This window comes from Sorex fumeus, unplaced genomic scaffold (assembly GCF_029834395.1).
Source record: "Sorex fumeus unplaced genomic scaffold, SorFum_2.1 ptg000053l, whole genome shotgun sequence".
NCBI classification, from domain to species: Eukaryota; Metazoa; Chordata; class Mammalia; order Eulipotyphla; family Soricidae; genus Sorex; species Sorex fumeus.
In genome coordinates, this window is record NW_026606110.1 from 853936 (window position 1) to 1134943 (window position 281008).

Consider the following 281008-nt stretch of genomic DNA (forward strand, 5'->3'; position numbering starts at 1 on the left):
GGGTGTTGGAACACTGAATGACTGAAACCCGGCTGTGAACAGCTTTGTAATTCTGTATCTCACAGAGACTCAATCAAAAACAAAATAGCGCTCACTGTAGCACTGTCCTCATCATTTGCTCCAGCGGGCCCAGTCACATCTCCATGGTGAGACTTGTTACTGTGTTTGGCATATTGAATACATCACAGGGAGCTTGCCAAGCTTTGCTGTGTGGACGAGATACTCTCGGTAGATTGCCGGGCTTTCAGGGAGGGGCGGAGGAATCGAACCCGGCTGGGCCGCGTGCAAGGCAAACGCCCTACCCGCTGTGCTAACGCTCCAGCCAAAATAAATAAAATAAAATGACCAGTGAGAGCAGCTAGTTCCCCAGCACCCCGCACCCCCCTCTCCCCACCGTAGAAGCCAGGAACTGGCAGTGCCCACGCAAGGGAGCCTCCTCCCAGGGGACAGTCTCCTGATTCTCTCCTCACCGAGGCAATGACTCCACGGACTGAGTGCGGGCTCTGCACGAGGGACGCCCAGGTTCGGTCCCCAGCACCGCGTGATCCCCCGAGCACTGAGCCAGGAATAACCCCAGCGAACCCCCGGGGATGCACCCACCACCACCAAAAATAAATAAGGTTCAGCTGACACCTGAAACAGCTCCCAGTGATGAATGTTTGCGCCTCGGATGACTATGACAAAGGGCTTAAGCACTTCAAGCTTGTTTACTTTGGGGGTTTGTGGTCAGCGGAACAAAACAGAGCCACCAGCTCAGTCAGAGGGGCCCAGAGCGCCAGCGGGATGGGGAGGCCACGACTGAGTTCTTCCTCTGTCTTTCCCTCTGCACCACTGAGCAACCACATAAGGACCCAGCTCACAGAGCAGCAATGGGCCACGGAACGGGGTCTCTCAGGACCCAGGGCAACCTCCCTGCCCCCTCCCCACGGGGCGAGCAGACACCAGCAGGCTGGAGAGATGCTGCCCTGCATGCAGGGGGGAGGGCCCGGGTTCGATCCCCAGCACTGACCACATGGTCCCCTGAGCACAGAACTTGGGGTCGCCCCCACGCCCCCAGACCACATAGCAAATTAATCCTTTGAACAACGCCTTGATGGGTGATGGTGTTAGAGAATTTTAATGAATTTTAGTATTATCTTGGTATGATGGGCCATTTTCAAACACAAGGCTTTACCTTTTAGAAGCTGAGTAAGTGATCTCTGGGTCAGGAGACAGGAGCTCTGGGGAGGGTTTGGGAGGCCCGCTGGGGAGATGACCTATACTTCTCTTCTCTTGTAGATGTTTCCTCATGAAAAAAAAGGCTCCGAAATAGGTATATTCCTCTAACAAGCTGCAGTCTTAATAGAAGTTATTTAATTCGATCGTGACAACTTTGTAAAATAAGTTACTATTATCACCACCTTTGTTTTCAAGGCAAAGAAATGGTGTGTGTGTGTGTGTGTGTGTGTGTGTGTGTGTGTGTGTGTGTTCAGGGAGCTTAATTAATATATCAAAGCCTTCCCCTCGCCATCCCATATGGCCCCCCAGCACTACCTCCAGGAGTAATTCCTGAGTGCAGAGCCAGGAGTAACCACAGAGCATGCCCCACCCAGTCAAAGATCGTATCAAAGGTCCCATAGCCAGAAGAAAGATTCAAATTCACTTTTTGCCCCTTGCAGTGGGGGAAGGGCAGGAGCCTGACCTCTGTCATCCCCCGCCACACCCCCACGGGGTCACCATTTCCCTCACCCTCCACAGATGGAGGTTCCTCAAGGTGCAAGTCCTGAATGCTGGCCTGAAATGACAATAGCAGTTGACAGTCAGAGTCTGGGTTTTAGTCATTAAAAAAGAAAATCAGGCCATGATATAAGCGGGGAGGGCGTCTGCCTGTCACACACTCAAACCGAGTTCGATCCCCAGCCTCCCATATGGTCCCCCAAGCACCACAAGGAGTGATTCCTGAGTGCAGAGCCAGGAGTCAGCCCTGAGCATGGCCGGGTGTGACCCAAAAAGCAAGCACTGTAGCACTGTCCTCCCGTTGTTCATCGATTTGCTCGGGCAGGCCCAGTAACGTCTCCATCGTGAGACTAACAAGTTACTGTGTCTGGCATATCGAACACGTCACGGGGAGCTTGCCAGGCTCTGCCGTGCGGGTGAGATACTCTCGGTAGCTTGCCGGGCTCTTCGAGAGAGGTGGAGGAATCGAACCCGGCTCAGCCGGGCCAGCTGCGCAGAAGGCAAACGCCCTACCGCTGTGCTTTCTCTCCACTCGAAAAACAAATAAAAAGAAAATCTTAGTGTGCCCAGGAAAAGAGTGGAGCAGCTCAGGGACTTGCCTTGCGTGTGGCCGTTTCACCTCACCCTGTGCCTCACTCCTGAGCGTGGAGCCAGGGGCAGTCCCCGGACAATGCCAGCGTGGCCCAGAAACAAAAGAAAACAATTAAACGCCCAGAGTACATAACAGAGCACATACCCACAAGAAACGGGAGACAATAGCGTGTCTCAGCCATGCCGAGGAACACTGCACACTCGGTAGCCTTTCTTCACCACGCAAAGCCAAGGAACACTCGTTAACCTTCATCATGCAAAGCCGGTTCAGGACAGCACGGCCTCTCCCCCGAAGAATTAAAGAATTGCAGAGCTTCCGGGGGGATGGAGAAGCTGCAGGGTGTTTGCAGATAGGCCGAAAGATCCGTGGTCCTCAAGGGAGTATAAATTTAAACAGAAAAGGTAGAGCAGTGGCAGCATCTGGGACTGGGATCCCTGATCCACAGCTGGGCTGGCTGGTCAGCCCCAAGAGCAACCCGGAGTCGCTGCCCTAGCCGGATGGAAGGGAAGGTGGGCCACACCCCACTCCCACGGAACCCGGGGGATGACCGGAGAAGGTTCCAGACAGCAACCCCGAAGATCCATGGTTTCTAAAGAACGCATCCGCCATCTCCCCGAGAAATTAAAGGGACCCTTTCAGAAATAGAATCGGTCAAGCTCAGAAAAAAATGATCAATATTTGGGGGGAGGGGCTCCCTAAGTGGTACCCAGGAGGTCCAGTGGCCTCTCCTGTCATTCTGGCCAACTGGGGACGGTGGCTTCACACAACGTACCAAGGATGCAATGCGGCTCTAGCCCGGTGGAATCAGGGACCCCCCCCGCCGCCACCCCTGGAAATGCCAGGGGCCTCCCTGGGTTGCATTGCTGGTGGGGCTGAGAACCAGGAACTGAGCCCGGGTCGGGCCATGCTATGCATACACCCTAACCACTAGACTCTCTCCCAGCCCCTAAAGGGCCAGCTCTCAGGACAGGCGTCTGGAGAGGGCTGCTGGTGTCGTTTAAGGCCTCGCCTCCTTCCCCCTGGTGGACTGTTGTCCAGAGCCCAGGCCTTCACCTCTGGCCAGGCGTCGAGGCTGGAAGCTGCTTCCTCCCCTTCGACACTCCCTCTGGGAGGAAGTGGTTTTCCTGCGGCCAGAAAATGGCCCGGCTCCTTACTCTTGGCTAGGAAGCAAAGTCACGCGGAGTCCCAAGCATCTCTGAACACGCCAGAGATGAACACACCATCATAAAAGGGCAGATTTTTCCATCTCACTGGATTGCTGGCGAGAGAGGACACAGGCAGCTGACCAGTGCCCGCTGGGGATGCTAGACCATTCAAGATTCTGTGTGTTCACTTTTCTTTTTTTCAAATCTGAATTGCACTGAATTTCACCTGTCATATATTAATGTCTAGAATAAAGGGGGCAGGAGGGACCATCTGACCTGACCAGGAGGGGATGGAAGATACGAGAAACAGCAGGAAGGTTCTGGGAATGCCCGGGGTCTCGGCCAGCTTTAAGTCAAACCCTCAGAGCTGCTTTTTTGGGGGGGCCACACCCAGCAGTACTCAGGGCTTACTCCTGGCTCTGCACTCAGGGATCACTCCTGGCGGGGCCAGGGGGCCTACGGAGTGCCAGGGATCAAACCCAGGTCAGCCCCATGCAAGGCCAGAGCCATCCCCACGGTCCTAGCTCTCCAGCCCCTCGATGGCCGCGTTTATACTCTTCCTGTGCAGGCGTCATTGTGATGTCCGTTGGTTTGGTCCCGCCCTAGCCCATTTGGCGGGTGCCTCTCCCAGGGGCTACTGGGGAGACGCTTTTCTTTGGGTTCCCGCAGGTGAGGAGTCGGAACTGCACCCGGTTACCTGATGCCTCCAGCGCCACAGCTCGCAGGAGCTCCAGAGCCACTTCTGTGCCCAAGACCACAGCCCCGACCTTTTGGCGCCCTCTGCAGAGCTTCCAAACCCAAGCATCCCACTCATTAGCCGCTTCCACCCTCTAACTGGCTGTGCCCTGTGCAAGTCAGAGCTTGGGAAATGACCAATCGGGTCACCTATGACGTGGCCAGTGGAATCGCCTGTAATTGGATTTCATGTGCTGTGACCACTCAGAGGTGCCACTTTGCTGGGGCCTCCCTGTGCAGGTGGGAGCCTGAGGGCCATCCCGCGCTGCCCACACGTGCCCACGAGGGAAAGGAGGGGGAAACCTTTATGGACATACCTGTATGTGACTGTATCCTCATACATACACACATACGCTAGAATTTTCTCTGCGAGGTATCCCTAAAGGGAACAGTTACTGAGCTAAGGGAAAGGCATGAGCTGGGAGAACTGTTTCAGCAGAGAGACCATCCGCCCAGGAGCTGAGGGCACGTCTCCATCCTGGACTCGCAGACCGTGACACCTGCTGCCATTCCAGCCAGGGATCACTCTGACCCCAGGGACTAGCAGGAAGCCCACCTTGGTTCTTGGTTGCACGTGGCATGGTGATGAGGGGGAGGGGGCCTCCCTTGGGTACCGCCGCCCCCCCCCCTCAGTCCTGCCATCCAGCCTCATCTTCCGAGACGGGACATCTAAGTCCCAGACCTCCGTGTCCCGCTCACAGCGGGTTTGGTCAGCACCTTTAGGAGACCCGAGGCAGGAGGAGCCCCTGGGCACTGCCGGCGTGGTCCAGGAGACAAAAAGAGAAACAAAGGCAGGCGGACTTGGCTCCTCGCAGTGGGCCGAGATCCCCGCAGCGCCTCCTGAGCACCACTCTTAGGTTGGAGCACTGTCTCCCAAGCACCCCTCTCGGGCTGGAACGCCTCCTGCCAGGCCCAGCCGAGTCCCGGTGCGTCCTCCCTCGAGCCATCGAAGCTGCTGGCCGAGTGTCTTCACAGTGGTCCTGGGGTCAAGGCCACAGTGTCCCGCGGGGGCCGGCAGCCGAACAGCTGTCCCCCTCGCTCCCTGCCAGCCTCGGCCCTCGGCTATTTAAAGGACTGCAAGGTAAGCCCAGGCCTAAGGGATGACCGGAAGGTGAGAGCAGCTGGGCAGCCAGGGCTTTAAATAGATGACGACGCCTCCCACCAGCTCCTCCGGGTCAGGGGACTCCCCCGAACCGGGCTGTCGCCACTGGCTGCCCAGTGCCCCGGGGTCACCTTCAGGTCAAGGAGAAAGTGGTGGGTGCCTCGGCCCGTGGTCAGGATGCAGACGGCAGCTCCCACAGCGAAGGGAGCATGATCCCCTCTGCTGCAGTGCCAAGGCAGGGGTTGGCAGAAACGGGGTGGGGGGTCCACGGGGCAGGCGGGATGACAACTTCCACATGGGAAAACTCACCTCGGATGAACGTTTCTTCACCCCCGAGCGTCTTTCGGAGTCAGGGCCAGGCGGGCTCCTGGTGTGCGTGTTTGGGGGGGGGGTCAGCTGGGGCTGGGGGGAGGGGGGTAGTGCACCCAGATCCTTATGACCGAGGGGGCCCCACACGTCAGACTTTCACCTTGCATGTAGTTGCTCTGGCCGGTCTCTATTCCTGGGACCATGTAGAGTCCACTGAGCACTGCCAGGGCTCAGCACAGGCACTCTGCTCACACACACACACACCCCTCCCCAAATCAACACATACACACACACACACACACACACACACACACATAAAGGACTCCCTGTTGCTGGGTTCCAACGCCGCGTTCTGTGATCAGGGCTCGTCCTAGAGGTTTGCTGGGCTTTGGAAGTGGAACCAGCTCTCACGGAGGCTTCTACTCCTCCCTTCTCCCGCGTCATGCATTTCTTCGGCTGGGTTTCAGGGTTAAATAGGTGAAGGGTTATTTTTAGGTTTCGGGGGTTTGTTTGTTATTTTGTTGTTTGTTTTTGTTTTTCAGGCCATGCTCAGGGGTTACTCCTGGTGGGCTCTGGGGAACTTGTGGGATGCCAGGGATCGAACCGGCTGGCCACATGCAAGGCAAACACCCTCCCTCCCAGGTTGGTTGGTTGGTTGGTTGGTTTGAATTAATCCTCATCTGTTTTATTTCTTTTTTTTTTCTTTTTGGGTCACACCTGACGATGCACAGGGGTTACTCTGGTTCTGCACTCAGAAATCACCCCTGGCGGTGCTCAGGGGACCATATGGGATGCCGGGAATGGAACCCGGGTCGGCCACGTGCAAGGCAAACGCCCTCCCCGCTGTGCTGTTGCTCCAGCCCCTCACCTGTTTTATTTCAAGCATCCACTGGATTCTGAATGCTCCTTCCCTGTGGGGTTTGCTGGTTTGGGTGGGAGGAAGCTGGCAGAGGCAGCTGTGTGCCTGAGTGCCACTTTCCCCGTGCCTCAGCAGCTCGCCAGCTCTGCTGCCTTGGACCCTGGGCAAGCCCCCTCCTCATCCCTGTCCCACTGACACCCTCCTCCCAAGTTCTTATGTCTGACAGTGTTTCCACGCCCGTCGTATCCATCCTTTCCTGAAACATAATGTGCCCTGCTAAGAGGACAGTTCGTTCAATGGGGGAAATTCTGTTTGCTTTTGGCTCTGGAAGCCGGATCAGTGGTGCTCTGGGGCTGCTCCATGCACAGTGCTCAGGGTTGCTCCTGGCGACCTGGCCCATGTCGATCGCCCTTGCTGCCCCCAATGGGGGCCGCGTCCCTTAGTCCCTCGGCCCCTCTTCTCGATGCATCAATCAGTGACAGGCTCCCCACGGTGTCTCTCTCCTCCCCTCTCCTTGCTGCCTGGCTTGTGGTTTGAGGCCACGCCTGGCAGTGCTCAGGGGCTGCTCCTGGCCTGGTGCCGGGAAGTCACCCCCACCGGGGTTCAGGGATCCACACAGACTGGGGAATCAAACCTGCACTTCCCACAGGCAAAGCCCGCGCTCCAGGCCACTGAACCGTCAGACCCACGGATTTCATTTTGCACCATTACCTGGGCTCTCACTTGCTCCTTCTGCATCGTTTTTATCCAAACACCGTGATTAACCAAGCTGTTCGTGAGACAGTTGTCGTGGACATCCAATGTCCCAACACCCAGCCCATCACCAGTGTGTATTCCCCACCACCACTGTCCCCAGTTTTCCACCCCCTCCCCAGCCCTGCCCCCTTAGTCGACAGATTTACTCGAGACTGCTTGTTCCAACAACATGGTAAATGGAATGATCAGAAAATCGATGAATAAAAGTCAGATTGCGATGACTCGTCTGCGTCACAGTGTTAGTGACGTCCTTGGTGAGGGTTGACTGGCCTGCCTGGTGCAGGTGGGGCCTGCTGGGTGACTGTTTGCACCCCATGAGGCTGGTGGGCCTTTCCTCAACCTTCTCATCAAATGTGCTGTGCTCCCACTGGGCTTCCCGTGCTTTGAAATGTGGAGGAGGCATGGAGGTGGGCTGCCCATATGTTGGAGACGGGCATGGAGCTGCTGGGCTGGAGCTTCCTTAACTGAAATTTCCCTGTTGGCAATGAATTCTTGTTTCAGTCCCTCACTTTTGAACCTTCTTTTATAAAATACTAGTAAGAGAGAGAGAGAGAGAGAGAGAGAGAGAGAGAGAGAGAGAGAGGAAAAGTGCCTGCTGCAGAGGAAGACTGGGGGAGGGTGATGGTGTGATGGGGGGAGGAAATTCGGACACTGGTGCTGGGAAAAGTGCACTGGTGAAGGGACACATGTTGGAACATCGTATGACCCAAACCCAATCATGGACAACTTTGTAACTGTGCATCTCATGGGGATTTAATAAAATATATTTTTATATATTTAATAATATATATATAAAAGGTAAAGGCCCTCCCGTTGTTCGTCGATTTGCTCGAGCGGGCCCAGTAACGTCTCCATTGGAGACTTTGTTGTTACTGTGTTTGGCATATCGAATACGTCATGGGGAGCTTGCCAGGCTCTGCCGTGCGGGTGAGATACTCTCGGTAGCTTGCCGGGCTCTCCAAGAGGGGCGGAGGAATCGAACTCGGGTCGGCCATGTTGGCTGCGTGCAAGGCAAACGCCCTACCGCTGTGCTATCGCTCTAGCCTTTGCACTTTGCCAATAGTGCAGAATTTTGCTCTTATTTTTTCTTCACAGTTAAATTAATCCAGCCAAGTACATTCCTCAAGTACTTACTTAAAACCAAAGCTGCGCCATATCCATTGCCTTTGTTTTCTTTGATTTGGGGGCCACAGGTAGTGCTCAGGGCTTGCTCCTGGCTCTGTGCTCAGGGATCACTCCTAGTTAGCCAAGAGCCATACAGAGTGCTGGGACTCAAACCCGAGTTGGCCGAGTGCAAAGCAAACACCCTAGGTGCTGTGCTCTCACTCCAGCCCCACCTGCTGTCGTATGAGAAAATAAGCCCTGGCCGGAAAGATGAAGGTTCTTGGCTAGCAAGGCTGGTTAGACTCCTGGCATCACGCGTGGTCTCCTCGGCACTGCTGGGCCCTGAGCACTGAGCGTGGGGCCCAAGAGGCATAGAAGCAAGCAAGCCCACAGGGGCCTCTGGGATACTGGCCGGCCCCTCCCGCTGCTAAGTGTGCTCAGAGCATCACATCCATCCATGGAACGTGAGCAGAAGCACACGCACAGCGTCTCATCGGCCCTTCGGTGGAGGGCAGAACCTCTTTTGTTTGGTTTTGTGTTTAGGTTTTTCGTCACACCCGGCGGTGCTCATGGCTTACTCCTGGCTCTGTGCTCAGGGATCCCCCTTGGTGGGGTTTGGGGCTAGCTGCAGGCTTGCTCCCTGCTGTAGGTCACCCCAGTCCCTGTGATGAAAGGTACCCTTAATCCCTTCATCCTTCTCCCATCCAGAAGCCTGGAAACTGGACGGTGGTAACAAGCTCACGGGGCCAATCAGCTGAGCTGTGTGGGGGCGGCGGGTCTAGTGGCAGTTGGCAAGAGCCAACACACCATGTCGCGTGAGAAATGAACCCAACGGCTGGGTGGTAACGCTCACCGTTCCTTCCACCTCGGTCTGGACAGCAGCTGAGTCTGCGTCCGGATGGACCATCCTGCAATTTCAACACGCAAGACGTCGAGGACTCTTGCTTGCGTCACTACGAGCCAATTTGTTTCACTCCCTGCTAGAGAGGGGTCAAGTCAAGGAAGAATGAAATGTTCAAAGAATGACATGCAAGTCCATGCAGAGAATAAGGAATTGGCTAAAGTTGATGGGTGATGCCATCGTGAAATTCCTCAAATTGCTCAAATTTACTCGGGAATTGTTTTGCTTTGGGGTCACACCCCGCGATGCTCAGGGGTTACTCCTGGCTCTGCACTCAGGGACCACTCCCCGCAGTGCTCAGGGGACCATACGGGATGCCAGGGATTGAACCTGGGTCAGTGGCATGCAACGCAAACACCCTCCCCACTGTACTATTGCTCCAGACCCTACTCAAACTTTATACTCAGAGCCCAGAGAACAAAACTAACTCCAAAGACCATGCATGGCCCTGTCCATTCTTCCGTTAGGGTGGGCGTACCTGTATGTTGAGCTCAACTCCTTTTTTCAACTACCATGAGCCTGGCAGTGCTGGGCTGGGGGTGGGGGGATGGTGGCGAGCCAGTCGCCCCAGAGGCAAGCCCAGGACCAGCCAGGCACACGTGGCTCCAGCCACATCCTGGCCTACAAACTGGGTCCTTTTTTTTTTTTTTCTATTAACGGGGACAAAAGCTAAAAGAAAGCATTCCAATTATTCAGGGTGATTTCCTGTGGCTGAATGCCCTGTAGTGGATGTAAACAGAATGCTCTATATTTAACAACCTTTTGAGCCTGGGATTTAAAGCAGGCAGAGAATAGTTTGTTCTGAAGAGATAATAAAAGTGTTCGGAGGTCTCAGATACAAACTGAGATTATCCCAGTCACTAGCAGTTACAGAACGTAGATTTCTACTCCTTGCCAAGCTCTGCTCAGTCGAAGAACTAATGGAGAAAGTTGGTTTTCAGCATTTCCCTTAGAATTATAGAAACAGAGAAGCAGTCAGGAAGAAGAAACAATCTTGAAACAAAGAGATCTAGAAACTTTACCTATTAATGACTGTAATTTTTATTTTTACTGTGGTTCTCACTGATTAGACTATAAGGGCAGAAGCAGTACTATCAGGAGAGAAAAAGATATCTTCCTGGTCTTTCTAATCCTCTTCGGATTCTGTAAATTGGGTAAATTGGGTGAGAGTAGTAAATTAGCGAACAGAAGCTCTAGAGGCCAAGAATACGGCTCAATTGGTAGAGCACATGTCTGGCTTATGCAAGATCCTGAATTTGAAAGGCCAGAGCCATGGTACAGCGGGGAGGGCATTTGCCTTGCATGTGGTGAACCCGGGTTCAGTCCGCATCCCATGATTCCCCAAGCACCGCCAGGAGTAATTCCTGAGTGCAGAGCCAGGAGGAACTCCTGAGCATTGCTGGGTGTCACCCAAAAACAACAAACAAACAAAAAAAGATCCTGAATTTTATCTCTGCCATCACAGTGGTCCCAAGCACTGTGGGATAGGGAGGGAGGAAGAAAGGGAGGGAGGGGAGAGGGAGGGAGGGAGAGAGGGAGGAAGGTAGGAAGAGGGAGGGAGGGAGGGACGGAGGGAGCGAAGGAAGGAAGGAAGGAAGGAAGGAAGGAAGGAAGGAAGGAAGGAAGGAAGGAAGGAAGGAAGGGAAGAGAGGGAGGGAGGGTGGGCAGAGGAGGGAAGGAGGGAGGGAGGGTGGGCAGAGGAGGGAGGGAGGGAGAGAGGAAGGAAGGAAGGAAGGAAGGAAGGAAGGAAGGAAGGAAGGAAGGAAGGAAGGAAGGGAGGGAGGGAGGGAGGGAAATCTGGTGCCCAGAGGGTCGTCCAGCAGCTGGGGCGCTCGCCTTGCACGCTGCCAGCCCCACCAGGAGAGATCGCTGACCCCAGAGCCAGGAGTGAACCCAGCTGGGTCAGGCCAAAAATAAAAGAGAGACAAAGAAAGAAAGAAAATCTGAGAACGTTGGAACTCCAGCAACCGCGAGGAGCACCGGCCCTGACATCGCGGCGAGGGTTCCTGCCCACAAAGCCGCGGCGGCCCAGCCGGGTCTGCAGTCGCACACAGTCCCCGAGGGTCTTGGGCGCGAGTCCCGGGCACCGCGCTGCGCGCCAACAGCGACACCAACTCCCTTGGGCTCTGGGACCTGCGGGTGACCTCCGTTTCCTTAGCCGAGCCAAGATCTGAATCCCCGGGTGGTCCCCACACACAGTACAGGGGGCCCACGCCCCTTCCTGCACGCCTGCAGCTCTCCTCCCCGCCTGTCCCCTTGCCTCCCACCCCAGCACTGATCCCGGGTGGGGGGCTCGCCTGCCGGATCCTCATGATCCTCATACCCCCTCCAGGCCCTCTCTGGAGCTGGGGGCCCTGGGGTGGTGAACTGAGGTGCTGCGAGGTCCGGAGGCCTGGAAGGAGGATGCCCCTCCAGGAGGAGACCCCAGAGCTCACCCTCTCCATCTGCATCCACACCGGGGGTGAGGGGCCAGCCGGAGTGGCCGTTGCAGGCCAGAGAGGGAGGCCCCGGCCAGCGGCACCTTCATGGGCCCTGTTGCGAGAAGATCCTTTTCTGCTGTCTGTGCGGGGATTTCCCACCTGTGTGCAGGTGTGAACAGACTGAAAACAGGTCTCCTGGAGGACCAAAGGGATAGGACAGCGGCAGGGCATTTGCCTTGCACAGGGCCGACCTGGGGTCCATCCCCAGCACCCCAGATGCTCCCCTAAGCCCAGCCAGGAGTGATCCCTGAGCTTAGAGCCAGGAGTAAGCCCTGAGCATTTCCAGATATGCCTCCCAGCCAGTAGACTAATTAATTAATTAATTAATTAAGAAGAATCAAGAAAGAATAAGAAAGCTGATCTCCTACCACTACAGGACCCTCAGATTCCGAAGGCCCAGCTGTGAGGAAGGAGGTGGGAAAGGCCCCATCTGTGGGTTCTGCTCGGGCAGCCCATGCTGACTGGATCTCGTCTTTCCACTAGACAGGCCGGTTCCAGTTGAGGGAGATTTTTCCCAAAGACGTCACTGCCGGGGCTGGAGCAATAGCACAGCGGGTAGGGCATTTGCCTTGCACGCGGCCGACCCAGGTTCGATTCCCAGCATCCCATATGGTCCCCCGAGTACCGCCAGCCCCCAGGAGTAATTCCTGAGTGCATGAACCAGGAGTAACCCCTGTGCATAGCTGGGTGTGACCCAAAAAGAAAAAAAAAATCTGGAGCAATGGTACAGAGGGTAAGGCGTTTGCCTTGTACTCTACCAAAAGGGGTTCATCCCATATGGTCCCCCAAGCACTGCCAGGGGTGATTCCTGAGTGCAGACCCTGGAGTAACCCCGGGGCATTTCCGGGGGTGGCCCAAGGAAGGAAAAGAATAAAATTAAATTAAATTAAAAAAAAAAAGAAATCAGGCCAGAACACAGAGCTCGCTGGGGCCCAAGGCCAAGGATGCTGTGGGGCGCCGTGGAGATTTCGTCTTCGCATTTAGAGTCTTTGACGCATTCCCAACAGTGGTGCTCAGGGCTGACTCCTGGCTCTGTGTTCAGGGATCACTCCTGGCACGGCTCAGGGGAGCACATGTGGTGCTCGGGATAGAACCCTGGTCGGCCGTGTGCAAGGCCAGCACCCTCCCTGTTGGCCTACGGCTCCTGCCCACGCGCTGCTCTTGCCGCATTCGCCTTTCTCCTGGTTTACGTTTTCGTCAAGGAGTCCATGACTAGGCAGGGGTCGGGATGGCTCACGGGATGGGGTGCAGGCTTTGTGCGCCCAGGACCTTCGGGTCCTGAGTGATGCTAAGGGGGAACTTTGGAGCACAGAGCCAGGAGGAGCCCTTGAGCACTGCCAGGTGTTAGCATGCGCCCCACTCCGCCGCCACCACCACCAAATAACCATCACTATCAAACAACTCCATTATTTCTAAGAACATAACTAAAGGCGCAATAGCACGGCGGGTAAGGCATTTGCCTTGCACACGGCCTACATGGCTGACCCGGGTTCGATTCCTCCGCCCCTCTCGGAGAGCCCGGCAAGCTACCAAGAGTATCTCGCCGACATGGCAAACCCTGGCAAGCTCCTCATGACGTATTCAGTATGCCCAAAACAGTAACAACAAGTCTCACAATTTGTTCTGAGACGTTACTGGTGCCCGCTCGAGCGAATCGATGAACAGCGGGAGGACAGTGCGGGGCTAACCAAAGGCAGCTTGTGAAAACCTCCCAGGTGCTTCCTCCCACGGCTAGGTAGGAAGAGACAGTCAGAACCAGAGAACGAAGGGGGTTATCTCGCTCTTACTGCCAAGTTCACAAAGGGAACTTAGCAGCTTCTTAGGAACGAAACTCGGAGGCGCTGCCAGCTGTGAGAACTTTGCATCTTCGCTCTGTGCCCACAAACAAATTTCATTCAACACAGAGAGGAACAGGAAGCTGACATTTGCTTAGGTCAAAACTAGACACGATGACTGGGGTTGGGTTGGGTTTGGTTTCTGGGCCACCCCAGCGTTGCACGGGGGGTTTTCCTGGCTCTTCACCCAGGAATCACTCCTGATGGTGCTGGCGTGGGGGAGGAAGGTAGACACGGGATGCCAGGGTTCAAAGCCAGGTTGACCATATACAAGGCATGCTGTACGAGCCTTCCGGGCTCTAGACACAATCACTGTTGTAAAGTAACGTAGGGATTCTGGAGCAACAGCACAGCATAGCACTTGCCTTGCATGCGGCTGACCAGGGTTCAATCCCCGGCATCCCATATGATCCCCTGAGCACCACAAGGAGTAATTCCTGAGTGCAGCAGAGTCGGGAGTAACCCCTGAGCACCACCGGGTGTGGACCAAAAACAAAACAAAACAAAACAAAAACAATGGCCCAATATATTTGAAAAAAGATGTTATCTCTCAAAACTTTTATTTTTAAATAAAGGTGCTAACATTTGTTCTAAAGCACTTTGAAGCCCTCATCTGGACTCACAGACATTCTGGTTCAACCGATGAAGGGTCCAGCCTGGCAAAGGACACGTCTTCCTGCAGTGACCGTGCTTCATGCTTGCAACCCACTTGCTCTGCGTTCAAAAAAAATTCAGGAGCCAGAGCGATCAGACAACTGGCAGGGCGCTTGCCATGCACACGGCCAACCCGGGTTTCATCCCCCCATTCCCAAGGGCCCCTCAGCCCACACGGAGTGATCCCTGAGCCCAGAGCCAGAAATAAGCCCTGTGCATGGCTGGGTGTGGCCCCAAAACAAAACAAAACAAATTCCAAGGCTCACTGGGCTCAAGTGAGTCCGAGTGGTCAGCGTTAGGATGGTGATATTCTAAATATGTAGTGAGGCCTGGTGCGGTATCAGCTCAGAGGCCGACGCTCGTGTTCCAGACTGTGGGGTCATTCTCGTCAGTGAGTGAGTCTCCGGCGTTGCTAACTCACATTGAGACTTGGCTCTTTCTCCACAAGCCACCTGTTTCTTTCCTTTTTCTTCAGCATTTTTGCTGGCACTGGCTTGCAAATGAGGTGAGATTTTCGGTTTTTTTTTCCTCTTCTAGCAGAGGTTCCTTTTCACATCCTAACAGAGTTCCCCTCCTAGCGACCACAGGCTCACAGCACACAAATGCTTCTTCATAGGACAGTGGATAAGGTCCTTGCCTCATACACAGCTGATTCGGGTTCGATCCCCGACATCCCATGGTCCCCCGAGCCCCATCGAGTTATCCCTGAGCACAGAGCCAGGAGTTAAGTCTTGAGTACCGAGGATGTAACCCAAGAGCAAAAACAGAAAAAGAAAGAATGCTTCTTTAAATGTAACTAGGGCTCAGGCACACAGTGCCTGGCTGGAATGCAAGAAACCAGACTTTCATCCCTCAAAAGAAAAAAATCAACCAGAAGCTAAGAAAATGGGACTGGCATATCTTAGGATCCAGGGACGGCATGGCTCAGCTAGGTGGGCACAGGCACTCGGGTGTGAATCCAGGCTACCCACAACACAATTCTCCTTTGGGAAGAAAGTGTGTTAGAAGTAAGCTGCCTCCCAAATTCAAAGGATGAGTACCAATTGACTCTGATTCACAGGATAATTTGAGGGAAGGGGCTGGGGCCCCTCCAACAGCGGGCAGGGGCAGTGCTGGGAGCTGAGTTGGGTCAGCCCAGTCCTCTGCGTACTCATTCCTCTCTGGGTTCTCTTTGTGGTCCTGAAACAGGAAATCTCTTTGATGTACTCTGACTCAAAAGAGCATGTAAGTAACTACCAACCGAAACCCTCATCCTGCATGCGACAGCTGAAATTACTGTGCAGACTTAGGAACTGTCTTCCCAGATGTCTCACTGTGCACATATACTTGCGTGCACACTCTAAAATGCGGAGTGGTGTTAACCTTAGCTATGGCTTTGCCCCCTCCCGAGATGATCAATGCCACAACGGTCCCCTACACTCCCACCCCTGTGCCAGTCACAATCCTCTTTCCACACCCTCTTGCACTGCTCCCAGGTTCACTTGGCAGTGCTCAGGAGTGATGCCCACTGGTGCTTGGATGGCTGTATGTGGTGTCAGGGATTCAGAGAGAAGTGGATAAAAAGGCAGATGTGGGGCCGGAGCGATAGCACAGCGGGTAGGGCATTTGCCTTGCATGCAACCAACCTGGGTTCGATTCCCAGCATCCCATATGGCCCCCCGAGCACCACCAGGGGTAATTCCTGAGTACATGAGCCAAGAGTAACCCTGTGCATCACCTGGTGTGACCCCAATTTTTTTTAAAAAGGCAGGTGTACTACCCTCCAGCCTCCACTCCAAGTTTTTGGGGTGCGGTATCTTCTAAGCAGTTCTCAGGGATCCCAGAGGTTTCTGCAGCTGACCTCTGGCCAGGACAATTGCTGGGAAGGTCCAGAAGCCATGACCACAGTGCTCTGAGGTATCCAAGACCAAACCCTGCAGCACTGGAGGTGGAGGGGCCCACATGGTACAGGGTTCAAACTTGGGTCCTGCCGAAGCCATCATACAGTGGGGAGGGCGTTTGCCTTGCACGCGGCTGACCCGAGTTCAATCCCCGGCATCCCATATGGTCCCCCAAGCACCACCAGGAGTAATTCCTGAGTGCAGAGCCAGGAGTAACCCCTGAGCATCACTGGGTGTGACCCCCCCAAAAAAAATGGGTTCCAGCACAAACCAACCTCAACTGAACTCCCCCACCCCCAAAGTACCCACTCGATGCTTCTTGTTAGAAGGGACAAAATGATGACTGTGCAATTTCACCTTCCTGCTGGTCCAATGAGTTCTTGGAGAACCCTAGTGATGAACTCTGCAGAACCAAAACACACTCCATACAGCCCAGCTGCCTTCAGAAAGTGACAAGCCAGTGGCCTTTCATCAAGAGTACCAGCTTCCTGGCGGTCACTGCCTCACCTGCTCTTCCAACCCCAGCAATAAAATCCCGCTCTGGTGCTCCCAGGCCTGGCCTCAAACCCTCTCTGGGCTCCCAGTTGGAACTGTGCTGCCTGACGCGTCCCCAGGCTGCCCTCAAGCCGAGTCAGGGCTGGGGCCCCCAGGCGGCCCAGCTCACTGCCATGCTATTAGATGCCCTGATTACAAGGGCCAAGGCCGTGCCGCGGGCTGGGGCTCCAGCAATCGCAGGGCCGGATTCCATCTTCAGGGACTAATTACGGACCATCGCGAAGACTTAGACATGGGCACGCTCAGGACAGAGTTGAATTTAAGGGCAAAGAAGAAAAAACAAACAAACAAAGAAAAAAACCCTGCCAATAATCAAATGATCCAGTGTTAAAATGTTCAATAAAGGGGCTGGAGTGATAGCACAGTGGGTAGGGCGTTTGCCTTGCACGCAGTTGACCTGGGTTCGATTCCCAGCATCCCATATAGTCCCCCGAACGCCGCCAGGAGTAATTCCTGTGTGCATGAGCCAGGAGTAACCCCTGTGCAAAGCCGGGTGTGACCCAAAAAGCAAAAAAAAAAAAAAAAAATTAAATAAAAAAAATAAAATGTTCAATAAAGTCCAACGAAGCCAAGGAACAGAATTCATATTTATTGTGAAAACCTCCACAAAACAGCCTCTGTTAATGAGCATCACAGGGAGACACAGCAGGGCTGGGGGTAAGGCTCAGAGCCCCAGGTCCTGACCCAGACCCACACAGTCCACCCCCAGCACCACCTGGGTCCCAACAGGTGGATAAAGGCAACTTCACAGAAAAACTACTTCCAATTTGCTTTGGGAGGTGCCGGGAACTGAACCCCGGGACTCACGCCTGTGAGACAAACTCTCTACCACTGAGCCACATCCCTGAAGGGTCAAACTTGTCTGTTTTTTTTTTTTTGTCTTTTTTGGCAGGCTGGTGGGGGGCAAGGTGGTGGTTGTTTTTTGAATTGTATCACCATGAGATAGTCACAGAGCGTTCTCGATTGGGTTTCAGCATACAATGTTCCAGCATCTTTCTCTTCAGCATATCAATTTCCCACCACCAATGCCCCCAGTTTCCCACCCATCTCCCACCACCCCCACTCCCAGCCTTCCCTCTATGGCAGATATTTTCCTTCTCTCTGAAACTTGTTTTTTGGGCTTTTGGGCCACACCCGGCAGTGCTTGAGGGTTACTCCTGGCTCTGCACTCAGGAGTCACTCCTGGCAGTGCTCGGGACCTATACAGGATGCTGGGGACTGAACCTGGGTCTGCTGCATGCACAGAAGTGCCTTACCCACTATACTGTCACGCCAGGCCCTGAAGCTTGTTTTTTAAAGCACAGATTAGTCAAACTGTTCTGAAATCCCCCCCCACCCCTCCATCCTGCTGTGAAGGAGCGTCTTAGCTCTGTAAGAACTTGAGTCAGGCAGGTCCACTGTGATTTCTTGCCGTTTGAGCAGGAGCTAGACTCGAGGGCTGGTACACGGGGGGCTGGTACTCAAAGCCAGAAGGAAGCAGCCCTGAGCACCAGCTAATAAGGTCAAGAAAACAAACAAACAAACATACATATATATATTTGGTTTGAACTGTTTTTGTTGCTTTGGGGTGGGGGGCCCACACCCAGCAGTGGTCAGGTATTACTCCTGGCAGTGCTCGGGGGAACCATATGGGATGGCAGGGATTAAATCCTGGTTGGCGGGGCTGGAGCAATAGCACAGCGGGTAGGGCGTTTGCCTTGCACACAGCCAACATGGCCAACCTGGGTTCGATTTCCAGCATCCCATATGGTCCCCCGAGCACCACCAGGAGTGATTCCTGAGTGCATGAGCCAGGAGTAACCCCTGAGCATCGCCGGGTGTGACCCAAAACACAAAAATAAATAAATAAATAAAAATCAATCAATCAATCCTGGTTGGCCATGTACAAGGCAAGCGCCCTTCCTGGTTTACTATTATTTTAGCTCAATTTGAACTTTTTTGCTAACATAAACTACAATACTTAAAAAGTACATCATCCAGTAAGTTTTGATATACTCAGATGCTTCTAAATCACAATGTAGAAATGAACATACCCATCACTCTCAAATTCTACTGGGGCCCCTTTGTAATTCCACCTCTCCTAACCCTCCCCGACCAACCGCCAATGGCTGTTGGCTGATTGGCTTTCACAACACTAATTTGTACCCTTTGACTTTGCAGGAACAGAACCAGATCATCCAGTTGGTGCACCGTGATGGCAGCAAGCATTCCTTACTCTCCCGGGCTCCTTCTGTGAGGCATTGATCTGAACTTTGTCATGTTCAAGAACTGGGGGGGCTGGAGCGATCGCTGACTGGTAGGGCGTCTGCCTTGCACACAGCCAACCTGAGTTCAATTCCCAGCATCCCATAGGGTCGCCCTCGCACCACCAGGAGTAATTCCCCAGTGGATGAGCCAGGAGAAACCCTTGTGCATCACTGGAAGGGGACCCAAAAAGAAAAAAAAAAAAAGAATTGGGATGCTGAGGGCCAGGGAAATGGCTGAGAGGGCTGAAGCGCGGGTTTTTCATGCAGGAGGCCCAGGCTCCACCCCAGCACTGCACAGTCCCCTGAGCACCAAGGGAGGAGGACTTTCCAAATGAAAAAAAACAAAAACAAAAACAAAAACAAAAAGCTTCCATTGCAAGTCTAGCTGAGCTATACCCTTTTAGACTGTGGCGCTTTATTTTATTTTTGCGTTTTTTTGAGTCACACCCAGTGATGCTCTGGGTTACTCTGAGCGGTGCTCTAGGGGGACATGCGGAATGTCAAGGATCCAAGCTGGGTCAGCTGCCTGCAAGGCAAACACCCCATCCGCCGGAGTCCACACTGGCCTCAACATCTATCCATGCTACCTTTAAAATCTTCCTAGCTTTTTCCACTTGCAAGCTGAAATTCTATCTCAGAATCTTTTACATGACCCCAGGTATATAAAATTGATCTACAATATAAAATATCTATCGATCTGTTTTTAAGCTTTTCTTTCTTCTTTATGTCTTTTAATGAAGCACTGTGAGGTAGTTACAGACTCACAAATGTTCATGACTAGGGCTCAGTCACACATGATCGAGTGCCCCTTCCTCGCCCCAAGGTTCCCATGATCTCTCCAGCCCCTCTGTGGCGGGCATGTTCCCTTTTACTCTCTCCTTTTGGGTGTTATGGTTTGCAATCACCCGTTGACTTACTGATGGAAGGACAGGAATGAGCTTGCCTGGCACACGGTTGATTCCCAGCTTCATCCCCAGTTTCGCCCCATACCGACCACCCACCCACTCTCCCCACCCGCCAGCACTGCCTGGAGTAAGCCCTAGCACAGATGGGGTTCTCCCCACCAAAAAAATGGTTGATACTCCCATTTTGCCACTGATCTTCTCAACCCCTACATTGTTACCCCCACTTGGGGTCAGTCACAACCCACAGCTGAAGAAGCTAGATTATGAAGCAGTTTTTTTAAAAAAAAAAAGATTTTCATCTAGGGCCAGCAGGTGGGGCGTTTGCCTTGCCGGGACTCGTCCCAAGCGCCGGCCTCCCAGCTCGGGGGTCAGCTGCCCTCCCCTCCGGCGGGGCCTCCCCGCGCTGGTCCTTCCGGTGCGAGACCAAAGCGGCCCGGGACTCCGCGTCTCGCACCGCGCCCGACCCACTTCGCAGCGCACCAACCGCTCCAGCCTCCGGCCGCGCCCACGTGGCCCTAGCCCCGCCCCGGCCCCGCCCCGATCGTGCCCACGTGACTCTAGCCCCGCCCCCTCCCTCCTACCCGGCGCCTCGTCCCACCACCGGCCCCGCCCGCCCGCCTACCCGGCGCCCCGCCCTCCGCCTCGCCCGCGTGACCCGCGTCCCACCGCCGATCGCGCCCCGCGAGACCCCCGCCTGCTCCTCACCCCCGCCCCGATCGTGCCCACGTGACTCTAGCCCCGCCCCCGGCCGCGCCCGCGTGACCCGCGCCCCGCCCCGACAGCGCCCGCGTGATCCCCGCCTGCTCCTCATCCCGCCCCGATCGTGCCCACGTGACTCTAGCCCCGCCCCGCCGCCCGCCCGCCCGCCTGCCCGGCGCCCCGCCCCCGGCCGCGCCCGCGTGACTAGCCCCGCCCCCGACAGTGCCTGCATGACCCGCGCCCCGCCCGGATCGCGCCCACGTGACTCTAGCCCCGCCCCGCCCCCGCCCGCCCGCCTGCCCGGCGCCCCGCCCCCGGCCGCGCCCGCGTGACTAGCCCCGCCCCGACAGTGCCCGCATGACCCCGCGCCCCGCCCCGATGGCGCCCACGTGACTCTAGCCCCGCCCCGCCCCCGCCCGCCCGCCCACCCCGGCGCCCCGCCCCGCCCGGCCGCCCGGCCCACGTGACCCGCAGCCCCGCCCCCCGCCCGCGCGCGCGCGCGGCGTGGGAGCGCGGCCCGAGCCGCCATTGTTCCGCCGCGGGAGGACGGCCGGCGGGCCCCGGCGCTGGCGCCCCGACGCCGCTTAGCGGCCGCCGCCGGAGAGAGCGCGCCCCGCCGCCCCCCCCGCCCCCGGCCGCGGCCGCGCGATGCGCCGGGCCTGAGGCGGCGGCGGCGGCGAGCGGCGCGCGCGCGCGAAGATGGCGGCGCCGGGCTGGCCGGAGCGGCTGGCCCAGCAGGCCGAGGCGGGCTCGGCGCGGCTGCGGGAGCTGCTGGCGCGCGGCCTGGGCTTCCTGCGCGCCGAGCTGGGCCTCGACCTGGGGCTGGAGCCGCGGCGCTACCCGGCCTGGGTGCCGGCGCTGGCGGCGGGCGCGCTCGGGCTGCTGCTGCTCGCGCTGCTGGGCTACGGCTGGGGCCGCGGCGTGCGCGGGCGCCCGCAGGAAGCGCCGCGGCCCCCCGCGCCGCCGGGCCGAGGACGCGGCCGCCCCCGCCCCCGCCGCCGCCGCCCCCGCCGCGCCCCCCGCCGACCCGGCGCTGCTGCGGACGCTGCGCGCCGACGAGCACCGGCGCAAGGGCCGCAGGAAGCCGCCCGACAGGCCCAAGGTGCGCGGGGGGCCCGGGGAGGGGGGAGCCTGTGCGGGCGCGGGGGAGGGTCGCGGGGAGGCCCCCGAGCGGTCAGGCCGGGCCCCCCCCGGCCCTAGCTCGGATCGGGGAGGAACGCGGGGGGCGGGGGCAGCGGACGCGGATCCCGGCCCCCGGCCCTCGCGCTCCGCGTCCCTCCGCGTCCCTCGCTGGGGCTTCTCGCGTTTCGGGCGGGCCCGAGCCGGGGACAGGTGCGCGCCGGGCCCGGCCGAGGTGCATGCGTGGTGCGCCCGGGATGACTCATCCGAAGGAGGCTTCAGACTTGGGGCCCAGCCCTGCTCCTGCTCCTGCTCCTGCTCCTCCTCCTCCGTCTTTCGAATCGGGGGAGAAGGGGGGTGAGGAAGTGTCGGGATCCTTTGGGGTGGCGGAGGGCGAGAAGGGCCCAAGCGTTGGCACGTTGATCGGCCGAGAGATCGTCTTTGCCCTCCGCCCAAGGGAGGATGCGCGCCCTGGAGAAGTTCCTCCGCGTTTCTGAAATTGCACCTTTCGGGGTCTTTTCCGGCCGCAGCCTGCAGTCAGGGCGTTTTAGAGCTCACGGCGCGCACGTGCCGGACCGTTTCCTTTAGCGCGTGTGGGACCCGCTCGGTGGGTTGCAGAAACCGCCCCGTGAGGCTTCCGGTGGGAGCTGCCCTTACTCTGCACCTGCCTTGCGCTGGGCGCTTGCAGCCAGGCAGCGGCGAGGACCATCACGGGGCAGGCAGTGTCTCCGTTTGGGGAAGTGCCGTCTCTTCCCCGGGGCTGTGCGCGGCTCCCCTGGGCTCCTGCCAGCACCTGAGGGTTGCTCTTTTGGGGGGAAAGATGGGCTCGAGACACCTCGTAGCACAGTCTGGCTTAGGGGACAGACAGTGGGAGAGGCCGGAGAAGCCACCCAAGGGCCCAAGGAGGAAACCTTGACTGCCCGTCTTCCTGCTGAGAGCGGCGCGTGCAAGCCTGGAGGGAGGCATTTGGCCTGGTTTGCAGATCGAAGATCTTGGGTTTGTGCCTTGCCGCTTGAATTATCTCCCAGGCCCAAGGTGGAGGTCTTGGATAGACGTGGGCGCTGCAGGAGTCCTTAAAGGCAGTTTTTTTTCCATTCCATGCTGTACCGAGGCTTGGACCGAAACGAATAGCATTTTGTAGATTCTCCAGCTCGACATTTTCTCTGGACCTGGGTCCAGGGCCCTTTTTGATGTTGGCTCCCTGAGTAAATCTTTTGCCTGTTCCTCTGAAAATTACCAACCAAATGAGGACCAGGGATCTATAATGAAAGATTTTTAAGGCGTTAGCTTCTGTTATACCGTTCTCGTGTATAAAAAATAAAATTCAGCGGTTTAGAATATGCTTATTTTGATTCCTGTGGATTCCGTGATGAAAGCCACTGCGGTTTCTTTCAAAGGACATTTTGTGTTTGCTTGGACTTTCGGTGCTTTTCATGACTTTTCCTTAAAATTCCAGATTTGCAGCTTCAGTATTCAAGATTGGCTTCTGATGCTGTTTTTATTTGTTGGGATAGCTTGGTGTTCGGCCTTTCGTATTATTTACTTGTATTCAGGGGCTGGAGCGATAGCACAGTGGTAGGGTGTTCGGCCGCACGGGCAACCCCGGGTTCAATTCCTCCGGGTTCAATTCCTCCGCCTCTCGCCCGCAGGGCAAAGCTTGGCAAGCTACCCCTGAGCTATTCCATGTGCCAAACACAGGAACGAGTCTCACAGCGGAGACGTTCCTGAGCCCGCTGGAGCAAATCCATGAACAAAGGGAGAACGTGCCATAGTGCTCCGTTTGTATTCGGGTCTCCTGCCTGGCGGTGCTCGGGGCTGCTGGAGGCTTGCTCTTCCTGGGATGTTCCTGGTGCTGCTCGGGCCAGAGACCCAACCCGCGCAGCTAGCTCCCTGGCCCCCGGATAAAATACATTCAGAAATTGGTCCAGTCTGTCTCCTCTGGTGATGTCTTGCCATCAGTTTTTTTTTAGGTTAGGAATCGCATGTTCATTCCTCCCCTTATCCAATTAGGGTGATCAAGGCATGTTTTTCATCTGCCTTGGTTCTTGGCCTGTGGTGGGGGGAGGGAGAAAAGAAAAAGCGGGGGCAGGAAGTTGGGCGGGCAGTTCATTTTCGGGAATCCTTTTCTGGTGTGTTCCTGGTGGGTTTTCTTTGGGGTCTTGTTGTGTTCGGAAGTCACGCCCAGCAGTGCTCAGGACTTCCTCCTGCTTGTGGGCTCTGGGACACCAAACGCGATGCGGAGGATCAAACCCTGGTCTGCCGTGCGCAGGGCAAGCACGCCCTCCTCCTGTGCGATTGCTCCGTGTGTGGGGCTTTCACGGAGCTTGCTGTGGTGCGGTTGGCCGTACCTGGATGCTCCACGGATCAGAGAACAAGGGTGTCTCTTCGCTGATAGGTGATGGTGTTTCCGATGGTGCTCTCTTGCGTGACTGTTGCAGTGAGAGCCCACCAATGCATCCGGGTGACGCGCTTCTGGCTTTCATGCCTGAGAGGCAGAGAGCGCGTAAGCCGCTTCTGATTTTCAGGGTGCAGCGTGGCTGTGTTGGCCTCACTTGCATGAAATCTTACGAAGTTCGTCTTCCTGCAGCCACCGAGTCATTCCGGTTGCCTTTCATGGCTGTGGTGTTCCTATTTCTCTTCCGTGTCACGGCCACTGCCCTACTTTGGGGACCTCATCACCTTTCCTCCTAACTGGTTTTCCGGCTTCCAGCCTCTCTGTTGCCGGTCCTCTCTAGCCAAGGGTGCCACTTAAGCCCTTTGGATCTCGGCTCTAATCTCATGCCCGGGCCACTCAGAAGGAGTTCTGTCTCGGGCTCAGAGATGGGGCAGTGGTCGGAGCACATGCCTGGGTCTGAGAACCGCAGGATCCTGGTGTTGACCAAGGGTCACTCTGGAGCCCCTGGGCTCCTGAGCACCACCTGGGAGCACCCTACCCACCTCCCGCACCCCAAAAAATTTTTTTTGTCTTATAGTGATTTTGATGTATTATTCCAGGTGAAGGTGAAACACATCTTGACTCTGGTCGTCTTTTTACTTTCTAATCCCCCGCCCTTCATCTTAAACTTTCCCTCTTCACCCAAAAGGTCTTGTTTTCATTGTCTGACTGAAAAGATCTGAGTGAGGGGTACTGCCAATACTAAAAATTTCATAGAAGAGGAATCTTGAATTTCGGAGAGAGTAAAGATTTATTCAAGATCACAGAGCAAAGAAGTTCAAAAGCAAGTTTTTAATTTCTCGGATAAAAATTGTTATATCTCTGGTCTCTTGGCATGCCCAACGGGATTATAATGAATTACGAGAACAAGAGAACAGTGTTCTCAGGGAGTTATAACTTCATTGCTTTGGTGGTGGGTGGTAGTGTTCGGCCCACACGAAGGTGTGCCCAAGGCTGAATCCTGATTTTGTGTTCAGGGATTGAACCCAGGTCACCGCAAGTTTGTCTATAAAGCAAGGCCTGTGCTATCTCTCTGGGCATTCTTTGTTGCTTTCACATGGGGGGGGGGGGGGGCACACCCAGCAGTGCCCAGGGGTAAATCCTGGCTCTGCACTCAGGAATCACTGCGGCAGGCTTTGGGATGTCAGGGATTAAACCTGGGTTGGCTGAGTGCAAGGCAAGCGCCTTACCAGCTGTACTAGCTCTCCGACCCTTTTTTTTTTCTCCTTTTTTGGGTCACACCCGGAGATGCGCAGGGGTTCCTCCTGGCTCTGCACTCAGGAATTATCCCTGGCGGTGCTCAGGGGACCATATGGGATGCTGGGAATCGAACCCGGGTCGGCCGCGTGCAAGGCAAACGCTATCACTCCAGCCCCACTCTGGCCCTTTTTTTAATTTTAGATCAGAAGTTTCTCTTGAAAATGTTAGTGAACTTGATTACAGCCCCAGAGTTTTGACTCTTGGCTGTTCTATGGCAGAACTTCTCGCATTGTGTTACTCTGCCGATATAGGCCACTGACTGGCCAGGTAGAAAGATCTTTGGCGGTTAGCCTAGTTATTATCAAGAGCAGCAATAAACACTCTGAATTCTTGCGGGGGGGGGGGTGGTTGAGGTCACACCCATGGGTGCTCAGGGCTTACTCCTGGCTTTGCACGCAGGGATCATTCCTGGTGGGGTTCGGGGCACCGCACATGAATTGGGTCGGCCAGCTGGAAAGCGAGTGCCATACCTGCTGTGCCTTCTCTCCGGTCCTGTTGACGCTTTTTGGGTCTTACCTAGCAGGCCTCAGGTGCTGCTGGCTCCTGGGTCAGTGCTCAGGGGTCACTGTGGGGTACTGGAAGCCGAACCATGACCTCCCATGTGAAAAAGTTCTTGTTTTTCTTGCCTTTGCCACTGTTGATCAATGTGCTGAATTGGTATACGTGACCAGGTTTCAGAGCTTATTTCTTGTGTAGATGCCATGTGTGTAAACTCAAAAGAGACACAGCAGCGGCGGTCTGTCTGTCTGTCCCGCCGCCTGCGTTCGGTAGTCTCACGCCGCTCCCCCCACCCCAGGGAGGTCGATGGCGATGGGCAGGCGAAGGAAGGAACGAGGGCCGGGCTGGTTGTGTCAGTTGCCGTTTATTCCAATCCTCTCTCTCTTCATTCCTGTCTCTCTCTCTGCCTCTCCTTGCCCGTTCTTCCTCCCCCATGCTGCTTCATTCTCCTTCTCGATCCCCCTTCATCCTCCTTCTGACTCTGGAATCTGGATCTGGATCCCCCTTTCTCCTTCTCCTTCTGGAGTCTGGATCCTGATCCCCCAACCCACTCTTACAGTCTAGTTAAATCCCAAAACCATGAGGGGTTGGGGGAACAATTACACATAGGTGTGTCACAATCAATAGGGGTAGAATCCTTTCCCTCGGGGAAAGCCGCTTCTAGGACGACCCACCCTGGAGCGGAATCCCATGGGTGTGTTTCTCCTCTCCTCGTCCAACAAACATATAAGCATACGTAATATAAATGATTTTGTATGGATACAGTAAGAAATACCTTAAGCTTATAGAATTGCTCTCCTGGGGCCATCTCAATCTCAGACTACAGTGCTCAGGACAGATAGTCTTTCCTATCCCTAGCAGGGTCCTAGTCTCATCATTACTTTTGGGTCATGACAGCATTTGTCTGTGATCAAGTGCTTAACTTATAGTTAAGAATCGTGGCACTTTGGCCTGGCCCATCTCCATGCTAGGGTAGCTCACAGCTTGCCCTGGGTCTATTCAGTCCCTCGTCGGGACCCTGCTTTTGGGGTGCTAGGATCTAAGGGCAACTGAGGCTTAAGTCGAGAAAGCAGTTGCCTGGGAGTGAATAACATTCAAATCCTGAGTTACAAAGCATAATATTAACAGTCTTCCTGTATCTATACCGAAAGGGCATTGCTTTAAAGTAAACTATTCAAAAGACATAAGGAGAGGAGAAAGGCAGTATTAACTTACAATACAAATTCAGTGTCCTAGAAGGATCCGACCTTACAAATTAACAGATTCTGATTGGGGGGGAAAGCTGATTAACTGGTTGGGGAAGAGAGCATAGAGAAGTGGTTGCAGATAAACGAAGGAATGGGAGTGACTCTGGAGCACTGTGATGGGTGTAACCTGATAGACCTAAGCTCCTTGTGGAGAAAGGACAAAGCCATGTCATCCTACACTCATGTGTGCAGGGCCTCCACTTAACATGTAGTTCCCTTTCAGCTACACTGTTTTTGTTTTGGTAAACTGTTGTGCAAAACGTCAGTGTGACAGGAGAGATGGTCATTTTGGATTCCCTTCAGAGTTGTTTTTGGCTGTTTTAGAACGCAGAAAGAGCTATTACTGAGGAAAATACTTCGGGGTACCTGTCGCCAGATCTTGAATTTTTTTTTAAGTTGTAATTGATCCAAGACTGGAGTTGTGTTTGTTGGTTTGTTTCTTTCTTGGGCCATACCCAGCTTCTCGAAGGGCTTGCTCCTGGCTCTGCTCACAGGTGCTGCTGAGGGGACCATGTGGGGAGCCAGTGATCGAAACCCTCCCCAGCCCAGCCCCCCATAGGTGCTTTCAGAGCAAAGCATCTTATCTGCTGTACTATCACTCTGCGCCCAGAGGTTGAGTTTTACCGTTGGCTACTGACTTAAGCCATAATTTGCGTTTGGTGTCTGTAGTTGATAACGTGAACATTTGGCAGAGTTTGGAGTTTGGGGAAAAGGCAAAAGTGGTTTAAAGGCATTTTCTTTTTTGAATTTGTATCCCTATTTTTCACAACCAGAACTGAGAGACAAACCAGGACTAAGCCTGTTACCTGGAAGCAGTACATGCTTGGCACCTAGCACAGGGCTACAGCATCCAGGTATGGGGGGGGGGGGGGGGGGAGTCTGTGTCTGTGTGTGTGTGTACACACAGTATGTTTAGTATGTTCCATATATTTATCAACTAGAAAATTAATACTGGAGCAATGATACATCGGGTAAAACACTTCCCGTGTGTGTAGCCAACCCAGTTTCTATCTGATAGGGTCATCTCCTAGGGTCGCCTGAGCACTGCCATGTGTGGCCCAGAGACCAGAAGTCCAGAGAGACAGTCCAGGGGGTGGGGTGCTGCCTGCGTGCTGCTTACCCTGGTTGGAATCCCTGAATACAGCAGATGTGGCCAAAAACCCCCCCAAAAAAAAAAACATTGGAGCAAGCCATCACTAAGAGCAGGGCCAGGGCTGTAGTTCAAGGGGCTAGAGCTCATGAAGGAGACCCAGGTTTGGTCCCTGGTGCCACAGCATCCCCACCCACCATGCTGGGAATAGCTTCTTTTTTTTTTTCCTTTTCTTTTTTGGGTCACACCCGGCAATGCTCAGGGGTTACTCCTGGCTCGTGCACTCAGGAATCGCTCCTGGCGGTGCTCAGGGGACCATCCGGGGTGCTGGGAATCGAACCTGTGTCGGTCATGTTGGCTGCGTGCAAGGCAAACGCCCTACCCGCTGTGCTATCGCTCCAGCCCTTGGGAATAGCTTCTTTTTGGTAGAGAAGGCAGGCTGTAATTTCTGCATTCTTCTTTTTTTTTTTTTAACTTTTCTTTCTTTCCTATGCTCCCAGTTCTGGGGATTGAACCCAGGGTCTTCACATGTGCTGGGCTCTATCCCTGCCCCTTGTCATATGTTGTAGTGTGCGTTACTGTGTACTTACTTTCTCCTTGGTGTTCTAAGCTGCTTAGGGCTGCAACTCCTACCTGTTTTAAGAGTGTGTGTGTGTGTGTGTGTGTGTGTGTGTGTATAATATATATCTTTGCCATGTTCAGCATGTATCAAGGAAGTGAAGGAGTGAACTTTTCGTGATTTTCTTCAAAAATTTTGAATCAGCAGTATTTTTTTAAGACTCCCTGGGGCCAGAGCGATAGTACAGTGGTTAGGACATTTGCCTTGCAGTGTTCGATCCCCGGCATCCCATATGGTTCTCCAGACACCACCAGGAGTAATTAATTGAGTGCAGAGCTTGGAGTAATCCCTGAGTATCACACCCTGCGATGCTCCATCAAAAGAAAAATTTAGCTCCCTAACAGCATCACAGAGCAGCCTCATTTGTGTCGGTATCCAGAATTGTCTAGCTGGTCGTGCATGTGTTACCTCTGGGACCTCTTCACCCGGACTCTGTGTGTGCTCTGAGCGGGCTGGTATGCAAAATGACACGAGTGCTGGACTTTGGGGTTGAGAATGTGGTCATCATCACTTTGGAAAAGATCGAAGGGGCCATGGATGCTAAAGAATCGTTCCTGGGCTCAGGGGACCATTTGGGGTGCCAGGGATTGGGCTGGGTTGGCCACGTGTAAGGCAAGCACCCCACCTGCTGGCCCCGAGAAACTGCTTCTTGAGCAAGTACGTAAGCTCCCGCCTGTTCTCCCTTTTGCTATTTTGTGGGGGGACTTGGGGATATATCCCCCAGCAGTGCTCACTGGCCAGGCTGTGCTGTCCTCCAGCCTGGGGCTTTCATGTGCCAAGTCTGCGCCTCAGCCCTTGGAGCTGGCCCTCAAGCCCTCATTTCCTGCCATTTGTTGTTGGTTGGGACCAGACTCTGATCACCAGGGGGTTCCCTGTTCCCTCGGCAGTGAGGTGGGATCACCACCCTACTGTGCCGGGGATGAGCCTCAGCCCATTGAGCTCTCTGGCTCCTGAAAAAATTCATGTGATGGGGGCTGGAGTGATAACACAGAGGAGCGGGTAGGGCATTTGCCTCGCACACTGCCGACCCCGGTTCAATTCCCTGCATCCTGTATGGTCCCCCAGCACTGCCAGTAGTAGCCCCTGTGCATCGCTGGGTGTGACCCCAAAAGCAAAAAATAAATAATAAACTCACGTAAGACATGGATATCTTTTCTTCGTGTCAAAAATGGTGTGATCGAGGGTTAGGTTAAGAAAAATGTTTCTAAATCTCAGGGACTAAATATGAGTTAGGGGGCCGGAGCGATAGTATGGTGGGTAGGACGTTTGCCTTGCATGCGACCAACCTGGATTCACTCCCTGGCATCCCATATGGTTCCCCGAGCACCAACAGCAGTAATTCCTGAGTGCAGAGCCAGGAGTATCCCCTGCGCATCGCTGGATGTAATGTGTGCGTGTGTGTGTGTGTGTGTGTGTGTGTGTACATATATGTATGAGAGAGAGAGAGAGAAAGAGAGAGAGAGAATTAGAATGCCAGGTTCCTCCAACCCCCAAACCCGAGCCTTTGTAGTCTCCGTTTATAAGGAGTTTCCATTAGGTTTTGGTCTGGGGACCACACACTGCAGTGCTCGGGCTTGCTCCTGGCTCTGCAATCAGGGGTCATACCTAGCAGGGTTGGGAGACCAGATGGGGTACCACGCATTCAACCCAAGTTGACCACATAGGAAGCAAGTGCTTTATCAGCTGGGCTGTCTCTCTCCGCGCCCACCCCCCATCTTTTAATTGGGGCATGTGGTCCAGCGCCTCGAACTATCTCTGTCCTCCGTGATTGTACCAAATCTAGCAAGAGTTAAATTATGAAAAGGCTGATCTTTTTTCTTCTTCCTTTCTGTCTGTCTGTGTTTGCCCTGAGGGACCCTTGCAAGCAATGCCCAGGGACTCAGGAACTGCTCGCAGCAGTCGTGGTGGTGTACTTGGCCTGGCTGTGCAGGCCCCTGAGAGCACAGTGCTCGGGGAGTCAGGGCTGCTGGGGTCACGCAGTGCCGGGGTGGAACCGGAGACATAGTGCTCAGAGGACGTCCGCTCCAGCCGGGTTGAGGCGTCTCCTGAGCTTGTTTGGTTCAGGAGGCAATTTGATATCCGCCTGTTTGGTCAGCACTAGAAATAAAATACTTGAAACTAATATGTTGAGGTTGGGAAGACGGTCAGCGGGCTGGGACGCTTTGCATGTGGCGGTCCCATGTTCGCTGATGCTTAAACGGCGCCAAAAACAACCACCACCTCCCCCCCCCCCCCCCCCCCCCCCCCCCCAGTGACAGACCAGTAGGTTGACTTGCCGACTGGGTCTGAGGAGAGCGAACAAGTGCAGAGAGGCAACGGGCTGATGAAGGCAGAAGAGTCGGAGTGCAGGTGACGGCCCCAAAAAACCCTGAGTGGAAGGGCGTCACTGGCAGCAGGCTCGTGGCCACCTTCTTTTTTTCCTTTTTATTTTTTAAAACTAAGCAAGTGACCGAGACTAAAAGCCGGATTTGGGATTCCCGGGCAGAATTCTGCTCCTGAGCACCTCCTGGTGCAGCAAGTGGACGCTGGCCTCGCAGCCGCCTGCCCGGGCTCAGTCCCCCGGACCCACCGGGAGTCAGCCCTGAGCACGGCCTGATGTGGACCGCAGCAGCACTGGGTGTGATTTGCCCGAGTTGGGTGACACTGATTTTTGTTGTTGTTGTGCAGCCAAATGGACGGACTGTCGAAGTGGCCGAGGAAGAAGTTGTTCGGACTCCTCGGAGTGCAACAGCAAAACAACCAGTAGAGACAGACAAGAAAAATGAAAAGGTAAGTTTGAAACCACATGTAACATTCTAAGTAGAGGGACAATAAAAATTGTACTTTTCTGGGCAGTAAGAGAGAGAATACTCTGGATAAAAGCACTTGCATTGCACACAGCCAGCCGGGTCCCCTTAGCCCTGCCTAGAGTCAGTCCTTGGCACAGCTAGGAGTGACCTGGAAAAAAAGAAAACAACTTAAAATATGCTTTAGGTTCACAAAATCGCACATACGCCTTCACTCAAGTGAAACATTTATCTAGGTGGTGAAACTTGTTTGTTTTTTTTTCTTGGTTTTTGACTCTTGCCCATGAGTGCTCTGGGGCAATCCTGAGTTCAGCCTCGGAGGTCACTCTTGGCAGTGCCCAGGGGACCGACACGGTACCCAGGATTGGACGTGGACCTCCTGCAAGCTTTGCCTGCGCTCAGCCCATGGCTTGACGCTCATTGCTCTCTCCTGCCCCCTAGCTGGTAAAAGGGGAACTAAGTTTTTGTTACGAATCCTGTGGTTTTCTGTATTTGAAGGGGCCACCCTAGGGAACATCTAGGATTTACTCCTGGCTCTGAGCTCAGGGGCTACTCCTAGCAAGGTTCAGGGTGGAATCGAATCTGAGTCGGTCGTGTGCAGGACAAATGACCCCTACCCGCTGTGCTATTGCTTCGGCTCCTGTTACTACTTTTAAAGGACCGTTTCACCAAGGATGATAAACATTGCCGTGGCATTAATAATCACTGTCACTTTCACTCCCGTTGTTCATGATTTGCTCAAGCGGGCCCAGTAACGTTGTAAGACTTGTTACTGTGTTTGGCATATTGAATACGTCCTGGGGAGCTTGCCAGGCTTTGCCGTGCAGGCGAGATACTCTCGGTAGCTTGCTGGGCTCTCTGAGAGGAGCAGAGGAATTGAACTCGTGTTGGCCGGGTCGGCCAAGTGCAAGGCAAATGCCCTACCAGCTGTGCAATCGCTACAGCCCCATTAATAACATATACTTTAATAAGAAGTATTCATTATGCTGAAACCAGTTTATTTGTGACTGAACATCTTTTACATGAGTAAGTTCCAAATCTTACTTAAATATGCTTCTTACTTACTGACAGAGTCGCTCCCTCCATTAGTGCGCTTCTGCATACAGAGGAGGGCCGGGAAAAAAACTCAAAGGACTGGCGTGCGTGTGCGTTTGATCCCTAACACTGCGTGCTCCCCTGAGCACCACAGGGTTTTACTTGACCCCTAAATAACAGCAAGCAAAAAAAGGCCTGGCAAAATCATCCTGTGGGACCTGGTCGCTAGCTAAAAGGACCAGAGCCTGCACACACGGCACCCCGAGTTCTGTCCCAGCAGACTGCCTCTCGGCCACACAGAGCTGCGTGGCAGCTCTCACCAGGCCTTCCCATCAGCCCCTCTTCAGAGTCACCCTCTTTAAATGCAAGTGGCAGGCAGAATTAAAACCGACTTCACAAAAGCAAATATTTTCCACTCAGCTCATTAGCAGAATGAAAGTCTTGTAGCCCTGTTATCTAAGCTGCAGTTTTTAAAAAACAAAAACTCTTTAAGGAGCTAGATAGATAAATAGTACAGTGGGTAGGGTGCTTGCCTTGCATGTGGCCAGCCTGAGTTCGATCCCCAGAACCCCCTGTGGCCCCCCAGACACCACCAGGAGTAACCTCTAAGCATCGCTGGGTGTGGTCCAAACCTCCCCCCCTCCTAAATGCCCCCCACACACACACACCCAAAAGGGGGGGGATCGTTTTTAAGGACCAGAACTATCATAGTGCAGTAAGACACTTACCTGGCACATGATCAGCCCAGGTTTGATCCCTGGCACTCCGTGTATATCGCCCCGAGCCTGACCAGGAGTCAGCCCTGAGTGAGCACTGTCAAATGTGGCCCTTTCCTCCGACAATTTTTTCGGCTGAGGCACATCCGGTGGTGCACAGACCTTACTCCTGGCTCTGCTGGGTCAGCTGCATGCATGCCAGGGCATGTGCCTTACCCTCTGTACTGTCACTCTGGCACCAGCCTCCACCCCACCTCCCTTTTTTTTTTTTTTAAGTAAAGGACTTGGTGACCCAAGGGGTAGTATGGGAGGGTAACTTGCCTGCTTTGCACGCAGCAGAGCCTGGTGAGGCATTGCATATTTAATAAGGCATTTACATACCATGCTTCATTGAGCTCCTATCAGATATATTCTCTTTTGGGGTCACACCCATGATGCACAGGGCTTACTCCTGCTTCAGGCAATCAGGTATTACTCCTGGCGGTGCTCGGGGGACCATATGGGATGCTGGGAATCGAACCTGGGTTGGCCGCGTGCAAGGCCAACCCCTCCCCGCTATGCTATGACTCCAGCCCCATCAGATATATTCTTAAGATTTTATGGAATATTCATAGAGGTTATTTTATCACAAGTGCCCTGAGGAAATTGTTTTGCTTTTGGGCGTGGGAGGGATTACTCTTGGCTCTGCACTCAAGAATTACTCCTAGTGGTGCCCTACTCAGGGAACCATACGGGTTGCCAGAGGTTGAACCTGGGTTGCCTGCCTGCGCGCGCTCAAAGCAAGCGCCCTCCCAGCTGTACTGTGGTCCAGCCTCAGGAAATGGTATTGTATTGCCTGTTTTACAAGGAGGACCCCGGGCCTTTACTAAGTGTTCAGATACAGTCCATTCCGCCTCCCCTCTTGATTACTGCTCTGTTGTTTTTCCTCTCTCGAAAACAGGTGAGAGTTGTAGCTCATTTTATAGGTTCACAATCAAGATCACGATCATCCTGTTGTTCATCGATTGCCTCGAGCAGGCACCAGTAACGTCTCCTTCATCCTAGCCCTTGAGGTTTTAGCAAGTGCCACATTCGAGGCTCTTTCAGGGTCAGGAAAATGAGACCCATCATTGTTACTGGTATTTGGTATACTGAGTACGCCACTCTGGGGAGTTTGCCAGACTCTGCCGTGCGGGCAGGATGCTTTCGGTAGCCTGCCGGGCTCTCTAGAGTAAGAACTAGATAATAAGATGTCGCGCAGCCACATTTGTGGCCAGGGTTTTAAGTCTCTGGGTCTTGGGCATAGATGGGATTGCCTGGCGCCTGGGGCAGTTGGTGGGTGATGCCTACCTACTGGAAGGTAGGGGATCTGGGTGGAGGAGGCCCATTCCCGGTCCAAGCAGGCTTGGAGATCTCAGCCCTGGGACCCGCATGCCTGTGTTCCTCTGCCAGTTCCTTCATGTGCGTGGAGAGTGGTCTCAGCATGGCCGCGGCTGGTTCTGGAGGTCTTCAGGCTGCTTGGGGCAGGGAGGAAAACTCAACCTGCCCCCCTCCGAGGGTTATAGGTTAAAAACTCTGAAATACAGATTTCAGATGTCATGAATGTTTGAAGCAGCTCCTTCAGCTAACCAGAGGCCTTCTTGCCCCTGAGCACTGCTGCCTCGGGCACCCTGGATGCTCCCCCACCAGTCCACTCACTCATATTCCTTTTGTGTGCCGTTATGTTCTCTCTTACTGCTGTTTTAGGCTATTTTGCTTTGTAAACAAGCATTATAGCTTACCTTATACATTGTAATACATATTATTATATTATAAAGTTTAAGCCCGCCCTTTCAGAGGTTGTTTGCTGGCATAGTAACTGTATCATCGGTTGTGTGACTGATCACCTAACCCTATCGCTTGGATGAAAAACTGTATATGAAAGACTTACAGATCTTGGCTCTATAAAGCTGGTAAACAGTATTTCCACACCCCCCAGCCCCCCACCCCAGGTCTTTATTTGGTTATGTAGGTCAGTGTTTCATTAACAGTGTTCAGTGGACCAGAGGGATATTTGGTTTTTTTTTCTTGCCCCAGCATCCCATATGATCCCCTGAGCATTGCCGGGTGTGACCCCCTCTTCCCCCTCAAAAAAAAAAATACTATTCAGTCTCTCCTATATACTGCACCATTGGCCAGGCTAAATATTTGGGAGTCAGGTTGCTGAAAGGAGTAAAGAAAACTAGACTGCTGGGACTGGAGCGATAGCACAGCGGGTAGGGCGTTTGCCTTGCACGAAGCCAATGTGGCCAACACAGGTTCGATTCCCAGCATCCCATAGGGTCCCCCAAGCACCGCCAGGAGTAATTCCTGAGTGCAGAGCCAGGAGGAACCCCTGTGCATCACCAGGTGTGACCCAAAAAGCAAAAAAAAAAAAAAAATGAAGCTAGCATGATACATTGGGGGCTGGGTATTTCGGAGGGGAAAGAGTTTCCTGTTGGCGTAGCCAAAAAAGATTGATTTCACTGAGTCTTTGAGGGATGTGGGAGACGGTTTCAGTAAGAAGTCAAGAGGCAGATTTGGACAGACATTCTACAAGGCAAAATAATATATGCAGACTTACTCAGAAGCCCGAGGCGATTTGGTGGAAGGTGGGGTGGGAGTAAGATTTAATGTTTGACAGCACAGGCGTGTGCGGCTGGTAGCAATATTTATGATCAGTTGCTTGCTCTTACGGTTAACTGGCTTGCTCCTATGATGACCAGGATCTGGATTAATATGGAAGCGTCCAAAGCTGGACCACCCTGGTCAGTGCTGTGCAGCCCGAGCCACACCCACGTCGCTTTAGGCAAGGAGTCTCTTTAGTCTTTCCACGTATGTCCTGAAAAACAAGCTTGCCAGGTGCGAGCTTTTGTGCGTGTGTTTGAGTCACGCTCTGCGATGCTCGGGGCTTACTCCTGACTCTGCACTTAGGAACTACTCTTGGCAGCCCACGGGAGACCGTATAGGAAGTCGGGGATGGAACCCGATCGGCTGCTTGCAGGGCAAATGCCCTCTCCACTGGACTGACACTCTGGCATCTTTTCTGTTTTTAGCAGTCATCAAAAAGTTCCAAAATGGCACGGTATCCCTTAGTTCCTCAGTCTCTGGCAATGCTTCTCGGAGTGTGATCTGTGACCCCAAGTGATCTGGTGGTCCAGTGTAGAAGACAACACTTAATTTCCTGGTAATGGACACCTGGTTTGCTTTTAAAGGCAAAACTCTTGGTTCCCTAGAGCAGATCATGGCTGGGGAGGGCTCAGTGGCAGACACCGGAGTCCCTCCGTCAGACAGTAGGACAGAAGCGTCTCTGTTCTACTAGCGCTGTCAGTCACATCCGAGACCTTAAAATGACTTCAGTCCCACGTAGATCTCTGTAGGCTGGTTGGGTGGCAGCCCCGGGGGACCCAAGCAGCACCCCCTTTTTAGGCCTGGGGGTTGCAAGGGGGGTGTTGCTTGCTTTGGCTTTTGTAGTTTGGGCCACACCCAGCAGTGCTCAGGGGTTACTCCTGGCTCTGCACTTAGGAATTACTCTTGGTGCTTGGAGAACCATACGGATGCCGGGGATTGAACCCACGTCTACTGCGTGCAAAGTGAGCACCCTACCTGCTGTACTATCGCTCGGGGCCCTGTGAGCATGGGGGGGGGGGGCAGGTGAGTACCACTAGAAGAGTTGCCTGGGCTTTCTGAGTACCATTTGTGATCCTTTCCCCCCACCCTACACCCCCAGTGCCAAAGAAGAAAATAACAGAAACGTAAGGTTGAAATGAGCTTGTGGAACCCTTCTGCTGTGGAGGACACCTTGAGGGTGCCGGGCTCCCAGCTGTGGGCTTCGGGCTGCTCTTGGGAGTGCTTGCCTCTGCTGCAGGGTCTTAGATCGGCCTGGGCGCCATCAGGAACACCCTCCCCACCCTGCCCCGGATTTCTCTGTGGGAATGTCCATGAACTGGGCTGCTGGGAATATCTAGGAGGGAAGCCACAGCTGACCCCTCCCGTCTTGGCTTGCCTCTCTCTGTCGAGTGGGGACTCAACTCACTTCTGCGTGTTGATAGGGTCCCTGGTGGTTTTGTTTGCTTGTTTGATCTGTTTTTGTTTCTGTTTCAATACACCAAACCCTGCTCGGGGCTTACTCTTAGTTCTATGCTCAGGGATCATTCTTTGGGGGGTCAGGGGACACACCTGGAGATGCTCCGAGACCACGTGGGATGCTAAGGATCGAACCAGGTCAGCTGCATGCAAAGCAAGCTCCCTGCCTGCAGTACGGTGACTTAGGCCCTCTCAGGGATCACCCTTGGCAGTGCATAGCGGATCATAGTTGGTGCTGGCAATCCAACAGACCTCTTGGTACACGGAAGACAAATGCCCAGCCCTCTCTACAGCTCCGGAGCCCTGTGCAGGTTTCACTTCAGTGACAGATCACAGTGTCCTTTCAATATTGTCCTTTTATTTTTTTTTTCATAGATGTATACTGCTTTGTAATTAGCAGTCTACTTTCACACCTTATATCGTTCTTAAAGGAACTTGATGTGAAGTTAGTAAGAGTTTTTGTCCCATATGACAGATGGCAAGGTCATACGTCTCCTTAAAAAAAATAATTACACGTTAGGGCAAGGGATTGTGGCTCGGTGGCAGAGTCACAAGTTGCATGCGTGACGCCCTGGGTTTAGTCCTTGGCACCACACCCCCAAAAAAAGTGCATTTTGTAAAAAGTGTGGGCCAGAGGCCTGGGAGTGCAGGAGACCCTGCCCTTGCCTTGGTTTCCGCAGCTCTGGATTCCGCTCTGGTTTGAATCCCTGGCGACATGTCGTCCTCCGAGCACAGCTGGGTGCGGCACGTTCCTCTCCTCCAGCCCCCTTGATGATAATGGCAAATTCTGTACGTGACTTGCCTTCCGCTCCTGTTGGACAGCGCTGCTCTGGCCAGAGGCTGACAGCTCCAGCCTCAGATCTAGCCAGATGCCTGTTTCTATAAATAAAACGTGACTGGAACAGTCACACCCATTCCATTATCCTTCAGATGTCTGGCTGCTGTCATCCGACGTGGCATCGGGCCTGCGGTGGTTGTATGTAGAACCAGTAATGTGTCCTGGACCGCCGGAAATTCTTGGTTTTGTTTTCTTGGGGTAGTTGACAGAGATGTTCCCCTTTTCCTCCCGCTGAAAGTATGATTAACAGAAATTAGGTTCTGAATAATTAGAGGAGGAATCTCTTTCGTGCCGCGGTGAAAATGTTCTGGTATGGTGATTGTTGGGCAATTTTGAATAGACTAGAACCACTGAATCATACCCTTGAAATTTAAATATTATAGTTACAGAGGAGATCTTGGATTTTCATAACTGGGAATGTCTGGTTTTGTAGCTGTAATAAAGCATAGTCCTAAATGTGCTGATGGTGAAGAATTGCAAACTGGAAAGAACCCCTCAAGGAGAAGGAAACTTTGTGAAAACAGTTGTTTCTTTGAGGTTACCTGGGCAGGAGGGCAGGGCACCCGGTCATGCCTGGGGGCTGTGCGGTGCCAGGATCGCGCTCTGGGCCCCCGCATGCCAGGCAGAAGCTCAGACCTCTGCGTTTCCTCTCTCACTCTCAAGGTCTCCTCGTATCAGAAATCCTGGCGTTGTTTGGGGGCAGTCTTGAGGGGCTTCTCCTGAGTCTGCTCAAGGGTCTCGGAGGGACTGTGCAGTGCTCAGGCTTCAAGCCTCCTCTGTCGCCTCAAGGGCGTGGCATTAGGAGGGGACAGGTAGTAGAGCAGGGTGGGGCACTTGCCTTGGGCACAGCTCAGTTGCATTTGATGCCCAGTTTTGCATCTAGTCCACCAAGCACAGCCAGGTTTGGCCGCCAAACTTTTTTTTTTTTTTAATTCATTCACGGGGCTGGAGCAATAGCACGGTGAGTAGGGCATTTGCCTTGCCCGTGGCTGACCTGGGTTCGATTCCCAGCGTCCTATATGGTCCCCTGAGCACCGCCAGGGGTAATTCCTAAGTGCAGAGCCAGGAGGAACCCCTGTGCATTTGTGCATTGCCAGGTGTGACCCAAAAAGCAGAACAAATATTTTCAATCACATAGTTGGGTACATGGAGATAGCAAAGCAGGTGAGGTGCTTGCCCTGAAGCAGCTGGCCCAGTTTGCACCTCTGCCACGTGCCTTGCATGGAGCTAACCCTGCTTCTGTTCCACACAGACCCCGAGCATTTCCCAGTACAATCCTGCAGACATCGTCCTTGCAGTCCTGATTCCCAGCCTTGGGTTGAACTCCTGGCCCTTGGACTGGAAATGGCTGAGAAGTGCCATCATTGGAGTGCGCTTGCCACGGGTTTTGATTGGGGGGGGGAATAGTAGTTGTTCGTTGTGTCCTTTTATTACCTACTGCTTGTTCATTTAAAAAAAGACCTGTCAAAAGACAGTCCTTTTAATTATAAGTTAAACTTTAGGATGGATCACGATCACGATCATCCTGTTGTTCGTCGATTGCCTCGAGCAGGCACCAGTAACGTCTCCTTGGTCCTGGCCCTGTGAAGTGCTCTTTCAGGGTTAGGAGAATGAGACCCATCATTGTTACTGGTATTTGGCAGAATGAGGACGTCACCGGGAGTTTGCCAGACTCTGCCGTGCGACTTGAGGATAGTCGCGAAATGAGTGAATACAAAGCCTTAGTAAAAACACCCGTTTGTGAATATCCCCTGAGTGTGGAAGTCATGCTGAAATGTTTCATGAGCCTTTGAAAGGAGGAATTGTAATGGCAGAGGGAGGTGGAAGATCATTCATAGCTTGTTTGTAGGGGTTTTTTTTCCTTTATTTTGATTCGTTTGTTTAGGGAGAGAGGGGTTCCCACCCAGCAGTGCTTAGGGCTTACTCCTGGCCCTCTGCTCAGGATTCAAACCTGGTCCATCCTCATGCAAAGTAAGCGCCCTTTGCCCTTTTCACTGGACCCTGGCCCGGCATTTTTCCTTCAGTGAGTTAACATCTGTATCACTGTATCGCTGTCATCCTGTTGTTCATCGATTGCCTCGAGCAAGCCCCAGTAACATCTCCTTCGTCCTAGCCCTGAGATTTTAAAAAGTGCCATATTCGAGGCTCTTTCAGGGTCAGGAGAATGAGACCCATTATTGTTACTGGTATTTGGCACATTGGGTACGCCACGGGAAGTTTGCCAGACTCTGCCGTGTGGGCAGGCTACATTCGGTAGCCTGCCAGGTTCTCCAGAGAGAGAACTAGATAAGATGCCGCATTCGTGGTTCCACGCTTCCAGGAGCTGGGTTTTATAGTCTCTGGGTCTTGGCCGTTGGTGGGATTACACGGCACCAGGGTCAGTTGGTGGGTGTGACGCCTACGTACTGCAGAGCCCCGGCAGCTGAGGCCCTCCGGTTCCAGCCACAGCCTTGCTTAAGACCAGTCTCCACACCTTCGGACGGGCCTCACGCATGAAGGAACCGGCAGAGGAACCAGGGTGTGCGGGACCCAGGACATAGATCTCCAAGCCTGCTCAGATTAGGACTGGGGCCTCCACCCAGATCCCCATCTTCCAGTATGTAGATGTTACACCCGCCAACTGTCCCGGGCGCCACGTAATCCCATCCACGGCCAAGACCCAGAGACTCTAAAACCCTGCTCCCAGAAGAGAACAGCGCAGTCTCCTGCCTCCGCGCCTGGCCTTCCTCCCCGGGGCCCCTTGGAGGAGGGCGGGTTGAGTTTCCCGCCCCACCTCGAGCAGAGCCCGGGCAGCTGAAGCCCTCCGGTTCCAGCCACAGCCATGCTTAAGACCACTCTCCACACGTTCGGACGAGTTAACGTCTACCGTATTCAAATTCTAGATTTTTCACATTGCTCCAACTGACAAAATATCTGCTTTGTTCATTGATTCATTAAATGTTATGCACAAGGTTGCCAGAATTCTGCTTTATGAAATCCAAAGATCAGTGGTTGCTACATTGTTTTCCTTCTGGACACTGGCAGATGGTTTTCATTTTACTACGTGCTAGTTTAGTATCATATTCATGGTGCAAGTTAGGATAATAAGATGCCAAATGGCACAGACTTTGGAGCCAGGCAAAGCTCGTGGTCCCAATTACAGTTCTCCCTAACTTAATGTGACCAGTTTATTCCATACTTAGCATCTAAGTCTTCGTTTTCTTTTCTCTAAAATGAAAGTAATATGCTCTCCGGTAAGGTTTCTAGAAAATAAATCAGAAAATAAATGTTAAGCACTTATTTAAGCACAGAGTAATCACTCAATAAATAGTAATGTACAATTATTGCCGTTTATATGTTTTTTTTATTGAACACCCTTTATTTTTTGTATGGGTTGTTAACATCATGCGTTTCATTTTGTATTTTACTGACTCCGACCTTTTTTGAAAAAACAGTGAAATGTTAAATAACATTTTGTTTTACTTTCAGTCAAAGAAAAATAAGAAGAAATCAAAGTCAGATGCTAAAGCAGTGCAGAGCAGTTCACGCCACGATGGAAAGGAAGTTGATGAAGGTACTTGAGCAAGTTGAACGGACTCTAGAAAACATTTTCATTCTTGTTGCCAAGCTGCATTCTATCAGAGATGCGTTTATTTTACTTAATCTTCTCTCTTGCTCCTCTAATAGTTACAGATTTTAATGTACACGTCTGTATCAGACATTGTTGGCAAACTTTTTAAAATGTGCATTAAAGATCTCTAGTAGTGCTTGGAAATTTTAGGTCTAGCTTGGAATCTTGAGCACGTGGGAAGTCATTCCGTTTGATCTGCTTCCTGGCAGAACCCTTGGGGCTCCCATTCTTTCCCCGTGGTCCTTGGACGTGCCGTTCTGAGGCCAGAAATGAATCTGTGCGTGAGCAGTTGGCTGACCTTGCCCAGCAACACCCATTTGGTAGTGATCTCCAATGATTCTCCTACCAGTGTTATTAGCAAGATAAAAAGATAACACAAGATGACTTGTCCATAATTTTTGAAGTCATAATGACAGATCAAAAACTATACACTTAGACTGGAGCTATAGCACAGCGGGTAGGGCGTTTGCTTTGCACGCGACCGACCCGGGTTCGATTCCCAGCATCCCATATGGTCTCCCGAGCACCGCCAGGGGTTATTCCTGAGCACAGAGCCAGGAGTAACCCCTGTGCATTGCCGGGTGTGATCCAAAAAGAAAAATATATATATATATATATATACACACACACAGACTAAATAATGCTCATTAGATGTGTATAACAACATAGGATCAGAATGAGTTCTCAATAGTTTCCATAGTCAACAGGTGTTCGTCATGATATTTTGTGTGCCCACCCCCCAAATGAAAGACTACTACAACTTTTCTGAGTCTTCCCCTTCCTCACTGAATAACTTTCTTTTTCTGGGGCTGTGTCAGGAGCCTGGGAAACTAAAATTAGTCACAGAGAGAAACGACAGCAGCGTAAGCGCGATAAGGTGCAGACTGATTCTGCTCCATTGGATTCAACTCTCCCTGGGATAGAAAATACCATCACAGTATCCACCGAGCAACTTACAACCGCATCATTTCCTGTTGGTTCCAAGAAGAATAAAGGTATATTAGTGGAACATTGATCCAACTTCCTTCAATACGATGTACAAAATGACATGTCGAAATCAGACTACTTTGAATTTCTTACCTAATGTGCTGATATACCCTTCTTCATGAGAGCATTGTGGACCCAATACCAACAGCGTTCCCTTGCCATGCTGCCGAATGGGTGGCCTGTTCCGTTCGCTCGCCTTTGCCTTAAGTCAGAGAAGATGATTGTTGCCTCTCTTACCTTCTGTGTTTTGCTTACTTCAGTGCTCTTCATCTTCATTTTTTTAATACTAGAAAGGACTTTTTTTTCCCCCAGTGGCTTATTTGCTCTTTTTCTTCATGTTGAGTGTTTTTGTAAGCAAGCATGTTCTGGGCGGTGCAGGTTTGATCTGAATTTCTTACCACGCCGAGTTTCTGAGAGTGCCTTAGATTCCGGCCGAAACGAGACTCCAACTTGAAAGGTTATTGAGCTGTATCCTAAGCATTTTAAATGCTCAACGTGTCCGATATGGATGCCTTTTTGGTAGGTTTTTGCATTGCCACCCTGTCTGTGGCAGGACACAGTCCCTGTGTCTGTGGGGCCTTGCCGGCTAGACCTTCTGTCTCCTCGTTCCCCCACTTCTCTCCAGACCACTTGTTTTGTTTTGTTTTGTTTTGTTTTTGATATTTGGGCCACATCCATGAGTGTTCAGAAATTCCTCCTGATGGGACTCAGGGAAACATGGGCTGAGGGGCATCAGGGATGGAACCCGGGTTGGCCGGTGCAAAGCAAACACCCTTCCCCCTTGATTCTCTGACCCCTCCAGGCCACTTTCTTAGTGTCAGTGCCCTTTCCCGCCATTTTTGTTGGTAACTCGGTAGAATTGATTGCTGTGGTCCAGCAATGACTTCTACTCGTCCATTTCACCGTCACATCCTAGCCTTGCCTTACTGGTTCGGGCCTCTCCCACTGTCTCGCGCATGCTTTCCTTGCGAGGGCCGACGTCTCATCATGCACATCAGGAAACATTGTGCTTTTGGTGTCAGGCGATGTCTTCTTTAAAACGTCTCTTGTCATATTTCCTAAGTCCTGGACCCAAATGCTGACAAAGTTCCTCCTAGGTGGATGTATTTGCTTCCAGGATTGTTGAAGGCAGCTGGGATTGCTGGCAAAGTTGAATCCAATTACAGATCCCAGTTCTCCGTGACATTCGAAGCCCATGCACTCTATACTCAGGACAGTTTTCCACATCTTACATTGGTATCTAAGTTGACTTAAAGTATGCTAGGGAGTTCAATTCCTTTAGGACATGTGAAAAGTGTTGTGATTAAAAATGAACTCCAGTGTAAGAATGCACTATTTGAAAGAGCAAGAATGCAGTATTTGAAAGAGCAATGTGTTACAAATAAAAAGTAAAAAGTAATTTATCTTTTACTCCGAATAGAATGTGCATAGTAGCCTTTGTAATAATGTTTTAAAAGATGCATTTCTATTCCAACCAGGTGATTCTCATCTAAATGTTCAAGTTAGCAACTTTAAGTCTGGAAAAGGAGATTCTACACTTCAGGGTGAGAAAAATTACATGTAATTTAAATGGAAGGTTTATCAAAACTGAAGCATGTATATATACGTGTGTGTGTGTGTGTGTGTGTGTGTGTGTGTGTGTGTGTCCCTTGCATCAGTGACATAGGTGGGGGAAATGCCTTTAAAATTGTTTTTCATAACAAACACAGTCCAAAGATTTTGCAAAATAAAAAGTTTAAAAGAAAAATTAATCCCACACTGTCAGTACCACTGTGATTGGTATGTTCCACGTTTTCCTCTCCACCACAGAAAACATTCTTTTGATATGAGTTTACGTGTAAGCCTGGTTCTTAGCATTTAAGCAAGTCAAGAGAGGGGATTTTGGATTTGGAGAGACTTGTGTTTAATGTAACTGAAGATAGAGATAAAGGCTTGTCTCCTTACTATTTAGTAAAAAGTCTTAATACCTGTAATCCTTTAAACTGTTTTCATAATATCCAGTATTTTGGAATAAATAAATTCAGGATACATGCTACTTCACAAACAGGAATTATAAAGGTTGGATCAAGAGGCATCATGTATCTTATATGGAAACATTTATTAAAAAAAATAGAAAAGCACCTTCTCATTGCAGACGTGGGGCTTCTTTTTGGTGTTGGTTTTTGGGTCCCTTCTGGGGATGACAGAGATTGACGTTGGGTCAGCCGTGTTGAGGGCAAACTCCATACCTGCTCGTCTATCTCCCTGGCCCTAGAATACTTAAATAAAAGCATGTACTTATTTCTAAACTCCACACACAGTTCAATGACCAAGAGCATGGTTTGTATGCAGAAGGCTTGTGTCCATCCCTGACTTTGAATAGTCCCCAAATAACCGCTGGGTGTGACCAACCAGTAATAACAAAAGAAATATTTTATTTGATTTTAATCTACAGCCAGATTTTAGAGCCACGGTCTCATACATAATATAGCTGGGATTTTCTTTTTCTCTTTGGGTCACACCTGGCAATGCTCGGGGGGTTACTCCTGGCTCGGCACTCAGGAATTACTCCTGGAGGTGCTCAGGGACCATTTAGGACACCGGGAATCAAACCCGGTCAGCCGCATGCAAGGCAAATGCCCTACCTGCTGTCCTATTACTCCAGTTCCGGGAATTTTTGAAGGGAAAAGCCTGTTTTCAAGTCTTCATATTGGCGGGTGGTATTCTGGCTGCGACAGAGGGCGTAGATTCCAAGTTGGCTCTGTCACGCTTCTTTGAGCAAGTCATTTGACTGTTAAACGTCTCTTTAAATCTATGTTCGGTACGGACCTACTCTTAGTTTTTAAATCAACAATTCTTTATCATGGGCACGTACCTTCTTAAGTTCTTTGTATTTTCATGCTCGTGCTCGCTTCGGCAGCACATGCACTAAAATTGAAACGATGCAGAGAAGATTAGCATTGGCCCCTGCCCAGGGATGACACACAAATTCGTGACGCGTTCCATATTTTAAAGGAACAAAAAATTAATGCTCAAGCAATTGAGGACAGGAAGAGTGAGTAACTGGGCATTTGAAGAAACTTGGAAATACCCGCCTTGATCGAGGAGGCACGTAAACATCGTAAGTCTTTCTTTTCTTTCTTCAAGTTTCTTCGGGACTGACTGAGAACCTCACTGTAAATGGAGGCGGCTGGAATGAAAAGTCGCTGAAGCTCTCCTCCCACGTCAGTGCAGGTGAGGAGAAGTGGAACTCCGTCGCACCTGCTCCTGCGGGCAAGAGGAAGGCGGAGCCGGCTGCGTGGGGCCAGGACCCGGGCGACGCAGACGCCAACGGGAAGGACTGGGCAAGGAGCTGGAGTGACCGCTCCCTGTTTTCTGGCATCGGTAAGAATCGTTCGAAAATTGCTCATCCGCTGCATTTCGAATTTTTCGGAATTTTTGTGAAGCCCGAGTAGAAAAGTGAGTGATGCCATACAGAAACAGTAGTAACGATGAACTCACTCAGATCCTCGACACGGAACTAAGTGGCAGCTAAAAGTGAATAATCCCATTTTTTACTCTTTCTGCTCTCACGTTTGACTGTCAGTATAGTTCACGGTCGTGAGCAGGTGTGTTTCATTATGTAATAAGTAGGATGTGTGAGCAGACTTCTTGATTCATTTCCGCAGTTGTACAAATAGGTAAACAGGAGTGCGATTTATAGCGTCTGTTTCAGTATTCATTTTCAGTCTTCACAAATGCCTGACTGCGACTACCTACCCACCCTGAATTTTGGAGATGAGCTTAGTTCTGGGCCGGAGCAGCCGTCCAGTGGGTAGGGCCTGGCCTTGCCCTTGCCCAGCTCCGGTCACCCCGGCACCACATAGGATCCCCCAGTTGCCGGGATTAAGCCCTGAACACTGCTAGGGATGGCACAAAAGCAAAGCAGCTCATTTCTGTCTGTTTTTGTGGGATTTGGACATGGCTGGGGCCTCTGGGGTGCATCCTGGGCCTCACGTGTGCAGGGAGGGGCCTCACATGCTGCTGGGCCCGTGTGTGTGTGTGTGTGTGTGTGTGTGTGTGTGTGTGTGTGTGTGTGTGTGGTGTGTGTGTGTGCATGTATGTTAGGAAAGAGATTAGGGTTAGTAGAAAAAGGCACAAAGAAGTAAAAATCCATTGTATCACACCACTCTGAGAGGCACAGTTGGGGGGGGTGTTAATCGTCTTTTCCTGCGTACATTTTAGCTGTGGGTTTTGTTTTAGAAGGGGTTTTTTGTTTTCTAATAGAAACCAGTTGTACATTTCTATGTCCTCCTCGACTTAATAGTATTCATTTTCTTGGCTTCACAAGTTTAATAGTATAATATATCGCCTAAACGTCACAAATTAACCATACCTATCAGATGACATTCTCCCTCTTCCTTTTTTAACCATTGTAAACATGTTTGCATTGAAGATCTTTTTCATTTAGGGTAATTTCATTTAGGTAATGATGATCACTCTCAGAATTACCCTAAATGTGTCCTGTAGGGTAGCCAGAGGGTTTTTCTAATAGCATTGGTACTGAGCATAGCCTTCCAGTGTTGAATAGTGATTTTTTGTTAATATTTTCTTAATTTGGTCATCAAAATGAATTATTTTGGCTGACTTTAAAACTGGGCTGGAGGGGCTGGAGAGAGAGCACAGCGGGTAGGCCAGTCGCCTTGCACGCGGCCGACCGGAGTTCAGTCCCTGGCATCCCGGCATCCCACATGGTCCCCCAAGCACCGCCAGGAGTGATTCCTGAGTGCAGAGCCAGGAGTAACCCCTGGGCATCGCTGGCTGTGGCCGAAAAAGAAAATAAATAAATAAATAAAGGACTCGAGTGCAAGCCCCAGCACTCTATGTCTGTTCTTTTTTCAATCTTAGAGAAAAGTGCATGTTGACTTTCGTCCCAGAAGCAAACACTACATCATTTGCTAATAACTGTTCTTAAGCTTACTCTCCCCGCTTCCCCCTGTTCAAAAATTCTGTAGAAATACCAGAATTTAGGGGGCTGGCGCGATAGCACAGCGGGTAGGGCGTTTGCTTTGCATGCGGCCGACCTGGGTTCGATCCCCGGCATCCCATATGTTCCCCCGAGCACTGCCAGGAGGAATTCCTGAGTGCAGAGCCAGGAGTCACCCCTGAGCATCGCTGGGTGTGACCCAAAAAGGCAAAAAAAAAAAAAAAGAAATACCAGAATTTGTATGGAAGGAGAGTAATCCCTAAAATCCCAGCCTTATTTTTGTCAGTGAAAAGGTATAAATTTCTGCCATAAAAGTAGCCTTCCTTCCACAGTTAATAAAAAGCAGTCAAGTTTGAAGTAATACTAAGAACTTTCATCTTTTGAGTTACGTGCAGTTTACTTATAAAAGTCAGAGCATTTTCGGAAAGCTGAAGAGCTAGGTCAGTGGGTTAGGTGCATGTCTTGCTGGCGCCTGGCGCAGATTCGATCCCCCGCGTCATACGTGGTGTGTTCCGTGTGTGCGCTCTCCCCCACTCCCCACTGCTGCCAGGAATGAGCCCTCAGCATAGTGGGTGGAGTCCAGAAACCGAATAATCATTCTTCCATGGGGAGGGAGGGTGGAGTGACAGTACAGTGGGTAGGACATTTGCTTCGCACGCGGCCACCCAGGCCCAATCCAGCCGTCCCATATGGTCCCCCAAGTCTACCAGGAGTAATTCCCGAGTGCAGAGTCAGGAGTGACCCCTGGGTATGGGAAAAATGATAATAATAGTTATATCGAATTTTCATGATTAGCTACTTTTCGGTAATGTTTGCTACAGATCAAGCCAAGCAGCAGATTAAAGAGTTCCTGCCTACGTGGATCAGCGCCATTGTAGACAGAGAATGGTAGCGGTGTAGAATCGGGGCTGGAGCAAGTTAGAGAGCCAGATGTAACTGGCATCGTGTCTAATGTTGTGTTCCTTAAGATCTCTTAAACCAGAAAGAAATCTCATGCCGTCACGGTTAAATGGAGCGGTCACTCTGAATCAGATAGACCTATTTGGTTTATGTGATCATTTCTGCATACTAAATTTTGTGGAAATTGGCCAGTTACCTAATTTGTATGCCCTTCACGTTAAGTAGTTGTGAATGTGGCTGTAGTGAAGGCCAGGGTCAGCTCAATGCCTGGTCATCGGTGGCGGCAACTTCGTTCTGCCAGATAACAGGGTGGTTTGCTGTTGTGGAGAGAGCTGTAGTCGTTGGAAATTGTCCTGCTTTCCTGCCCAGCATTTATAGGTATTTCATAAGTGGTAGCATTTACTAAGAAAAATTAATAAAAACTGATTTCTAAGATTCTTTTAAAATAGTCTCATCACAGTTCGTCAGTCTAAACCTGTATCTTAAGTCACATTGCAAATGGAAGTTTCCAAGTGATGTTGTTTTATGTTCACAGCTGCTTGGTCTAGTGTGGACAGGGGTGAATGCCTCTAAACAGAATTCTGCTGCTTTGGCATCTCTCACACTTTGCTGTTCCTGGTTTGTGGAAACAGTCTTTCATGTAGTGAACAGAAAAAAATTTTTTTTTGGTTTAAATTAATACCAGCACTTGCCATTCGAAATCCTCCTGTCAGGGACAAGCATAAATGACAGACGGCTAGAAAGAGGCAGGTCTTCGCACGAAGAGGAAGAAGGGCCAGAACTCCGAGCTGCCAGTTCCTGTCTGCAGCGAGGCTGGGGGGGTCCGCGGCTGCCCTGGTGGGAGGCGCCATGAGCAAGGGCGCTGTGGCCTTCCCTCCGGCGCGCCTCTTGCCCTTCAGCCGGAGTCTGGCCTTTCGGTTGTCTGCCAGTCGTTGGGGATTTCCAGCTGAGCCTTTCCGGTAAGGCTCGGTCTTCCATGACTTTTTGAGTATGTATTTGGAAACTACACGTTGCTCGTGAGCGGTATCATTCTTATTATGGTACAGCACTCTCTGTATACGCATTACGTAAATGAATATACATTTTATTAGTCATCTAGATGCTGTATTCAGATGTTTGAATGTTGCGGTAAGAGGAGTTTATAGAATAAGCGTGGTTCATCCCAGATAGGTCCACTGTCCTAAGTGAGTGATCCCACACTCTAGAACGAGGATCAGCAGGCTTCTGCGAAGGGCTCAGCGGCCAATATTGTAGACTTGGTGACCAGCTATTGCAGTTGTCCCATTTTGTCCCAATGGCAGCAACTTAATTCTGGTGTGATATCAGGAAATCACTCAGCGGGCGTATAAGCGTGAATGCATCTAGTTCTGAAATACTGTTGCAGGTGTCTTCCCAAGAAAGAAAAGCTTTACATTTGAACATGTAAAGCCTCGTCTTGTCCCGTGTACCACATTGAAAAGCAGTTGTGGCGTGCTTGATCGTACAGCTAACCCTGCTCGACACAGATGCACAAACTGCTTCGCGGAGATGCTTTTCCCTTCCTCCTGTTTAGAGAAAACAGCATGGATTGCTAAAGACATGGCAGTCAGGTTATTCCGCTGCCTCTAAGCAGTCACTGCGCCAGTAACGCTGCAGAATTTATAGGATAATGCTATTAGCATTTAGGTGAGAGTGCCCGTGGCTTTCGAGTGTCCGTCACCGGAGTGGTAGCGAGATCATCTCTAACCAATGGGAATGCGAAGGTCAGTAAGAATGCTCGTGAGAAGCGATTCTGTGCAGCACTCACTGCCCGTCAGAGCCATTTCTTCTGTCAACGACTGAGAGGAACCTAAGGTGAAAATCCTGGTGCAGACGGTGGGGGTGGGGGGGAACGAACGAGAGTGAGAGAATGAGAGAGAATGAGTGTGTGTAGAGGGAACATACATGCATACATGTGCATTCCAAAATATGTCACTGTTGAGAAGGATTTGACCATGGGGCTGTGAAATCCGTATTCCGCAACATTTAGTCTCGGCTACAGATAGTAGGTTACTCGAACTTGGATCCTGTTCCATTTTTCAAAAACGCTTCGCAAACTCCTGCGGCGATTCCCACTCCCGGAAGCAGGAACAGCATAAAGCCTCCAAAGGAGCATATTCCGGGCTGGAGGGACAGCGCAGCAGGTGGGGCGCTTGCTGGGTACACCGCCAGGGGGGCCCCCTCGCCTCGCCAGGAGTGACCCCAGGGCCCCGCAGCGTGTGGACCCAAGCCAAAACCAAGGGTCCATGACAGTAGCCTTTCCTCTTTCGCTGCCCCCAGCGTCAGTCTGCTGTGAGCTCCAGGCGCAGCTCCCGGACGGACGGTCTGTTGGTTCCGGTTGGTTCCGGTTTCCTCCGGTCGCAGCTTCTTCGCCTCTCCCTCAGGGTTCACTGTGCGGGGCTCCTCCGGCATGGCCAGGGTTTCTTTTTTGCTTTATCATTTTATGTTTAAAAATTTGTAAATGGCCTGTTGAAGTGCATCTTATCATGAAAGCAAAAACACATTTCTGGTCAGAAAAGTAGATGGTCTCGAATTGTCGCCACTTCTACTTGTACTTACGTCTAATGTCTCAGTTTTTCTTTCTAGGAGAACTACGATCTCCGCTTGCAAAGTATAGCTCTGTTGTTATGAAGCATCGTAGAAAATTCCACTTTTAATTTTATTGCCTTCGTTTCCATTCAAGGGTCTCCTGCTGAGCCAGTTTCTCAATCTGCCACTTCTGATTATCAGTGGGATGTTAGCCGTAATCAGCCCTATATCGATGATGAATGGTCTGGGTTAAGTATGTCCTTTTAAAAATTATAAGTTTTTTTCCAGAGTTCTCTTCCTAAGCACCCTAAGTTCATGCTTTATGTTTCCGTTTTCTAATTTCTCATCATTTAGGCCATAGTGATATGATAGCAAATGTAGTGCTTGTAAGCTCACCCTTAAAACCGGTAGCATTGATACTACATGTACGAGGGCAGCTGGAGTGATGTGCTGCAGGCCGGGTACTTGCCTTGCATGCGAGCAGCTGAGGTTCGATCCCCGGCACCCATGTGGTCCCCCAAGCTTGCCAGGAGTGGCTGAGTACAAAGCCAGTAGTGAGCCCTGAGCACTGCCAGCTGTGCGCCCCCCCCCCCCCCATTTTTTTTAAAAAAGGCTGCATTTGTTTTTCGCGATTAGGGGACCATTTAAACATAAGGTTTTCTTAGAGTTACTCAGTAGTTCTCGTTTTTAAAACTTAGGTTTTAAGCGAATGTTCTTTTCCCTGTCCTGATTTTTTTCAATGGATAATAGGTCTGGATTTCTAATTTCCAGTAGAAGCATAAGAAGACTCAGGTCGTGCATCCGGGAAACGGGAAAAGGCAATAGAGCCATTGTTTTGTTTTGGGGGGCCGGGGGGGGCATCGGCCAGCTCAGCGCTGCTCCGAGACTGTACTGTTCCTGACTTTGTGCGCGGGATTACCTGTGGCGGGTGGCTCGGGCCCCTGTGCAGGCCGGGCCCGCGCTGGCTCCCCTGCCTGGCACCCTGCGCTGTCTCAGTCTCGGGGAACCGAAGAGCGGCCGTGCCATCTCTGGGCGGGGCGGGGGGGGGGGCAGTGTCAGCACAGCCAAGCAGGCCGGGGAGTGCAGCGCTCGGCGCAGCAGGGGGAGGATGCTGCGTCCCCCCCATGCCAGGCCTGTGTCCCCGAGGTCAGCCTTTCCCCAGCCTCGGTCTCAGCATCCCTGGACTGTCGGTTGCCGTGTGGGAGTCTCTGTTCTGAGAGAAGGTTCCATGGCTGAGCACCTGCTCGGCATAAGGGCGACCCGGATGCTCGCTGGCAGCACCGGTCCCCTCAGCAAGAGGTGAGCCCTCTGACAGAAGAGACCCCCGCCCCAGCGCCTCTTCCGGGCCTCCCTGCGTCCTGGTCTTCAGTGACCTTGCTCATGCCCGCCTGCACAAACCTGGCAGCCAGAACCTCCGTGCATGTGAACTTGGTCCTTAAATCGATTGTTTTACAAAGTAGAAATTCCCTTTCCTCCACTCGGGGCACGAGAAACCAAGGCAGAGGAAAGTCGCGCGAGTTTCCGCATCCCTTGACCATCCGTGGAGGGGGTCTCGGGAAGGCAGTCTGACCGCAGTGTTCGTGCTCGCAACCACTCCACAGTCCAGCCTCAGTGAGCGTGGCAGAGCGCCAGATGCACCGCTGCCCCTGCCCTACTTGAGCCCGGCACTTGCGCAGAGAGCGCAGGCGAGAGGGGTCGCTCGGTGTGAGGAGCCTTGAGCCGCAGGACCCGAGCGCGGTTGCCTGGTTGAATCTGCAGGACCTGAGCTGTGAATTGGAGCAGATAATCTGTTGGATGTTTTCATAGGCTGTTAGGCTTTAATGAGGTCGCGAATGAAAGCGGGCTCTCTGATTTTTAAAAACTTGTCTATGGAGGCGGGGGTGCACTTGGGGCTCAGGGTTTACTCCTGGCTCAGTGCTCAGAGGATCCTCTGGGGTTCAGGGATCGAACCCAGGTTGGCCACATGCAGGCAAGCACCCTACCCACTGTACTGTCACTCTGGCCCCTCTTTTTTTTTTTAAAAAAAAAAAATGTATTCTATTACATAAATCCCAAAGGTATTCTAGGCGGTTTTGAGAAAGCAGTTGTCTGTTGAGAAGAGTGTGGGGGTGGGTGCCAGGGGTGGGCGCTCTGCCGTGTGGGGAAGGAAGGCAGCTGCAGAGAGAGGGACTGAGGCTGAGGGTGGGGTGAAGCACTCCTCGGGAGAGAGTCGGTGCAGACAAGCAGGCAGCTCTCTGCGCCTTCTGCCTGGACAGAGGAGCACCGCCTTGCTCCCTGCCTGCCCCCTGCCATGCAGAGGGGGCTGCACGCACACGGGTGCCCCTCAGGCACAGGCCACGTGGTGGGCCCTCTGGCCGAGTGTCCGCAGAAAGCGTGCCAAAGGCAGTTTCCCGGAAACCCGAATGTAAGGTTGAGATAGGGAAGCAGAGATAGGGTTGGTTTTGGGTGGTTTTGGGGCATGTCTGGTAGTGTTCAGGATACTTCTGGCTCTGTGTTGGGGGGGTCTCTCCCGGTAGGCCTGGGAAGGGCCTTGGGGGACCATGGGGTTCTGGAGCTCCAGCCCGGGCCTCGCACACGTAAAGCATGTCCGCCAGCCATTGAGCCCTTGGCTCCACAGGGAACGTTGTACAGGCAGAAGTTGACCTGCTCAGCTGGCTGCAACGGAATCCCATCATCGCAGGTCTGAGAGTCGGGTGTTAATGTTCTTGGCACACTGGAGTGAATAAGATCATGGTAGTCAAGGGGCCGGAGTGATAGCACAGCAGGTAGGGCGTTTGCCTTGCACGCGGCCAACCTGGGTTCAATCCCCAGCACCCCAGATGGTCCCCCAAGGACCGCCAGGAGTGATTCCTGAGTGCATGAGCCAGGAGTAACCCCTGAGCATCGCCAGGTGTGACCCAAAAAGCCAAAAAAAAAGAAGAGAGAGAGATGAGTGAATATTGAAGAATGCGGAATTATTCTTAATTTTAAATGAAGAAAACTTAGACTATGAATTATTTTCATAAGAATTTACCTTAGTAAATATATCTTAGTATAGTGGGTAGGGTGTTTGTCTTGCAGCCGACCTGGGTTGGAGGGTTCCCAGAGCACCACCAGGAGTAATTCCTAAGTGCGGAGCCAGGAGTAACCCCTGAGCATCTCCAGGTATGGCTCCAAAAACGAAAGAAAGAAACATGTCTAAGAAATTCATGAATACTTTGGGCCCATGAATCTTGTGCGGGGAATTCTACCGGACAGTTTGCAAAAGCACAAGGGCTACTCCTGGCTTGGTGCTCAGGGGCCACAGGCTCCAGACCGGAGCGCCTCTTTTGGCCCCTTCAGATTGAGGGGCTGGACATGGGCTGGAAGGGCTCGGGCACGGTCACTCCCTAGTGAGGCAGGTCCCGTGTGCTGACAGACTCGTTACCTGAGCACTTCATTGTTTTCCATCTGGGCACTGTGTTCTGCAGCACTTAATGACAAGGTTTCATCCGTCCCCCAGGCCCTCGCCACACCCACCTTCCAGGGTCCCCCTGAAGCAGGTGCTGGGTCTTGGCTGGAGTGTAAACATTTGGGGGCACATACGGAAGTGTGCGATGTGAATAGCCTGGGTGGCCCTGGCAAAGCGGTCTCTTTTCAAGTCAGGCAGCGCTAGCTTCCCGAAAGGGTTCGGATCCTGGCGCCTCTTAGAGCAGAAGAATTTGGAAGTTTAGAATTCAAGTGTATGAGCCAGAGAAATAGGAGAGCACTTGGGGCACGTGTCTTGCACGCTGCTCATGCATGTGGGTTCGGTCCCTGGCAGCACGTACGGTCCCCTGAATGCTGCCCGCAGTCGGGAGACTGATGGCAGAGTGGAAAGGGAGGGGAGCCGAGTGCTTACTACACGGGTTTTCTGGAGGTCCTAGAAGTTCCACTCATTCAGCCTTCCGGTGGTGTGCACGGTAGAACTTGAATCAAGGCTCTCGCCATCACCATTTTTTCCTGGCTCTTAAAACATGCTCGAATGTAAGAAAAACGCGAGTGCCGTATTACAGCTTAGTGCGACGTAAGGAGTTGTAACTTTTACATTGCAGCTTACGGCAGAGATGAGAGGTGCCTAATTGACGCTGTTAACTTTTAGATGGTCTGTCTTCTGCTGATCCCAGCTCTGATTGGAATGCGCCCGCAGAAGAGTGGGGGAACTGGGTCGACGAAGGAAGAGCTTCACTGCTGAAGTCCCAGGAACCGGGTCCCGATGACCAAAAAGTGAGTAGAGGGTCGGTATGCTCGTCTCTGCGCCTGGCTCTGTGGGCGCCGTGGGCTGGGGCCGCCTTCTCTGGCGTCGGTGTGCCCGCCCCGCGGGAGGATTGCTTCCTGCGGGCGTGCCGCTTCCCACAGAGGGTGGGTAGGGTGGACGCGGCCCCCGTCCTCCGAGTGGACAGCCCTCAGTGTATCCCCCAGTTCCCTCAGAAAAGAAGTCTGAAATTGCGTCGGCACGAGTGTCGGGAAAATTAGGCTGACTATAAATAGACTCTCGGCCGCTTCCAGAGGCTAATTTTGGTCAGAACTTAAGAGGCCACAGCATGAATCGGGGTAATGGATAATGAGCTGAGCTGATCGCATCGGAGTGGAAGTTGCGTTTCTGAGAGACCGCAAGCTGCTGCTGGTCACTTAGTGGCTGCCGGTAGTGGCAAGAGTTGCCAGCCATTCTGGGCCGTCTCTGATCCTTGGCCCGGGATATTGAATACTGCTCAGCTCCAGGGGTTGACAGAGGCCCTTTTTGTTGGCTGGTTTTGAGGTTTGGGGTTGGGGGCCACGCCTGGGGGTGCTTGGGGCTTACTCCTTAGGGATCGGCACGTGGTGCGGGACCTAGCGGGGTTTGGCTGTGCACAAGGCCGATCCCTTCCTCCTGTACTGTCTCCCAGCTTCTCAGAGAAGCTGAGGGAATGGAACGGGGCCCCTAGGGCTCAGCACACACCAGAGAGAATCACGTGGGTGACTCATTTGCCTTAGAAATTGCTGGCCAGGTTTCATCCTTGACACTTGATGTGGACTGAACATTACTAGGGGTGTTCTCCCAGGCCGCCCCCACCCCCCACACCCCCGCCAAAGAAAAAAATAGGCAGATATTTGCGTATCTACCATGGGTCGGGTGTGGCTGTATTAAAGGGCCACCATAGTCCACAGGCAGCTGTATAAGGCACATCACAATGCAGGGAACCAGTAGCAGACGGACAGAAATAAGATACGGAGTCAGAACAGAGATAAATGGAATGATGACTAAAAGAAAATGCTGGCAACAGAATTAGAAGTGGAAGAGGTTTTATCTTTAGAGAACAAGTTCTAGGTTTGATCCCTGGCATCCCATATGGCGCCTTGGGGCTGCCAGGAGTAAACCCTGAGTACCACTGACTGTGGCCCAAAAAGAAAGAAAAGGAAAGCGAGTTGTGGCCAGGTGGCATTACACATTCATTTTGCTAAACTCCGTTTAGTTTTTGTTTGGGACCTTCCCAAAGGCCTTGTCCTCGACTCCTCCGGGCAGTGCCCATGCGTGATCCTAGACTCCGTGACAGTTTGGGGGTGTGTGGGTGTGGTGCCCAGGGCTTACTCTTTCCTGCCTGTGAGCTCTGGGGCTTGGGGCCATTCTGGGGTGCCAGGGATTGAACCCTGGTTAGCCGTATGCAAGGCCAGTACCACCAGTTCCTTGTTGTTGTTTCAAGTTTTGCTTAATTCTTTTTGGGGTCCCCTCGCAGCTATGCTCAGGAGTTACTCCTGGCTCCATGATCAGGAATCACTCCTGGTGCTGCTTCAGGGACAATATGGGATGTTGGGGTTCAAACCCATGTGCAGAGCTGGGATTGGTCCTTAGCCTTGCCAGGTATGGTTCAAAAGTTAAAAAAACCCTTCCTCGGGGCTGGAGCGATAGCAGAGCGGGTAGGGTGTTTGCCTTGCACGCAGCTGACCCGGGTTCGATTCCCAGCATCCCATATGGTCCCCAGAGCACCGCCAGGAGTAATTCCTGAATGCATGAGCCAGGAATAACCCATGTGCATCGCGGGGTGTGACCCAAAAAAGCAAAAAAAAAAAAAAACCCTCTTTATGTAACCAAGAGACATTGTTTCACAGGTGTGCAACCAAAAATGTCTCTCTGGCTGGAATCTTCCTGTACCTCATCCGAATTAGCCAATGGAACCACTGAATAAAGACTGACAGATCGTATCTTTCACACCTGGTAGACATCACAGTACCGTGTACTGTGGTGCCAGAGATCAAAAGACCTAGGACATCCCTTCCTTTCCCCCTCACCCCCCACACACGAAAAGCATGTGCACTAGCCCCCCTTAAACTGCCTCCAGGGCCTCAGTCTTTTTCCTTTAGGGGCACGCCACATCTGGCAGTTCCTGGGGGCCACTTCCTCCCGGGCCCAAGCTCAGGAGTTGTGGAGGCTCCTATGGTGCACCTCTGCACTCAGGAATTACTCCTGGCTGTGCTCCGGGGACCGTATGGGGTGCCGGGCATTGAACCCAGCTCAGCCGCGTGCAATGCAAACACCCTCCCTGCTGCACTCTCAGTATGGTCCCTAACTTGACAATTTTCTGTAGGGATTTCAGTTCATTGTGTCCTGGTAGTGCTTTTGTAATGAAAAGAAAAACAGGCCGGAGGGATGGTACAGCGGGTCGGGTATCTGCCTTGCATGTGTCTGACCAGGTTTCGTCCCCGTCATCCCATGTGGTCCCCCAAGCCCCACCAGGACTGATTCCTGAGTGCAGAGCCAGGAATGACCCTGAGTATTCTGGGTGTGACCCAGAAACCCAAAAAATCTGGCAGCTGGAGTGGTCGTAGAGCAGGTCGAGTCCTTGCTGCTCGCCCTGCGTATACGTGACCAGCTCGGGTTCGATTCCCCATACCCCTCACAGGCCCCTGAGCCTCGCCAGGTGTGAGCTCTGAGTGTCACTGGGGGTGGCCCAAAACAAACATGTGTGCGTATTATTGTGTGTATTATACGTATGTGTCTATACATGAAAATCTTCTAAAGTACTGTTCAGTTTTAATGCAAACAGTTCAGCATTTTGTGGAGGGAGGTTGGGCCACACCCAGTGGTGCTCGGGAGTGGCTCCCGGCGGTGCTCGAGGGACTGTGGGATGCCAGGGATCAAATCCAGGCCTTGGCGTAGCCGGGTGTGCTCTCTGAGACAGGTGGTCCAAGGGTGTGACTCTGGTAGGGCACATGCACTGCACGTGTGAACCCAGGTTTGAAACCCCTGGCATCGCAGAAGGGAGAAGTAGACCAAGACTGAGAGTTGGACTTTAGCAGGGGCTCAAGATAGGTGAAAATGTGGTGTGATGGAGCATGATGTTCCTCGCGCTGTGTTAGTTTTTAAATAGATCGTTTCACATCATTTTTATTATGTAACTTACATCGTTTTCATTATGTTTCTAACTTTCAGTGGAAATTGGGAAATTACACAAGGTTTTGGGTAAGACCAAATAATCCGCGGCTCACTTGGGTGCTTGTTTCCTAACGTCAGGTTTCAGATGACGATAAGGAAAAAGGAGAGGGGACTCTTCCAGCCGGGAAGTCGAAAAAGAAGAAAAAGAAAAAGAAGAAGCAAGGCGAAGAAAACTCTCCCGCACAGGTAGGCTGGGCTCGAGCTGGGCTGCGGGAGGGACCGCGGGCGGGGGCCTGGAGAGCCCCTGAGGCCTGTGGCTGAGGAGAAGCAGTCCCGAGGAAGGCGGAGTGTCTGAGAAAGTGCTGCATCGTGCCGTTCTAGCAACTGAGAGCGAAGGCAGGAGGGGCTGAGCGTGTGCTTTGCGTGCGAGAGGCCAGTCCGCTCACTGGCACCGCAGGGCTCCCAGGCTCAGCCAGGAGTGCTCCCTGCATGCCTCCAGGTCGAGGCAAACAAAACCCCTTCGTTGCTTGAGGGGAAGGATGTCCAGGACTGGAGCCGATCAGAAGGGAAGGCGCCAGCCTGGCGCCAGTGATGGCTCGAAGAACAAAACAAAAAGATGCGAGAGGAAAACCGACTCCAGTTGCAGTCTGGAGATGCGTCTGGTTTCTGGTTTTTTCCCTTTTGTCGAGGTGCTGTTAATGACCTTTCTTGCGTGCACGCGTCCAGTTCCACACACGCCACCAGAGGGCCCTTTTCCTGCACAGGAGAAACTTCAGCGTTTCCTTCCAGCCATACAAGACCCTGGGAGTGCTTGGAGTTTGGGGTTTGCTTAGTTTTTAGTTGCTTGGTTCTTGGTTTTAGGCCACACCTGGCTGATCTCGGGGGTTGATCTCGGGGATTCCGTCGCTCTTTTTTTCTCTTTGTTTTTGAGCTCCTTCCACGTCAGGGCGATCCCGGGGTGCTGGGTGGATCTTGTGGTACCCACATGCAGACATGTACGGAAGCTCTTTGAGGCGGCTCCCTGACCAAGAAGAGGGCTTGTCCTGGCCTGCTTGGTCGGGACCCCTGGGAGGGCCTTACTTGGACCAGGCGTCCGACTGGGGTCAGCCTCTTCAGATGCAAGCACTTGAACCTGCTCTCCTGTCTCTCCAACCCTGGCTCGTATTTAAGTTCACATTTGATTTAGATTTCTAGAAAAAGCAGAGGTGATTCTGAAGTGTTCCAGAGATGTCTCCATAGTATAAATCTGACTCTTGGTACCGTTTCTGAAATGAAATTCACTTTTTGGAATAACATCTGGATGTCAGAAAGCGTTGTGTGAGGGTGTTCTCTGAGCCGTGGTGGGAACAGGGAGGGCTTGTCACACTGGTTGGTCGGCCCGGGAGCACCTGGAACCTGAGACGGAGCCGGTCTGTGGCGGCCCTGCTTCGTGCTCAGGGCGTGCACCCATCGTGGCAGCTCATCAGCGTGGCCACAGGGACTGTCCTGCAGGGAACAGGAAATTCATCCTCGGTGCACGCGGGGCAGGCGTCTTCTAAAACTTTCCACCCATAAGCAAAACCATCTCTTTAAAATTCAGTTCTAAAGCCAAAGATGCTTATAATAAATCTCCGTCATAACAGTACAGCTCAGAAGGTTTTCATTAGCATAAATGGGTGCTTTATTAGCTCTAATAAGCTACTTTTCCCTCTAGGACGCAGAAGATTTAGAAAAAGAGGTCAAAGAAGAGCTCGCAGTGAACGCCTCTAAAGTTCATCCAAAACAGGAAAAATCTTTTTCTTCTTCGAAGACCACAAGCACTAGTGACCCAGCTGAAGCGCCCATCAAAAATAGCCAGGTGATTCTGTTTATTTCAGCAATAGAATTCTGAAGGCGTGGGAATGACAGCGTTACAGTTGATGCCAAACGACTGTTAAGCATTTCGAGGACACTGGCCCTGGCACCGGCGCCGTGAGAAAGAGGGAACTCGCTTGGGAACGGAGAGTGAGGTGTTTGCCTTGCATTCGCCTTGGCTGCGAATCTGGGTTTGAATCTCCCAAGTGCTGTCAGCCATGACCCCCTCCCTTCAAAAAAAATTTTTGGGGAAAAAAATAGTAATAATACTGAGTTTCAGGGGCTGAAGAGATAGCTCAACGAACTGAGCACATCAGCACATCCTTGGCGAGTAAGAAGTTGGGGTGCTGTCCTTGGCATCACGGGGGTCTGAGATGCAGCTCGCTGGGAGCACACACTCTGCCTGTGTGCACCCTGGCTTTGATCCGTGCCCCCTCGGCAGGCTGCCCACTGCCAGGCGCCCTCACGGGGGCAGAAAGGGGCCAGCAGGCAGCTCGGGAAGATGGTTCCTGCCTTGGCTTTCCGCCTCGTCTTCGGGAAGGAGAAAAGGAGGGTGCACCTCGGGTGCATCCTGGGGTGGCACTGTCCCCCGTCTGGGGATTGGGCCCAGGTCTCCCACCTGCGAAAGCTGTGCTCCGCCCTCGAGTCCGATTTCTAATGAGTTCAGTTATTGGAATCCCTTAAAGTGGCGAGAGTTACATGGTGCACACGTGTGCGCGTGCATGCGTGTGTGTGTGTGTCGAGAGCCAACTGTAACTCCGGGCTACACACAAGAAGCAGACGGCCCAGATAGCCGCACAGTGCTCCTGCTCTCACAGAGCAGGGTTGTCGTGCGGTCACTTGAGGATCCGCTTGGAGGAGCAGAACATGGCGGGCCTGCTGCCTGGCCCGGGCACGTGGAGATCTTTGTGTTTGATTCTGGTGTAGGGGCCACGCCCTGCGGTGCTCAGGGCTTATTTCTGGCTCCGCAGCAGTCAGGGAGCACTCCTGGCAGGGCTCGGGACCATTCCAGGTTTCGAACCCTGGTCAGCCGTGTGCAAGGCAAGTGCCCTGCTGCTGTGCTCTCTCGCGCGCTCTCTCTGACCCACCCACATGTGGGGTCTCATAGGAGAGCAGCAGAGAGCCACTTGGCGGTTGTTTCCTTGGGGTTAGGACCACCCCAGCAATGCGGGGCGCCATGAGGTACTGAGGAGCAAACCTGGAGGCGCCTCACTGAGCAGAGTGACTGCAGCTGAGATGCCCGCCACAGGAGGCCGGCCTCTTCCTTCCCCTCTGCCCTCCCCAGCAGTCCTCCTGCTCCCCTGCTCTCCTGGGTTGCCTTGCCGGAGTTCCAGGCAGTCCCCACACCCGCCTTTCTAGCTTGGCCTGGTTCTGACCAGGGGCAGACAACTTCCTTTCTGCGTCCAGAGAGCAGGCATCTTGCACCCGTGTTCCTCAACTTTTCTCTCTGGCTCCCTTGGGCCTTGTGTCCTTCTGTGGGCCCCCGTGCTATTGGGTGACCCCAGGCGGTACCTCCCCATTGATGTCATTGTTTCTGGTGGCCCCTTGGGGTACCTGACCAGGGGCCATCTGCCCCCAGTTGAGAGGGGCTGGTCTAAACCACAGAGGCGCAGAAATTTGCCAGAGTGGGTCAATCGGAAGGTTGGACCCAGAGTTCCCCATCACTTTCATTAGGGGCAGGGCAGGAAGGTGGCAGAAAGGTCTGCTTTGGTCCCTGTGGAGCTGGAGGAGGGCGGGAGGGAAGGGAGGGCTGTGGCGCGGTCCTTTGAGGACCCGCACCGCTAGGGGGCAGGCGTGAGTCGCCTCTGCCGGTGTGGGAGCTACACCCGCGGCCTCTCGGGTCCTCCGGAGGCATCCAGTGTCATTTTCCTTGTTTCCTACAAATCTGCGATTTCATTCCCAACCAGCCTCCCAAGACGCTTCCACCTGCTGCTTCTGCCGAGCCATCTGCTCCTTTATCGAAAAGCGATTCTGACAAGAGCTCTTCCCAAGTGCCACTGACGCCACAAGAGACGGAGAAACCCAAGTCCAATACTAAGCAAAATAGCGTGCCTCCTTCACAGAGTAAGCAAGCCCCCCTTCCCTGCTGGGTGTGCGCTCTGCTCCTGTCGGCAGCGTTGTCTCAGCGTCCCACTGGGCCCACGGCAGTGCGGAGGGAAAGGTGCTGGTCTCGCACGAGCCTGTGTCGCACACGGTCCCTGCGCAGAGCAAGGAGGGAGCCCCAAACCCAGAGCATGTGGTATCTCATCTCGGAGGTCCGCTGGCTCTCCAGAGCGGCCCTTCCTGCTTTGCAAAGCTTGGGGTCTTTGGTTGTGAGGGCAGTGGTCTGGAGCAAGGGATGTGGTGGCCAGGGCAGACTCGGGGCTTGGTAGCTGCGCTCGGCAGTGTGGCCTGTCTTCTGTTGTCCTGTTCTCCAGAGTGCAGAATTTTCTCCCGTCAGCTGCCATTGGTGCTCATTGACCCATATTCACTTTCAAATCTTCAGGCCAAGCCTCCTTAAATGAAACCGTTTTCTGCTTCAGAACTGCTACAGTAGAAATTGTTTGAGACGGTTCAAAGCAGACAATACGTTGGGATTGAGATGCACAGAATGAGGGCTGGAGCGATGGCATTGCAACAGGCAGGATGCTGGCCTGCACGAGGCCAGCCCAGGTTTATTGCCCAGCACCACTACCGCAGCTTACATTTTGAGACGTTGTATCGGTGGGCTTGAGAATGTGTTTTCATCACTGCTTTTTTTTTTTTTTTTCTCTGCACCAAGTGGTGTTCCGGGGTTACTCCTGGCTCTGCACTCAGGAATTACTCCTGGCTCTGCACCCCTGGTGGTGCTCAGGGGACCATATGGGATGCCGGGGATCAAACCAGAGTTGGCCGCATGCAAGGCACACCACCCTCCCCGCTCTCCCGCCAACCTGTGCTTTTCTGCTTTTAGGATGCAACAGCATATGCTATCCTAACTACTTTCTTTCCCTTTCAGCCAAGTCTGAAACTAGCTGGGAATCTCCCAAACAGATAAAAAAGAAGAAAAAAGCCAGACGGGAAACGTGAATTTTTCTCCCCTTTTTTTGCTGAAATGGACATGTGTTTGCTAACACTGTCTTGAAGATTATGCTGTTTATGCAATAATTTGTGAACATGTACAGAGTTTTATAGAAATTTAAACCAATTTTTAAAACTGTGAACACAACCACCATCAAAATGGAATCAAAGGAAAGTTGATTTATGGAATTCAGAGGTCAACAGAGTGTACCCCCGTGCTGGAAAGTGCTTGAGAAAGTCTCTTCAAGTTCATACAGACGACAGGCCTTGGTTGAAGAATATTCTGGTTTTACTACAGTGCCCTGTTTACAACAGATTGTTCCCTGTCTCGCCTGCGGCTGTGGAGTCAAGGGTTCTGACCGGAGCTCCTTGGACCTTATGCACGGAACTGACGCCGTTTGAATCTGTTTTATGCTTAAATCAAAGTGCTTTGATCAAATGCATAATCTGCCATATCTTTACATATATATATGTTGGTAACGGTTTGTATTCGAGGAATCACAAGTGCAAATAAAAAGGCTTTTATCGTTTGTGGAACCGAACTGTCCTGGTTTAGTTTACTAGTTTTAAAGAGTTCTTAAAGCATTGAAAACACAGCTGACATTTGTTTTATGGCTTACGAAGTTATTTTTGATAGTCTTACATACTTGAATTGTTCAAAGTTCAGTATATTTTAAATTAAAAAAGGTAAACTATATGTATTTGTTTAACACCTTGAAGGGTCAGGCTCAAATAATGCTCTTGTTTATGATTTAGAAACGTTCAGGCAAAATCCAATTTACACTTTCCTTCCCCGGCAGTTAACATTTTCAAGCATCAACTGTTTAATAGTAAGACTTTTTTTCATTCACAAATGAAAGATTCACAAAACTCGCTCTACGGAGAGTGCTTCGAGAATATGATGGAGAATGCGAAACGAGAGTCAGACAGCTTTAATTGACATTGTCAAGACCTCCAGTTATCAGGAATACATTTTTTTACTGCCTTAACCTGTAGTGCGTAAAATGTGCATCAGTTTCTTGGAGGGGATTCGTGTTTTTATAAGAATTTTCATGTTAATTATTGCAATCGTGGTCAAACAAGGAGTGTTTCCTGCTCGAAACTGTGTTGATTTCAATGATGTGTGAGGTGTTTCACCATTTTCAGGCACTGTGTAACCTATTGTCATAAGCTGGCAGGTATCTTTGTAACTATAAATAGTGCACGCTCGGCCATGTACACTGTAAATAGCCTCTACCAAACGTGTTTGACATGGACCATAAGTAGCATCACTTAGTGAATTGTGATCAAGAAGAAAAGCCATGATTTCTTTTTTTTTTTACGTGATTGGCTCAACTGCTTTCAAACGTGACACCCAGAATGACACCGTGTCACAGCTGTAACCATTGATACTGGGCTCGCCATCCACAGCCACTGTCGTCTTGATTAGATCTGCCTGTGGTTTGATAGGATCGCGGTGTCGGACTAGGAAAGCTGGAGAAACGAACGGCCTTAGTGTTGCTGAAGACCGGCCTTGCTCCAGGCAGCTTCCCTAGCAGGCAAGGACTAGCTTTGGTCAGGTGTTAACATCCGTTTCAGGAACACGGCGGTATGTTTACATGTCAGAAGTTTTTTGTTTCCTTCTATGGTATTTCTAAGTTGATTTGTTTAAATAAATTCAACAAATGGATAGCATTGTTTTCATTCGCTTCAGCATTGGGGGTGAGTCAGCTCAAGAGCCAGGGACGGGATCTCTCAAGACGCGGGTGCCAGGACGGCTGAGCTTCCGGCGCTCCGTGAGGTACCCCAAGGAGAAGCCGCTCGGGCTCTGTCGGTCGAACATGCCAAAAGCTCAAAGGATTGGACTGAACTCTCTCAACTCTACCTCACCGTTTCTTTCTCGGGATTTTGTTGGCTCTGTCACGCGTTGGGCTTTCTCTCTCCAGCTCGCCCCTCCCCCCCGCCCCAGCCCACGCCAGCTGCGAGAGGTGGGCAAGCGCCCCCCGAAGCTGGGGGAACCAGCTCGGGGCCCGGCGTCTCCCCTCCTGCTCCGAAGCTGGGAAGGACGCGCAGCTCACCTCTTAAGAGATGGCAGCTGTGAGCTGTAGAAATCAGCCGGTCCGTTGCTCCTACCTGGTTCCCAAGATCTTTATGTGAGCAGAACGCAGTGTCTGGCTCCCGAGCAGAGGAACTTAGCTGCCCGGACAGGTGCGGGGAAGGTCACTGAGCCCCTGAGGCTCCGGCAGGCCTGCAGGGGGAACCCTGGTGTCACTTGCAGACAGGGTCTCCAGAGAAAGGGTCTCCCGTACCTGCCCCCTGTGGGCCGGGGAGTAGGCTGCAGTCCTACCTGTTCCTTCGCCGGGACGAGCAAAACAATAGTTGAGAGAGTCCAAAATAAGGGATCTACGTAAAATGTTAATGTTATTTACCTTGTTTACTTTCTGCATGCATTTTCTTGGGGGGAGGGGCGGAGTTCTTCCGAACCTAATGGTATTATTTCATAGACTAATCTGGTTTGTATTTGAGTTAAAGATATTTAAGGGCAATATTTAACTACAGAGTTTAGTTTTTCTTAATTGGAAATGGTCCTTCTAGTGCGACATATCTTTTGAAATTTAGACTTTAGGTTTAAGATGTCGAGTAGATGTCTTAAGACTTTCCTGTAAACTCATTGCACAAACTGGAATTACTTTCCAAAAGACTTAGGGAATGCAAATGTTATTTGTAAAATGCATTGAGGATTGTAAATAAACCGTTTTTGTTTTGTTAAGTCGCTCCTCACAGTTCTCTGGTGGGAAGGGATTCTTGGTGTGCTGCCACTTGTCCTTGGAAACCGGCCTAATGGCCGTTGCTGCAGTTAGTTTATGTGGGACTGAGAAGGGACTTGGGTCCTGCCCTGAGATTCTGTGGGGGCCCAACTCAGCCCCAACTCCGGAGGCCGTGCTGTGCCAGAGGGTGGGGGGATCTGACTGGGGCGGGCTGCATGCAAGGCAAACGGATCTTCACCCCTGAGCTGCCCAAAGACGGTTCCTGTTCGGTTTGCTTAGTTTTTTCTACAGCCACAGGAACAGAGGAACCGGAGAGAGCACAGCAGACGGGGCGTTCGCCTTGCACTCGGCCAGGCTGGTCCCATCCTGTGGTTTCCCAAGTCCACCAGGAATAATTCTCGAGCCCTGAGAGATGGTGCAGGGGTTAAGGCACTTCCCTTGCATGCTGGCGTTTGGTTGCAGCTTTTCCTAATTTCAGAGACTGTACAGTTTGTAGAGGAAGAAGCTTTGACGCTTTCAGGAGCGCCAGCTGTGGCCTCCCTTCCCAAATGAGAAAACATTCTCTTTATTCCAGTAACTCATTAAAAGTGAACTTAACTTTCTTCATTACCGGGAGCCTGTGATAAGTGAGGTCTACGGCTCAGCTCAAAAAACTTCATTCAGGACTGGAGCAATAGCACAGCGAGGAGGGCGTTTGCCTTGTATGTGGCCGACCTGGGTTCGATTCCCAGCATCCCATATGTTCCCCCGAACACTGCCAGGGCTAATTCCTGTGCATCGCCAGGTGTGACCAGAAAAGCAAAAAAAAAAAAATCCGTGTTTGCCTACAAAATCCAAAATTCCTAGGAAAATTACAGCGTCCAAAGATAGATCCGGCAAAGGAAATCAGAATTTATCTCCCGCCCCATTACACAATTCTCACTTATTTGAGGCTCAAGGGATGGGGAGCCCTGTAAGAAGACCCTGTAAGTTTGTTCCATGGCATCGTAGCTAAGTGGGTCTACGGGACTGCTAGGATAGTATGCAGGGTGCCACCCCAGTTCCGTCACTGCCACTGCACAGGTCCACAACTTGGTGTGCCCCCCCCCCAAAAAGAAAAGAACAAACTTCGCCTGGGCTGTGGATGTGATGGGGCAGACAGCTGGAGCCCCAAGGTAACATCTAGGGACAGGGGCAAGGGGCGTTGAGAAAGGGACCTAGTACCCTGACGAGTGCCAAGTGGGCTGGCTGTCCGAGGCTCCCCACCTCCAAGCTCACTTCACGATCACGACCATCCTGTTATTCGTCGATTGCCTCGAGCAGGCCCCAGTAACGTCTCCTTCGTCCTAGCCCTGAGATTTTTTTAAAAAGTGCCATATTCAAGGCTGTTTCAGGGTTAGGAGAATGAGACCCTTCATTGTTACTGGTATTTGGCATATTGGGGCTGGAGCGATAGCACAGCGGGTAGGGCGTCTGCCTTGCACGCGGCCAACATGGCCGAGCCGAGTTTGATTCCTCCACCCCTCTCGGAGAGCCCGGCAAGCTACCGAGAGTATTCGATATGCCAGACACAGTAACAACAAAGTCTCCAATGGAGACGTTACTGGGCCCGCTCGAGCAAATCGATGATCAACGGGAGGGCCTTTACTTTTACTTTTTTACTGGGTACCCCACGGGGGATGCAAGCTCACTTAACATAAAAAAAGCAACTTTGTGTGGTAAGCCACCGAGATCATCTTAATCAACCTGCTCCCAAGCCAGCAGGGAGGATGGCGGGAGACTGGGGAGCTGGTGCCCACCAAGAGGCCTTGGCAGACTCAGGAGGCAGGCGGGGAGACGGCTGAGAGCAGGAACTCAGCTCAGCCAGGGCTAGAGGACTGGATGGTGGGGAAGGCACTGGCTTGCCTGCCCTGACCCCTGTCCACCCCAGCCCCACCACCAGTGAGCCCTGAACACCAAACGTCAAACAGTGTTGAGGGTTAGATGGAACCAGGGAGTGGCCTGGGCGGGGGACAGGGAGGGGGGAAGATGGCCGCTGAGACCCCCCCAGGCCTTGTTAAGAGGCTGCATTTGGGCTGGGGACATGCCTGGCAGGTACCAGGCTCCAGCTGCCATTCTTGCCACTGAAGGAAAAACAAAGCCTGAGATTGTATTTTTATTGTTGAGGGGAGCCAGGCCAGGCAGTGCTCACTGGGTGGGGGGCAAGGGGGGTGGGGAGTTGACCTGTCCCGGGGGGGCTTACAGCCAGTTTCAACCTGGTCCAATCTGGTTCTTACCTCAGCCGGTGATTGGGGCCCATTCACAACTGTTGGGCTCCTGCAGTGATTCCCTGAGGCTCTGTGTTCCTATCCCCTGCTGATGGACTTCTTCTTCCTCCGGTCCACTTCGTTCTCTCTGGGGCCACAGGGATAGGACAGTAGTGCAGCAGGTAGAGCTCTTCACCTTGCCCAGATTCAGTTCCCAGAGCCCCATTTGGTCCCCTGCCAGAGCACTGCGGACTGTGACTCAAAATTTTAAAAGAAATGTAATGAGACAGAGGTCATGAGCAGTTAAAACTATACAAATGATTCTTGTGTGTGTCTGTGGTTTTGCCACACCCAGCGATGGAGCGTAACCCAGGGCTCCTATATACAAAATGTTTTAGATACATTGAGCTCTCTCAGGGACAGGGAGGGAAACTCAAATCACCACCCCCCCTCCAAGGGGCCCCCCAGTGAGGACAGCCAGGCTGGGGCGGGGGGGGGGGGGAAGGAACTTCTTCGCTGTTCTCTTCCAGGACCTGGGTTTTAGTCTCTGGGTCTTGGCCATTGATGAGATTACACGGTGCTTGGGGGGGGGTGGGGGGGCAGGGGGCAGTTGGTGGGTGTGACCCCCGCCTACTGGAAGATGGAGGATCTGGGTGGAGGATGCTCAGATCCCATCAACGGCCAAGACCCAGAGACTATAAAACCCAGCTTCCGGAAGAGAACAGCGCAGAATCTCCTGCCCCCGTGCCTGGCTGTCCTCGCCGGGGCCCCTCGGAAGGGGGCGGGTTGAGTTTCCCTCCCGGCCCCAAGCAGAGCCCCAGCAGCCGAAGACCTCCAGAACCAGCCACAACCATGTTGAAACCTCTCTCCACAAGCATGAAGGTGCCAGCAGAGAACAAGGGCATGTGGGTCCCGGGGCTGAGATCTCCAAGCCTGCTTGGATCGGGGCTGAGCATCCTCCACCCAGATCCTCCATCTTCCAGTAGGCAGGGGTCACACCCACCAACTGCCCCCTGGCACTGTGTAATCCCATCAATGGCCAAGACCCAGAGACTATAAAACCCAGCTCCCGACATCTTATTATCTCATTCTTACTTTGGACAAACTGGCAGGCTACCAAGTGTAAACTGCCCACACGGCAGAGTCTGGCAAACTCCCCATGGCATACCCAATATGCCAAATACCAGTAACAATGATGGGTCTCATTCTCCTAACCCTGAAAGAGCCTTGAATATGCCGCTTTTTAAAATCTCAGGGCTAGGGCGAAGGAGACGTTACTGGTGCCTGCTCGAGGCAATCGACGAACAACAGGATGATCGTGATTGTGATCGTGATCGTGATCGAGCTCTCTCAGGCCCTAGAACCAGTTTTGATAGGGAAAGAGGACAGGGGACACATTTTTAGGAAAGATGAGTTATAGACAGGTGGGTGCCAGGGTGATCAATCATTCCCTCTGGGATGCCCTCCCTTGCAGCTACAGACAGTGATTTCTGGGGCTGGAGACATGGTCCAGTGGGTAGGGTGCTTGCCTTGCACACGTCTGGCCTGGGTTCGATCCTCAGCATCTCAGTTCCCTGAGCACAGCCAGGTGTGTGATTCCGAAGTGCGGAGCCAGGAGTCACCCCTAAGATCCACATGTGGCTCCAAAACAAACAGATGTCACTTCGAGGGCTGGAGCACAGGCTTTGTAGGTGGGAGGTCTGGGTTCCATCACCAGCATCACATGGTTCTTCGAGCACTGAGTCAAGAGTCTCCCAGGGAGAAGAGAAAGAGGAAGATAGGGAGGAAGAAGAGAAGAAAACACAATGTAAATGCTTTATATGGTATCATTGAAAACAGCTAAACTGGGTCCAGGAGATAAGAGATAAAGCACTGGTCTTGCATGCTGGGGTCCGGGTTTAATCCTGCATGGTCCCCCCGCACAAGGGACCCCCATGTAGTGTGCCGGGAGTAATTCGTGGGCACTCGGACTCGAGCTGAAAGAGAAATTCCTGGGCCAGAGACAGCTCAGCTATAAAGCACTTGCCATGCGTACCTGAGCTTCAATGTCGAGCACCAGAAAAGAGAAGAAACTTGGGTGGGAGTGACAGGACAGCATGGAGGGTGTTTGCCTTGCACATGGCTGACCCAGGTTAAATCCCTGGCGTCCCATATGGTCCCCCGAGCATCCCCAGGAGCAATTCCAGAGTGCAGAGCCAGGAGGAACCCCTGAGCATCACGGGACGTGACCAAAAAAGCAAAACAAAACAAAAAAAAAGAAAAAAAACTCTTCAGGCACAGCAAGCAAAAGAACAATGGCAGGACACTTGCCTTGTGTGCAGCCAACCCAGATTCAACTCCCCTCGCGCACAAGGTCCCCTGAGTTCTTCCAGAAATAATGGTACAGGTGCCAGAGTGTTAGTACAGAGGGTGAGATATTTGCCTTGCACCCAGTGGACCGGGAGTCAATCCCTGGCATCCCACATGGTCCCCTGAGCACTGCCAGGTGTAATTCCTGAGTGCAGAGCCAGAAGTAACTCAGCATCGCTGGGTGTGGTTCAAACCCCTTGTACCCCCCCCCAAAAAAAAATCTCTGGTACGGTTCCCTGCAGTTATCAAACCCAGAGCCAGAAACACAAGCCTGCCAGGGCAGGCTTGCCCAGAAGCTCCTCCGGGCATCCTAGTCTGGGCCTAGAGTCCGCAGTTCCTCTGCAGCTCTCCATGGCCAAAGCTCCTCTGCCTTCCAGCAAAGCCTCCTGGGGGGACCCAGCATCAGCCACTCCCAAATGCCTTCTGCATTCCCAGGCCAGGGCTGGGGGCGGTCACCAGCGTGTCCTGACTGCAAACCTCCCAGGTCACTGTCCACTGCACAGGTCCAACTGTCCTCATGGTCACTCGAGGTGGGGGGGGGGGCGGGCAAGCACATTGTTTTTAAAGTAGGAATTTTACTTTGGTAGTTTCCAGCTTTGGGGGATGAGTAATTTGCTCTTGTAAATGTAGACGATTTCAAGGAAGGGGCTGGATCCGGGAGGGCGGCTGGTAGGAAGCTTGAACTGACTTTATCTGAAATGTTTTATTTCTATGGGGGAAAAAAATACAGGCGGTCAAGAAGGCAAATCTGGGACTGGAGCCTGGAGCAATAGCACAGCGGGGAGGGCGTTTGCCTGGCACACAGCCAACCCGGGTTCGATTCCCAGCATCCCATATGGTACCCCGAGCACCACCGGGAGTAATTCCTGAGTGCAGAGCCAGGAGGAACCCCCTGTGCATTGCCGGGTGTGAACCCCCCACCCCCCCCCAAAAAAAAGCAAATCTGAGGACTTGACGAGAGCTCAGTGATGGAGACCGGAAATGTTCCTTGGGATAGGGAGAAGGCTCGAAGGGGTGGAGCACACGCCTACATGGGGGAGGCTGGATCTGGTCCTCTGAGCACCGAGCCAGGAGCAGCTCCTGAGCACTAAAATATCATTGTTTAGATTATTAAAAAAAAAGTTTGGAGGCTACACCCAGCAGTGCTCAGGGGTTACTCCGGGCTCTGCACTCAACCATTAACCCTTTTGGGCTCAGGGATCCCCATGGGATGTCAGGTATTGAACCCGGGTCTGCTGTGAGCAAGGGAAACACCCTCCCCACTCTACTCTCCATCTGGCCCCTCATTCACTAGATTATCTCCAGTACATTTTCCTTGACCCCAATTACACTATTACTTTGTGGAGCTATTAAGTATCCAGTGTTTAAAAATGTATCAAGGTAACCTTTCAATAACAATGTTGCAAACCACAATGCCTAGAGAGAGAGAGAGAGAGAGAGAGAATCACTGCCAGCCATAGAGGCAGGCTGGGGGTGGGGGTGAGGGGTGATGGGCGGGAACTGGGGGACACTGGTGCTGGGAAATGTGCCCTGGTGGAGGATGGATGCTGGAACACTGTACGACTGAAACCCGATCATGAACAGCTTTGTACGGGTCTACCTCACAGTGATTCAATTAAAAAGTAAAAAAAAAATGTAAATAAATAAATAAATGCACCAACAGACTACTACAGCAGAGACAAAGCACACCCCACTCAGGGCCTTCTTTCCCTTTGCAGATCAGGGCTGGTTCCAGAAGCTTCTGTCTTCCTCCCAAGCTCCTATGCAAATCCCTGTGCAAACACAGTGCACTGCAGCCCCCTTGGAGGCGTTAACCTCCTTTCAAAGGCTCTGCTTAGAGATAACTACAGTTATTCCGTTTCTTTGTGGGGCCACACCCAGCGGTGCCCAGCACTTCCTCCTGGTTCTGCACTCAGGACTCACTCCTGGCGGTGCTCAGGGGACCTCCAGGGATGCCGGAGATCTGCATGCAAGGCGAGAGCCCTGCCCACTGATGCCTGCTTAGGGGTTATTCCCAGCTTCATGCAGTTCTGGGAAACCTGTGCGTAGGGCATGTGCTCCAGCCCTACACGGCAGGTCTTGCCCCTGGTCAGTTCCCAAGAAGGTTGGCTGAGTCTCAGACTCCGGTGCTCTCTGGCGCTTGTACCCAAGAGGAAGAACACCGGCTCCATTCACCTGGGGCCTCTGGGAATGGTGTTGAGGCTTGACGCTCCCGCCTTGCCAGAGTCTGGTTACGGGTTCAAATCCCCAGGTTCTCACATGCACCCAGCAAGTCCCCAGCCACTGTTGGTCAAGCCTGACCGCTCTTGTGTTTGATGTAGGCAGGTAGATTAGGGAAGCCCCCCCCCCCCATGGCAATGAAATTTCTGGGAAGTAATAAAGTCGCCAGGCCTAAGTCTGACCCACCTGGTGAATACAGAAAGCGATATGGGATAAGACCTTCTCCAACAGTTGACCCTAAGGAGCCTGGACCTCTGCCTACAGAAAGGGCCGGAAAGGAACTGCTGGAGAATCCTCAGTTCCTTCCTTTATTCTGATTAACCCTCAGCTAGCCCAGACCAGAGAAGGCTGGACCTCCCTCAGAGAGAAGATCCAGCAGGAGCAAAGGTCAAGAAAAGGAGTTTCACACCAAATAAAGGTGTTGGGAGGATCCTCCCAGGGTGGGAGAAGCATGCTGAAAGTAGACTCTAGACCAAACATGATTGCCACTCAATGTTTCTTTTGCAAACCACAACACCCAAAAGGAGAGAGAGAACAGAGGGGAATGCCCTGCCACAGAGACAGGGGGATGGGGGGATGGGGGATGGGAGGGATACTGGGACCCGTGGTGGTGGGAAATGGGCACTGGTGGCATTGGGTATTGGGTGGGATGGGTATTTGATCATTGTATAATTGAAACCCAAGCACAAAAATTTGTAAGTCTGCAACTGTACCTCATGATGTCTCACTATTTTAAAAATTTTTTAATAAAAAAAAAGGAGTTTCAAAGAAGACCACTCTGGACCCTACCCCCTTAGCAACAGCCCTAGCAACAGACTCATCTGGCTAGAAAGCTCCACGTGGGGGCAGCCTGGAGAAGCCCCGTAAAAGCCACCTTGAACAAAGGGAGTACCCGTATATGCTGCCCGAGCCCACGTGGCTGAGCTCATGTGACGCCTGAGCACGTGTGTCACCCACATCTCCCCTCTCGAGATGTGGACTTTCACGCTTTCCCGTATCATGCTGAGATGTGTGTGGGGGCTCTCTCCGCCCTTGGAGAAGCTCAGGTTCTCTCTCTTTTTTTTTGTTTTGCTTTTTGGGTCACACCCGGCGATGCTCGGGGGTTACCCCTGGCTCCTGCACTCAGGAATTGCTCCTGGCGGTGCTCCATATGGGGGGACCATATGGGGTGCTGGGAATCGAACCTGTGTCGGTCATGTTGGCTGCGTGCAAGGCAAACGCCCTCCCCACTGTGCTATCGCTCCAGACCTCCCGGGCTCTCTCTTAAGCACATTACATTCCTCTCCACTCTCTCCGACTTTCTCTCCCTCCTTCCCTTCAAAATCTTCAAATAAAATCTGTTTTACTTCACTGCTTGTCTACTCCTGAAATTCTCTTCAGCGAGGCGAGACAAGAACCCAGTGACTCTGGGTCCTGTGTGCCACAGGTGAATAGGGAGAAAGTGACCATCTTTCTCCCCCCTGCTTCACATACGCCAGCCATGGGGTCCACCTCCGTCATGTTTTCCTTAAAAATAGATCCTGAGGGGCTGGAGAGGTGGCACAGCGGGTAGGGCGTTTGCCTTGCACGCAGCCGACCCGGGTTCAATTCCTAGCATCCCATATGATCCCCTGAGCACTGCCAGCAGTGATTCCTGAGTGCAGAGCCAGGAGCAACCCCTGTGCATCGCCGGGTGTGATCCAGAAAGCAAAAAAAAAAAAAAGATCCCGAACCCCCAGAATGAGTCGCATTCCCCCTGCCTCCACTGAGAACAGCTGAGCAACCGGAGAGAGGCAAATTTGCCCCCCAGAGAAGACTACAGTGGGACACAAGGCCAACATAATCCCCATCCTTGTGGCCGCAGAATGGGCTTGGGGTGTTTGGGTTTCGTTTGTTTGGCGTTTTGGGTCACACCTGGTGATTCTCAGGGGTGACTCCTGGCTCTGCACTCAGAATTACTCCTGGTGGTGCTCAGGGGACCATGTGGGATGCTGGGGCTCAAACCCAGATTGGCCACGTGCAAGGCAAATTCCCTCCCCACTGGACTATCTCCCCGGCCCCAGTTGGGGTGTCCTTGAAATGGGGCTGATCCGTTTGCAAGTGACATGCTTAGGAATTTCTGGTTCTGTCTTCTGCCACCCTCTGCCGCAAATTCCCTGCCCCATCAGATATTCTATGAAACTAAGCTCTCTCCTTTGTTCTGTTTTCCCCACCTGCCCACACAGTTTCAGCCCTCCTGCCCCAGGAAGGGGCTCTCTCTTTGTGCCAGCACTGAAATCTCTTACTGCATCTCAGGCCTTATTAATTTATGACCGTGGCTGGAAAAAGGAAAATTAAAGTGCTAGTGTGAGTCAAAAGGAACTCCTGTCTCATAAACTTAAAAGCCTTGAGATGAATCCTGGAGAAGCTGGAGCCGTTATTCCAGCTCCGTCTCTGGACCGTCGGCCAGCTGATCCTGCTCATGTGTGCGGGAAACCAATTTGGAAATGTGTAAAAAGTCAGACAATGTCATCAAAGCAAGTATTCTAGTGTTAAGGTATGACTAGGGAGATTTTTTATCTTTATTTATTTTTTTTTACCACTTCAGGGAGAGAAACCATTGCATCAGCAATGTACTTTAGAGTTTCTTTTTGAAAAAAATCGCTGTCACTGTCCTCCCATTGTTCGTCGATTTGCTTGAGCGGGCCCAGTAACATTGTGAGACTTGTTACTGTGTTTGGCATATTGAATACGTCACGGGTAGCTTGCCAGGCTCTGCCGTGTGGGCGAGATACTCTCAGTAGCTTGCTGGGCTCTCCGGGAGGGGTGGAGGAATCGAACTCGGGTCAGCTGTGTTGGCCGCATGCAAGGCAAATGCCCTACCTTCTGTGCTAACTTGATCACTTGATCCCCCGTTATTCATCGATTTACTCGAGCGGGTGCCAGTAACGTCTCCATTCATCCCTGTTGCGTGCTAGTGTAGCCCAATGGCATCTGTTCGTTCTAGGAACATGCAGAGCCTCAACCGATCATTCAGGGTCTTGACGAAGAAGTCTGACCATCTTGTAGGTGGGCGTCCACACGATCTTTTGACGTCCCGTGGAATCCAGTCAGTAATGGCTCTAGTCTAGCGGTCATCTGTAAACCTTATTACATGTCCAGCCCATCTGATTTTTGATGCCTTGGCAAATGAGACAGCATCCCTGATTCTTGAGCGTTGACGGAGATCGGAACTCCGGATTCTATCTCTCATTTGAGTGAAGCGTGATACTCCAAGCATAGTTCTTTCGATTCCTCTTTGAGAGACCCGAATAGCGTTCTTATCCTGTTTTCGTAGGGCCCAGGTCTCTGAGGCGTATGTTAATGCAGGAAGAACGGTGGAATCGAAGAGATGTGCCTGGAGCCGGAGGTTCTTCGTCCTCTTAGCTACTTCTTCGATGTTCTTGAAGGCGTTCCAAGATGCTCTCTTCCTCCTGTGCAGTTCGGGTGCCAGGTCATTTGTCATGTTGACGTCTCGACCTAGGTATATATATATCTGTTGCATTCGGAGATGGTGGTTCCGTTGAGAGCAAATGGAGCATCAGGAATGAGGCTGTTTCTCATAAATATTGTCTTCGTAAGATTCAGCTGTAGTCCGACCTTTCCACACTCACGGTCAAAGTCAGTCAGCATTTGTGCCGCTTGGCTGATGTTTGGTGTTATTAGAACGATGTCATCAGCAAAGCGGAGGTGGTGTAGTTGCCGACCATCTATCTTCACTCCCATTCCTTCCCATTCCAGTCGTCGCATGATGTTCTCGAGGGTGGCACTGAAGAGTTTCGGTGAAATGGTATCACCCTGCCGCACCCCTCTCTTGACATCAACGATCACTTCTTTGTAGAATGGTGAGATCCTGGTAGTGAATCCGCAATACAGCTCATGGAGGATCCTGATGTATTGGGCTTGAATGCCCTGATTGGCTAGGGCTTCAATGACCGCTTCCGTCTCAACAGAATCAAAGGCCTTCTTTAAATCAATGAACGTTAGACAGAGCGGCATCTTGAACTCCCGAGAAACCTCAATGAGCTTAGTAATCGTGTGGATATGGTCGATGGTACTGAATCCTTTTCGGAACCCGGCTTGTTCACATGGTTGTCCTTCATCTAGCGTTCTGCTAATCCTATTCAGGATGACTCGAGTGAACAGTTTGTAGACGACAGACAATAGGCAGATTGGGCGATAGTTGCCAATGTCGTGGATGTCTCCCTTCTTGTACAGTAGTACAGTCCTGCTGGTTTTCCATTGGGATGGAACCTTGCATTCAGACAGGTAGCGTGTGAAGAGCCAAGCCAATGTATTGATGAGTACTGATGGTAAGTTCTTCAGGTGTTCAGGTCTGATCTTGTCTGGGCAAGGTGCTCTTTGTTTCTTAACTGACGAGATGACGTGTTGAATTTCGGAAGGGAGAACATGGAAATGATATATCTAAATAAATAAATATGTGCTAACTAAATAAATAAAACTGGGGGCCAGAGCGATAACACAGTGGGTAGAGCGTTTGCCTTGAATGCAGCCAACTCTGGGTTCAATCCCCGGCATCCCAAATGGTCCCCCAAGCACCACCAGGAATAATTCCTGAGCACAGAGCCAATAATAACCCCTGAGCTTTGTTGGGTGTGACCCAAAAAGCAAATAAATCATTAAAAAATTAGAGTTTCTGGGGCTGGAGCGATAGCACAGCAGGTAGGGCATTTGCCTTGCATGCAGCCGACCTGGGTTTGATTCCCAGCATCCCACTTGGTCCCCTGAGCACCGCCAGGAGTAATTCCTGAGTGCATGAGCCAGGAGTAATCCCTGTGCATCACTGGGGGTGACCAAACAAGAAAAAAAATTAGAGTTTCTTTTTGGTTTGGCGGCACACCCCGGGGTACTCAGGGCTTACTCCTGGCTCTGCACTCAGGGATCACTCCTGGTGGTACTTGGGGGACCATATGTAGTGCCAGGGATTGGACCCAGGTTGGCTTTGTGCAAGGCAAACACCTTGCCCACTGTACTATCTCTGGCCCTGGTTTCACATCTTTCTTTCTTGTACTACAACCAACGGGGCCATGTCTATAGGGTGCTGTCATTTGGGGTCCTGCCAGTGGTGCTGGGGTGGGTGAGTGGGTCGGGTCAGGGAGGGAGAGAGCAGCAGATGGAATCAGGGATCAAACTCAGTCCTCTGGCCAGCGAAGTGCTCTCTCTGACCAAACTCATTAGGTCTTCTTGAGGAATTCTGTAAACCGGAAATGGCAGATTAATTGGTCTTCCTGCTTGCCAACATAAGGTATTACAAAATTCTGTCTTTCTAGATGATCAAAGCAGATCAACCCTCTCTCATAACAATTCAGGATCAGGGGCTGGAGCAGTGGTACAGTGGGGAGGGTGCTGGCCTTACCCCCGGCTGATCCGGCTTTAATCCCGGCATCCCATATGGTCCCTCGAGCACCAACAGGAGTAATTCCTGAGTGCAGAGCCAGAAATAAGCCCTGAACGTCACTGGATATGACCCCAAAACAAAACAAAGAAAACCCATTTTGTTGGAAGCTTGCCACCAGTGGGGGACAGAGAGGGCAGTTGGGACGGAGAAGGGGCCACTATGACAAGGGACCACTAAGTGCTGACGGGAGGTAAAGGGGTAGACATGATGACCTTTCATTGCCAGTGTTGCAAACCATAATGCCCAAAAGGAGAAAGAGAGAAAACGAGAGAGAGAGAGAGAGAGAGAGAGACAGAGAGAGAGAGAGACAGAGAGAGGAGATGCCTGTCATAGAGGCAGACTGACTGGGATAATCATGAACTACTTTTTGTAACTGTGTATTTCATGCTGACTCAATTTTTTAAAAATGTATTTCAGGGCTGGAGTGATAGGACAGTGGGTAGAGCATTTGCCTTGCATGCGACTAACCTGGGTTCGATTCCCAGCATCCCATAGGGTCCCCTGAGCACTGCCAGGAGTAATTCCTGAGTGCAAAGCCAGGAGTAACCCCTGTGCATTTCCAGGTCTGACCCAAAAAGCAAAAAAAAAAAAAGGATTTTTAATAAATAACAGAGGCTGGAGAGATAGCACAGCAGGTAGGGTGTTTACCTTGCACGCGGCCAACCCGGGTTCGATTCCCAGCATCCCATATGGTCCCCTGAGCACCGCCAGGGGTGACTCCTGAGTGCAGAGCCAGGAGTAACCCCTGTGCATCGCCAGGTGTGACCCAAAAAAAGCAAAAAATAAATTAATAAATTAATAAATTAAATAACAAAAAAGGCATTTCGGAGTTAGGTGAAGACTTGTCTCTGTGACTGGCTGGCTTGCTCTTAACCCATCGCTCACCCACTCCCCTACTCTGTCCTACGCAGGTGGTGAAACACATGTTCTAGCAAATGTAGCCTTTTCACCATTTTAAATATTTGGTAGAATTAAGTCCACCCACAGTATTGTGCGACTGTGGCCAGCCTTTATCTCCAGAACTTGGTCGTGATCCCAGGCGGTATCCTCATTAACCAGAAACTTCCTGTCTCCAACCCAAGTGACCTCTGGCCAGCTGTCTGTCCCTCTGAATCACGCATCACTCCTGGCAGGGCTGGGGGGCCTTGTGTGTTATCCAGGGTCAGACTGAGCATGGGAAAGTGCAAGGAAAGTTGTTTTCAGACGGCACCTGGCCGCACCTGGCCGCGCTCCTGCCTGGGCCTTGGGGAATCTCTCCTGCAGGTCAGCACCCACGGGAGGGAGGCAGGAGGCTCCCTTGATGCGTTTGCTCTAGCCCTTTTTGTTTTATTTTGCCTGGGGGCCACATCTGGCAGTGCTCCGCGCTCTTGGAGCTCATAGAACTCTGCCAGGTGCCCTGCCCACTGTGCTCGCATTCTGGCTCCCTCTCCGGCCCTTTGAACCATCTCCCAGGCGCCCATCCTGCTCCTATGATGATGAGTGTGATCTACATACGTGTCCTAGGCACATCCATGTTATAGCCTGAACCAGAATGTCATTCCTCTTGCTTTCTTTATCCTCCTTAACAGTGCTCAGGGGCTGGTCTTGGCAGTGCTGGGGGAGCATCGGGTGCCAGGGGCCCAGTCTGGGTCTCCGACATGTGAGGAGTCATCCGGTCCTTTAAACGTGCACCCTGGCTCAGAATGTCGCGCCTTAAACACCGCAGGGCCCGAGAGCTCGATGGCTGAGTGCCGGGTTCCATCCCAAGTACCCCAGATGGTTTCTGGAGCCCTCGTGGAAGCCAGCTCCAAACCCAGCGAGCTGGGGCTATCCCCAGGCACGATCAGATGTAGCCCCAAACCAAAAGTACACAAATGGGAGGGACTGGAGGGATAGCACAGCAGGTAGGGCGTTTGCCTTGCACGCGGTCGACCGGGGTTCGATTCCCAGCATCCCAAGTCAGGAGTAAACCCCTGTGCATCACCGGGTGTGACCCAAAAAGCAAAAAAATATATATATACACAAATGGGAAATCACATGTGGGGCTTGGAGGAAGAGCACAGGGGCTTAAGGAAAGCACCAGAAAAAAAAAAATACACCTTCAGTTGGCCACGGCACGAAAGCCTCAGTCGTGGGCCGGAGCAATCATACAGCAAGTAGAGCGTTTGCCTTGCACACGGCCCACCCGGGTTCAATCCCCGGCATCCCTAAGCACCGGGTTCAATCCCCAAGTGCCGCCAGGAGTGACTCCTGAGTAAAGAGGCAGGAGGAACCCCCGAGCATTGCTGGATGTGACTCATTAAGAAGAAAAAAAAAGCCTCAGTCATTTGAGGGGCCAAGCGGCAATCCAGCAGGAAGGGCGCTGGCCTTGCTTGGACCTGGCACCCCAGGCGTCCCCCAGCGGGAGTGGAGCCCCACTCTTGAGTTGCAGAGCTGGGAGGCGATCTGGCTGAAATGTGCAGGCAGCGGGAGGGCAGAGCACGCTGTGAGGACAAGTGGTGACTCTGGGCACAGAGAGGCCCAAACCAACAGAGCTGGACAGCAGGCAGAATCGCCAATCGCCGTGCGGGAACCCCTTGTTCCTCATTACCCGTCTTCCGGGTTGCAATCCCGCTGCGCGAGCCCACGTGCTTGCTGGCTGGCTGGCTGTGAAGGCGGAAAAGCAGAGTGGACCTTTATTCAGCACTGAGAGGCGCTCCTGTAAATAAACTCCCTTCTCTGCCTCCCACCTGGGGCTGCAGTCTTTGAACGTTCTTAACAGAGCCAGGAAGAACTGCTGAGCATGGCCAAGGGTGGCCCCAAACCCAAGCAAGTCAAACCCAAACAAAAAAGGACAAATAACCTCAAGTGAGCATACGCCAGGCACACGCCGTCCAGCTGGCCATCTGACAAAGACCCGTTGGTGGGGCCGGAGAGAGCAGAGGGAGGTTAAAGTGCTCGCCTTGCAGGAAGCCGACCGGCCTTTGAGCCCACATAGGGTGCCCCTGAGCACTGCTAGGAATGATCCCTGAGCATAGAACCAGGATTAAGCCCCGTTCTGGTTCTGGGACAGGGTTCTAGAAAGGACAAACTAATTTATGAAGAGAATCAGGCTGAAATGGGGTTTATCGGTAAGGGCGCACTCCAGGAATAACGGAGACCTCCTCCACTTGTGCGTTATTTATTTGTGTTTTGTTTTGTTTTCATCCACCTGTGTTTTAGGGTGGGTTTGCGTGGAAGTAAAGGAGCCTGGGGTGGGCGTGGGGTGGGGGGCAGGCAGAGGGAGTGTGGTTAACTCAGAATCAGAGCCTGCTTCTGCCTGGCAGGGGTCCCTTGGCTGGGGCCAAGGCCCCGCAGGTGGTCTGCTTGTGGATTCCAGACATCCCCAGGGCCTGGGCAGTGGTGGAAGTGCAGATGTTACAGGATCCTTCTCTGGGCTGACTCAACACTCAACACCAGCGTGTGGCCCCCAGAAAAGCAGGGGGAAGCGTGCCTTGCACACTTCCAACCCCGGTTGACTTCTCAGCACTGCATAATCTCTCGGTCCCCCAAGCACTGCTGCGTCCGGCGTCGTAGGGCCGAGCCAGGGGAGGGCCGTCAGGGTGAAATCAGCAATCGAGTCACACAGGGTTCCGTCATTCAGGAGATGGCATGAATGCGTGCGTGCGTTTATTCAGAGCACAGGTACAGACTTAAGTATGTTTCCACAGCCCACCCAAAAGAAAGGAAAGGGGATGGGACAATGAGCAGAGCCATGCACCGTTGGTCAGCCACCTGGTGACCCTTTCGACCTAACGCTACCGGTCGGAGTGGCCTGCTTTGTTACAGTTTTGACATATCCATAGAGACTGTGCTGTTCCTCATACATCATTTACAAATCATTTACGAGGGTGCATTTTCCCCAAACTGAAACCTCCTGTACTGGGAAGTTGCCCAGCTTTGAGCAGGACAAAGGGGGAATGAAAAATCAAGCATTCTTTTACTTGGTCAGTAGGCAACAAGCACCACCAGGAGTGAGCACAAAAACACAAACCAAACCGAAAGGAAGGAAAGAGCCACAGAGCACACACCGGCATCTGGCGGTTGACAGGTGCTGGTAACGCCCCCACCAACAAGAGCCCGGAAGCTGCTGGATTCGGAATCATCTTCCAACCATCTGCACCAACTTCTGAAGCTGGGCCCGAGCTATAGGACAGCGGGGAGGGCCCTTGCCTTGCCTATTACATACTCGGGTTCAATCCCCAGCACCCCACAGGGTCCCCCCACACCTGCCAGTGGTGATTCCTGAGCATCACAGAGTGTGGCCCAAAAACCTAAAAAAAGGGAGGCAAAGAAGGAAGGTGGGAGGGAGGGACATGGGAGAGAGAGGAGAGAGGAAAGGAAGGAAGGCAGGAAGGAAGGAAGGAAGGAGGGAGGGAGGGAGGGAGGGAGGGAGGGAGGGAGGGAGGGAGGGAGGGCAGGCAGACTCAGGTTGTTTGAGTTTGGGATCAAATTATTTGTTTGGGGGCTGGAGTGATAGCACAGCGGTGCACGCAACCAACATGGCCAACACAGGTTCAATTCCCAGCATCCCATATGGTCCCCTGAGCACCGCCAGGAGCAATTCCTGAGCACATGAGCCGGGAGTAACCCCTGAGCATCGCCGGGTGTGACCCAAAAAGAAAAAAGAAAAAAAATTATTTGTTTGTAAAATGATGTGGTTTTGGTGGGGGTTGGGCATACCCAGTGGTGCTCAGGATCTTGGTCATATAGCTTGGTCTCTAGAACCATCTCTTTGGCCCATTATTATTATTATTATTATTATTACTTGCTTTGTGCCTGTTTGTTGGGGTCCACACACGGCTGTGCTCAAGGCCTACTCCTGGCAGAGCTCAGGAGATCATATGTGGAACTGGGGATTCTAGCCAGGATCAGAAGGATGCCAGGCAAGTGCCTTAAACCCGGTACTCTCGGGGCTGGAGCAATAGCACAACGGGGAGGGCGTTTGCCTTGCACGTGGCCAACCCGGGTTCGATTCCCAGCATCCCATATGGTCCCCCGAGCACCGCCAGTGGTGATTCCTGAGTGCAGAGCCAGGAGTAGCCCCTGTGCATCGCTGGAAGTGATCCAAAAAAAGCAAAAAAGCAAAAAAAAAAAAAAAAGGTACTCTCTCTGGCTCTTATTTCTTTTTCTCTGGTTTTTGGTACTTGGCCACATCTGTGATGCTCGGGTGTTGCCCTGGAGGCTAGCTTCATCACGCTCACAGAGACAGCCTTAGGAACAAGGTTTTATTCCTACTGGTTGTCCGGCCCAGGGGTCTAGGTTAGACAAAGGTAAATCCCTGGTCCTTTACGCCAAGTTCAGGCCTTGAGAGCCATTTTTATCTGGGCATAGTGCAAACTCATCATCATGATTCACACTCATCTGTCACAGGTTAGTGAAGCGGGGTGTGTGGTTACAACATGTCTCATCAGCACAGGGAGGGCATTTTTTATTTTTGTTTTTGTCTTTCTGGGTCACACCCTGCAATGCTCAGGGCTTACTCCTGGCTCTGCACTCAGGAATTACTCCTGGAAGTGCTCGGGGGACCATATGGGATGCTCGGGATCGAACCGGGTCCGCTGTCTGCTGGGCAAATGCCCTACCTGCTGTCCTATCTCTCCAGGCCACGAGGGCATTTTTTTTTTTTATTAGTGGAACACCATGAGGTACAGTTGTAGACTTACAAACTTTCATGCTTGGGTTTAGTTATACAATGATCGAGTACCCATCCCTCCAGCAGTGCCCATTCTTTACCGCCAATGATCCCAGTAGCCCTCCCACTCCCCACCCATCCCCCCCACCCTGCCTCTGTGGCAGGGCATTCCCTTTTGTTACTCCTGGCTCTGCACTCAGGAATTATCCCACCCGCTGTGCTATTGCTCCAGCCCCTGCAGATGATATTTATTTATTTATTTATTTTTGCTTTTTGGGTCACAGCCGGCAATGCACAGGGGTTACTCCTGGCTCTGCACTCAGGAGTCACTCCTGGCGGTGCTCAGGGGACCATATGGGATGCTGGGACTCAAACCCGGGTCAGCCACGTGCAAGGCAAACACCCTCCCCGCTGTGCTCTTGCTCCAGCCCCCAGCATCCCATATTGTCCCCTGAGCATTGCCAGGGGAATTACTGTGTATAGAGCCAGAAGTAACCCCTGAGCATTGACCCAACCCCCCTCCCCACCCCAAAAAAGAAAAGTCCCCTCCTGATGCTTGTGAACTTCCTTGTACTCACAATGAAATGCTAAAATCTGGAAACTTCTTAAAAACACCCTCCTGACACGAGGGCCACTCAATATCTCTATTGCAAACTACAACCCCCTAAAGGAAAGAGTGAGCAAAAGGGAATGCCCTGGGGCTGGAGCAATGGATGTGCACAGCGGGTAGGGCACTGCCTTGCATGCGGCTGACCCAGGTTCGATTCCCAGCATCCCATGTGGTTCCCCGAGCACCACCAGGAGTAATTCCTGAGTGCAGAGCCAGGAGTAACCCCTGAGCATCAGCTGGGTGTGACCCAAAAAGCAAAGAAAAACAAAGCTACTCATAATTGGGTTTCAGTCATACAAGGATCCAGCTCCATCCCTCCACCAGGGTCCCCTCTTCCCCTCCCACCATTCCCCCACCCCCCACCCCCCACCCCCCACTCTCCCCCCCCTTTCCTATCGCTCTCTTTCTCTTTTTCCCTTTGTGAATACACACTTGAACCGACATCCTGCTCACAGGACTGGAGGGAAGATAGGGATTGTGGATTGGGCACAAACCTTCTCAATAGGAGAGCTTCTGAGCCCCCTCCCCTGCAGACCCCCCTCCCCCCATGCTTGAATGAGGACCTGATTAATTTGATTAATCACACACACACACACACACACACACTGGAGAGGTATATCAATATATCAATCTTGGCATCCACTTGCACTGGCCGGCCACTCAAGCCTTGAGTTCTGACCTTCACTGTCCTGACCTGTCTGGGCCTCGGGCCAGAGTCGGGGATGAATCAGGGCGATGAGTCATTCCTTCCCAGACTCTGCAGAAAAGGGCCCTTACCACAGCCCCCAGGAACCAGCTGTGTGTCCTCAGACACCAGGGGCTTCTTCTCTCCAGTGTCCTGGACGTCCTCTGCTGTCCTGTCTTCTGGCATTTTGCACTGGCCCTTAAAATGACCTACCTAAGGCACCCATGGCTTTTGTCTGTACCTCAAGCTTCTCACATCAAGTGGGTTTGATTTTCGTTTTCGAGGGGTGGGGGAATTGGGGGGAGGTGTCCTGGTGTTCGGGCTACACCCCATGGTGCTCAGGGATCACTCTTGAGGGTGCCTGGGGAATCACATGTGCTGGGGCCAGCGCCTTACCCTTCGGGGTGTCCTGCAGTCAGAAACTCCATTTCCCACAGACAATATCCCCCAGCCACCTCTGCTCCACTTTTCACCAGCAGCTCCTTGGTCCTTCTTTCTCCTCTCCAGTGGGCGTTTGCCTGTGTGTGATGTCCATAAGGTCCCCTGAGCACTCCATCGATTTGCTCAGTAACGTCTCCATGGTGAGACTTGTTGCTACTGTGTTTGGCATGCCGAATACATCGCAGGGAGCTTACCGGGCTCTCCGAGAGGGACGGAGGAATCGAACCTGGGTTGGCCGGGTCAGCTGCGTGCAAGGCAAACGCCCTCCCCGCTGTGCTATTGCTCCAGCCCCCAGCTTCATTACTCTTGTAGGCCAGCAACACCCAGTGCTGCTCTGCAGCTACTCCTGGCTCGGTGCTCGCAGGGTACCCCTGGGGTTGCCAAGGACGGAACGAGGGCCTCTTGCTAACCAAGCGTGAGTTCAGCCCTTTGAACCCTCACACTTCATTTCGGTTTTTGGACCATGCACGGCCGTGCGCAGGGCTTACTCCTGGCTCGGTACCCAGGGATCACTCCTGGGGTGCCAGGGACCGAACCCGGGTTGATCAGGTGCAAGGCCAAGGGATGCCCTACCCGCTGTGTCCTGTACCACTCTGTGCCCCAGTCGTAATTATTTTGGCTTGGGGGCCACACCTGGAGGTGCCCAGGGGTTCCTCCTGGCTCTGCAGTCAGGAATTACTCCTGGTGGTGCTGGACATCGTATGGGATGCCCGGATGCCGGGTTGCCAGCAGCCGTTTTCATTAGCCTGTGAAATCTTCCCTCCAGGCCTGTTCCTTCCAGTTTGAGGGGGTGGGGGGCGGGGCAGGGCCACCAAAGGCCTTGCCTGGGGCCCGGAGCCCTTCGGGTTCAGCCCTTCCCCCTCTCCACATTCTTTGGAAAAGAGCTTTTGAAGGCCCGGCCGAGCTTCCTCTTTCCAAAGTCATTAAGCGCCAGACAAAGGTCTGGGTGGGGGCGGGCTGCATCTTTGTTCTTCACTCCAGAGGGCCTGGGGTGTTCCTGCACTCCTCCGCCCCCCTCCAAGGCTTCTGAAGGATTTGTTGTTCCCCAGAAGATTGCCAGTGTTTGGGGAAGGATTTAAGGTTTGCAAACAAGAGGCACCTGACTGGGAGAGGAAGTGGGAGTCCAGGGCCCTCCTCCCCCGGAGCTGGGGGCTGATGGAACGGGGACCCCGAGGCTGAGCAGGGGAGCGTGGCGCCTCTTGAAACCCTGTCGCTCAGCTTCATCACCATCCGTGACTGCATCTAACCCTGAACAAGTGCCCTAAGATGCAGTGACCCAGTCCCCCATTTTTTATTTTGTGGTTTGGAGACACACACCCCGCTCTGCTCCGGGCATCCTCCTGGCTCTGTGCTGGGAGGGTGAGGGTGCTTAGGGGAGCATATAGGGTGCTGGGGATCTTGCAAGGCCAGCACCCTCCCCACCGGACGATCGCCCCTCCCCACTGTCCTCTTTTTTTTTTTTCTTTTTGGGTCACACCTGGCGATGCACAGGGGTTCCTCCTGGCTCTGCACTCAGGAGTCACTCCTGGCGGTGCTCAGGGGACCACATGGGATGCTGGGAATCGAACCTGGGTTGGCCGCGTGCAAGGCCAACGCCCTCCCCGCTGTGCTGTCTCTCCAGCTCGGCCACTGTCCTCTTTTGAGGTCTGACCCCACATTCTCTCTCGCATCCAAGGAGAGAGTGCAGAGGCTATTTCTTAAAGCCCACACTTGCAGAGATTTTTTTTTCTCCCCGCAAGCTTTCTTAAGCCAGGGTCCTTGTTTCTCTGTCTGGAGTCATCTGACCAGTGGTGCTCTAGACAGAGCAAACTCAAAAACACCCACCCCCACGTCCCCATCACCCCCGCCTCCAGATCGTTGGGACATTTGCTTAATTACTGGAAACTCTTGCAGTGACAGGAAGGAGGAAGTAACTTCCGTGCTGGTGGGAAGTTTGAATTTCCAGAGGAGGCTCCCCTCTTGATTCTTGATTTCTGCTGCTTCTTGGACCACTAATGCTTGTGTCAAAGCTGGTTCGAGGTGCCTGAAAGGGCAGAGACGAGTGCAGTAAGCAGGGCCCTCCTGTGTTCATGTGTGCAGAGAATTCCAGGCCGAGACCTTTGGAAGACTTGATAATGACTCTCAAACGCCATTGGAGGCTTGCTTGCCACCCCCTAGGGCCAGGTCTCTCTCCGGATCACATCAATGAGTAGGAGAGAGGAGTCTGGAACTCCTCTCTCCTACTCATTGACCTTCTGCAATTGTTCTGCCAGGGAAGGCAGACCCAGGCTCCTGTGCCAACGTTAGGCCTGACTACTTTCCTGCAAAGAGCAGTTCCTTGCTCCTTGAGTGGCTCCCCCAGACCTCGTGGTTTGGACCGGTTCTGTGCATTGAAGAACACGGTTCAGGCAAGGGGCTGGCAGCATGTGAGTGTCCGTGGCATGTAAGTAGGTGCTTGTCGCTGACTTGATCTCTCCTGGTCCATGACAAGTATTTCCAGGTGGTTAAGGAGGGCTGAGTAGGGAGGTGGAAGCACTGTTTTCTTTTTCTTTTTAGAAATTTTTTTGGGTTGGGGCTGGAGTGATGATAGCACAGCGGGTCAGGCGTTTGCTTTGCACGCGGCCGACCCGGGTTCGATTCCCAGCATCCCATATGGTCCTCCAAGCAACGCCAGGAGTAATTTCTGAGTGCAGAGCCAGGAGTAACCCCTGTACAATGCCAGATGTGACCCAAAAAGCAAAAAAAAAAATTGGGGGTCACACCCAGCGATGCTCAGGGGTCACTCCTGTCTCTGCACTCAGAAATTACTCCTGGCGATGCACGGGGGACCATATGGGATGCCAGGGACCAAACCTGGGTTGGCCGAGTGCAAGGTGTAAGAGACAGGCCCAAAATGGACTACCGCCAGAATTAATTTAGCTTAGCTTAATAGGAACCTGCATTGCAAAATAACTTGTTTTTCAAGGAACAGGTCTAGATAAGCTTTTTCAGATCCGCTTTATAGGAGCCTGCACTGCAAAATAACTGGTTTTTCTGCCCCTGAGCAAGGAATTCAGATACAGGTACTCGAAGGGTGGGGGTCAGACCAGATAACCGGATGTCTCTCACAAGACCCATGTTGCAAGACCCAGGACTGCCTTAAAAGCCTGTCAGTTCCTAAGCACTGACGCAAAATGCTGATCTTTAAACTATAGGCTAAGAAGTGATGTACCCTTAATTGGATTGGTTAAGAAAGCATATGTTGTTACAAATCTACTGGCTATGAAATGCGCGGGCTTTGCTGTAACGGCCAGTGAAGGCCTATATAAGACCCCCTTTGAAGAAGTTCGGGGTCTTGCCTCACCTAACTGACCTGCGTGTCTGTGTAGGCAGCTTGACCCTGGCTAGCCAGTTTTACAATAAACCTTGCTTGCTGTTTGCAGTCTCTGGAGTCTCTTTGTCGTTAAAGGGAGATCACGATCCGCGCCCTAACACAAGGCAAACGTGCTCCCCACAGTACTATCACTCTGATCCCTGGGCACTTTTTTTTAAAATTTTTATTAGTGAGACACCATGAGGTACAGTTGTAGACTTACAAATTTTTTGTGCTTGGGTCTCAATTATACAATGATCAAATACCCATCCCTCCACCGGTGCCCATTTCCCACCACCACGGATCCCAGTATCCCTCCCACCCCCCATCCCCCCCATCCCACCCTGCCTCTGTGGCAGGGCATTCCCTTTTGTTCTCTCTCTCTTATTGGGTGTTGTGGTTTGCAAAAGAGGCAATGGGTGACAATCATGTTTGGTCTATAGTCTACTTTCAGCATGCTTCCCCCATCCCGGGGGGATCCTCCCAACACCTTTATTTGATGTTCCCCTCTTTGTCTGAGCTCCCTTTTCCCCTAGTATGTGTGGTTGGCCTCCAAGTCATGGAGTAAAATTCCTGGTACTAATCTCGGAGAAGGGGGGTTGATATCAAGGATATACAAACTTTTTTTTTTTGAAGCTAGGGTTTTTCTCTTGCTCTCACTTTACCAATCCAAAGGAAGATCCTGGAGAGGTGAATTCTCACATGCAAGAGAACATTGGAGTCAGCAAGGAAAACTAAACCTGAGAGTTCAGAAAACCATCCTCAGGTCCCTGCCCTAGTGGTGGGATCAGAGGGGTTCCACTTGGTGCTCGGGCTCAAATCCAGGGCCTCCCACACGCAAAGCATGGGCTCTGGGCCTTTGAGCTGTCTCTCTGGTCACTAGTTTGGTACGTGTGACTCCCATGATATGGTCCTCCCAATTTCTTTCTGGCCGGGTCCTTGTAGTTTCTGATCAAACGTCAACCCTTGCCATCTCTGGGAATGACTCCAGAAGCTACACAGTGACAAAGAGGCAGCTTTACAGTTCGGTAAAACTAAACAGTCCTGTATTTTTCCCTCCTTCCCTCCCTTCTTTCTTTCCTCTTTCCTTCTCTTCTTTTGGGCCACACCTGGTGATGATCAGGGGTTACTCTCAGGGATCAGTCCTGGTGACATGCGATGTCAGGGATTTCAGGCTACAGTGCAAGGCTATCAGCTGTACTATCGCCCTGACCCTGTATACAGCATTTTTTGTTTTAACCTTCACCACTTTGGATAAAAGAATTTCAGTTATTGTAGTTCACAGGGTGGCCCCAAGAAGCATAGTGTACACAGCTTCTTCCTTATGGAAGTGCATATTTCAAGGGTTTATCATTTTTGACAAAACAGGGTGGTTTCAACAAAGGAGAAATTGACATTTGTAGGAAGAAGCTAAATGATTTCTTTAAGCAGACCTGTGGAAAATTCCATATCCCAGCTCATCAAAGACTACATTTGCTTGAGGTAGAAATATTCTAGCTGTGAGCAATTTAAAAAGGAATTTTAACATTCACAAAATGTTAAAAGAATGCCCAATGGTTAATAGTCACCTATTTCTTAGAATAATTTCTACTGGAGGCTAGATTGTAAACTGAATGGGGTTACTGTAAAGCTTCCAAATTCAGATTATTGGGGGCCTGAGCAAAAGTACAGAAGTACAGCCAGTAGGGTGTGCAGCATCCCATATGGGCCCATCAGCACTGCCAGGAGTAATTCCTGAGTGCAGTCAGGACTAACCCCTGAGCATCGCTGGGTGTGACCCAGAAAGCCAAAATAAATCCAACCCCCAAGCCCCCAAACAACAAATTCAAAGTTTTCTTTTTTTTCTATCAGAAAAGCTTTGCTAGGGCCAAAGTGATAGTACAGCGGGTAGGGCATCTGCCTTGCGTGTGGCTGACCTGGGCTCAATCACTGGCATCCCATATAGTCCTTTGAGTCCTCTGCTTTTTGGGTCACACCTGGTGATGCACACACTACACTTGATCTTAGCCAAAAGGCCGAGAAGCGGAGCGACAGCACAGCGGTAGGGCGTTTGCCTTGCATGCAGCCAACATGGCCGACCCGAGTTCGATTCCTCCGCCCCTCTCGGAGAGCCCAGCAAGCTACCGAGAGTATCTCGCCCGCACGGCAGGGCCTGGCAAGCTCCCCGTGAAGTATTCGATATGCCAGACACAGTAACAACAGTCTTCAATGGAGACGTTACTGGGCCCGCTCGAGCAAATCGATGATCAACGGGAGGGCCTTCACCTGGTGATGCACAGGGGTTACTACTGGCCCATGCATTCAGGAGTTACTCCTGGCGTTGCTCAGGGGACCATATAGGCTGCTGGGAATCGAACCCACGTCGGCCACGTGCAAGGCAAACGCCCTACCCGCTTTGTTATCTCTCCAGCCCCCTCATAGTTCTCTTTTTGGGTGGTTGGTCGGCACCCCTGGCTGTGCTCAAGGCTCTGTGCTCAGGGATCCTTCCTGGCCGTGCTCCGGGCACCATATGAGCTACTGGAGATGCAGTGTGGGTCAGCTGTGTGCAAGGCAAGCGCCTGACCAGTCAACTATCTCTCTAGCCCTTCCCAAATTGTTCTTATTCCCCAGTGGATCTTCTTAAGCTTTTTGGGCTCCGCCCGGCAGTGCTCTGAGCTTACTCCTAGCTCTGCACTCAGGAATCATCACTTCTGGCGGTGCGCAAGGGGGCCATACAGCGTGCTGGGGATTGAACCCGGGTGGTCTGCGTGAAAGGCACAGCCTTCCCCCGCAGTGCTCTCTGCAGGCCCTAGTCCACACTTTGTAGGGCCTGAATTCAGACTCAGAAATTTAAACCCAAACCTCTCTGCAGTGAAACTGGAACCAAGGCTCCTAATCTCACCTGTCAGGAAGGCTTTGCATCAGCAGGGATTAGACAACCACCTAGACTGCAAGCTGGCAGGAAATGAGGCCAACGGGAGTCCTTCAGGCGTTCGGGATCTCTGGGACTCCAGTGTGGTGTCTGGCGGACGCTGACCATCGGCCTGAGGATGGTTTCTTTAGAGCCTCTGTCCTTGGCACCCATCCTCCTTTTCTGGGGGAAGGTGACTGCTGCAGTCTGGTCCCGGGGACTCCAGGCCAAACTGCCCTTGACCGCTCGGGCGGACGTTTGAAAGCGCCGCAACGGAAGGGAAGCACCCTGCAGGCTGTCCCCTCCTCCCCCTTGCAGGACACCCACCGCCCACGCGCCGCACCCACGCGTGAGCCCGCAGAGAGAAACCCACAAGCGCGGGGATCTCGGAAGAAACCCGAGCTCACGTTGCACGCACAGTCCAGCAAACGGCAGCCGGAGAGCCCCGCAGTCCTCCCCACCCCGGGGGCCACCGCCCGCCCAGCCGCGGCCACCTGCAGCAAGGATCAAGCGGCGGGACAATGGGCTGGCGGGCGACTCCCGGCTGGAGCCCGCGGTGACGTCACGCCGAGCGGGCCACGTGACGCCACCCCGCGGGGCCTCGGCCGCGCCCTGTCCCCGCCCCGTCCCCGCCCACCGCAGGCTCAGTTCCCCGGCAGGTCCCGCCCACGGCACGCCCCGGACACGCCCACACGCGGAGAGCCCGCCCCCCGCCCCGCCGAGCGGCGAGCGCCGGGCCGGGACGCGCCGCACACCGGCCGAGCTCTCGCGGGGGACGCACGCGGCCCCGGGCAACCGCGACCGGCGCGGCACGACGACCCCCGACTCGCTGGGCGCGCGCTCGCGGCCCTGTGGCCGGCAGCCATGAAGATGGGCGCCCCCTGGACGCGCTTCTACTCCAACAGCTGCTGCCTCTGCTGCCATGTCCGCACGGGCACCATCCTGCTGGGCGCCTGGTACCTGGTGAGCGCCGCGGGCCCGCGACCCCCGGCCTGGGGGTCCCCGAGGAGCCGCCCGAGCCCCGCCGGACGCCCGACCCGGGGGAAACGCCCCGCCCTGGCCGCGCCCCCCGCGCCCCGGGCCGGTCCGGGGGGTCCCCCGGGCACGCGCCCTCCCGCTCGCCCGCACCCGGACCCCGCGCGCGCCGCACGCCCCTTTGCGTGCACCCTCCAGCGTCCTGGGTTGGGGTGGGGGTGGGGGTCCCAGAGGGTCTGCTGCCCCTCGCCTCGCGGCGGGTGGACCCGAACCGACCCCGACCCCGAACCCTAGCCTGCACCGGGGACTCAGCTCCGGGGAGGCGCTCTGCATTTCCTAAGGAGACGCAGTGGTCATCGGGGGTCGGGGGCCGAGGGAGCCTCCGGGGGTCTTGCCCGGTGTCCGCCCCACGCCGAGGCTGGCACGCCTGGACCGGACCACGGCGGAGCGACGCCTCTGGGTGTCTTGCTTTCCTTTTGGGGTCACACCCAGCGATGCGCAGGGGTCCCTCTTGGCTCTGCGCGCAGGAATCGCTCGTCACGGGGCTCGGGGACCACCTGGGATGCTGGGGAGCAAACCCACGTGGCCTGCGAGTCCAGGCCAGCGCCCTGCCCACTGGACTATCATCGTTCCGGCCCCCGATGCCTCTGGTTGGGGGTCCCGGGAACCTCCCCGCTCCCCATCCACGCGCGAGACGCACCGAGCGCTGCAGCGTGGGGCGCAGCCCCTGAGCCAGGGCGCATCCTGCACTCTTGAGGACCGACCTGAAAGCTGGGACCCCGTCGCTGCTGGTGTACCCGGTGTGCTGTCCCCGGTGGGCACGTGGGAGTCCTGGTGTGACGCATTTGATTTTAATTGATTTGTTTTTGGACCACGCCCTCTGGTGCGCAGGGGTTACTCCTGGCTCTGCACTCAGGGAGCGTTCCTGGCAGTGCTTGGGGACCGTTTGGGGTGCCGGCGATCAAGTCCAATGCATGCAAGCAGCGCTGTCCTCTCGCTCAGGTCCCTTTCATTTCTTGTAGCCACGAAGGAGCCCCGGGAAGTCGTTCAGGGGTCTCAGCTCTTTGGGGCAACATAAATGCAGGTAGAACGTTACTGTGTTGTCCCAAGTAGAGCAAAGAGCTAAGGGAAAGTCAGGGTCATGGCAAGAGGCTCATAGGTGGCTTCTCGAGGTGATCCGGACAGACTTGCCTCCTAATACCTTGTGCCCTCCCTGAAAATGTTGTTATCCGAAGTCTCGGAAGCGCATCAGTGGCTGAAACTCTGAAATCTAGGGCACCGCATTAGGCAAAGGCATGACGTTCCCTGGGCCCCACAGATAAATCTCCTTGAGCCAGTTGCTGGCAGTGGTCCAGCCAGACCAGAGCAGCGCGGCGGCAGGGACGGGCTCCTGGGATGAAACAAAGGAATGCAGAGTGCTCCCAAACAGGTCCCCAGGCCCCTGCACAGTTGAAGGGGGGGGCCCTCCCGCCAGGCTTCTGTGGGCTTCCTGGAATTGAGCCTCCTTTCTTTCCCCGCCCCTTTATGGCAAACTTTGGGTGGTTTTGGGGGTGGTACAGTTTTTGGAGAGTCCCTGGCTTGCAGATAAGAGAGTCGGGGCGGTCGGCCGGGCTTTCTGGCTCACCCTTTGTTCTGTGGATAATGAGGGAGATAGGCAAGGGTGGCCTTGGCTGGCCTGGGCGCGCGCCGCCTCTCCAGAGGCCGAGGCCGGGGCTCCGGGCACGCCTCTGTTCCCGGCAGTGCTCCCGATAAAAGGGGGGAACACTTTGCCGACTGGTTCCAGGTGCCCGTGGCAAGTCCTGGGAAGCTGATGGCTCTTGAGAGGCGGTTAGCTCTCTCAGAGATGTGTGCTCACTAAGGCGAAGCCTAGCCTCACGGTACCCTCGGCCTGCTCGGGGAGGACTCCTGGAGGGGCTGGAACCGTGTGGTGCGTTGTGACCGGGATCTCCATCCTCGTCAAACAGTGTAGACCACAACATTCATAGCGGGATTTAATTGGATTATCCAAGATTTTCACTTAGCTTTCTTTGGGGTGGTGAGACTCCTGACTTGAAGGTTTTTCCTGGGGGTCTCTTGGGGATTCCAGTCTGTTACCTCCCCGATCCTAAGGGAACTTTGTTTTGTTTTGTGGCCACACCTGGCTGTGTTGAGGGATGACTCCTGGTTGCTCTGGAGGTGGCCCAGGGGGTTGTTTGTGCTGCAGGAGATCTAAGGGAACCCCCAAGAGCCCTCCCCACTGTCCATTAAAAAATCCAAACTTGGGGCTGGAGAGATAGCACAGCGGGGAGGGCGTTTGCCTTGCACGTGGCCAACCCGGGTTCGATTCCCAGCATCCCATATGTTCCCCCGGGCACCGCCAGGGGTAATTCCTGAGTGCAGAACCAGGAGTAACCCCTGTGCATAGCCGGGTGTGACCCAAAAAGCAAAAAAAAAAAAAATCCAAACTTTTTTTGGGGGGGAGTCACACCCAGTGATGCACAGGGGTTACTCCTGGCTCATGTACTCAGGACTTGCTCCTGGTGATGCTCAGGGGACCATATGGGATGCTGGGAATCGAACCCGGGTTGGCCTCCTGTAAGGCAAACGCCCTACCTGCTGTCCTGTTGCTCCAGCGCCCCCACCCCCAATCCAAACTTTTAAAGAGGTGTGAAAGAATAATTTCTCCTTCAGCCTGGTGACAAAGCATTTCAAATTTGTATGTAGGATCTTGTATATTATCTTTGCTTTCTTTTGTTTTTCTTTTTTGTCTTAGTTTTTGGGTCTCTCAGGAATTACTCCTGGAGGGGCTGGGGGCCCAGATGGGATGCCGGCATTATGAAACCCGGGCCGCGGGTGCTTACAAGGCAGGTGTCTTACCTGCTGAACTTCTCACCAGACCCATGTTTTTCCCCTTTTTTGCTGGTGGGTGGGGCACACCTGGTGATACTCTGGTGGTTGACTTCTGGCCCTGCGGTCAGGAGTTACTTCTGATAATGCCTGGGGGGCCTTATGAGATGCCAGGATGGAACCTGCTATTGCTCCCGAATGTTCCCTATGGTGATATTCCCAGATGGGAGGTGTGTGTTTCATCGAGCTGGTGTAAACTGCCCTACAGAGAACATCCAAAGCTCCAGAGAGCTCCCTCTTGCTGGACCCAGTTAATGCCCCTCTCTCCAATGTCCTCAAGGAGATTTTCCAACTTGTTTCCATGGAGTACAACCATTCTTTTGTTTTTCTCCATCTTTATTGTCAAGTGTGGTTTGAATCTGCTGGTTTGTTCTGTTGACAGATGGTCGACATTTGGGTGGTTTCCAGTTTGGTGGTGATGGGGAATCGTGTAGGACTAGTTTCGTTGTTTAGAGTAGTTTTTCAGAGTGCTGGAGATGGAGCACTGCAAAGCTTGCAGTTTATTTACCAGAGGTAGAAATTGCTGTTTGGGGCAGAGGTGACTGAGGGGTCCTGAAGTGTTCCAGAGAAGTGCTGGGGGGGTGGGGGGCGCAGGGTGATAGTTGCCCCATGGAATGTTACTGCTCTCATACCTTTTTTTTTCTTTTCTTTTTGGGTCACACCCAGCGATGCTCAGGGGTTCCTCCTGGCTCTGTACTCAGGAATCACTCCTGGCAGTGCTCGTGGGACCCTATGGGATGCTGGGAATTGAACCCGGGACGGCCCAATGATAGCAAACGCCCAACCTGCTGTGCTGTCACTCCAGCCCCCCTGCTCTCATTCTTGACCCACCTTGGTCCCCGAGAAGTATACTGCTCAAGTCCCGCCAGCCTCCTCAGCAGGCTTGGTCCTTTTTCCACAAGGTGTGTGGCCCCAGCCCTGAGTCCTCCAGGCCGTTCTCTGGGGCGGGGGTTGCTCTTCGCAGGAAAAGGAACGTCCTGCCTTGCCCAGGTTTCCCATATACTCGTCTCCCCCAGGACTAGAATTTCAGGGGGTGGTTATAGTGCAGTGAAGTGGTTTCCTTTAGGGAGTTTGCGTGTAACACTAAGAACAATGGTGTTCAGGAGAAAATGTGACTTTCCCAGAGGGGGAGGCCCAAGGGCACCCTGAAAGGTAAAGAATCACATCGAAAGTGGAGGCCCATGACCCCAGAAACTGGTTTTATGTTTTCCCAAACGGGCCCAATTTGGATCTTTCATGCAGACAGGTAAGATAGTCTGTTGCTTGGACTCGATTACAGAAGAGTTTTGAGGTTTTGGTGAGATACACAACACACGCGCACACACACAAATATTTATTTATTTTGCATTTTGGGCCACACCCAGCGATGCTCAGGGGTTACTCCTGACTCTGCACTCAGGAATTACTCCTGGCGGTGCTGGGGGCGGGGGGGACCATAAGGGATGGCAGGAATTGAACCTGTGTCGGCCGCTTGCAAGGCACTGTGCTATCGTTCTGGCCCGTTTGATGATATTCTTATCGTCGTCTTTTGTTCCTCTGGAAGCTTTTCCTTTGCCGAGAGGAGGGGGCACCCTTCTGCCGTTCCCATGCTTGTTAAAGTCTTACCAGACCTCAGTTTCTCCTTTTTCCCTTGGATTTTGGGCCACACTCAGTGGTGCTTAGGGGTTTCTCTGGCCCCCCAGACCTTAGTTTCTGGAACAACGAAGGGCATCTAGCCATCATGCCTTGGGACTAACCCTGCACTCAGGCTGACGTGTCTTGTCAGGGTCCCCTCTCACTCGCAGCGTCCACCTGGTATCTATAGTCTTGTGGGAAAGGGCCACCCCGCGCTGGCAGGTGGCCCTGGCCTGGCCTTCCAGCCAGCACGGTGTCCAGCTCTTCCCCCCTGTGAGCCTTTGGTCTTGCCATCCTGGTGGGGTGCTGGGGGCTCACTGGCTGAAGTGTGCGTTTCCTTATGCCTCCTGACGAACAGCTGTGAGTGTTTGCATATCGCTGATCAGGTATTGGTATAAAAGATCTTGAAGCAGCAACGCAGTCTTCTGGAATTCATTTTTCTTATTTTTTTGGGGGGGGGTGGAGGTACACCCAGCTGTGTTCAGGGCTTACTCCTGGCTCTGCACTCAGGAGTTACTCCTGCAGAGCTCAGGGGCTCAGGGGACCATGTGGCTGCTAGGGATTGAGCCTGGATTGGTTTTGTGCAAGTAGTGCTCTGCCTGCTGAACTGGGTTGCTGTCTCATTCCCCCTCGCCCCCTCTGCTTTCACGTTCCCCCTCCCTCTTTTTGGGTCACACGCAGCGAAGCTCAGGGGTGACTCCTGGCTTTGCACTCAAGAAGTACTCCTGGCGGTGCTCAGGGAACCATATGAGATTCGGGGATCGAGCCCAGGTCAGCCACATTCGAGGCAAACGCCCTCCGCGCCGCTCCGGCCAGATTCTGCCTGATTCTCACTTTTGCTCCCATTTTCCTTGTTTAGGCTTGAGTCAGTGCTCGCCTGGCTGTTTACAGTCGTCTCATATCCAGTCCGCTGCTTCCTAACTCTGCCAGCTAGAGCTCCTTTTTTTTGTTATTGTTCAGTCGATTAAAAATGTGTTTTTTTTCCTCAGAATCAAAGAGAAACTTGTTAATCCTGCTTCAGAGAGACTTTGCATTACAATCCGATGTGTGTACAATCCGAAGGAAACTGGCTTCAGTGATTAGCACGGTCGGCTGTCCTCTTTGCTCCACTCCTGCCTCGTGTGTTCATTCATTCATTCATTCATTCATTCCCACCTACCCATTCTCTTCATTCCATAATACGTAGGCCAGTTCCTGAGATTTGTTCTGTTTGGACAAACTTATTCGTCCCTGCCCCTGACTCAACCTATACCAGGGGTGCAGGGTCAGGACATGCTGCTGAGTTTAGGTCTGAGATGGGCTCATTCCCTTGGACTTAGTCACAAGTGCATGCGAACACTGTGAAATGTCTGGGTTGGTTGAGGTTAATTTTCCTGGGCACCCTGTTGCCTGCAGAGGGATGAGTCAAAGAATTTGAGACTTACAGGAAGAGAAACGGTTTGGAGGATCTTAAAAAGTAACCCTGCAGTAATACTCCTGCGCCTTTTGGAACTTTGTCTTTTTTTTTTTTGAAGCAAATACTTAATAGAATGACCTTGAGAGTGCTGGGGGGGGGGGGGGGGCGGGGAATCCATGGGTTGAAGGCCAGTGCCCAAACCACGGGGAGGGAGGAATCAAGAGAACAGGTGTCTGCCTCGCAGTTCCTGCACCTCCCATGGTCCCCCACACTGTCAGGAGGAGGCCCTGAGCGCAGCAAGACCCACAAGAAAAAGAACAGAGAGCCCAGGGCTGGCCCGTGCAGTTCCCAGCCACTGGCTGCTCGTTAGAAGCAGGGGCTGTGGCTTTCGTGGGCTCTGTGGCCCCTGGAGTCATGGTGCCCGCCGGGAGAGCCCGGCCAGCAAATGCACAAGGAGTCGGCGTGGCCAAGGCCGCCACCGGGCTCCTTCCAGTCCTGTCCACCCTCAGCCCCACCTGGGTCACGTTCCAGGAGAGAGGCCACGTCAGAAGTTCTCCTGGCTGGTGCTCCAGTGGCTGGCGTCCTGCTCCCCCGCCAGGAGAACCCTGCAGGAGAGTGCCCTGCACACACTTGGCCCTCCTTTGAATCCCAGTTTGAATTCCAGCTCGATGTGTGGCCCCTCAGGACCACCAGGAGTGCTCCAGGAGCACAGAACCAGGAGTAAACTCCGAGTACAGCTAGGAGTCAGCCCTGAGCACGGCCAGGTGTGTGTGACCCCAAAACCAAAAATTTAAAACACTGGAGGGAAAGCTGGAATGAAGCGAGTGGGAGGAAGCTGCAGCCAGGCCTGACTCCAGAAATAAGTGGCCTGTGGGGTCCGTTGTGGCCAGGCCTCTCTGGACAGAGAGGGAGGCACTGCCGGGCATGCTGGTCAGTGAGGTCGGCTACAGAGCCCTGATATCCCCGTGCCTGAGTGAAATGATGAAATGTGGAAAGACAAAGGAGGGGCTGCGGCCTGTTGCCTTTCCAGGAGCTACTGTGTTTAAGATGATTTTGCTTGAGCTTAAAAATTAAGTTTAGGGGCTGGAGCGATAGCACAGCGGGTAGGGCTTTTGCCTTGCACACGGGCGGCCCGGGTTCGATTCCCAGCATCCCATATGGTCCCCTGAGCACCGCCAGGAGTAACTCCTGAGTGCAGAGCCAGGAGGAACCCCTGTGCATTGCCAGGTGTGACCCAAAAAGCAAAAAAAAAAAAAAAATTAAGTTTAATTCAAAAAATTTTAAATAAAATGGTCTCTTTTCCTCCATTTTCCTTTTCATTTGGTGGGGGGACACCCAGTGCTTACTCCTGGCTCTGCACTCAGGGATCACTCCTCGAGGGGCTTGGTTGGAGCCAGAGGGTTGCCGGGAATTAAGTCGAGGTTGACTGCATGCAAGGCAGGCGCCTTACCACTGATCTAACCAGCCCAAACGGGGCTCCCTTTAACATCAGGGCTCGAGTAGTTGCAGACGTGGGCCCCGTCCAGGGAAGGCTTCCCTCCTCGCCCTTCACCTTACTCTAAGGCTGGGGCCCCTTCCGGGTTTTATGCTGGGCCTGGGGGCTCGTGCCCCCCTTTCCCGGCAGTCCTCCCGCTCGCTCCCCTGCTGGCCGGCTCTGGCCACCTCAGCCCTGTCATGTGGTTTTCTTTGCCTGGATCATTGTTCTCAGCTGGAAGATCGGTTTATGTTACCTGGTTTACGGACAGCCCGAGCCATTATTTTACCTTTCTTCTGACATTTCTTCTGTGTCCAAGATGTGTCCAAGATGTGAATGACATTTCTTCAAGATGTGAATGACATTTCTTCTGTGTCCAAGATGTGAATGACATTTCTTCTGTGTCCAAGATGTGAATGGAACGCCTGGCTGGGTTTATCATTGTTCATCTGACAGTTGTTTTCTTTTTAGAGAATCAGGTCTTGTGACAACTTCCTAAATATTTTACGTTGGAATTTTTTTTTCAGGGGGCCGTGACACCCAGGGGTGCTCTCAGGGTTTCCTCCAGGCTCTGAGCTCAGGGCTCACCACTGGCAGTGCTTGGGGCACTGGCCATCTGTGGCACCAGGATTGGACAGGGGTCAGTGACTTGCTAGGCAGGCATAAGGATCTTGACCACTGTGCTCTCTCCAGACCCCTTTAATGCTTACATTAGATTCTCGTTATTTGGTCGTGAGTTTATTTGGCCATTCTCTTAGATTTCGGGATCCCCTGAGGAGGGTACAAGAGCCTGATCCACTCCAGTGATCGGACAGGGGTTGGATCAATAATGCACCATCAGAGCCAGGGAACGAAGGGAAAGAGGTGACCCCGAGGAAATGAATTAACAGAAAGGAACCGTTGGGGGGCCGGGAGATGGTATTGCCGGAGGACGCTTGCCTTGGGTGCAGCCAACCTGGGTTTGACCCCCCACATTCCCCGTGGTCCCTTGAGCTTCATCAAGAGTAATTCCTGAGTGCAGAAGGAGTAACTCCTGAGCGCCAGGTGTGTGGCCCAAAAAGCCGACCCCGAAGGGAAGAGTTCCCTGCTGATTCCTGGGGCAGGTCGGCCGAAGCCTCCGGCGTGGCAGGGCAGGCTGCCTGGTACGGGTGTTCCGGCTTGCTTTGTGCTTGGCTGAGCCGTGGGCATTGCGTAATCTGCGCCCTCGTCTTGGCCTGCTGGGACATGGGTCTCATTTGTGGCGAGCCTCAGACTGGGTCAGAACTGGTGATTGAGTGATTTCCGCTCTGTCTTCTGGGAAGTGCTTCTTTCTTACCCAGCATCCTCGGGGCCTTGACTGCGTTTGACCTTGCCCTGATTGTGTTTCATAACCGCGGGAAAGCCCATCAGGTCCCCTGGGTCCACCCCGCACGCTCAGCAGTGTGCCAGATCCCCAGCTAACAATCCCGGTCTTACATAATGATCGCAGTCATCCGTGTCCCCGCACAGGCCTCTGCTGTGGAAATCCCCGGCTGATCCGTGTGATAAGATGCACTTGCTGCCATGCTTCCCATTTTCTTCTTTCTCTTTTTTTTTTTCCATTTTGGGCCACTCCTGGTGATAGTCAGGGGTTACTCCTGGTTCTGTGCTCAGGAATTACTCCTTCAAGGCAAACACCCTCTCTCCCCGTACCCCCCGTTTTAACTCTCCCAAGCTCCTCAGGTTAACAGTAAATATCTTGCTTTTGTAGTGTTCTTTTTTTGTTTTTTCTTTTTGGGTCACACAGTGATGCACAGGGGTTACTCCTGGCTTTGCCCTCAGGAATTACTTAAGACTTTCTGGTGAGGGGGAGAGGAACAGTGATTCTCAGGGTGATTCCTGGCTGAGAGCTGAAAGCACACGGTGCCCGGGCTAGATCTGGCCCTCCCCGTGGCTAGGTTGCTCAGTGTAACTCCCCTCTAAACTCTCCCAGCCCCAGAACAGGCTCACGTCATTCCAGCTGCCCTCCTTCGCGTCCACTGTTGGTCTCATACCCTTTCCAAGGAGAAAGACGTACGTCGGGATGGATTATTTACAGTTTATCGAATGTTCAGAGAACGTCTTTGCCAGACGTGTGCCTGCGTGGGATTAGCTGTTCTACAAAGCATTCCTCGGCACAGGTCTTTGTGGATGTGGCGGGGCCGGGGCCAGCTCCCGAGCCCAGGGCCTCGTGTGCGTGCAGGGTCTCTGCGCTCAGCCTTGTCCCCGCGGAGTTGCTGCCGCATCCTCTGAACGGGCCATGGGATTGGCCAGGAGCAGGGAGAGAGGGGCGCAGGGCCAGGAGAGCGACTGCACGGCTCCCCAACCTTCCCACCCCTTTCAGGGGCACAAAGCAGTGCCCAGAGGGCGCCCCCTCCCCCCGCTCCCATGTTTGCAGTGGAGCCCAGGACTCGGGCAAGCAGAGCACAGTGCTCTGGGGTTCGGCGCCGCTTCCCGGGCCCTTGGGTCTTCGGAAATTCAGACACCTGCTGGGAGCATCTACTTGAGTATTCCATGGCATACTCTGGTTTCTTGTGGTTCTGTCATGTTGTTGGGTGTGCATACTCCGGTTGATGGCTGTTTCTTTGGGGTCGTACTTTTCAGCCCCACCTGGGATTGAATCTGGCTCAGCCGGATGCAAGGCAAAACGCCGTGACTGCGGACCTAGTTCTAACCTCTTTTTATTTGGCTCTGTGCTTAGGAGTCACTCCTGGCCATGCTCGGGGGACCATATGGGATGCCTGGGGTTTAAGCCTGGGTGGCTGCGTGCCAGATAAGCGCCTTAGCCTGCTGTGCCATCTCTCCGCCCCAAGAGCTCTCGGGAAAATAAGCCACTCACAGCTCCGAGCTACTGAACCCAAGAACAGTGTGTCCCCAAGTGATGTTGGCCCCTAGTTGCCTCCCCTCCCTCCCCAGACTCTGAATGGGGTGGGGGAGGTGGGTGTTAGTCTCAGCGCATCTGAAGGAGGCAACTTTGCTAGAAAAAGGACTTATAGGGGAGCACTGTGTTAAAATAACTTCTAGAAATTTTTATTTAATTTTTTTCATTAATGTAGGAGTACTGCTACTTATTCAGCCATCGATTAAGCTGTAGAATCATCCCCCCCCAATGAGGTGCGATAGACCAGATAAATTTGGGGACTTCGGTGCTCTGGAATGGGACTTGTTGAATTTTCTGTGACCCCTTTCTCTATGAGAAACTGTTACATGATCCTTGGTATCTGGGTACGTAAAACAGGCATACTATAAAATATATATATATACTTATGACACATCATAAAGGTAAAAGGTAAAGGCCCTCCCGTTGATCGTCGATTTGCTCGAGCGGGCCCAGTAACGTCTCCATTGGAGACTCTGTTGTTACTGTGTCTGGCATATCGAATACTCTCGGTAGCTTGCCGGGCTCTCCGAGAGGGGCGGAGGAATCGAACTCGGGTCGGCCATGTTGGCCGCTTGTAAGGCGAACGCCCTACCCGCTGTGCTATCGCTCCAGCCCATGACACATCATAAAGAGATTTATAGCTAAGCAGATTTTTTGTTCTGGGGTCACACCAGCAATGCTCAGGGGTTATAACCTCCGGCGGTGCTCAGGGACCATATGGGGTAACAGGGGTCAAACCCAAATTGGCCACGTGCAAGGCAAGTGCCCTTCTGTACTGTCACTCCAGCCTTGTTAAGAAATCTTTAAAGATTTTATTATTTTTTTTGCAGGGTGTGGGGGGTGAACCCCACGTAAATCATATGACCCTCGGTTTTAAGAAGCTGGGCTCTAAAATTAACCAGCACCCTCCCCTATCAGTTGGTGCACGGGTGTCTAATGCCAAAACATTCCAAGATTAAGGAATAAAGGAAAGACATGGAAAAGGAGGAGAGAGAGAGAGAGAGAGAGAGAGAGAGAGAGAGACATTACAGGATTAAGCCTCTTGTCTTGCTGGGTTGGAGCGATAGCACAACAGGTATTGCACGTGGCCCTCCCGGGTTCGATTCCCAGCATCCCATATGGTCCCCTGAACATCGCCAGGAGTAACTCCTGAGTGCAGAGCCAGGGGTCACCCCTATGTATTGCCGGGTGTGACCCACAAATCCAAAATAAACCCCAAAGACGTTTGTCTTGCATGTGGGAGACCTCGCTTAGCTTCCCAGCGCCCACTTGAATCCTCTTGAGTTGTGCCTGGAGTGATTCTTTTTTTCCCTCCTGGTATTTGGTCCACACCAGCAATGGCCAGGGCTTCCTCCTGGCTCTGCACTCAGGAATCACCGCTCTCGGTGGTCAGGGGACCATGTGGGATGCTGGGGGTTGAACCCGGTTGGCCACGTGCGAAGCCAACACCCTGCCCAGTGTGAACCATCGCTTCGGCCCCAGGAAGTGATTCTTCAGCACAGACCCAGGAACCAGCCCCGCGCACAGCTGGCTGTGCCCCCCAAAATACACAGACAAAGTGAAATGGAGATGCGCCAGAATCAGCAGCTTGTGGGATGCCAGGGGCGGGAGATGGGGGGATGATGGGGAGCTTGGAAACAGTCAGGTACGAGGTGCGAGTGTCGACAGGGGTTTTGGAGTTGGTTTTTTGGTGTTTTTTGTTTTTTTTTTGCTTTTTTTTTTTTTGGGTCACACCTGGCGATGCACAGGGGTTACTCCTGGCTCTGCACTTAGAAGTTACTCCTGGCGGTGCTCAGGGGACCCTATGGGATGCTGGGAATCGAACCCGGGATGGCTGTGTGCAAGGCAAACGCCCTACCTGCTGTGCTATCGCTCCAGCCCCGGGTTTTGGAGTTGGAACGCCTAGATTCCCACCCCTTTGTGAGCTGCCTTAGCTTGAACAGTGTTCCCTTGGGGCCTTTTTGGTTTGAGGGGACGCACCTGGCAGTGCTCAGGGCTTACTCTTGTCCCTGTGCTCTGGAATTCCTGGCAGTGTCGGGGAGACCGTCAGGATGCCAGGGATTGAACCGGGTCTGTCATGTTTGTGCCTGACAGGGGCCCTGCCTACGGTCCTCTCGCTCTGGCCCGGTTTCTTTCTTTCCATTTTTGGTTTTTTGGCCACACCCAGAGGTTCTTGGGCTGCTCTAGGAGATCACCCCTGGTGAGGCTGCGGGGAGGGGGATGGCCTAGGGGGTGCCAGGGATGGAGCCTGGGTCTGCTGCCTGCAAGTCGAGTGCCTGCCCTCCCCACTGTACTACCCCTTCAGCCTTAGGCGCGATGTTCTCACCTCCTGAGCCTTGGTGATCTCATCTGTAAAATGGGGATAACCAAGGAACTGAGTTCTTTCAGGACTCAGAGACAGCCCGGATGTTGTCCCCTTGAATCACAAGCACCAAAAGTCAGGGCAGAGGCGGGAGCTGCTAGAGGTGGTGCCTGGAGTTCCCCGGACACGGGCTGGGCTCTGGCTGGGAGAGCAAAGGTGCCTTTGCTCATCAGCTCGTGCGTGAGCGTGGGGCGTGGGGCCCAACAGGACGGCGGGCACTTGCGAGGCCCCGTGTCCCGGGCCGATCCTTGGATGTCGGCGGAGTACCTGCATGGGTGTCCCCCCAGCAGGGGCACTGCTGCTGGTTTAAACTTGAGGTCGGCGGGATTTCCCACCTTCTGGGTGTTGGTCACACCCAAGGCCATCGCGGGCCAGGAAGCAGGGAGGTTTTGCCAATGAGCGTCTGGAAGGCCCACAGAGAGGCAGTTGGCTGAGATTGGGCCTAAGCAGAGGCACCGAGCACTTGAAACAGGAAGACTCTCGGCCACGTAGCACACTGGGGGACCAGGCAGACAGGAGCAACAGAAAGGAGCTTCTCGGCCGTTTTATGGCAGGACTGCATTGAGGGACATCGAGGCAGGAATCGTATAACCTGAGACTGGAAGGTGTGTGTGTGGCAGGGCTTGTTGCCCGGAGTCTTTGTGGTGGGACCGTGCTGATGGCACTAAATGTTCCTGTGCCCCCGCCCTTGATCCCAGAAGGGCCCACTCAGTCCCGGCCTGTAGTTGCTGGAGCCCGGGGAGCCCTCACCAGTCGGCCTTTCCCTTCCACAGGTGGTCAACGCCGTGGTCCTGCTGATCCTGCTGAGCGCCCTGGCCAACCCAGACCACTACCAATTCTCCAGCTCGGAGCTCGGGCAGGAGTTTGAATTCATGGATGATGCCAGTGAGTACATCTGCCACCGGCCGTGGGGACTGGGGCCCGGTCTGCTGTCTTCTCCGGGCGGGGCTGGCCTGTGGGACCCCGCCTCCCGCCTGTTGGGTCTCTAGCCCAGTTCGCTGCTTTCAAGGGCAGGGAGCCGGGCTGCTAGTTTTTCTTGCTAAGTTGCAAATATTGATTCCGGGAGCCACTAAAATCGGGACTTAACTTTCCTTCCATAGATACAAATCAGATTAACAGATATTTGTGTCCTGCCTTGTATTTTTCCTCTACTAAAGGCAGCAGTCTAAATTAAGATTTCCTTCCCCTCCCGCACAGTCTTCTGTCAACCTGGTTTTCAGTTTTGTTTGGTTATTTTGGGGCCCGCTGGGCTGCAGCTGGTGGTGCTGGGGAGGCCGTGTTATGCCCGGGATCGCACCCCCTGTGCACTCACTGAAGCCACCTCTGTGACCTTACTTAATCAGTTTTTATTTTTATTTATTTTTTAAATTTGACTGGAAAGGGGGCTGGAGCGATAGCACAGCGGGTAGGGCGTTTGCCTTGCAGGCGGCCGACCCAGGTTCGATTCCCAGCATCCCATAGGGTCCCCCGAGCACCACCAGGAGTAATTCCTGAGTGCGTGAGCCAGGAGTAACCTCCGTGCATTGCCAGGTGTGATCCAAAAAGAATTTTAAAAAAAGGGGGAGCTGGAACAATAGCACAGCGGGTAAGGCGTTTGCCTTGCACACAGCCAACATGACCGACCCAGGTTCGATTCCCAGCATCCCATAGGGTTCCCCGAGCACCGCCAGGAGTGATTCCTGAGTGCATGAGCCAGGAGTAACCCCTGAGCATCGCCGGGTGTGACCCAAAAAGCAAAAAAAAAAAAAAAATTGACTGGAAAGAGAGAACGCCAGGGAGGAATTTGGTATAGGACTAAGATTTAAATGTTTTATTTGTGTGTGTGTGTGTGTGTGTGTGTGTGTGTGTGTGACACCCAGGCAAAGCTCAGATTATTCCTGGCTCTGTGCCCAGAAATCGTGTGGGAATTAGGGCATAGAACCCTGGTCGGCCGCCTGCAAGGCGAATGTCCTGCCCGCTGGCCCCAAATTACTAATTTTTAAATCACTGTTTTGTAGGTAGGACGCTTGCCTTGCATGTGTCTTGCCTGTTTTGTATCGTTATCTCACTCCATTCTAAAAGTATTGATAGAGCCGGAGTGCTAGTACAGTGGGGAGGGCATTTGCCTTGCACGTGACCGACCCGGGTTCGATTCCCAGCATCCCATAGGGTCCCCCGAGCACCATCAGGAGTGATTCCTGAGCCGAGGGCCAGCAGTAGTAACCCCTGAGCATCACCAGCTGTGACCCAAAAAGGAAAAAGAAATATTGATCCTCGAAACAGGACAGGGCTTTGTCTGAGGATGCCCTGGGACCCGTCCCCCACCCTGTGGATTCCCTAGCACAGTACTGGAGGGAGACCCTCAAATTGCTGAGACACACCCAGCAGTGCTCGTGAGTCTACCTACTCCTGCGCTGCACTCAGGGATCACTTCGGACCGAATCGAAGCGGGGCTGGGTGCCGCAAGCCAAGTGCCTTATCAGCTGCGCCATCACCGTGGCCTGTTAGCTCTTTAGACCTGGAGAAATGACTTAGCAGATCAGACTCTGTCAGCTTGCAGGGGGTCCTGTTAGGGAAACCCGCGGGGTCTGGGGGACCTGAACGTTTTCTGGGTGGCCTTTGGGTGGCGCTGCCTGCAAGGGGAGGGGATGTTCAGTCTGCTCCCAGAGAGGGCTGGCTGGAGGGACCTGACTCCTGGGTTTGATCCCTGAGCACCAATCCAGGAGTAGCTCCCAAGCGTTGCCAGCACCACCCTGATGCTGTTTTATCTTATTTTGAATTTGGGGGTCATACCAGTGGTGTTCGAGGCTCACTCCTGGCTCTGTGCTTAGGGATCGCTCCAGGCAGGACTCAGGGTACCTCACCGGGTGCCGGGGATTGAACACAGGTTGGCCACTTACGTGACAGGCGCTGTACCCACTGTCTCCCCAGGGGACCGCAGAGGAGTCAGCTGATGCTTGAGTGTCAGGCATACGGTGTTCCAGCACCATTCCCTTCACCGGCACTTGCTTCCCTCTCCCCGTGTCCCCAGTTCCCTGCTGCCTCCCGCTGCCTCTGACGGGCACCTGTACTTGGCAATCAATGCCTAGTTGCTGACGGGGTGCCATCCACCCCGCGAGCCCACTCAAGGCCAGTTCCCAAGTGCTCCGTTTCGGTTGCGACTCACCACTCCTCACGGTACCCTAGAGCCAATCAAGTAGGGGCGAACTGCAGGATTCCCCCTCTCCCTCCCTCCCTCCCTCCCTCCCTCCCTCCCTCCATCCCTCCCTCCCTCCCTCCTGCCCTTTCCTCCCTACCTGCTGCCTTCCTCTCCCTCTCTCCCTCCTGCCTTTCTCTCCCTCCCCCTCTCTTCCTTCCTTTACTCCTTCCTTCCCTCCCTCCCTCCCACCTTTCCCTTGTCTTGTCCTGACAACTCTGTCCCTCTCGATTCCCAGGAAGGTTCGCGGGTGGTTCCATTCGTGTTTGCTTCAGGCCTGGCTCCCCTGAGTGGCAGGACTATTGCAGTGATCGTTGTTTCAGGAGTGGGCTTCCTTTTCTCAGGCCAGAAGGCTAGAAATGGGTTCTTACGGGCACCCCTGTGGTTCTGTCCAGTCTCCTAACCCTGTTTATCTCTCCCCCCATTTGCTAGAGGTCATGCTGGGTTGGGACCCCGAGGGACAGTGTTGGCGCCATTCAGCTCTTGCTGGCATGTTGGGCTTTAAAATAGTAACAGGAGGGGCTGGAGCGATAGCACAGCCGGTAGGGCGTTTGCCTTGCACGCTGACGACCCGGGTTCGATTCCCAGCATCCCATAGGGTCCCCCAGGTACCGCCAGGGGTAATTCCTGAGTGCATGAGCCAGGAGTAACCCCTGTGCATCGCCGGGTGTGACCCAAAAAGCAAATAAATAAATAAATAAATAGTGATGGTCGCCAGAGTGATGGTCCAGTGTGCCGAGCTTTTGCTTTGTCCATGGCCGACGTGGACTCCATCCCTGGCACCCCGTATGGTCCCCTGAGCACAGCCAGGAGTAAGCCTTGTGTTGCCAGTGTGCGCAGCACCCCCACCCCCAAAAAACCAACAACAAATAGGAATGTTTTGTAACGTCGTGGATATTCCAGAGCATTTGGAATGGATGTAATTTCTTTCTTTCTTTCTTTCTTTCTTTCTTTCTTTCTTTCTTTCTTTCTTTTTTGGGGGGGTCACACCCGGCGATGCTCAGGGGGTCACTCTTGGCTCTGCACTCAGGAAAGGAATTACTCCTGGCAGTGCTCGGGGGACCCTATGGGATGCCGGGGATCGAACCTGGGTCGGCAGGGTGCAAGGCAAATGCCCTCCCCGTTGTGCTATTGCTCCAGCCCCATTGTGGGTTTTCTGGGTTTTTTTCTTTCTTTTTTGGTTTTTGGGTGACAACGGAGCGTTGTTCAAGGTCTGCTCTTGGCTCTGTGTTCAGGGATTGCTCCTGGTGATGCGCCGTAGACCCTGTGAGGTGCCAGGGTTCAGACCCAGGTGAGCTGCACACAAGGCAAACGCCTTACCTGGCTGCACCATCTTTCCGGACGCCTCAAAATCTATTTTTAAAAAGTTGAACTGGTCTCTGGACTCAGAGTGTCAGTGGATAAAACCCTTGTTTTGGGGGAGAGGCGAGCTCGGCAGGTTGGTGCCGTACTTGGCACTGCTGGATCCTTGGTGCCACAGGGTTCCCCCGGCACCCAAACACATGAAGGGGAGCTGAGGTTGAGATCAGGCCCCAACAGCACCACCTAGAATAGAGTTTCTGGGGTTCTCTTTGTGAAAGTTTAATGAGGGGCAAAGAGAACCCTAACCAGAAGCTTTTTTTCTTCTTTTTGGGTCACACCTGGCAACACACAGGGGTTCCTCCTGGCTCTGCACTCAGGAATCAACCCTGGCGGTGCTCAGGGGACCATATAGGACGCTGGGAATCGAACCTGAGTTGGCCGCGTGCAAGGCAAATGCCCTCCCTGCTGTGCTGTTGCTCCAGCCCCAACCAGAAGCATCTTTGCTGGGCATAGCAGACACTTACTAATTGCGAACGGCTCACTCGGTGACTTCTGCTACTGCAGAAGGTCTGTCTTTCCACTTCAGTTCATTTTACCTATCAACTAGACACATTTGGCCCGAGGAAGGAAACGTCCGGAAATGAATGAACGGAAGAGGCTGAGTTGGCTCGTGCCTGCACATTGTGTGCGTGGCTGGGGGTAATCCGGACCGTAGGGAGAATAGAAGGAAGACATCAGCGCGTGACTTGCGACTAGTCCGGGAAGGTGAGGGAAACTGAATTAGGTAGTGAGTGCCGAGTTTCCGGTGAAGGAGACAAATCCAGGAGATGGAGGGGAGCAGAGTTAGACGTAGACTCTGGGGCTGGGGTGATAGTACAGCGGGGAGGGCATTTGCCTTGCACACGGCTGACCCGGGTTCGATCCCCAGCACCCCCAAAACCACTAAAAAATAGATGGTTTAAGAGAAGACCTATAGGGAACTCCTGTTGATCTCGGTGATTTGTTGACCAAGGGTCAGGGAACCTTTTCCAGTTTGGTCTTTTGTGGACTATGGTGTGTTTCCAAGTGTGCTTTCCAAGCTGAGCTGTGCCACCAGGGCAGGGACTTACTCTGGGGAACAGTGTGACCTCCGGGGCTCTTGTTGTTGGGGTTCCTGTTGGAAAAATCCTGGTTTTGTTTGTGGTTCACACCCAGTGGCGCTCCAGGGTTCACTCGGGGCACTCTTGGCGGGGCTCAAGGTACCGAGAGGGTGCTGACACTCGAACTTAGGGCAGCTGTGTGCAGGCGAGCTCCCTGCCTCTGTACCGTGGTCAGCAGACACAGTTCCTGACACTCCAAACCCCAGGCTGTAACCAGCACCCTATGTGCAGCAGTCTGTGAAACATAAAATGGAATCAATTTTGTTGTCTTTATTTTGGCGGGGGGGGGGGGGGGGTGTGCGTTCCCTATGGCGTTGGTTCTGGACATCTGGTCTCCATCTCTGGGAGTCCTCCCCAGCCCGTGCTCCGCACCCTCACGGAGGGTTGCTGTGGGCCAGTTTGCTCCTCCCGGCTGTGCTGTCCAGCTTTGTCGGAACAATTGTATTTGCCAGCAATTCAGTGTGACTCACATGATCCTTTATAAGTGTAGAATTTTGAAAATGCTTCAAATCAGCATTCAACAGTAGAAAATAGTGTCTTTTTTTTTTTTTTTTTTTTGCTTTTTGGGTCACACCCGGCGATGCTCAGGGGTTGCTCCTGGCAGTGCTCAGGGGACCATATGGGATGCTGGGAATCGAACCTGTGTCGGCCATGTTGGCTGCGTGCAAGGCAAACGCCCTACCCGCTGTGCTATCGCTCCAGCCTCAGAAAATAGTGTCTTATCGTGAGAGGTGACAGGATGTTTTGTCACTTTGTCATTTTCCCTGAGTTGTTGGTCTGGGGGGACATTCCCGATGGTGCAGGGGTGGGGGGGGACTGGACAGTGCGGGGTGAGGATTGAACCCAGGGCTCCCGTGTGAAGCAAGGTCACTAGCCCTTAAGTTTGTTCCAAAAAACAGATGAACATAAAAGGTATTTGTGGGGCTGGAGTGACATAGCACAGCGGGTACGGCATTTGCCTTGCACGCAGCTGACCCGGGTTCGATTTCCAGCATCCCATATGGTCCCCTGAGCACTGCTAGGAGTAATTCCTGAGTGCAGAGCCAGGAGGAACCCCTTTGTATTGCTGGGTGTGACCCAAAAAGCAAAAAAAAAAAAAAAAAAAACACTAGTATTTGCTATTGTGTGAGACAGGTTAATTTTGTGCAAAAAAAAATTTTATTTATTTATTTATTTTTGCTTTTTGGGTCACACCCTGCAATGCTCAGGGGTTACTCCTGGCTCTGCGCTCAGGAATGACTCCTGGCGGTGCCCAGGGGACCATATGGAATGCTGGGAATCGAACCTGGGTCGGCCGTGTGCAAGGCAAACGCCCTCCCCACTGTGCTATCACTCCAGCCCCCCCCAAAATTTTTTTAAACGTAAAACGAAGTGTTTTTTCTTTTTTTAAAAATCCCCCTGAGGGGGCACACCCAGCTGTGCTCACCGCTTTATTATCATCATCGGCTGTCATTAAATCCCAAATGGGCCGTGGAGGTGACTTGGCTTGAAGAATCTCCTGATGCTTTCGAGAGCGACTGGGGGGGGTGTGGAAGCACGGCCGCGCTCCTGATTGTGCCTTCTCTTTCGGCAGACATGTGCATCGCGATCGCCATCTCTATCCTCATGATCCTGATCTGTGCCATGGCCACGTACGGCGCGTACAAGGTGAGCCGGACTCAGAGCGAGCCCTGGGGACTGACCTGGCTTGTCCCTTCTCTGCGGTACCAGAACCAGGCATCGTCGAGGCCCTGTGAGCTCCTTGAGTTCGCTCTCGACTGGCGCTTTAATGCGTTTCCGTTTCTTCCAGAATAAGACAAGATCGCGTTGGATGCCACGGAATAAAGTCTGGTAACACTGCAGCCAGTAACGTATGATTTTCTCTTGATGTTTAGCAACATGCTTCTTGGATCATCCCGTTCTTCTGTTACCAGATCTTTGATTTTGCGCTGAACGCCTTGGTTGCCGTCACCGTGCTGGTGTATCCAAACTCCATCCAGGAATACATCCGGCAGCTGGTAGGTAGCACCTCCGGTGTGGCTTCCCAGCGTGAGAGGGGTGGGGGCTGGGTCTTGAAAGAGACACACGCACACACACACACACATACACAGTGCGTGCGTTTTTTTAGCCACACCCATTGCTGCTCAGGATTAATTCTGGGTCTGCACTCGGCAGAGTTTGGGGGCTCTGGGGTGCCGTGCACTGAGCTTTGGTTGCTTGCGTGAAGCAAGGCAGTCGCCTTACTCCTTACCCTGTTTCTTCGGCCCCTTCTCTCTGTATTTTTTTTTTTTTTGCATTTTTTGGGTCACACCCGGTGATGCACAGGGGTTACTCCTGGCTCATGCACTCAGGAGTTACTCCTGGCGGTGCTCGGGGGACCCTATGGGATGCTGGGAATCGAACCCGGGTCGGCCACGTGCCAGGCAAACGCCCTCTCCGCTGTGCTGTCGCTCCAGCACCCTTCTCTCTGTATTTTACGGATTTTCCCCTCACATTGCACAAAGTGCTTCAGGTATAGGAAAAAGCCGAGTGAAGGGCTTCCCCCGTCCCTGCAGAAAGCTTTGCCGAGTCCCCGTGACTTGCGGTCCAGTGGGCAGCAGGGCTTCTTGCAGGCAGTGCTCCCACCTCCCACCAGCATCCGCGTCCCCTCCCATTGTCCCAGGGCCTCACCACCCCGCAGCCCTCTGCGAGTTTTTGTCTTGTAGGACTGCAAAAGGAAGCTTTCGGGGGTCACGCACAAATCTCTGGTTTTCTCTTTTCTTTGTCGTTTCGTTGGTTGGTTTTGGGGAACAGCAGGGTGTGTGTGGCGCTGGGGGCCTTCTGTGTCCCCCGGGAGTGAGCCCGAGGAGCGCAGTGCAGAGCAGGGGCTGCAACTTCTGGACTCGGACCCGGCCCGGCTTTCTCCTTTCTCGGTGCCCGAGCCACATCCCCGGCCCGTGGTTTAGCGCTTTCGAGAGTGGTCGCTGGGAATGTGAGCCGATCAGCTCCGGCCTCACACAGGTTTTACTTTTTCCCTGGGAGAAAAGGCTAGAAGTTTTTTTTAAGTTTTTTTTTTTTAAGTTTTTTTTTTTTGTTTGTTTGTTTTTTTTTTTTTTTTTTGGCCAGGCCGGGTGCGGTCAAACCTGGCAGTGCTCAGGGTCACTCCTGGCTCCCCACTCGGGAATTACTCCTGGGGGATTCTGGGGATCGAACCCGGGTTAGCTGCACGCAAGGCAAACGCCCTCTCCACTGTGCCGTCTCTCCGAGGCTAGAAGTTTTGTAGTCTTCTTTTGTTCCTTTTTTATTGAGTTTTGGGCCTCCCTGGAGGGCGCAGTAGCCCCTTGTGGCTCTTATTTAGAGGGCACTGCTTGAGCTGCTTCTGACCGCACGCCTGGCCCAGCGGAGGACAGTCCTGCGTGATGCGTGAGGTTGGCTAACGAGACGCTTGTCCTTTGCAGCCTCCCAGTTTCCCCTACAAAGATGATATCATGTCAGTGAATCCTGCTTGCTTGGTCTTTGTTATTCTCCTGTTCATCAGCATCATCTTGACTTTCAAGGTAAGGATGAGGGTTTGACTTTAAAAGAACGGTCACGGTCACGGTCCTCCCGTTGTTCATCGATTTGCTCGAGCGGGGCCCAGTAACGTCTCCATTGGAGACTTTGTTGTTACTGTGTCTGGCATATCGAATACTCTCGGTAGCTTGCCGGGCTCTCCGAGAGGGGTGGAGGAATCGAACTCGGGTCGGCCATGTTGGCTGCGTGCAAGGCAAATGCCCTACCGCTGTGCTATCGCTCCAGCCCTACTTTAAAAGAAGAAGAAAAAAAAAAGGTTTATTCCAGGAGTAAAGGAAGAGGAAAAGTCCAGAGATTGAGGCTTCTCTAAAGGGAGGAAAGCAGAGACGCCCCCAAAGTGTGAAGTCCCCCTCTCAAGAGGTGACACGGGCCTCTGCGCTTCTGCAGTTACCTGTGTTTCAGAAAAAAAGAAACGACTCAGTGGTTCCAGAATTGTTCCAGTGCCCCCTGGGGTGGTCAGTTTGGGGAAAGTTGGTAGAATAAGGCCACCCCAGGAGAAGCCTTTATCAGAGAGTCCTGTCTCCAGTGCTGTGATTTTTCTCCTCTTTTAAAGGCTTTTTGGCTAATGCACGTATCGACGGGGATGCGTGTAAAAGTTCCGTGTTGTGCTTTTCATTGGCATTAAGTTCCTGATCCCGCCTCTGCACTTTCAGGTTTACCTGATCAGCTGTGTCTGGAACTGCTATCGGTATATCAACGGGCGCAACAACTCTGATGTCCTGGTTTACGTGACCAGCAATGACACAACGGTAGGTGTGATGGCGCTGATGTGGCTGCTGTGGGCTCGCGGGCCAGTGCTCGGGACCCGGCTGCATTAGCTGCCTCGTTGTCCTCACTTGACCCCGTTTTTGACATAGGAACGGTCCCAGGAAGCTGTCGTTCGTAATTCCAGCTATAGAATAGTCTGTGGTCTGACCGTACTGTTTCATAACTTGGCCGCGCTCACTGTCCACCCTGTACTAAAGGGGCTCGTCAGCTGCCCCAGGCTCAGCTTTCTGGCAGGTTTTGCTGTTTGAAGCACACCTGGCGCTGCCTGGGGCTCTGTTCCTGGCCCGGCCCTGGGGCTGCTCCCACGTGTGTGTGGGTCTGCCCCAGGACTGTGCAGGGACTCCAGCCCTTTGAAAGCCTTTGGGAGGGACACGTCCTTCTTGCTCCTGGAGTATTCGAGGTTCTGTGCTCAGGAGCGACCCCTGGCCGTGCTGGTGCTGGGGGTTTGAGCCGGCCGGGGTCAGCTGGAAACAGGGCAGACAGCTTCCACCATACTTCTCTTCTGCCCTCACGATTTTCTTTTGAAAAAAAAAATCCAAGAAACTGGGGCTGGAATGATAGCACAGCGGGTAGGGCATTTGCCTTGCATGCGGCCAACCTGGGTTCGATCCCCGGCATCTCATATGGTCCCCCAAGCACCGTCAGGAGTAATTCCTGAGTGCAGAGCCAGGAATAACCCCTGAGCATCACTGGGTGTGACCCAAAAAAAAAAGCCAAGAAACTAATGGGAAGAGGCCTGTTGGGGCAGCGTGACTGTCTGTGGTCCGTGTGCTCTGAGGAAACCGTGAGCCGAGAAGAGCGGCCTGTGTTTCGGGCCTGTTCCCAACTCTCCCACCAGCCAGAGCCGCACAGTCAGATCCTGACAGTGCATTTGTTCGTTTGCTTTTTGGGCCAACACCCAGCAGTGTTCAGAGTCACTCCTGGCTCTGAACCCTACGGGGTGCCGGGGATCGAACCCGGGACGGCCATGTGCAAGGGTCAGCGCCCTCCCCAACTGAGCTATGGCTCCCGCTCCGTCCCGCCTTTCTTACCAGGCCGTCATCCCTTCTGGTGTCTCGGTGGCAGCAGTTGTGTGACCAGTGGGACGTGTTTTGAATCGTTTGCCGGTTGTTAGGATTTTTCCACCGGAGTCAATTAGAACAGATTGGTGATTATCCTCGCAGAAACAGCCGCTTCAGCTCTTTGGCGTTCAGCTATTGTCTTGGAGCGAGAAAAGAGGGTTGGACATCTAACTTGGTCGAGCCCAGTGCCACGTCCGGCTCATTTGGGACACAGCTGCGGGGAGCTGCTGCCAGTGTGCTGCCCTGTTGTGCCCCGCCGTGCCCCCCACGCCCCCGGTGTAGAATGAAAAGGAAGCTCTCCTTTCCGGTGGGATTTCCCTGACTTTCCAGCTTGAGGCGGTAGTTGGCTTCCTCGCAGAGACAGACGCCCAGAGACAGACGCCCCAGAGTCTGTCCCCAGCCCCGGGGCCAGCAGCTCTTCCCACCCTCCCACCCCCGCCTTGTTCCCAGGGCCAGCCGGGGCTCAGCTGCTTTCCAAGCTCCTTTCCAGCCCCGCCTGCTGTAGACCCCCCACCCATGTGTTTAGCTGCCCAGGACACCCCCACCCAGCTGCACTCTCCCGGCTGCACCCTGTGGCCGCCCTATGTCGGGCCTTGCCTCCGTCTCCCGCCCAGCCCCCTGCGCCCCGGCTGCCATGTGAACCCCGAGCTCACTCGTCTAGGGCTGCAGTTCCCCAGGCCTCCCTGCAACAGCATTGAGAGGGGGCCCAAGAGATAGGACAGCGGGTAGGACATGGCCTGCAAGCTGCGGGCCCAGACTCCATCCCCAGCAAAACCTAAAAAAAGTAAGTCGAGACAGAGATCAAAGATGAGAACACAAACAGAGCTGACAGGGGCCAGACTGGCGACTGCCGTTCCAGCGGTGACCTTGTGATTCTAGAAAGGACAGAGCCGTGTTCGTGCTCAGATTCCTAGAGCTGGCATGGGAGAGGGGGTTTGGGAGGGGTCCCGCGGGGCTGAGCGCTTCTGGCCGGGGTGGAGAGCCAGCAGCAGAGGAGCCCCGCGGCAGAAGAGCACCTGGGAGGGAGCGGGTTCCGGGGGGCCCACTGTTGAGGGACATCCTTGCTTCCTGGGACACCCTGGGGTGTCCTACGCGACACCTTTACTTGGGCGTTGGGGTGCCCTGGACCAATTCCAACTGTGGCGCTTGCTCTTTTCTGATTTTTTTTTGGGGGGGGTCCCATCTGGCGATGCTTAGGGCTTCCTCCTGGCTGTACACTCAGGAATCACTCCTGGCAGTGCTCGGGGGGCCCTCGGGATGCCGGGGATCGAACCTGGGTTGGCCGTGTGTGAGGCAAACGCCCTCCCCGCCGTGCTCTCACTCTAGCCCCTTTTGTTTTACTTTGACTTTACCAGATTCCTGAGGATTTCTGGTGTGTCTGTGGGTGAGGGCCCCAGTCCTCCTGCGTGTCCCCGCCGTCCAGCCCAGAGACGATTCTCCCCTGGGAGACAGACAATCCCAAATGATTTTTGACCATTTGGAATGATGTGGTGGTGGGGCTGGAGCCCAAGGCTCAGGCACGCAGGGCACGTCTCCGCCCCGTGTCCCCACTCCTGGCTCCTTGGAGTTGAGTGTGTTTTAGAACCCGTCGAGAACTTCTCCAGACAAGTAACTGCAGAGTCTGGGAGCGGCGTTCCAGAGTGTGTGAGAACGTTGACGTAGCTCACCTCGGATTCTTCGGGGAACGCAGTCTTGGCAACTGCAGAATTGCGGACAGGCCATCTGGCTGAGCACCCGGCGGGAAGGGCCCTGGCTAGCCAGGCAGCTCGGTGGTCCTGGGCTGTCCTTGGGAGCACCTTGCAGAGATGCCTGAATGAGTCCGGTTGCCCAAATATGAGACAACTCTTGGACTTTTGACCATTTGGAATGATTCCCACCCGGTGACGTCAAATTTCGTGACCTTTACTGGAGTTTCTCTCTCCTGCCCGCTGATGTGGCTTCAGGGAATCCCGTCTCCCTGGTAACGCGGGGTGTTGTGTTGGGCAGTGCGCCCAGCCCTGGGGTGGACACGCTGGAGCCCTGTGACGCCACTCCTCTGGGCACGTGCCCCGGGGCCGCTGGGGTGGGCGGTTCTGTCTGTGCCCCTGCTGCCAGGGCCTCGGGGCTCGAGTCTGCGCTGGCCAACTCGCTGCGGCCTCGTGCGGGCGGGCGGGCGCGGGCACAGCGCTCACTGACCCGGTCTCTCTGCCCCCAGGTGCTGCTTCCCCCCTATGACGATGCCAGTGTCGGTGGTGCTGCCAAGGAGCCACCCCCGCCCTACGTGTCCGCCTGAGCCCGGCCGGCCGCCTCCCCGCTGCAGCGCTGTCCTCGGCCTCCGTGGAGATGTCGGGGTGGACCTGCCAGCATCTGCCCGAGACCCTCGTGGGGGTGGCAGGCGTCTGCGCTGTCAGCCCAGAACCGGAGCAGCCTGCGTCCTCCCTGCTGGGCCCCAGAGCCCTGGCACGAGCCCCCAGTTCCTGTCCCCTTGGTTTCCGGAACGTGTATAATAAAGCCTCACTTAGGTAGGCTTGAGTGCGCTGTTGCCTCCCTGTGGGGTCCCGTGGAGCAGACGTGCGCCCGCAGGTGGGGCTTGGGCCGGTCGGGAGCTTGACCGAGATCGTCCCTGCGTGAGCAGTCCCTTGGCGCTCCTATGCACCCGTCTGTGTCTCTGACCTCGGCTGTCAGGCTGGTGCCACAGCTCTAGGTGGCCGAGCAAGGCGGTGCCCACTTGTTTTCACCCAGGCAGCCAGTGGGACCTCAGCACTAGGATGGTGTCCAGTCCCTTCTCCGCGCTCGCCCTGGGAACTCGCCATCCCACCTCACGTCCAGAGCAGACTCCTCAGTGACCAGCCCGTGGTTCCCTCCTTTTCGCAGTCTCTGGCAAAAAAGGTCCTGTGGTCAGCAGGTGGGCCAAGACGCCCTTCCCGGCTGGTCCACAGGGCCTGGAGTACCAGCTGGTCGGCGAGTCTGTGAGCTCAGCAGAGGACGGGCCAGGCTGCCTCCCAGAGCTACTGGTGCTCCAGCTGAGGTCAGGTGACCCTTGTCCTTGTCCCTCTTGCAGTGGCAGTGAGCATGGGTGTCTCAGAGTGAAGAGCTTTGGTTTCAACGCTGTGCAGGTTGGAGTATGTCCCGTGGCACTCGGTGGGCACAGGCACGCATAAGCGCGCACACATCCAACACACACACTCGCTCACTCACACAATCTTCTCGGGGAGGCCGAACCAGCCCCTCTAACAGTCACAGCCCCTAACATGACGTGCGTGCCTCTGAGAAGCTTGGCAGGGGATGGCAGCCCTTGTGGGGGCCCGAGTCTGGTTGGCTCTGGAGAGGTTTCGGGCATGTCCCCCTCACCTACCCCTGTGGAGCTCGTACGTTGCGACGGGCCCTGCGTTCTGGCCGCCTCAGAGGCTTGAGCTGGCGTCGAGCTGAAGTTTCTTTCTCCGTCCCCAGCTCTGGGAAGGAACATGGGCCGCTGGCCGGAGGCCGGCGTGGAGACCCAGCCCCCCACTTGAGTATGTGGGGGCGACTCTGGGTGCCGTGCCGTGTCTGGTGTCCCTCACCCGGTTTTCATTTTAGCCAGAAGGAGCGTGTCTCGGTGTTTTCTCACCTTTGTTTTCCCTTTCTGCTATTTCTTTTCTTTTTTAAGAAATAAAAAAGAATGTGTCCCTCTGCTCTCTCCTGCTGGTGCTGGGCATCCCTGGAGTCAAGCACCACATCCCGCCCCTATGTGCAGAGCCCAAGGCCAGCCTTTGCAGCCTCCTCGCCGAGGCCTCTCTGCCCCTCTCTGCCGTCAGCCTCTGGCCCGTGCTGGCCTTGGGGGAGGCACCTTGGCCTTCCCCCAACGCCCTGCTGGTGTGGGCATTCTTGTTTTGTGGGAGATGAAACAGACTCGGAAGATGAGTGTCCCGGGCGGTGGTGGCGCCAGGATTGAAAGGGAGGGAAGCAGAGCGGGCCTGAGTGGACGTGGGCAGTCCTTCAGATTTCAGATACCCCCACCCCCACCCCCATACTGCTGGTTAGGCTGTTTGCCCGGAGGAGGCCGTGAGGGGCTGTGGTTTGTGAGTCGGTCAGCTTCCCGAGCGTGGCACTGTGCTTGGCTCTGCTGGTCCCACCTGCCACCGGCCCGCCATCTCCTGGGCTGGACTTGTTCTTGGAGACTTGGTGCCTAAGGAACCATCTGTGGGGCTGGGGATTGGAGCCGTGGCCACTGACCTGCGCTCTCAGCCAAACCTGGGGTCCAGCTGTGGTTTCCTGGACTCGGGTTCTGTGGAAATGAAGCTCTGTCGAGGGGGGCAGTGGTGCCCTTGAGGGTACTCGGATGGGCCTAAGGCAGAAGCACTTTGCTCTTGGCGAGCGACTCTGGGCCAGTGTCCCGGAGGAAGCTCTGGTGTGCTCAGATGCCCGGGAGATGAGACACTGTCCTGGGCCGGGGGCTCTTTTTTATTTATTTATTGAATCACTGTGGGAAAGGTTACAAAGCTTTCAGGTTTATGTCTCAGTCATGCAAATATCAAACACATTTCCCTTTACCAATACTTATTTTTTACCATGAAGAACCCCAATAAAACCCCACCCCCCACCCCTCCCAGTCCCTGTGAGGCAGATGAATTCTAGTTAACACTCTATCTGCTTTGATTAGATTCATTGTTTCAATAAAAGATTCACCACTATTATTTAGAGTTTACCCCCCCCCCCCAAATCAGACATGCTGAAAAAGCATTGTGAAGTGATTTGCTTTCTACAGCTGGGTTCAAGAATTAAATGTTGGTTTTGGATTTCTGCTATTTTACTTATTGACCCTGGAAGTATTTCTACTGAAAGTCAGATAGTTAAGAAATTGGTTTCTGTGTTCTGGAGTCGTGGCCGTGCTGGAGAGCCGCTCGCGGGGGGCAACTGGTGGCCTCAGTAGGGCGTGAAGGGCGGAGCGAAACGCCCCCCTTCCCATGAGGTTTTAGTCGCCCCCGCTCCCCCGGCTCATACCTGCTGTCCACAAGGCTCCCATGTGGCCGCCATCTTTCTTTCCAGAGAGGAGAGGGCGAATGGGGCAACACCCTTTCCCCTCCGGCAGACTTGATGGCCTGGATCAACGCATAGTCCGTTCACTTTTCTGCTCCAAGCTGCCGGGTTCTGCATTAAGTCCTTGTGCTTCTGGGGCCATGGCCGTGCTGGAGAGCCGCTCGCGGGGGGTGACTGGTGACCTCGGTAGGGCGTGAAGGACGGACTGGAACGCCCGGGCCGGGGGCTCTTAAGCGCACTCTGCCATGGGAGTTCGGTTCCAGAGTGGGGGAGGCTGGAGAAGGCCCCGAGAGGCCTGCGAGGTGGGCCCAGGCAGTGCTCTGCATGCAGGAGACCCGACTGCCTCAAACACCACTGGGTGGGGCCCCCAGACAAAAACAGCCAAGTGACATCTGCAGGTTATCGGGGCCACAAGTGTAAAATGAAGGGCCAGAGCAATAGCACAGAAGCCGACCCGGGTTTGTTCCCCAGCATCCCAGAACGGCTCCCCACCCCACCAGGCCTGATCCCCGAGAACAGAGCCAGGACCGAGCCCAAGACACATAAGGGATGGGGGCGTGGTCCAGAGAGCAGGGTGTTTCACTCACACGTGGCTGACCTGGGTTCAGTCCCCAGCACCCCATGTGGTCCCCCAAGCACTGCCATGGGTGATCTCTGAGCACAGATCCCAGAGTAGCCCCTGGAGACTGCTGAGTATGGTCCAAAAACCAAACATCAAGCCTGTCGCTCCTTTGGCTGCCAACCCAGAAGCTGCTTCCTCCTGAAATGCCCCCCCGAGAGCCTCGCTGCAGCCCGAGAGCCCTCAGCGTGCCAGCCAGAACACGTCTGTCCCCAGATCCTGGGCCTAGGCCTTTCCACGGCGCCGGGAGACCAGGCCCCAGGGCTCCCGTATGTCTGGGCCTGGCCGTTCCCTCCTGGGTCACCAGCATGTGCAGAGCATCAAAGTCAGTTGCTAGAGTAAGAAAATCCTGCAAGAGGAAAGGCAGCCCCCGTGGTTCCCTGGCAGCGGAAAGTGCTAACCAGGGCCTCACTGGGGTACACAGACACTCGTGGAAAAACTCTTGAGGGTTGGGGTGGGTGCTCGCCCCAAGATCCTGCCCAGCCCAGCGAGGGGCACCCCTGTGGGGGTGTGGGGGACGTTGGCTCAGTCCGCACTCCAGGAAGTGGCCTCCGTGTCTTTCCTGCAGGTCACAATCCACAGGTCCTCTCCCAGCTATTTCCCCTTCCCGAACACTGTCAGGAAAGCAGTCGCTGGCCAGATCTGCCCGCGGTGGGAATTCAGAGGCGGGGGAGAGGGGACGCGAGGGGGTCGACCCTCTGACGCGACGGGGGAGGGGTATGAGGCGCTCACTGGCCAGACTGCAGCAGGAAGCCGCACCACGGAGAGGAATCGGGAGACCTGGGAAGAATTTTGCTTCCCGGAGCCGCATGTCTGCTCGGGGACACTAGGTGGAGCCTTGGGGATGCCTGCAGACGAGGAAGAGACCCGGAGCTACAGGACCGCGCGGGGAGGGTGCTTGCCCTGCTTGTGGCTGACCAGGTTTGGTTTTTGCACTCCTTGTGTCCCTGAACCTGCCGGGAGTAATTCCTGCGTGCAGAGCCAGGAGTGACCCTTAAGCATTGCCAGGTGTGGCCCCCAAACCAAAAAAAGACATTGAAAAGAAGAAAGAGTTTGCATTTTTGGTTCACACCCGGTGATGCTCAGGGCTTACTCCTGGCTCTGCACTCAGGAATTTCTCCTGGCAGTGCTCGGGGATCAAGCCCAGGTCGGTTGCATGCAAGGAACATGCTCTCCCCCCTGCATATCACTCTGCCCCCATCCCCCAATTATTTTTCTAAAAATCCCTTTCAGGGGCTGGAGCGATAATAGCACAGCGGCGAGGGCGTTTGCCTTGCACGCGGCCGACCCAGGTTCGATTCCCAGCATCCCATATGGTCCCCTGAGCACCGCCAGGAGTAAGTCCTGAGTGCAGAGCCAGGAGTAACCCCTGTGCATCACCAGGTGTGACCCATAAAGGCCAAAAAAACAAAATCCCTTCCCAAAACTAGAGAGAGTACAGTACCAGTACTCTGCCAGTACCAATCCAGTAGGTAAGGTGATTGCCTTGCACACAGCCAACCCAGGTTTGATCCTCAGCATCCCATATGGTCCCTCAATCATTACAAGAAGTGCTCCAGGAGGAAGCCTTGAGCACCACCAGCCCTGGCCCTCAACCAAAAAACAAAGATCCCTTATTTCTGTAAACAAAAAAAATTTTCCCCCATTTTGGGGCCATACCTAGCAGTGCCCAGACTTGCTCCTGGCTCAGTGCTCAAGAATGACTGCTGGTGGTGCTCAGGGTAGCAGCGGAAGTTGCAAATCAAACCGAGTCCACTGGGCAAGGCAAGAGCCCTACCCGCTGGACTCTTCGGCCCATACTCCAAATTGTCCTTAAAATAGAACTCACAGGACAGGAGAGATAGCTCAGCTCGTGCTTTGGGGGCAGGAGGCTGGGGTTCTACCACATGGTCCCTGCCAGGAGGTACCGTACACCCCCCCCCACTGGGCCCTTGTGAGAAGGTCTGGTTGCAGATAACCAGAGGGGAAGGGAGCCCCAAGTTGAATTTCTTAGTGATGACGCAGCCTTATTTCTGAAACTTACAGTTGGAAACCAATGCTCACTCCACCCCGAACTGAAACGGTGCAGCAGGGAAGCAAGGCAACGGAAGTGGCAGATGGGAGGGGGTGGAGAGGGGCCCAGGGGACTGTGGCAGAGGGTCTCTGGTGCTTTGGGACTGCGTGTGGTGGTGATACAAGCAGAGGATGGGTGTGCCCCTGAGACATATACAGACTTAAGGATTAAACACAAATTTTTTAAATGAGGAGCTGGGGCCAGAGAGATAGTCCAATGGGTAGGACACGTGCCTTGCACACAGCCAGCCGACGTGGCTTCGATGCCTGGCATCCCATATGGTCCCCCAGGGAACCTCCTTTAGGATTGATTCCGGTGTGCAGGGCCAGGAGAACATCGCGGACTCTGGCCCCCAAACCAAAAAAAATAATAAAATAAGGGGTTGGAGTGATAATAGAGTGAGTAGGGAGCTTGCCTTGCATAAGGCCAAGCCAGGCAACCCAGGGTTGGTCCCTGACATCCCATATGGTCCCCGAGCCTGCCAAGAGTCAGCACTGAGAGCCATTGGATGTTGCCCCCAAACAAAATTAAATTGATTGATTGATTGATTGATTGTGTGTGTGTGTGTGATGGAGAGATAGTTCAGGAGGTAAGGTATGTGGTTTGCACATGACTGATTCCCATTTGAGAGCCTGGTACCCCATCTATGGTGCTCTGGATAGCCTCTGAGCACCTCTGGGTGTGGCCCAAACCCCTCTCCCCATTTTTGATTGGGGCCCAGAGAGGTGGCACAGGCTTGGCATGCAGGAGGCGTGCGATTTATTTCCAGTACTACAGGGCCTCTGAGCACTGGGCACTGAGCACTCACTGAGCACTGAGTAGCCCCTGAGCACTGCCAGGTACTGAATCCGCTGCTAAGACATTAACTGTGCCTGCTGTCCTATGCTCCTGTCCCAAACCTGCCTATGGCAGGCCAGTAGTGTGCCCAGAGGGCTCACACATGTTTGCACTAGAGAATCTGGGGCTGGTCCCTGGTACTTCCTCTTCCCTGGACCTACCAGGATCAGCCCCTGAGCGTGACTGGATGCGCCCCCCTCTCCCAAGTGGAAAACAGACAAACCCCAAACAAAGCCAGATGTTCTCATCACAGCAGGGAAAACGGAAGTGTGCCCACCTTCCAGTCTGCGCAGAGCACCTGAGCAGTCCAGAAGTCTGTCTCGGCCACACCGGAAACAGCCCCCGTATGCGTGTCCTCTTCACATACTGTGCGGCACTGCACTGTCCTCCCGTTGCTCATCGATTTGCTCAAATGGGCACCAGTAACGTCTCACAACAAATTGTGAGACTTGTTGTTACTGTTTCTGGCAGACCGAATCCGTCACAGGGAGCTTGACATACATTGTTTTTTTTTTTTTCCCTTTTTGGGTTACACCTGGCGATGCACAGGGGTTATTCCTGGCTCTGCACTCAGGAATTACTCCTGGCAGTGCTCAGGGGACCATATGGGATGCTGGGAATCGAACCCGGGTCGTCTGTGTGCAAGGCAAATGCCCTACCCGCTGTGCTATCGCTCCAGCCCCCTGGCTTTTTATTTATTTATTTATTTATTTTTTAAATTTTATTTTAATGAATCACCATGAGACACAGTTACAGACTAACAAACTTTCGTGATTACGTTTCAGTCATACAGAGTTCAAGTACCCATCCCTCCACCAGTGCCCATTCTCCACCACCAATGTCCCCAATGTTCCTAGGATCCCTCCTGCCACCACCGCCCCAGGCACCAACCACCCCACCCCCACCCCCCACCTCTGTGGCAGGCACATTCCCTTTGTCTCTCTCTCTCTCTCTCTCTCTCTCTCTCTCTCTCTCTCTCTCTCTCTCTCTCTCTCTCTCCTTTTGGGTGTTATGGTTTGCAGTACAGGTAACAAAGCAGCCATCATGTTTGGTCCATAGTCTACTTTCAGCACACACCTGCCATCCCGAGCGATCCCTCCAACCGTCACTCAACCTACTTAGTGGTCCCTTCTCCATCTGGCTGCCTTTTCTCCCGGCACGTGAGACCAGCTTCCAGGAGCGATCCTCCTGGCCCTGATCTCCACTGTCCTTAGGTGTCTGTCTCCTATTACGTTACTTACTATTCCACAAACCTACCTTGGCTTTCCCCGGAGCCAGTCTGCCCGCCAGACTTTCCCACAGCTCTCCCAGGTGGGCGGGGAGTTTCATTTAGAAGCCCTCTCACCTGGGCTGTGGTGCCAGGTGCATATCGCTCCCCTAAGGCTCAGAGAGCCCGTCCTCCCCCCCGGTAGGGGGCTCCCTTCACCCCCCTGCTGGAGATGGACCCCAGGCACTGTCTTGCAATGTCTCTTCATGCTCCTCTCCAATGACCCACGTCCTGGGCTTCCAAGTGAGGCCGTCGTTCCTTTGCTTGAGTGACTGAGGGGAGCGCCCCTCCACGTTGCCGTTTCTCTTTGGGGGCCACACGGGCAGTGCTCCCCCTAAGTGGTGCTGGGGACCAAACACTGTGCTATCCCTCCAGTTTCCGATGCCCCTGGACAGTGCTGGCAGCCGGCCTGTTCCCTGGCTTCTGACACTGGAGAGTTTTTGGCATTTGACAGTCTCATTTCACTCTGCCCTAGAAGAAGGCATCAAACAATTAAAAAAAAAAGAAACAGAGTGAAAAGATCTCCAGTTTGCCACGATGGGTTGAAAGTCTGGATGGGAGCCAGTTCCTAAAGGGCAGAGGCTGCTCGGTAAGTGCCCAGCCCAGCCCAGCCCAGCCCAGCCTCAAACGCTCAAACGCTCCTTGGCCCCCCAGAGCTGAGCTGAAGCCAGGGGCTGACAAGGCTTTGTAGTTTTGATGTTGGCAAGTAGACAGGGAAGGACCCCCATGGCGATGGAATTCTTAGAAAGCAATAAAACCAATAGGGCCAACGCTGCAAACACTCAAACCCAGGCCTCACCTGGGGCCGGGCCCAGAGAATCTTCAGCAGGAGCAAAGGTTAGGAAAGGAATTTCAAAGAAGACCATCACCACTCCCAACTCTACCCCCTTGGCAACCTCCCTAGCAACAGACTTTGACCTAAGTAGAAGCCCCATGTGGAAAGGAGGGGGGACCCTATAAAAGCCGCCTTGAACAACGGGAGGGCGCATATGCTGCCTGAGCCCATGTGCTGCTTGTGCCCACACGACCGAGCACATGTGTCCCCCTCATCTCCCCTCTTTATTTATTTGTTTATTTTTGCTTTTTTGGGTCACACCCAGCGATGCTCAGGGGTTACTCCTGGCTCTCCACTCAGGAATTACTCCTGGCGGTGCTCAGGGGACCAATGGGATGCTGGGAATTAAACTCTGGTCGACCGTGTGCAAGGCAAATGCCCTACCTGCTGTGCTGTCACTCCAGCCCCTCATTTCCCCTCGAGATGGGGACTTTCATATGTACATATGTAATGCTGGGATGTGTGGAGGGACTCTCTCTGCCCTTGGAGAAGCCCACGTTCTCTCTCAAGCATGTTACTCTCTCTTTTCCTCCCTCCTTCCTCTATACCTCCAAATAAGTGCCTAAATACCCCCAAAGAAAATCTGTTTTCATTGAGCTGATCACCTACCCCTGAAATTTTCTGTGAGGAAGACGAGAACCTATAATCCCGGGTAAGGTCTGGAACTGACTCCTCGTGTTCGTTCAGTCCTAGGCTTCAGAGACTGGGTGGGGACGAGCAGAGGAAGATGGGAGATAGTGACCGTCGTCGTCCCCACCTTCCCTCCCCGGGTCACATACGCCACCCGCGGGGCCCACTGGCTTCAGTTTCAACACTTGGTGGATTCTGATTCGCTCCTGTGGCCCAGGACATCACACCCCTTCCTCTTGCCGGGAGAGAGGGTGACGCAGACCCTGGCTTCAGCTGGCCACTTCTCTGGACACTAAACCAGCAGGATTGGGACTCTCCTCAGCCGCCCTTAGTGACCGTGCTCTGCACTGGCCCCTCGGGTCGGAACGGGGAGCGTGGTTCATTCTGCTCAGCTCTGAGGGCGGAGGAGACACTCAACCTTTGTTTCCTTTCCCTCTGCCCTTCCTGGCCAGCCTGAAGCTCTTGCCACAGCTTGGCCCCCGGGCTCCCTTCCCCCCACCCCCAGAGATGCTGCTTTGTAGGACTCAGGTCTGCCCCAGGGAACACCCATCTCCCTCAGCTCACCCAATCGGAACTCCTGTCGCCTTTCTGCTAAATAAGGTAGCGCCGGTTAACTCAAGTGCCCATAAACTCCAGCACCACTTCCCTGCTCCTGAGGGATGTTGGCTGGGCGGAACCAGGAAGGATTCTCTGCTGCAGGACGCACGGCATCGGAGACCAGACGTCCCCCCAACATGCTTCTTGGCTGGGCCCACCACTGAGGCCCCCCGCTGCGGACGCAGGGGTGTTAACTCCTCTCCTTTGGGCTGGGGGATGTGTGCCCGGGTAGCCAGGCCCGGGGCGAGCCCCAGCCTTTGCAGGTGGTGTGTCTAGGCTGGTCCAGAATCCAGTTTACCATCCAAGAGGCTTGGCTGGGAGGACTTGGGCGGTCAGACGGGCACACCCCAAGGTGTAAAGCCCATTGGTCGCCTGCCTCGCCCTGGAGCTTGTTAAAACCTGAACTGGGTGTAGCTGCTTAGTGGCTGGAGGTGCCCGTTTTGGAGTCGTCATTAGCTCAGCCCGCGGGGGTTTGAGCCCACTCTCCCTGCTGGGCGGGGCAGGAGAGCTGGGGGAGGGGTCTGGGGCCTTTTCTGCCACTGCCCAGCTGGGTCATCTGTATTCTCCCCACAGTCCCTTGGCGGCCCAGTATCCCCACCACCCAAAGCAGTCTGTGACCGCCCGTCATCTCTGGTCTTGTCTGAACCCGACTTTCTTGTCCCTTCAGGGTCGGAAGCGGTCTCCCGTCCCTGTTAGTCGTTACTGGCACTTTGCAGTGACCTGGACTTTTGTGAAAACTTGTCCTTTTCCCCCTCAGCATGAATGATGCCCCCCTGAAGACCAGCACCCAGGCTCAGACCCTAGGACCTCAGCTGCATCTCATCTCTTGTGTTTTTTTTTTCCCTTTAGCTTTTTGGGTCATACCCAGGGATGCTCAGGGGTTACTCCTGGCTCTGCACTCAGGAATCACTCCTAGCTGTGCACGGAGGGACCCTATGGGATGCTGGGGATCGAACCCCCGTCGGCTGCGTGCAAAGAAAACGCTGTCCCACTGTCCTATCACTCCGGCCCCTGCGTCTCATCTCTTGACCACACACGGTCTCCCTCCCGGCCAAGGCCCCTGGGCCTGGTTTCAACCCTGACGGATTCCCCCTGGGCTGGGTACTGGGGCGGGGGTTCCCCAAGGTCCCCCAAGGCCTCCCAGGCCTCCCTCATTCTCAGAAGGGAGAGACCACCTGGAGTCAGCCCTCTGGGGCTCCGGGACCCCATCTCAGGGCATTGCTCTGCACCTCTCCAATCTCTCAAGGGGACCCCTTTGGGGGTCTGACACTCCCCCCACATACTCGGTCACCCCCTGTGCCTTTCCAGTCCCTTAAGGGGACCCCCGTGCACGCACGTGCCCGGTCTCTCCCCCCCCCACCTCTCCGGTCACCCCCTGCACCCCTCGGTTTCCCTAAGGGACGCCCCCCGCCTCCCGCCGCCCCCGGGCCCCCGCCGCGGACCCCCGCCCCGCGCCCCGCCCGGCCCCGCCGCGGCGCCGCCCCCGCCGCCCGCTGGCCCCGAGCCGCGCAGCAGCCGCCAGCCCGGGCAGCGCTCGGGGAGGGGACGCGCGGCCGCGGCTCCGGCTCCCCCGGCAGGACCCCGCGGCGGCGCCCCCAGACCCGCCTCCCCGCGCGCGCCGCGGCCGCTGCAGGTGAGCGGTCCCCCCCCCCCCCACCCTCGGGACAGCGGGGACCCCCGCGAGCCCCCCAGGCCGGGGCAGCGGGACTGCGGCGGGGGGACCCGAGCGGCTCTCCGGGGCGCGGACCCCCCTCCCGGGCAGGCCGGGCACCCCGTCCGCGCCCCTGGCCCCGCGCCGGCGCCCCCAGACCCGCGCCTGGGCTCCCCGCGGGCAGGACGCAGCAGCGCGCGCGGCCCGGCTGCGGCCCGGATGCCCCCCGGCAGCGGCTCTCGGCCACGGCTCCAGGACGGGCCGCTGGAACGGGGTTGGGGGCACCTCGGGGGCACCCACTCCCCGCGCCAAGTTGCCAAATTGTCCACGCGGGCGCGCGGGGCCGCGGGCGCGGAGCGGCCTGTCCGGCAGGGGGCGCGCGAGGGACAGGCGCGGCCTCCCGGGCGCCTCTGTGCCTCAGTTTCCCCTTCTGTCCCGGGCGCGGAGGGATGATGACAGGCAGGGAGGGCTGTGAGGAGTGAGCCGCGCGACACTGCCGGCAGGGGCCGGGGAGGAGGGCATTTGTCTTGGCACTGGGACCATTCCAGGCACCCCCACCTGGTCCCCTGGGGACCCCAGGAGTGAGCCCTGAGCGCCCAGCCAAGAGGAGGCCCTGAGCACTGCCGGGTGTGCCCCCAAACCGGTGGGAAGGAAACGAAGAGATCCTGGGTGGAGGTCAGAGAGATAGTTCATGGGGTAGGACTCTTTTATAATTTTTTTGTTTTGTTTTTTGTTTTTTTGGGTCACACCCGGCGATGCTCAGGGGTTACTTCTGGCTCTGCACTCAGGAACTACCCCTGGCAGTGCTCAGGGGACCATATGGGATGCTGGGAATCGAACCCGGGTTGACCTCATGCAAGGCAGACCCGCTGTGCTATTGCTGTAGCCCCTCAGGGGGTAGGACTCTTACCTCGCATGCAGCTGACGTGGGTTCGATCCCCTGGCACCCCAATCTTGTCGCCCAGCATTGCCAGGTGTGATCCCCAGGGGAAAAGTCAGGACTAAGTCCTGAGCACGGCCCTGTGCGCCCCCAACCCCCCGCAAAGCAAAGCGGGGTGGTGGGTCCCTTCCTCCCCAACTCAGCAAGGGGCTCTGGGGGCCGGGTTGGTGGCTGACAAGCCTCATCTCTACCTGGAGCTTTGCACCCAGCCCTGCCTGTGCTGATTGGGTGGGTTGTCCGGGGGTGGGATGAGGGTTCAGAGGGCGTGAGGTGAAGGGCGAGGTTGAGGCTCTGGGTCAGGGAACGTGGGTGTCAAGGGCTCTCTGGGCCCCCTCTGCTCAGAGTTTTGGTTGGGCAAGTTGAAGCCAATCCCCACCCTGCTGGGGCGTGTGTCCCCCTCGGACCCCGAGTCTGGCTCCTAGAGGCCTGGCAGAGACGGGATGGAGCCCCCCTCCTGCCTCAGCCCCTCAGCTCTCCAGCATCCCCTCCCGTCTGGACTCAGCGCAGGGCATCTGCAACCCCCCTCCCCAGGATTTACAGATAAAAGGACATGATTGTGTTTGAAAAGAGGAGTAAGGAGACCACGGGGGCCTTCCGGAAAGAAGTTGCAGTTAGCCTGAAAGAGAAGCGGAGGCATGAGATTGGGAAGGGGGCATTGGAGGGGGAGGAAGGGGGTGGAGGTGGTCGGACTCAGGCCCTTCCAGCGGGTTGCAGGGGGTGGGTGGAGCTGTGTGGGGGGCTGGGGAACAGAGATGGTGCTGGTCTGTGGAGTGTGCCCGAGCCCAGCGCCCCCTGCTTTGTGGGCGGTTGGGGGTGATTCCGGGTAACAGGGATGAGGGCACGGGAAGGCAGGAGTGGACTCAGCGCTTGTGTGAGCTGGTGAGAAATGCTCCTTCCACGGCCTGCCGCTCAATTCTTCGAAGGCCCAAGAGGCCCCCAGAGCTCCTGGCTGACCCCTGCCCCTGCCCTTTCCTTCGTGAGTGGGCTCTTCTCTCTTCTGGAGAACCCCAATGTGGCAGGGGCACAGTCTCCTTCCTCCCACCCGCTTGGCAAAGTCAAAAGGCCCATTGTCCCCCAGGAAGGGGAAATATCGGCGCCACACAAGCCCACATTGTGGTTTAAAAGGCGGCTCTTCCCGCGCTCCGGTGCCCCGTGGAATCTGTGTGGATGGGGTCATGTCCGCGTTCCATCTGCCCACGGAGTGTTTCTCAAACTGCATCCCAGCCGCGCTACAAGCTGGACCAGAAAGCATCATTCATCTGAGCTGCCTGCACAGAGCTTCTTTTCTTTCTTTTTTTTTCTTTTTTGCTTTTTCGATCACATCAGTGATGCGACAGGGGTTACTCCTGGCTCATGCACTCAGGAATTACTCCTGACGGTGCTCCAGGGACCATAGGGGATGCTGGCGATCGAATCCGGGTTGGCCTCGTGCAAGGCAGACGCCCTAGCCACTGTGCTATTGCTCCAGCCCCTCAGGGGGTAGGACTCTTACCTCGCATGCAGCTGACGTGGGTTCCATCCCCTGGCACCCCAATCTGGCCCCCCAGCATTGCCAGGTGTGATCCCCAAGGGAAAAGTCAGGACTAAGTCCCCACAGAGCTTCTTTCCGATTGTGTTAAAAAAAAAATTCATTCTTGGCGCCAGAGAGAGAGTACAGGGGTTGAGGCACTCGCCTTGCAGTCAGCTGACCCTGATTCCATCCCTGGCACCGTGGACGGTCCCATGAGCACCACTAAGAGTGATCCCTGAGCACAGAGCCAGTAGAAAGTGGCTCTGAACACTACCAGGCATGGCCCCAGAACAAAATCCAAAAATCATTCTTGTCTGATCTGACTATTATCACAGTATTTTTTTTTGCTCTAAATCTAATTTATTTATTTATTTATTTATTTTTATCTGAAAGGATAAATTTATTTTTATTTTTTTTATTAGTGAGACACCATGAGGTACAGTTGTAGGCTTACAAATTTTTGTGCTTGGGTTTCAGTTATACAATGATCAAGTACCCATCCCTCCACCAGTGCCCATCCTCCACCACCACGGGTCTCAGCATCCCTCCCACGCCCTGTCCCCCCATCCCACCCTCCTCTGTGGCAGGGCATTCCCTTTTGTTCTCTCTCTCTTATTGGGTGTTGTGTTTGCAAAAGAGGCAGTGGGTGACAATCATGTTTGGTCTAGAGTCTACTTTCCGCATGCATCTCCCGTCCTGGGAGGATCCTCCCAACACCCTTTATTTGGTGCTCCCTTCTCTATCTGAGCTCCCTTTTCCCCTAGCATGTGCGGCAGGCCTCCAAGTCATGGAGCAGAATTCCTGGTACTAATCTCAGCCATTCCTGGGTGTTAGTCTCCCATTTTGTTGCTTTATGTTCCCCAGATGAAAGCAATCTTTCTGTGTCTATCCCACTCTTTCCGACTCATTTCGCTTATCATGATACTTTCCATGTAGTATCACATGTATGTAAATTTCATAACTTCATCTTTTCTAACAGCTACATAGTACTCCATTGTATCACACTATTTTTGTGGGTGCTCACACAACCCATTTTCTCTCTTTCCTTTAGTTTTTTTTTCTTCTTCTTTTTTTTTTTTAGTTGAGAGGTGGTGCTCAGAGGCTATTCCTGGCAGTGTCTGGGGACCATACATGGTATCACGGTTTGGAGCAGGTCAGCAGGATGCTTACCCCACTCGCAGTTTCCATCATTTTGAAGCACTGGCATCCTGTAACTTTATTTTTATTTTATTTATTTATTTATTTATTTTTGCTTCTTGGGTCACACCTGGCAATGCACAGGGATTCCTCCTGGCTCTGCACTCAGAAATCACTCCTGGCGGTGCTCAGGGGACCATATGGGATGCTGGGAATCGAACCCGGGTCAGCCGCGTGCAAGGCAAACGCCCTCCCCGCTGGGCTATTGCTCCAGCCCCCACCCCGTAACTTTAAAACAAAAAAGATCCCTGGTACTGCCTCCTACTTTCATGAGAAGACTTGTCTTCAGGCCGGTGCTAGCTCAGGGAAGAAATCTGTGCAATTCCCACCCTGGCCATCCAAGACCACCAGCAAAAAAACAAGCACCAGGGCGGGCATCAGCTGCCCCGAGCAGCGTGGTGCCTGCCAGCCCCTTGCCTGAGACTCTTCCCGCAGGCTGCCCTCTCCTGCACCCTGCCTTGCTCTCCGTGAGTCTGATTCGGGGTGGATGCGTTATCTGGGATGATTCCCGGGTGACTGGGGATGGCGTGGGGGTGCTTGGGGCCTTTCCCCACATTTCTGAATAGAATTCCTTCCTGGCTCTGCTCCATTTGGGTCGAGATTTGAGGCTGGTCTTGTGGGCGGGCGGGGGGGGGAGGGAAGTCAGGGGTGGAGTCGTGTGCTGTGAGGGAGACCCAACTATCATTGGGTGAAGTTTGGTTTGTTGGAGGGCCACACCTGACTGTGCTCAGGGCTGACTCCTGGCTCTGTGCTCGGGATCATTCCTGGCGGTTCCCAGGGGACGAAGTGGGGTGGCTGGGGTTGAACCCAGGTCGGAGGGCTGCACAAGCGCATCCTGCCTGTTGTCCCCTCTGCCCGGACTCGACAGCTCACGTAGCTGCCACCGGAGTCATAATGGAGACATCTCTCTGCCTCTGGAAAGCCCCCAGCGCCCCAGATTCCGGGTCCCTTTTGCCGCCCTGGCCCTGGCCCTCTGCCCGGGTCCTGTGCTGGGGGCTGGAGATATGGGGGCGGCACACTGAATGCCCAGCCACTTTCACGCCCCGTCATTCTTCCGAGAGCCGCCCAGCGCATCATTCCCTTAATTGCTGGGTAACAGTTCCAGCGCCCAGACAGACACAATGTATCCTTCTGTTGGGCAGTAGGTGAAGTCGGCCTGTTGCCAGCACTTGGCTTTCAGAAACGAGGCGTCTGTGCCCTCACGGAGGCGTCTTCATAGGGCAGGCTTCCATGTCTTCTGGGCAAACTGCAGAACTGAGGAGCGTCTAGGATGCAGAGCTTCCGGTGCTAGAGTGGGCAGTGCTGGTCTCGCTGCCCCGTCCTCGGGCAGGTGTGCGGTCAACTCTGCCCCCGTGTTTTCCAAACTCCCTGCGCCCCTTGCATTCGATTTCTTTTTTTCTTGTTTCTTTTTTCTTTTTGGGTCACACCCAGTGATGCTCAGGGGTTACTCCTGGTTCTGCACTCAGGAATTACTCCTGGCACTGCGTGGGGGGGATTATATGGGATGCTGGGGATTGAACCTGGGTCGGCCGCGTGCAAGGCAAACGCCCCACCCGCTGTGCTATCGCTCCAGCCCCTCCCTCTTTACTTTTGCTCCGTCCTACCCCTTGCATTCTTTTTTTTTTTTTTTAAATTTTTATTAGTGAAACACCATGAGGTACAGTTGTAGACTTACAAATTTTTGTGCTTGGGTTTCGGTTATACAGTGATCGAGTACCCATCCCTCCACCAGTGCCCATCTTCCACCACCAGTGATCCCAGTATCCCTCCCACCCCCCCATCCCATCCCATCCCACCCCGCCTCTGTGGCAGGGGATTCCCTTTTATCCTCTCTCTCCTTTTGGATGCCGTGGTTTGCAAGAGATCTGCCCCTTGCATTCTGAGTAGTAAAGTCTGAGGCTTCCATTTTTTCCACATCTGGGCCAATATTCAGTCATGTTGATTTTTTTTTTGGAGGGGGAGCACTCCAACGTTTGCTTACTCCTGACTGTGTTCAGGAGTGAGCCTGGCTGTGCTTAGGGGGACAAATGTCGTGCTGGGAATCGAACTGGGGCAACAGCATGCAAGGTAACCACCTTGAACTCCACCTCTCTGGTCCCATAATTTTTTTAACTGAATAACCACGAGATAGAGCATTACGAAGGCCCTCCCGTTGATCGTCGATTTGCTCGAGCGGGCCCAGTAACGTCTCCATTGGAGACTTTGTTGTTACTGTGTCTGGCATATCGAATACTCTCGGTAGCTTGCCGGGCTCTCCGAGAGGGGCGGAGGAATCGAACTCGGGTCGGCCATTGCTCATGATTGCATTTCAGTCATACAATGTTCCATCACCCGTCCCTTCACCAGCGTAATTTTCCAGCACCAGTGTCCCCAGTCTCCCTCCCACCTCTTCAAGATCTTTCCTTTTTGGGGGGGAGGGTCACACCCAGCAGTGCTCGGGGCTTACTCCTGGCTCTGTGCTCAGGGATCACTCCTAGTAGGATTTGGGGGATTATATGGGGTGCCAGGAATTGAACCTGGGTCGGCCGTGTGCGAGGCAAGTGCCCTACCTGCTGTACGATCGCTCCGGCTTCCAAACACAATCTTTTAAATCCTGGCTCTTCCAGTGGGTTCTTCAGGGAATGTCCTTGTGGATTTCTTTGTGGGAGGCACTTCTGTAGGTGCTCAAGGGCTACTCCCAGTTCAGGACTCAGGAGCTACTTGCAGTGGTGCTGGAGGGGGCACTCCGGGGTGCTGGGGATCCGTCTGGGTCTCCTACATGCAAAGCCTGTGCTCTGGGCCCTGAACCGTCTCCCATCCCCCACCTAGCCCCTCCTGTGTTGTTTGCTTGGGGGCCATACTGGGCACCGTCCTCATGGGTAGCTCCTGGCAGTGTGCAGAGCCCCGTGGGATGACCAGGACTGAAGCAGGGACTCCTGCATGCCAAGGTGACCCTCCAGTAGCGACACACCAACAGGATTCTCGGGGGCTTTTGTGTGCTTTTTTCCTAACAAGGAAGGACATCTTCTCACTGGTTCGTAATCATTCTGGGATGGGCTCTTCTGTTGTCTCTTCATCCCAAGCGATGGCTTGACTCCGTACAAATCTATATAGCCCGTCATGTGCAATTTATATGCTTTGCAAATATTTTCTGCCAGCCTGTGACTTGTCTTGCCACTGTTAGAAAAAGGAAAAGTTTAAATACATTCAAATACTTATGCAGCTTTTTTTTTGGGGGGGAGGGCACACCCAGTGGTGTTCAGGGGTAACTCCTGGCTCTACGTTCCGGAATTATTCGCAGTGCTCTGGAGACCATATGGGATGCTGAGAATGGATTCCAGGTTGACGACATGCAAGGCAATTTCCCTCCCCCACTCTACTCTCTCTGGTCTCTGTATTTTTATTTTTAAAATGTTTATTGTTTGTTTTTTGGGTCATATGCAGTGGTACTTAGGGTTTGCTCCTGACTCTGTGCTCAGGGATCCTCCTGGTGGGACTTGGGGACCCTTAGTGGTGCCCAAGATCGAACCTGAATTGGCTATACGCAAGGCAGGCACCCTCCAGGCTGTGTTCTCTCTTCAGCTGTAAACGTGTATGCATTTAAAAATGATGGAAGGGCTGCTCAGGGGGTAGGGGGTTTGCCTTGCATGTGGCCAACCCGGGTTCGATTCCCAGCATCCCATATGGTCCCCCAAGAACCGCAAGGAGTAATTCCTGAGTGCAGAGCCAGGAGTAACCCCTGTGCAAAGCAAAAGATGGATTTTTTTTTTAATCATTAGTAAGTAAGCATGAAAGTGAATTTAAGCTGCATTAAATTTGGTGTAGTCTGACAAAATTATCCACGAGGGACCAGAGGCATGCTCAGTGGGCTGAGTCCATGCTTTGCAGGTGGCAGTCAGGGGCTTAAACTCCAGCACCGTATTTCCGCCCCCCACCCCCACTGCTGGAATAACCCCCCCGAGCATGCCTGGAGTAACTCCTGAGAACCATGGGGTGTGGTCCTCAATTAGCCATGAGTCCTTGATACGAATGATGATAGTCATGAGAAATGATCATAGTTGGGAGCTAGAGAGATAGTACAGTGGGTAGGGTGCTTGTCTTGCGTGCGGATGACCCGGGTTGGATCCGTAACATCCTATATGGTCCCCTGAGCATTGAGCCAGGAATAACCCCTGGGAATCGCTGTGTGTGGCCCAAACCCTCCCCAGCAAATAATAAATAATAAGTGATGATAGCCACAGGAGCAGTGAGCTAACTCGCTGAGCACGTCTGTGGGTGGCTTTTTTCACTCCTGTTGGTTTGAGCCCTGCAGCAGCCAGTTGTAGTGTCACTGTCTCCAGGCAAGGGAGCTGAGGCTGGGGGACCCTCACACGCTCAGGAATCAGCTGGACACGGTCAGCTTTGTTTGGTCATGCATGTAAGAATTCCCAGCCCCCTCTCCAGCACGCTCGTACCCATAGGGCAGGGCCAGGCAGTTCAGTACTCAGGCCCGGCGATGTACTGCTGCTGCCTCCGCCCGGGTCCCGGTCTCACACGGTCCTGCAGGAGGAGCACGAACCCTCGAGCCCTCTCCCGGGTTATTTAGAAATTTGGGAGCTGTGGTACTCTGAAAGAGCCTTGATTATGGCACTTTTTAAAAAAAATCTCAGGGCTAGGACGAAGGAGACGTTACTGGGGCCTGCTCGAGGCAATCGACGAATAACAGGATGGTTGTGATTGATTGATTGTGATTGTGGTACTCACACCCGGCAGTGCTCAGGGGACCACTCGTGGAGGACTGGAGCACGCAAGGGCAGACTGTTGCTTCGGCCCGTCTCTGCTTCCATTCTGTCACCTCTCCTGCCTCTGACCTTCATTCCTTCAGAGACTACAGCACCTTGGGCCTGTGATCCCTTCTGGAAATCCGCAGGGAATGGATCCACGGGCAGTGGCATTTCTAGGCAGAAAAGAATCACAGTTACTCAGCCCCTCGCGTCCTCAATGTTGGTTTACACCCAGATGTGCCAGGGCAGGGGGAGCTCAGCTGATGGGAGCCAAGGGAGACACACGTGGACTGTGTGTGCCACGGCTGGGAGGGAGGGCAGAGTAGTGCCCAAGGAACAAGCGACACGTGGATTGCAGAACCCACCTCCCGAGTCACCTGAAGTGTGGCCATGCCATCGACACCCGGAAGTCACTCAGTTTCAGATGCGCAAAGGAGGCGACGGGTGAGATTTCAGAGGGGGCGATGTCTGCATTGTGTGTGGGTCCCACCCCCACAGCTCCAGAATGTCCCCCGGCACCCCAAGAGGAATGAACCCCAAACGTGGAACCAAGAGAGCCCTGCCACCCCCCAGCATAGGGATATGGGAGTGTGGTCAAAAATCAAAAGCAAAAGTCGCAAAAACGAGGAAACGTCAGCAAGAGGACCGAGTTAGCCGTCTGGGGCGTGAATTATCGTGAAGTCGGGGGACAGAGGTGCAGAGTGCAGTGGGTCTTGTTTGTTTCCGGTTTGGGGGCCATAGCTGGTGATGCTCTGGCGTTTCTCCTGGCTCTGCACTCAGGAAGGACTCCTGGTGGTGCTTGGGGGACCATATGGGATGCGGGGATCGAACCTGGGTCAGCTCTGTGCGAGGCAAACACCCTCCCCGCTGTGCTGTCGCTCCACCCCAGTGGCTCTTGATGAATTTCTGACTTTCCGGCCCAGTTCCTCACCCAATCTTAGACCAGCTCCTGCCTTCTTTTATTTTGATTTTTTTTTTACTTTTTGGGTCACACCCGGTGATACTCAGGGGCTATTCCTGGCTCTGCACTCAGGAATCACTCCTGGCGGTGCTCAGAGGGACCATACGGGATGCCGGGGATGGAGCCCGGGTTGGCCTCTTGCCAGGCAAATGCCCTCCCGGCTGTGCTGTCGCTCTGCCCCTGCTCTCACCTTCTTGCGGTTACTCTGACGAGCTCCACCGGGCCGGGCCTGGCGCCCACGGAGTTGGTGAACACTCAGCATTTTTAATAGTGAACTTGCTCTGTCCGGCCAGTGTGAGAATCTCTGTGGACTTTGGGGGCCGACAGACCGGGTCCATCCATCTCTTGGCCAAATCCTGAAGGCCATCTGCAGAGCAAACAGTCTGTGATGGCTCAGGGTGTGTGTGTGTGTGCGTGTGTGTATGTATGTGTGATGGCTCAGGGTGTGTGTGTGTGTGTGTGTGTGTGTATGTATGTGTGATGGCTCAGGGTGTGTGTGTGTGTGTGTATGTGTGTATGTATGTGTGATGGCTCAGGGTGTGTGTGTGTGTGTATGTATGTGTGATGGCTCAGGGTGTGTGTGTGTGTATGTATGTGTGATGGCTCAGGGTGTGTGTGTGTGTATGTGTGATGGCTCAGGGTGTGTGTGTGTGTGTGTATGTATGTGTGATGGCTCAGGGTGTGTGTGTGTGTATGTATGTGTGATGGCTCAGGGTGTGTGTGGGGTGTGTGTGTATATGTGTGATGGCTCAGGGTGTGTGTGTGTATGTGTATGTATGTGTGTGTGTGTGTATGTGTTTCCGAATAGTGCCTGTCCATTTCCTGTTGGGATGGTTAAACCCCATGTCCTTTTCTCAATGGCCTTTGGAGGGGTTTGACTTCCAGCTAACTGGGGTCTCTGCTTCTTGGTGAATCTGTTGATAAACTGGCGGCTTCCCTGGGTCCAAGCCCCGGCCTACAGCTGTGTGACGTTGCTCTCACTGCCAAACTTCTCTGAGCCCGTTTCTCCATGTCTGAGAGGCAGAAAGCGCCCTGTTGCACTCTGCAGGCAGGTGTGCGTGGGTCTGCCCTGCACGGTCCCAGGCTGACGTGAGCACTGTGCAGGAAGCACATTTCTGCCTGAAATCCTCCTCCTTTCCCGCCCTCCCCTTGGCAGGCGACTGGTCATTGACGAGGCCAGAGGCGAAGCTGCCCAGCGCGGGAGGCTTGGCCGGCTGGCAGGGCCCCTTTCTCACCCCTGGAAGGTGCCGACTTGGGAATCCTGGGAAACCGGGTTGGATCATGGCCCTCGGGGTTTTCTAGCTTCTGGTTCACTGGAGCCCTCAGGGAAAGGGGGAAGACGGGAGGGTCCGTGCCAGCCTCACCCTCGGCGTGGGTCTGAGCGCTCGATGCCTTCTCGGTGGCATTGTGTGCCACGGCGACTTTCATCCTTTGATTTCTCAGGGAGTGGGCACCTGAGGGCCCCCTGGGGACCACGAGCTGTGGGGGGCTGAGCCCGGGGTGCACAGTCCAGCCCTCTGAGCTTCTCCCCAGCCCAGGATTTATTTAACATTTTTTTACATTAAAAAAATTATTTTTGGTGCGGCGGATAGAACCCAGGCCTCTCCCACGCCAGGCAGGGGTGCGAATGCCGAGCCCCTCTGCATCGTGGCTTGTCCCCACTCCCCGGAGGTGCCAGGACTCCTGAACCCTGGAGCCCCCTGTGCTCGGTCACTCGGGCTAATGGAGAGTCCCATGGGCCAGGGAGGGCCAAGAGCTGGTCAAGCTGCGTGTAGCAGGGGTCAGGGCGACTGAGTGCAGGTCAGTCCAGCCTTGCACCTCAGCACCTGGCTGCCTCTGGCCAGATGGGCCTGGGAGGAGGGAGGATGGGAGGAGGGAGGATGGAAGGAAGGAAGGAAGGATGGGAGGAGGGAGGATGGGAGGAGGGAGGATGGGAGGAAGGAAGGGTGGGAGGAGGGAGGATGGGAGGAGGGAGGATGGAAGGAGGGAGGATGGAAGGAAGGAAGGATGGGAGGAGGGAGGATGGAAGGAGGGAGGATGGGAGGAAGGAAGGATGGGAGGAGGGAGGATGGGAGGATGGGAGGAGGGAGGATGGGAGGAAGGGAGGATGGGAGGAGGGAGAATGGGAGGAGGGAGGATGGGAGAAGGGAGGATGGGAGGAGGGAGGAAGGAAGGACGGGAGGAAGGGAAGATGGGAGGAGGGAGGATGGGAGGAGGGAGGAAGGAAGGACGGGAGGAAGGGAAGATGGGAGGAGGGAGGATGGGAGGAGGGGGACTGGGAGGAGGGAGGATGGGAGGAAGGAAGGATGGGAGGAGAGAGGGTAGGAAAGGGGAGGGAGGCCGAGGGGGTGGGAGGAGGGAAGGGGAGGGTGGGGGAGGGAGGGGAGGCAGAGAGGGGTGGCTGTCCTGCATCCCTGGAGGAACTGTGTGTGACATCCACCTCTGCGTGTGTGTGTGCGCGTGTGTAGGTGTGTGAGTGTGTGTGTGTGCGCCCGTGAGTCGGCCATCCAGTGTCAGAAGACAGAGGGGACATTGTTACTTGGAATCCGCAGATCCAGTTTCCCCCCCACCCCCTCCGCAGCTCCGCCGTCCCGGCCCTGGGCTCTTCACTGAGAGGGAATGGGAGACCCCCTCCCGGCCGCTCCATTCGGCTCCCTGTGAGCAAGTCGCAAAGAATCCCAACTATGTGCCCCCCCTCCCGGTTTTCCGAGGGGTCCTCCAGGCCTGCCGGCCAGACCCTTCTCGATGGGGGTGGGGAGTAGTGGGGACAGCGGGCTGTGGGGATGCGGGGGCGGTCAGGGCAGTGGGGTGAGCGGAGGCCGCTGAGGAGAGGGCTGGAGCCTCACCCCGTCCATCTGTCTGTCTGCCCCAGCCTAGCCCCGCTGTGTCGGAACGAAGATGGAGCCGCCGGGGGGCCTGGTGCTGCTGCTGCTGTTCCTGCTGCCCGTGCAGGCCCGCGAGCGCCAGCCGCTGCCCGCCAGGTCCAGCCCGCGAGCCAGGACCAGGCCGGCTCGGACCCACCCGCAGCAGGGCCTCCTGGGTGAGTGACCAGCCGGGCCGTGGGGGGTGGGGGGCGCGGCTCCTGTGGCTCCTCTGGCACCTTCCCCTGTTGAGACAGTCTCAGGGGTCCTGGTGACCCGCTGGCCAGCAGTCTGGGAGACGGGAACGGGGCTGGTGGGCCAGAGATTTCCAGGTTTCGCTCACACACCAGAACACGCTCACACGAGACACTCAGCGCTGAGGGTTCACAAGCCCGAGAGACTTGGATCGCCCTCTGGGAAAGGTGTTTAAGACCGGTACCCTCCTGCCTGTGTGCCAGGGTGCCCCTGCCAGGGGCATTCCCACGGCCTCGCCCCAGCATACAGAGAGCACAGAAGTGAGACAACGGCTCCACACATCTGACCTTTACTGACTCATCCTTGGTCTCTGGTCAGATGTCTGGGCAGTTTGGTCCGTGGCCTTGGGGTGTGGTGTGCTTTTCTTTTCTTTCTTTTTTTTTTCTTTTTGGGTCACACCTGGCGATGCTCAGGGGTTACTCCTGGCTCATGCACTCAGGAATTGCTCCTGGCGGTGCTCGGGGGACCATATGGGGTGCTGGGAATCGAACCTGGGTCGGCCATGTTGGCTGCGTGCAAGGCAAACGCCCTACCCGCTGTGCTATCGCTCCAGCCCCTCTTTTCTTTCTTTTTTTCTTTCTTCTTTTTGTTCATACCCAACGATGCACAGGGGTTACTCCTGGCTCATGCTCTCAGGAACTACTCCTGGTGGTGCTCGGGGGACCCTATGGGATGCTGGGAATCGAACCTGGGTCGGCTGCGTGCAAGGCAAACGCCCTACCCGCTGTGCTATCGCTCCAGCCCTTCGTGTGCTTTTCTTACTAGGTTGTAAACTCACGGCACCAAATGGAGCCTTGCTTTTCCAAACGGAGTGACAGTGACTCTTCCATGGGATGTTGGCCCCTCATCCTACCCACCTGGGTTCTGTCCCCAGCACTGCACAGGGTGCCTCGAACACCCTCAGAGTGATCTCTGAGCTCAGAGCCAGGAGTAGGCAATCAGCACCGCCCTAAGGATGCTGGGAGCAGGGTGTGCCCTGATGCAGTGAGCCAATTTTGTTCAGGGGGAGGGAAAGTCGCGCTAAGCAGGGAGGGATGGCTGCTGGCCCCGGGTGGTGGGGACGCCTTGGAGGGCTGCTGCCCCAGGAGTGGCAGGCATTGGCCCCGTTTCCTGAACCTCTCAGGGCACACTGCCCTGTCTGTGCCAGGGGGCCCTGGGGTCGGCCATGCTGGAGGACTTAGGGAGATGCAGCTTCCTTCATAGCTCTGCGTCACAGAGGTGCTCTTGCGCCGAAGCGGCTGAAAACTGGCCTCTGACCAGGTCCAGGGAGAACAATCCGTGCGTCTATGTGGTGTGTGTGTGTGTGTGTGTGTGCGTGTGTGTGTGTGAATGGGAGTCCACTAAGTATGTATCTGCATGTCGGTGTGAAGTGTGTATGTGTGTATGGTGGGGGTGTCTGTATCACAGATTTTAGTTGAATTTGCACACCTGCTCACAGCAGTGGTGTGCACTTAGCGTGGTGCTCCTGTGCATTTTACACGGTGTTTTCTGTGCACTCAGCGTGAGGCTCCCATGCCTGTATTATGTAGGGGTAGAACCTGGGTCGGCCGCGTGCAAGGCAAGTGCCCGACCTGCTGTGCTGTCATTCCAGCCTCGGGTCACCTTTGCTTTTTAAAAATGTCTGCGTAGGGGCAGGTGAGCTCAGAGCTTGGAGCACTGCTTGGCTTGCAGGAAGCCGGGTTTGATCGCTGATGGTCGTCCATTACTGCAGGGAACGAACCCGGAGCACAGAGCCGGGAGCAGCCCCTGAGCACTGCCAGGTGTGGTTCCAAAACCCCCAGATAAATATCTACATACATGGAAAAGTTCACGGTCAAGTATTTCGTGACTATGACCTGCTGAGGACAGAAGGAGAGTCCGTTGAGAATCGCCTCCGCGGTCAACCTACAAACGTGGCAGGTGTTTTTGCTAGGGAACATTCCAGAAGATCCACGTCGCCGGTCAGTTGCTAGAGCCTCTTTAACCAAGGGCCGAGTTCTCCTCGCCCCGGGGACTGGCGATCTTGGATGCAGGCTGCAGGTGGCCCCCCTTTGCTGTGGACTCCCTCCTTCCCTCCCCCGCTCCATCCGCCGGCTTCCTGCAGACCCTGACACCCCCCATCACCTCTTCTCCAGGCCTGTTCGATCGGCCCTCTCCCCCACGACCTCCTCAAGGACCTCGCATTTTATTTATTTATTTTTCTTTTTTGTGGTACCGTGCCTGGAGTGATAGCACAGCAGTAGGGCGTTTGCCTTGCACGCAGCCAGCCCGGCCAAGCTGGGTTCGATTCCTCCACCCCTCTCGGAGAGCCCGGCAAGCTACCGAGAGTATCTCGCCCGCACGGCAGAGCCTGGCAAGCTCCCCGTGACGTATTCGATATGCCAGACACAGTAACAAGAAGTCTCACAAGAGAGACGTTACTGGGCCCGCTCGAGCAAATCGATGAACATCGGGAGGACAGTGTTTATGGTGCTGTGCCAGGAATGCAATCCGGGGCCCCGTTGCTCTACCTCTGAGCTCCTGGCCCAGCCCTGACCTCGCTGGACCCTCACGGCCTCTGTAAAGATGCTGTAGCCACATTCCGAGGTCCAGGGACTTAGGGCTTCACCTGTGAGCTTGGGGAAGGGGTGCCTGAAGCTGGTGGCTCCTGCTTTCCCCCTTAGGAACCAACGTGGCAGTTCTTCGCCGGGAGGTTTCCCTCATGCAGACACAGTGCCTGGGATGCCCCTCCTCAGTGTGGCTCTCGCTCCTTCCCCGAGACCCCCGGGAAGGATTTTCCCAGGCTTCAGTCCTGCCCTCAGCTAGAAGCCCACTGGTGCTCCCCAGGGGACCCGGCTCTCTGGAGACACAGGCAGGAGGGAGAGCCAGGAGAGCACTTGGCGCTTGGCTGCTCCCTGCACCCGGGGGCTGGAAGGGGCCGAGAGATGACGGCCCCTCGCGGGTCAGTGATGAGCACTTCACAGGGGAAGCCGACAGCCAGATGCAGGGGAGGGGTCTGCAGAAAAACAGAGGAGCAGAAGCAGCTGACGCCCGCCCGGGGCGCAGAGCCAGGAGAGCCGGCAGAGGCGGGATTCTGTGCTGGTGGGGGCTGGGCGTCTGGCGGGGGGCCCGGGTGAGGGGCCCACGTTGGACTGTGCAGTGAACGCGCGGGAGTGTCCGGAGGGCTGAGAGCTGGCCGGCCTCCAGCGCCTGCTTCCCATCCTGGCTCTGTTTCCCCAACCCCAGACAGGGCAACCCCTTACATCTTTATTATTTTTTAAAATTTATTTTTATTTTTTTGCTTTTTTTGGGGGGGGGTCACACCCGGCAATGCTCAGGGGTTACTCCTGGCTCATGCATTCAGGAACTACTCCTGGCGGTGCTTGGGGGACCGTATGGGATGCCGGGGTTTGAAGCCCTCAGCCGCGTGCAAGGCAAATGCCCTCCCTGCCGGACTATGGCTCCGGCCCCCTTTATTTTACTTGTATTGAATCCCTGTGGTGTATACCGATGCTTACGATTGCATTTCAGTCCTCCAATGTTCCAGCGCCAGCCTCTTCCCCAGTGTCCACTCCCTCCACCAGTGTCCCCAGTGTCCCGCCTGCCTCTGAGGCCAGCACTCTCCCCTCCCCTCCACCCTTGCCTGTGGTCACACCTGGTGGTTCTCAGGGGTTGCTCCTGGCCTCTGTGCTCCGGGATCCCTTCTTGGTGGGGTTCAGGCCCCCTATATAGTGCTGGGGATCGAACCCAGGTTGGCCACATGCCGGGAAGCACCCTGACCGTCGTCCTCAAGTTTCCTTTTACTCTTTAAAATGTGCATTTCCCGCCCCCAGGGACCTGAAGGTGCCTCCTGGCCTCCACCCTTAGAGCAGATGCGTTACTGGAGGAGCGGGGGAGGGGGGCGGCCAGGCGGCCGGGCAGTGCCAGGGAGGCCGGGCGGCTGTTGCCTGTTGTGCTCAGTATCTGAGGCACAAGGGTGACTATTTGTGGAACATCCTAGAAACCAGTCACCACAGCTGTGTGGATCTCTTGGTGGTGCCTGCCGGTTTCCATAGCAACCCCGGCCCGGGCGCCTGGCAGAGCCGAGCAGGTGATGGCAGCCCGGCGGTGAGGGCGCGTCGCCGGCTAGCTTCTTTCCCCCGTGTCACAGCATTTCGGGGACGGAAGCCAGCAGCCAAGTGCAGCGGGAAGTTCTGACTCAGATGCAGCAGGACCGAGGGGCGAGTTTCCAGGCGAGGTGGGGTGGGGACGCCTGTGAGGGAGGGCCTGGCGGGCGAGCTCAGCGCCAGTGGGTGACCACTGACAGGGCAGCAAGGACGGGGCAGGGGGCCTGGGCCTCTCTGGGGCTGTATGTGGGGGACAGGTCAGTTGTCTTTGGTTTGAAGGCACACCTGGCCACACTCAGGGGCTGCCCCCTCCTAAGGGCTCAGGTGCTTAATGCTTAGTGCCTGGGGACCGTGGTGTGCTGGGAATCAAGCCCAGCTCTCTCATATGTGCTCCTTGGGGTTCTGGAGACAAGCCCAGTTCTCTCACAAGTGCCCCATGCAGTTCTGCGGATCAAGCCCAGACCTCTCACTTCATGCAGTTCCAGGGATTAGCTCAGATCTCTCACAGATGCTTCATGAAGCTCCAGGAATAGCCCAGATTTCTCACAGAGGCTTCATGCAGTTCTGGGGATTAGCCCAGACCTCGCACGTGTGTGTGCCCCACGCGGTTCCGAGCACTAGCCCAGCTCTCTCACGTGCGCTCATGCGGTCCCAGGCGTCACCCAGACCTCTCACGTGTGCTCAGTACTTTGACCAATCTCCTGGTCCTCAGAGCACCGTCGTGTGGTGTATCGACAGCATTTGTTCCCTGATCGTTTAAATACATGAGCCCCAGGTTGGGGCCTCGGAGGGGAAGGAGGGGGCCAGGCCTGGGGTGCTGGCTTCGGGTGGCCCCCCTGGGACCCTCAGTCCGGCCCCGCTGCTCCTTCTGGCCCTTGTCCTTCGATGCAGCCCTCCCCGTCCCCACACCCCATCCCCTGGCAAGACCCTTCCTCTGCTCCTTCGCTCTGGGGGTCTCCCCCCTGCCTGCTCCCGCCTCGGCTGAGCTGGGTTCCAGCTGCTGGATCCTGGCTGGGGGTCCTGCGCCCCTCCCTCTCTGGGGGCAGCAGCAAGGACGGTGTTCTGCTCCAGGTTCTGTCTCGGGGCCCCTCCCAGCCGCCCGACTTGGCCCTGGGGCGACTCTGAGTGCCAGTGCAGGTGCTCCAGGCGGGGTGGGGAGTAGTTTGCTCCCTCCCACTGCAGGGAAGAAACCGCCCAGCCCAGGTCCGCGTGGCTGCCTCAGACGGGGGATAGAGGGTGTATGTGGGGGGTGCGTGGGTGCGTGCAGATACCCCCCTCCCTCTCCTCTTCCTCCTCCTCCTTCTCCTCCTCTTCTTTTTCTCCTTCTCTACCTTTTTTTTTCCTTTTTGGGTCACACCCAGTGATGCACAGGGCTTACTCCTGGTTCTGCACTCAGGAATCACCCCTGGCAGTGCTCAGGGGACCCTATGGGATGCTGGGAATCGAACCCGGGTCGGCCGCGTGCAAGGGAGACGCCCTACCCGCTGTGCTATTGCTCTGGCCTCTCTCCCTTCTTTTCTTCCTCCTCCTTCTCCTTCTCCTCTCCCTCTTCTTCCTTCTCTTCCTTCTCTTCCTCCTCTTCCTTCCTCTTTTCTTTCTTCTCCTCCTCCTCCTCCTCCTTCTCCTCCTCCTTCTTCTCCTTCTCCTTCTCTTCCTTTTTGTCTTCTTCATCTTCCTCTTCTCCTCCTGCTCCTCCTCCCCACTTTTGTCCTTACTGTTCTGTGTTCCTCTCCACAGCCACCAGGCCCCTCCCACCACACTCGGGTTGCTTTCGGGAACCTGTGGCCTTGGGAGTTGAACCCAGAGCCCTCAGACTTGCAAGGCCGGTGCTCGGCCACAGACCCTCTTGCTGGTTGTATTTATTTGCTTTTTGGGGTGCCTGTTTGCCCCAAAGGCATGAGGTCTTCTGCCGAGATGCTTCCCCAGAATCAGTCTTGATTTTGGTCTACACTGAGTGATAGTACAGTGGGTAGGGTGTTTACCTTGCACGAGGCTGACCTGGGTTCGGTTCCCAGCATCCCCTCTGGTCCCCTGAGCACCACCAGGAGTCATTTCTGAGTGCAGAGTCAGGAGGAACCCCTGAGTATTGCTGGATGTGACCCAAAACATCAAAAACAAACCAAAAAATAGGGGAGCAGAGCCCTAGCACAGTGGGGAGGGTGTTGCACTGCACGTAGCTGACCCTGGTTCAATCCCCAGCATCCCACATGGTCCCCCGAGCACCACCAGGAGTGATTCCTGAGTGCAGAGCCCTGAGCAGTGCTGGTGTGAACAAAAAAAAAAAGGCCCTGGAGGGTTCATACAGGGTCAGACACTTGCCTTGCATGTGGCCAATCCTTATTCCAGTTTGGCATCACGGGGTCCCCCAAGCACCTCTGGGAGTGACTCCTGAGCACTGCTAGCTGTGGCCCCCCAACAGTAAACAAAAACATGAATTGTTTATCACCTTGAGAGAGAAAACACTAAGACAGTGGTGGGGCTGGTGGAGAGTGGGTCCCTCTGCTCCCTTCAGGCGCCTGGTTCTCCCCGTGAGCCTCCAGGCCGAGTGCAGGGAAGACCGAGGGCCGGGGCCTCTGCAGCGAGGTTCAGCCCTGCGCGGCTTCAGTCCTCTGGAAACTTCTCCAGGCGAGCCAGCCACCGCACCCTTTGGCGTCCGCTCAGAGCAAACGGCCCAGGGAGGGTTCTGGATCCCGCCGTGGTCGAGCCTCACCCATCCCTGAGTGCTCGCTCCCGAGGAGACGGTGTGATGTGGCAGGAGTGTTTCCCCCCGTTCCGTCTGGCTGTGAGGCGCGCCTGAGCTTTCAGGAACGGTGCGCCTGCAGGAACGAATGAGGCAGTCCTGGGATGACGGAACCCCAGCCAGCAGCTGACACGGCTAGGGACAACGTGGTACCCAGACTCCAAGACCTGAGGCCAGCCCCTCCCCTCCCTTCTCCTCCCCTCCCCTCCCTTCTCTTCCCTTCAGGTGGGAGGTACCAGATATGAGGTATGAAGTACCAGGTGTGACAGACCAGGTGTGAGGTGTGAGGCATCAGGTGTGGGGCATGAACTGTCAGGTGGGAGGTACCAGGTATGAGGCATGAAGTATCAGGTGCGACAGACCAGGTTTGAGGTGGGAGGCATCACACGTGTAAGATTCCAGGCATGAGGTGTGAGGTGTGAGGCAGCAGATATGAAGGGGGAGGTACCAGTTGCGAGGTAACAGGTTTGAGGTGTGAGGGACCATGAGGTCTTTGGGAAACACCTGGGTTCTAGGTCACAGAAACCAGATGCCGAGGGCCCACATGTCCCGAGTCCTTACGTGCTGTGAGGTCCAGGCCTCGCATCCCACCAGCCTTGGTTCGAATCCTACCACGTACAATCCCCTGGGCACCACCTGGGGCCACTCACAAGCACAGAGCCAGGGCGCGGCCCCCAAACCAGGGAAATGGCAAGACCCAGTTTTTGGTTGTTGGTTAAGGCTGTGTGCTGAGTGGGCCGTGCTGCTGCCAGTCGGACTGACGGACTCTTACCACTGTCTGTCGCTCCCTGTATTCCCCGCTCCTGCCCCCAGTAATTTGGGCCATCCAGAAGCTTCTCTTCCCTTCACGGTAGCTCCCCACTTTGGGGCAAATCCCTTGGATCCGTGGTGTCCCTGTTTCCCCAGGGTCCCTCTTTGAGTGTTTAGTCATCCCTGATCTTAACTGAATTTTATTTAGTTTTTTTTTTTTTTTTTGCCACATCTGGATGTGCTCAGGGATCACTCCTGCGGTGTTGGGGCTCGAACCCTGGTTGTTGTGTTCAAGACAATTGCCTTACTCGCGGGACTGTCTCTCCAGCCAGTTCTCTAAGAGTCTGTCGCTTCTGTGCCTGTTTCCCTGCTGGGGTGACTCCCTTTGGCCTCTCCTTCCCCTCCCGGTTTCCTCCCAGGGGAAACTGCCCCAGACTCTCTGCTCTGTTGGCGGTGGGGACAAGCCCCGGTGTGTGCCGGCTCGTGGGCAATATCAGGCTCCTCACTCCCGGAGGATGCATGCCCTCTGAGACTCAGTTCACACACCGGTACCTTCCCATGCCCGGGCAGCTGCTCACGCGTCTCTGTTCTCCTGCACAACTGTGGGCACGGGCGGGAGCTTTGCTGGGATGTGTCCAGGAGCTTCCTGGACTCTGTCCATCCCCCTCACCCCCGGGGTCTTTGTCTCTTCCCAACCCCCTTTGTGGCTCCGTTCACCTCCCCTCACTGGGGCCAGCTGCTGGCGTAGGACGACAGGCGTGCGCCAGGCCCTGACGGACCAAGCCGCAGCTCTGCGGGGAGGTGGCATCTGTTTTCAGCATCTGAGTCAATTTTACAAAGTACAAATAGGCCTTCAGCAGGAATGAAGGTCTTGGCAGGTGCCCGGCAAGCTGGAGTAATAACTCTGAGGTCCTGGTTCCAGGCCAGTGAGAACTCACTGCCTCTCCCTCCCCAGGGCCCGTGGAGCTCGGCTGGCCTGGAACTTGCTGGAATTGGCACATATAAGAGTACAGAATCTCTTTGGGACCCAGGCCGGGTTGAGGTGTGTGTGGTGGGGGAAGGGTCGGTGAGGGCTGGCACGTGGGAGCTACGTGAGGTGGGCGCAGACCCCAGCCCCTCTGCTCTTTGCACCTGAGCCCCGGTGTGGGTCTGAGCGTTTCTAGACTCATCGTTCCCAGCTGTAAAGTGGGAGGCAGGAGGGCCGCCCTTCCTGGGAGCAGGCGGGGACACACAGAAGCTCACCCCCGCTGAGGCCCGAGACCAGGAGTGGGTTCAGTCAGTGCTTCCTAGCAGCTGCTCCAGTACAGAGGGTGCAGCCCTCGCCTTGGACGAGGTTCCGACCCCACCCTCGAAGGTTGGGGATGATCCCTGAGCACTGAGTCAGGAGTAAACCCTGAGCACCTCTGGGTGTCGGTATGTGGCCCCCAAACCCAAAACCAAAATGAGGAATGGAAGAATAGAAGCTCCTCGCCATCTCCCGGCCCTGAACAGGAGTTTTTGTGCCCGTTTTGCGGAAGAAGAGCCAGAGGGTCTCAGAGGTGAAGGCCCTTTGCACAGGGCCAGACTAGGGACTGGGCTGGCACCGAGATGGAGCCGGAAGAGGGAGGGGCGTTGTCCAGGGTCCGCACAGCCTTCACGGAGAGTGACTCCTCTTCCTTCTGCAGCCTCGTGCGGCCTCCTCCCTAGTGACGTGGGTCTGCAGGACACTTAGGGGACCGTGGGGAGGCTTCTCAGGACAAGGAGGCTGCATGCCGCAGGCCACGGGCAGTCGTGCGTGCGGGTACAACTGGGTGCTGCAGGCTCTGTGCCCGCCTTTCACAGCCAAAAAGCTGCACGTTGTGAGGCAGGTGGTACCGAAAACCCCGCTGACAAGGCCCGGCGTGACCCTGACTGGGTCAGGCCATGCTGTTCCTGTCCTCTGGGGCCCAAGTCCTGCCTTGATGGCCCGAAGGGCAGAGGGTGTGGGGGCTTCTCCCAAAGAGACAGGGAGCTGCTTGTCAGCATGTGTGAGGGACACACAGGAGAGCCCCTGTGTGCTCAGAGAACCCAAGGATTGCGGAGAGCTGAGCTCTGCAGAGCCCCGAGTACTTCAGAGTCCTGGAGTACCTGAGCATTGCAGGGATTTGGGTATTGCAGATACCCAAGTACTGCGGAGTCCTGAGTGTTGCAGATACCCAAGTATTACGGATCCCTGAGTACTGTGGATCCCTGAGCCTTGCCGAGCTATGCTGCCACAGCATCGAGAATATTTCGAGGTGCCTGCCCCGAGAGCTGGAAGGCTTCAGTTCCATTCTCTGCCATGAGGAGCTCGTCATCTCCCAGAGCCTCTGGTTCCCCTTCTGTAAAACAAATATATAGTTTTTTTGTTGTTGTTCTGTTTTGTGTGGATCGTGAATGCCCTCCCTGCGGTACTCTCGCTCCAGCCCCTCAACCCCCTGGTTTTGGTGGGTGCCGATCCCAGGGGCACGTGATCCCCCCGGAAATGCTGGGCACCCTGGACATTGACCGGGTGTGGACTCAGTGATAGAACCCAGTGGCAGCCCGGGGAGGGGGGTGCTCAGTGGCTGGCCCCCGCCTGTGTGAGCTTTCCTGCCAGTCTGGCCTCATGTCGGGGTGAATGGGGGCACTGTGGGCCGGGGCAACTGGCACGGACGCTCTCCGACTCAGTGCAGGTCTGTGCCGGATGTCCCAGGCTGAGGGGGCCCGAGAGCTTTCTGCGTTCCATCGAAACTGCATGTGGTGGTTTGGCCTTTGACTCGTGCCTGGCTCTGAGCTGGGCTGGGTTCTGTCCTGGGGAGTTGCCTCCCCCGTCGCCCAGCCTTTACCTCAGACTCTGTGTCGTCTCATGCTTTCCAGACTCTGCCTTTGATGCATTTTCCTTCTCCCCCTTTAAAAAATTTTATCACAGGTTTACGACAGTATCTCGCCCGCACGGCAGAGCCTGGCAAGCTCCCCGTGACGTACTCGATATGCCAAACACAGTAACAACAAAGTCTCCAATGGAGACGTTACTGGGCCCGCTCAAGCAAATCGATGATCAACGGGAGGACAGTGACAGTGACAGTGACAGGAATTTCGTGGGGATCATCCCACACTGTTGCATTTCCTCATGTTCTAGCAGCCAGCATCGTCTTGCTGCGTCTTGGCACTCGTTTACCAAGTTTCACCAAGCCTCAGGATCTGGTTTTGGAGTTGGGCCACACCTGGCAGTGCTCAGAGCTTACTCCTGGCTCTGTGCTCAGAGATAGCTCCTGGCGGGGCTCGGGGGCTGTGTCTGGTGCTGGGGATGGGACCCAGGTAAGGCGATGTGGAGGGTAAGTGCCTTCCACTCTGTTGTCTCTCCAGCTCTTCTTTCGGTTGTTTTATGCTCGATATTGTTCCCGGCGGGGCTCAGAGGACCTGATGGGGTTGTTTATGTTCATAATCAAGATTCACTGTGTTGGGTCTGGAGCAGTAACACCGCAGGGAGGGTGTCTGCCTTGCACACGGCCAGCCAGATTCGATCCCCAGCATCCTATCGGGCCCCCCGAGCCTGCCAGGAGTGAGCCCTGAGTGCAGAGCCAGGAGTGACCCTGAGTACAGCTTGGTGCAGCCCCCAAACCAAACAACAACAACAACAACAACAACAAAAGGACATACAACCCCTCAGTCACACACACACACACACACACACACACACACGTGCACATTCATGCAACCTTTCTGAGGGGGGCAGGCAACCGGTGGCCTTCGCTGGCCCTCGGAGGTGGGAGGGGCGCAGATCCCTGCGGGACCCCAGGGAGCCTGACCTCTGCCCTTTCCCCAGAGAGCTCCTGTGAGAACAAGCGGGCGGACCTGGTCTTCGTCATCGACAGCTCCCGCAGCGTCAACAGCCAAGACTACGCCAGGGTGAAGGAGTTCCTGGTGGGCATCCTGCAGTTCCTGGACGTGGGCCCCGACGTGACGCGCGTGGGCCTGCTGCAGTACGCCAGCACCGTCAAGAACGAGTTCTCGCTGCGCACCTTCAAGCGGAGGGCAGAGGTGGAGCGGGCCGTGCAGCGCATGCGGCGCCTGGCCACGGGCACCATGACGGGGCTGGCACTGCAGTATGCCCTCAACATCGCCTTCTCGGAGGCGGAGGGTGCCCGGCCGCTGCGGGAGCACGTGCCGCGGGTGCTCATGATCGTCACCGACGGCCGGCCCCAGGACTCGGTGGCCGAGGTGGCCGCCAGGGCCCGCAACACCGGCATCCTCATCTTCGCCATTGGCGTGGGCCAGGTGGACCTCGGCACGCTGAAGGCCATGGGCAGCGAGCCGCACGAGGACCACGTCTTCCTGGTGGCCAACTTCAGCCAGATCGAGTCCCTCATCTCCGTCTTCCACAACAAGCTCTGCGGTGAGTAGTGCCCGCTGGGGCCTACGGGGAAAGCTGGTCGACTGTCTGCCTCCCGGGAAGGTGCTGGTGGGGTGTGGGGCCGAGGGGACACGGCGAGGGGGCGGCGATGCCCGTGGAGAGAGGGAGAGCTGAGCGCAGAAGGAGCGTGCGGCCAGCTCCTGGGATGAGTCGCTGTGTGAGCTCAGCTCCCGCAGCAGAACCTGCCCTGGGCGCGCGCCAAGGACTTCTTCCCAGAATGCGATTACGGCTGGACCCCCCAGCCCCGTGGACGCTGGTTGAGAAGGACGCGAGGCTTGTGATGTGTCCTTTTTGGAGGTGCAGACATGCCCTGTTGTGCCCACGGCTCTCAGTGGCACCAGGGGTCTAGCCGGCGGCTCCCGAGTGCTCAGCCCTTTGAACCATCTTTGCTTGAAGAGTCTTAGTATGTTTTTTAAAATGCCTGTTGCGGAGAATGAGCCTCAAAACAGTAGAGGCGGGGCTGGAGCGATAGTTCAGCAGGAAGGGCATCTGCCTTTCATGCGCCTGACCCGGGTTCGATTCCCAGCATCCCATATGGTCCCTTGAGCACCGCCAGGAGTGATTCCTGAGTGCAGAGCCAGGAGCAATCCCTGAGCATCGCCGGGTGAGACCCAAAAAGCCAAAAAAAGAACCAAACAACAACAACAACAAAAGAACCCAGCAGAGGCTCCTGTAGCCAGGGCCATAGTACAGCAGGTAGGGCGTTTGCTTTGCATGCCACTGACCCAGGTTCGATCCCCAGCATCCTGTACAGTCCCCTGAGCCCGCCAGGAGGGACCCCTGAGTGTAGAGCCAGGAGGAAGCCCTGAGTGCCACCCAGTGTGCCCCCCGACAGAACAACAAAAAAACCAAACAGCAGAGACTCCGTTATGTCAGAACTCCCAAATGCAGAGATCTATTTTTTTTTTAAAGTGCCACAATGGGAAGAACATTTTTCTCTGCCTCTCATTTGGAAAATGGCTCAGAAGCAACATTTTCCTCAGTGCTCAGGGTTCGAGGCACAGCTAAGACTTCCCCGGGGTGGGCGCTGTACAGGGCTATGACTTCCAGTGACTGGAGGTACCGAGAGAGAGCGAGAGAGAGAGAGAGAGAGAGAGAGAGAGAGAGAGAGAGAGAGAGAGAGGTTCCCCAGCTGGTTGAGCTGTTTCATTCATTTCATTCATTTATCGTGGGAAACATGCATGCAGAGGTCATTTTGCTTTTTTATTATTATTTTGTTTTTGTTTTTGTTTTTTTGGGGGGTCACACCCGGCGATGCACAGGGCTCAGGGCTACTCCTGGCTCATGCACTCAGGAATTACTCCTGGTGGTGCTCAGGGAACCATATGGGATGCTGGGAATCGAACCTGGGTTGCCTGCATGCAAGGCAAACACCCTACCCATTATACTATCGCTCCAGCCCTATTACTATTATTTTTAAATTTATTTATTTATTTGGTTTTGGGGTCACACCCGGCGATGCACAGGGGTTACTCCTGGCTCTGCCCTCAGGAATTACTCCTGGTGGTGCGTGGAGGGGGGGGGGGCATATGGGATGCTGGGAATCGAACCCGGGTTGGCCATATGCTAGGCAAACGTTCTCCCCACTGTGCTATTGCTCTGGTCCCCCCTCTGCCCTCCAAGCATGATTGTATCTCCAGCTTCTAGCAACCTGCCAGGTACGAGCCCCCAGTGACCCCATTTATGGATTTAAATCCCAAGGCTGTTACAGAGCCTGACCGGTCTTTTTTTTTTTTGGCATTTTGGGTCACACCTGGTGATGCTCAGGAATTATTTCTAGTTCTGGCCCCAGCCCTGTGAGGAGTGATCCCTGAGTGCGGAGCCAGGAGTGAGCAAGGTGTGACACCAAGCCCGTAGAGTTACCCCCCAGACCAGGCCTTAAGAGCATCCCTGAGGCCAAAGCCCTGGGCCAGGCCTCCATTGACTGCACCCCATTGTCCTCAGAGGGAGTCTGGGTGGGGGGTGCTGGCGATGTGTCTGTTTGCTCCAAGGTGCCAAAACAAGTCCCATCGGTTCGAGCATTCCTCTGGGCGCCCCACGCCTTCCTTCACAAACATTTCCGAACTCTTGGGTTTCCTAATTAAAACTCCCCGGCCACGCCCACCAGTGGCTCAGCCCCTTGACGAGCAGCTCCTGGCCCTAGAGGCACAGCCTGGGCGGGTTCCAGGCCTGAACCTTATCTAGGGTTGCACAGCCTGAGGGAGGAGGGAGGAGGGAAGAGGGAGGACTCCCCTCCCCGCCCCTGGGCCCTGGGCCCGGCGCTCTTTAATCTCAACCTTTGCCCACCCTTGGGTGTTTGCGGGTGAAAGAAGTGATGTCTGACCATCAACGAGGGGCTGAGTTTTCTGGGGCGGGATGGGGGGGTGGCGGGGAACTAGGAATTGGACAGGAACTGGCCTCAGAATAGGGGGAGGGCATCGCCCCCCTGAGGTGAGGAGGCGCCCTCAGGATCAACCAGGCTTTCTCCAGGTCCCCCCTTCTCTGGGTCCCAGGGCTGAGAGCTCGGCCTCTGCCAGCACCCTCTTTTCTCAGCTCTGGTTCCAGGAAGGGGCGCTGATGGGCAAACCCCCAAGCAGGGCCACCACCTCCCGACTCAGTGGCCCCGCTAGTGACCGTGCCTTTGGATGAGAAGGAAGGGAAACTTCTAGAAAGCAGATGCGGGTCCTGAGACACCTCACACCCACTCTCCTCTGCTCTAGCCATAGACTGCTGTGTGTGTTCAGGGCCCCGGGCAGTCAGCCATGTGTGTGTGTGTGTGTGTGTGTGTGTGTGTGTGCAGGGCCCCGACAGTCAGACGTGTATGTGTGTGTGTGTGTGTTCAGGGCCCTGGGCAGTCAGATGTGTGTGTATGTGTGTGTGTGTGTGTTTAGGGCCCCGACAGACGTATGTGTGTGTATGTGTGTGTATGCCCAGGGCCCCGGACGGTCAGATGTGTGTGTGTGTGTGTGTGTGTGTTCAGGGCCCCAGACAATCAGACATGTGTGTGTGTGTGTTTGTGTGTGTGTTTTCAAGGACCTGGGCAGTCAGACACGTGTGTGTGTGTGTGTGTGTTTAGGGCCCCGACAGATGTATGTGTGTGTATGTGTGTGTATGCCCAGGGCCCCAGATGGTCAGATGTGTGTGTGTGTGTGTGTGTGTGTGTGTGTGTGTGTGTGTGTTCAGGGCCCCAGACAATCAGACATGTGTGTGTGTTTGTGTGTGTGTGTTTTCAAGGACCTGGGCAGTCAGACACGTGTGTGTGTGTGTGTGTGTGTGTGTGTGTGGTGTTTAGGGCCCCAGGCAGCCAGACATGCATTTTCTGCCCTTTGACTCTTTCCTGGATCTCAAGTGTCACACGCTCACCCATCCCACATCTTTCGTTGCCCCACTGGGCCCCCGTGACCAGCTGCGATTCCCCGCCCGGGCGTGGCTTCCTCTGCTCTCTCGGGCAGGGAAGGGGGGTCAGGGGAGTCTGGAGGAACTGAGATTCAGCCAGGATGGAGATGCCGGTGCTGCGCGTTCATGCCTTTAGGTAAAGAGCCACCACACTCGCGTTCCCACAGCCGTGCCTCCCCCTGGGCGCAGCCCCTGCCGGCTTGCATCCCTCTGCCTACATAGCTGCAGGGGCTTCCTTTGTCTGCTGGCCACCTGGGCCCCACTGACTGCTCGGGTCACCCCGCGGGACCTCGGGCCCTGTGCTGGGACCAAAAGCCCCGAGCAACTGCAGACGGCCCGGGTCCTGCGTGATGAGGGCAGTGGGCTGGAGAGATGAGAACATTCCAGGGTGCCAGCGAAGCCCAGACAATGCTTCCCCCCGTCAGACTGACTGTCCGGCATGGCCCCTTTCCTATTCTCCGGTGAATGTGAAGGCATGGGTCCGTGGTACTGCTGGTGGGTCACCAGCTTTGGTGCCAGGGCCTGACACAGTACCGCAGGTCAGGTGCTGGCCTTACACACGGCTGACCCTGGTTTGATCCTCGCCACCACAGAGTTCACCAACTCCTCCAGGAGTGAGTCCCGAGCACAAAGCCAGGGATAAGCCCTGAGCAGTGCTGGGGCATGACCTAAAAACCAACTGAGGGCTGGAGAGATAGCACAGCAGGTAGGGCGTTTGCCTTGCACGCGGCCGACACGGGTTCGATTCCCAGCATCCCATATGGTCCCCTGAGCACCGCCAGGAGTAACGCCTGAGTGCAGAGCCAGGAGTAATCCCTGTGCATCGCCAGGTATGACCCAAAAAGCCAAACAAACAAACAAACAAAATAAACAAACTAGGAGCAGGCCCCAGAAAAACCACTGCCTGTAGACTGGAGAAGGCGTGTTCGAGAATGTTTGTCAAGACCACAGACTGGGAGGTGCTCAAATGTTGACTTAGACCCCAGTGAGATGCTGACCCTAGTGGAGACCAACCCTTCCACGACCAGATAAAGCCATTCAAGGAGCTAGCGAGAGGTGGTGGGATGGCAAGGCCGAAGGTCCGTGTCAGTGAGGATTATTCGTGCTCGTGATTCCTGCAGTCACATGGACACAGCGGCAGTGGACGCTGGACCTCAGCTCCTGGGGAGAACCAGAGTGAGCATCCCACAAGCCCCAGACCACTACATTGCATCTGTTGGTGGTTACCTGATTCTGTTCCGTGTGCATGTGTGTTTTTTTTTTCTTTTTGGGTCACTCCTGGCAGTGCTCAGGGGTTTCTCCTGGCTCTTCACTCAGGAGTCACTCCTGGCGGTGCCCGGGGAACCATAAGGGATGCTGGGAATTGAACCCGGGTTGGCCGCGTGCAAGACAAACGCCCTCCCCGTTGTACTATAGCTCTGGCCCTGTGTATTTGTGTTGAAACACACAGACGTGGGGGCTGGAGTGATAGCGTAGCAGGTAGGGTGCTTGCTTTGCATAGAGCTGATCCGGGTTCGAACCCCAGCATCCCATATGGCCCCCTGAGCACCGCTAGGAATAATTCCAGAGCCAGGAGTAAGCCCTGAGCATTGTTGGGTGTAACCCCCAAACCAATCCAAATACATAGGCTTGGGGGTCAGAGAGATACTACAGGGATTAAGGCACTTACTTCGCATGCGTTTGGTCTAGGGTGCCAGGGATCAAATCCCCAGCCATTCACTCATCCATCTGTTCTCCCGTCCTTCCATCCTTCCATCCATCCATCCCCAGCCATTCTCCCATCCGACCAGTCTGGGGATTTGATCCCTGGCACCTGGATTTGATCTCTGGCACCCTAGATGGTCCCTTAAGTGCTCTCAGGAGTGACTCGTGAGCACAGAGCCAGGAGTAAGCCCTAAACATAGCTGGGTTTGCCCCTCCCCTCAAAAAAACCCAATAAATAAATACCAGCACAAGATTGATTCTCTGAAGTAGATTCATTAACACTGAACCCACAACCGATAGCACTACGATTCATGCTGAACGAAACTCACCCAACACACCTGCTTTCCCCAGGAGGCCTGTTCTAGCCTCCTTGCACATGGGAGTACCAGGCATGGACATGGACACAGACACGGCTCTTCACTGTGCTCAGGGCCATGGCAGACCGCAAGACCGCTGTGCACAAGGCACAGAATACTCCCCAGATGGCACGAGAGGGGCTCACAAAGGGGATTTGTTGGCAGCTGAGAGTGGCAGCGAGAAAGCAGAGTGTGGCCCGACCCAGTCTCGGGGGGGGGGGGCACAGGTGCTCACTCGACTCCAACTCCCACCTGAGCAAGTCCGTGAGTGACAGTGTTGATGTCAGGCTTACAGAGAATGGCAGTGAGGAGGCAAGTCTGTAAATAAAATATCTAAAACTGGTGAAATCACTTGAATCTCCACCCGCTTATGTCACTGACCCTGGAATGCCTCTTCGATTGTATGAAAGATCGTACGTAAGGATAGACAGTAGATGGAAGAATGGATACAAAGATAGACCAGCCCTTCCAGAGGGATGGAAGGGAGGATGGATGGGAGGATGGATGGATGGGAGATGATGAGAGGATGAGTGGAAGAATGGATGGGGATGGATGGATGGAAGGATGGATGGATGGGAGAATGGATGGTTGGGAGGATGGATGGATGGATGGATGGATAGGAGGATGGATGGATGGGAGGATGGATGGATGGATGGGAGGATGGATGGATGGATAGGAGGATGGATGGATGGGAGGATGGATGGATGGGAGGATGGATGGATGGATGGATGGATGGAAGGAAGGATGGATGGATGGGAGAATGGATGGTTGGGAGGATGGATGGATGGATGGATGGATGGATGGATAGGAGGATGGATGGATGGGAGGATGGATGGATGGATAGGAGGATGGATGGATGGGAGGATGGATGGATGAATGGATGGATGGATGGGAGGATGGATGGATGGAAGAATGGCTGGGGAAGGACGAATGGGAAAATTAATGGACGGGAAAATTGCTGTGGATGAATGGATGGAATGGATGGAAGGATGGATGGATGTGAGGATGGATGGATGGGAGGGTGGGTGGATGGATGAATGGATGGGAGGATGGATGAATGAGTAAGTGGATGGATGGAAAGAGGAATAAATAGAATCTATGATTCTATTTGAGTAAAACCCAAGTTGAAGATCAGCTTACCTAAGATAAATTCACAGAGCAGAAGAGTACAAAGGCCCCACTTTGAGCCCCACTACCGCAGTCACATGTGGAAGCGTTTCCTTCCTGGGCCCCTTCCCACCTTCATCATTTTGTTTTTCCCTTATTTTATACAAAGAGATGAAGAAAATGGCCCGTGGTCACAAAACCAGTTATCTATCTCAGTGAATTAAACATTATTCAATTTAATCTACAAATTTTCTTAATGTTATTTGTAACTTTATCAGGAGCTAAAACACACACACACACACATAAACTCTGATGATCTTTATAAATGGGATTGTTAGGAAACGAAATAGTTCCACTCCTTTACTTCTTGGCTGCCACATGTCTTCCTCAGAAGTAGAGACATGTGCATAAGATATGAGACCAGTTTCACCCAGGCTGTTTTCTCAGCCCTGGATTAATGGCATTGTTTTGAGCTCTTGAAAATCTCTTTTATTTCGCATTATAAAAATATATTTCTACATCTGGTTTTCTTTTTTGTTTATGAGGACACTTGCATAACTTGAGCTCTGTTTACCCTGATGCTCAAGAGTTTTAAATATGTTCAAGTTGCATCGTACAGGGTAAAGTCATAAATTAAGATCTAGGGGATAAAAGAAGTTTTATGAGCTCCAGAAAAACTGGACACCAGAGTCCAAATATCTGAACACAGGCGCTTCAGAAATGAAATGCAGAAATAGTTTAAATCGAAACCAAGATTAGGAAAACATAGAATGTATGAATGCATTTTCCACTACCCAAATTTTGTGTATGACCTTTGCAATATTAAAAAATTTACATTCTATGGGGCTGGAGCGATAGCACAGCGGTAGGGCGTTTGCCTTGCATGCAGCCAACATGGCGAACACAGGTTTGATCCCCAGCATCCCATATGGTCCCTCGAGCACTGCCAGGAGTAATTCCTGAGTGCATGAGCCAGGAGTAACCCCTGAGCATCGCCAGGTGTGACCCAAAAAGCAAAAAAAAAAAAAAAAATTACATTCTAAAGGAGCTGGAGCGATAGCACAATGGGTAGGGCATTTGCCTTGCACGCGGCCTACCCGGGTTTGATTCCCAGAATCCCATATGGTCCCCTGAGCACCGCCAGGAGTAATTCCTGAGTGCAGAGCCAGGAGTGACCACTGTGCATCGCCAGGTGTGACCCAAAAAGATAAAAAAATGTACCGAACAGTGTCATGGTAGATTGCTTTGTTCATTCTGCAATGTCTCAAACAACTGTTCCCTATACAAACACCACAAAGATGACAAAACCAAGACAGAAAGATTCCAAAGCTTCATGGTCTCTGGTGCTCCCATCGGAGGGCTCTTTTACCGATTGTTTTAGAAAACATCTTGGAGGCTCTCAACAACAAAACCCATCAATGCACTTAATTGCATGGCTGAAAAGGTTGATGATATAAGTCTAGTGAACAAGCAGCATTCCAGTGTATTTTTCCCCCTGGTCCGTTTTTGAATCCCGAAGAAAGATTGTCATCTTGGAGGCCAACACAGCTAACGAAGAGAGCAGCCTTGACTTGAACCCAAGAAGTCCCTCATTTCATAGCACCCGGTACCACATTTTATTTGGCGGCAAACACTTTTAGCCACCCTCCTTTGCCCCAGGACTCCCGTGGTCCTTGTCTAGTGGCTGCCAATGGCTTTTTTCTAGACCTTTGATGTACCAAAGGCTGGAAAGGGCCAGGAGGGCCAAATCAGATGCTGGCAGCTCTTTCCTGGTCCTGCCTGTTCCTTCCCAGGTGGGCTGGGGACGGTGGTTAGGGGGTGGGGGCTGCATTTCGTAGCTGCCTCGTCCTGGCCTTACTTGCGTCTCTCTCCTCCTTGGCAGTGGTCCACATGTGCAGTGTCCTGGAGCAGCCCTGCACCCACTACTGCATCAACACTCCCGGTTCCTACGTCTGTAGCTGCAGGCCCGGCTACAGCCTGCACTCGGACCAGAGGACATGCACGAGTAAGGGGGCTCGCCCATCTCTTCCGTCTCTGCCTGTCTCTGCTCTCTCTTCTCACCCAGTTCTTTCTTTTTCCCATGGGGCCTATCATCCTGATCTGGGGCCTTTCCCCAAGCGAGTCCACACAGCTCCTGGGCTGGCACAGAAGAGGCTGTCGGGAAGGTTCTAGAAGATTCTGGAAAAGTCTGGGAGGTCCCTTTTTAGAAATAGAGTTCATGGCTCAGAGACAGCTCAAATGACTTTGCACGTGGGGGCCCAGGTTTGCTCCCCAGCACCTTGGGGTCCTCTGAGCACTCCCAGGTGTGGTCCAACCCCGCCACCCCCAGGGAGAAAGAAATGGCCTTTTGAAGCTCAAGAGATTAATGATGACCTTTTCATCCACTGTCTATATCCCCGAGGAATTGTCTCTCTTTTTTGCAACCGGTGTGGCTCAAAACAGAAAAACTCACAGACTTCCTTATGTTGGCCACTCTCCCGCTGGCCCAGACACCGGCTAACGCTGAGCCAGCATGGGGTTACCTGGACTCATGGAGAGCTAAGCGGGGTCTCCCAACAGACCACTTAATGCTACCGTGATGTTGTTCTATTTCAGAGCAATTCCTGGCAAAACCCTGGCCGGGTACTTTTTTTATTATTATTATTATTTTAATTCTAAATCTGATCTGATTCTGAATTATTTTTTTCCCTTCTGCATCTGTCCAGATCTGACAGTCTGATGTCACTTCTTAATGACAGCCATGTCAAGGTAGCTTCACGTTCCCCTTGGGATCAGGGGCTCTGGGGAGATCCAGAGTCATTTCCCGAGAGCCTTTGTTCTCTACACATGGGCAAGCTTTGCTTGTTGTGTCTGTAGACGCCCGCCCAGTTGAGGATTATCAGCCTGGTGTCCAGAGCCAAGAGCCTGTCCACTGGTCCTCTTAGAGCTCAGCCAACACACAGCCTCCTCCCTCTGGTCGGCCATCGTCTTCCCACACTTGGGAGCACCAGATTTCAGCTGCTCACAGGAAAATGCCAACGAATAGTCTGCTCGGCTCTAAACAGACACAGAGGGCTACTGGCTGGGAGGGGAAGGCAGGTGGCCCTGAGGGCTGGACCCTCTCCCCTCCCCCCCCCGAAATGGTTTGTCAGGCTGGCTTTGGAACATTTGGGAGGGCTGCGAGGATTAATTGGGGGTTGCAAGTCAGTTTAAGCAGGGAGGCAAATTTGCAAGTATGGAATCTGCAAATAAAGAAAACCAGTGAACAATCGGGGAAAAGTTTTAAGTTGGGACAGTTTAAAGGATCTGATCTGAAAAGTAATTATACTTGTTAATGATGTTGGTCTCGGGGCCCATGCCCCGCGGTGCTCAGGCTCCACCAAGCTTGGTGCTCGGGGAGTTGCTCCTGGGTGTATATTCATGGGAGCAGGGTTGAGCCCCCGCCTCCTGCCCGCAAACTATCTCTCCAGTCCCAGAGAAGAATGATGAAGTGATGGGAATTGGGGCAGTTTAGTGTCTGTCCAAAGGTAGACACCAGGGGCTGGAGCAATAGCACAGCGGGTAGGGCGTTTGCCTTACACGCGGCTGACCAGGGTTCGAATCCCAGCATCCCATACGGTCCCCTGAGCACCGCCAGGAGTGGTTCCTGAGTGCAGAACCAGGAGTGACCCCTGTGCATTTCCAAATGTGACCCAAAAAGCAAAAAACAAAACAAACAAAAAACAAAGGTAGACACCAGGGGGACGGCCCAAGCAACCTCAATCACAAATGTGAAGTGATTTCTGACAAAGACGTGACGCATTTCTGTCACTGTCACTGTCCTCCCGTTGTTCATCGATTTGCTCGAGCGGGCCCAGTAACGTCTCCATTGGAGACTTTGTTGTTACTGTGTTTGGCATATCGAATACGTCACGGGGAGCTTGCCAGGCTTTGCCGTGCGGGCGAGATACTCTCGGTAGCTTGCCGGACTCTCTGAGAGAGACAGAGGAATCAAACTCTGGCCGGCAGCCCTCCCGTTGATCATCGATTTGCTCGAGCGGGCCCAGTAACGTCTCCATTGGAGACTTTGTTGTTACTGTGTCTGGCATATCCAATACGTCATGGGGAGCTTGTCAGGCTCTGCCGTGCGGGCGAGATACTCTCAGTAGCTTGCCGGGCTCTCGCATTTCATTGCTTTTTTTTTTTTTTGTGGTGTGTGTGTGGGGGGGAACCATACCCAGCCATATTCAGGGATCATTCCTAGATGTGCTCAGGGGACCATATAGGGTGCTGGGATTAAACTCGTGTTGACCACCACAAGGCAAGAGCCCTCCCCACCGTGCTATGTTTGCATGAAGCATTTCATGGAGAAAGCATGATAGCAATGACAAATGGTGCTACAACAACTGAATAAACAGGTTTAAAATTTAAAAAAAAAAACGCTTTACCTCACTGCGCAATTAATTAAAAATGAATTAACATTGTAGGCGTGGGGGCTGGAGAGAAAGTACCGTGGGGAAGGCACTTGCCTTGCATGCAGCCAACCCGGGTTCTATATTCAGCATGCCATATAACCCCCTGGGCTCTACAGGAGTGATTTCTGAGCGCAGAGCCAGGAGTAAGCCCTGAGCATTTCTGGGTGTGGGCCAGAAGCCAAAAAACACGCAAACAAACAACCACCCACCCCACCCCCAAAACTAAAACAAAACCATTGTAGGTGGGTGGATAGGGTCACGCGGCAGAGCTCAGCCTGCTGTGGCCTGCCCTGTCATGTTGGAGAGGCCGTGAGGTGCCAGGGGCCAAACCCAGGGCCTCAAACATGCCTGGCAGGTGCTCCAGTTTCATCGCTGGCCCCAAATACTAAATCTAAACATAAAGAATAGAAACAATATGGGGCTGCAGAGATAGCACAGCGGGTAGGGCGTTTGCCTTGCACGCGGCCGACCTGGGTTCGATTCCCAGCATCCCATATGGTCCCCTGAGCACCGCCAGGAGTAACTCCTGAGTGCAGAGCCAGGAGTAACCCATGTGCATCGCCAGGTGTGACCCAAAAAGAAAAAAAAAATAGAAACAATAAAATGTCTAGTTGAAAATGTGGAAGGGAAAAATTGATACCTTCGTCTTAGCAAGTTTTTTTGTTGTTCTTTTGGGTCACACAGAGCGATACTCGGGGCTTACTCCTGGCTCCGCTCTCAGGAGTGACTCCTGGTGGGTTCAGGGGATCCTAGGGGATGCCGGGGATTGAACCCAGGTTGGCTGCGTGGAAGGCATGCTCCCTAGCCACTCTACTATCTCTCCAACCCTTGGTAAGGATTTTTACAAATAATGCAGAACAAGAGGAAAAGCCTCATAAACGGACTGTGTTGAGGTTCAAATGTTTGTTTCTTAAAAATATGTTGTTACTTGAATGCAGGGGCAGGTGTCAGACGGGGATGTTATACTGGCAGACCTATATCCACCAGCAGCTCTTAGGCTGTGGAAGCCACTCTTAGAAACCATCATGGAAGATAAAGAGTCCAGTCCAAGTGGGGAGGAGCATAGTCCGGCGGGGAGGGCTCTGGACTTGCTCAGGGCATCTTGCTTGCAGATGACCTGGATTCAATCCCCAACGTCCTCTGTGGTCTCCAAATACCTCAAGGGTTATTCCTGAGTGCAGAGCCAGGAGGAGTAACCCCTGAGCATTACTAGGTGTGGCCCAAATTTTTAAAAGAGGGTAAAGAATTTGAATAAACACTAGAGATTCATAGATGGCCAAGAAGCCTGGGAAGAAATACTCCTCCTTAGTGGTTGCTAGGGAAATGCAAATTAAAGCCACAAAGAGATCCCGAGGTACATCTGCCAGAATGAATACCTTTAAAAATACCAACCAAGCCCTCGGCAAAGTTGGGAAGAGGAAACACCCATGTACCAGGTGGGAATGCAAAATGATTTGATCACTTTGGGCAGGTTTAGCTGTTTCTTACAAGGTTAAATACATTCCTGCGACAGGTCCTGGCCATTCCACGTGTGGGCATTTATCCCAGCGAGACGAAAGTTTTGTGGAAGCCAAGATGTGAAGTCTTATGTGTTCGAACCCCGAGCTGGATCCCCTGACCGACGTCCCGCGAAGGGAATGGGGGTGGCCTGGGCTGGGCATAACAATGCTGGGGGAGGACCAGAGAGATAGCCAAGTGGGTAGGGCACTGGCCTTGCATGCCACATGGAGCCCCCCCCCCCTCCAGGAGTGATCCCTGAGTGCAGAGCCCCGAGCACCGCCAGGTATGGCCCCCAAACCAGGCAAATACACACATACACACAAAATAGAAATTTGTAGGGGAGACAAGATCTGGGGCACATCTGCAGCTTGCAGGCACCTCGAACCCCACGTTGGAGGAAGAAATCTGAGGAGCAGGGCCAGAGAGATAGCACAGCGGGTGAGATGCTTACTTTGCATGCGTCCCATGTGGTCCCCCGAACACTGCCGGGTGTGATTCCTGAATGCAGAGCCAGGAGTAAGGCCTGAGCATTGTGATGTGTGGCCCCCTCTCCCACCGCCAAAGGGGGAAAAAAAAAAGAAATCAGAGGACCAGAAAAGAGAAACTGAAAATCTGTTTACTTGGCTGTGGCAGAACAGATGAGGGGTGACCTGGGGTTGGGGTGGGAGGGAGGAGGAGCAGGAAGAAGGGTCACCAGGTGTGAGGAGACTTGAGAGGTTTGGGGTGAGAATATCTTTGGATTGCCTTGGTTATGGTGGTGGTAGATTGGTCAAATTCATCCAACCGTACATTTTAAATATGGTTCTTTTAAAGAAGGTAATAGAATCACTAAAGCTAATATTCATAGATAGGGGGGTGTATGGATGGGTGGATGGTGTGTGGTGTGTGGTGTGTGGATGGATGGGGAGATGGAGGGTTGATGGACGAGTGGATGGAGGGATGGGGAAATGGAAGGGTAGATGGGTGAATGAATGGATGGATTTAAAGATAGGTCAGAACAGATGCTATGGGAGGAAAGACCTGAGGGACAGCCCTGGGAGGATCCGGCAGGCACCTGGAGGAGGACCAAGTCTTCTCGCGAAGAGAAGAGAATGGGAGGGCTTGGATGGAGGATGCTGACTGGGCCAGGCTGCCCGTCTGGAGGGGTGGGTTTGGGGTGTCCGTCAGGGGTGAGGGAGGGCCTGTGGGCTAGACTAGGGCTTGGAATAGTATGATACTCCCGTTGAGTTCCAACCCTAGTGTTTGGTGAGTGGGTAGGGGTGAACACAGCTGTCATGGGACAAAACCACATATTTGAAACTTGAGTCTGACAGTAATTTGTGTGCCAGATTAGAGTGAGATAAAGTGGAGGATAGATACCCTCCCTCTAGCCATTTACCTTTCTCTCCCCATCCTCTCCCTGTCCGCATTGGCCTACCATCCATCCATCCATCCATCCATCCATCCATCCATCCATCATCTCTTCCCCCCTCCATCCTTCCATAGCTCCACCCCTACTTCCCTCTATCCATCCATCCATCCATCCATCCATCCATCTATCCATCTCTTCCCCTTCCCTCCATCCTTCCATAGCTCCACCCCTACTTCCCTCCCTCCCTCCCTCCCTCCATCCATCCATCCAACCCTCCCTCCATCATTTATTCCTCTATCCGCCTATCTCTCCTTCTGTCCCTCTCATCCACCACCCAGTGCTCCTCCCGCCACCTCTTCACCCTCCTCTCCTTCCCTTCCTCCTTCCCTCCCTCCCTCCCCCCTTCCTTTCTTCTCTCCCTCCATCTCTCATGTCTGTTCTCCCTTCCCCTTACTATTTGTTTAATCCTCATGCTTATCTAATAAGTGCTTTTTAATTTAATACTTATTTGCAGTGTCCAGGCACTTATGTGAAGTGGTCAAATATGAGTGCTTTTCTCTTATGTGTTTGAGACACCAAGATCTTAATGTTCCTTGTGCCTTGCACACATGAAATCCAACAGACCAGATGTCATCAGCTTCCCAGCCGGCACGTGGCTCTTACACGCACCACATTCACTCAGGCCTGCAGATCCCAGCTTTGGGGCGGGGTTGCATCAAATGGGGGTGCTGTGTGTGTGTGTGTGTGTGTGCGTGTGTGTGTGTGTGTGAGAGAGAGAGAGAGAGAGAGACACGTGGGCCTGAGAGAAGGGTTTGGGATTTGAAGGAAAAGGAATTCGTCCAGGAAGAAGCCCACCCAGAAGGTGGGGTGCGGCTGGAGCGGGCGGGGAGAGAGCTTCCTGGCATGTGTGAACCCTGAAAACGGGCAAGGTGGTGGAAAAGGGTGTGTGGGGAGGGAAGGTCCAGGCCATGGCCGCGGGGAATCAGATGAAGTGGGGGGAGAGATCCCCAGGCAGAGCGGCACCCGCAAGCAGGGCAGGCAAGAAAACAGGCAAGGGGGTGTCGCCCCAACGCCCTGGCCCTTGTCCTCTGCACCCTGGCCGCCGGCCGTGGGAATCTGGACGTGCTTCCTGCCATGTCCCTGGCTCCTGCTGGCTGCCTGCGGGCCAGGGTGCAGGGTTATTTTAAAAGCTTTTTGCTTTTCATTTAATTAAATTAAAGGAATTTGGGGAAGTCGATCCCCACGGAGAACTGAGCTACAGAGCTGGAGGGAGGCCAGGCGGGGCAGCTGGTGGCGTCTGGGCCCTTCTCCCTCTTCTGTTTTCCTCAGCACCCAAGGCGCTGGCTCTCGGGGTCCCCTGGCCAGCAGCTTCTGCTGTGGGAGGGCTCTGAGGCCGAACCCGGGCCCTGACCCGTCCTCTCTCCCCAGGGACACCCTCCAGGGGAGCCCGCGGCCAGCTGAAGCTGGCGGCGCCTGGGATTAGCCCCTTGAACCTCTCTTCCGGGAGGTGGGCGTTCTCACTCCTGCCGTTGATCGTCCCCTTCTCCCTCCTCCCGGCAGATGGCTTCGGTCTCAGGGCCTGGTTGAGCGGGGTGGTCCTCCACCCTCGTCCGCTCCCGAAAAAAAAGGAGCATCCTGGGCCCCGAGCAGAGGGCTGATGGGGCGGAAGGGCTGGGCAGGAACAGCTGGGTCCTGCCTGGAAGCCCGGGTTTGTTTTTTCCAGGGTGCAGCTGCCCAGCCAGGAAGCACGAGGCTGGAGGCTCGTGTGGCCTGGAGCGAGCCTTGTGATGCCGCAGCCAGCCGCTGTCACAGCAGAGGGGACACGAGGAAGGCCGCAGAGCCCGGCTTGGCTGTGAACCCTCTGGGTGCCTCTCCCTCCCGGTGGAGAGCAGTGCCCCCCTTGGGCCGCCCTCCAGGCACCTTCTCTTGTCCCTACCTCCTGGCCGAGTCTGGGGGTAAGGGCAGTAGTCGAGGGTCCCTGGAGGTCGTTCCGTCTCAGTGCCAAGGAAGACATTAAAGTGTATGTGTGTGTGTGTGTGTGTGTGTGTGTGTGTGTGTGTGTGTGTGTGTGTGTTGGGGGGGGGCGGCACTCTGCAAGTAGCGGGGCTCATCCAAAGCTGTAGAAAGGCAGCACCAATCCTGCGGTTCCATCCAGGCAGAACTCAGCCCTCAGGCTCTTCATCAGAAGAACATGTTGGGGGGCAGAGGGGCTGTCCTGTCCCCATGAGGGAGTTCAGAGAGTTGGAGAGTAGAAATAAATAAATAATAAATAAATACATTTGGCATTGGGGTCACAGCTAGTGGTCCCAAGGGTTTACTTCTGGCTCTGTGCTCAGGGATGACTCCTGGCTGTGTTTGGGGGACCCTCTGTGGTGCCGGGGTTCGAAATGAGATTGATTGCACTCAAGGCAAGCACCGACCCTCTGTACTGTCTCTCTGGCCCCCTTTATTGCATTTCTAGCGAGGAGTAGCCCCAGCCTTGGAAGCGTTTTCACACAGACCTATAAACTCGCCAACGTTAAGAGGGGTCGGCGCTGGGCCACAGCATAGTGGGTGCTCTTGCCCTTCTGTCTGTCTGTCTTCCTGACTTTCTGTCTGCTCGTCTCTGATCCCTTCCATGCATCCTCCCATGCAGTTCTTTTTTTTTTCTTTTTTGCTTTTTGGGTCACACCCGGCGATGCTCAGGGGTTACTCCTGACTCTGCACTCAGGAAGTACTCCTGGCAGTGCTCAGGGGACCATATAGGATGCTGGGAATTGAACCTGGGTTGGCCGCGTGCAAGGCAAATGCCCTATCCGCTGTGCTATCGCTCCGGCCCCCTCCCATGCAGTTCTGAAGGGCATTTCCGCAGGCCGTTGCTTGCGTGGGGGATGGTGTGACCCTTGTGGAAAGGGCGTTTAACCCTGTGCTTGCCTCAGTCCAGGACCTGTGTGCTGGGGAGGCCCACGGCTGCGAGCAGCTCTGTGTCAATGTCCTGGGCTCGTTCGTCTGCCAGTGCTACCAGGGCTACAGGCTGGCGCGGGACGGGAAGAGCTGTGTGGGTGAGTATCTCCGGCCTGGCTGTCCCTGGGAGGGAACAGCAGAGAGGCTGAGTGGGATGGGGAGGTCCTGGGTGTGGATCCAGATGTCTGTTTTGTTTTGTTTTCCCTTGGAAGTTTATTTTTATACCGTTGTTCATAATAGTTTATTACAGATAGTATTCAAACACCAATCCCACCCCCATAAGAGGAAAGTGTGTGAAGATTGTTGTGTTTTATCCTGGAGCCATTTAAGCCCTCCCCTTCTTTTTCTTTTTGGGTCATACCCGGTGATGCACAGGGGTTACTCCTGGCTCTTCACTCAGGAATTACTCCTGGCGGTGCTTGGGGAACCCTATGGGATGCTGGGAATCGAACCCGGGTCGGCCGCGTGCTATCGCTCCAGCCCCCATTTAAGCCCTTGTATACGATATTGCAAGCTTCTATGTTAAATCCAAACACGTGTGTGCGACTTTTGGTACATCATTGGGCTTGAGTATAAGAGGTTCAGGATGTTCTGTGTCGCTCTCTTCTGGGAGCTTTATGAGATTACATGGCACTGGGGGCAGTTTGTGGGTGTGACTGCCACGCTACTGGGAAACTGGGGAGCTGGGGCAGGAGGCCCGGTCCCCTTCTGAGCAGGCTTGGAGCTCTCAGTCATGGGTCCTAATACATGGGTTTTTCGGCCAGTTCCCACTTGGTGAAGCTCATCCGAGCATGTGGTGGGTGGCCTTGAACATGGCGGCGGTCGGATTCTGGAGTTTTTGGCTGCAGGTGTTCTGCTCGGAGCAGGGAGGGAAACTCAACCCGCCACCCCCCTCCAAGGTACCTGGTGAAGACAGCCTGCACGGGATCAGGCCGTTCTTTGTGGATCCAGGTGTTCTTAAGGGTCCCGACACAGCCTTTTGTTCTTGGGCCCAGTAGTTAGGCATCATGAGGACTTTCACAGTGAGTGACTGGGGCCAGACAGGGGCTGCAGAGATTAAGGTGCTTGCCTTGTGTATTGATCCCGGTTTAATCCCTGGCACGGCATAAGGGTCCCTGAGCACTACCAGCTGTGGCCCACCAAACCAAATGAAATGTACACTTTTTTTTTTTTTTGCTTTTTTGGGTCATACCCGGTGATGCACAGGGGTTACTCCTGGCTCTGCACTCGGGAGTCACTCCTGGCGGTGCTCAGGGGACCATATGGGATGCTGGGAATCGAACCCGGGTCGGCCGCGTGCAAGGGAAACGCCCCACCCGCTGTGCTATCTCTCCAGCCCCTGAAATGTACACTTTGAGAGCCTAATTTTGCAGGTTTATTTTGCATGGGTCGATTTCGCATGCTTTGGCTTGGTTCTCCTTTTCCTGGTGGTAGAATGGGAGGCCCTTAGAGCACTGTGCGGGGGTGGGGGGGGGTGGGAGGGGGGCAGGGGAAGCAGTCCCGGGAGGAAGGCAGCAGAGACGTACGGCCGGTGGGGACACGCAGTTTGGGGGCGGGGACACGCAGTGGGACTGGGCAGGAGGCGCAGAGAGAGCCCGTCTCAGTCACCTCAGTGCTCCTCAGTTCTCTGCTGGTGCCAAATAATTGCTCTGTTGTTTTTGCTTTGGTTTGATTTGGGTTTGGGGTTTGTACTGTGCAGTGCTCAGGACTTATTCCTGGTGCTGTTCCCGGGATGGCTCCTACTGGGACCGTGTGTGGCACTGAACCCAGATCAGCTGCATGCAAGGCAAGCCACATTCCCACTATCTGTGTTCCTGGCCCACACCAAGTTATTTACTTTCTTTATTTAAACACTGCGATTTGCAAAGTCTGTCATAGTCCAGTTGCTACGACATTCAGTGTTTGAGCATCAGTCCCTCCACCAGCGCGACCTTCCCTCCACCAGTGTCCCCAGTTTTCTAACCATCTTCCCAACCTGCCCCCTTCCCAGGCACAAAATGATTTCGTTTGTATTGCTTGTTACGACAGAGTGGCTCACAGAATCGTTGAAAAATACTTCAGTAAATGGAAGTTTGTGAAAATTGTTCAGCCTTACCTTGGAGCTATTCAACTCGTTGTCTGAGGGCACCCTACGCTCTTTGCTGACGGCTGAGCCTTCGGTGCTATTGTTTCGTATACGGTATCAGTGGTGTTTCTGCTAGTTTGTCGTCTGATCCGCTCCTCCCGGGCTGTCAGAGGTGAGGTTGGAGGGTGCTACAGTGCTCCAGGAGTCCCAGGGTCTGTAGCACTGGGCTGACGGGTTTCAGCGTCTCGGCGTACGCGTCCTCTGAGATCAGTGGTGGAGCTGTGAAGCAGGGCTGTGGCTTACACGGGGTGGATGCTCCTTCTCAGTTGACCTTATCGTTCATCATCGGTCTGGAGTCGATCAGACTGGTCTCAGGGGTCACTCTTGAAGACAGCTTGGCACAAGTTTGTGTCCAGACCGAGTTATTCATGCAGAGCTAAGAGCTTTTGCATCTTCGGGGACTTTACTGTCCCTTTTGGGAACTGGTGTGTGTGTGTGTGTGTGTGTGTGTGTGTGTGTGTGTGTGTACACCTGGGACTGTTTTCCTTTGATTTCTGTAGTTTTAAGTACCGTGATTCGTGTGATCTTAATTTGTCTTGAGCTATAAATGGCCTGATGTGTCTTCCACTTTGGGGGTGGGAGAGAAAACACTTCATTATTTCCCAAAGTGGGTAATGCTGACCCCTTGGGAGGGTCACTGGAATCATACAGGGGAGGCCTTTGTAGCCTGGCATGAAGCTGGGGTGCACTTTCTGTTTATTTGCTTCAAGAAGGTGGATTTCTAGAGAGCACTGGACAATTTAATTCTTTCCTCATAGGGGGACAGTAGGCCAAATAAGCTGGGCACCCCTGCTTTGGATGCATCTTTAGTTTACTCTGTTTTGGGGGGAGGGGACCCACAACCAGCGATGCGCAGGGGTTAGTCCTGGCTCTGCACTCAGGAGTCATTCTTGACGGTGCCCAGGGAACCATATGGGTTGTAGATGCAAGGCAAAACCCCTACCTGCACTACTGTCGCTCCGACCCTAGAGTTCACCCTCTTCGGGTCCCTAATAATAATCCGGATCAGCGTTTGTGAGAGCGGGACTCCCTGGCCCTGGGCCTGTGCTGCTCCTGAACCCCCTTTCTCTCGGCAGCTGTGGACTACTGCGCCTCAGAAAACCACGGCTGTGAGCACGAGTGTGTCAATGCCGATGGCTCCTACGTTTGCCGCTGCCCGAAAGGATTTGCTCTTAACCCAGATCAAAAAACCTGCACAAGTAAGTTACACGCGCACCTGGGACCAGGCGCTTGGAGACAGAGCCTTGGCAACCCCCGGTCTGAATTAGATGCGACTGGGCATGGGGCGGGGTTGGCAAAACCGTCTGCATGTCCTTCCTTGGCTAGGCCTTTCCTGTGGCCCCAAGGAGCAGCCCCTCGGTTCCCACACCACGCAGGGAGGCATTTGCCCAGAGGAATTTGAGCCTAGACCACCAGTGGGCGTCCCCCCGCGTCTGCTGAGCTGTGGAGTGCCAGAACCACCTCACTTCCTGCTGCCTCAGCCGTCTGTGCCTGGATAATGGGGCCGGAGAAAGGTTTTCATTGAAGCTCTGTGGCATGTGGGCTTCGGCCTGCCTCCCCACAAGTCCTGGGAGCCGCCGAGCAGGGGGAGCTGAACGTGGTGGTTCACGGGAGGCGGGAGGGCTTGCTTTGCAAAAGGCTCCGGCTTGATTTGAGCTATTTAGTTCGGTTTGGTTTTCGCTACGTCCAGCGAACTGGAGCTGATTTCAGCTTCCAAGGTGAGTCCGTAAAAATGTATAAGGGTGAGGCTGCAGAGGGGGCTCCGAGGGCAGGAGCACATGCTTTGCAGGTGAACGACCTGGGTTCAACATTCAGCACCTCAGGGTTTCCTAGGCACTATGTACTTTTCCCCCTTCACGGCCCCCCCTCCCCAATCTATAGGGCTGATTGCTGGTTTTGCTAAAGGACTCCGTAATGAGAAGGTAAGTGAGAGTCTGTGTAAGGATTACTCTCCTCCCAGAGAAGGGTTTTTGGTTATTTGTTTGTTTCTGGGATCAAACTGGCGATGCTCAGGAACCACTGGCTTTGCACTCAGGAATCACTCCTGGTGTGCTCTCGGCACCACGTGGGATTGAATCTGGGTCCACCACATGCCAGGCAATCACCTTTTCTGCTGTACTCTCTCTCCAGCCCCCTGCCCCACCGAAGTTCATTCTTAAAGTTCTAGCACAGTTAGTTCCCCCACCTCAACGCCAGGGTTGCACCGCAGGGCCTCAGACACACAGGGCGCACACTCTAGCACTAAGCCACCTCCTGGAAATTTTAAGAGTGAAGTTTGAGTGCAATTTGGAGTAAGATGCCTCTGGAGGCGACGTCGATCAGAAAACAGAGCTTCAAGGCATAAAAAGCAGATGTACCCACAGCCTTTCCAAACCAGACCTCTGTGCCCAGCTGGACACACTCACCATGCTTTGTAAAAGGCGTCCCTGAAGCTTAGCCACCCTGCCAAGGGGCAGAGCTGGTGCAGGGAGGAGCCTGGGAAGGGAGTGTTCTTTCCTGGAGCTAGTTGGGGGTGAGTCAGGTCAGGTCCCTCCTATAGGAGAGCACTAGGCCGAGTCTCAGGCAGAGCCATTATTCTGTGGGGAGACATGTGTGAGTGGAGTGCCAACAGAGAAAAAGCTATGACAGTATCTTGTCCACGCCCAGTATCTGGATGGCACATTATTGTCTATTGAGCATGGATGGGTGGATGGATAGATGGGCAGTGGTGTATGGATTTGTGCATGGCTGATGGCTGATGGGATGATGGATGATGGATGGAAGGTGAGTTGATGGATGGGTGGATGGATGAATGAAAGGGGGATGGATGATGGATGGAATTGTGGGTGGATCATTGGATGGATGGATGGGTGGGTGAGTGATAGATGGGAGGTCCGATAGATGAGTAAATGGATGGGTGGGTGGGTGGATGATTGAGTGGATGGATGGATGGGTGTGTGATGGATGGGAGGTCAGACAGATAAATAATTGGATGGGTGGATGGATAATTAGATCAGTGAGTGGGTGGCTGATAGAATGGATGGATGGATGGATGGATGGATGGATGGATGGATGGATGGATGAGTGGGTGGGTGATGGATGGGGGATGGATGAATGGGTGGGTGATGGATGGATGGGTGATGCGTGAGTGGTCAGATAGAAGGATAGATGGGGGGCTGGCTGGATAACTGGGTGGGTGAATGGATGGAAGGTGGGGTGATGGGTGGATACAGTGAGTGTGTGCTGGATGAATCAAGATAGGATGGATGAACTGTCACATGCACGAATGCACTTATGTGTGCTCACCTCCACCTCCGTCGCCTCTTTCTGAGTCAGATACCAGCAGCCATTGTGCTGGTGCGGGATCCCTGAGCACTTCTGTCTAGCCATGGGAAGCCTGACACTCTGGGCTCTGTTCCAATCCTGCTCCTCTTCATTTTTAGCTGGGTGACCTGGGCGGGTCAGTCCTTCACTCCTCCACATCGTCGCCTGTCCCAGGAGTAGGATGTCTGACGTTATGCTACCAGGAGGTCTCCCAGTAGGTCGTTCGAGAGCTTCCCCGATCACCCCAGTTCTCGCTCAGCGTCCCCGCATGGCCGGGCAAAGTGTCCTGCTGAGAAACAGCTCAGCTGTGGGGCCCAAATCACCCAAAGTGGCTTGGTCACTGCAAGGGGAGCTGACCAGGGGCCCCAGTGGAAGGTTGAGGTGCCCAGAGCTCAGGATGACAGGAGGGGACCAGATCCTCGACCAGGTGGACGAGATGAGCTAGGGCAGCTGCCCACTCGTGTGAGGCCCCGGGGAAAGCACAGAGCCTGCCCATGCCCCTTCTGCCTCTCCGAACTCCCAGCACCTTACCACCACCCTCAGCTCCTGTTTCCTGTTTCCGGGCCCCTCCGTCACCCCTATCCTGGTTCAATGTGTCTGCTGTGCTGAATCCCTTGGTACAATGTGGAGCACTGAGAAGGCCCAGGATGAGGGGCCTGAGTGATAGGACAGCGGGAAGGGAGATTGCCTTTCATGGGAACAACCCAGGTTCGATCCTCGGCATCTCATATGGTCCCCCGAGCACTGTCAGGAGTGATTCCTGAGTGCAGAGACAGGAGTGACCAGTGCTCGCTTCAGCAGCACATAGACAGAGCCAGAAGTGACCCCAAAAACAAACAAACAAAGGAACAAATGAAAGGACTCTTGTGTGTGGCTTGTAGTGGGTGCTGCAGATGGTGGCGTGTGAGCCTGTCAGGGCTCCAGCACTCGCGGGTCCTGGTTATTTTCTCTGCCTAATTCCTGGGCACCTCCCACACGATTCTCTTATTTAATGTTATTTCTGCCCTTTCCCATGGCAACTCGCTTCACAGTGATGAATGTGAGGACTTATTTTGAATACTCTCTCTGATTACAGAAGTTCTCTGTTATCGTGGAAACTGATCACATAGAGATGAAACTGGAATGAAGTGACCTTTCGTCTCAAACAGAGATGACCTTTGTTTTCCCCAAGGGGCTGTATTTCTCTGTAGTTTTTTCTTAATGTGTCTCTTCTTAGAGTTGATATCATACAGCATGATATTAAATCATGAAAATTTCCAACTGCTATTTAGACTCTATAAAAAACATTGAATGTCAACAGGATATTTTTTGTTTTATTTTGGGGGCCACTCTGGTGATGTACAGGGGTTACTCCTGGCTCTGCACTCAGAAATTACTCCTGGATATGCTCAGGGGACCATATGGGAAGCCGGGGATAGAATCGGGGTTGACTGCATGCAAGGCAATGGCCCTCTCTGCTCTGCTATGCCTTTGGCCCTCTCATGATTTTATTCGTTATATTTTTAACAACCTTAATGAAGTTAGGTAAACTTTATACAAAGATATCTATCCAAATTATAAATATATACTTTTTCGCTATTGTGTGTGTGTGTGTGTGTGTGTGTGTGTGTGTGTGTGTGTTTCTGGGGATCAGATCTTAGCATAGAGTTTCTACTGATGAACCACATCCCTGGCCCCCAAATTAATGAACTGTCTTTTCCAATGTAAAGGACTGTGAATGACTTTCATAATCCAAAGGAGAGTTCAGGAGTGACTGAGGGTAGTGCTCAGGGGACCAAATGTGGTACATGGCTATTAGTTTACTTGTTCCTTAAAACAAAGTCCTCAGAAGGGATTTTTGTTTCAAAGACCCTAATCACTGGTGACTTATTTCAAGCAATTCTATCATCTATACAGTGGATGGAAGTTTCATCCAGCAAACACTTGGATCAGATCCTTAAAGAGGATGGTTTATTTCCGTATCTAGAATGCACAAATAAACTGCCACTGAGAAAGTCCCACCCGAGTTTTCCCCTGCTAACTTGGTTGAAGTGGACGTGAAACGGGACCACATTCCCTCCTCCGTAGCACAGCTGGAGAAGGGAGTTGCTTTATATTCGAAATACCCCCCCTCCCCCCATGATGTTGTAGTCTGTCATTTGGCTGTGTGTCTGAAGAGCTCGAGTGCTTTTGGAGCTTGACTGCGGGAAGATTTCATTGTTTTAGTTGCACGGATTCCATAAAACACTCGCTAAGCTTTTCCCAGCCTGGGAGATGGCAAACACCCAACACGCTCATTTTCATGGCTGTGCAGTGAGCCAAGACAAGGAAGCCTCTTGCCGGATCGGCTCATTGCATAACCGCTTGGACACGTGTTGAGAAAGTTCTCGGGGGAAGCCATCTTCCCAAATAAGGGAAGAGCATCCTAAGAGCTCCCTTAGTGATGTGAGAATCAGAGATCAGGGGCCTTGGTCTGTTGGGGACTAGCGCAGACTGGAACCTCCTTGGCGGGTCTCTGGGAGGTGTCCTGTGTGGTTGGTCCTGACTGTGTTTGGTTGGTCCTAACTGCATCCGGTGGGTCCTTACTACGCTGTTCTTTCCTCCCAGAGATAGATTACTGCGCATCCCGGGACCACGGCTGTCAGCACGAGTGTGTGAACACAGCCGACTCCTATGCCTGCAGCTGCCTGAAAGGTTTCTCCCTGAACCCCGATGGGAAAACCTGCAGAAGTAAGTGGCAGTGGGGGCTGGGGAAGGGTTTGTTCTGCCCGTTGCCTCCAGTGCTGCCCTTCCTTGCAGACCTTCGGCAGCGTCGGCTCGTGCCCAGCGAGTGTGTCTATGAACATTCCCCGCCCCCTTCCAGCACCCCACCCTGTGCCAGGGATGCCTTTCATAGAGATTAAATCCACCCCTTCTGGCTTGCAGCCGCGGCTTCTTTGATCTGCAGGAAGAAAATGAGAAGCTTGGGTGGGAGCAGGAGAGATAGCACAGAGGGTAGGGCGCTTGCCTGCCACTCGGCTGACCCGAGTTCGATCCCTGGCGTCTCATCCAGTCCCCTGAGCTTTGCCAGGGGTGATTCCTGAGCACAGAGCTAGTGGGAGTAACCACTGAGCATCGCTGAGTGTGGACCCCAAAACAAACAACAACAGCAGTAAAAATCTTGGAACTCTGAAGCATTCAAGGAAATGTGGTTCAGTGGGCTGAGCCCGAGGCCATGCTGAGTGACCCAAATGCCCATCATCTGGCGTGGCCAGGGCTTGACTGGGGCATCTGGGGTGAGGACCCCAGAGGGTTCTCAGTGCGACTGGCCTGGAGAGACCGGGAAACAGGAAAGCTGGCAGGACAGACTCTCCTCTGTCCGCCGCTCTTGAATTCTCAACAGCCTTTGGCACAGCATGTATTGAATGAGGGAGTGAATGAAACAGAGACTTGTCAGCCTGGAGAAATTGCAGCCCTTATTTGACTTATGCTCCTTAATCTTGCTAGAAGTTGGCCCCTGGGAGCTATGCGTGCTGAGATTTCTTTATTTCCTTTCGTTTCTCAAAAAGTCTTCCTAGTGCTGGGGCGGGAGCGACCATCCAGTGGGTAGGGCACTTTCCTCACACACTGTCAGCCGCATCTCATATGGTCCCCTGAGCAGTTCCAGGAGTCATTCCCGACTGCAGAGCCGGGAGTAGCCCTGAGCACCACCAGGGGTGGCCCCAAAACCAAACCAAACCAAAAAAAGTATTTTATTTTTCCTTTTATTTTCTTTTTGGGTCACAGCCAGCGATGCACAGGGGTTACTCCTGGTTCATGTACTCAGGAATTACTCCTGGCGGTGCTCATAGACCATATGGGATGCTGGGAATCGAACCTGGGTCAGCCGCGTGCAAGGCAAACGCCCTACCTGCTGTGCTATCTCTCCAGCCCTGTGGTGTTTTTTGTTTCTGTTTTCTTTTTGGGTCACACCCAGCGATGCACAAGGGTTACTCCTGGCTCTGCACTCAGGAGTTACTCCTGGCGGTGCTCGGGGAACCGTATGGGATGCTGGGAGTCGAACCCGGGTCGGCCACGTGCAAGGCAAACGCCCTACCTGCTGTGTTATTGCTCCGCGCCCCCCCCCCCCGCCCCAAGTCTTTCCATTCCCGATGCACACACAGCTACTTATATTGTCCTTTGTGGTTCAAAGAACTCTCTAGAACTCCCATTCAAGGTTTTCTGTTTTGGGTTTTGTTTTGTTGTACGGTGCCAGGGACCAAATCCAGATCCTCACACATGTCATGGCATGATTTCAGCATCTCTGGATGTTGTCCTTTTCCCACCAGATCCCCGTGGGGGAACACAGATGGCAGTGCTCAGGAGCTACTCCTGGTTTGGTGCTCGGGGGTTGCTGGGACTCCACCCCAGGTCTCCTGCAGGCAACACCCAAGCTCCAGTCTCCAGAGGCTTCTCCCTGGGCCCAGGCGTACATGCTTCTCTGTTCCCTGGCCACTCCCTGGCCACAGGTGTGCTCATCTTCGCCCTGCCTGACCCTAGGCTCGGCCACATGCCTCCTTGGAGACATGTCAGGAATCATGTCACTGAGTCTGGCCAGGCCACCCTGTGGAGGCGGTTCAGCCCGCGCTCAGCGTTCGACCCGTGTGCACTGGGCATGGAGCAGGTCCTGTCAAGCTGAGCCTGTCCTACATAAGAGCAGCCCCACAGCCTGCCGGATGCAGACCCCGAGAAAACACCAGCATTCCGCGGAGGTTTGGACTGGGAGCAGGCAGGACATGAAAACAATTAGAGGGAGAATTTTCCACCCGACCACACATGCATACAATGTGGCGGAGGGCTCTTTCTTCCCACCGGCCCACCCCTCCCGGGCAACGGACACCTTTTCCTCGGCCTGAGTGTGTCCGCAGCTGTCTACACCCAGGGAAATCACTTACAGGCAGGCGTGTGTGTGGCCTCAAGGCTTGCAGTGTGGGGACAGTGCGCCTGATCCTCCTTGTGGGTGCAAGCAGGACCGTGTGGTCCAGACGGAGCGGGAAGGAAACCCGGAAGCCCTGTATTCATCAGAGGAGTCCCTTAGAAGTTTCTGGGTTTTTTGTTTTGTTTTGTCTTTTTGGGTCACACCCGGTGATGCTCAGGTGTTACTCCTGACTCCGCACTGAGGAATTATTCTTGGTGGTGCTCGGAGGACAATATGGGATGTCGGGGATGGACCCAGGGTTGGCGGCATGCAAGGCAAAGACTCTTCCTACTGGGGCTGGAGCAATAGGGCAGTGGGTAGGGCATTTGCCTTGCACGCGGCCAACCCGGGTTCGATTCCCAGCATCCCATATGGTCCCCTGAGCACCGCCAGGAGTAACTCCTGAGTGCAGAGCCAGGAGGAACCCCTGAGCATCGCCAGGTGTGACCCAAAAAGCAAAAAAAAAAAAAAAAAACCAAAACAAAACAAAAAAACTCTACCTACTGTACTAGTTATTGCTCTGTGCCACCTTAGAAGTTTCTGGAAGCCCTGCACCTGATACTGTTCAAGTTTGCTGTCCCCTCTGCAGTGGCCTCCTCCTGAAGAGACGCTTGGGGTACTCGGTCTGAGTCCGACCTCTGCCTCTCAGATAGGCAGGCAGGCAGGTGGCCACGTCCACTGAGCTTCTCACACACCCTTGTCCACACCTGTTCAGCCACGCTGGCCCCGTTTTCTCTCCAAGAAAAAATAGAATTCATTTCTCACACCCTCTGTCCTCATTCGCCCTCGGCCCCACGCCCCACCCTGCCGTTGCATTTTCCACTGTCTTCGCTGCAAAGCATCCCGAGGGCGGCCCCTGACTCAGAGTTTGCGCTCGGTCCATGAGGGCAGACAGCTGGAGCCGGATGCAGCCCGGCGTCCCTCTGGAGCAGGCCGTGGAGCGGGAGAGCAAGGGAACGGGGCCGCAAGTCTGGAGTTTGTTAGCGGCGTCTCGGGATGGCGAGGGCACTGCAGACTCCAGCCATCAGCACGTTGGTGGGTGGACACAGCCCACTGTCATTTCAGAGGCCTCTGAGGCCATCCCGTTAAGCTGGGGCAGAGGAAAGCGAGTTCAGGGCGGGATCCTGCAGAGAAGGCTCTTGGCTAGGGTTTGTCCTTCCTCCTCATCCAGACATAGAATGAGGATGTGTCTTTTCCTTCTAGAAAGTGCCATCAGTGATGTCAGGCGGCTGGCAAGGTCCAGGTGGGCCAGGCTGCCTGTTCTGGAGCCTGGGCAGAATGGGGTGGGGAGGGCCGGAGGAGGGCTCCGGCTGGCACCCCCAGGGCTCCCCGGAGCTGACTCCAGCTCTGTGGAGGGCGATGGAGAAGAGACCCCAGACACAGTTCCCGCTTGGCCCCCTGGCTTGGGTGACCCTGGCCATGCCGCTTCCCTGGTCTGGACCTGCATCTCCTCCTCCGGACCCCCGGTCTCTGCAGCACTGCAGGCCTTGGGGTTGGCGTGGCCCCCCACCCTGCAGTCTCTTGTCTCCTGCCCTTCTGTCCAGCAGGAGTGGACAGTCTCAAGTCCCACTGAACTTATTCCACGCCCCTCCCTTTCAGGCAAAGCCACGCAGTGCTGACTGTGGCCGGCACTTCACAGTCCGAGGGAAGAGGCCAGAACGGCTGTAGGATTGGGGCTGGAGCGATAGCACAGCGGGGAGGGCGTTTGCCTTGCATGCCGCCGACCCGGGTTTAATTCCCAGCATCCCCTATGGTCCCCCAAGCACGGCCAGGAGTAATTCCTGAGTGCATGAACCAGGAGTAACTCCTGTGCATCGCTGGGTGTGACCCAAAAAGCAAAATAATAATAATAATAATAATAATAATAATGGCTGTAGGGTGCATAGCACACGCCCTAGTAACCCTGGGCTGAAGGGAGTGGGAGGGGGTGCATGTGTGTCCCAGCCCCACACGGGAGGAAACAGGACTGCGAAGGGCCAGGGGGAACAACCCTCTGCTCTTAGACTTGTTCTCAGTATAGCCAGGGAAACGATGCTTTGGAACTGGCGAGCACTCAAGGGGTTCTGTGTCTCTCAATTCCATGATCCTGCGTGTCAGTCTTCTCTTTTCTTTTCTTTACCTTTCTTTTTTTGGGGGGGGTTCTTTTTGGGTCACACCCACCAATGCTCAGGGGTTACTCCTGGCTCCGCACTCAGGCATTACTCTGCTCGGGGGACCGTATGGGGTGCTGGGGATCGAACCTGGATCCGTGGCATGCAAGGCAAACGCCCTCTCCTCTGTCCTGCCACTCCCTCTTTCTTTCCTTAAGGCCTTGCTCGCTTTCCAAAAAGTGTGCTGGGCATCTCTCCCTGTGGACCTGGGACCATGTGGGAAGCTGGGGATTGAACCTGCTGGCCCTAGGGTTAAATTCTTTTTCTAAAATTTTATTTTCATAAGGTTGTTCATATTGATTGATTCCATTCTATATATCAACACCAATCCCACCATCATTAGACTTCCTATCACCCTTACCCCTTCCCACCACCATTATTTCGGATTTTCCACCACCATTCAAGCCTGCCAGCCACAGACAGATTCTAGATAACTTATTTTCTATCATTTATTACGAATATCAGGAGAGGTCGTGCGGCAGCAAAAGCGACCACCACGGGCTCCTAGAATTCTAAAGATGTAAGCGATTGGGGTCCAGAGACTTCTGAAGGGAGCGAATCCGTTCTGAGATTCATTTGTGAGTCTCTGGATCAGGCCGGTAGTGCTTAAATCTGGCCCAAAGGCAGTTCATGGGCGTGACAGCCAGGACCCGAAGGGGCGGGGAAATGGGAAGGGCATCATCTCCGCCACCATGTGGCCTGGCCTCTGCAGAGCCCGGTCCCGCATACCTGGGTTTTTCTTCTGAAAGTCTGTGCCCACGGGGGTTCGACTGGAGTGGGTGGAGAGGGACACCCACTCCATCTAAGGAGCCTGGGTGAGATTGGCTCGGCACGGGGTCCGAAGAAATCTCCGGGAGCTGCTATCTTCCAGGATTCACTGCCTCAACTAGGGTTAAATTCTTTTTATTTTTTTTTATTTGTTTGCTTTTTGGATCACACCCGGTGATGCTCAGGGGTTACTCCTGGCTCATGCACTCAGGAATTACTCCTGGCGGTGCTCGGGGGACCATATGGGATGCTGGGAATCGAACCTGTGTCGGCCATGTTGGCTGCACGCAAGGCAAACGCCCTACCCGCTGTGCTATCACTCCAGCCCCTAGGGTTAAACTCTTAAGAAACAATCTGTCGCAGAGAGAGACAGACAGACAGACACACAGACATAGACAGACAGAGAGAGTACAGCTGGTAAGGTGGTTGTAGCATACAACCCAGGTTCGATCCCTGGTACTACATCTGGTCCACTGAGCAGTGCCAGGAATATCCCTGAGTTCCTGCAGCTGCATGTGGCCTAACTCCCCACCCTGCCGAAAAACAAGGTAAAGGTAAAGGTAAAGGCCCTCCCGTTGATCGTCGATTTGCTCGAGCGGGCCCAGTAACGTCTCCATTGGAGACTTTGTTGTTACTGTGTCTGGCATATCGAATACTCTCGGTAGCTTGCCGGGCTCTCTGACTGCTGAAAAACAAAAACAAAAAAAATCTGTCATTGATAGGGAGAGAGTACAGGGATCAGGGATCTATGCGGACCTGACTTGAACTGTGGCATCGCGTGGTCCCCTGATCATCACTGGCGTGGCCCTGGTGGGCCCAGCCATCACGTCCTTGGGACCTGGCATCTAACCACTCAACCCAGTTGGCAGAGTATTACTGGGTGTGGCAACTGGGCCCCTGAGCATTGAACAACAGCAACAACAACAAAATTGTGGTTGGATTGATGACTTTACAGGGAAGTTTCCTCTTGAACTGCTTTAGAACTTTCCTTCTGTCTACTCTGTGATTGGAACAAACGGGGAAGCCCGTGCATGGCTTCTGAGGCCGTTTAAAACTACTTAACTTTTCCTCAGGGGGCCCTGGGGATTCGTGATGTCAGAATGATGATTCTTTTGGGGGGAGAGGGTGATGAGGAAGGTTGGACCACACCCAGCGGTGCTCATGGTTTACTCCTGGCTCTGTCTTGAGGGTCACTCCTAGCAGTGTCTTGGGACCATATGTAGTCTGGGGGATCACACCAGAGTTGGCTGCATGCAAGGTAAGTGCCTTAACCCCAGAGCCCTCCCTCTCCACCCCCCCACCCCCTATTCTTTCTATCCTTTGGGACTTTGCAGTCTCCTGACGGCAGGAAGGCCGCCAGAAGTCCAGGCACCCACCGTATCCTCCTACTCTTAGGGCCAAAGAAGAAAGGAGACAGGGCAGAGAAAGCTTTGTCTTTTCAGAAAGGAAAATCTTTCTTCAGAGCCCCTATGAGCTTCTTCTCATTTTTTTTTTTTATGGAACTAGGTCAGCTTCCCATTCCTTTTTATTTTGGCAGGGGTGGGGTTCACACCCAGTGATGCTCAGGGATTACTCCTGGTTGTGCACTCAGGAAATACTCCTGGCGGTGCTGGGGGATCATATGGGATGCCAGGGATCAAGCCCAGGTCAGCTGTGTGCAAGGAAAACACCCTGCCTGCTGTGCTATCGTTCCGGCCCCTTCCATTCCTTTTTTAAAAATATTTTTTATTCTTATCCTGAAAATTGGGCTGGAGCGATAGCACAGCGGTAGGGCGTTTGCCTTGCATGCAGCCAACATGGCCGACCTGAGTTCGATTCCTCCGCCCCTCTCGGAGAGCCCGGCAAGCTACCGAGAGTATCTCGCCCGCGGGGCAGAGCCTGGCAAGCTCCCCGTGACGTATTCGATATGCCAGACACAGTAACAACAAAGTCTCCAATGGAGATGTTACTGGGCCTGCTTGAGCCAATCGACGAACAACTGGAGGACAGTGACAGGACAGTGATCCTGAAAATTTATTATTATAATACTTAAATCACATGCTTATAACATAAAACATTCCTGGTTTGCAGGGGAGGTGGGGGGGACAGATTCGGCTGTGCTGGAGACTCGAACAGGGTCATCTGCATGAAAGATAAGGGCTTCTCTTTCTCTATTGTCTCTGGCCCCAAATCTATTTTTTTTGGCTTTTGGGGGTCACACCCGGTGATGCACAGGGGTTATTCCTGGCTCTGCACTCAGGAATTACCCCTGGCGATGATCAGGGGACCATATGAGATGCTGGGAATCGAACCCAGGTTGGCCGCGTGCAAGGCAAACACCTTACCCGCTGTGCTATCTCTCCCGCTCCTCTGCGCCCAAATCTTTATGGTTTTGACTTGCAAAGTTATTGTACCTCATCATCACCAAAATACCCAAGACCCTCCACTGCTGTCCTCATGTCCTCAGGTCACTTCTGCCTCCCCTCAAGCCCAGTGCTCTCCCCTCTGCACGGGGCATGGGGGGAGGCCTCAGCTCCCACTTTCTCCCCTTCCCACATCTTCCAGGAACCCTGCCCTGAGGGCGCCAAGCACAGCAGTTGTGCCCTGCAGAGGAAGCCTGCCCTCATCTGGAAATGCCCAGCTAGGATCGAGAGGAAGAAATAGCAGGGATGGGAGCACTTGCCTCCCCAGGAGTGAGCCCTGAGCACAGAGCCAGGAGTCATCCCCGAGCACAGAACCAGGAGTCATCCCTGAGAACAGAGCCAGGACTGATCCCCGAGCACAGAGCCAGGAGTGAGCTCTGAGCACAGAACCAGGAGTCATCCCTGAGAACAGAGCCAGGAGTGAGCCCCAAGCACAGAGCCAGGAGTCAGCCCTGAGCACAGAACCAGGAGTCATCCCTGAGAACAGAGCCAGGACTGATCCCCGAGCACAGAACCAGGAGTCAACCCTGAGCTTCACTCAGGGTCTGTTACTGGTGTTGTCCAGTAACAAACAAACTGAAAATGTGGGATGATGAGAAGATGAACAGACGCTTCTCTGAAAAAGATGGAGGCCACACAGATGCCCAGTAGGCGTGAGAAAACATGTTCATTGTCCCTTATTAGCAGAAAACACAAATCAGAGTGACAGAAACCATCGCCCACCAGTGAGAATGGCCAATATTAAGGAAAAAAAAGATACCAAAACCCAAACCCAAAGATGACCACAAGCCGTGCTGGCAGAGAAGGGGGTGGGAGAGGAAGCTCGTTACTGGGGTGGGGCCGTCTCTGCTCCAGCCTTGCTGGACCTGGAAGCAGCATGGAGACCCCACAGAATGGCCAGCGGGAGCTACGTGTGACCCAGCGGCTCTTCTTGGCAAGCACCCGCGAGCACCGAGACATTCGTTTGGAAAGATTCCCGTTCCGAGACCAGGCGAGGAGGCCTGGGTGCCAGAAGTGGCTCTGTCCAGGCCGTGAGTCAGGCCGGGGGCTGCCGTGGCTGGTCCCATGGAGACAGCGTGGTGTCAGGAGCACTCTGGTGTGTCCTACCCCCCGGAATGGCCAGCAGCGAGTTACTGGGCTCTGGCGCAGCCGCGGAGACTGGGAGGACCTCCCCCCACTGTGCAGGCCAGTTCACTTGCTTTCTCTGTAAGGCTGCAGATCTCCAGCTCCTCCTAGCCTGCCCCAGGCAGAGGCCAAGCAGCCGCGTCTCTACAGGAAAGGGGGTCACTGCATCTCCATGATCAAGGGGGTCACTCTGTCTCTGTGGCAAAGGGGGTCTCTGTGTCTCTGTGGCAAAGGAGGTCTCTGAGTCTGTACGGTACAGGGGGGTCTCTGTGTCTCTACAGTATAGGGGGTCTCTGTGTCTCTGTGGCAAAGGGGGTCTCTGTGTCTCTACGGTATAGGGGGTCTCTGTGTCTCTATGGTAAAGGGGGTCGCTCCTGGGCAGCCGGTTCCTCTGCTTTCACCTCCCCGAGAGACAGGCTTCTCCCTGTCCCCAGAGTGAGGTGCAGCTGTCCCCTTGCCCTGTCCCTGCCTCTCAGGCCTCGCTGGGCATCGCCAGATGTGCCCATGTTTCCTCTCCTGGAAGCTCTGCCAAGTGCAGCTCCCTGTGCTGTGCTCGGAGCCCTCGCGAAGGCAGGGTGCTTAAAAGATGGTGGACTGGACTCCAGGGAAGGGGACAGAGTGGGAACTAGAGCACCCCCCCCCCACTCCAGGAGTAGGCGTTAGGCTCTCTGGGCTTGGAGCCCCTGAATATGACCACCAGCGACCGGGGCTCAGCACCCCCCAACACAGAGCCTGAGACAGGATCTCCCTCCTCAGGGATCAACTACTGCGCCCTGCACAAGCCCAGCTGCGAGCACGACTGTGTCAACACGGAGGGCGGCTTCTCCTGCCGCTGCCGCCGGGGCTACACACTGGACCCCAATGGCCGGACCTGCAGCCGTGAGTGTTGGGGTAGGGGGTGAGCAAGCAGAGGCTGCCAGCCGCCTCCGGGGGCTGGGTGGTCCCACACACTCAGCTCTGGGGAGCACTGAGCCCGGCTCTGCCACACTTGAGCCCTCGAGTCGGGCCTTGGACATTTCGCGTGGCTTTGTCAAGCTTTATCAAAAAGTGGACGTAGGGGTTGGAGAGGAAGGACGGGGACTAAGGCCCTGCTCTAAGTGGCCTCGGGTTCATTCCCAGCACCACGTTTCCCAAAAACAACACCAGGGGTCACTGCTGAGCACAGAGCCAGGAAGACCGTCTGAGCACCCCCAGGCACGTGACCTGCCACCCACACCCCCCAGTGTGATCTCTTTGAAAGTGGGGGCTGGAGCGATAGCACAGCGGGGAGGGCATTTGCCTTGCACGCGGCCGACCTGGGTTCAATTCCCAGCATCCCATATGGTCCCCCGAGCACTGCCCGGATAATTCCTGAGTGCATGAGCCTTGAGTAACCCCTGTGCAACGTCAGGTGTGACCCAAAAAGCAAAAAAAAAAAAAAAAAAAAGTGGAGGTGATCTCAGGGATCATGCAAGGGGATGGCCAGGACCGCCACGGGCAGCCCTTGCCCAGCCCCCCACGCACAGAATCACAGAGGGTAGCTGTTACTCCGTGGAGCCCGGGTGCCCGGTGTCCCCGGGGCCCAGACTGTGGGATGTCGTGGGCCTCGGGCTCCGGGCAGCTGAGAACGCGGCTGTCTCGCGTAGGGACCTCTCCTCATTGTGTCATTCCCAGCAGTCGCCGGGCGGTGATGTCAGCGCACGGAAACTCGCCACCCCTGCCAGCTGGCGGCCCTGGGTTTTTTATGAGGCACCGTCTACCCTGACCCAGGCCGGCAGAGTGGGGGCTGCCCACGCTTGGGGGTGTGGGGAGGGGGTGCTCGGGGACGTGCCGGGCACAGACGGCCTCTGTGGGCAGTGGCACACATCTGCCCCAGCCCCGGGCACAGACATGGACTGTCAGCAGGGACGACAGAGCAGCTGTTTAGGGCTAGAAACAGAAGAAGCTGCTGGAAACCCCTGCATCTGCAGAGGGAACAAAGGACCCCCTTGGCCCTCCCGAGATTGCTCCAATGGAGACCAGGGAACCTTTGAACTCCCCAGTTGGTACCCAAGTCCGTGCCTGATGAGGCATTGGTCTCTGAGGGCTGATGGATGCTGGGGGCAGGAGGCCAGTAAAGAGACACCCCGGACCTGTGACTGGGGGTCCCAGGCAGATGGACACTGGCTGACTGGGTCCCCTACTGTCCCCAGGAGCCGTGGCCTCCTTGCCCCTGCCCCATCTGCCAGGAGGGGCTCAGAGAAAGGTCAGAGAAGAAGGAATCATTTTATTCTCTCTGGAATCGAATTTTTTTTTAAATCCTAACAATCCTGAATAATGCAAATCAGTAACGAGCTCATGAAAAAAAATGAAAAGGAAGAAAGAAAGTAACAATCAAGCCCTTTCTGTCTAGTGTCCCTAGGAAAAGTCATAAGTTCTGCTCCCCCAGGTCCTTGCCAGCAAGCCTAAACATTCACTCCCTAGTTCATTCCTTTTTTTTTTTCTTTTGGGACCACCCAGGGCCTTGCCAGGGCATATGCAGTGTCCGGTTTGATCCCGGGGGCTCTTGCGTGCAAAGCCTATGCGCCAGCTCTTTGACCCCTCCCCTTGGCCCCCCCTCGCCCCTCATTCACTCCCTTTACTCCCAAGAGACAGCCACATTCTGTCTCTAAAGGTGGAGAAACTGAGGCACAAGGTAATCACTTTCCCGGGGCTCCCAAGACAGGTCATGACAGAATCGGATGTGAAGTCACTCACCTAGTGCCCGAGATTCTGCCTGCATGGGCGGCAGGTGGGATGTTCCACAAGGCCCTCTGGGTATTCGAGAGGACACTTGGGCGTCCTGAACGAGACCCCAGTCACAGAAGCCTCTGGAAGTGCATTCCCCCTGGAGGAGATGTGGGAGCAGCTCACCACAGCAGCACTCGGGGATCCCAGCCCAGCACCACAAGCAGCTGCTGCCCTGGCTAGGAGGGGTCGCCTGCTCCTCAGACAGGACTCGGAGCTCTGACACGGTGTGCTTTTTTGTGTGTCTACACCCAATGGCGCTCAGGGCGGATGCCTGGCTCGGTGCTCAGGAATAATCACTCATGGTGGTGCTCAGGACCAGATGATGATGGGGATTGAACTGCAGTCGGCAGTGTGCAAAGCGGAGTCCTCCCTACTGTGCTCTCTCCCTCCAGAATGACCTTTTTTCCCATTTTTGGCGGTAGGCGGTCACACCCAGCGGTGCTGAGGGCTGACTCCTGGCTCTGCACTCAGGAACTCCTCCTCCTGATACTGTTGGGGGGGGGGCGGGAAGGGCACCACCTGGGATGTCAGGGGTGGCACCTTGGTGGGACGTGTACAGGGCAAAAGCCCACCCTAGAACAACTTTTTCATGAAAACGATCATCTGCAGTGGGTCCTGCCCCAGGGCTTGTCACGTGTCACCCTGCTTTCTCCCGAGACCCCACAAGAAAGCAGACTCCATCCTCCCCACACATCCCAGCCTCAGGAGCAGAGTGCAGGCCACCGGGGGCTAGGAGCTGGGTGCTGGGCTTGAGCACCAGGCCTGACCGAGGGCAGAACCCTGCGCTGTCTGCCCAGCTGTCCACTGGTGGGCGAGCCCTTGCCCCTGACCTTAGAGACCACTCCCGCCCGCCAGGGTGAGCCACCTACCCCTGCCTGGGCCGCAAGGCTGCAGCGGGTGCGTGAAGACCCCCGCCCAGCAGCAAGCCAGCGGGTTCTGCACCTTCGAAGGCTCGGGCTGGTGTGGCCGGGGGTAGGGGGCGCCGCGAGGGGCCGCTGGGAGGACCCCCAGCTCTTTCTGCACGGCTCCCCGTCATGTCACCACGCAGGGGTGGACCACTGCGCCCAGCAGGACCACGGCTGCGAGCAGCTCTGCCTCAACACCGAGGACTCGTTCGTCTGCCAGTGCTCCGAGGGCTTCCTCATCAACGACGACCTCAAGACCTGCTCCCGTGAGTCCCGCTCCCCGAACTGCCCCCCGCCACCACCCAAAGGGGAGGCTCCCGGCCACGTGGGTGCACGTCAGCGAGGGAGCGCGGGGCAGAGCGTGGGAGTGTATGCGCGCTGCAGCCTGGGCGCACGCGAACACGGGCGCCCGTGCACGACACCACGTGGGAGAGTGGGTGCGTGCGCTGCTTGGAAGCGTGGGAGCGAGTGATCGCACGCGCGTGGGAGCGGCGGAGCGTGGGAGAGTGCACGCATGCGCGCCGCAGCGTGGGAAAACAGCGAGCACAGGTGTGCATGCGAGGAGCAGCGCGCGTGAGACCGAGTGCGCGCAGGTGCGCTGCAGCGCGGCGCGAAGGGTGGGCGCAGGCCCGCGGCAGAGGGTGCCCCAGCGCTCCACTTGCATCCGCTCCCCGGAGCTGGGGCCGCGTGCGGGTTCTGCGGGGCATTGCATGCCCGCAGGGGTGTGTGCGTGACGGCGACCGGCGGGTTTGCAGGGGTGGATCACTGCCTGCTGAATGACCACGGCTGCCAGCACGCCTGCATCAGCACAGACACGTCCTTCGTCTGCCGCTGCCCCGAGGGACACAGGCTCCGCGGGGACGGCAAGACCTGTGCCAGTGAGTGTTACCGGGGCTCTGGGGGGGTGGGGGCGGCGAGGTCCCGTGCACTGACCCCCTCGGGTCCTTGGGACATGCCTGCAGACTGACTGTTCAGGACCAAGCCTGCCCCTCGGCCACAGTGGTCTCTCCCTCTCTCAGAGAACTTTGCAGTTTTCCCTGGCTGCCCACCGGCTTAGATCTGGTTTAGGGGGTCACACCCTGCAGGGCTACCCTCAATTCTGTGCTGGGCTTGGCTCCCAGAGGTACTGGGGGGATGATCTGGGCTTCACACTGCAAGACTTGTGACCGGCTGCAGAGGTCCTCGTGGGTGCCCAGCACTGGAAAGTCGGTGTTCAAGAAAGAGCTGATGGGAGAAAGTAGGCTTATTCCCAGGTGGGTAGCCTGGGAAGATGGGGTGGGAGTGGGGGTCATGCCCCTAAGCATCCTACTCTTAGGCTGGAGTTGGTGGTGTGCTGTGGCCGGGCCAGTGGCAAGGTTGGTCAGTAGACAGCAGAGGGAATTGGGTCTGGGGGAGGGCAGGTCTGACCAGCTTTAGGAATCTTCTCAGGGGGGCCAGTGTGGGCTCTTCTCTGGGCAACAGAGTCCCAGGAAAGGCTGAGCTCCAGGCCGACCTCAGGGGCCTGCGTTTCCACCCCCAACCCCTAACTGGACCTGGTTCAGCATCAGATACGCCATGTTGGAGAAGGTCATCGAAGGCAGGGAGAACACGGGGCAGGAGCCAAGGGGCAGTGAGGGCCGCCTGCTAGTGCCTCCTGGTTGCGGGTACCTGGGCAGTGAGGCCCAGCCTGCTGGTGTCTGGGCAGTGAGGTCTGGTTGCTGGTGCCTGGGCAGTGAGGTCTGGTTGCTGGTGTCTGGGCAGTGAGGTCTGGTTGCTGGTGCCTGGGCAGTGAGGTCTGGTTGCTGGTGCCTGGGCAGTGAGGTCTGGTTGCTGGTGTCTGGGCAGTAAGGCCCAGCCTGCTGGTGCCTGGACAGTGAGGTCTGGTTGCTGGTGTCTGGGCAGTAAGGCCCAGCCTGCTGGTGCCTGGACAGTGAGGTCTGGTTGCTGGTGTCTGGGCAGTGAGGTCTGGTTGCTGGTGCCTGGGCAGTGAGGTCTGGTTGCTGGTATCTGGGCAGTAAGGCCCAGCCTGCTGGTGCCTGGACAGTGAGGTCTGGTTGCTGGTGCCTGGGCAGTGAGGTCTGGTTGCTGGTATCTGGGCAGTAAGGCCCAGCCTGCTGGTGCCTGGACAGTGAGGTCTGGTTGCTGGTGTCTGGGCAGTGAGGTCTGGTTGCTGGTATCTGGGCAGTAAGGCCCAGCCTGCTGGTGCCTGGACAGTGAGGTCTGGTTGCTGGTGTCTGGGCAGTGAGGTCTGGTTGCTGGTGTCTGGGCAGTGAGGGCTGCCCGCTGGTGCCTGCTCGCTTTCTTGCCCACCCTCCACCACGCCGCCAGCTTGAGGCTATACAGAATCTGGTGTCTTGGCTCTTCCCTCCACTCCAGTCTGCCTAGAAGAATCTGCTGGTGCTGCACCCGAAAAACAGTATGACAGCCTCCCCACCCTCACTCCCTGCCATCACACTGGTTGTGCAAAAAGAGGGCCCCCTCGCCTTCCTGTCCCCGAGAAAGGCCCATATCAACTTCCCTCAGGCCGCTGGCACTAATGCGACAGGTTGAGATCCTGTGGTTTCAGTCAGTCCCGGGGGAAGGGGAGAAGCTTTCCTGCCCCACTCCACATCCTCTGGCTGCAGGCGAGGCGGGCAGAGATGACCCCTGGGCACGCTTCCCCGCAGCGAACTCTGGTCAGTGCTCAGTGGAGAGCCTTGTTTTGTTTATTTTGATGGTGGTGGGGTGGTGGGGGTGAGGGGCACACCTAGTGGTGCTCCGGGCTCCCTCCCAGCTCTGTGCTCAGGAATCATACCTGGTGGTGCAGGGGATGTCGCCAGGGTCAGCTCCGTGCACCGTCCCCTTTGCTCATGGTGCTTTCTCCTCCCAAGGCCTGTTCCCAGGTGGACCAAGACAGAGACTGAGAACATGGTCACATTGCAGGGGGCCGGGCCAGGAGCATCTTTGCAGAGGGCTGGGACATGTGGGGGCTCGGGGCCCGATCATGGAGGGCCACTGGGAGCAGCCACGCGGACTCTTGCTGTGAGCTGGGATGGGATACAATCTGGCTGGTCATTTTGATCAGTCAGCTCTCTGTATGGCTGGGACAGTGACCGTGGCCACCGTGCAGACAGGCATACTCCATAGCCCTGGGCAGGGGGCTGACCCCACAGCGGGTTGGTCTCACCAGGCGGCGGGGAGAAGTTTCTCGAGTTCAGGACAGATTCGCAGTCTTGGCCAACTGGATTATCTGGGTGACACGCCTGGTCCTCGTTGCCACCTGTCAGCTGCTACAGTCCGCACCTGAGCACTGTTTGGACCTGGGGGGCGAGTAGAGGGGACTCAGAGAAAGTTGGAGCTGCCAAGTGGCTTTTACCCTTGACCCCCATGCCGGCTGTGTGGCTGGGATGTGTTGGTTGTCACTTCCTGGCATCCTCGGGGAAGCCAACCCTCCCTTTATCTGCCCTGTCCTGCGACCTCTGGAAGCAGGTGTCCACTGGAGCCGAGGAGTGTGGAGGGCGCCTGCCAGGCTCACCCCGGTTCCATCCCCAGCACCCTCTGTGACCCTCTGATCTGAGTGGTCCTTGAGTGCAGAGCCCGGAGTAAGCCTTGCGCACTGCCGGGTGTGCCCCCAAGTCCCCCTTGCAGTCACATGCGGTCAGTTTGTATCCAATGGTCGCTTCTGTGATGCTGACCCCCAACCACCACCAGTGTCCTGGAGGGCAGTTGGCAGGGAGCTTGGGGAGGTGGCAGGGGCGCCCCACCCAGACACACAGTGCTCCCAGCCCAGGGTGGTCATGTCCGGCGCCCCCGTCCAGTACTAAGTGCCCAGGATTTCTGTGTGACTTTCTGTAGTTCACGGGGTTCAGTTGTGCATTTCCCAGCTCAAATGACAAAGAGCTTGATGACTTTGAGGGGACTCCCCTGCGAGCCACCTCCGACCTGACCAGCTCCGAGAGGCCCATGCAGCGCCCTCACCCGGGGACTCCGGCTCAGCAGGACCCGGGGAGCAGGCATGTGTGTGGGCACGTGTTGGCATGCAGTAAGAGGGGAGGGAGGTCTGATGGTGCTTACGCATCACCCCCCTCCCCTTTTGTTTTGAGACCACACCCCATGGTACTCAGGGCTCACTCGTACCTCTGTGCTCAGGAATGGCTCCTGGTCGGGCCCAAGGGACCATATGGGATGTGGGAGATTGAACCTGGGTCGGCTGCAGCAAGGCAAGCACCCTCCTCGCTGTGCTATCACTCCCATCCCGTTGTCTCTTCTGTGGGGAACAGAGAGCAGAGACAGGGTGCGCACCCAGCTCCCCTCCCTCCAGATCTGCCCGTGTGAGGGCCTCCGAAGGGTGCCCTGGCGGGGACCCAGTCGTACAGCACACGCTTCACGCGTGTGAGGCCCCACATTCCTTCCTGGGAAGGAAAGGGAAAGACCCAGCCACGTGCCACCCAGCCCCATGGCTCGTGAAGCATCGGGCAGATGGTACAGCGCACCAGCGAGGGCCTCTGAGAAATGCCAGCAGCCACAGGACTCTCCTCTCGGCGGGCAGACGGTCTCTGTGGCTCCCTGCCCTCCCCCACTTCGAGGGGGGTGGCCTTAATAACCCCCTGCACGGCGGCCCCCGCAGATGGGTGCCCACAGACCACAGACCCCAGTGGGGCAGACCCACAGCCCTGCGTGACTCACCAGCTGCAGAATCCAGATGTGGGAGGCCTGTCTCTGTCAGCCGTGGGCTACCCGCAACTCTGCCCACGCCTCCCCCCATCCAGCCCCCGCCCGCCCCTTCCAGCCCGCCTCTCCCTGTGACAGCGACGAGAACCTTCTTTAACGGGTTTTTGTCCGTTAAATTAGAAACAGATTTGTTCATGTCGTTTTGAGGATTTTGTTTCTAGGCCACCCTCGGCTGTGCTGTGGGCTTGCTCCCGATCCCGTGCTCAGGGTCACTCCTGACGGGTCTCGACGGAGCAGCCTCTGGGGGACGTTGAACTTGAGTCAGCCCCGTGAAGGGCAGGCGCCCTCCCCGCCAGGCTCCCTCCAGCCTCTGTTCATGTGTTTTGAACATGGTGGCTCGAGTCACATTTTTGTAGTTAAAATTTTTTTTTTAGCTGTGCTGTTTTTAATTTGTATTTGCATTTTTTATTTTCGGATTTGTTAATTATTATTATTATTATTATTATTATTATTATTATTTATGTGGAGTGTCGGGTTCCTCCTGGCTCTGCATTCAGGACCATACGGGATGCCGGGGATCAAACCTGGGGTGGCCTCATGCAGAGCATATGCCCTACTCATTGTACTGATGCTCTGGCCCCTTAATTTGTATCTTTTTTTTTTTGCCTTTTGGGTCACACCCGGCGATGCTCAGGGGTTCCTCCTGGCTCTGCACTCAGGAATTGCTCCTGGCGGTGCTCGGGGGACCATATGGGGTGCTGGGAATCGAACCTGGGTAGGCCATGTTGGCTGTGTGCAAGGCAAACGCCCTACCCGCTGTGCTATCGCTCCAGCCCCTAATTTGTATCTCAAGGGCTAGAGTGATCCAGGGGTTAAGGCACTTGCCTTGCGTGTGACTGATGTCTTTCTATCCCCGCATCCCGTATTATCTCTAAACACGACCCAGAGTGATCCTGGAGCACAGAGCCAGGAGCAGCTCCTGAACACCACTGGGTGTGGCCCAACACACCTGTCTGCGGGGGGTGGGGGTGGGGGGATGGCCACAAAGTGAAAGATGAAATTGTCTGGTCCACAATAGCTGGCACGGAATGATCTGGACACCTGGAGGACTCCCAGCAGGAGCTCTGGGCAGCCAGCCCTGCCCCCTGACAGTTTATTGGGACCATCTAAAAGACTTTGAAAAGATCTGGGGACTGGGAGGCAGCAGGGTGTGTGCAGGGACCCGAGATCCATCAGGCTCTGCTGGCCCTGGGTGACCGAGTATCACCACAGTGACACCCCGGGCCCCCTAAACTGTGCTCAGGAAATTTCACACCCGCCTCCCAAATCTCAATATCTCTCTCTCTCTCTCTCTCTCTCTCTCTCTCTCTCTCTCTCTCTCTCTCTCTCTCACACACACACACACACACACACACACACACACACACACACATAAAGCTCTAGCAGCCCAGAGCTGCTGAAATGGAGACTAGCATCCGTTGCTCCATAAAATCTCTTTGGAGGAGGGTGTGGAAATCCTCAGATCTTTAACGAGGCAGTTCCGGATGACAGTTTGCGACCCACTATCTCATTTTGTGCGGAAGGGCAGGCATGCCCTAGGATGGCGAGGCAGTAATGATCGGAACAGGGAAGATTAGGAATCGCTTGAACCCGCCCCCCCCAGCCAAGAAGAGATGGGTCGAAGGCATGTTGGTGCAGTGGTTTAAAAACAGCAAGGGGGCTGGAGAGGTGGCAGAGGAGGGAACGCTCACCTTGCGCCCGGCCGGCCTGGGTTCCATCCTGGCACCACCAGGATGATCCCTGAGCACAGAGCCAGGAGTAAGCCCTGAATACTGCTGGGTGTGCCCCCACCCAAGCCAAAATAATGATTCTGATGATGGGGTCAGAGAGAGATTGTAGGGCAAAGGCACTTGGCCACTGCAGCGGTGACACAGGCTGGAGTCTCTGGCATCATTCGGGGACCCCCGAGCACCAGAAAAAGTCCTGGGTAGGGAGGAACAGCCCTTGACCTTCACTGGGGGGACCCCAGGTCCCCCTTCCAAAGGATAACAACCACACTGAGATGGGGCAGCTTCTGAGGGCCTGGCCTTGTGTGGAAGGAGCCCTGGACCCCACAGCCGGCCCTGGATGTATGTGACATCTACCCCGTGAAGATACACGTGCCAACACGCGTGTAGTGTGCTCTGCCACCACGATCCGAAAGCACCAGGGAAAGGTCCCTTGCTACACGCACGCCTGCTTTCGGTGGGGGGGTGGTCGGGTGGGTGCACCTGCTGTGATCAGGGCTCCCTGCTGGCTCCACACTTGGGACTCACGCCTGCCAGTGGCACGGATGGAATCAGGGTCAGCGCATGCGAGGGAAGCACCCTAACCTCAAGGCAGGCACCCGAACCGCACCATCACCTCTCTGACCAGAAATCCAAACGTCACCGTGATCGTCCCCGCCCCTTGTAGTGCTCTCAGTAACTCGTGGCTGGACAGTGACTGTTACACAGCCTGACCGTACACACTGTCTGCATCTCTGGGGTTTCTCTTTGGGAAATCTCAGCCCACACAGCGTTTTCCTTCCCTCCCCTCTCTCACTCACGTGCTGTGTGCGTTCTGCTGGCACTCAGTGGTCCCTGTCCGAGATGGTCTATGTCCCCACCCAGGGGGCTCCCTTGCTCCTCCGCTGGCTGGCTGCTTTCTGGAAGTGTGTGTGGGGGGAGTCTGTTGATACCCTCCGATCCCCGGCGTCTCCTGCTTGGGCTGCTTATGGCTTTTTTTTAGTCCACCCCTTGCCCCTTATCCAAGTGTGAGCACTGTGCACGTGCAGAGGAGCACCGCGGCGAAGGTGCAGGGCGGAAGGGCCCCAGTGCAGGTAGCTGCATGCCACAGGGGGGCGCTCAGCACTCCCCCCCACCCCCGACCAGGGAGTGGGGCAAAGAGGGGAACATTGAACCCCTCCTGGCACCCCTTTCCCCTCCAGCCCAGCTACGGATTTTTTCCAAGCGTGCAATGATTCTGAAGACCTGGGACCGCGGAAGCCCAGGTGTGCTGCAGATCAGGGACTTGGCTCCCAGGAGGGTCAGCGGCCAGGCCAGTGTTCCATGCCTGGGGTCCCGGAGGGTCAGCGGCCAGGCCAGTGCTTCATGCCCAGGGTCCCAGGAGGGTCAGCGGCCAGGCCAGTGTTCCATGCCTGGGGTCCCGGAGGGTCAGCAGCCAGGCGAGTGCTTCATGCCCAGGGTCCCAGGAGGGTCAGCGGCCAGGCCAGTGCTCCATGGCTGGGGGAGAGCCTGGGGGAGGGGGTTGCTGGGCTCAGGCCTAGATCACTAGCTGGGGTGGGGGGGCCTGGGAGGGATTCCCCTGCTTCTGCTTTTCTAATTCTCGTCGGGAAGCACACTTGGCAGTGCTCCAGGCCTCCTCCTGGACCTGCACTCAGGGACACGCCTGGAGGGGCCCCGGGGACACTCTGGGGTGCTGGAGATGGAAGCAGGTCAGCTGTGTGTGAGACCTTCCCGCTGTCCTGCCAAGCCCCCAGTCTGCAGGGGAAAGCGGAGCCCGAGGCTGTCCCAATTGTGACTTCCCTTCGACAGTGAATATTCTCACTCAGGATTCAGGCAGGGGGAGGGTGGGGAGACCCACCTCCAGGGCCAGCTGGCCGGCTGCATTTTTTGGCATCTGGGGCTCTGTTTCCTCTTCCCGGTCCATGCGGGGCGACCCTGAGTCTTCCGGAAAGGCTCTGCATGAATCAGGAGTGGCGGAGGCCTGGGGTCCTGAGCCAGATTCTCCTCTGCGGTTCAGTTTCCAGCACACTCTCCTGAGTCCCAGGGCTTTGGCAGCGCTTCCAGAAGCTGACGGGCGCGTTTCCCCAAGGAAGACGGAATCTCCGTGTCTGAGAGCTTCCTCGAGGAGCCCCGTGAGGTGTGAGGGGGGAGCAGGGCGGTCATGGTCCTGTCCAGAGTCGGTGTCGAGGCGGGCACGCCTGCTCATTAGTGCTTGATCTTGGCGAGGCTCCGGCTTTCTTTCCCGGACTGGTGAGGGGGGCCGTTGGGGCTGACCACGGGAGGGGTTTTCCCTCCAGCAAGAAATATTTCAGGAGAGGCCAGAGCGACAGCACAGCGGGGAGGGCATTTGCCTTGTACGAAGTCGGCCCGAGTTCAATCCCCAGCATCTCATAAGGGTCCCCCAAGCACTGCCAGGAGTAAGCCCTGAGCATCACTGGTGTGACCCCAAAAAGCAAAAAATAAAAAAAAAAATAAAATAAAGAGGAAAAAAAATACTTTAGGAATGCCTTGTGGGTTGGTGGGGGGCGGGGATGGTCTGTGGCTGTTTTCTGGCTAAACCAATTAAAGCAGTAACGGGCGTGCGCCGTGGGGAGTGGCAGGAAGCAGGTGTTGCAGGAAGCCTGGGTTTGCTCCCCCCAGGAGAGGTGCCCACCGTAATCGCGACAACGAAGAAGAATAAGGGATTTAAGGTACTTCACACCTTGCCCAGGACCAACCTGGGTTTGATCCCCAGTCACTGCCTCTGGCCCCTGAACACCAGTAGGTGTCATCCCTGAGCACTGAGCTGAGAATAAGTCTGGAGCACTGCCAGGGGTGGCCCAAACCATCCATCATCATCATCACCATCGCCATTGTTCTTCCTGGTCTTCATGGGTTCAGAGACTCGGGCCAGCCCGGGCTTGGTTGGCAGTGATGGCCTTCCTCGACCTGTAGCAGAGAAGGAATGAGAGCTGAAGATAGGTGGAGGGGACTGTGTGAGGCTTACGGCGACTTTGTTGCAAAGCTCATTGACTCTTTGTTGCAAAGCTCATTGATTCTTTGTTGCAAAGCTCGTTGACTCTTTGTTGCAAAGCTCATTGACTCTTGTAGTACTCAGTGAATACTCTGGGGAAGCCAAGGGTTACAAGCCAAGAGGGCGATGCTATCTGTTATCCTGCGTTGCAGCTGCAAATGCGGGCAGTTCCCTCGAACTTTCTCAGCAAAACAGGACAGGAATGAGAATGTGGCTCCTGGCCCAACCCAGGTGGACGGAGCGCAGCCTTCCTTTCGACCCCCTTAACAGGGTCAACCGCCAGGGCATGTGGCCCCCACACACCAAGCTTTTCCCCTGCTCATTCCCTTCCCAGGGAAAGCAAGCAGGGGCTACCAAGGCCAGTCCCCAGAAACTTCCCTCCCCCCCCACGCCATAGGGACCCTCTGCTGCTGTCATAGGCTCCACCTTAGGGCACGGCCCCATGTGCCCGTGTCTCGGCCTAGCCGCTGTCGGCACCCTCGCCTCATTTCCGAGGACAAGCCTCATGCCCAGGCCCCATCACTGTCCTGTCTGCTGTCCCCGTCTGCCCTGTGGCCGGCCAGGCTCCAGGGATCCCACCCGGCCTCTGCGAGTGGCAAGTACCGTGTTTCCTGGGGGTGCTGTTCTTCCCCATCTGCAGTGCAGGAATAAACAGGCTGTCTGCATGCCCTAGGCCCTGGGCAGTCTTTGGTTTAGGGACCACATCTGATAGTGCTCAGAGCTTACTCCTGACTCTGAACTCGGGAACACTCCTGGCAGTGCTCAGGGGACCAGATGGGATGCCGGGGATCAAACCCTGGTCTCTCATGTGCAAGGTAAGTGCGCTACCCACTGTGCTATCACTCTGGCCCCAACATGGGCAGTCTCGGAGTCCCTGAACTTGCTTTTTCTTGGTAACCCTTTCCCCAACGCGTACTCATACCTGCCCCAAAGCAGACTTCACTTGAGTCACTGTGAGCTCACTGGTGCCAGGACAGCGAGTCAGGACTTGGAGGAAAATTTGCTGGCAACTGAGTGGGTCCTAGGGCGGCACTTCATCTGTGTGCCGAAGTAGGCCGGAAGTTGAACTGATGTGGCAGTGACTGGATAACCAGCAGAACCGAACTCAATTTCAGATCTTTTCAGTCCTTTTATGTCTGATTTGTTGCAAAGGACTGACTTGTCTTTCTTCATCTTGGAGACATTATTTCTCCAGACTTTTCATATCTTTGCTTCACACATCCCCTGGGGCCAGCAATGTGGTTGTGTCTGTATGAGCTCTTTCTACTTTAAGGGGTGTGTGTGTGTGTGTGTGTGTGTGTGTGTGTGTGTGTGCACGAGCATGTGTGCGTGCACACACTGAGAACTAGTCCTGTTTCTTGCTCAGGAATCATTCCTGGTGGGGCTCGGGAGACCTTATGTGATGCTGGGGATTGAACCCAGGCTGACTGTGTGCAGAGCACCCAGTGCCCTTTGGCTCTGCCCCATATGTTGGGGATTTTTTTTTTTTTTGCTTTCTGGGTCACTCCCGGTGATGCACAGGGGTTACTCCTGGCTCTGCACTCAGGAATTTCCCCTGGGAATCGAACCTGGGTCGGCCATGTGCAAGGCAAACACCCTACTTGCTATGCTATTGCTCCAGCCCCTCGTTGGGGATTTTTAAACATTTTAGCACAGCGGTAGGGCGTTTGCCTTGCACGCAGCCAACATGGCCGACCCGAGTTCGATTCCTCTGCCCCTCTCGGAGAGCCCGGCAAGCTACCGAGAGTATCTCGCCCGCACGGCAGAGCCTGGCAAGCTCCCCGTGACGTATTCAATATGCCAGACACAGTAACAACAGAGTCTCCAATGGAGACGTTACTGGGCCCGCTCGAGCAAATCGATGAACAACGGGAGGATAGTGACAGTTTTACAAATTAAAAAATTTCATAAGGCTGTTGACAATAGTTCTTTACACTCAACATTTCAACACCAATCCCACCACCATTACACCTCTCCCCCACCATTCTTTTGAATTTTCCCATCACCATCTCAGCCCGCCCACAAGCAGACGCTCAGTCATTTTATTTTGCATTATGTTGGGAATTCTTGCACAGAGACCCACTTTCTGTCCAGAAATGTCACCGTGGGGATCCAGGACTGTTTCAGTTTCAAGGGTCTAAAATGGCTTTGAAGATGGAAGAAATCTCTGTTTTCCCGAATCATTCCCCATTTCATTTCTCTTTTGTGACCTGGACGCCCAGAATTGGATGCGTGTGCCCTGGGGGACCACGGCTGTGAGCATTCCTGTGTCAGCCGCGGCGACTCCTTTGTGTGCCGGTGCTTCGAGGGATACACGCTCACCCAGGACGGCAAAGGCTGTAGGAGTAAGTGGGGACTTCTGATTTGGGGGTTTGGGGCCCCCGGGGACCTCACCTGGCTCTGTGCTCATGTGTGCCCCCTGGTGGCCACCCAGGGGAGTATACATGCTCCCAGGAATTTGAACTAGAGTTTGCCTTAAGCCTTCTGCTATTTCTCCAGCCCCGGAGGCTGTTTTTAGTGGCATCAGCCATCGTGGCTGCATCTGACTTCTTTAGAAACCCATAGTCTGATCCCTGGGTGCTCCAGAAGCCACTTGGATGCCACCAGGCCACTTAGTGGGAATGTGGGATTCCCAAACAGAATCTGGGCCACTGGGTAGGAATGCTCTTTCAAAAATTGTTTTGGTGTTTGAGTCACACCCGGCGATGCTCAGGAGTTACTCCTGGCTCTGCACTCAGGAATAACTCCTCGTGTCAGCCAGTCAGGGGACTCGGGGGGCCATATGGGATGCCAGGGATCAAACCCAGGTCGGTCACATGTAAGACAAGCACCCCTCCCACACCCTCCACTGTACCCTTTCTCTTTGGCCTCTGTTTGAAGCAATCTTGAGAGCAATAGCAGTATTGGCTCTTTTTTGTGGGAACAAATGTGTTCTCTAGGTAGATACGGTTGATGAGGAAAGCTCTCTCTGGGTTTTGTGAGAAGTTGCTACTGTCTTGCTTTTTCTAAAGCTGCCCTAATGCAACAAGAACCTGACCCACAGAGAAGCTGATGGGTAGGGCGCTCCCCCTGCAGTGTAAGAATCTGAGTGCAGGGTCCAGAGAGGCAGGAGGACAGGGATGAAGGTGCTGGCCTTGCCCTCTGAGACCCAGCTTAGTACCCAGCTCCACATCCTGTCCCCGGAACACTGCCAGGTATGTGGCCCTCTCCGAAAAAACCTGTGCCCTAGATGGGGTCTCACCACAGCGCTGGCTGATCCCAGGGGAAATGATTCTGGTCATGGTCCGCCTCCAGCTGCTCAGAACAAAGTGAAACCAGGACCAAAACCCGCTCAAAACCCTTTACAGACAGAAACTCTGGTTGACAGTTTGAAGTGGGGAGGCAGGAGTCCAGACATGGTACAGTGGTCACGGCACTTACCTCGCATGTCACTGCGTCTTGATCCCTAGCACCCCGTCATCACCTGGCCCCTGGAGCACCGCCAGGGGTCACTCCTATTAACCCCCAAATAAAAGTCCACAAAAAGAGGCTGGAGAGATGGTACAGGGGTAAAGCGTTTGCCTTGCATGTGCCTGACTCAGGTTCGATCCCCGGTTCTCTAAGGCCCTCCAGGAGTGACCCCTGAGCACAGAGCCAGGAGTATGCCCAGAGCATAGCGAGAGTGAAAATCCTCCCTAACAAACAAGGCATTGCTCCCGAGCACAGAGACAGAAATAGCCCCTGAGCCGAGCCTGTCCCCTGTCCCTGAGCTCCGTCCAACACCTCTTTTCCTTCACCCCACCCCCATCCCTGGGGTCCCTGGGTAGAGGGTGACATAGTTGGGAGGGCACATTGGTGGATGGTTGATTGGGTGGTTGAATGGATGGATGGTTAGATGGATAGATGAAGGGATGGGTGACTGGGTGGGGGAAGAATGGAGGAATAGGTGAATGGAGGATGGATGGGGGGTGGCTGGATGGGTGGGTTGCTGGGTTGATTGAGTGGGTGGTTGGGTCACAGGACAGATGGGTAGGTAGATGTGTGGGTGGGTGGGTGGTTGCAGGGATGGAGGGATAGGTAGATGTGTAGGATAAATGGGTGGGTGGATGGATGGATGGATGGATGGTTGGGTGGATGGTTGGGTGGATGGTTGGGTGGATGGGTGGGTGGATGGATGGATAGATGGATGGATGGATGGATGGATGGATGGATGGATGGATGGATGCATGGTTGGGTGGATGGTTGGGTGGATGGTTGGGTGGATGGGTGGGTGGATGGGTGGGTGGATGGATGGATGGATGGATGGATGGATGGATGGATGGATGGATGGATGGTTGGGTGGATGGGTGGGTGGATGGGTGGGTGGATGGATGGGTGGGTGGATGGATGGGTGGGTGGATGGATGGATGGATGGATGGATGGATGGTTGGGTGGATGGATGGATGGATGGATGGTTGGGTGGATGGGTGGATGGATGGATGGATGGTTGGGTGGATGGATGGATGGATGGATGGGTGGATGGTTGGGTGGATGGATGGATGGATGGGTGGATGGATGGGTGGGTGGGTGGATGGTTGGGTGGATGGGTGGGTGGGTGGGTGGATGGATGGATGGATGGATGGATGGATGGATGGATGGGTGGATGGTTGGGTGGGTGGGTGGGTGGGTGGATGGGTATATAGATACATGGATGGAGGGATAGGTGGGTGGATGGGTGGGTAGAGAGATGGATGGGTGGGTGAGTGGAGAGATGGATGAATGGGTGAGTGGGTGGATGGGTGGGTGAATGGGTGAAGGGATGGGTGGGTGGATGGGTGGAAGGTTGCATGGGTGAATGGATGGGTGGGTAGATGGATGGGTGGGTGGGTGGGTGGGTGGATGGGTGGATGGCAGGGTAGCAGGATGAGGCAGGGAGGGTCTGATACCACGTTCTGTCCCCAGAGAGAGACGCCTGCCAGGAGGGGACGCACGACTGTGAGCACCTGTGCGTGAGCAGCGGCTCATCCTACAGCTGCAGGTGCAGGGACGGCTTCCGCCTGGCCCCCGACGGGAGGCGCTGCCGCCGTGAGTGCTGGTGGGGTAGCGACTCTCTCGGGCTCGGCTGCCACCCCTCTGCCCGCCACTACTCCTTGGCCCAGGCCCCGCTGGGGGGCTTTGGACGGCCCTTACCCTGGCAAAAGGTGTGGGGTGCCTTGCGCCCGCATCTTGAACCCCGTACCTGTGACCCAGTCTGCAGGCCTGGGGGCTCTTCCAGGAGTCGTGGTGAGGAAGTGGTGGTGATGGGGCGGGGGTGGGTGGGGGCTGGAGCAGCAGTACTGCAGGGAGGCCGTCCTGGGGTCCCGTATGGTTCCCCAAGTCCACTAGGAGTAACCCCTGAGCATTGCCAAGTGTGGGCCAATGACCCCCCCCAAAAAAAAGAAAGGAAGAGAAGGAAGGGAGGAGGGAGGAGGGAGAATGAGAGGGACTAAGGGGTGGCCCTTTGTGTCAATCAGCAGGTTCCAAGGCGGGCTTACTGCTGTGTGTGGTGTGTGTGTGTGCATTGTGTTGTAACGGTGGAGGTAGGTGGGGTGTGTGGCATGTGTTCTGTAGAGTGTGCTTTGTGGTGTGACATATGAGTGTGTTGTGTGTTGCATGGTGTATGTGGGCGGGCTGTAGAGTGTGTGTTGTGTGGTGTGTGTTGTGTCTGTGTGTTGTGTCTATATTGTGTGTGTACGTGTGATATGTGGTATATGTGTGTCGCTGTGTATTGTGTGGGGCATGTTGCATGTTGTATAGTGTTGTGTGGGGTGTATGGTGTGTGCCTGTGTGATTGTGGTAGGTGTGTGTTATGTGTATGTGGTGTGTGTGGATTGCACGTTGTATGGTGTGTGTTTGGTGTGTATGATTGCGGTTTGTGTGTGTGTCGTGTCTGGCTGTGATGTGTGTGGGGGGGTTGTGTGGAGAGCATGCTTTATTTGTGTGTGGCGGGGAGGGGTGGCTTCAGACAGCCTCTGGCTGTGGTTGACCGGAAGGGAAGTGCCCTGTGGCTGGTGAGTCCCCAAGCTCCTGGAAACAAAATTCCCGCTTCCTCCTCCGCTGTCTTTCCCTCTGGAGAGGAATCTGCTGTCCTCACAAACTCCAGTTCCACAGTCACGTCATGTAAGACACAGCGCGAGGCACCATTCGTGAAGCTGAGTGATCCAGCGCCCACTCTGGATGGGTGGGGCCTTGGGTTTGATTGCTGCTTCCCGCCCCAAATTAATAAGTGCATTTTTTTCAAGTTAAAAATTTTAAAACGCTGGGGCTGGAGAGATAGCACAGCGGGTAGGGCATTTGCCATGCACGCGGCCGACCCGGGTTCGATTCCCAGCATCCCATCGGGTCCCCTGAGCACCGCCAGGAGTGACTCCTGAGTGCAGAGCCAGGAGTAACCCCTGTGCATTGCCAGGTGTGACCCAAAAAGCAAAAAAAAAATAAAATTTTAAAACGCTGGAGTACTTGGGAAATCTGTGGCAGGGGAATGAGCCTCTGGGGAAAATCAAAACCCAAAGCACATCAATATTTCTTTTTTGGGTGTGGGGACACACCCAGCGATGCTCAGAGGTTACTCCTGGCTCTGCACTCAGGAGTTACTTGCGGCGGGCTTGGGGGACCGTAGAGATGCCGGGGATCGAAACTGGGTTGGCCACGTGCAAGGTCAATGCCCTCCCCACTGTGCTATCTCTGCAGCTTAATTTTATTTTATTTTATTTTTGCTTTTTGAGTCACACCCGGCGATGCTCAGGGGTTCCTCCTGGCTCATGCACTCAGGAATTACTCCTGGCGGTGCTCGGGGGACCATCTGGGGTGCTGGGAATCGAACCTGTGTCGGCCATGTTGGCTGCGTGCAAGGCAAACGCCCTCCCCGCTGTGCTATCGCTCCAGCCTCTGCAGCCTAATTTTAAATATTAATACTAAATCCACCTGGTATGTGTTCAGGCTTATATGCCACGAGACCTGGACGATGATGCGAATAATGATGCTGGAAAGTCCAGGACCCCCAGATCTCCTCCCACCTTGCCATTTGGGCTGGTGGCCACAATGTCAGTAACCCTCTATTAATGATAATCAGTGATACCACAAACACTGCACTGGAGTGTGAGACTGGAGTGCGGGCACCAGTAGCATCTCCATTGTGAGACTTGTTACTGTTTTTGGCGTATCGAATACGCCACGGGGAGCTTGCCAGGCTCTGCCGTGTGGGTGGGATACTCTCAGTAGCTTGCCGGACTCTCCGAGAGGGACGGAGGAATCAAACCTGGGCCGGCTGCATGCTAGGCAAACCCCTTACCCGCTGGCAAGCTCCCTGTGGTGTATTCGCCAAAAACAGTAACAACAAGCCTCACCATGGAGATGCTACTGGTGCCCGCTCGAGCAAATCGATGAACAATGGGAGGACAGTGCTCCCGTGCTAATGATACCACACCCAGCACAGTGAGGCGACAGCACAGCGGGGAGGTCTCTTGCCAAGGACATGTCTGACCCAGGTTCCATTCCCGGCACCCCACGTTCTCCCAAGCCCCACCAGAAGTGACCCCTAAGTGCTGAGCCAGGAGCAAGGCCCGAGCACCGCTGGGTGTAACCCCCAAACAGTAAACTAAGAAATCAAAAGACAACAGTGAAAGCCTGGGAGCTGTGTGTCTGCAGGTCACCGTTAGGGCTGGAGGCCCCGAGGATGGGACAGCGTCCACACTGGTGGTCCCGCAGCCCCCTCGCGCGCTGACGCCCCTGCCCTCGGCCTGGCTCCCTCCAGGGAAGGACGTGTGCAAGTCCACCGCGCACGGCTGTGAGCACATGTGTGTGAACCACGGCAGCTCCTACGTCTGCAAGTGCTCCGAGGGCTTCGTGCTGGCCGAGGACGGGAGACGCTGCAAGCGTGAGTGACGCTTCCTGGGGCTGGGGGCGAGCGTGGGGGCAGCTCCGGGGCCTCCTTCGCCAGGGGCCCAGCAGGAGATTTCCTGGCCTCTGGGTTTCTGGCACCCTCAGTGTCCGGCCCAGAGGGTCCGGGGCGGAGTGAGGAAGCCTGGAATGAGGGGACCAGGGCTGTCTGTGCCTGGCTCCGTGCTGGGGAATTGAGTTTCCTTGGGGCGCTGCAGGTGAGGGCAAGGGACCGAGGGGTGCAGTATGGAAGGAGGAGACTTGGGTCCGGGAGACATACAGCCGGGAGGGCACTGTGGCCCACCCCAGTTTAAAACGCTGGGGCTGGAGAGATAGCACAGCGGGTAGGGCATTTGCCATGCACGCGGCCGACCCGGGTTCGGTTCCCAGCATCCCATATGGTCCCCTGAGCACCGCCAGGAGTGACTCCTGAGTGCAGAGCCAGGAGTAACCCCTGTGCATTGCTGGGTGTGACCCAAAAAGAAAAAAAAAAAGAGGCACCACACTGGTCCCCTGAGTAATGAAGGCATTAAAAAGATGGAAAGATGGTTTTGCTTGTTTGTTTTTGTTTTTGTTTTTATTAGCAGAATCTTTTAGTTTGGGGTCCTGCCTGAAGGTACTCAGGGCCGCTCCTGGCTCTGTGTTTGGGGGATTGATCCTGACAATGCTCAGGGACTGAGCCTGGGAGTCACGTGTGCAGAGGGGAGCGGGAAGGCCGTGAGCCCGGGTTCAGCCGGACGTCTCTCTCCCAGACGACTGGGCTTTTATTTTCCCCCCTTCTCCTAAGATGTCCTGGAGCCACACCTGGAGCCACTTCCTGTATTCTGTACTTTAAGCCCCGACTGCTGTTCTGTTCAGGGCACTGACTTTTGCTGGCCCTCTCAGAGATGACGCTGAGCAGTTTCTGCTTTCGTGATGCACGAAATATCTAGCAGTGTGTGTGGCTTTGTGAGCACATGCGGGTGAGGTAGAAACCTGCAAGGGAACTGTCCATCAGGTGGCCAGACTGATCTCCAGGCTGGCCCCGGGGGTCCCCAAGAGCCCCCGGGAGAATGAGCCAGACTTCCGATCGGAGGGCCAACAGGTAACAGAGAGGACACCTAACGTGTGTATTTGCATCCTCAGGTAGTGGGGACTCGACCCCCTCAGCCACGGGCCAGGAAGCGCCCTCCCGCTGTCCTGTCTCTCTGACCCCTAACTTTCGTCTCTTGCTGAAAACTCATTTTTCCTGATGTTTCACTGCATGTTTATCAGAAAGGGCTTCTGTGAGATCAGGCAAGAATTTGCACGCTCTGGTACTCTCTCTCCAGCCCCTGCTGGTTCAGTGTTTTAGGGTTGATTAAATGACTGTATTTCGAAAAAGTCTCCTTCAGACAGACGTTCTGGAATGAGGTGATAGGTTGGTTGATCCGGCTGATATGCAGATGATAGAACTAAAACAATGGAGCGATTGATAAGGAATGATGTATAGACATAGCTATACACACACCTCAAGCCATGTTTGTATTGTTGGGGACAGTCTGTGGATGCTGGGTGCCATGAGGACCACCCCAGGAGTGCTCAGGGAGACATGAGTTGCTGGGGATCGAACCCAGGCCTTCACATGCACTCTGCAGTGTCTCGATTCCTGGAAGCACATCCCTGACACAAATGCATCCCCTTTGGGCTCCCCATCTATGTGCATTATGGAAAAGACAAACAAGATTTAGAAAGAAAGCACGGTGGTGAGATATTTTAGTATGAAATCCAGTGAAAAATCAGGCAAGAAACCAGGGATCTTTGTAGAAAGGACTTGAGGTGTCCGAGTGATGGTCAGCATGGGTCCATGGGTGCACTGCCCAAGATGACCCCCCCCAGGAGAGAAAGACCACAAAAAGACAATCTGAGAAGCTGTATGGCCAGCTGAGGGGGTGCACAGGTGACGAACCCAGCTTGGAACACTTGTGTGGCCATGGGATGTCCACGCCGTCCCTTCGGCTTGGAGACCCATGAGCCATCAGCACTGGGCGCCCTATCCCGTGCGTCTCCCTCTGCACCCAGCATTCTGACTGCCCACAGACCCCTCCCCTGCTCTCTTTGCTCGAGGCTGCAGTGCTGGTTTTGTCGGGAAAGAAGGCATGTGTGGTGGGGACAACGAGAAAGACAGGCTCACTGCTGGAAATGCGTCTGGCGTGCCAGGATGCCAGTGGGAGGGTCTCTCGCTCCCTGCTGGGTCTTTGTGGCTGGTTCCTGCTGACTGTGAATCTCCACCAAGCTCAGAATTGGCCTTTTCCTTTCCGACTGATGCATGATCGATAGGTCTTGAGTGAGGAGGACCGATGAGAAGGAGAAAAAGGAACTTTCCAACATGGGTGTTTGCCTGGCCCTCACTCCAACCCCCGCCCCGACACACACACGCAATTAACGTTTCACACGCTCTTGAGGCCAAGCCTGGAAATATTTCTCCGTGTGTGGCTCTTGCCTAGGTTGTTTTGTTTCACTCGCAGAGATGAGGCAGCTGCTTGGTAGATAAAAGAGAATGTGTTATCGCATCCTGGAGACGGTTGGAAATGAGATCAGCCGTTTGGGAGCTGTGAGTTTTTCAGAGGCAGCCCTCAATAACAACAACCAAAAAATTCCTTCCCCGTCCAGATGGCTTGAAGCAGTGAGCGTCGGCCCCTAAGTGCCCTGCAGTGCTTCTGGCCGGGCCTCCAGGACTGCTGGCTCAGCAAGGGGCTTGCACGCATGACCTGCACCACCTCTGTGCTCGCCCCTGCCCCCGGCTATCTGTGTTTGATGAGCACTGATGGGTACCGGGTGTTAGGGGCTGAGATCAGTAATCCCGCCAAGGAGGAGCTGTCTAGGGCGCCTTCTGCCCTGGGGTGCCAGCCTCTCAGCTGCTCTACGCTGAGGTACTTACCGTGGTCTCCGTCACCATCCAGCTGGTCCCCCTGCTTTGCTCCCAGCCCCCTCTGGAGCCCCCACTGCTGGAATGAGTGAGGACTGCCAAGTGCAACCCTCCTTAGTGTGGCTCCAGGAAAATGTTGACGTTGGGGGACAGTGCTCTGTGGTCTGTCAGCGTGCGGGGGGTAGGGGGGGTGAGTGCAGGGGGCGGGTGGTGCCGCCCTTGCAGAGTGAAGCTAGAGGCTTCTCCTGGGTGCTGTGCGGTCTGATTCCTCGGACAGTTTGCACTTGGGCTGTGTTTTTTCTGCTAGTGAAAATGAACTGTTTTGATCAGTTCGCTCGTCTGGTTGAAGGCCCAGGGGACCGTGCTGGTGCTGAGTTCTGGTGCCTCCTGCCACCCGCCGACCCTCTCGGGCTGAGTAGAGGAGCTTCTCCAGGTCTTTCTCTCTCCCTCCAAAGCACGATTTTCTTCACGTCTGTGAGGAAGGGATTTTGTTTTGATCCTTCAGATGCGTCAGCTGTCTTTTCCTTGCCCTAGGGTGCACGGAAGGCCCCATCGATTTGGTCTTCGTGATCGATGGATCCAAGAGCCTCGGGGAAGAGAACTTTGAGATTGTGAAGCAGTTTGTCACGGGCATCATCGACTCCCTGGCCGTGTCCCCCAAAGCGGCGCGTGTGGGGCTGCTCCAGTACTCCACACAGGTCCGCTCAGAGTTCTCCCTGCGGGACTTCAGCTCCGCCAAGGACATGAAGAAGGCCGTGGCCTACATGAAGTACATGGGCAAGGGATCCATGACAGGCCTGGCGCTCAAACACATGTTTGAAAGAAGCTTCACCCAGGTGGAAGGAGCCAGGCCTCTCTCCAGTCGGGTGCCGCGCGTGGCCATCGTGTTCACCGACGGGCGGGCCCAGGATGACGTCTCTGAGTGGGCCAATAAAGCCAAGGCCAATGGTAATAGGGGTTGGGAGGGAGGTCCTGCTACCGAGCATCTGATTCCAGAGTTGGGGCTAGAGAGAGGAGTGAGAGTTCTTTGAGAGTGCAGAAGGGCTTCCTGTCAATTCTCCGCCCACCCGCCTTGACTGCCCTCTAGTGGCCGCAGTGTAGAGCCTCGAAACACTTGAACATCCAGGAGATACTCTTGTGCCCTGAAGAGCTTGATAAAGATTTTCAGCGGAAGGAGCTTTTCAGAAACCATTTCTGCTTCCTTTTTGGTTGTTTTCTGTTGAAGGGAGCCATACCTGGAGGTGCTCAGGGCTTACTCCTGACTCTGTGCTCAGGGGGACCCAGGGGACCCTCCCTGGTTCCAGGAATTGAACCCGGGTTGGCTGCGTGCAAGGCAAACGCCCTACCTGTGGTACTATTCCTCGAGCAGCCTTTCTTTTTCCTTAATCGACGCAGTGAGGAAATACCCTGCAGACGCTCCTGTGTGTGCGGAGGCCGAGTGAGCTTTTGAGACTCGCAGGACGGAGGGTCCTGCAGTTGGCTAAGCTCTTCCTCCATGCCGAGAGTTTCCTGACCCCAGGTTTCATGCTCGAGGTTCAGGATGGCTCCATTGTATGAGATACAAGGTCGGACCTGGGAGGCTCAGGAAACCCCAGGCTAGGTCAGATTGTTGCCCCGATGGCTTCGGGGGAGGGGTGTGGACTCCCTGGGGAAAGGAGAAAATGAGGCAGTGCAGCCCCTGGCTGGAAACACCTTCTCTTAGCACTTGCTGAGGGCACTGTGTGTAGTGGGGTTTTAAGGAGAAGGGGGAGATTCCAGCACCTTCCAAGACTTGAGGGGTGCAGAGCTGAGGGCCAGCCTGGCCTGTGGTCCCTACTTTACTAGGGGATGAAGGAATAATACAGTGCCTAGACCATTCCTCCATAAACTCACTGGCTGGTGCCCAGTGGCGGAGGCCTGGCACGCAGGAGGCCACTTGACCTTGCAAGTCACGTGTGGTGTCTTCACCCATGAGAGCAGAAGCCACAGAACGTGTCCTGCATAGGCTGGGAGGATTGAGAACTGACAGCTATCCTCCCCCCACACCAGCCTGCATGCACACACATGCACACACACACACACACACACACACACACACACACACACACACACACCCCAACCTGCATCCTCACTCTGAGAAATAGGCCAGGGCAAGGTCTGGGCCTTCCATGGACCACCATGGACTTTGCTCTCCCTGTCCCCCTGACCCCTCGATTCCCACGTGTCACCCAGTGGGTGTTCTAGGAGAGATGTATTTACTTGGGTCTGGGAGGGAGCGAGGCGGATCTGGAGTAACTGCCTCTCCTGAGCTTCACGGCTCCAGTCCCACATGCCCACAACGAGAAGCTCCTTCTCCCTTCTTAGGAAGCCGCACAAGGCAGATGTGCTGAACTTGGCTGTTGACCTTGTGCAGGCTTTGTTTGAGGTTATATTTTATGTGTGTTTAAAAGAAGAATAATTAGCCCAAGGAGTTAGCCAGAAGAAGACGCCCATGCTGGCAAGCAGTGGGCCTTTGCGTATCCCTGGCAGCTGGAGAGCATTTGGCCTGGGTAGTGGCCCAAGGAGGTCTAGGGTCGACCACTGTGTGTGTGTGTGTGTGTGTGTGTGTGTGTGTGTAGCCTCCTGCTGCTGAGCCAAAGAGCTGAAGCAGCATCTAAGGCGCGGGGTCACATGCCGTTTCCTCCTGGGCCCCAGAGAAGTGGGATCCAGGCAGAATTCGGGGATGTAGCCGACGACTTCCCCAGTGGGAGCTCAGGGGTCAGGCTCCCCCATGAGGGCCACCCCTCGGGGGTCTCTGCCTTAGCGCCATATGCCAGGGCCCGCTGCTCGGTTGCTGTGCCCACAGGTGTGACGCTGTATGCTGTGGGCGTGGGCAAGGCCATCGAGGAGGAGCTGCAGGAGATTGCCTCGGTGCCCACCCACAAGCACCTTTTCTACGCCGAGGACTTCAGTACCATGGGAGAGATCAGTGACAAGCTGAAGAAGGGCATCTGCGAAGGTACCACGTGGGGGCGGGGACCCCACGGCGAGACGGCCTAGAAACACGGGGAGTCAGATGCCCAGAGGGGTCACTATGCTTACCTGGCTACTGAGGCTGATTTATTTATTTGTTTTTTAATAGTTGTCTATCTTATTTATTCTATTTTTTAAATTTGCCGGGCTCTCTCGATTCCTCCGCCCCTTCGGAGAGCCCGGCAAGCTACCGAGAGTATCTCACCCGCACGGCAGAGCCTGGCAAGCCACCCGTGACGTATTCGATATGCCAAACACAGTAACAACAAAATCTCCAATGGAGACATTACTAGGCCCGCTCGAGCAAATCCATGAACAACGGGAGGGCCTTTTAATGACTCTGTGAGATACAGATTTACAAACGTTCGTGATTACATTTCAATCAAACAGTGTTCGAATGCCCATCCCTCCACCAGTGCCCATTCTCCACCATCAGTGTTCCCAGTATCCCTCCTGCCACCCCCACCCCTTCCCATCCCCCCACCCACCCCCGCCTCTGGCAGACACATTCCCTCTTACTCTCTCCTTTTGGGTGTTGTGGTTCGCAATGCAGGTACTAAGTGGCCATCATGTTTGGTCCATAGTCTCCTTTCAGCACACATAGATCCTCCTGAGCGATCCCTCCAACTGTCGTTTACTTAGTGGTCTCTTCTCCATCCCACCTGCCTTTTCCCCCAGCACAGGAGATCAGCTTCCAAGCCTTGCCGCGATCCTCTTGGCCCCTATCTCTCCTATCCTTAGGTGTTATTCTCCTATTGTCACTGTCACTGTCCTCCCGTTGTTCATCTATTTGCTCGAGCAGGCACCAGTAACGTCTCTATTGTGAGACTTGTTGTTACTGTTTTGGGCATATTGAATACGTCACAGGTAGCTTGCCAGGGTTTGCCGTGCGGGCGGGAATCTCTCCATAGCTTGCCGGGCTCTCTGAGAGGGGCGGAGGAATCGAACCAGGGTCAGCCCGGGTCAGCCGCGTGCAAGGCAAATGCCCTACCTGATGTGCTATCGCTCCAGCCCTATGTTACTTTACATTCCACAAATGAGTGCAATCATTCTATGTCTGTCCCTCTCTTTCTGACTCATTTCACTTAGCATGATACTCTCCATGTCGATCCACTTATAATCAAATTTTATGACTTCATCTCTTCTAACAGCTGCATAGTATTCCATTGTGTAGATGTACCAGAGTTTCTTTAACCAGTCATCTGTTCTCGGGCACTCGGGTTTCTTCCAGATTCTGGCTATTGTAAACATTGCTGCAATAAACAAACAAGTGCAGATGTCACTTGCATTTATTTATTTTAATGTATTTTATTTTTAAATTTTAATGTATTTTACTTTTAAATTCTATTCATTATTTTATTGATCTATTTTTGGTTTTATAGCCAAACCTGGCAATGCTCAGGGCTTACTCCTGGTTCTGCACTCAGCAGTCACTCCTGGCGGGCTCGGGGGACCTTGTGGGGTGCCAGGGCTTGAACCCGGGTCGGCCGTACGAAAAGCAAATGCCCTTGCGGCTGAACAACCACTGTGGCCCCAAGTCCATATGATGAGACCCAATCGGAACTGGGGCTCATACCCCAGACATGGCGCCCCGGGCTCGGCTGACCAGGGCAGCAGTTTCAACCTTCCCGGGCTGCCCTGACTCAGTCACTGGCTAGTCCCTGTCACGTATCTCTCTGCTCTGGAGAACAGAGACCGCACTCACAGGACAGCAGGGAGGGTGCTGGCTTTGCACACAGCTGGGGTTCGATCCCCAGCCTCCCACATGGTCCCCCGAGCACCTCCGGAAGTGCTCCCTGAGCAGAGAGCCAGGAGTCAGCCCAGAGTAGAGCTGGGCGTGGACCAACAAACAGACAAACAAAAAAACCCAGGCCAAAGGAAACTACAGGGAAGGACAGAGAGAGGCGGGAGGGACGGGGAAGGCCTGGCCGGGCCGCAGGGCCAGCGGGTAAGGTTCTGCCTCTCTGCGCTTCTGTGGCGCTGAGACTCCTCCAGGGGCTCCTCCCGCACGCCCTCCACATCTCCCCTGCCCATCTGCCTCCTGTGCCATCTCGGGGCCTTGGCTCCTTTCCCTGGAGAGCACGGGGAGCCTGGCATGGCCGGGCACGCGGGGTCGTGGGGAACAGACTGGGAGGTGGCCTCACTACTGTCCCCGACTCTCCTGCAGCTCTGGAAGATGCGGACCGCAGCCAGGACTCCCCCGCGCAGGGGCCGGATCAGGGCCAGCAGCCAGCAGGTGAGTTTAGGGGTGGTGTGAGACTGCAAGGGTGTGAAACTGGGGCAGGGCTGCGACTGGGGTGTGTGTCAGGGAGGGTGTTGCGAAGCTCTGGGTTGGATCGCCAGCACCAGTGGGTGCAGCTCCTGTAAGATTTTTTTCTTAATTTTATTTAAATATCGTGGTTTGCATGGTTGCTCCGAATACAGTCGTCTTGGGCGTTCAGTGTTCTGGACCAGTCCCACCACCAGTGTGACTTTCCACCACCAGAGTCTCCCCAGTTCCCCGCACCCATCCCCAAGTCTCCCCCTTAGCAGCTGCACAATCCTATATTTTATATTGCTTGTCACAATGAAATGCTAAGCGCAATTATAAAATAAAAATAGTAAAACATACGGGGATGCTGGGAATCCACCCCGGGTCGACCGCGTGCAAGGCAAACTCCCTACCCGCTGTGCTATTGCTCCAGCCCCAAAAACTCTATCACTGTCCTCCCGTTGTTCATCGATTTGCTCGAGCGGGCACAGTAACATTGTGAGACTTGTTACTGTGTTTGGCATATCGGATACATCACAGGTAGCTTGCCAGGCTCTGCCGTGCAGGCGAGATACTCTGGGTAGCTTGCCGGGCTCTCTGAGAGGAGCGGAGGAATTGAACTCGGGTCTGCCATGTTGGCTACGTGCAAGGCAGACACCCTGCCCGCTGTGCTATCGCTCCATCCCAGCCCCCAAAACACTTTTAAATAGAGGTTGGAGACATCGTACAACCCCAGGGCTAAGGCACTTTCCTGGCATGTGGCTGACCCTGGTTCATATCCCCCAACTTCACACATGGGCCCCGGGAGGTGGGGCACTTCTGAGCACAGAGCCAGGAGTAACCCCTGAGCACTGCTGGGTTTCCAAATGCAAAATCAAATAACACAGTGAGGAGCTCGAGGACTAGTGCTTGGACGGGAGCCCAGGCTTTGATCTCAAGCACCCGCAGGACTGGGAATAACCCCAAGCAGAGAGTTGGGCAAAGCCCCAGAGCCCTGTCTGGCGTGACCCCACACTAAAAACAACAAAAGATTTGTTTTGTTTGGGGACCACACCTGGCAATGCTCAGGACTTACTCCTCGCTACGCACCCAGGGAGCACTCCTGGCGGTGCTGGGGGACCCTGTGGAATACCGGGGATCAAACACGGGTTGTCTGCATGCAAGGCAAGTGCCTCACACACTGTGCTTCTCTCTGGCCTCAATTTTATTTTTTTTGCTTTTTGGGTCACACCTGGCGATGCACAGGGGTTCCTCCTGGCTCTGCACTCAGGAGTTACTCCTGGTGGTGCTCAGGGGACCATATGGGATGCTGGGAATCGAACCCGGGTTGGCCACGTGCAAGGCAGATGCCCTACCCGCTGTGCTATTGCTCCAGCCCCAGGCCTCAATTTTTTTTTTTCCACAAATAAAATACTTAGAAGGTTACCAAGAGAAAGTTAAGGTGTGGATTCTACTGTCGATGGCTTCTTTCCCTCCACCGCTGGAAAATTTCCCTCCCTGCTTCGGACCTTGGTGGGGTTTGGCCCCTCTGCTCTCAGCCTCCACTGCAGTTGGCCGGAGGCAGGCTCTGCCCATCCAGATCCTCACGGTGACAGCCGGAGTTTGGTCTAGAAACACGGCCTTAGGGCCCAGGTACAGTGGGGAAGGGCATTTGCCTTGCACTTGGCTGACCCAGATTCGATCTCCAGCACCCCAGATGGTCCCCCAAGCACGCCAGAAGCAATTCCTGAGCACTGAGTCAGGTGTTGCCCCGAAATCAAACAACAACAACAAAAACCCAAACTGTGTCCTGCATTCTGCAGCTTTGACCTCAGTTTCTCCTCTTTCCAGAGTCCAAGCCGGTCACCATAAGTATCCAAGACCTCCTGTCGTGTTCTAATTTTGCAGTGCAGCACCGCTATCTGTTTGAAGAAGGGAATGTGTTGCGGGGCACCCAGAAGCTTTCCCACCCCACTGCAGGTAACACCAGCCCAGCCGCTGGCTGACGGCGGACACGCCCACTCCCGCACCCAGCACAGGGGAGGTGCAGGACGGCAGGAAGTCAAGAGTGGGACAGGGCAGAGAGAAGGCCCATCGGCTTAAGGAAAGGGGCTGGTCCTGAGAGACAGGTCAGGGGGATGGCACCGGCCTTGCAGGAAGCCGGGCTTGGGGAGAAAAGTCCCCGAGGGTCCCTGCAGCACAGCCAAAAGCGACTCCTGAGAGCTGTGCTCTGCAACGCAAAATGATAAAGGGGACCTGCCCTAGGCCACGCTGGTGTGAAGGTGCCCTCCGCCTTCTCTGGGGCAGGCTGGTGTGGCCAGCCCTGTGGCCGCTCGCGGAGCTCCCCGCCGGGCTGCTGGTGGGTCACCAAGGTGAGCGCTTTGCACCCGCTTTCTCAGGACGCCCTTTGGACGCGGACCCCGAGCAGTGCAAGTGCAAGCACCTGATCGCCTTCCAGAGCCTGGCCAACGAGAAGGTCCAGAAGCTGAGCCAGCGCCATATCCTTCTCGACGCCGCCGGGCTCCCGGGAGGGGTGCAGAGATGCCGCCCGCCGTCTAGTTCCCGTTCAGTGGGTAGGGAGCCAAGGAAGGCCGGTCAGGGCGGCGGGAGGAGGGGAGCTCTTAATAGGAACAGCAGCGGGCCGAGACGGGCCCACAGCGAGGCAGTTCTAGATTGTTCTGCAGACTGGCATGCGGCCGTCGGCTGGGGAGTAAAGACGGAGGGGTGTCACTCCCCTGCACTGGGACGAGTCAGAGGAGCGTCCCTGGGTCTCACGTGCATCAGGGTCCCGTCTGCAGAGGCAGTGAATGGTCTAGAGTGACGAGGGTATGTAGGAGTTTGGAGTCAAACCCAGATTAGGAGCCAAGAGGCATAGCTGGGTGGCAGCTGCAGCTACTGGGAGTGGGGTGGGGGGTGGTGTGTGTGTGTGTGTTGTGGGGTGGGGGTGGTATGTGTGTGTGTATGTGTGTGTGTGTGTGTTGCGGAGTCGTGTGTATGTGTTGGGGGTTAGGGGGTGGGGCGTGTGTGTCTCTGTGTGCACGAGTGCATGTTGTAGGGTGGGGGTGGGGCGTGTGTGTGCGGTAGGGTGGGGTGTGTATGAATGTGTGTATTATGGGGTGGGGGTGGGGCATGTGTGTGTGTAATGGGGTGGAGGGTGGGGCCTGTATGTGTGTATGTGTGTGCTGTGGGAGTGGTGTGTGTGTATGTGTGTGTCGTGGGGTACAGAGTGGGGTGTATGTGTATGTAGTGGGTGGGGTGTGTCTGTGTGTGTGTCTGTGTGTGCCTGTGGTGGGTGGGGCTTGGTGTGTGTCTCTGTGTATGTGTTGTGTGTGTATGTGTGTATTATGGGGTGGGGGTGGGGCGTGTGTGTGTATTGTGGGGTAGGGAGTGGGGCATGTATGTCTGTGTGTGTGTGTGTGTGTATGGTGGGGGGGGTGTGTGAGTGTGTGTGAGTGTGTGTGTGTGGTTTCCGGACCAGGCTTATTTGAGTTCTGTGGTGGCTAGCAGGGACTCTCTGATAAATCAGCACTGTAAAGACGACAGCATTCTGTCCAGGGAGCAGCAGGAACCGGTGACTCATTAGAGTCCTACCCCACATGAAAGGAGTGCCTGGGGATGTTGGAGAAATGAGGGCTCGATGCTTTTCCGACTGTGCGCCCGGCCCCCGCGCTGAACTCCGGATCACAGTGAATTTCGGAAGGCCGGCCTGGGCCCGCCTCGGTCGCTCCCCAAGTTTGATTCCGAGCTTGCTCTGTGCCGGCGGGCTTATGTCACAAGGAATAGAACACAGCAGCTCCCGTGCTGGAGGTGGGGAATCGCAGCCCTCAGAAACTTGGCTCACTTGCGCCCCACGAAGCTGGTGGCAGGGCGGAGTGGAGGCAGAGTCCAGCTACCCGTCACCTTCCGTCACCTTCCCTCTCCTGTCCCAGTCCGCCACTTTGCCCGTCCACTTCACAGGCCACTGGGAGCAGGGACAGAGGACAGCTGAATTCTCCCAGGCTGCTGCCTAGTGCCCACGCTGGTGCCAGGGTGGAAGTGTTTGTCCGGATTTCCTGTTTCCCGAGGTCTTTCTCTCCTCCACACTCCCAGAGCAACTAGTGCCGACTCACACGAGCAGAAATAATTATTAGGTATAAAAATCACAGGCTGGGGTCTTGGCCCGAGGGGCGGGGGTGCAGGCTTTGCATGTGGGAGTTGGTTTTCATTCCCAGCACCGCAGGGCCCCCCAGGCACTGCTGGGGGTCACCCCCCCAACCGCAGAGCGGGGCTAAAACCAAAATGGAATCAAATGAAAGCCAGCTCTCTGCTTTGACTAGAAAGTATCTGACCCGAAATACATTTAAAAGTCCCTGCACGGGGCTGGAGCAGTAGCACAGCGGGTAGGGCATTTGCCTTGCACGCAGCCGACCTGAGTTCAGTTCCCAGCATCCCATATGGTCCCCTGAGCGCTGCCAGGAGTAATTCCTGAGTGCAGAGCCAGGAATAACCCCTGTGCATTGCCGGGTGTGACCCAAAAAGAAAAAAAAAATAAAATAAAATAAAAGTCCCTGCACCTTGTTTAAACAAGTTCCTACAACTTGGTTTCTTTTGGAGAGTGGGGACCACACCTGGTGGTGGTCAGGGCTTACTCCTAGCTCTGCACTCAGGGATCACTCCTAGCAGGGTTTGGGGGATTACATGGAGTGCCAGGTTGGCCACATGCAAGGCCAAGGTCTTGCCTATTGTACTACCAGCCCCATGGGTCAGTTTTGAAATCCTTAGCAGCCCTAAGAAGGAAGGCTTTTATTTATTTGTGTGTGTGTGATTTTTTTTTTCTGCTTTTTGGGCCGTACCCGGCAGTGCTCAGGGGCTACTCCTGGCTCTGCACTCAGAAATCACTCCTGACAGTGCTCAAGGGGACTCTTGGTGATGCTGGGAATCGAACCTGGGTCGGCCGTGTACAAGGCAAACGCCCTGCCTGCTGTTCTATCACTCTGGCCCCGCTTTTATTTTTGAGTTCAATTTGAGATGGGAGTCGGTTTGGTTTGGTTGGGGAGGGGGCGGGCTACACCCAGCAGTGCTCAAGGTTACTCCTGGCAGAATTCAGGGACACGTACAGGGCTGGGGGTCCAACAGGGGCTGTTCGTGCACACGGCAGGTGCCTTGATCCCTGGGCGGTCACGTGGCCCAGGACAGTTCCATTTTCATGGAGGCGAAGGCAGGTGTATCTGAGGGTCCACAAAGCCAGGGAATTCCAGCTGTCTTCCTTAACCTGAGAGTCACTGGAGGAGATGACCCAGCGGCTGGAAGTCCTGGAGAACCGCCTGAGATACAGATGAAGACGCAAGTGCTCGGTCACGCATCCAGGCTCATGCCGCCACTCCGCTGGGCGGGGATACCCAGCTCGGCTGACAAAGCCAGTTTGTACCCCAAAAGCCCAGAGTAAACACTGACGTGTAATTGGGTGGCGGGAAGAACTGCCGCCAGAATTCTCAAGGTGTCCCGGTCAGCTCTGCCGTGCCTCGGCTGAGATCCGCCCTGGCTGCAGAACACGCTGGCCATAGGCCAAGCTCTCCTTGTTTGGGACTTGACCTTGCAGTGTGTGTATGAGTATCTGCATAAAACCACCAAGCCTATGTACTTGTCTGACAAGTTGGATTCTTTTAAAGACAATATTAAAATTCCCCCCGAGAATGGCTTTCTGTGTCTGACCTCATCCGTGCCCCCTCGAATAGGGGAAATCTCCAACACGCAGAGCCGACCACGGTGCACCTCGCAGGCGCTCAGGAAAACAGAGGTTCCGCGTGGCCAACTCGGGGCGTCCTAGAATGTTGCTCTGGGTGTGGAAATGGGGGATCCCTGATCCCTGCTTGTGAGAATGTGTGTGGACGGGTTCCGCGGACCCCTCTGATCTCCAGTAACTGCAACGCAGCCCCGTACTCTCACTCTGGAAACGGGGCTGTGAACAACCTGTTTACTCTCAGTGCGGCTGGCTCTGGCGGGAGGGGGATTTAGGGCCTCTAGACAAGCAGATTCATAGAATTTGGAAAAGCAACAAAGTAGAAAACAAGGCCTGAGTCTGTCTGTAACAGGCCCCTGTCCACCCCCGGCTCCCTCCCTCAGTGTGACTGCCTGCCCCCCACCCCCAAATAAGGTGAAGAAAGCCTCAAGAACAGACAGACTGGACCACAGTAGCTACAGCGAAATTTTGCACTGAAAAGCCGGGCAGAGGGAGGAAATGAGCACTATAAGAGGAATGTGCTGAAAACCCCAACGTACAACTCACAGAGACGCATCTCGAAAGCTGGTCGCAGAGGTGTCTGTTTCTGTATTTTTCAAAGCAAATCATTTGTTTTATTTTATTTTGCTTTTTTGGGTCACACTCGGCAATGCACAGGGGTTATTCCTGGCTCATGCACTCAGGAATCACTCCTGGCGGTGCTCGGGGGACCATATGGGATGCTGGGAATCGAACCCGGGTCGGCTGCGTGCAAGGCAAACGCCCGACCCGCTGTGCTATCGCTTCAGCCCCCGCAAATCATTTATTTAAAAAAAAGAAAAATCCACCGCAAAAAAAAATACGTAAATCGTATATGAAGAATGAGCATTCTGGAAGGATACATCTCGAACGACTGGTGGTCCCTGTGGGAGAAAGAAGTGGGAAGAGAGTCGGAGCAAGGCGGCCTCAGCTGTCAGCTCTTCGATCCACGAGGAACAGGGCTGGAGGCTTCTCTAAGGAAGCCCAAGGCCGGCAGGAGCAGACACCTAAGGCCGACCCCTCTGCTCTCCAGCACAGGTGACCCTGGGCAAAGCCAGGAACAGCTCCTGAGCACTGCTGGGTCTCGTCCCCAAACAGTAAACCTAAGCGAGGGGCCAGAGCTGTAGAATGGACAGGAGGGTGCTTGCCTTGTGCGAAGCGGACTTAGTTCAGTCTCCGGCATCCCATATGGTCCACCGAGCACTGGCAAGAGTAAGCCCTGAGCATCACCAAGTGTGCCCCCCCAAACACAAATCTGAGACGAGGCTAGAGAGCTGGACAGCCGGAGTCCATGCTGTGACCGGGACAGGCCTGCCTGGCTTTGAGTCAGCACCCTGTCCCTCGAGCACCACCAGGAGCCGTCTGAGCCCTGTCGGGTATGACCCCAAATCTGAAACATGGCCAGGGATGCTGTTAACCAAGACTCCACGCTGTGTGTCCAGGGTCCATATCGGAAATGATGGGAATGGTCCCTCCAACAATAAAAAGTCAGGAGGACAGATCTAGAATGACTGCATTCATTTGTAAAGGTAAAGGTAAAGGCCCTCCCGTTGATCGTCGATTTGCTCGAGCGGGCCCAGTAACGTCTCCATTGGAGACTTTGTTGTTACTGTGTCTGGCATATCGGATACTCTCGGGAGCTTGCCGGGCTCTCCGAGAGGGGCGGAGGAATCGAACTCGGGTCGGCCATGTTGGCCGCTTGTAAGGCGAACGCCCTACCCGCTGTGCTATCATTTGTGGGATATAAAATATATAGTAGAAGATGAATATCCGTGGCCAGGGAAAATGAGTTAGGAGGACTGGTCAGTGGTTGAAATTAACCGTGGAGCTGAGGGTAGATAAGATCGAGACGGGGCCAGTATGACAGTAATACTGGGAATGAGCACGCGAGACAAAATCTGAGGGTGAAAAGTCACTGACACTGTCCTCCCGTTGTTCATCGATTTGCTCGAGCGGGCCCAGTGGCAATTGTGAGACTCGCTGTTACTGTGTTTGGCCTATCAAACACGGAGGGTTGAAAGTAGGTAAGGGATATTCTGATAACCTTTCAGTATTGATATTGCAAACCACAATGCCCAAAAGGACAGAGAGAGGGAGGGAGAGAGGGAAAGAGAAGGAAAGAGAAGAAAAGCACCTGGCCTATGCCAGGGAACCTGGGGACCTGGTGCTGGGATGGGTCGTGGAACATTGTCTGACTGAAACCCAGTCATGAACAGCTTGGTAAGGGTCTATCTCACAGTGATTCAACAAAGAAGTTAAAACAAAACAAAACAACCCAAATGACATCCTTCCCAGGGGAGCTGCTGAGCTGATGCCAAACAGAACGCCTGTCTGCGGAGGACTGTTGCAGACCCTCGCCACGGGCAGGGTGGTCCTGTGGGAAGAACATCACAGGCCCAAAGTCCCGAAAATCGTGATCCAAGGCATTCCATCTCCTGCCAGTCCTCCCATCTGAGTCATGCGCTTGATGCTGCAAACAGGTTTTCTCAAGCAGGACCGACTGGGGTTTGCATTCTTTGGGGATGTGACAGGAGTTCCCACTTCGCCCCGTCTCCGGCGGAGTGGCGCTCCCTCTAGCGGCCTGAAGCCCGAACCTCGAACCTCGCCCTGCTGGGGAAGGCGAAGGCCTCAGTCCGGGAAACAAGGCTTCCATGGAAGGCCATTCATTTGCTGACTGGAAAAGCTGGTCTCCCTAGTCTCCTTGTTTGCCCTGTCGGTCTCCGGTACTTTTTCATCCCAGTTTTATTGTGACCTTTCCAACCCTTGATTTACTAAGCTCTAACGTGGAACTAGGGGCCAGAGTGAGAGTGCAGCCTGCACCTGACACAGGTTTGATCCCCGGCATTCCATATGGTTTCCCCATGCACCATCAGGAGTTAATTCCTGATGTGCAGAGCTAGGAGTGACCCCAGAGCATTGCTAGTGTGATTCCCCCGCCCCAGCCCCCACTCGCTGGCCACTACAAAAATAGTGAAACGGGGGCTGGAGCGATAGCACAGCGGGTAGGGCGTTTGCCTTGCACGCAGCCAACATGGCCAACACAGGTTCGATTCCCAGCATCCCATATGGTCCCCCGAGCACCGCCAGGAGTGATTCCTGAGTGCATGAGCCAGGAGTAACCCCTGAGCATCGCCGGTGTGACCCAAAAAAAACAAAACAAAAAAGTGAAACGGAACTAATGGTACTCCTATCTCAATGGGTCGTCCAGAGAATCAAACAGACATCAAGGGGCTGGATCATCCAGTGGGTAAGCTGACTCGGATTCCATCCCCAGCACCAAAGAGGGCCCCCAAAGCTTCCAGGAATGATCCCTAAGCACGGGGTGTGATGTGGCCTCCAAACCAAAATAGTTTATTCCCTTGGCTTGGGGGCCACACTCAGTACCCAGGGGCTACTGGGCTACTCCTGATGGTGCTGGGAGGGCCTTGTGGGAAGCTGAGATGGAGTCTGGGTCAGCCATGTGCAAAGCGGTGTCCTACACACTGTGTATCACGGGAATCCTTGTTATTTTCATTTTGCTTTGGGGGCCATACCCAGTGGTGCCCAGAATCCACCACGTGCAGTTCCCTATGTCACAGCCAGAAGCAGGCAATCCGGGTCCCTGGACTCCCTCTCCAACCATCTAACACCTCGAAGCACTCAAATACCCGCTTCCCCCAGCAGCCCCAATGGTTCCACAAAGCTCCTCTTGCTTTCCTTACCCCATGATTGCTTTGGAGGTAAACAGGTAGCAGAGACAATAGTAGTAGCTGTAGAAAGCTGCCAGCCAGACACAGGTAGCTCTCCGGACTGAGCACCAGCTTACAGTGAAACTTCCATGTTGAAGCCTGCCTGTCGGAGCACGCCTGGCAGGGCCCCTGTGGTGCTGAAGGCATGCAGGAAACCTCTTTCCTCGTGTACTGTGGTCCCTGCAGTTTTTTGTTTGGGGGCCACACCCAGTGTGCTCAGGACTTACTCCTGGCTCTGCACTTCGGGACCACTGCTGGCAGGCTCGGGGAACCTCACGGTGCCAAGGAACCCTGGTTGGGATGCCGGGTAACGCCCCACCTGCACTACTGCTCCGGCCCACCGTCTCCAGTTCCACATTGAAGTGACAACGCCGAGAATGTTGAGGCTGGAAGAGTACGGTGGGTCCGGTGGGCCGTACCCTGAACCTCACCAGGAGGGATCTCAAGCAGAGGCAGGAATACGCCTCAACAGTCAGCTGTGCTTCCCCACACCAAAAGAAAAAGCACCAACGTGTCCTAAGACAGAAATGATAAAAATTATCTTACGCTTGGTTTGAGATGGCTCAAGGGCGGTGCACATACTGCACTCGGGAGCTCTGGGTATGGTCCTGAGCACTGCCCCGATCAGCCTAATAGCTGGCAGCAGTCCCACGCCACGGCCCCCAAGCCAACCCCACTCCCAAACACGCTAAGGCAGGAATGGCAGACATTGTTACCCCCTTTGCAATTGGGATATGAGGTCAACCTAGAAGACTCACCGTAACCGTTACTTCAGGAAACACTCCCGCCGTATCAAGAAAGCGACACACCGCAGAGACGGTACAGCAGGAGGGTACGTCCCTTCCATATGGCTGGCCTGGGCGGGGGTTTATCCCCGAGGTCCCCTAGGCTGCCCTGACTGACCACTGGCAGGAGTGACCCTGAGTGTAGAACAGGAGTCCCTGAGCACAGGCAGCGTGGTCTCAAGCCACACCCCCACCCGAAACAAAAAACAAAGTAACCGGGACACCAGTGTTTTTAAAATAACTGATTTTATTACAGAAAGTTTTTGCATGATTTACTTTTCACCAGTCTGTTCTGGCATGCTCCTGATGATATCAGAATCACCTAGAAAATGAAACACAGTAATTTTACATGCAGTGGCCACTGGCAACACTCAAACTGGCGGCGGTCATCTCCCAAAGCATTCTAATCGCCGCGCCAGAGACCCCGAGTTCCGACAGGCTTGATTTGTCACCAGCATTTCTAAGACCAGACAGAGGCAGGGCAAGAACCAAGTCTGGGGACACATGCATGGTCTTCTTATAGCGAATGTTTAGCCTGTCCTGATTACGACAAAATCAGAACAGCGAGAATATTCGCAGTTTGTGAACTGAAACTTTCCTAGACCCAGAGCCTAACAGATGTACACATTCAAGGCGCATCTTTCACACAACTCCCTTTTTACTCTTCTCACGAGCGAGCAGGGATGCTTTTTCTCTCCCTTTTCACCTAAGTCCACCTTTCCCTACACTCCTGCGCCATTACTTCTTGGATTCTTTTTTTTTTTTTGCTTCTTGGGTCACACCCGGCGATGCACAGGAGTTACTCCCGATTCATGCACTCAGGAGTTACTCCTGGTGGTGCTCAGGGGACCATATGGGATGCTGGGAATCGAACCTAGGTTGGCTGCGTGCAAGGCAAACACCCTACCCGCTGTGCTATTGCTCCAGCCCCATACTTCTTAGATTCTTAACCGAAAACATCCCACACTTCCTTACATTCATTCACCATCTAACTCCAGGCTTCCCCCTGCCTATGCACAGATGCCCACTAACTGGACCCAGCAACCAGACATTTTTGGGAAATAAACACCCGTGATGGGTCATGACCGAGGACCGGGCATTTGGGGTGTTATTAAGCATACCTGGATCGATGATGGCCAGTGTGCACACGCGGTAGTATTTCCCACAGGCTGTGCCCAACTCAATGTTGTTGCCGCTGTAGTGATGGACCCCGGTCTTGGCCAACATGGCATAGTACTCGATTTCAGATTTCCTTTGAGAACCGGGGGGAAAAAAAAAGGGGGGGGTGGGGGGTCAGATCAACGCCCTTCTGTTGTGTGCCTAAGGAACGAGGTTAAGATGTCCCGCGCCGGGCTGGAGCAATAGCACAGCACTGTGGTAGGGCGTTTGCCTTGCACGCAGCCGACCCGGGTTCGATCCTCAGCATCCCATATGGTCCCCCGAGCACCGCCAGGAGCAATTCCTGAGTGCATGAGCCAGGAGTGACCCCTGAGCATCGCCGGGTGTGACCCGAAAAGCCAAAAAAAAAAAAAAAAAAAAAAAAAGAAGGATGTCCAGTGCAACGCTCCCACGCAGGGTCCCTCCTAACTGCAACCCTGCAGGGATGGGCGCTGAGTCCCCGCGTCCTCCTCCAGGATCTCTACCCCTCGGACCAGGTCCTGCCCAGCCTGGCCAGGCGCAGGATGCTCGAGTCCCTGCAGCCTCACCCCGAGGGCGTCCCAGCGACGACCTATGCACCCTCCTCCAATCGCCCCGGGGACCACCGGGGGATGCCCCGGAAGTGGGGTGGCACCTCGCATCCACAGCCTTCACCCGTGGGTCACCCCGGGTCTTCCGCACTCTGGAATCCCTCCTGGCGGTGCTCGGGGGGATGGGACCCGGGGCGGCCGCGTGCCCGGGGCCCGGGGCGCGTCCCTCCCGTCCTCGCAGCCCCGCCCGGGCCGGGGACCCCCGCGCCCCGGCCCGCGACCCCGGGGGCTCACCGGAGCGCCGGGCAGTTGTTGGCCAGGATGACCAGCTTGGCCTTGCCCTGGCGGATCATCTTCAGCGTCTGCTTGTAGCCCAGCACGTACTTGCCGCTCTTCATCACCAGCTGCAGCCGGGAGTTGATGGACTCCAGCGACTTCTTCTGCGGGGGCGAGGGAGGGACACGCGGGCGCTGCGGGCGACCCCCGAGACCCCGGCGGCCCCGGCGACCCCGGCCCCGGCCACCCCGGCCGCCCCGCGCCCGCCCCGCCACGTGCGCCGCGCCCCGCGCTCACCGTCTTCTTCGCGGCCACCATCGTTCCTGCCTGCGCCGCGGGACAGCCCAGCCTGCGGACACACGCGCGCGGGACACGGGGAGGGTCAGGACCCGGCCCGCCCGCCCGCCCGCCCGCCCGAGCCGCCGCCCCGACCCCGCGCTCACCGAGCAGCCGCCAAGATGGCCGGGAGCCGAGAGAAAGGAAGGAGCCCGCCGCCCCGGAACCGGAAGCCCGCCCCGCCGCCCCGCCCCGGAACCGGAAGCCCGCCCCGGAACCGGAAGGGGCGGGCCAGAGCGCGGTCGCCGGTCCCCGGAGGAGCTGCCGCGCGCGTCGCCGCGCGCTCGGGGGGGTCCCGGCTTCTCGCGGCTCTCGGCGCGGCCTTCCAGGCCGAGGAAACCGACCCGTGTTCGTCTCTTCGAGCGGGGGAAACTTTTGATTTTTTGGGGGGGGAGGGGAGGGTCACATCCGGCGACGCTCAGGGGTTGCTCCTGGCTCTGCACTCAGGAATTACTCCTGGCGGTGCTCGGGGGACCATATGGGGTGCTGGGAATCGAACCCGGGTCGGCCGCGTGCAAGGCAAACGCCCTCCCCGCTGTGCTATCGCTCCAGCCCCAAGTTTATTCCGGCTTATTTTTTAAAATGTTTCTTCTTTCTGCTTAATAAGGAGAAAAATTGAGAGTTCTGGGCTGTTTTTTTGGGGTTTTTTTTTTTTTTTTTTTTGCTTTTTGGGTCACACCCGGCGATGCACAGGGGTCACTCCTGGCTCTGCACTCAGGAGTTACTCCTGGCGGTGCTCAGGGGACCATTTGGGATGCTGGGAATCGAACCCGGGTCGGCCACGTGCAAGGCAAATGCCCCACCCACGGTGCTATGTGCTATCACTCCAACTCAGATCTGTTACCCCTTTTTATTTTATTTTTTTGCTTTTTTTGGGTCACACCCAGTGATGCACAGAGGTTACTCCTGGCTCACGCACTCAGGAATGACTCCTGGCGGCGCTCAGGGGACCATATGGGATGCTGGGAATCGAACCTGGGTCGGCCGCGTGCAAGGCAAACGCCCTCCCCGCTGTGCTATCGCTCCAGCCCCCACTATGATCTTTTTTTTGGGGGGGTCGCACCCAGCGATGCTCAGGGGTTGCTCCTGGCTCTGCAATTACTCAGGAGTTCCTGCTGGCGGTGCTCAGGGGGACCCTGGGGGTTGCAGGGAGTTGAACTCCCTGCGTGCAAGGCCAACGCCCTCCCCGCTGTGCTGTCACTCCAGTCCCCTCTGTCTCTGCCTCTTCCAGAAACTTCTTTCCCGCCTGGCTCCTGCTGCTCTGAACTCCCCGCCCCCCATTTCCGCTCAGCGCCGCCCACCCCTGCATCCAGACCTCCTGCTCTTTCCACCCTGAGTCTGCGCCCCCCCCTCCTCCCCATCCCGGCACCCGCCCCCCACTGGGCTATCCACTCCCTCCCTGCTCTTTCCAAACTATGATTTTTTTTTTTTTGGCTTTTTGGGTCACACCCAGCGATGCACAGAGGGTTCCTCCTGGCTCTGCACTCAGGAATGACTCCTGCAGGTGCTCGGGGGACCATATGGGATGCTGGGGATCGAACTCGGGTCCGCCCCGTGCAAGGCAAACGCCCTCCCCGCTGTGCTATCGCTCCAGCCCCCACTATGATCTTTTTTTGGGGGGGGTCACACCCAGCGATGCTCAGGGTTTGCTCCTGGCTCCGCAATTACTCAGGAGTTCCTGCTGGTGGTGCTCGGGGGACCCTCTGGGTTGCAGGGGTTGCATGCAAAGCCAACGCCCTCCCCACTGTGCTGTCGCGCCGGCCCCCAACCAGGGCACTTAGCTCTCCTGGAGACATGGTTCTTGCCGGGACGCGGGGCCCGCTGCACTGGGCGGCTGGACTCGCCCTGGGTCCTGGACCCCTGGGGGTGGGGGGGACGGTCGCCCGCGCTGCCCCTCCTGCGGGCCTAGGCCGCGTGACCGGTCAAGGCGTATGTTATTTTCTGCAGAGGCTTTAAAGTCCTGGGGTGGGGGTCCTGATTTCTGTCACCCCGCCCGCTTCAGAAAAGGGGGTGCAGGCCTAAGGGAAAAGGCTGTTCTTCAGACGTTCATGACTGACACCATGGCTTGGGGGGGGGCTGTTACCCAAAAGATGGAAACTTGGAGATGAAACAGGCTATAGGGAGAACAATGAGGACTGGAGATGTGGCTGAGTGGTAGAGTTTGCCTTGCACACGGCCAACACAGGTTCGATTCCCAGCATCCCATATGGTCCCCTGAGCACTGCCAGGGGTGATTCCTGAGTCCAGAGCCAGGAGTAACCCCTGTGCATCACCAGGTGTGATCCAGAAAGAAAAAAAAATTCTGGACTTTCTGGAGCTACACGGCTGCCTTAGTGGCTGTGCAACGTCTGCAAACTCTGGAACACTGATAATCTGGTAATAGCATTCCAGATAGGATGGAATGTGATAGAGAGCTCAGCTAACCAAACAAGGCTTAACCTGTAACACCATCTCAGTAATCCTTTATACAAGGATTTAACGTCTCCATGGTGAGCTACAACAATCTACACGAATTTTCTTCTAAGGAAATATGTTTTGCATTCTGTTAGCAATTTATTGATAGCAAACATAATAAATTGTTGTGGACTTGCAGTGGGGACAAGCTTGGGGATAGTTGGGAAAATTGGGGACAACGGTTGAGGGAAGGTGATAACAGTGGTGGGATTGGTGTTGGAATATTGAATGCCTGTAACAAATCATCATGAACAACTCTGCAAACCATTGTGTTTAGTTATAAAGTGTAGTGGGGGAAATTTACATAAATAGGCCTTACCTAATTCATGTAAACTCCAAAATAGCACAAAATTTCTTTAAAAGTTTTTTTAAAGACTGGTAAGGCAGGATTATTACAGTAACGAGATCCAAATATTAAATAAAATTTAATGCAATGTACTTTAGATTCCAGAGTTGAGTATGTAAATATTTTATTGTATAAAGGGTTTTATTTTCCTTATTTACATAGGGCTGGAGAGATAGCACAGCAGGTAGGGCATTTGCCTTGCACCCGGCTGACCCGGGCTGACCCTGGTTCGATTCCTCTGCCCCTCTCAGAGAGCCCGGCAAGCTACCAAGAGTATCTCGCCCTCACAGCAAAGCCTGGCAAGCTACCCGTGTTTGATATGCCAAAAACAGCAACAACAAGTCTCACCATGGAGATGTTACTGGGCCCGCTCGAGCAAATTGATGAACAACGGGAGGACGGTGACAGTGACATAGCAATCACAAGTTGGCTTTTATTGATTTATTTTCTGATTATTCTATTTGCCATTTCTTAAAGTTTTGTTGGAGCAAGTACCATAAAGTAAATTTGTTCTGTCCCTAGGAGGGCAGGCTGGGGGTGGGGAGAAAAAGGGGGACATTGGTGGAGGGAAGGTCACACTGCGGTGTTGGATCACTAAATGCCTGAAACAACTGGATAATGAACAACTTTGTAAGTCACTTGTTTTTTAATAAAAAAAAAACTTTTTTATAGAAGTAAGTTTGGAGATAGCTCAAAGGACTGTTGTACAGACTTTAAATAAAAAATGATTTTCCCTAATTTTTAATGATTTTTATTTTATTAGGGTTTTTTTTTTCTTTTTTGCTTTTGGGCTCTACTTGGCTGTGTACAGGGCTTACTTCTGGCTCTGTACTCCTGGATTACTCCTAGCAGGGATGAGGGGACCATATGTGGTGCCAGGGATTGAACATAGGTCAGCCACCTGCATGGCAAATGCTCTCCCCACTGAACTCGCCGGCCCCTGGAGCTCAGACTGCATGCAGGTGGCTGGGATTTGATTGTCTGCACTTCATGGACCCCTGAAGAGCACAGGAAATGCCCCGATTCCTCCAAATACATTTTTGTGTGTATGCCCTCTTCTAACATATTTGTGTGTGTGCATCCGAAACCTCCCCAAAATGTTTGTGCCCAAGTAAGTACGAAGGAGCATGCCCACATATGTGTTTTGTATGCACAACAAGATAACAGAAGTTTTTTCTGGATATTGGAGGTTGGAAGGAGACAGAAACACTTCATCCCCATTGTGCTAAGGAATCTTTCTCCTTTTCCTTCTGGAGTAGGGATGGATGGGGTTGGCCATACCCAGCTGTGCTCAGGAATTACTCCTGGCAGTGTTAGGGGGACTGAATGCCATTCTGGGCCTCAAACCTGAATCTGCGGCATACGGACCCTCTACTATCCTTCTGGCCGTGCTAATAGGATCTTTTGACCCAAGCATTGAAACGTTTAGAAATCTACCCCACAGAAGGGCAAAGCTGCTTAACGGGCGTGAACAAAGATATTTATTTCAGCATTATATTGGAGAGTGGTGATTTGGTTCGTTGGTCCACACCCAGCAGTGCTCAGAGGACCATAAGCAGTGCCAGGGTCAAACCAGAATCGGTTGCAGCAAGGCAAACACCCTAACCTCTACTATGTCTCTGGCCCTTCGTCATTTTTTTTAAATTAAAAAAAAAAATCAAGTGTTCTGTATGTCTAGAAAAAAAGGTCTCAACGCTAATCAAAATTTTTCTCTGGAAAAGAGAAAAGAGGTGGCAATGAGAAGACTTTATTTTTTGTTTGTTTTTGGAACACACAAGGTAATGTTCAGGGATCACCCCTTGCTCTGCACTCAGGGATCACTCCTGGTGGTGCTTGGGGGACCACACGGAACATCGGGGATCCTGCCCATCTGGGCCACGTGCAGAGCAAGCGCCCTCCCCATCGTGCTATTGCTCTAGCCCTTTAAATGCACCCTCTGGAGAAGTGGTCTGCCCTGCAGAACCTGTGACCCCCGCCTCCAGTTTGTGTAGTGGGACCCTCACCCCCAGAGTGTGCGGTCTGGAGGAAGCTTGTTCAGGAGGTTAGGGCCTGGTCAGCCAGGTGTTGAGAGTGGGGGCCTTAGGACAGACAGTTCTCCATCCCTCTGGAGTGTGGTAGAGGGAAGGGTGCCCTCGACAGACCAGCGTTCTCGCCTGACTGATGCCAGTGGCCATCACCTTGTCCTCAGGCAGAACATCTGAGAAAAGGTCAGTGTCTGAGGCTTAAGCATCCTGGAGTGCGTTATTTTGCTGTGGAAGCCCATGCTCATGACTCCCAGCTCTGTGCTCTGGGAGTGCGCCAGGGCTCTTGTGGTCCTGAGGAAGGAACCCAGGCCTCCCACACGAAAGCTGAGTTCCAGCCCTTTGAGCCATCTCCCCAGCACTCCAGGGCTTTTGGGGTTTGCTTCTTTGTTTGGGGACCACACTGGGCGATGCTCAGAGATCACTCCCAGTGCTGCACTCGGGAATCATTTCCAGCAGTGCTCAAGGGACTATATGAGATGCTGAGGATCAAACCCTGGGCTGGGTGCAAGGCAGATGCCCTACCCGCTGCTCTATCTCTCCAGGCCTACTTCAGCCTTTGGTGATGCAGGATGTTGATTACCCCAAAGTCAGCCTCCTCCGAGACACACACACACACACACACACACACACACACACACACACACACACACGCCTTTCCCTACATTCTCTCCAGCCAGTCAGTCATCGTTCCCCTTGGAAGTCCCTGCCGTGGAGTCCAGCTGAATCATCAGCCACACGCAAAACGCTGCCCTTTCCTTGGGCCCAGGGACAGCCAGGAGAAGGAAGGGTCTGAGACGTGTCGGGAGGCGGGGAACGCTCCTTCCTCAAAGGCACCACGTCCCTTCCTCCATTGTAGGGGGTCTGGGCAGAGTGCTGGGCTGCCCGCACTGCAGGGGGAGGTGCAGGACAAGGGAGGAAGCAAGAGGGGATCAGGAGGGGGGGGAGGAGAGGGAGCGAGCAGTGTAACCCAGTGTAGTTAAAATAGTATTATGCATATTTATTCATCAAGGACCATACCTGTGTGTCTCTTAGCCCTTGAAGGGTATTGGGCCAAAGTTTAGGCAATTTGAGCATCAAAATAAAGAATGACAATGTTGTGGACTGAATTAGAATCCCCCACAAACCCCACAAATTCTGAAGTTGAAGTTCCCTGCCCCTCATAACATAGCTGCATCTGGGATTTTTTTTTAAATTTTATTGTTTATTGAGAACACCATGATTTACCAAGTTATTCATAATACAGTTGTTTCAGGCATTGAATACTCCAACACCAATCCCACCAACCACACCAATCCCAGGTTGACCTTGCCTCCACCAATGTCCCTGTTAACCCCCCCGACCCTGCCCTCTTAGCACTAGTCAGCAGATTTACTTCATACTGCTACAACACACAGGCAAAAGGAATATTCCAAACTGAGATCAATAAAAGTTCACCTGGGATCATTCCGTGTCTCACAGTGGTGTTACTTGAAGTTTGTGGCTGAGGATCCGCCGGGCTGGTTGGTGCTTATTGAACCTTCCGTGTTACTGTTTTGCTCAATGCGTTTGGTGGGCTTCCACGACCTTTCCCGTCAGACTCGCTCTCATCCCACTGGGTTGGTCCGACTGTGAAATTTGGAGCCGCCGTATGCTGTGTGGCCCAGCATCTCCAGAGCTGAAAGGCGAGATGAGGGTCAGTTGTGCAGCCGGGCAGTTTCTATGTCAGAGTGTCGGGTGTGGCCATGGGCTTCAGACCAGAAGGGGAATCTGCCCACCCCCATTTCGAGAAGGTCCCAGAGACCCAGCTATCCGGGAAGGTTCAGTGCCATCGTGCGCGTTTGGAACTCTTGTCTCGGTGTCTTTATTTGGGGTTTGGAGGCCATATGGTGGCACTCAGGGGGTGCTCCTGGCTCTGTGCTTGGGGATCACCCTCTCATGGCGCTCAGGGGACCGTGGGGTACTACGATATTGAACCAAGGTCGGCTTTTTGAAAGGCAGGTAGATACCTTACTGCCTCTCTCATAGCTCTTCGGCCTCCGGGAAATAGTGAACCCTAGCCTAGCCTGCCCCGCGTCCTTATAAAATGGTAAGACGGGCCACGATGCAGCTCGGTGGGAGAGCTTATGCCTTGGATGTGTTGTTTCTGTTGCTTACGTCACCCAGAGTGTGGAGCTCAGTTCTGGCAGGCCTGAAAAGTAACATGTGGTGACGGTGGAAGGTTTCATGGTTACCATGCACGTGAACGAAGGCACAGTAAACGGAGAAGGGGACACAGTGCCCTCTTGGTAGAATGCCAACCAGCAAAACGAGGAATAACGTCTTTAGAAAATCACTGATCACCGTGAGAGTAACCCATCCTTGCGAGAATGCTGGCATGTAGCTCTCTGGAAGGCCCTGGCTTCGACCCACCCACATCCCCCCAGCAATCAATGCTTGCCGAAAGCAGGGTGTTGGTGCTTGTAACACGCTGTACAAGGTTGATGAGAAGCAGCATGTTTACTGAGTCTTTTGTTGTTTGTTTGGGTCACACCCGGGAATGCTCAGGGGTTCCTCCCGGCTCTGCACTCAGGAATCACTCCTGGTGGTGCTTGGGGGACCATATGGGATGCCGGGGATCGAATCTGGGTTGGCCATGTGCAAGGTAGACGGGCTCTCCCGCTGTGCTGTCACTCTGGCCTCTTAAAGTCTCGGTGGGTGAGGTGTTGCCTAACACGGAGCAGACCTGGGCTGGATCCCTGTCACTCCATATGGCCCCGAAGCCAGGAAGCCAGGAGGAAGCGGGGTGTGCCCCACAACAAGACAAAGTTTCTCCCTCTAGGGGCTAGAGCGGTTACAGCCTGTTACAGTTACAGCCACTTGCCTTCCAGGCCTACCCAGGTTCCACATGGTCTCCTGAACTCCCTATATGGTCTCAGGAGCCTGCCAGGAGTAATTCCTGAGCCCAGAGTTCTCCCCATAAATCACAAAGAGTAAAAGAGCCAACACTTCCTCCAACTGGCTGATCAAAATGCCTGGGGGCCTCAGAAGAAATCGTCCTGGGGTTAAGGCCATCCCCTTGGTGGCATGAGGAAGGCCCTGATTCTACCCCCTGCACTGCTAGGTGTGATCCCCGAGCACATCCTGGGAAGGGATGTGCAGGTGGGGAGGATGGAGGGAAGAAGGGAAAGAGAAAAATAATAATAATTATTATTATTATTATTGGAGCGATAGCACAGCGGGTAGGGCATTTGCCTTGCACTAGGTCAGCCCGGGTTTGATTCCTCCATCCCTCTCGGAGAGGCCAGCAAGCTACCGGGAGTATCCCACCCGCATGGCAGAGCCTGGCAAGCTCCCCGTGGCGTATTCGATATGCCAAAACCAGTAACAAGTCTCACAATGGAGACGTGACTGGTGCCCACTCTAGCAAATCGATGAACAACGATGGACAGTGCTACAATAATAATAATAATAATAATAATAATTATTATTATTAATAAAAACCCAAACCCACCCAGTCTGGGTATTCCTGCCCAAAGCGCATCACGCGAGAGCAAGCGCCAGTAAACGTCCGCTGCCCCCAACCACTGCCAGCGTGGGGGTGGCGAGGGGGCCTGTGCAGGAGAGAATTCAGCGGGCAGGGGCTTGCCTGCTAGGCAGCTGGACCCCCACCTGAGCCGGCCGGGCGTGCCCCCTTTCCCTGCCACCCAAACAAGCGCCCAAACCGGACCTCGCCCGGGTCGCTCAAAACCCAGGTGGGGTCGGGAGGGGGCTTTGCGGACCACCTGGGCTGGGGGGTCACCGGGCCCGGGATTCCCGCCGGCCCCGCCGGCGCGCAGGGGTTACGCAAGAAGCCCGGCACCGCGGGGCCGGCCGGCCAATCACTGGCCACTGGCCACCCTCGCGGGGTCCCCCGCCCCCTGGCCGGTGTGGGGCGATGACTCGCTCAGCCCTCCCCCACGCCCGCCCGCCGCGCTCTGCCCCGCCGCAGCCAGGCCGTCCCGCTCCGCCCGCGCCCCCCCGCTCCCCGCCGCCCCGCCGGGGGCCCGGGGCGCCCCCCACCCCGCGTGCGCGCCCGCCCGGATCCGGCCTGGCCCGGGGTGCGCCCACCTGGCGGCCGGGGACCAGCATCTCGCCCACCTGGCGGCCGGGGACCAGCATCGCGCCCACCTGGCGGCCGGGGACCAGCATCGCGCCCACCTGGCGGCCGGGGACCAGGGTTGCGCCCACCAAGCGTTGGTGGCGGTGGCCGTGGACTTGGCCTGTCACCATGGGCTGCTCCAGCAGCGCCCTCCACAAGGCCCGGGACAGGGACAGCAACAGGCGCCGTCGCGGTGAGCAGGGGACCCTGCCCCGGGGGGCTGGGCTGGCGACTGGGGGGCTCTCTCCGGGTGGGTGGGGCAGGGGGCAGCTGTCCCTGAAGGGGCCAGTGGGTTTCCCTGCCCACCCACCCACGCACCCACGCCCCCCGCAGCGCGACTAGCTCCTGGGGCCTGGGGTGCTCCCGGGACCCCCACCATCCCCAGAATCCCTGCGTCCCCGGATGCCCCGGGGTTCCCTGTGCACAGCCTGTCCAGGTCCCCACAGCAGGGCCTGTTGGAACCCCTCAAAGTTCATCTCAGAGTCCTGGAGACTGCTATTCAGTGGGAGAGTTCCATTCTCAGCGGTCACGTTAGCCCAGCACCCAATCCCCAGCACCCTCGGGGGTGAAAAATATAAAGCATACACTTCAGATTGCAAAGGGTGCGGACCCCACTCCCCCACCCCCACGGCAGCAGATTCATGCCCCTGATGACCTAGGAGAGCAGGTGTCCTTGGGGGTCCACCTCCTGGCTGTGCCTTCCTTCTGGGTATCGCTGACAGAAAAGTCAGGGGAAGTCAGTGCAGATGCACGCCCTCAGGCTGGGGACCAACCAGTGATTTCTGCACACGTACGCGTGACAGTAGAGTGTCACCTGCTACTCTTAGGAACTTGGTGGAGTCTGGCTCGGAGCCTCGTCTGTGTCAGACCGGAGGCCTGGCTGGGTCCGTGCTGGAGGTACGAGAGACCCTACTCTTGTGAAGACACACAACCTAAGTGTGTGCTGGAGAAATGGTGACAGCTGGTTATGGGCTAGAGGAAACGGGCGTGAGAGATCACACTTCTTTTATTTATTTATTAAAAAAAATTTAATAGTGAGAGATCATGAGGTACAGTTGTAGACTTACAAATTTTTGTGCTTGGGTTTCAATTATACAATGATCAAACACCCATCCGTCCACCAGTGCCCATTTCCCACCACCACGGATCCCAGTATCCCTCCCACCCCCATCCCCCCCATCCCACCCTGCTTCTGTGGCAGGGCATTCCCCTCTGTTCTCTCTCTCCTCTTGGGTGTTGTGGTTTGCAAAAGAGGCACTGAGTGGCAATCATGTTTGGTCTATGGTCTACTTTCAGCAGAGATCACACTTCTTTAGCCGCTTTCCGGGGACTAGTCTTTGGGACACAGCCCTAAGGTCTCAGCCCGTTCCTTCCCTGTGGCTTACCGTTTTTGCTCTCGGGCACGACACCTGCTGTCTTTCCAGCATCGCAGAGACGCCCTCCTGGCTGGCTTGGCTGAAGGGCTCACGGCTTTCAGGAATCCTGCTGCGAAGCCTAGAGACTGTCCCAGACAGAAACGTTGATGTCACGTTTGTGCCGTCTGATCTTTTCTCACTTCAGTGGGTGGCAGAGGCAGCGCATGGTGTGGGGTAGGGGAAAGGCCTGGAGCTGGGCATGAGCGCCCTTCCCAGCCCTCTGCTGCTGACCGCGACGTGAAGAGAGGAGGCATCCCCCCTTTCCAGGAGCCGCCAACCAGCCTGACCAGTCTCCAGGAGACTGGACCCCCAAACTGGGCTCTCGAGACAATTTATTGGGTGCTTTGTATTTCATTCTCTGAGATGAGATGGCGTTGGCCTTCTCTCCCTGGATAAGCCCTTCTGGCGTTCATTCCCCACACTGAAATGTCTGGGAAACTTTGGGGTCATGCCTGACACTATTTTGGCTTCTCTTATGTTCTGTCTTGGATATACCAGAGGTAGCTGCTGCTGCTTCTTCTTCTTCTTCTTCTTCTTCTTCTTCTTCTTCTTCTTCTTCTTCTTCTTCTTCTTCCTCTTCCTCTTCCTCTTCCTCTTCCTCTTCTTCTTCTTCTTCCTCCTCCTCTTCCTCTTCCTCTTCCTCCTCCTCCTCCTCCTCCTTTTTTTGGGGGGGTGGGTGGGCAGGGGTCACACACAGCAGTGCTCAGAGCTTACATCTCTCTCTGTTCCCAGGAGTTATTCCTAGAGGGGATTGGAGGACTGTAGAGTGGTGGAGATCAAACCTGGGTTGGCCACACGCAAGGCAAATGCCTAACCCGTTTACTGCTCTGCTCTGACCCTGGAAGTAACTTCTTTTTTTTTTCTTTGCTTTTTTTTTGTGGGGGAGGGGAGGAGGTGGGAGGCCATGCCCAGGAATGCTCAGGGCTTACTCCTGGATCTGAGCTCAGGAATTACTCCTGGTGGTATCCCAGGAACCATATGGGATGCCGGGGATTGAGCCCAGGTCAGCTGGTGTGCAAGGTAATCACCTTACCCGCTGGACTCTCTCTCTAGCTCCTGGAATTACTTCTTGGCTTAGAAAGCAGAGACTAAATAGTTCACTACAAATTTTATCTATTTTTTAAATTAATTTTTGTCTTTCATTTTAATTTAATTTGGGGGCACATCCTGTGGTGCTCAGGGCTTACTCCTGATTCTGTGCTCAGGGACCGTGTGGGGTGCAGAGGACCGAACCTGGGTCAGCAGCATGCTAGCAAAAGCCCTTCCTGCTATACTGTCTCTCTGGCCCCATTACAGATTTTAAAAGCCGGTCTTTCCAGGACGGTGGCTGTCGTGAGAAGGGAAAGAATCCGAATGGGAGGGCTGTGGGTTTCCCCTGCCCTGCCCACCTTCTCCGATCTTTCTCACCACGTTGGGTAGCCATCTACATCACTGGTCCTCTTTGCAGTGCCGGGGCTGGAACCCAGGGCCCGAGGCATGCAAGGTGAGAGCTCTGACACCCAGCCCTGGTCCCAGCCCCCAGTCTCCAGGGATGTTGTTCCGATACATTAAAATCCCTCCAGCCAGCCCCAGGGCATAGGAAGGCCAGGCCGGCGACAGGTCACCTACATCATTCCCCACTGGGACCTACGTCATCCGTGGGGACTGGCTTCCACCTGCCCTTAATGACTCTCCGTGTGTGTGTGTGTGCTCTTCAGTGTGAGTGCTCCCCATGTGAGTGCTCCCCCAGGTGAGTACTCTTCCATCTAAATGTTTTCCTGTGTGCTCCTCTGTGTGAATGTTCCCCGTGGGAGTTTTCCCCGTGGGAGTGCTCCCCTATTGGAGTGCTCCCCGTGTGAGTGCTCCCCCATACGAGTGCTCTCCCATCTGAATGTTCCCCGTGAGTTCTCCCTGTTGTGAGTGCTCCTCTGTGAATGCTCGCCATGCGAGTGCTCCCCCATGAGGGCTCCCCCATGAGCGGGAACACTCTCGTGGGAGTGATCTTTGCGCCAGTGCTCTCCCATGAGTGGCCGCTCTGCTGCAACTGATACCACTGTGTGTTCAGCGTGTCAGCCCGTGGTCTTAGAGCCCTGTGAATAATTCATCCCTGGTTCTGCTGCTCAGGGCTTCTCGGCATCAGCCCCTCCTGCTGTTGATAGAATGCTGCTCAGCCCAGGTTTATGAAACGCGTTTCCTCTCTGTAACCAGGCGCCTGACAATACTTCTTGAGTGAATTGCTTCCTTTAATTTGGATAATGCTGTATGACTAAGCATTACCCTGACCCCAGTTGACCGATCTGTAACTTTGCCTGAGGGCACTGGACTCCCAGGAACAGGGCCCAGGGGCCACTATCTTGACCCCACCCCATTTCCTGACCTGTCCTTCCTGTGACAGCTCTCCTTAAGCCAGAGGCTATAAATACATTTACGCCTGGTTTTGCCTCAGCTTGGTCAGGTTAGATGTGTGACCACCTGCATGCCAATGAAGAAATATATATATATATATATTCCTCATTATCTCATTCCTACTTTGGACAAACTGGCAAGCTACCGAATGTAACCTGCCCACACGACAGAGTCTGGCAAACTCCCCGTGGCGTACCCAATATGCCAAATACCAGTAACAATGAAGGGTCTCATTCTCCTTAACTCTGAAAGAGCCTTGAATATGGCACTTTTCTAAAAATCTCAGGGCTAGGACGAAGGAGACATTACTGCTCAAGGCAATCGACGAATATATATATATATATAGTGGGCAGAGAGATAGGACAGCAGTGTCACAGGGTGCCTTGCTCACAGCTGACCTGGGTTCAATGGCCAACACCACATGTGGTACCCCAAGCCTGTCAGGTGTGATCTGTGAGCACAGAGCCAGGCATAAGCCCTGGGTATTGCTGAGTGTGAAGTAAGAAAGGAATGGAAGGGGAAAGGAAGGGAAAGAGGGAGGGAGGGAGAGAGGGAGGGAGAGAGGGAGGGAGGGAGGGAGGGAGGGAAGGAGGGAGGGAGGGAGGAGGGAGGGAGGGAAGGAATCCTATGTTCAGGATTTACTCCTGATTCTGTGCTCTTTTTTGGTGAAGCCATGTAGGGTTTGTTGAAAGTTTCTCAAGATGCAGGGGGAGCGCGAGGGAGAAGCACCTGTTTCTCTCGAGTAGGGATGGGCAGGCATGAAACCTCGAGACTAGCAAGTAACCCACGTTCAAGGGGGAGCCCGGCATGAGAAGCGAGCCTGGTTCTGTGCTTCCGGCTCAGCCGTGGGGTGCTCGAGACACCTTACATGGCGTCAGAGACCAAACCAGGGTCGCCACATGCAGGGCGAATGCCTGTCCCCTGTCCTACCTCTCTGGCCAATAAGAAGGGTTTGTTAGGGGTTTCAAAAATATTTTTTACTCTATTTTCCAAAGTTTTTTTTGTTGTTGTTGTTGGTTTTGGGTCACACCAGCGGTGCTCAGGGATCACTCCTGGAGGAGGGCTCTTCCTATCGTGCTGGCATGAGCCATGAAGGAACAGAAAGAGCGACAGCTCAGGAGAGGAGAGTGAATTTATTAGAGGCACAGCGCTGAGGACCCCAAGTCAAAGGAGAAAGTGACGTGGAGCCCTGTCTGCTGAGAGGGTCTTTATTTTATTCTTTAAGAGGGCGCTATAATCCACAAAAGGAAAAAAACACACGCAAAGCACCTCTCCCAGCCTTCAGGTGTCAGTACCTCTGCCCATTTGGGGTGGTCTTCATGTGTCCCCCCCCACACACACACCTCCCGTTTTCTCCTGTCCTTCTGGTGGGCCCTTTCCCCAGCTGATTAGGGTCATACAAAGGAAAAGCTCTTCCTCTTTTCTCCGGCTGGCCTTGGGATTGGTTTCAGCGTCTCAGTTCTCATTACGTTCTCTTAGTGCTCATCACAGTTTCATAATTCTCATTACATTCGGTTTCTTATTTGACATTACACGGCGGTCACGGGTGTGCCAGGGATGGAATCCACTTAAGCCGGGTGCAAGGCCAACGTCCTCCCTGCCGCGGTATCACCCTGACCCTTGTTTGCTTTTTTGAGGGGTCAGTTTGGGGCCATACCCGCACAGCTGGGGGGCTACTCCTGGCCCTGGCGTGTGCTCAGGGACCCATCCCGGTGAAGATTGGGGGACCATGTGATGCCAGGGGTTCAGCCCAAGCCCCATGCATGCAAAGCACATGCCCAGCCCTTGAGCTGTCTCCCCAGCCTTTTGTCTATAGTTTTTTTTTTTTGCTTTTTTTTGGGGGGGGGTCACACCCGGCAATGCTCAGGGGTTCCTCCTGGCTCATGCACTCAGGAATCACTCCTGGCGGTGCTCAGGGGACCATATGGGATGCTGGGAATCGAACCTGGGTAGGCCATGTTGGCTGCGTGCAAGGCAAACGCCCTCCCCGCTGTGCTATCGCTCCAGCCCCTTGTCCTTAGTTTTTAATGCCCGGAGAACACCATTTCCATCTGCCGTCCTGATTCAGAAATGCGGGTTATTCCTGCGCTGCCTCACCTCAGCTTCCTCCCGTTCCGGAGGCCCTTCCCTCTGGTGATGAGCGTTCCCAGGTTCCCAGGCTCGATAACCCATCCCGTGACTTATTGAACCAGGCCCCCCACCGAGGGCCTTCTGCCGGTTTCTGGGCGGTGGTGAATTCCTTTCTGCCTATCTCACTGGAATGCGCAGGTGCGCCCAAGTGGGCTCCCGGGTGGCAGAGGCAGGTCCAAGAGTGTGAGGGCTTGTAATCCAGAGAGTCCAGGCCCGTGCTGGGCATACCTCCCCCGCCAGAGGCGTTATCTTCTATGAGCGAAGAACCATCTGGAAACGGCCTGGAGTGGGGTGCAGAGAAGGAGCACTCCCCCCATCCCCCCGCCCACCGCCATCCCTGGGCCTTGGCTATGGATTTTGTTGATCCCCACGAGAGCCTTTCCCCTTTGTGGTGTTTGTGATGACCGGGGATTCCGCCCCCCCCCCCAGAGTAGGTTGTGATGCACACAACACACACACGCACGCACACAGATGCTTGGCAGCAATGCTCGGAGATTGCACACTTATTACGGAAGTCCCAGGAGTTGGGAATGTGTGGAACGTACCGAGGCAGCCCCAGGGATTGAACTCAGAGCCGCGTGCTTGGGAGGCAGGTGCTTTGGCGCTGAGCCTGTTACAGTAACTGCAAGCTGGGCCAGTGAGACAGTACAGTGGCAGGACGCTTGCCTAGCCTATGACCCACCTGGGTTCCATCTCTGGGGCCCCATCTGGTTCCCCGAGCCTTACCCCTGGCGACCCCCAAGCAAACACAAAGATAAAGCAAAGATTAGCATGATCCCATGTAGTTGCAGCTGAGAGTGATGGAGAAGAACTTGCCGCGGGAACGTGGGCCCCGGAGACCCCGTTTTCTCATTGATCCCATGCCTGTCTGTGGCCGACTCTGGTTCCGAGGCTTTGCACGGGGGAGAAATGCCATCCGTGGGGCCGCGCGGAGGGAGGATGGGTAGGCGGGCGCGCACGGGGATCGGGGATTGAGAGAGCACTGATAAGGAAAGCGGAGAATGGGGGGCTGGAGCCAGGAGGTGCAGCCAGAAAGGCGGCCGTTGGGGAGAGCCCGGAGGGGGAGGGGGTGCTGGGTCCAGGGGAGCAGCCAGCGCTTGAGAGAATACAGAGCGACATTGTGTTTCCCCCTCTCCCTCCTGTTAATGTGTGACCACCGCGGGCTCTCAGGCTCCTGCTCTGGGGGCCTTTTGGACAGGCCACCTGAGCAGGGAACAAAGGCGCCACTTCTGAGCTGACGAGAAACATGCGGGGCTGAGGTCAGGGCGCTCGGGATAGCGGTTGCTTTGGGAGCAGAATCCCAGGGCGCAGCCTGGGAGGGGGTGTTCGTGCCTGGAGAGGATGCGAGAGACCCTCTCTGACTCTGGCTCTGTCTGTGCCTCTCCCCCTCGTCCCTGCTCCGGTGCACGGTGCCCTTGCCAAGAACCACCCCCCCCCTGACTCCCCGGAACTGCCACTGGGGCAGGGAGGCAGAGGTGGGCCTGCGTCTCTGCTGCTCTTTTGCCTTTCCCAGGTTCTTCAAGAATGAAAAGATTGAGTACGCAAGGTGCTCAGACTCAGTGTTGGAAAGTTTATTGGAAAGTAGAAGCGATGGGGAGAAGGAGCCCCCTGGGTGCGGAGGAGCTTAGTCTAGGGCTTCGTTCAAAGTAAGGGTTTCGTGGAGGCCTGTTTAAAGGCCCTTTGCCTTTCTTATCCATCAACAAATCGCTTGATCACTTGACTTCCCGTTAATCGGCGATTTGCTCGAGCGGGCGCCAGTAACGTCTCCATTTGTCCCTGTCGCGTGCTACTGTAGCCCAATGGCGTCTGTTCGCTCTAGGAACATGAAGAGCCTCAAACCGATCGTTCATAAGCTTCACGAAGAAGTCTGACCATCTGGTAGGTGGGCGGCCACGCGGTCTTTTGACATCCCGTGGAATCCAGTCAGTAACAGCTCTAGTCCAGCGGTCGTCTTTAAATCTCATTACGGGACCAGCCCATCTGATTTTTGACGCCTTGGCAAACGAGACAGCGTCCCTGATTCTTGATCGTCGATGGATGTCAGAACTCCGGATTCGTTCTCTCATTTGAGTGAAACGTGATATTCCAAGCATAGCTCTTTCGATTCCTCTTTGGAGGTGGTGGAGGTAGTGTCCCCATCGACAAATGTTATAGAGAATGAGGGGAACCTGCAGGGCGGTCAGGCTGGTTGGAGTCTTCCTGGCCATCGTGCATTGTCTTAGCCTCCCTTGTGAGCTTAAGCTCTGGGGCAGAATTTTCTTTTTCCTTTTTGGGTCACACCCTGCAATGCACAGGGGTTACTCCTGGCCCATGCACTCAGGAGTTACTCCTGGCGGTGCTCGGGGGACCATATGGGATGCTGGGAATCGAACCTGTGTGCAAAGCAAACACCCTCCCCACTGTGCTATTGCTTCAGCCCCTGAGGCAGAATTTTTATGATAAACTATTTTTAACTCCCTGTTTATGAGAAAAGCCCGGGAATTTGCAGGAGGTCAAACAAGTAGGAAGGACCAACCAATAGCAGGACTGCTCACAGCAGCTGGCCAGGGGAAACTGAGGCCTCCTCTTCCACTGTCAGCTTCATTGTTTCCTGCATATTCGGGGATCCCGAGCTCTGCAATGGAAGGATGGAGACCGAAGGGGGAAGAAAATCCCCCTGCAGTTGGTTTGACTTTTTTTCACCCAGCGGTGCTGGGGCCGGAAGCCAGGCCCCCCCCCGCATACAAAGTATGTGTTTGACCCACTGGGTCGTCTCTCAGACAACCATCGTTGTTTTGTCCTGTTCTGAGGCCACATCAGGGGATGCTTGCACATTATTCCCGGTGATGCTCAGGGGACCATGTCGTGCCACCTATGGGACCTGGGGGTCCTGCATGCAAAGCCTGTGCCCCAACGCTCTGAGCCCCCACGGTTGGTTTAGCCCAAACTCCATGGGAAATCTGTCCTCTGGGGGAGGGGATGAGCCTGCCTGGCAGTGCTGCGGTGAGTCGGGAATCGTGGGGCCGTGGCTGGGGCCAGGGAGCGGGAGGAAGCGGGGCTTCCTCTCTATCACTGCCCTCTCCGCTGCCCCCACTCAAGGCCCAAAGAGAGTTGCAGCGCGTGACTAAAAAGACCCTCACATCTTGGATGTTCCTTTGTAGGCCTGGGAGGGACCACACCGACTGGTGCTCCGGGCGTACTCCTAGCTCTGTGCTCAGAGATCCCTTCCCCCGGAGGGGCCCCTGTGGGTCAGCTTCCATGCACAGCCAGGCCAGAGTGAGCTCCAGTGTTTCTGGTTGCCAGGGAGAGGCTTTGGGCGTCCGGTTAGGGGGTGCTGGGGGCTGAATTCCAGGCTTGCTTGCCCTGGGTCTAATCCCTCTTGCAATGTGGCCCGTTGGTCCCACCTTTGTGCGTCTGTCACCACAGCATCTAAGCCGCCCAGTTCCGTTGGCTGAGCTGGTGCATCAGGTTCCGAACGGCCACCAAGGCCTTGGCCTGACCCAGAGCCAGGTGAGAAAATACCCCCCACCCCTCACCCCCTCACCGGCTGTGGAGTGATTTGGAAGCAGGGAGGGCTCAGAAAACAGATGGCCGTGGACGGCTTTGGGGAGGGAACCATGTCCCTGGGCTGAGTATCTGTTCCCTACTAATGTGGAATCTGTAGAGAATGTCTCCTGGATGTGGATACGGACGTTCGTGCCAGTGAAGCCGGGTGGCTCCTCGCTGCATCCTCCAGGCCACGGGTCGGGAGCTGACATGGCCACGGGCATGTGCGTGGCGTGTGCAGACCCTTGGTGACCAGACCCGGGGACCACAAGGTCCCTAAGAGGGAAGGAGCTGGTCTTTGAATTTCCCTGGAGCCAAGAAACCACATGGTCCTCAGGAGCCAGACCTTCGTGATTGGAGGCTGTTGCCTGGTGTCCAGCCTGGAGCTGGCCAGTAGCAGGTGTTGAACGATTTCTTGGCGAAAGAGTCAAAGCCAAGAAGCGGGTTGGAACTAACATATCTGTGGACGCTTTCCTCGGCCTTTGTGAAGGCCAGGGTGATCATGCCAGAGTTGGTGTCTGGAACACTGTCAGCCATGAGCAATCCTGTTTTATTTCATTAATTTATTTTAGGGTTTTGGGCCGCACCTGGTTGTGCTCAGAGGTTACTCCTGGCTCTGCGTGCAGGGATCACTCCCGGCGGGCTCAGGGGACCATCTGGGATGCTGGGGATGGAGCCCATGTGGGCCGTGTGCTAGGCAATCGCCTTATCTGCTAGACTCTTTCTCCAGCCCCCACGATCCTATTTTAAAATGTGTGTTAGTGGGGCCGGGGAGAGAGTATGGCAAGTAGGGAGGGTTTTTGCCTTGCACATGGCTGACCCAGGTGCAATCACCGGCACTTTCTATGGCCCTCTGAGCACAGAGCGAGGAGTAAGCACTGAGCACTGCCGGGTGTGGTCCTCCCCCCAAATATTGGGGAGCTGGGATTGCAGGGAGCAGGGATGTTAGGCTTGAAGAGCAGAGCTGCCCGGCTCCTGCCTAACACATGTGGGAACCCAGGGGTTTGCATTCATGACCGCGTCCTCGCAAGGCAGGTGTTCTGAGTCCCCGCCTGGTTCCTCTGGGCACTGCGCTTCCTATCTGTGTACGTAAATTGCTTTCACGTATCCCGTTGGCAGTTCTCTTGAAAAGCTTCCCGGGTCTCATTCTAAATCATTCACTGATGCATGCTTTGTATATATACTTTTATAGATATACCAAAATACTTCAGTTATAGCATAGCGAGAAAACCTATAAATTGGGGCATTTGCCATAAATGCACCAAGAACAAGCTATATCATTCTGTTTGTTCCCGTTATGTTGATAGAAAAACATCACGGACATAAAGTTTCTTGAATTTTCCGGTGTGTGCTGAATCCTCCGATGAAGCAATTTTGGGTACAACAGAGAGACAGGAGGATAGTTAAAGTGAAATTAAATATGAATGAGAATAGCAATATATTCCTTTATCATTTTAAGTGTGTGACCATTGAAATAGTATTAAGTATCTGGGTTGGTTTCTCTCTCTTTCTTTTGTTTCATTGAATAGCCGTGAGATAGAGTTACAAAACTTACATGTTTGAGTTTCGCTCATACGACATCGAACACCCCTCCCTCCACCAGTGCACTTTCTCCATCACCACAATCACAGTATCTCCCCATCCCAGCCCTCCCCCTGCCCTCTTTGGCAGACAATTTCCCCCATCCTCTCTCTCTACTTTGGGGCATTATGGTTTGTAATACAAATAATGAGAAGCCATCACGTTCGGTCCTTTATCTGCTTTCGGCACACATCTCCCATCCCGAGCGATCCCTCCAACCATCTTTGACTTAGTGGTCCCTTCTCTATCCCAGCCGCCTTCTCCCCCAGCTCATGAGGCAGCTTCCAACCAGGGAGCAACCTTCCTGGCCCTGTCTCTACTGTCCTTGGGTGTCAGTCTCATTTTATTTTATATTCCACAAGTGAGTGCAGTTGTTCTATGTCTGTCCCTCTCTTTCTGACTTATTTCACTTAGCATGCTCTGAGGTTTTAATCAACTGGCATACCCGAAGGTCTCCGGACTGGGTGGAAGCAGGTCCCTCAGGAAGCGCTGTTGGGCACCCCATGTGGTCCCCCAAGGCCCCCAAGAATGATCCTGAGCACAGAGCCAGGAGTAAACCCCAAGCACCAGATGTGGCCCAGCGCAGAAATAAGACTGCCCTGCCCTCAGGGCCAGGCCTGGCTGTGCTCAGAGATGACTCCCATCTCTGTGCTCAGGGCTCCCTCCTGGTGGCGCTCAGGGGACCCTGTCGGATTCTGGGGACCAGACGTGGGAGGCCGTGTGCGAGGCAAGTGCCCCGTCCCATGACTTGCTCTCCAGCCCCCGTCTTCTCTTCTTTGTTTGTCCAATGGATGAGCCATACGTTAACTGCAAATATGTGTTTTTCAACTGCAGAAGAAAGTGCGTCGGGCATTGCCCAACCCAAGCCACAGACGGTGGCAAGAGAATCGAACGCGTGTGACCCGGTGCAGAGGGGACAGCTCGTCCCACGAGAGAAGCTTCAGGCGTCGGCCACATCTGCTGCCAATGGGCTTGGCGACCACCCTGGCCAGCCCCTACGGCAGGGCACTGTGGACCCACCAACCTCGGGACCCACAGAGCAGGGCACGGCTCAGCCAGGCGGCAAAAGGGAGACAGAGAGCAGGGCCGCGGGCCAGACCCGGACAGAGACTCCGCCTGGGGAGGGGGCCCTGGAGATCCAGGGCCCTGTGAGCGGGACAGTGGGGGAGCTGGAGGGTCCTGCAACAGAGGACGGAAACAGGGACCCGCGGCCACCTGCAGAGGTGGCCCCTGGGGGTGCGGCTGGGGACGGGTCCCCAGACTCAGAGACAGAAGCCCCGGGCCAGCGGTCACACCCACCCCCAGAGGAAACGGCTCCCGCACAGGCAGCGGCTTCCCTGCAGGAGACCACAGGCCCAGGGGCCATGGGGCAGGGCCCCCCAGCTGCGGCGGCCACAGGACATCCAGCAGGGACCCCGGAAACGGAAGCCAGTGTGGACGCCGTTGGGAGACTCCAAGCCCACGACGAAGGCGACCGAGACGGGGAAGGTAAAGACTCTGCTGCCGGGGGTAGAGGGGTCCACCCCCACCCCAAGAAATCACACAGTCACACCCTCACACCTCACACCCTCACACTGTCCCACTGTTTCACCCTCCCCAAAGCCACACAATCACACACACACTCCACAGTCGCATAGTCACACTCACACATGCACTCATACACACAAACACACACCTGCACATACACTAACACAGTCACACCCGCACATGGTCACACAATCTCTCCCCACAGCCACACAATCACACACGAAACCCACAGTCACACAATCACACCCGCACACGGTCGAACAATCATACCCACACTACCACACACATACCCTCATAGTCATACGACCATGCCCACATGCACACACTCACACACACACACACACCCTCACAGATACTCACACAGCCACACATGGTCACACAATCACTCACTCTCAACTGTCCCATGCCTCCCCACAGCCACACATCACCTCCGCACACACACTCACACGGTCGCACACTCAATCGAGCATGCAAACACACAAGCACACACCTGCACATACCTTCACACAGTCACACAATCACACACTCACACACAGTCACACGTAACCCCACACACCCACACATATACTTGCCACAGTCATACATAAACCCATGCACACCCACACATACAGACACACTCACACAAACACACATGGCTCAGTGTGGAGTGCAGCTGCCCTTGTGGGAGGACCTGGGTCCGAGTCTCTCTGTCTCTCTCTGTCTCTCTCTCTCTCTGTCTCTCTGTCTCTCTCTCTCTGTCTCTGTTTCTCTCTGTTTCTGTCTTTGTCTGTCTCTATCTCTCTGTCTCTCTGTCTGTTTCTGTCTGTCTGTCTCTCTCTCTGTGTCTGTCTGTCCGTGTGTCTGTCTGTCTGTTTCTCTCTGTCTCTTCCTCAGGGATTCTGTGGCTCCCCTGGGAAGGAAGATGCTGAGAGCCAAGTCTCCTTTTGCGTGGCTGAAAGTCCATTGGCATCAGCTGAAAAGGTCCCCGGCCTGCTAGCAGGGTGTTTTGAGTTAGAATCAAATCGTGAGCAGCCTGTGAAAATCTCTACTTTCCCCCAAGGTCGCTGTCCTCCCAGGCCCACATGGGACGCTCTGTGCCGCTGAGCCAGAGCGAAGCCCAAGAGGTGGAGAGTGGAGGAATTGGGCCCCTAACGAACACATACTCAGCCAGCGAATCATAGCCAATTCTTTGCCTTTTACTTTTTGCGCTCAGAGCTGACTCCTGGGGCTGGAGCGACAGCACAGCGGGTAGGGCGTTTGCCTTGCACACGGCCGACCTGGGTTCGATTCCCAGCATCCCGTAGGGTCCCCTGAGCACTGCCAGGAGTAACTCCTGAGTGCAGAGCCAGGAGGAACCCCTGTGCATTGCCGGGTGTGACCCAAAAAGAAAAAAAAAAGAGCTGACTCCTGGCTCTGCACTCAGGGATCACTGCCCTGGGGTTGATGCCTCCCGGTTGGACCCTCGCTCCCGGCCCAGGAGGGTGATTTTCCTCTGGGCTGATGCTGGCTTTGGGGGCGCTTTAGTGCTCGTGTGGTTAGCACTGTGGGGACCAACCCGAGGACCTCCCACGTGCGAGGCATGTGCGCTGCCTCTGCTCCCTCCCCGGCCTGTCCATGCTGAACAGGGACGGGATCTGATGATGTCCATCGCTTCCTTTCCAGGCGAGACGGGAGACAAGGTCGGAACGGAGACGGCCGGTGAGAAAGTGGGCGGAGGGGCAGAAACACAGGAGGAAGAAACAGGGGAAGCCGTGGGCGTCCCCGCAGGGCAGCCAGAAGGCAGAGACGCCTGGAGCCAGTGGTGATGGCGACCTTTCAGCCTTTCCATGTGTGCAGCTGGGAACGAGCCGGGCTGGCGTCACGGTCCTCCCAGGAAACGGTGGGGCTGTGCCTGTGTTCTTTGCCTCTTGGAATGTGTGTGGCTTTCGAGCTGAGGTGTCAGGGCCTCGGTTCACGTAAGGGTGCGATGGGGAGGGCTGGGGCCACAGGACAGCTGGCCTCGCATGTGGCCACCCCAATTTGGTCCCCAGCATCCCATAGCACTCCTAGGAGTGACCCCCTGAGTACAGGAGGAACCCCTAAGAAGCATTGCCAGATGGGGCCCCAAAACCCAAACAAAGGTGAGGGGATGGCCCGGGGTCCAATCAGTATCAAAAATTGAAACTCCCCCCCACCCCCCAATAAAGAGGTAAGAGGTGGCTGGAATCATAGTAGAGCTCGTGGGGCGTTTGCCTCGCACACGGCCGACCTAGGTTGGATCCCCGGCATCCCATCTGGTCCCCCGAGCACCGCCAGGAGTAATTCCTGAGCGCAGAGTCAGGAGGAAGCCCTGAGCATTGCCAGGTGTGAGCCAAAAAGAAAAAAAATAATAAATAAAGAGAGAAAAGGTCAGAGAAAGGGGTCGACAGCTTTCTGGAAGCGAGTGATAACTCAGTCACGGCATTGTCGTGCTGGGGCAAGGACAAGCAGACTGCTGGCCTTGAAGGCCACACATGGCCTCTGCTTGTGATCTGTGGACAGGAGGCACTCATGCGGGCTTGGCCGCGCTGGAGGGAGACCACAGGGGTTCATGTGCTTACACGTGGCCCCGGCCCCGGGTTGATCCCCAGTCGCTGAATATGGTCCCCCAAGCCCCACTTGGAGTGACCCCTGAGCACAGAGCCAAGAGTAAGCCCTGAGCACACCCCGTGTAGCTCCCCCACCCCCAAGAGCTCTCACAAGCCACAAAGCCAGAAAGCAGTCTGGGTCACAGTTTATGAGGTTTGTGAAGCAAGTCCTTTCTGCGGAACCTAGCTGGGCGCTCTTACAGACGTGGGCTGGACACTCTTAAGACGTGGCCTTTTCATAGTTAAGGGCCGCGTGGGACCCAGGTGCTGATTGCCCTCAGCTGGCCGTTCTGCCCTCCGAGGCGGGTTCCCGGTGGCATGCTCCTGACAAGTTCCTTCAAGTTCATGAACTTTAGACGCGTTTGGTTAGAACCCTGCTTGTAGGATACAGGGAGCCGTTTCTTTGGGGCTCATTTTCCCATCTTTTGGCTCACACCTGGCAATGCTCAGGGCTTACTCCTGGCTCTGCACTCAGCCCTCAGGGGGAGGGCTTCAGGCAGTGCTCAGGGGGTCTGAGGGACTCGCCAGCGGCCCAAGGCAGTGCCTGAGGTGGCAGGGCTGCTCTGGCCCCGGTGTTGGGGTTATGCAGGTGTCCCTGTTGGACGGGGTCCTCAGGGGTCCCTCCTGGCCATGCTTCCGGAGACCCTGTGATGCTGGCTGGAACCTGGGTTGGATGTGTCCGAGGTTTGCCATAACCCCTGTCCAAGCACTGTGGACCCCACCCAAGCGTTTTTAGAGCATCAGGACTTTAATATTGGGCTCGAAGGTGGAGATCGGGCATCCAGACTGGTCAGAGTTGAATGTGGACTGCAGAATCTCCCCAAGCCGCGAAGGAGTTTTGGTGAACGGTTTTGTGTGAGCCAAGTCAGGGGGCAAAGTTCACCCCCAAGTGCCTTCTGCCACGAACAAACTGTGTTTGGAATTAAACTCTGCAAACAGATGAGTGTTCTGTTGTTTCTGTCTTGGGGTAACGCCTTCGGTTCTCGGGGTCTGCTCCCGGCTCAGGGTTCTTTCTTGGCGGGGCTCCAGGGGCCGTGTGGTGCCAGGGGTCGAACCCAGGACTCCCCCACACAGAGCTCTCTCTCTCTTTGGTTCGTGCCGCTGTCACTGTGGCCCCAGCATTTGGCTCGCCTCTGGTTTGTTGGCTTTGGGGCCACACCACGTGGTGCGCAGCTCTTAATCCTGGCTCTGTGCTCAGGGGTCACGCCTGGTGGTGCCAGCGATCGAACCGGGGTCTGTCACATGCAAGGTAAGCACCTTTCCCACTGCACGCTCTCCAGCCCCCTTTATTTTGGGGGTAAATATTGAGTTTTAGGATAACTTCTCAGATGAAATAACTGAATTCTTTCACTGAAGCTTCTGTATTAAAATAACTAAGGTGATTGATGAGAGATTTGTTTTTGTTTTTTTGGGGGGGCCATATCTGGTGATGCTCAGGGGCGACTCCAAGCTGTGCACTCAGGAACCACTCCTGATAAGCTGGGGGAACATACAGGATGCCGGGGATCAAACTCAGGTTGGCTGCGTGCGAGAGAAGTGCCTTACCTGCTAGAATTTTGGTTTGGTCCCCCAATAATGAATTTTGAGAGCCTAAGATACAGGTAAGAACCGATCCTTTTTATTCTGATTTTATCAGGAGCCTGTGGTTCTGCCTTACTTTATTTATTTATTTTGGCTTTTTATTTATTTTTTATTTTTTTATTTCCCGGATATCTTATTATGACATCTTATTATGTCATTCCTACTTTGGACAACCTGGCAGGCTACCGAAAGTATCCTGCCCACAGGGCAGAGTCTGGCAAACTCCCCGTGGCGTACCCAAGATGCCAAATACCAGTAACAATGATGGGTCTCATTCTCCTAAAGAGCCTTGAATATAATCTCAGGGCTAGGATGAAGGAGACGTTACTGGGGCCTGCTCGAGGCAATCGACGAATAACAGGATAACAGGATGGTCATGATTCGTCGGTTGTGATTTTGGCTTTTTGGGTCACCTGGGCGATGCTCAGGGCTTCTACCTGGCTCTGCACTCAGGAATCACTCCTTGCAGTGCTGGGGACCATATAGGATGCCAGGGATTGAACCCGAGTCAGCGAATGCCCAACCCACTGTACTATCACTCCAGCCCAACTTTATTTTATTTTATGGTGATGGTGGGATCATATCTGGGTTTCACACACCCAAGGCAAGTGTTGTCCTGCTGGACCACATCCGGCTCCTGGTCCTGCTTGTGAGTAAGGGAGGCAGCAGCTGGGATGACTTCAGGGTGGCATGTACTCCCTGCAGAGGACAGGACAGAGGGACGAGGCTGGTGCTTGGCCCTTCGACCTATTGCCCTGGCCCCAGTTTTAATAAGGATTCTAGTCCAACCTTTGAAGACAGTTCAAATAGTGCATAATGTTCCAGTATTTCAAAATTTAAACATTCCATGTATTATTTATTTTTTGTTTTGGCTCTGGGACACATCCAGCAATATTCAGGTATTACTCCTGGCTCTGTGCTCAGGATTCACTCCTTGCAGTGCTCAGAGGAACCATATGGAGTACGGGGTATCAAGGCCAGGTCAGCCATGTGCCTAAGGCAAACTCCCTATCCACTGTACTATCACTCCCTATACATTAATTTTTAACAGATTAATTAAAATAATGCCTGCAGGAAAACTCAAGTAGTACAGAAAGGCATCAAATGGTCAGTGAATGCCTCCCTTTCAAATCTTCTAGTCGTTCTACAAAAAACCCAAAGCTTTTGTGAATAGTTTTTCTTAGTTTCAAACCAAAGGGTAATATACATTTCACCAGATACACACATGTTAAAACATGTATATCTATCTACATTTTAAAAGACAAGTTATGGCCCCCTTTCTTTGCAAAAAACTTTGTAAAACCACCCACTTATTTTTTCCCTGTTAGGAGTTTTTTCTCTTGTCTTCTGAGGAGCCAGACTGTCAGAGATTGTGTAATCACGAGAGGACTAGGAAATCCTGCTTGCGTGCTCTCTCTCTCTCTCTCTCTCTCTCTCTCTCTCTCTCTCTCTCTCTCTCTCTCTCTCCCTCTCTCCCTCCACACCATCCATAGCACAATCAACATATGAAAGCCATTCTTCCGCCCAAGGGCAAAATACCAATTAGGGATGTTTCTCCTCCCCTTAGTCCAATAACTTAATTAAGACCTTAATTCTACTTCTTAATATTATTTTGTATGGACACAGAGATACATTACGCTTGTAGGGTGGCTCTCCTGAGGACATCGCTCTGTGGATCTCAGACTACAGTGCTCAGGCCGGATTAGTCTTTCTTAACCCTAGCAGGGTCCTAATCCAGCTGTTACTTTTTGGATCGTGACAGAATTTGTCCATGACCATGCTCTTATAGTTAAGTATTACGGCACTTTGGCCTGGCCCATTTCAGTATCAGGGTAGCTCATAGCTTGCCCTGGGTCCATCCAGTCCGTTGGGACTCTGCTTTTGGGGTGCTAGGAAGTAAGGGCAGCTGAGGCTTAAGTCGAGAGAACAGATGCCCAGAAGTGAGTATCATTCGGAGTCAATTAAGTCCCAAGTTATGAAGCACAGCATTACCTGTCTTCCTGTGTCCATACAAAAAGGACATTGCTCTGAGTTAACTGTGGAAAGGACTTAAGGAGAAGAGAAAAGCAATATTTTATTTTATTTTATTTTATTTGCTTTTTGGGTCACACCTGACGATGCTCAGGGGTTCCTCCTGGCTCATGCACTCAGGAATTGCTCCTGGCGGTACTCGGGGGACCATACGGGATGCTGGGAATCGAACCCGTGTCGGGCATGTTGGCTGCGTGCAAGGCAAATGCCCTACCTGCTGTACTATTGCTCCAGCCCTGAAAAGCAATATTTTAAATTCACAGAGTTTGATTAGGAGATAAAGGTGATTGGTTGGGGAAGCAGAGCACAAAGAAGAGGTTACAAGTAAACACAGAGGAATGGGAGCACTGTTATGGGAGCAACCTAAGCTCCCTGTGGCAAGGCAGGAAGGACAAACCAATGTTATCCTACAAGAGATGATCAGTTTTGCTCCCAGACTATAGAGTTCACACACATTCACACTCTCTCTCTCTCTCTCTCTCTCTCTCTCTCTCTCTCTCGCTCGCTCTCTCTCTCTCGTGCTCTCGCGCTCTCTCTTTCTGACCACTAGAGGGCACTGCGACAACATCAAAATGAGATTATTCCTGACTAACTCAGGGCAGGCGAATGCAGACCCTGGAGAATGTGGTCCGTCAACCTGGGACATTATTGCCATCGCCAGCTAGACTTTGACCCGGGAGCACAGCGCGTAGGTCCTGGTGCAGTGAGCAGACAGTGCATGGGGCCGGAGAGGCAGTGCGGCAAGCAGCTAGGGTGCGTGCCTTCGAGGCAGCAGACCCCAGTTCCATCCCCAGCACTGCATGCGATTCTCGGAGCCTCTCCAGATGGGACCCCTGAGCACAGAGCTGGGAGTTGCCCCGAGCGTCACCGGGCGTGACCCCACCCCACCGCAAACCCAAACCAAACCCAAAGCAGATGCACACTTCACCCTTCGCAAACGCTTTACTGGCCGTGGATTCGGAATTTCTTTTAGGGGGGCGGGAGAGATGGCAGAGGAGATGAGGTGCCTACCGTGCCTGCAGCTGACTCTGGTTTGTTCCCCGGCACTGCTTTGAGTGATTAATGAGCACAGAACCAGGAGTAAGCCCCGAGCACTGCCAGTTGGTTCAAAAACAAACAAACAAAAAAACAAAAGGAAAAAAAATGTGTTTCAACCCACCTCCCCCCCCCCAAAAAAAAACACATTTAATCCAAGACTGTTGGATTGTCAGGTTCTATTGCTAGTGGGGGTCACCTCTGTCATTTTGGAAAATGTCATGCCCGGTCATACTGTGGTCTTACTATCGCCATACTGTCACCTGGGGCTCTGGCTTGTGGGGAGCGAGCCCAGCCCACCATCAGAGGTGACCATGACCCGCGCTTGGCCGCTTAGCAGGGAACAAGCTAAGGAGATTTCAGTCGCTGTGTAGTGGGTGGACTGAATTTGCTTCAAATTTCTAAATACCAGAGTCTTTTTTTGGGGGGGAGGGTAAAAATAAAACTCTTGGGGGCTGGAGGGACAGTTTAGTGGGTAAGGCACTTGCCTTGCACATGGGCGACCTGTGTTTGATTCCCGGCCCTTCCTATGGTCCCCTCAGCACCACCAGGAGTGAACCCTGAGTGCAGAGCCGGGAGTATGCCCGGGGCACTGCTGGTGTGGCCCAAAAACACAAACACAAAACACACAATTTTTTGTTCTGAGTGCTTGAAAGTGGTAGAGAATGGGAGCGGAGGTCATATGGTGAGGGTGGGTTACTTCACTATTAAAATCATCATTTGGGGGCTGGAGCTGTAGTAAGCGGATAGGGTGTTTGCTTTGCACGCGGCCGACCTGGGTTCAATCTCCAGCATCCCCTATGGTCCCTGGAGCACCCCCAGGAGTAATTCCCGAGTGCAGACCCAGGAGTAACCCCTGAGCACCATCGGGCGTGACCCAAAAAGAACAAAAATAAAAATAAAATAAAATAATCATTTCTAGGCCAGGAGCCTGCAAGTTTGTCCAAGTTTGGACAAACTTGCAGGCTATCGAATGTAGCCTGCCCACAGGGCAGAGTCTGGCTAACTCCCCGTGGCGTACCAAATATGCCAAATACCAGTAACAATGATGGGTCTCATTCTCCTAAAGAGCCTTGAATATAATCTCAGGGCTAGGACGTTACTGGGGCCTGCTCGAGGCAATCGATGAATAACTAGGCCAGGAGAGGCCCTGGCATGTGGAGGCCGCGGGTGTGATTCCCAGTAACGTGTCTTCCCCACGCACTGCTGGGGTGACCCCGGGAGTCCCCAGCATGGCCAGGCACGAGCAGCATCAGAACGAGTGCTGCTGGGAGTGGTGCTGTCCTCACGGCCCCCAGCACTGCTTGGAGATGCCCCGAATCACTGTTCATTTCGTACTTGACAATGAATGCATGTTCATTGCAAAAACTTCAGGAAGTCCTGTCCTGCAGTGCTCAGGGATGACTTCTGGTTGTGTGCTCCCGGGGCTACTTCTGGCAGTGTTCAGGAGGCCATGTGGCGCCAGGAATGAACTTGGGTCCCCTGGATGCAGTCTGCACTCAGCCCCCCTTTGAGATCTCTCTCCAATGCAGAAATGTCAACTCTGAAAGAGGAAACAGATTTATTATCCATAATTCAGGGCTGGTGAGATCCTGGTAGTGAATCCGCAATACAGCTCACGGAGGATCCTGATGTATTGGGCTTGAATGCCCTGATTGGCTAGGGCTTCAATGACCGCTTCCGTCTCAACAGAATCAAGATGTCAAGAGAGGGGTGCGGCAGGGTGATACCATTTCACCGAAACTCTTCATTGCCACCCTCGAGAACATCATGCGACGACTGGAATGGGAAGGAATGGGAGTGAAGATAGATGGTTGGCAACTACACCACCTCCGCTTTGCTGATGACATTGTTTTAATAACACCAAACATCAGCCAAGCAGCACAAATGCTGGCCAACTTTGACCGTGAGTGTGGAAAGGTAGGACTACAGCTGAATCTTACGAAGACAATGTTTATGAGAAACAGCCTCGTTCCTGACGCCCCATTCACTCTCAACGGAACGACCATCTCCGAATGCAACAGCTATGTGTACCTAGGTCGAGAGGTCAACATGACAAATGACCTGGCACCCGAGCTGCGCAGGAGGAAGAGAGCGGCTTGGAACGCCTTCAAGAGCGTCGAAGAAATAGCTAAGAGGACGAACAACCTCCGGCTCCGGGCACATCTCTTTGATTCCACTGTTCTTCCTGCATTAACATATGCCTCAGAGACCTGGGCCCTACGCAAACAGGATGAGAATGCTATTCGGGTCTCCCAAAGAAGAATAGAAAGAGTTATGCTTGGAATATCACGTTTCACTCAAATGAGAGAACGAATCCGGAGTTCTGACATCCATCGATGATCAAGGATCAGGGACGCTGTCTCATTTGCCAAGGTGTCGAAAATCAGATGGGCTGGTCACGTAATGAGATTTAAAGACGACCGTTGGACCAGAGCTGTTACTGACTGGATTCCACGGGATGTCAAAAGATCACGTGGCCGCCCACCTACCAGATGGTCAGATTTCTTCGTCAAGATCATGAACGATCGGTCTGAGGCCCTTCATGTTCCCGGAGCGAACAGATGCCATTGGGCTACACTAGCACGCGGCAGGGACAAATGGAGACGTTACTGGCGCCCGCTCGAGCAAATCGACGACTAACGGGAAGTTAAGTGATTAAGTGATTAATTCAGGGCTGGAGAGATAGGACAGTGGGGAAGGCACTCACCTTGCATGCAGTTAGTTGACCCTGGTTTGATTATTGGCACTCCATATGGTCCCCCCTACCCACATTGCCAGGAGTGATCCCTGGGCACAGAGTCCGGAGTGATCCCTGAGCACTACCAGTTATGGCCCCCAAACCAAAGCATAATTAAAAATTGAAAAAAAATTGAAAAATAATAGTAAGTGAAATATTACCCTTAATTCAGTAAAACACACACACACACGCACACACACACACACACAAACAAACTCAGGTTGATATGTATGAAGGATCCCCCCCTTTCATTTCCTTTTGCAATAACAGATTAGTCAAAACTTAACTATTTTGGAACTTGAAGTCTCTTGGGCCAGTGAGTCCGGTATTTCTGGACTTTTCTCCCTGGGATCTATTGGGAATTCCAGTTCCAGAGAAGATTCCAACCCTTGCTTTGCCAGTCTCGTTTCGTGCCAGAGAGCAACGGTGTCGGTATGTTAGCTCTTAGCTAATCACGGTTTAGGAGACACAGTTTTTGCTGTGAGAAGGGAAAAACCTGAAATTCAATATTACATGGAATTTGCTTGTGTTTGGGCCACATCCAGCGGTGCCCAGGGCTCGCTCCTGGCTTTGCATTCAGGAACTGCTCCTGGCAGTGCTAGGGCACATACAGAATGCTGGAGATCGAACCTGGGTTGGCTGCGTGAGAGGCAAGTGCCTTGCCCGCTGTTCTATTGAGCCGGCCCCTGGGATTATGTTTTAGCGCTTCCTAATGGCTGACTAGATGGTAAGAGTGAGAAAAAACTAAGTTCTTTAGAGGGCAAGAGAAGTAACTTTCACACCTGGCACACTTTTGGTGTTCTGTCAATATTTGTTGATGCCGCATGTGTGTCATTCTTACATAATCATGATGATTTCCTCAGAATAGAATAAAACTAGCTGCACAGGAAAACACAGTCACAAATTTTATAAAGATTTTTGTACTTCTGGTTCAATATTTACAAGTTGGATAGAACAGGTGGTATTGAAATAAAGTGTTTGAAGCTTTTCTCAATATATATAAATATATAAATATTTTAAGAAGACCAGATCTTCTATTCAAGATCAACAGAATGAGGGACTGGAGTGACAGTATAGCAGGTAGGGCGTTTGCCTTGCACGCGGCCAACCCGGGTTCGATTCCCAGCATCCCATATGGTCCCTCGAGCACCACCAGGAGTAATTCCTGAGTGCAGAGCCAGGGATAACCCTGTGCATCGCCGGGTGTGATCCCCCTCCACCTCCCCCCAAAAAAAGCAGAAAGAAAAAGATTAATAGAACGGGGCCAGTAGTTGAAGAAGCTGCAGCTGTGGCGGGGGTGTGTGGCTGCCAGACTTCCAGAAGCATTGGTTCGGGGTGGGAGGAGGATGCCCACCCCCACTCTGAGAAGGCCCCAGAGTTCTCGGCCTGAAAACAGGTGCGTACCTGGAATTTTCGAGGTTTGGTGTCTCTGCAGACATCACCCACGACAAAGAAGAATCGAGCTGTTGGTGTAGCCGCAGCTGTGGCGTGTGGGTACAACTGTTGGGGCAGGATGGGGCCTCGCCCGTCCCACTCCCGAGGGTGCCCTAGAGATTTCAGCCAGGAGATGGGCGTGCCCATTAAATGTGGGGCTTGACTTGTGGCTCTGGAGAGCAGGGCCGGCAAGTGAGGCAAAGGAGTCGGCCTGGGGAGGTGGAGGGGATTGTTATTCCAGATGAGAAAGGGATTCTTTCATCATGCAAAACCTTTGAATTGGGTGTAGTATTGCCCCATGTATTTTGCTTCTGTTGTCCATTTACTTCGTCAATCTTGGAAGACATCTGATTGGTCTGTATCCTGAAGAGCATTGCCTGTGTTTGTCGGTATAGGGATTGGTTTTCATCTTAAGAGCTTTACCCCACTTGGAAGTAACGTTGGTGGAAGCTGTGAGATACGCAGGCAAGTGTTTTCACATGGCAGGTGTTGGACTCTCCTCAAGGCTGTGAACATAATGAATGGTGGGAGGGTTTGGGCCCAGCCCTGTCGAGTTACACTGTGTTGCTTTAGCAAAGCACCTGAAATGCTGCTTCGTGCCTGATCTCGATTTACGTATTCACTCCCTACTGCGGCCTATTAGGAAGGTCCTCATATTTTTTGTTTTCTCTTTTTGAGTCACACCTGGCGATGCACAGGGGTTATTCCTGGCTCATGCACTCAGGAATTACTTCTGGCAGTGCTCAGGGGACCCTATGGGATGCTGGGAATCGAACCCGGGTCGGCCACGTGCAAGGCAAACGCCCTCCCCGCTGTGCTATCGCTACAGCCCCTCATATTTATTTTTTATTTGCGTAATTAAGTCGTCCTAAGGCAGCCTTCCTCTAACACATTATTCCAGGTGATTTCTGACGATTAAATACTGAATTCTGACGACTTTTAGGCCGCTGCTGTCTGTCAGATACTCTTATGTACTTCTTGAAATTTTATTTAAGCCTTAAGGCATTCTCTTCTGTTTTGCCTTTTGAGTCACACCAAGCAGTGCTCAGGGCTTACTCCTGGCTCTGGGCCCAGGGATCGATCACTCCTGGTGGGCTCAGGGAACGATATGGGGTGCTGGGAAATTAACCAGGTTCAGCTGTGTGCAAGGCAAACACTCTATGAACCTACAATCACTCTAGCCCTAGGACAGCCCTTGGAGAACAGCAATTCTCTCAGGAAGCAGAGACTTAACAAAATGTTACATAACAAGCCCCAGGTTGTACAAGGGCCTGGAACCTCATGAAATCATTTGAAACTTCATGAAATCTTTGGGAAAAAAAAAAATCTGTGTTCTACAAATTGTTCTTTTTTTTTTTTTTTTTCTGAGCAGGGTAATGCTCAGGAGTTACTCCTGGCTCTGTACTCAGGAATTAATCCTGGCAGAGCTTGGGAGACCATCGGGGATTCGGGGGATCCCATCTGGGTGAGCCCCATGCAAGGCCAACGCCCTCCCCGCTGTGCTCTCTCTCCAGCCCCATAAATTGCTGTTAACTGCTTCGAGATGATCTTTGGGCTCAACTCTTCACTTGAGCAGGTCACGTCTAAAATTGCCAGGAACAATGTGTGTGTTCAGGAGTGAGGTGGGGAGAGGGTGGCCATTCCATACTACTTCCTGAGAAGAAGGGTTTACCACCGAAGGATCTCCACACCGAAGATCAGGGCAGCGGTGTTGAAGTGAAAAGAGAAGTCTCTACAGATACAGAGGTACAGATGTTTGGTTGGAAGGAAATAGTTCTAATTAGGGAGGAGAGAGGGAGAGAGAGAGAGACAGAGAGAGAGAGAGACAGAGACAGAGACAGAGAGAGAGGAAAATGAGAGCAAAAGAGTGAGAGTGGGCCGGAGTGATAGCACAGCGGGGAGGGCGTTTGTCTTGCACGCGGCCGACCTGGGTTCAATCCCCAGCATCCCATATGGTCCCCCAAGCACCGCCAGGAGTAATTCCTGAGTGCAGAGCCAGGAATAACCCCTGAGCATCACTGGGTGTGACCCAAAAAGCAAAAAAATAAAAATAAAGAGAGAGAGAGAGAGAGAGAGAGAGAGAGTCCTACAAAATAAAGGGATTATCCAGTCACTGGGCCTTGGCATGCTGGAAGATCTTTGTGTGTGTGTGTGTGTGTGTGTGTGTGTGTGTGTGTGTGTGTGTGTGCACACTGGGATTGAACCTGGGGCCTTCCCCCATCGGAGGCCTGTGCTCTACAACTCAGATGGGGAAATGCTCCAGAAAGAAGTCTGTAGGTCTGTAGGGCTGGGGCCAGAGCCATAGTCCAGTGGGGAGGGTGCGTGTCCGCTCCCAGGCACCCCACCTGGTCCCCCCAGCACTGCCAGGAGTAACCCCTGAGCACTGCCGGGTGTGCTGCCCCTCACACAAAAACAAAACTGATCCGCAGAGCAGTGAACCAAGTTCTGTTTACGTCAGCAAGTCGAGAGGCTCGAGTACATCAGGCGTCAAACTGACGAGGGGTCCCTCAGCAGCTCTGTGCCCTTCCACGTGGGTAGGTCGGGGAAACAGAGAGCGGGAAGGGCGTGTTCACCTTTTAGCCACTGCACCTCTCGGTCAGACTCCTCAACACTCAGGAGCTCCTCATGAAATGGTTCCCTGGAAAACGTAAGGACTTGAAAGAACAACTCAAAACGGTTCTGTGTAGCCTGGTTCCAACCAGGAATGTACAGAAGACAAGGGGCCTGAGAGTGTGGTGGGTGGGTGCTGTCATGCGCGTGGCTGCCAAAGATTCCACCCCCAGGACCCCATATGGTCCCCTGGGCCCCGTCCCGAGAACTACTGGGTGTGGCCCCCAAACAAAGGAAGTGTACCGAGTTAGCAGGAAGAAGTTTCCAGAAAAAGCAGGTGGAGTTTCACCTTGACATTTCCCCACTAATTCAATAATGTGCTCTAGGGTATCAATCGAACTGTTAATAAAAAAAACAATGAGGGAACACAGTCACGCCCAGGAAAATCTGAATATCTATTTTATTTGCATTAGAAAAGTATCACCTACGTAAAATGTTGGTCCCATTATTTCTCCTTTACTGCAATCAAACTTGAATACCTGAATTTCACTTAAATCCAAGCAAGATCATACTTGACTTGGAACAAAGGTCACATTATTGGCTGAAAAGGAATTAATCTGAATACTTAATTTTATTTCCATTAGAAAAATACGACCCACGTAAAGTGTAGGCCCAGTTAGTTCTCCTTTGCCGCAGTCAAAACTCAATACCTGGAATTTGTTTCAATCAGAGCAAAATTAGACACGAGAAGCACGAAGTCCACAGAGTGAGAAGGGTAGAAATTAACCGGACTAATTGTCATCTCTGTCACTTCGGGAGCAGGAATGCGTCTTGCCGGCGCGTGCCTTTGCTGTTCTTGATCCGAGTGGCGATGTGGCGAGTGTCACGGGTGTGATTTGTGGCCTCCGTGACGGGATTCCTCACCTAACCTTCATTCACACCGATTCAATCACGTGGCATTTTCCGCCAGAACGGCAGATGGCCCCTCTGGCCTGGGTCGGAGATTAGCCGTGCAAATTAAGGTGTGGATTTGGAAGCGGCGTGAGGCCTCCGGACTAGAGGACGCTGGGGCCGCTTAGTCATGCTGTGGTGAGGGGGCCCAGGAGGGCGACGGCTTCGATCTCCACCCGGGCTCCCTGCAGGGGACACGACAGAGCCTCGCTCAGGTCATTCTGGACAGACGTGCGCCAAGAAGGCAGGCGAGGAGGAGCCCCCCCCCCCCCCACAGCGCGTCTGTCAGACTAATGGGCCCGGCCCAGACACATACTCCGTGGGTTCGAGCCCGGGCCCCGAGTCCCCTTCCACAGTGGCACCTGCCTCAGCTGTTGGTGCCAAGAGTCCCAAGGAGCAACCCAGGGATGCATGAGGGAGCCTCACGGAAGAGCGATGCTGACATCACTCGGGGCCCTTCTTCAGGGGACGGTTAAGGTTGGAGGGGTTCGAAATGGATTTTGAGATGCGTTTTCCCATGGAAGGTCTAGGTCTTTTTTTTTTTTTTTGCTTTTTGGGTCACACCCGGCGATGCACAGGGGTTCCTCCTGGCTCTGCACTCAGGAGTCACTCCTGGCGGTGCTCAGGGGACCATATGGGATGCTGGGAATCGAACCCGGGTCGGCCGCGTGCAAGACAAACGTCCTACCCGCTGTGCTATCGCTCCAGCCCCGGTCTAGGTCTTTTTGTTGTACAATAGACAAGTAAAATGTTTTACGGCAGAGCTCAAAGCCTTTGCCCAATATGGAACTCAAGGAACTTGAAAATGACTCACTGGCCTTTTTTACTTTCTCTCACAGATTTCTCTGCACTTCCAGGCCACACCTGGTGGTGCTCAGGGACTGCTCCTGGTTGTGTGCTCGGGGATCCTATGTGGTGCCAGGGATTCAGACAGGGGTCAGCGGGACGCAAGGGAAGGGCCCTCTCCTCTGCATTCTCCCTCCGGCCCACTACTTTCCCTCAGTTAGAGGACTGATTCGGTCACATTTATGTGTGGCCTTCACTGTGAAGACCAGGCTTTAAAATGCCTTAAATTCATCATCCCCCCGCCCCCCCACACCCCCACCTCCCCATGCACATCATGTTGGGTGTGGCCTTTTAAGTTCTAAATTCTTGGAAATCAGGGATTATTTCATATATATATATAAAAACTCCCCCCATGGTGCTTCGGCTTTGGTGGTCAGCCAACAGCGTGGACCCGGACACGGTGTCCCCGGCACCCGGAAGGTCCTGGAAGGTACTCACTCTGGGCAATGCGACCACCTGGTAAGCGGCTCTCGCAGGAAAGTTGCTCTTGAAAACTGCAATGTAAGAAATTCCATTTTAGTCGTTTGTTTTTGACTGTGCACCAACCCTCCAGACCAGACAGGACAACGGGAAGTGCCTCCAAGACCAGTTCTCAGATACCAGCAACGTTGGAAAAAAAGCAGCTCACGTTCATCGCTGGAGCGACAGCACAGCTGGTAGGGCGTTCGCCTTGCACGCGGCCAACATGGCCGACCCGAGTTCGATTCCTCCGCCCCTCTCGGAGAGCCCGGCAAGCTACCGAGAGTATTCGATATGCCAGACACAGTAACAACAAAGTCTCCAATGGAGACGTTACTGGGTCCGCTCGAGCAAAGCGATGAATAGCGGGAGGGCCTTTACCTTTACCTTACCTTACGTTCATATTTGTCTGATAAAACACTCTGCCACATCACTTCAAATTTTATACTCTCAGAAACGTCTCAGCGTTTTGGAAAAAGAAAGCAAGCACACAGATTCTGACGCTTTGATCTCATTAAACATATATGTTTTGTTTTTTTGGGGGGTGTGTATGTGTGTGCGTGTTGTCAGGGCCTGAAACTGGGGCCTCCTACATACAAGGGAATTGTTCTCTTGGCGAACTATACCTTGGGTGGGGTGTGGCTTTAAAAATTATTTTTTTAAATTTTTTGTTCCTGCCTCTGTGCTCAGAGATCACTCCTGGTGGGCTTACCCTAGGGGGTGCCGTGGATCAAACCCAGGTTTGCTGTGTGCAAAGCAAGTGCCCTACCCGCTGTAGCATTGCTCCAAGCCCAGCTTTTAAATTTCATTTTATTTATTTATTTATTTTTGCTTTTTTGGGTCACACCCAGCGATGCACAGGGGTTCCTCCTGGCTCTGCACTCAGGAGTTACTCCTGGTGGTGCTCAGGGGACCATATGGGATGCTGGGAATCGAACCCGGGTCGGCCGCGTGCAAGGCAAACGCCCTACCCGCTGTGCTATCGCTCCAGCCCCAGCTTTTAAATTTTAAAGAATTTATTTAGGGTCCCGCCTCACAGTGCTCGGGGGCTCTTCTGGTGTCTGTGCTCAGGCCTGACCCCTGGTGGTTTGCTGGGGACTGAACCCAGACTGGCCACAGCTAAGGCAAGGGCCCAACCCCCACCCCTCCCCCATGCTCTCTCTCTGGGCCCTCTTGGTTCTCTCTACAACGGAAATGAGGAGTGCGGCCGTGCTACTCACACTGCTTGTAGACGTCGTTGACAGTATTGAAGTCGTTGATGTCTGCCAGCAGGACCGTGGTTTTCACCACTGGAAGAAACACACACTGGCATTAGGCTCTGGCATCTGGTCCAGGCTCAAACATCATGAACAAAAAAAGGAGAAAGACCACCCCACCATCGCACTAACGTGAGGCCTGGTGCTCGACCTGGTGAAAACGGGACTCAAATGAGAAACACTTGAGAAAGCCACGAAGTTCTGGCATGACCTGGGACCGGCCGCCATGGGCGCTTCCAAAAGACCACAGAAATAGTGGATCGGAGGGGTGGGGGCTGGGCCGCCCAGGTGCTCACCGTTCGTGTAGTCACAGCCCGCGGCTTTCAGGATCTCCCCTATGTTGGTCAGGGCCTGGAAGCATGGCAGAAAGACACCCAACGTGGGATTAGAGTGTGGATGGCTTATGGACACCCCCCGGATGCATTATGTCCCAGGAAAGGTCTTTGCCTCAATGACATCTGACGCCTCCCAGGCCACCTGCTCACGAGGGCTCCATCGTGGGTCCCTGTGATGGAACGTGTGAGTCCTGTAACACAGCCCACGTTGGCCCTTTCCTTGGGGGGGTGGGGGGGGGAGAGACTCGAGTGTCTTTTCTCCCTGCTGATCTGTGAAGTGCTCAGCCAACGACCCCTACACCCCGGTCGGCATCCCTCACGGGGTTCCCAGTTCTGCGTCACAATAAGGATGAACTTGGGAACACTCAACAAGGTTCCATCTGATTCTTATTATTTTCGGAGGGTTGTTTGGGCCTAAGTGCATTGCTCAGAGCTTACTCCTGGCTTTGTGCTCAGGACGGATCATCCCTGGCGGTGCTCAGGGATCCGTATGAGATGCTGGGGATGGAACCCGGGCCGGCTGTGTGCAAGAAAAGTGCCTTCACTGTACTCTTTTTCTAGCCCCTAGGTTTTGGTTTTGGGCCACCCCCAGTGGTGGTCAGGGCTTCCTCCTGGCTCTGGGCTCAGGGCTCACTCCTGGTGGGGTTTGGGGGACCATATGGGATGCTGGGGATCAGACTTTGGTCAGGCTTGTGCGTGACAATCTACTCGCTGTACTATCACTCTGGCCCCAAATTTCCAGCTTTCTGTGCACACAGAACTGTCGAGTCGTGCCCTAAGTTATGTACAAAGCACTGACCAGTGACCGGTTGTGCCAGGAAGCTCTCAATACTGCAGAGCGCTGAGAAGGGACTTACCTGTTTGGTCTCTGCCACCACGCCTCCGGGCACCATCTGGCCAGAAGGGTCCAGGCCTACCTGTCCCGAAATGTAAAGGGTCCTGTCGGCCAGCACTGCTTGACTGCAGAGAACAGAAACCCGGAGTGAGAGGTACATAGGAAGCTACGGCCCCAAGCAGAGGGTCTCTGCTCAGACGTGCCAGGCACACAATGTTCGAGCCCTGGTGTGCCTGAGCAGAGGTACGTGAGTGACAAACTCGTGCTGATTTTGGGACATTTTAAATGATTGGTATGGGTTTCGGTGACACCCCGAGATGCTTCAGGATCCAGTCCAGGCCTCCTGTATGTGAGGTATGTGCCCTTTGAACTGTCTCCCTGGCCCTGAAGGACCTATTTAAGGAAACAAAGGCAAGCCCCAGCCTGAGAAGCAGTATCTGCAAGACATACTTTGGCCACAAGAATCTCTGAGCTTTTGAACTCAAAGATCGTATCTAGAATCTATCAAGAATTCTTGGAGATGGAGAGACAGTACAATGGGGAGGGCACTGGCCTGCATGAGGCCAACCTGGGCTCGATCCCCGGTACCACATACGGTTCCCTTGGCCCCACCAGGAGTGACCCCCTGAGCACAGAGCCAGGACTAAGCCGCGAGCACAACCGGGTGTGACCCAAAATCCAAAAAGAAAAAAAAATATCGTAAAACCCAAAGTCTGAAGACGACCCAGTGAAAAAGTGGGCGTACGGGAGGAACCGGTAATTCACGGGAGACTCAGGGGGAACCGGTAATTCACGGGAGACTCAGGGGGAGCCTCTCTGTCATCATCAGTATTAGATATGCAAACCCGAACCACAGCCAGCTATTACAAGGACACGCCCCTGGGCGTGGGTGGGGAGGGTGAGGGTAGAACCCACAGACGCTGCTGGCGGAAACGCCATTTGGAACCTAATCTGGCAGTTTCTCACAAATGCATATACTTACATGGGTAATAGTACAGAGGGGAGGGCGTTTGCCTTGTACACGGCCACCCTGGGTTCGATCCCCGGCATCCCATAGGGTCCCCCAAGCACTGCCAGGATTACACCTGAGTACAGAGCCAGGAGTAAGCCCTGAGCATCACCGGGTGTGGCCCAAAAAAGCAAAAACCAACCCCAAAGCACATTTACAGTTGGCGCAACTTGACAGAACAGCATTCGCCTGGCATGTGAGGCCTTGGATATAATTCTTGGCAAAACACACACACACACACACACACACACACACACACACACACTTTGTTGTAGTCAAAAAAAACCCCCACTCAAACATCCCCACTAATACCATAGTTCTGGCTAAAGGTTGACTTCACATATATGGAATTTCAGACGAGACTGAATAAGAAGAAAAGGAGGTAGATCATGGGCGGGACTGACCGCGTGGATGGGAGGGCAGTAGAGGGGTGGACACTGCTTGTGGTCAGGGGTGCAAAGCTCAGGGAACCCTGCGTGGGCAGAGGGTGTATTCTCGTGTCACTTACACCTCGGCAAACTCTATACCAAGACCCCCGAGGAGAAGGAACCGTCCTGTGGAAATGCCATTCCTTTGAGTCCTCGAGGGCTGGGGCTTCACTGTGCAAAGCGGCTTCCGGGGAATTCCGTAGTGAGGACGCTATGTTATGGAATCATGATAAAATCGCAGATAGAATGGCACTGACTTGGCCTATTCCCCCTTGGCAGCTGGGTGGCCCCCATCCCCCAGAGGCCACTGGACAGTCAGGACTGGGCCCGCAGTGACGAGACACGTGGGGCCCCATGAGATGGGGGAGGAACCGGCCCTTTCCTCCCTGTCCCAATGAGACCCTGAGTCACTGCCCACGAACGGCCTCTCTGGCTCCTGACCAAGCTGCTTAATGGCCATGATCCCAGAGACTCAGGAACAAATCTGGGAACCCAGCAGGTTTTGGGCAGAAATCCCTCCAGATTTGTTAAAAATTCGGAATTCCAAAATCGCGCAGCCACTACTGCAGTCACGTGACATCATATGTTATTGTTAACCGGCAATAGAAAACAAATTGCCTATGGTTGCCTTTTAGGCAAATCCAAGTGTTGGGGTAAAATCCCAAATAATAATGGTGGGTCTGGTGTCAAAATATTGAATGTGATCAAAGTAGAGAGAGAGTACTGTGGAAATCATCTGCCCCACAGGTGGGGGAGGGTGTGGGATGGGGGTATACTGGGGTTTTTGATGGTGGAAAATGGGCACTGGTGAAGGGATGGGTGTTTTATCATTGTATGACCGACACTTAAACCCAAAAGCTTTGTAACTGCTCTCACGACGATTCAATAAATAAATTTATAAAGAAGAAAAAAAAAAAGAGAGAAAGCAGCACTGAGATCTGCAAAGTACCCAACAAATCAACAATTTTCAAGGACCTTCATTTGGTTTTGGAAAAAGCAAACACCTCTGTTTAAATGGTGGTCAAACATAACAGAACAGTCACCTTTGTTGTGTTCAGTGATACTCGGCTAACAGGGCCGAAGGGTCAGTGCTAGGGTGTGGGGATGCGGTGCTTAACGACCTCCAGGACCGCCCCAGCCGGGCTGGGGCAGGGGAGACACTGACCATTTCTTTTTTAATTAAAAAAATTTTTAATAGTGAGACATCATGAGGTACAGTTGCAGACTTACACATTTTTGTGCTTGGGTTTCAATTATACAATGATCAAACACCCACCCCTCCACCAGTGCCCATTTCCCACCACCACGGATCCCAGTATCCCTCCCACCCCCATCTCCCCCATCCCACCCTGCCTCTGTGGCAGGGCATTCCCTTTTGTTCTCTCTCTCCTTTTGGGTGCTGTGGTTTGCAAAAGAGGCAATGGGTGACAATCATGTTTGGTCTATAGTCTAACTTTCAGCATGCTTCTCCCGTCCTGGGAGGATCCTCCCTACACCCTTTATTTGGTGCTCCTTTCTTTATCTGAGCTCCCTTTTCCCCTAGTATGTGTGGTCCAGCCATTTTTTAGGTTTTCAATTCCATGGCATTAAGTCGCGTATTAAAAATGTTGAGCGTCTGGGGATTCTCCGCTCGCTGGCTTTCATCCAGGTCCACAAAGGACAAACCTGGAGCTTGTTAATGTGTAAGCTTGTCACACGCTGAGCTGCAACTTCAGCAAGCGGTCTGTGTCCTCCAGAGAATCAGGACACCCCAGGTCCTCTGGGGCACCTTCAACCCCCCAGCCTGGCAGCAGAGTCTACGCCCATAAGCGATTCCTTTGATCAAAACCCTTGGCAGTCCAGACGCCTGCTCATTACCCGACAAGTAGAGGCTAAGCCTGGACCGGGTGGGTGATCTGAGCCACGCGAGGTACGCCTCACAGTCAGAAAAAGGCCTCTCGCACAAAAATAATCTGAGTTGATAACTTCCGGAGCCTAAGAATCCTCTTCACAGCCAAGTCATCAGGTACCAGAACATTTCAAAATGGATCATTTTGTTTCCGGGTCCAGGGGACCAAAACACTTTCCGAAGCACCGTGGTAAGAACCGTCTACCCACACGTCTTCCCACATGGACTGTGCCCCACGGATGCTGGCTTTGAAATGCTTTGAGTTTTCAGACAATCTGGGAGTAGAAGGGAAAGGCACACACGGGTCATGTGATGTGGCCACAGGCAGGCTCTGTCCTGGAGAAGCCCTAAAAAAGTGCTGAGTTGCTAAGCTAATTAGTGACAACAGCCCCCAGAGGGGCTGAAGTCCAGCAGGTCTGACTCTTCTTGGAGAAGGCCCAGAATTTTCAGAATGAGTACTTGTTACAAATGCCACACACCAGAAGAACCCTGGACTCCAGAAGTTTTTTGTTTTGATTTTTTTTTTTTTTTGGCCACAGCTGGCGATGCTCAGGGGTAACTCCTGCCATTACACTCAGGAATCACTCCTGGGGGTGCTTGGGGGACCCTATGGGATGTCAGGGATCACACCTGGGTTGGCCGTGTGCAAGGCAAACGGTCTGCCCGCTGTACTATCGCTCCAACCCCACCAAACAGTTCTTAAAACACATTTCCATCAGGGTTTAGACCGTGGGCTGGAGTGTGTATTTTTCTGTCTCCTCTTCAGTCTATAATAATGAAGACGAGCAGATTGTCTTTAGGTGTTCAAAAGCCCAGAGGACATCGTTGTTCCCTGGACAGTCACCGCTCTTTTGCGGACACTTCCCCCCTTTCCTCGCCCACCAGGTGTATCACTTCTAGGCGTGCTTTCCCGGACAAAGAACACATTTAAACTCTACTCTTTTTCATTTATTTTTAAAATTTTGTGCCATACCCAGCAGTGCTCAGGGCTCTCGCCTGGCTCTGCACTCAGGAGACCTTGTGGGATGCCGGGGATTGAACGGGTCAGCCTTGTGCAGGGCCTGTGTCCGACCCACTGTACTTTAGGCCGGCCCTCTGCTCTGTGTTTTGTTAGGGGCGACACCCATGGGGCCATCTGATGCATGGACTGAGCGCTCCCTGCACACAGCCCAGGCCCACGATGAAGGGGCAGGGACAAGGCTAAGAGCAAAAAGATGATGGACATTCATTGTTGTTGAATTTCCTTTTTCTGCCTCGACTCTCCTGGCTGTGAGCTCTGGGATCACTAGTGGCAGGGCTCAGGGACCACCCGGGGTGCCGGGGCTCCGATCCAAGGCAGCCAATGCCTGACTTGCTGTACTATCTCTTCAGTCTCTCAAAGGAAAGTTGGGGCAAAAAAGGCAAAAGGAAAGGAAAAAGTAGGTTCTCAGCCCAGCTCTTAACCAGCAATTCCCAAGGCCGAGGTCACACGCGAAAGTTGGCACAGCGAGGACCTGGCTTTCTGTCCCACTCCTTGCCAATTCTCAGGTGCAGGGGTCTGCAGAGTTACTGATTAAGAGTGAGCTCTGCCGCCCTGACCCAGGACACATTCTGGCACCCGTGGTGTGACCTTGGATGGGCACCGTGTCAGCCTTGTGCCCAAGCAGCCTCGAGCAGTGCCTGGAGCTGAGTCAGCACCACTGAGTTCCTCTCCCGGGGGGGTCTTTGGCTCAACAAGGGAACCATTGCTTCACACAAACTCGGTGATGGCCTGGGGCTCAGGGCCAATTCGTTGTGCCTGGCTAGAATTTCATAACCCCCCACTTTTTTATTTTTGCTTTTGGGTGGGTCACACCCGGATGTGCTCAGGGGTTACCTGGTGGTGCCTGGGGGAACCATATGGGGACTGAGCTTGGATTGGCCTCAGGCCTACTGCGCTATCTCTCTGGTCCCCGTCATTTTTTTTTTCTAAACACCCCTTTACCATTCTTTGTCTTCCTCTTTGGAGTCTGTCTGTAAAGTTTCAGAAGCAGGTAGAGAAACAGAGGGAGGCCCCTACCCTGTCACCAGCTAAGTCAGCCTCGCCGCCAATCCAGCTATCTCCAGATCCCGAAGGCTGGGCCCCCTTTGGCGGGGGGAAGGAGCAAGACTGCTAATGTGGCCAGTCGCACTGGACCCCTGCAAGTGGACACTTTAGGGACATAAACCCCACAGGAGAGTCAGAACAGAGATGAGCAAAGGTTAAGGTCCTTCTGCTCCACAACACCCTAATAACAGACTTTTTGCTCTCCATAGAAAACCCCAAGCTAGGGGTGGCAGTCTAGAAAAAAATTTAACTTTGCAAAGGCAAGCGAACCCACCTTCCTTCTGCAAAGAGCAAATGGTCAGCTCCCCCAAAACTCGGGCTGGGGACCAGCTCCTGGGGGCCTCAACCGCCGCCCTGAGGGGAAGATGGGGCACCCTTGTCTGTCTCTACAAGACTCTTGGTGCAGTGCTCAAGCTGACATTCCTATTCTCCCTCAATCCCCCAAGGCTGTCTGGGGAGACCGTGGGCCAAAAATCAAAAAGAGTGCAGGGACCACCCCCCCCCCCAGTCTCCCACCCACATCATTTCCTCTTCAGGTATTTTTGTTTTGCTGTGGGGGCTGCAGCCCACAGGCTTACCCCTGGCTCTTCGGAGTCACTGCTGGTGGTGGCTGGGGACCACGTGTAGTGTGCAGATGGAACCGCGGTCGGCCACACACGAAGAGTGCCTGAACACCATACTCAAATCAGCGGCCCCTCGTTTCCCTGCGGTGCTCAGGGCTTATTCCTGGCTTTGTGCTCCAGGGTCACTCCTAGCTGGCACCAGGAACCGTATGGGGAGCCCGGGAATGAACACTGGTCAGCCGGGTGTCAGGCCAGCGCCTTACCTGCTGTACTATCTGGCCAGACTGATTTTTTTTTTCTGCTGGAGGAGGGGAGGGGGGTCTCACATATGCAGCCCCTTTTGCTTATTTTATAGTTTGGGTTTTGGACACACGAGGCGACGCTCAGGAGTTACTCCTGGCGGTGCTCAGGAGACCATATGGGATCCTGGGGATCGAACCTGGGTCACCTGCATGCAAGGCGAGCGACCTCCCCATTCTACTGTCCCTCGGGCCCATTTCCCCCCTTTTATTCCCCACGCTCTGGTATTAACGTGATTTGAATTGTTTTTTTTGGGAAAAAAAAACTAGTACAGTGTTCAATAACCAAGGTTTCAAATTCTGAGCTTAGAAATAAACCAACAAATAGAAAAAAAATAAGATTTTGTTAAAAAAAAAAAACAAAAAACGGGGCTGTGGCCTTGCTAAAACATGTTTTGGGGATGCACGCGTGCAGAGGGCTGAGCTGGACGCGCCCCTAGAGCACCTGGACGTGTCCCTGGAGCACCTGGACGTGTCCCTGGAGCACCTGGACGTGTCCCTGGAGCCCCTGGACGTGTCCCCGCAGCACTGCCCGGGCACCGAGGGTCCGGCTGCGAGGTCCCGGGGTGGGAGGTGCTCCCGGATACGACCCCCGGTCCCGGGCCCCGTTTCCTGCAGCCTCCGAAGGCAACTGACCGCGCTGGCCCCCGAGCCCCTGCACCTCGCAGCCCAGAGCCTCGGGTTACCTGTAGGGCCCAATAGCCGAGGAGGACTTGTTGGTGCTGATCACCTTCCTGATCAAGGACGTCATGGCTCAGCCTGTTGCTCTGCAGCGCCCAAGGGAGAACGAGCGCACGCGCCGGCAGCGATCGCAGGACTGAGCTGACCCAGGCTACAGTCCCCGGGGGGTCACGAGTCCTCCCCGGGGGCGGGAGGGCCGCGCTCGGCATCCTGGGACTTGTAGTCGCCACGCCTCGCGCTCGGCATTCTGGGACTTGTAGTCTCCGCGCCGCGCCCCGGTATCCTGGGACTTACCTGGGTAGTCGCCGCGCCCCGCGCTCGACATCCTGGGACTTGTAGTCGCCACCCCTCGCGCTCGGCATTCTGGGACTTGTAGTCTCCGCGCCGCGCCCCGGTATCCTGGGACTTACTTAGGTAGTCGCCGCGCCTCGCGCTCGGCATCCTGGGACTTGTAGTCGCCACGCCTCGCGCTCGGCATTCTGGGACTTGTAGTCTCCGCGCCGCGGCCCGGTATCCTGGGACTTACTTGGGTAGTCGCCGCGCCTCGCGCTCGGCATCCTGGGACTTGTAGTCGCCACCCCTCGCGCTCGGCATTCTGGGACTTGTAGTCTCCGCGCGACCCCGCGCCACGTGGAGGCGGAGGCCGCCCCGGCGCATGCGCCCTCCCGCGCTCTCCCTGCGCACGTCCCTGCAGAGGGGATCGTCGCCGTGCACGCGTGGTGGGGACCCCGGGGAGCCCCGGCTGCACACGTCCAGTGAGTAACTCCCGAGGGCCTGGGGGGCCGCAGACCTGCGGGAGGTGCGTGGGGCGCGCCCTTGGGCCCGGGCTCTCCCCGAGGCCCTGCCCTGCTCGCCTCTGCCCTGGCCTCCCTGCACGCCGGTGCTCCAGGACCTGTCATTCATTTTCCGGGCCGGGGCTGTCCAGGAACCGGGCTTGCAGCTCCCTCTCCTGCCCCTAGCGGGGTGGGCTGGGCCCTCTGGGGGGCCGCATCGAGATCGGGAAGGGGCGGGGCCCACCCGGTGGGCTGGGGGCGGCGGGGGTCTCCTGGGGACTTCCTGGGGGTCTCTGCGCCCGCCCCCGGCCCGGACCCTCGTCCCCGGGCGTCGGCGCGAGTGTCCGATCTTGCCCCCGAGGGTGCCCCAGGGCTGGGCTGTGTGCAAATGCTCCGTCATGCCGAGCGAGGCAGGCCCGCCCCACAATTAATTTGCAAAATTAAACAAACTTTTTTTTTTTTTTTTGCATGCTATTAAGTGGGTCTGGATTCGCTTTTCGGCCCCTGCCGTGGACGCGAGCGCGTGTCCTTTGCAGCGGTTTGGTCCCTGCAAGAAAATGACCCCCGGGGTCCCGCTGGTTTGGTCCCAATGCTGCTAAGGTCATTCTGTCCCCACAGTTGTTAAGGTCACTGTGTCCCCTGCCCCACAACTGTCACAGCCTTTGCTTTGGCTTTAGGGCAGCGGGCGAGAAAAGACCTTCCACCCCGCCCAGGATTTCCCTTCAGAGTCCCCTCATCACCCAGGGCCACAACCTGGTACCTCCCCCCCCCCTCCACCCTCTCCCTCACTGAGTGACAGCTCAGGGGAACCCTCTTCTCCGTCCACTTCTCCTGTGGCCTCACGCTGTCTTTGCTTTTCGTCGCTGCTCTTTTATTTTTATTTATTTATTTATTTTTTGCTTTTTGGGTCACACCCAGTGATGCACAGGGGTTACTCCCGGCTCTGCACTCAGGAGTTACTCCTGGCGGTGCTCGGGGGACCATATGGGATGCTGGGAATCGAACCCGGGTCGGCCGCGTGCAAGGCAAACGCCCTCCCCGCTGTGCTATTGCTCCAGCCCCCATGGTAACATTTTGATACCAATTCTTCTGCTAGGAAGATTGCACCGAAGGATCAAGCTTCCGGTCAGAACTGTTTTATCCTGGAAGCTCCTTCTGCAGTAGTATACAGGGATGTGGCACATGCCTTGCAGGTAGCGGTGGCAGCTGTGACCCTAGTTCAATCCTCAGCACCGCATTTAGTTCCCTGATCACCGCCAAGAGTGACCCCAGAGCCCAGAGTAGCCCTGAGTGAGCACTGTCAGGTGTGGTCCCAAACTCTCCTCCCCGCAAATAAAAAAATCAAGTGGTACTTTGGGATCCGGGTGCCCTCCTGCAGTACTGAATTGACCGTTTCCCTTCCAGGAATGTCTAACGCGAAAGAAAGAAAGCATGCCAAGAAAATGAGAAACCAGCCCACCAACGTGACCTTATCCTCGGGCTTCGGGGCGGAGAGAGGCCGGAAGCTCCATAATGGAGGCGGGAAGCCCTTTTGTCCGCAGAAACCAGGTGAGAGAAACACTTGTTCCGTGCCTGTGGGGTCTGGATCGCTTGTGCCAGCCCCCTCTGAGAGGTGCCGGTCGCCAGGGACTCCCCCCAGTTTATCCCACGGCTTGGCCAGCACCGAGGTCTGGAACTGCCTCCAGCGCTCGGGCATTTGACCCTAAAATTGTCATAATCAGATGGAATGCCCCTGTTCCTTAGCGCCCCCCCGTCCACCCCCTACCCCAGGCTCCGGCATCCTAATCTCCACCTGGTCATTTTCTGCTGCTGCTCCCCAAATACATATCACCTTCCTGCTGCCTTTCACAATTATTATTATTATTATTATTATTATTATTTTTGCTTTTTGGGTCATACCTGGCAATGCACAGGGGTTACTCCTGGCTCTGTACTCAGGAGTTACCCCTGCAGTGCTCAGGGGACCATATGGGATGCTGGGAATCGAACCCGGGTCGGCTGCGTGCAAGGCAAACGCCCTCCCCGCTGTGCTATCGCTCCAGCCCCTGCCTTTCACAATTCTAACACCAAGGACTTTTTCTTTTGTTCTCTAGCCACCCCTGACGCTGTCCCAGGGTTATTCCTGGCTCTGCACTCAGGAATTACTCCTGATGGTGGTCAGAGGACCCTGTGGGATGCCGGGGATCGAACCCGGGTCAGCCGCGTGCAAGGCTGTGCTGTGGCTCCAGCCCCGGCAGGTTGGGGGATCTTAGACACACAAGGAGGATGACTGTCCTGTCCTGCTTTAAGGAAATAAGGGCGTAGGAGTAGTTGCTGAGTTGTTGCTGTGGTTAATGAAGGTAGAAATGAAAAATATGCAGAAAACTGCAAATTTTGAGGGTCCATTTGTATCTCTTTTCAAATCAGCTCATTCATTATTTAGCAGAAACTCTCAAAGGCCGATGCTCGGGGGTTTCTCCTGGCTCTGCACTCAGGAATCACTCCTGGCGGTGATTGGGGGACCCTGTGGGATGCCGGCGATCGAACCCGGGTTGGCAAGCGCCCTCCCCGCTGTGCTGTGACCACGTTGCCCGTTGATCTGGGAACGCGCCCTTCGGAAGTGTCCTCCTGGGCCCCCTGACCCGAGGGGCTCGTGTGTGACCTTCTCCGGCTCTGTGCAGAGCTGCCCACCGTGACCCCACGCAGGACGGGTTGTTCCCAGACCCTCGGCCCGGGATTGTCGTGCCCACTGGATTCTCCAGGCTTCCTCACCACCCCCGCAAGCAGCAGCCCTGCCCTGGGCCGTGCCCAGTGACTCTTTTTTTTTTGTCCTTTTCAAAAATGCACCTTAGAGCCTTCCGGACCCTCTCGACAGCGGCCCGGTAGGGTCGAGCCGGATACCAGGGAGCAGTCCTCGTCCACCGTCCTGTTCAAGAAGAAAGGGGGCTGGAAGGCGGGGCCCGAGGGCACGTCTCAGGACATCCCCAAGTATCTGACGGGTAGGTGTGGGCGCCCCTGCCCTGTTCCGGCAGCCCCCACTCCACACTCCGCTGCCTCTTCCTTCTTCCCGAGCTCCTTCCTCTACCTGCCTCTCCCCCGCCCTTCTAGAAACTGGTTCCTCCTGGGCCTAGAAGCTTCCGAGCCCCCAGCCCTCAACTCGTGGTAAAATGCCCTCTCCTCTCCGTTCCTCAGCTCAGCCTCGGCCAGAAAGGACCCCAGAGGAATCTCCCAAGGGGCGCATGTCCCTGCGTCCCTGTGGGCACCCCTGGCCCCCAGCCCTTGCTTCACGCATGCACCTTCCATGTACTCTGACCTTTCTGCTCATGTATGATTATTGGGCCGCACCCAGCACTGCTCAGGGCTTATTCCTGGCTCTGTGCTCCAGGACCCTTCTGGTGGGCCCCGGGCGGGGCGGGGGGGGGGGTTCTAGGGAGGGGGCATAAGGGGTGCCGGGGATCGAACCCAGGTCTGCCATGTGCAAAGCCAGTGCCCTACCTGCTGTTCTGCTGCTCCGGCCCCGTCTGACCTTTTGTTCTTTGAGTTTTGGGGCCACTCCTGGCAGCGTTCAGAAGTTTCTTCTGGCTCTGCACTCAGGAACTGCTCCCGGCGGTGCTTGGGGACTCTATGGGGGGCCGGATAT

The 281008-nt window shown here is 54.5% G+C and overlaps 6 protein-coding genes and 2 non-coding genes across 13 annotated transcripts in view; 5 read left to right on the forward strand and 3 right to left on the reverse strand.

The window, feature by feature from the left end:
* Positions 1-21157: 21157 nt before the first annotated feature.
* MTDH (metadherin) lies at positions 21158-66156 on the forward strand. The gene is given in 13 exon segments (XM_056124933.1): positions 21158-21385; positions 21387-21575; positions 31408-31509; positions 41667-41751; positions 42627-42803; positions 44274-44339; positions 45922-46158; positions 51342-51440; positions 55287-55411; positions 58674-58781; positions 60229-60372; positions 62276-62432; positions 63346-66156. Coding segments are annotated over 13 exon segments (1773 nt in total). The 5' UTR covers positions 21158-21172; the 3' UTR covers positions 63417-66156.
* Positions 45679-45786, forward strand: LOC130033317 (U6 spliceosomal RNA). Its single transcript, XR_008793960.1, has one exon. It is a non-coding gene; the product is annotated as a U6 spliceosomal RNA (small nuclear RNA).
* A 26565-nt stretch (positions 66157-92721) lies between the features above and the next one.
* LAPTM4B (lysosomal protein transmembrane 4 beta) lies at positions 92722-118989 on the forward strand. Its single transcript, XM_056124940.1, has 7 exons — positions 92722-92916; positions 106312-106423; positions 112728-112801; positions 113029-113151; positions 114571-114669; positions 115339-115434; positions 118709-118989. Exons 1-7 carry the CDS (start codon positions 92818-92820, stop codon positions 118784-118786), a joined length of 681 nt encoding a protein of 226 aa, XP_055980915.1. The 5' UTR covers positions 92722-92817; the 3' UTR covers positions 118787-118989.
* Positions 118990-129855: 10866 nt separating this feature from the next.
* On the forward strand, positions 129856-222673 carry MATN2 (matrilin 2). 6 transcript variants are annotated; one of them, XM_056124922.1, is made up of 19 exons: positions 129856-129980; positions 142221-142388; positions 153824-154393; positions 162836-162958; positions 171156-171278; positions 174382-174504; positions 179195-179317; positions 188725-188847; positions 191765-191887; positions 192377-192499; positions 203252-203374; positions 205950-206072; positions 208780-208902; positions 212326-212739; positions 214616-214768; positions 216950-217018; positions 218864-218992; positions 219412-219509; positions 222274-222673. In XM_056124922.1, the coding sequence occupies exons 2-19, from the start codon at positions 142247-142249 to the stop codon at positions 222328-222330; spliced, it is 2862 nt and encodes a 953-aa protein (XP_055980897.1). In that variant the 5' UTR covers positions 129856-129980; positions 142221-142246; the 3' UTR covers positions 222331-222673. The 6 variants fall into 6 exon arrangements, with proteins under 6 accessions (XP_055980897.1, XP_055980898.1, XP_055980902.1 ...); XM_056124923.1 differs by having other exon boundaries at positions 218921-218992; XM_056124927.1 differs by lacking the exon at positions 205950-206072.
* Positions 222674-227492: 4819 nt separating this feature from the next.
* RPL30 (ribosomal protein L30) lies at positions 227493-229627 on the reverse strand. The gene is made up of 4 exons (XM_056124929.1): positions 229524-229627; positions 229245-229390; positions 228384-228514; positions 227493-227584 (listed from the first exon to the last, which is right to left on the reverse strand). Exons 1-4 carry the CDS (start codon positions 229542-229544, stop codon positions 227535-227537), a joined length of 348 nt encoding a protein of 115 aa, XP_055980904.1. The 5' UTR covers positions 229545-229627; the 3' UTR covers positions 227493-227534.
* On the reverse strand, positions 227706-227841 carry LOC130033318 (small nucleolar RNA SNORA72). Its single transcript, XR_008793961.1, has one exon. It is a non-coding gene; the product is annotated as a small nucleolar RNA SNORA72 (small nucleolar RNA).
* A 35810-nt stretch (positions 229628-265437) lies between the features above and the next one.
* RIDA (reactive intermediate imine deaminase A homolog) lies at positions 265438-276782 on the reverse strand. The gene is made up of 6 exons (XM_056124931.1): positions 276622-276782; positions 269706-269808; positions 268810-268864; positions 268478-268546; positions 267237-267292; positions 265438-266137 (listed from the first exon to the last, which is right to left on the reverse strand). Exons 1-6 carry the CDS (start codon positions 276684-276686, stop codon positions 266081-266083), a joined length of 405 nt encoding a protein of 134 aa, XP_055980906.1. The 5' UTR covers positions 276687-276782; the 3' UTR covers positions 265438-266080.
* A 523-nt stretch (positions 276783-277305) lies between these two features.
* The window catches only part of POP1 (POP1 homolog, ribonuclease P/MRP subunit), a 22546-nt gene continuing 18843 nt past the window's right edge, over positions 277306-281008 (forward strand). The window contains exons 1-3 of the mRNA XM_056124930.1: positions 277306-277371; positions 278794-278937; positions 280221-280367. Coding sequence (XP_055980905.1) covers positions 278796-278937; positions 280221-280367 — 289 coding nt within the window. The 5' untranslated portion in view covers positions 277306-277371; positions 278794-278795. The remainder of the gene's footprint in view (positions 277372-278793; positions 278938-280220; positions 280368-281008) is intronic.

Coding starts and splice junctions, on each gene's coding strand:
- LAPTM4B (XM_056124940.1), top strand. CDS start 92,818: ATGAAGATGGGCGCCCCCTGGACGCGCTTCTACTCCAACAGCTGCTGC. Junction 92,917..106,311: donor TGCTGGGCGCCTGGTACCTG/GTGAGCGCCGCG, acceptor TCCCTTCCACAG/GTGGTCAACGCCGTGGTCCT. Junction 113,152..114,570: donor AGGAATACATCCGGCAGCTG/GTAGGTAGCACC, acceptor TGTCCTTTGCAG/CCTCCCAGTTTCCCCTACAA.
- MATN2 (XM_056124922.1), top strand. CDS start 142,247: ATGGAGCCGCCGGGGGGCCTGGTGCTGCTGCTGCTGTTCCTGCTGCCC. Junction 162,959..171,155: donor GGACCAGAGGACATGCACGA/GTAAGGGGGCTC, acceptor TGCTTGCCTCAG/TCCAGGACCTGTGTGCTGGG. Junction 214,769..216,949: donor GAAGAAGGGCATCTGCGAAG/GTACCACGTGGG, acceptor ACTCTCCTGCAG/CTCTGGAAGATGCGGACCGC.
- RPL30 (XM_056124929.1), bottom strand. CDS start 229,544: ATGGTGGCCGCGAAGAAGACG. Junction 228,515..229,244: donor AACAACTGCCCGGCGCTCCG/GTGAGCCCCCGG, acceptor CGGTTCTCAAAG/GAAATCTGAAATCGAGTACT. Junction 227,585..228,383: donor ACTGGCCATCATCGATCCAG/GTATGCTTAATA, acceptor TTCATTTTCTAG/GTGATTCTGATATCATCAGG.
- RIDA (XM_056124931.1), bottom strand. CDS start 276,686: ATGACGTCCTTGATCAGGAAGGTGATCAGCACCAACAAGTCCTCCTCG. Junction 269,809..276,621: donor TCGGCTATTGGGCCCTACAG/GTAACCCGAGGC, acceptor TGTTCTCTGCAG/TCAAGCAGTGCTGGCCGACA. Junction 267,293..268,477: donor CAACGACGTCTACAAGCAGT/GTGAGTAGCACG, acceptor CTTACATTGCAG/TTTTCAAGAGCAACTTTCCT.